The sequence below is a fragment of the Strix uralensis genome, chromosome 16, assembly GCF_047716275.1.
Source record: "Strix uralensis isolate ZFMK-TIS-50842 chromosome 16, bStrUra1, whole genome shotgun sequence".
Taxonomy (NCBI): Eukaryota; Metazoa; Chordata; class Aves; order Strigiformes; family Strigidae; genus Strix; species Strix uralensis.
In genome coordinates this window covers 14,664,982-14,953,339 of record NC_133987.1, presented here as the reverse complement: position 1 = coordinate 14,953,339, position 288,358 = coordinate 14,664,982, and the positions used below count along the sequence as shown (strand labels likewise).

Sequence of the window (288,358 nt, the reverse complement as noted above, 5' to 3'; positions counted from 1 at the left end):
ACCCCCAGCCTTTTAGGGCATGCTGGGATTGTGACTTTTGCAGCAACAATGTTGCCTACATTACTTAAAAGCTCCAGCAAATCAAGAAGGTGGTACAATTTACATGACTTCAGGGTTGTGAAATCCTGATGGGATCCTTTCAGCCAGCCTCTCTCCAGCTGGCGGTAAGCACTTCTGAAGATAAATACTACAATTTTCAAAGGAGCTTAAGGGAGTAGGTGCCTGATCTCCTTGGAGTCCTTAGCAAATCCCATTTTTTAAGCCTTTGTAGCATTAAAATATAATGTGTTCTTCCTTTCTTTTTTTTTCAGAAAAAGGGAAGACTTTGTTTACTGAAAATAAACTTTAAAAGCACATAGTGTTTTAAGTTTTTTTTCTTGTTCTTAATAGCTACACATTTTATAGTTCTTTATTAAGTATAACTATTGATTTGAAGAAGCAGGCATGGAGGCGCTCAGTGAATAGATCGAGCAGATAATCCTATTACAATCAATCTGATTGCAGGAGTTTATTTTTTGTAAGGGAAGGTGTAAGACTTTTATATGGATGCGTGTATATCTGAGTAAAGCAACATGCAGTAATTAGATAAAGTCAGCAATAATAAGAAACAGGAGCTTCCTATTAATCATTTCTTGAGCTATTTTTGGTGTGATTATTTGTGAGGAAATTAGAAAGATCTGAACCATTAAAGCTTAGCAAAATACAGACCTGTGCCCTATAAAAAATAAATAACAAAAAAAGATAAATACAAAATATATACTTCTAAGCAAATTACTAAGCAGAACTGTCATTCTTGCCATGGGGTAACTGATTATGATGTGATAAAGCTTAATTCCCACTGGATCTTTTAGACTTACACTATACTCCCTGGGGTCAGGGAATTCTTCCTAGCAGCAAGCACTATTTTTGGCTTTTACTGTTTTTTCCAAGAATGTCTCATCTATCACCTGCTGTCTGGACTCACTTCACTGTCGTATGTTTATTAGTACATTTTACTAGCAATTTTTAAAACAAAAGCCAAAAATCACTTCAACAAACCCCAGAAGTATCTGCAGAAAATTAGCAAGCAGGCTCATAATTATTGATGTTGAATGCTACCTCATTTTCAGATTAGTTCTGTTGAATAAATCTCAATGTGAAGGGATAAGAGACTACTTAGTGTTCTGAAGTCAGAATCTGATATGTAATGATGAGTTATAGACTATTAACCACTTGTAGAAATATTTTTTTTTCCTGAGTAACTTCAGGAAAAACCCCACAGTGTAAAAAATAAGAAGTACCATATACTTACGAAAATTCTGACACAATTTTAGAATTCTTTAACTATTCTCCTTTTTTTCCTCCCAGTATCCAGTGATTTAATTCAGATCCAGAAGAGCACAATGGCTTTTGCTACCATGTTGGATGCAATGTAAATTATTTAAAGACAAATGTCAAAGTTTCCTGTAGAGCACGCTATTGAACAGCCTAGGTAAATGACAAGAATTTGTCCACAATGTAATCTGAATACAACATTTATGAACCGTAGTATATTTTGTATTGTGTTTTAATTTGTTTCGGTGTAATTTTCATTTCTTTGCCCAGGGTACGTATTTCAGAAATCACAAATTACTTAGCGTAGTTACTGATGTGCATTTTATTATCCAGAAGTGAAAACCTGAAAGACAAGAACAATTAAGGAACAGCAAAACATATTTGTTTTAAGTGATAGACAAGGAGAACGATGATTCATAATAGGAACTGTAAGTGTTGATTTTCCAAATGAGATGGGAACAATTGATAATGTTACTGTGCTTTTGAAACAAAAAGATGTAACACGCGTAAGCAAGTGTGTAATTCTTCTTGATGCCGGCTCAGAATAATTTCTCTGCTTTAAACTGAAAAAGAGATCATATATCCCACACTAAGTTAACAAGCCTTTATTGTAGGTGTTTTCATTATTACTACTACATTATAGGCAGGCAATTATATTGAGTATAAAACCTTTTTTGCATTTCACTGATTACATTTTTAGTAACAACTCATGAACAAATTAATCACCTCTTCAGAGAGCGTTCATTAAAAATTGTCTTTTTTAGTCTTTCTCTAAGGCTTTCCAAGTTTGTGTAAACAATGATTACAGCTCACAACCTGATACTCTGCTCACATTGAGTAACACCTTCCCACAGTGATGCAGTGGGATTGTTTATGTTGTACAGTGGGAGTTAGCATACACACTATGGGCTCTATACCAGCCTGAACTGCTTCAGTGGTGTGAAAGATCAGTAGAAAGTACTTAGAGTCTTTAAAGCAATTATTCCATCAACCCATCCCCTTTCAGAAAATGAAAGCTTTAGATCACTCTTGACTGTAAGGTTGTATCCAGACCATGCTAAAGGTCTGCTAGCTGTATTCCCTGTGCTCATCTTTTTTGTTCATCTTTTTTGAACCTAGTTATTCCTTTTGCTTCCACAGTTTCTTGCAGTCATGAGATCCACAATTTAATCATGTGCTGTTTGAAGAATTAATTCATTTTTTTTTTGTTGAATATTCTGCTTCATAATTTCAATTGATGTATCCTAGTTCTCATAGTGCATGAAATGGAGAATTCTTGCTTTTCACAGTGTTAAAGGCAATATTAGATCTGACATTTGAGGAGCTGCTTCAAGGGCTGTAATAGCTCTCTATGCAAATGGACTTCCTGGGTTCAAGGAAAACCCCAGTGTCTGGAGCTCCAAGCATCTGCAGTGGCCTACCCCATCTTTGCAAGCTATTAGCTGAGGCTCATGAAAACTTTTTTTAAAAAAAGTGTATTACAAAATGGTATCCAGATGAGATTATTTAGCATTACAAGTCCTTATGCAGCTTTTAGGAGAATCACTTACTTGCTAAATAGAGTGCAACAGCTCCTTGGGAGCCATTCCAGTCTGTCAGGTAAATCTGTAATTAGTATCCAGTTGATCTGAAGCATGGTGCTGTCATTATATTGATATAGACATACACATTAGAAAACATTACTGCCTGGGCACAGCAAGCAATTCACAGACTCTAAAAACTCAGTCATTTTTTTTTTTTTTAAGCTTAGTAATTTTTGTTTCAGAGTTAAAATATAAAATTGTAATTGCAAAAACATTTTTAATTTTCAGTTAAGCATAAACCAGATGAGACATTTTCTGTGATTTTTATGTTTTGAAAATAAGCTGTTAGATTTCTTTGAAAGAACTGAGAGGCTTTTTGTTCTTTGTTTTTTAAGCAAATAGATTGTGTGGTGACATTAAACTGGTAGCAACAGAAAAAAAAAAAAGAGGAAAGATTATCAGTTGGCTTTGCGAAAAAAAAGAAAAAAAAAGTTTGGATTTAGTGCAGCCGAGTGGAGTCCCACTTCATTTTGTTTGAATTTCAAAATTCAATTCTGGAAATGGCAGAGGTTCATGCCTTTTTGCAGTAAATGGTGGTCCCATATTTTGGCATAAAGGTTTAAAATATGTAGCCATGACTAAAATAGAAGGAAATAAAATGATGTGTCAACTTCTATCTACTATACTTCCATCATATTTAATAAAATTTAGGATAATCGCACTGAAGTGGATTTGGCACTATAAATGAAATTCAGACATAAGAATGCTGTGAAGTTCCTGTGGCTAGGAGCAGATGCACAAATAAGTTACTTCGGATAACCTGCCCACCTGATTACCAATTTTATTGCATTTGTAAGTCATTCAATCTTCTTTCGAATAGTCACTTAAGCCTTCATTATTAACTAAGCATTACTTTTTCTTTTTCATACGTTGACTAGAGGTTTGGGATTTGAAAAGCAAAGCTCAGAGGTCTGATGGTGTGTTGTCTGATGCTTAGAAGATGGATACTGTCTGCAGACTCAAATATAGGAAAATGGGTCTCTTTTGTCATTTTTTCTATGGCCTCAATATACCACAGCCAGTGTAAGCATAAAACAGATTTCTTAATGGGCCAACATCAATAATAAACTATTCTCATTCGCGTGACATGTTTGAAAGGAACAACGTGAACAAAGAGTGAATACTACATAGAGTATTTCAGTCTGATACATTTTCAAACAGAACTAGAAAATCTGTGAACCGTTACATACATACAGGGCCGATTGATTTTGCTTTAAAATCACATTTAATGGGAAAATTTGTCTTAAAAATAAATCAAATCAGGCATGGTAGTATACCTGGCATAAGTAAAATCAGAAATACGAGTGCTTATTGAACAAGACATCAAGACCAGTCTTGTGACTAATGCAATAGGATGGAGCTGAGGAAAAACTGATACATAATTATTTTTTCAGTTTATTTGTAGGGTGGAGAATAATATGGGCAAGAGAATAACTCTTAATTCCAATTATGAAATATTTTGAAACAAGTGGAAACAAGTTTGACTCAGCCAAGCACTGACTGACCTACACATGGTCTTTTCAGTAAAAAAGTGGAATTCAAACAGAAGTATTCACCCAGCTCTGAAATTGAGGTTATCTTCTCTACATTCAGTCTCTGGGGTTTTCACCAGTCCCTTACATGGTTGGGGGAAACATGTGTAACCTCTTCTTGTCCTTGTCCCACATCTGTAATAGGTATTAAAAAAAAAAAATAATAAAAGCCTTGTATAAGAGTACAGAGGCTCTTTCTTATGCAGTATATGTACATCAGCTAGCATAGGTGGGCTTTGCCCTTCTTGGGACTATGGGCTCTGCCTTTATAAAACTGCGATGTGATTGGGTTTCTTTTGAAGCTATTGGTCTTGGCACTGAACGGAATCAGTGAAGATAAATTCTTTGAGAAACAGAAATCTCATTCCAACATCACGAAATGCCTTACTTGCAAATCCTTTGGATTAATTCATCACCCACAGTCTTTCCAGGTGGAAAGTTTATTCAAAAATTTTAATTTTCATCATAGATTTAACTTTGTCCTAAAAGAAACACTAACAAGAAATAAACTTTGTTGAACTGTACTGAGCACAAATATAGTGTACTTACAGTGAGCAAATAATGGAAGAGACCAGAAACTGAAGATCAGAATATTCAAAACATTCACAGAGAATAAGAATTACATTTGATTTTGTAAACATGTTGCCTGGTAACACTGTGATTAACAACTCATCCAATAGTTTAGGAGCATGATTAAATGGGAACTTCACATTATTTGAATCTCTCAGCCTCTATTGACAGGCTGTCTGTAGAACACCTCCTGTTTTCATTTTAGAATACTGCAAACGATAAAAATAATTTTCTGAATCCAGTAAGGACTTAAAACTTTAATCAGTGATATTAACAATTTAGTAAGCAATCTTGGTCTGCAGTACTGTCCTTTAAGAACCACAGTCAAACTGATGGTCTAATTCACAAAACTGTTTTGTCACTATAAAAAATAAAGTATGACAATTAAAAAGTGCAGTAAAAGGTGAAAACAGTTAGTTTACTGAGAGGCTGATCTGTAATCACTGCTCCAACTCCACTGAGATTTCCAAACATTCTGTTGTTTCTATTAAACTCTCTCCTTCTGCCTGCCTCCAAATCATGCCCCTCAGACTCCTACATCAGAAGGCAAACTGGAGATTAATTTGCATGTTCATGTGCTGATACTTTATCAGGAATTTAAGATAATTTTATTGATATAATAATTTTATATTTTGTGGGTACTGAAGTTTTGTGACAACTTCTAATAAACATCCAAGATTTTCTTCACAGGCACAATAACAGAGGCAAATATTATCATATTATTAAACTGTTATTTACAAGAGTATATTTTGTAGCCTACATTAGGCCATCAAGGTTTCCAGCAAAGTAAGGGCCAAGAAAGCAAAAAAGCTACAGAACACCCAGGGAAATTAAGTATCACACCAACTCAAGAAAGTTGAATCATAACTCAAGAAAGCTCCAGCTGTCAGAAAAAACTTTTAAGTATCACTCTTCATATGTATTTTCTTATCTCAAAGATCACTCTAATGTTCCGTTCGGAAAATCTTGTGCTTTTGCCATCGCTCTTTTGCACATGACTTTGTTGTTCACTGTGTGAAAAATAAGTTTTGTGCTTTTATTTCTTCCCTTGAAGTAGGGATTTATCAGACAATTGTAACTTTAGTTCATTAGCAATAAATAAAGCTTCAAGTCAGGATAAAAATAAAATATTGCCACGCCATTTTCAACTATCGAATATATTAAAAGATTTTATATATTCTTGAGTTTCACTTTTCCACTTGCATATTTATGAGGACCAGACAAAAGATCCAGGTGTAATATAAGGAATCTGTTAATCAGAAAGCAAATATGCTCATCTTAAAATCTTTCCAAGGTAGAAAGCAATTTTGAAAAAATGTGATTTTCTTTTAGCTAAATTTTCACATCACTGTTTTTGCTTTTCTTTTCCCTCTGTCTAGCTATCGGGAATTTCAGGGGGTTGGTCAATTTTCTATTGAAGGAGAAATATATGATGTGAAGTCAGTGCATTTTCTTAAACTCTTTCACAGTTTTAGTGTGTACAAGCAGAAGTACTTATAAATAGCCTGCAGTCAATCTTGCTTTAAATATACCAGCCTAGACATCAGCAGTACTTTTCTGAAAGGCACTGTGCCGTAAGAGCTTGCTATAGTTACACAGAGTCATACTTGCCCATTGCATGGGCATCACAAAATTATCAATACATCTTTCTTCAAAGTTAAGCTATTACTTTATCAATACCTTTTCTCAGTGCTATAGATTCACCCAGGTCAAGAATCATGATCCAGATCAGGTGTACAAGTCAGAGTATACAGTATGAACTTTACACTTGCTTTATTTCACCCTTAGGACAAATGATACTCTCCTGTTAGTGTTCCGCAAGATAACACGTTCTTTGGGTTGAAGGGTTCTGTTTTGATTATATAAATGGTTGATGCTGTGATTGCACCTACAAAAGCCCCAGCAACTGGGTAAAATATGCCCTGGAGTAAGTGGGTCACCTTGCCCTTATACTTGTGTCTTGTGGAACAGGATACATACGTTTTGTCAGGAGGACTTTGTCAGCCTACAATTCTGTCACCAGGAACTACTTTTCTTCCCTCCATCAGACTTACTATTTTCTGAAATGAAGATTATGGTGATTTGGACTCAGTCTCTTGGGGAAGGAGAGAGGAGAGGCTGGATTAGATCAAGAGGATGGCAATCTTCAGCAAAGACTGGCCATGTAGGAGTAATAGAGGTGATTCACAGAACTAGATGGCAGAGCAGGAATGGATATCATTGGGGTAATTAGCAAGGGCTTTCAGGCTCATGGGAATTGTTTGTGAATCTCTTCTGGAGAACAGAAGATTGAACAATTAGTGCTTGAAGCTGAAGGTATTACAAAACACCAGATTAACTGATCCAGGCTATGCTCATGTAATCGTTTTGCACGTTAGCTTCCAAAAGTACAGATGATTCTATGTTACAAAGGCTCCTGAGAATTTGCAAGTGTGAAAAACTACTTAGTAAGCTAATGAGAGAGGTTAGATTTTCATTTCCCAAAGCTAGATAAGGGACTATACTTCTGAACAGGGACTTAGTTTTATTTCAGAGAAGATCTTTTGAGGCAGTTTGAACCTTGTTGTTACCACTTGCAGTTGATGTTTATTGAATAACTATTCTTTCATAAAATCTCTACTGAATTATTATTGAAATATCTGTTCAAGTTTGTATTTTGTGGATCTAATTCAAGATTATAGGTTCCAGTAGAATTAGAAAAGGGATATATTTGTCCCCCTGTGACCAACTTTTCTGTCTCTGTTTCTAGTTCTTATGCCTTTCTGTATAGGAACCCTGAATCTATGATTAAATGTTATTTATTAGGCCCTTTCCTTTGAGAGCTGTTTCAGAGAACAAATATGTGAACAGACTGGTAAAAGAATTTTCAACCTTTACTTTCAATTGATCAGACTTGAAATCATTACTACTTTTCATTTGGTCTTTTTCTCATTTCTTTAAAATCAATCTGTAGTCAAAGAACAGTTTATAAACTGAATACAAACTAGGGATGTCCTCTCAGCTGTGAACCAGGGTGATATTTGGTGAGCCTCACAAGCACCTTCATATGTATAACACAGAAGTTTAATAGAATGCCTGCTGTGGAAATAGATTAGCTACCTTGTTGATAAATCCCTTTAACATATGGTAGAAACAGAGAGAAAGGGAGAGAATAGATTGCTAACGCACCCCACCTTTAAGAGAGAGTTATTTTCCTTCATTAATTTCCTATGTTTTTCTTAAATAGTATATGCTGCTTTAAATATATTACTTTTGTTAGATTTGGACTAGGATTATTTTTACATGTATTCCAGATGCATGTGATATGTATGCATCCCAAAGGGGAAAAGATGATTATGTGATTTTTGAGATAGTTGTGGAAAACTACTGCTGCTGTTATTCCACATATGAAACTCATCTTGTTTGAGGTCTTTCCCTAAAATACTATCTAGCAGCAGAACTGGCAATAATTCCTTGTGGCTTACAGATGCTGAGAGAAAACTGGAAGCTAAATACCTGGCTTACTTTAAATATAGCTGAATAATAAGAAACTGGGGCAAACTTAACTTTCACTCACAGCTGGAGTACTGTACTGTGTCCTTTTTGGCCCCCAGTACAGGAAAGGCAGTGACATATTGGAGCCAGTCTGGCTGAGAACCATGAAGATTATTAAGGTGCTCGAGGACGACATAACAGGAGACAGAGACCTACATGTGTTCAGTCTTGGAAAGAGAAGGCCAAGGTGAGGGGGATCTAGTTGCTGACTTCAATTAACTAATGGGAGATTATAGAGAAGGCAGAGCCAGAGTCTTCTAGAGATGTACAGCAAAAGGACTAAGGCCAACAGACACAAGATGCAGCAAGGACAATTCCAACTAGATATAATGAAAAAGATGGTGAGGGCAGTCCAACACTGGCACAGGTTGCCCAGAAATATTGTGGAATCTCCATCTGGGGAGATAATCAAACAAGGCCCTGAACAATTTGATCTGACTTTGAAGTTGACCTTGCTGTGAGTGGGGCTGGATGGGACAACTTCCAGAGGTCCCTTCCAATCCGAATTATTTTATTGATTTCAACTGTAGGCTTCTTAGTATGTACATAGGGGATGTAAAGTCAGAGCTTTGGAGGATACCCAAGTGAGAAGGACAAAGCATACTGAGAGAAAAAAGAATCACAAAACAAAAGAAAGAAATCTGTTTACCCTTTGGAAAAAATCATGCATAGTAATTCTGTCTTGAGTTGTCAATTATTGTTTGCAGATAATAAAGGTTCTTCAAAAGCTTCATACAAAGCAAGACAGCTGAAAGTATATTATTTTTGCCTTGATATAAGACACCAACTGTTATAAAAGTTTTAATGTTCTTTAAATATTGTAGCATGCAGGGAAAAAAATCAGAACAAGCTAACAAAAAAGCCTTTAAATTGTATTCCTCAAAAAAATTAACATTTACAAATGCCTTAGTTTAGTGATTCCTATAGAGGCATGGATGATCAGAAGATTTTGGCCCTAATTTTGTCTCTAGCTGTTTCAGTGACTGCCTAAGCTGTTCAGTGATGAGATCATGGAGATCTGTAAAAATATTTAGAAACAAGGAGGGTATTATACAGCTACACATGCTGCTAGGGCTATGTTTGAGGAGGAAGAAGGAGCTCCCCACAGACACAGGCAATCTAAGGCTCCATGGAGAGAGGGGAGTGCAGAGAATAAGCACCAGGTATCAGAGAACAGCACGTAGGCTGGAGGAAAAAGTACTTCTAGGTATTGGAGTTTTTATGGAGTTGGGTCCTGGTTTCTTCACACACCAGTGTATAGGTCACTGAAATAATGTAGTTACAGTGGTTTTTACATTATCATTTTTGAGTTTGCTATTTGCAAACAGACGTAAATGTTTAAAGATTTATAACCATCTGGCATGTAGCTAGATGTAATGCACTAACACATGATGGTGAATCTTCTTTGCCCACCTGATTCCTGCTCTCTCAGGTTCTATATCTGGAAGTTAATAAGTGATGCAAATAACAGAAGTTTGATCACTAACTGCGTCCCAAATTCTTTAACACAGTCTGTATTATTAACATGGTAAGTGCATAACCTGAACAGTTATGTTTTAGTGATTCTGCCAGTAAAATCATTGCTGCTTTTTTTTAGCTTATTCCATGAGAGAGATTCTATTGCAGGGTGCTGGATATTGCAGTAGAAGGCTCCAAAAATTTTCCAGGAAAAAAGGTATTTTCATCTGCCATTTATTCACCTGCTGGAGGCTGATGTAAATACTGGGAAGGAAGTTACAGATACTCCAGAATTTTTATTGAAGTTCTGTAACATGAAATTGTAAGGTTACACAGCTTCGTATGGTAAATGCTATTTAAACACAAGGAAAATGTTAAGTTGCTTATGTTGTTTTATATCTGGTGAATATATATTCTAAATACAGATTTGGAAAGGAGGGCTTCCAACTAGACTTGTATTAAAAGTAGTAAATAAAAAAGCCATCCAGGCCAATGGAATGATTTAGTAATTCTAAGAGAGTCGGAAAATAAGATAGTAGGTAGTAATGACTTCTGTTGGAAATTGGGATGAACTATTGAAGTTTTTTTATACTGAGTAATAAAAGCCAAGATATAATAGCCAATCCCCCAAATTTGCTGGTTTTGTTCCTCAGTGCACAGAAGCAAGGTGAAATAGTTTTTTCTTACAGTGCAAATGCACCATAAGAGGAAAAAAATCAGATAAAAAAATATCAATTTTTTTTCTCTAGGGTAAAACTCTTTGAAGTGTCCTTCAAATACTTGTCCAATTTCATTGCTGCCCTGGTTGCTGCCTATGGCTCTTTCAATATATTCATACTTATATGCAGATCATGTTTCACTCCTAATCTATGAAAGCTGGGGGACAGAGGTGATAGGAATAATGGTGTAAGTTGCGCATCACGTACTGTAGCTCTTTCATCTTGCATCTTCTTTCATCTTTCCTCAGTTTCAAGCCTCTTGTCACATAGGTTACATCATCCTGCACTAATAGGCTACACTTACCCAAGCTATAGAAATGTGTAAATTATGTTAAATTATACCTACCTGTCAAACTACTTTCCTAGGAGAAGGTTCCTTAAGTAGAGAACGTACTGTGCCCCTCCTTTCCCTCCATCTGCTAGGAAAGCTCAGTTCTTATATCCTGTGAGAAAAGGCAGAATGTACAGAACAAGCCTATTACCTGCTTCTTGGTACCCTGATCATTTTCTGAGGTGTCAAGATTTTTTCATACGTTATTTAGATCTGAGGAGTTTACCTGCTTTTGAACTCAAACCCACTTTTTAAAGCCACACATATGTACTAGCTCAGGGTCTGTCTCCCATTTGCTGTGCTTCTGATCTTGGCCCGTTGTGTAACAACTGTAGTAGCAAGAGATAGAAGAAAGTTTAAACTAGAGCTTTTTTGAATGACTTCATGCCTTGAAGTCTATGTTTATTTTTGATTTGTCCTCAGCCTGTAGGGACTAGAAGACATTTTGGGGGAATTTTTCTGTTCTCTCTGTTATGTTCTCCAGAGGGTGGAAATGGAAGAAGAAATGACAACAATGTCACACACTTAAATACATGTGAGTAATGGTACAAGCACTTGTTAAGTCAGATTTTTCTTTGAAACATCAAAAATTATTAAATTTTCATGGGAAGCTCGAAACACTGTGTATTGAAGCACAGTCATTGTGCTTCACATTTTTAATAGCAGCCCTTGACTGAGCCCTTCCCTTCCTGAGACCATCATGACAACATCACATACCAATGAAGAATAATGTTTTGTTAAAATGATTATACAAAAATGGAGTTGTGGTTTAACCCACTGACGTTAAACATTACATGGGTGTCAAAACAGTGGATAATTTCATATGGACTCTTCTAAAGGCATAACTATTTGTATGGCAGCATTAATTTTTCACTACCTTTGATGAAACTAAGGGTTTGGAAGTGCATTTTGAATAAATGGTTAAAACAGCATGCCTTCTGAACTATGGCTTTGGCTCCAGTAATCTGCAAAACTACACTGAACTTTCACTGATCTTATAGAAATCCACACTTGGGCTGTATTCATAAACAAAGGGGCAAGGTCAGCAACTCTTAGTGGCATAATCCATATACATCAGTGACATGAATGCCAGGTCAAACATCACTTTTTTCCTAGGTCAGACTGTGTTACTGTGTAGTAACATCTTGTAGCATAATAGTGCCGACTCAGGCTAAAACTTGTTCCACAGTCTGGAGCTGCTGCTGCACAAGAGTATGCATTATGATAACTTTCTGTTACAGAGCACACATCAGTTCCAAGAATTAGCCAGAAAACAGCAGCAATCAAATGTTCTAAGCTTCCTAGATGTAAATGTGTAGCACCTCATAGCATTATGATCAAAGTGTATATGCTGGGCAATATAGCAGATCAAACAGTAGAATTTATTTTGATAACCTTGGTTATACTTCATACCACCATAGTTAGATTTTTTGTATGCATTTTAGAAATATAGTTTTCAAAGCCTTTATTTAAATTTAAAATCTTACTAAATATCTAAGTATCATTATTTCTAAAATTTTCATAATATTGATTTGCTGATACAGTTGCATTTCTATTTATGTATAATGACAGGAAACAAAACCAAAGAAAACTGAAGGAGTCAACTTCTGGCACCCTTGGATCCAATATTTCTTAGTTCCTTGGTACAATATTAAGCAGCACAAGTAGGATTTTCAAAATCTGTCCTACTGTAATGTCATTGTCACTTTGGTCACCTGTTATAAGTAACATACACAGTATCACGAGGTTGACATGAAAGCAAAGATCACCATATTCCCAAAATTTTTTTCATCGGTACAAGAGCAGGAAGGTGTTCTGATCTCATGACTAAGACTTGGCAGTACCTTACTCTAGAAGTCACCCTTCTGTTCAATGGACAGCATGTAGACTGTTTTACTGGAAGCTAGTTGTCAGAGAAGTTGCCCTGCACAGCCATGTCTTGAAGCTAGAAAATGTTGTTAATTGTTGTAATAATATATTTGCACACACCCCACACCCCCCCACACCCCCCAGTTAAAGCTCTCATAGTTCTTACAAGCTTAATCAGTACTTACTGAGACTAACATTTATAATTTTTTTAGAAGCTGGGCTGAATACTTATTTGGAGTATAAAATTCTAGGTTACTGATTAGGAGAAATAGGTTCCCTGTATGAAGTTTCCTCCTCCTCTCTAGCTGTGCTATGCTACAGAAGATCTAGACATATGTCACTGAGAAGAGAGGGAGTGCATTTCCAGTGGCAGCTTCTCTCATTTTAGTGCAGGTTCTTGTACTCTGGATAATAAACGTAAGACAAGTTGGCTCCTTAAACACCTGTGTGAGATTGTAGCAAAGGCATCATTCATCTGTAAGAGATTAATGAGAGGCCTTCATTTGCCAGCCCTCCTACAAGCACCTTATGCTTGCTGACATCTGATATTTCCTATGGTGGCTGGAGTTAACACATTTCCAAGGTAGTGCCACATTGGAACCTTTATCACCTCATCAGCAGCTCTGCTTGTGTTGGCTCTACACAAGGGACAGGCCTTAGGCCACTCCTTCTTGATCAGTGCCAGCCCAGTCCCCACAGAGTGCAAATGAGGCTGCTGAGCTGCCAGCTTGCCCTGATTTTTTATTTTTTCTTTGCTGTACAGTCAGAATGCCTGAAGGTAATTCCTGTTGTTGGGCCAGTCTGTTAGACAGGTGCATTATTTTCCATTTTGTGACTTTACAGGTCTGCAAAGGACATTGGACATATATGATTTCACATAGGAATCGTTTTACTTAGTATAAACATAAAACTTGAGAATATTGCCTGGAGAAGAAGTGTCCTACTAAGGAAAAGAGAAAACCTTTAATCTTGTAAAACTTATCAAAATCTTATTTACAGTGAGCAGAGAAACGAATACTTCTTCTATGCAGGCAAGGATCTTCCCTTTTCTTTATATTATTTAATACTGAAGTTAAAAAAGTCATCAGAATAACCTATTAGCAAAATCACTGTAATACAGGTTAGAGATGATACTTAGTACAGATGATATACGTTACAAGGCATGGTGTAAGAAATAAATACCTTTTAAGATATCCACAGTAGATTGGAGCGGTAGGTTGAATGTAGAGCACCCTTTCCAATTTAAGTTTTATGAAAGAAAATCTATTTGTTGTCCATGTTACATATTCTAACCACTTTGGTATTTGTTAGTCCATGCTAAGGCAAAGAAACATGCCATGAATTCACAAGTGGCTTTAATAAAGTCTTTTCAGGTAAAGTATATTGATTTTTATCTGGGCTCATATTCTAACATTCTGTTCAGGATTTGATGATTTGATTTTGTAGCTGCTTGCAAACATTTTTTGCCTTAGATGTAGATACATATAATAGCATTTACTCTGTAGTACACATGCTGAGTAGGGTATATGTCTGTTAATTGCTTTAGTTTGTGTCAGTACATCAAAATTCATGATTTGTCTGTGATTAAAATTTTGTACACTTATAACACACACAAACACCCCCCACCATGCACACTGTGCCATTTGTTCTAAAGTAGCCTTTTGCTAAACCATCTTGTGGACGGGCAGATCATTACCTTACATCCTGTTCTCCTAAGTATATCTGCATATATTTAGAAAGTTAGCATTGTATCAAAAGGACTGAAATTCACATTACTTGTTCCCTACATAGGGAAGATTTATATTTAAAACACCAGACTTTCTAGTTAGTGTATTTAAGCCTTTGCATTACTAGCAGTTCTGGTAGAACAGAACCTCAGATGTGTTTTCTCCCGAGTGGTGGTCATTGCATACCCATGTACTTTTGGACTCACTCCTAAAGGAAATTTACAATATAGAAACTTTCTTCTTTTGTTTCATGCTTGGTATTATCATGGGATACAAATAAGTGGCCTGAAGCTAATTTTAAGGAAGCATAAGCATATGCTGTTGTTCATTTTCAAATATATCTTCTTTTCTTTGGAATTGTAATGATTCACATTGTGCTTCATATTTTCAGCAGATAAACAACTTGATTGTGCCAATCCCTTAACTCCATCAATACCAATGCTTTTATCAGCAGACAGGCTAAATTCTCATTTTGTTTGTTCTTCTAAGGGATTTCCTCCTTTCTTCCCCTGAGTTTCATGTTAAGACAAGGCAGCATCAGAGAATTAGGACAGGTATTATCTTTAGTAGAAACTCCACGTGAAATTTCTTACTTAGCCCTAATGGTCCTCCAGCTGAATGCAAAAGAAGCCACACTGAGAAAACTAAGCCTGGTGAAGGCAGCAAAGAACTAACCCGATTTCTGATGTAACACGTTGACGTCTCTGGGAAATATGTAAATGGAACATTAGCATCCCACAAGTTGGTTCGCAATATGTATGAGTTGGCAAAAAAATATTAGATATTTTACTAAAATGCTCGTACATTTTGGAGGTAATTGCTTTAAAGCATGATCCACTGTACAGTGTTTTAAAAATCCAACCTAGTAGAGCAAAAAACCAGAATGGGCGATACAGAAGTTTATGCTGTGTATGAAACAGTTTCTGCCTGCCCCTCCCCTCTCACCTCAGAGCATGTTCTGCCTTGTTAGGGCAGAGTTCTACTCCCTTTCTCGAGTCACATAAATCTGCTGTTACTTTCTATAGGGCAGTATGGCTTTGATGGAAGGGGTAAAGGAAGGCCTAGATGAATTGTGAAAATAGTTTGTTCTCCAGAAAGGTGAAAAAAGTGAGGTTTTACTGTTACTTCTTCAGATAAGCAAAAGACTTGACTTTGACTCTGTTATTCCAGATTAGTGCTCTCCTGAAAACAACAGGGCAGAGACAGCAACCACAGATCTTTTAAAGCAAAAACAAACCTTTAAATTCTTTCAAGTTCAGCCTTACAAACTTCAAGTGGAAACAGATGCTGCCTTTCAGTAGCACATAAACTATTGACTGTCATGAAAGGTAAGTTTTTCAGGAGCTTATCCTGAATGTTTCTGTTCATGCTGCCTTTAGGCAGCTCTTTGATCATTGTACTAATAGTTAAGGATCTTGTTGTGAGGCCTGTGACTCCCCTGTGCCTTTCTGTGCCTCTCAGTAAGGTTTCCAGACTCAATTCAGAGCTATGTATTTAAAAGCTCAGAAAGCTCAGTGCAACAACTCCTAAATTCATGCCTTTTTTTTTTTTTTTTTTTAAGTTGAGCTTTTTGTACAAGTAAGGAGGCCTCAATTTAATTTGAGTCTTCTAAAGAAAATTCTAGAAGCCACAGCTGAGGGAGATGATGAGCAGACGCTGCAGGTGGGGAAGCAGGGAGCTATTTCCTGTGAGGGGGCTCTGGGCTGGCAGTGGCACCTGTGGGCAGGTGAGGTGCAGTGGCTGAGCAGGAGGCTGTGTCTAAGGGCATGGAAACGGTCAGCCTGAAGAAGTTGGAGCCTGTCTCAGGAGGTATGGAAAAGTTTTAAAAGAAGGTGTCTGTGACCTGCTGTCTATAGCACTGTGGACTTTGGAGGGGTTTGTCTGCTGCTGGGTTGCAGCGGCTGTACTGTGTGCAGCACTGAGCGGGACTGTAACTGCTTTATCTGTGAGTGATTTTTGAAGCACATGAAAGGGTTGGGGTGTTACTAGAGATCCACAGCTGAGACAAGGATAAATAGAAAGCTGTAATGGAAGGACTGCTTGATAATTTTTTAGGGCATGACAGGAGGGAAAAGCCCTTCCTCAGGATATCAGCTGGAGTGTAAATATGGTAGGGGCTTGTGAACTAAGATGGCTGCCAAGATAGTGTGAGGAGAGTGACTGGAGTAAATACAGGTTAATTTTGTGTTTAAAAGCAAATAGCTTAGAATATAGGCCCAGAATTTTACTACCTTGTCTTACCTTTGTTTTGCTGAGGAGAACTACTGCTCTTGTCCATGGGATGGATGTTAGATTGAGTTTAAAGCTGAATTTTAGGTGATCCTTTGAAAGGCTGACTAACTTCCTGCATTTTCCCTAGGAAAATAAGAAAGTCTAGGCTCTTTGGTTTAGCTGAAGCACCAAATCATTTTTGTGCTGTAATTGTACTTCTTGAGAGCAAAGAGGAAAATTTCATAATAAGATGAGAATAACTTAAAGCTGATAGGGACTGAAGTGTTATAACATTGTTTTGCGGGTTCTGGTCTGTGTGGGGGATGCACATGCTTCATTTGGGAGTGTGATTGCAACAGTCAAAAGGCTTTTATGCATGCTTAGACTTAACAGATTTCATGCCATAGGTGAAGTATAAGCTACTAAGTTGTTTGTTACAACATGATTGGAAATAAGGCTCCAGTGATGAGGGCAGAGCTACCTCTGTACATTTTTGAGTGATAAGCTAGCTCCTTGGTGCAATAAGAATCATATCTAGGATAAAGAATTACTTAACTAATGCTCAAATTAAGAATTATGTTACTCAATAGACAATCATTATGCTAGATCATTGCCACCTGTATTAAGTCATGTAAGTAAAGGAATTGATTTCTTGTGGTTATCTCTTCACATTTTTTTCCCCTTGGGGTGTGAGGGTAGGTAATGGGAGAAGCTGGAATATAGATCCTTGCTCACCAGCTGCTGAAAACACTAGATGTCAAAGATGCTTGTTAGTGATCTTCAGGAAGTAGATACTCAGGTGTGTCTAGGGCAGGTACAGGGACTAATTCTGTGCACTACAGTGATAGGTACTTGGTTCAGTTATGGACAGAATATGAGACTCTACCAAGACAGGAGGAGAAAAGCATGAAAATGTTTTTTCATGCTTTTCTCCTGTCTTGGTAGATGAGGAGAAAAGTGTTGACTTGTGTGTTAACCAGAACTCATACTGGGTTTGTATAAATGAAGTACAGCTGAAGATGCTCTGGAGAGGAGTGAAAAGCACAGCTGTGGGTCAGAACTCAGCTTAATAGTATTTAACTCTTCCCCACCCCTAGTACATTTGGGAGAGAGGGGTCACATTCAATATACTTGCCCTGCCTAACTTTTAGTGTACTCAACAGAGAAGAGAAAAAAATAGGCTTTATCAGAGATCATGAGCATAGTATGAGTGCTCTCAACGGTCATCTGGAAAATCCTCTTTCTTCCTGTTGATTAGGGATGCAGTTTTTTTCACATAGCTACCTTTATGTGCTGAAGTTAATTTCTACTGTAGTGACAAAAAGGCTAAAGCAATCCATGTATAAATGCTATAAAATGCTAAGCAGGCATGAAGAGATTGTGCAGCCTTTGCATTTGGCACTAATATAATTACTATTGGAGTATCATGTAGTGTTTGCAGTTCTAGAAGGAGGCCAAAAGCTGCAGAGTTTGGAGGAGCGCTTTTTTTTTTTTCTGACTTAAAATATAGAAAATATCTCCCAAGGTCAAGAAGCCCATTCTATTCGTGTATCAAAGCAAAGGCTGAAGAACAATGTGATTGGTCTATGAATGCATGCAACCAATTCAGTAATTTGATAGAGAATTAATCAGTCAATTCAGCAGACAAAATACAACAAAAAAAAAGTATCTTATAGTGGAAGAGAAACCAACTTGCACAATGTTAGGAATATATACTTAGTTTGTGTGAAGTAACTGTTCTTGGAAGAACTTACCTTGGGTGGTACATATGTTATTGAAACATCTTTTAATCCACTTGGGATGCTTTTCAGGAGCATATGCTGTAGTTCAAGTAGAGATATTGTACATGAAGCAGTAATATAAGGCAGTCTCATGGCCTCTGATATGTGGGCCATTGGGCTAAAAGATTATAGATGTTCCTCTGATCTGAAAAAAAGAAGGAATCATTGTAGCACATTTTCTTTAATTAAGCTACAAATGTGACTGCATACTACATGAAGTAGGAGAAAATTGCCTTCTTAAAGGTAAAGCAAATCTTTGTGATCCAATTGTCTGCTTAATTGATTAGCCAGCACCAAAGCACTGCCTGAATAAGGGAGGAGAGGAAGTATATTTTTGAACTGATAGATCCCTACTTTTAAATCCCTTATTTCAAAAATTTATCTATAATTAGCAGAAAGACATCCATATGGTGACTTTTCTAGTCCCAGATGGGTAGCTGTCATTTTGCACATGATCTTTGCTTCTCTTTTGAAGTAGAAATGAGTAATCTTGGAAATATTAATCTGACTTCAACTATATTTATCCTTCTATCAACAGTGATGACACACTTTGATTTCTTTCTTGGCGTACACAGTATGTGCTGTGGTGCAGAGGATTCCAGTTGCCATAATTTTCAGTGGAAAGAATAATTATCACAGGGAACTGTAAGTTGTTATGGAATATTTGTATATTTAATTAGCAAAGCCAAAATTTTCAAGAGTAGTGATGCAAAGATATGGCAAACTTGAAACTCTGCTAAGGGGGCGATAGAAGGTGTTCTGCAAGTGCTTAGAATTGAATCCCCTTTTCAGCGATATGTTACCTGGCACAGTAACAGCTGTACACCTGCTCCTGCCTAGCAGGCTACTGCTGGGAATAGTTATGTCAGAGCAAACAAAAAAGAAAAAATAATTTACTGTGCCAGAAAAATGTTTAGGTATCTGACTTATCTTTTCCTCTTAACTACTGGACTACTAATCCTTAGCATGGATCTTTCTGCCCTTGTCAATATAGTTTATGTGGTGACATAACTACAGGCATCTTGTCTGTTTAGACTTCCATTTTTTGGGGGGCAGGGAGGGAGAAGTAATTGTGTGTATAAGGGGAAGGTATTTTTTATTAAGTGTTATGTCTGTGTATCAGTTTCCTCGTCTTGTTTTACAAAAAATAATTTTGGTTGCTTGTGCTTAAATAACCGTATAGAGAGGCTAGCAATCTCTGTAAGTGGTGCAAAAACTTGACATTCCTCTTAGTAAGCATTCTCCTTAAAATGCAATCTTATTTTGGAGGGGAAAAAATGTTACAGTACAGGGGTTTTTTTTACCACAGGCAGTGTCAGAGGCAAGAGGCCAGATTCAATCAAATGAAGTAAATGGAATTACCCTGAATTTACTCCTGTATAAGTGAGAGCTTGTTTCAAGCCCCAAGCTACATGAAAATGATTGCTGTTCTCTTTGCTAGCATTGCCCATATGAAAGCTGACATAAATACGACCTCAAGTGAACTTATTTAACAGGTGATAGGGTACATTTTTTCACTGTGATTGAAAGGCCTTAAGAATGTGAGTCTCAGATACACAAAGGAATAGAGGTGCCTGAGTTCCATTAAAATCAATAGGAATTAAATGCTTAAGTGACTCAGGCCTATGCCTCTGAAAACATTCAAGCATTTTTTAGAAACTCAATGATCATACTTCCTTCTTCTCCACACTATCCTTATGATAAAATTTGTTGGTTTTTTTTTTAACAAATGCCTATTAAGCACAGGTGATGAGAATGACTATCAAGTTTATTTTTAGGTTAATAATTTTTATAATCAATTAACATTTTAATGTTGCTGGCCTAATACTAGGGGAAAGTTTAGTATAGTTGTAAATTTTGCAAGTAACTGAAGGGGTAAAAGAGATGAAAATTAACTTTGTTGTCACAAGGGTGGGGGTGACCTGCACTCCACAGTGAGGAGAAACCCCACACAGACAGTCATGTGAAATCAGAGAAGAATAGAGTCTTGTATGCAACTGTGTTATGACTTCAAAAGGACTTTAATACTTCATATCTTGGTTTTGGATTTTCCCCCCAGCTATACCAGATGGCAGAGAAAAAGAGATTCTGTCCCTCTATCAACATTATTCTTAAAATTTTCTCAAGCCACTACTTCAAGTCCCTTTACTGTTTTGCTTTAGATACTCTCTAAACGTTGCTGTACAAAAAGATGCCAACTCAGTTAAGAGACTGTCTTTAGAAATAAGCCCATGTGGATTAGATCAGTAGGAAAACAACATTGCTATGGTCTACCTGCATGTTCTAAAACAGGATGGAAAAAAGTGTGCATCCAATGAAGTAGCTTGCTAACCAAACAAGTGATAATGTGGCTTATTTTGCTCCGTGTCTCTTTAAAGCCATGAAGGTGAGATATCAAGATGAAACTGTATGTTTTGCAGATACAAGACTAAATCATCTAGCACTTAATATTTGGTAATTTTCTCAGTTTTGGTGATATTACTCATATTGAATGGTGGGTACCCAATGAAAATATTTGTGAATTGGACAGTTTCCAAAAAAATGTGCAAGTGGGCCAGGTTTCTGCCCATGCACAGGGGAACATTTGTACTTAAAACATGCAGGGTGAAGCTCAGCAGGTTAAGATTCGATACCTGCCAAATTTTCAGTTTTGGCTTTGGAATTTCAGAGTTATTTTGAGTTCTCTCAACTGACTTTTCAGTCAGAGCCTAACAGGTACCACTGTGGAAAAACTTCCTAGGTTACAGCTCTTTTCCCATTTGCAATTTCTGCAGGAGACTCACTTCTACAGTAAATTGGCAGGAATCTTGCAGAAAAATACACAAGGTAACAAAGAACACTTAGTCACATACAACACACTATGAAACAATATTTTCTTCCTTGTAGAACAACAGTAGACACCATGTCCAAATCTTTCTGTCAGTCAAAATGATTCAAGATGAGGAAATTCTGCTGCTGTGTTTCAGGACTTCTAATAAGTGATTGATGCTTAATAAGGCTTAAAATTTGCATACGTACCCCTGTGGGTTGTTCGGGTTTTTTTCACAGTTTCACTAGGTACAGTCAAGAACCAAAATTCATATGAAATGACAGGTTAATAAGTCCCTGAAATTTACTTAGTGTCACCTAATTGTGTTTTGCTTCACTTCTCTTAGAATTATTTGCAGCTAAGGAAGCAAAAGGCTGAATTCATAAGGGTGAGAATGATTTTGCAATTGGAAAGAGTTTTGGGGTGACCAAAATATCACATAGCTCTAGCTGGTAAAACTTAATCTTCTGCCATATTTAATGTTTGATGCACTTTTGTCAGATGTACACGAAAAAATATTACTGTCATATAAACCTTAAAAAAAAAAAAAAGAAAAAAGCCGAATAAGTCAAGGGAAACAGTTATGTATCCCTTTTATGAAAGGGAAAGTTGGTGCGTAAAGAACTTGTAGGCTTTCAGTGGGTGAAGCTTTATTCAGGTGTGGGTTTTATTAGTCTAGGAAAGAGTTATAAACAGTTTGCAGTATAATCACCAAAGTAAAGGGAATAGTCCTATCAACACGTGTGGAGATCTAAACCTCCAGAGAGGCTTAGAAATCTGATTGCTGTTCTGTTCTTGTTCTGATCTTGTTTGTTTAATTGCATGCTGTTTGTCAGAATCTGGGACAATTTTAGAGCTGAATGCTCATAGAGGAAACTCATACTTTATTTTTTGTTGTTGTTAATGGGAGTATTCAGGGATATTTTTACGTATAGCAAAAACTAGTATGCCTTCTTAAAGTTATGAATCCTGATTCTTTCCTGATGCTAGCTTTCATCTGTTGTATACAGTATGTAGATGACAAAAGCCTTTAGCAAATGTAAAGGCTTTACTTCTAATACAGGTGTATAGAAAAGAGGGATGAGTCTGTGCAAAGAGGAGTCACTTAGAATGTAACAGCAGGGAGCTATGGGAAGCATCGCCCTGTGTTATTGCACATGCTGCTTCCTCACAAGGCTTCAGGCAAATTAGAAACTATGTGATTGAGAGTAACGTCACAGAAATCTGAGAGGAAAGGTACAATTAATGTCAGTTAGTAGCAAATTAATTACACAAAGACTAATGCTCAATTATTTTATTGTGTCTAATTTGTTTCCAACACATTTGTCATCCATTTGCATTCTGAGGATCCACTGTTGTTGAATTTATTATTTGCCCAAGGTCCATCCAGATATTTCTTTATACTTCAGGATCACTTAAACACAATGAAGACAAATGCTTAGAGACAGTTTTAATAGTATGGAAGTGACATTTCATTCTGGGCTTTGGCCATATTATTATTAGCTAGATCTATGTGCCCTTTAGGTAGGTTCTGAGGGGTTTATTTGACAAAGTGTATGGGTGGGAGCCTAGTTATAGGTAAAACCTGTTTGAGACTTGCCTGGTTTTTAGGGAGGAAGCAAGTTAAGATGCTCAAATACCTTCAGGCAATCCTCTGCTGAAGTTTATGTGCACCCATAGATGGCTGTGGGAGACTTTTATAAAGCCTGTACGTCCTTTCTTTTTTTGTTACGTCCCCTCTTCCTGTATAGATGAGGTGAAATGATCAGAAATTACCAGTGCAGAGTCACACAGTAGAAGCAATGCTGCTTCTGAGCACCAAGAAGAGTCTAATAATAAAGATGTCCTGCTCTGCAGGAATCTCTCCATATGGGAATTGTTCTATCCAAATTGCATTGTAATTCCATTTCCTGTGTCCGTTTCTCAGTTACTTGGAAACTCTCTGCTTTCCTAAGGGATGCATCTTATTTCAGCAGTTCAAAATTATGCATGAAATTTACTGGTCTATCAGAACAATGAGTTATTTACTCCTCACAAAAAGGGAGTCCTGGGACTGTAGGTGATTAGAATGTTGCAAGGCTGCTTTATCAGCCATGTTATAGCCTGAGTTATTGCCTTCAGCTGTTCTTTATCTGGTGTTTACAAATACTTGTTTGCATCAGTGTTTTCTGCTGCTTTTTTATCTCCTTTTTATCACTATGTCACTAAAAGCTGATTCTGTCACTCTTTTCTAGTTACCCACTTTCTGCTTCTGTTGACTGGCTAGTTATAACGTTACTATTTCTGTGTTATTGGAAAGCAACTATTTATTCTTTTTTCAGTTCTGCTTCTGAAAGCTGTGATTGCAAAACCACACCAAGCAATTCTATTGGGTTTTTATTTATCTCCCTCTGCTACTATTTGCATTTTACTGAAAGTAATTTCTGAATTTTTCTTCTTTTTTTTTTTTTTGGTAAACATAATTAGCTCCTGTGAATAGGAAAAGGGGGGGTTTTTATTGCTTTTTACTGAAGGTCGGTTGGTGGGTTCCCCCCCCCTTCTCCCTTAAGACAAAATTGTAAACAGGACTGTTTTGGAAGGTATTCTTCCTTGCCTTTGGATTTAGAAACAAAGGAGACTTAACATCTGTTATCAAATAATGTTTTATTGAAGATTTGAAACAGTTGTTAAACTGTTAGAAAGCCTTTGAAACCTGTAAATCTCTACTTAATCTACACTAATTGAAAATCTTACCTAACTATTTTTCAAAAACATTAAAAGCCATGTGCCAGATTTAATCATAGACTTATACTGACAGGAGTTTCTGAATGTCTTTCTGCTCAGTTAATTAGTTCATTCTCTAATAGGAATTATTTGGAAGGTACCTCTTGGGCATAGTGTGAAACAGTATTGAAAGGTGCAGGAGTATTCAGTGATCCAATCATACCTAGATGTTAATCTGACACTGATTGTCCATATGGTCCTTATGTTCTTTTTTATGAAAACCCCAAAGATACTCTGTCATCCAAATTACATTTCCTAATCTTGATTAATCTGTAAATCTTTAATTCACTGTTCCTTCTATTCGTTGGTAACTTAGATCTCTTGTGTCATCTTTTTTCCTTTGATGGAATGCAAACTTTTAGCATGGAATCATTCTGCATTTAGAAAGCAGAAGGGTAGTTTTTGCATTTAGATTTAATATGACATATTTCGAGTATCCTTCAGGATACTTTTCTCTTAGTTTTTTAAATTACGTTATCAGAATATAATATGAATTCATTACCTTCAATTAAAAAAATGTTCAATTTATTTACTTTCACACCTTGTACTTCCTATGACTGGAAGGTTCTTACAAAAAGAAACCCATAAGGAGGCAGTGACATTGGGAGCAAAGCAGAACAATACAAAAATAATTCCCAGGTAAAATAATTTTAATTTCCCTTGAACTGAGATGAGAGTTGGTGATTTTTATTTTCTTTTTAAAAGCATGTAACTAGAAGAATCTGCTTGTTTAACTTATTTTGCAAGGACTTTTGTTGTTGCTTAAATTTGAAAACAGCTTGTGAATTTTTATGCAGTCTTTATATACCCATCCAAAGATACCTTGTGATTATTCAGCTGTTAATAATATCTGTAAGTTGGAAACAGCATGGTTTGTTGCATTGAATATTGAATATCTCACTGCAGAAAAAGGCCAAAGCTCCTATTAAAAGAGCAATCATGTTTCAGTTAGCTGGTTGATATTCTTACTTGGAGTTGGTGTCCACTGAAAGCTGGAGTAAGATCTGTCCTCATATATTAGAAGACTAGGTATATTAAGTACATCTTAAAAATGTAATTTTATTCAAATGTGGTAAACTTACCACAAGCTTGACCCTTCTTAAATCACTCTGTTTATGAACCTGTCATGCTTATATGGCAAAGGTATGACAATGTAAGCTATCCCTAATTGAGTTCAGGCAAGATGTGTGGTCTTGTATGTGTTTAACATGTTAAACTTAATAACTCATAGTGTGAAACTTCAGTGCAGTTACAAATTTTAATCTGAGATTGTCCCAAGAAGAAACTGTTTTAGGAGTTAATTTGAAAATATAGGATGACAAAGTGTTCTAGGGTAACCTTTGGAAAAAGACACCCATTTCTGACACACTTTCAGTGACAATTTGATACTTCGCTGTCCCATTATGTCTTTGGATGCTTTAGGTTTTTATTCTATATTGTATCACTCACCAAATTTATTAGAGGGTGGTATTTTCAGATTTCCTTCATAGCTCTTGGTATCCAACATTGATGGTCAACCCCAGAGCTGGTATTCTGCTGTTACCCTTAATAAATCTGCTTTCTCAGTAGACTCCTGGTCTTTGAATAAACTCCAGACTCCCTGCTGAGCAATTCTTGCTCTCTACCTCTTTCTCTGCCTGCCCTTATGCTAGTCTGAAGCTTCCCTCCCTGAAAATGAGGTAGCCTGAAGGAAGAACACTTTTCCTCTTCTCACCAGAGGGTTCCACCTGATCCAGTCATGGTCTTAAAGAACATGATATTGTAACATAGAAAAATTGTTATCTATTGTACCTCTTCAGGGGCTGCATTGCTTACTGGTGTTAGGATCTACATGGTCTGCATATTCTGAAGTGTCTGTAGTATTTCATAGGTGTAATCTGGTGTGTTTGCCAAGACTTCCCACATTTTTGTTTGCGCATTTGATATGACTACTTTTAAACCCATAATTTTGAAGCTCAATTTTCCTGAGTTTACTATGAAGTCTGGTAATGTCATTGGGTTTTGTCTGGGGTTTTTTTAACATCATGAACAGAAAATATAACAGGAATCCTCTGTGAGATAATACCTTGCATGTTCCCTCCCTGCAATTGTAAATCCCAAGCATTATGGACCACTCTGACAAAATGCAGCTTTTAGAAGTGTTTCCTGGTTTGGCACAGGAAAAGTTAAAATCTAGTCAAATAAAAAGGAAATCAAGTTTGATTCAATTAGCATAAACCTTTTAAAAGAATTAGCTGTGATAATTTGGTATGTCTATCTCAGCCACACTTTCAGAAACCGAGTTCTGTTTCTTAAACAAAAAAACCACTTAGGCACTCTTTTAGCTGAACAATTATGCTCCTTTATGTCACCTTCAAGCCCTGTTTTCAAGGAGAGACATTTAACATATTTCCTGAGCAGAATATTTGCTTTCAATGATTTGGTGTCTTTATGTAAGTTAGAAATATTTTAGCCATTATTTTTTTAAGATAGTCTAAGCAACTGTAATTACTTTATAGTTCTTAGCATATGTTAGGGGCCAATGTGCTTGAAATGCCAGGGTTCCTTTACTTTCAGTTTCTTTTCCTTATAGGAATTAGTGGAGATGAATTCTTCTGAATATGTTTACCTCCCTTAATATTAGTGACTAGGCATAGCTGCAATGTTAAATAAATGGTTAAGAATGTTGCAAGAGCTTCTTTCAAGAAACATGTGAAAAGCAAGAAACAATACTAGGATTATATGTGAGTTTGTTCTTTAAAACTTCACTTAAATTCTACTCCTTGTCATTTCAGGTCTAAATAATGGCAGTAGCAGTATAGGTCTTGATTGTAAATGTAATTTGTATATGTAGGATTTTTCCTTGTCACTTTATTTGAAGTATTTGTTCTGAAATTCTTTGAAGTGGCTTAGAAAACATGACTGAACATAGCTATGTAGGTGTCCATAGTGTGCTATTTCATAATAGTTGAGGTGACTACGTGGAACCAAGAATATTGCAGTATTCAAGTTTTCTTGCTGTTCACAGGCAGTGATGCTTCATTGCTATGCTTCCTAAGAAGCTTGATGTTTGTCACTATAGAAATTTACATCAACTGTAAAAAAATTAGTAAATTATTCTGTATTTACTAAATTCAGATCTTGAGATACAGTTCAGTGCTGCCTAGAAAGCATCACTCTGACTCCCTGTTTTACCTCCTGCTAGTGGGGCAGAACAAATACCTGCAGAGGTGGGCTTAATTTAGCAAATACTAGGGCATCAGTATTTTTGCAGCAAAACAAGAGATTTTTCCAGCCTGTCAGTCTTGATTGTTTTTGTCACATGGAGTGATACGGTTCTCCAATTAACAGATTTCAAAACAATTTTAACTCTGTCCCTCCACAGTGTCTGCAGACTCTTTAGATTAGTGACATCTACAACTTTATAAACACATCATGATTTGAAATATCCACACTGTTAAGATTAGATTAACTGTCTTTTAAGGACAGACTTGTGTAAGAGCTTCTTTGATATGACCTCATAGTCTGACAGCAAAATATAGGTGACTGTTCTGAATGCTTTGTACTCTTGACACCTTAGCTTAAGAACGGTAGCTCCACAGGTCTCAGATCTTAAACCCTGGTACATAAAGCAAAAGGCCCATGTCTCATCGATGAGTATGTGGTATTCCTGTTTCATGTCTTACTAGTGTAAAAATCTACCTGAAGAGCTGCTCTGTAGATTTCTGTCTTTGACAGTCACTTTGGTGCAATATACAGCACTGTAGTTAGAAAGTACACGTGCAGTCTTGCTTGTATTTCGTCTCTTCAGCACAATTGTCAGATGGTGCATGACAACTGACAAACCAGTTAAAGGTAACATCTGTGAGTCAGTGAGTCTAAATAATTATGCCCAGCCTCTAGCATGTGTCTGTATGCTTTGAGGTAAACCCTTTTGAAATGGCATCTCAGAACATCAGTAGGGAAAAAGACAAACTATGCCTTTTGTTCTTTGTTGCCTTCATCTTCCACTTACCTTCAGTTTTTTGATATTTACTGGTGGTGTCTAAGAAGATGCTCACAAATTTTTATTTTTGTAACATTTTTCTGCACCTCTTCTAAAATGAACTGTTGGGAAATAACCATGGTGACGCAGCTAAAGGTAAGTCTGCTGCACAACTAGGCCATATGATTGGTGTGGAGTCAACAGATTCCCTCCTGTGTTGGTGTGCTGTCACTTGGTCTATTCTCACCTGTGTCTCTGTGGATAAATTGCAGCATTCTTTGTGCCAAATGCCCAAGGATTATTTTCTCCCGCAGGAAACCATGGGAAATGTTCCTTCTAAATACAGAAGGACATTCAAAAACTCCTGCACTCAAATGACAGCAAGCACTAGCAGAATGAATTCATGGGTTGTATGTAATCTGGGCAAAAACAGTTGTAGGGACAGAGGTGCAACCTACAGTGTAGACATAGCCATAGTGTAACAGTTCTTTATAGAATAATCTGCAATAATTCGGATTTAAAGGAGGTGTAAGAGAAGTCTATAGACTGGTTCTTTGCTTCTAATTCGGGAAGATTCTTCTAACTCAATTACTTCATTGTCTCACTTTTTTTTTTCATTGCCCTATTTTTTTTTACTGTCTTTCTTACTGCATCTTTCCCTTGAACCTTCTCTTCCTGTATGCTCCAGATGCTTCAGATGGCCTCTCCATTACTCTCTTTGCACACTAACCCCACCCCAGCAGAAGATTTGCCTGTTCATCCCGCACAGGGGGAATTTGGCATACTGATACCTCATGAAGACAGTCAATATGTCCAAGGTACCCCTCGAGCCAGAGCTATTTATGTTTCTTTCTTCACTTGGGGCAGCACTACTTCTCACAGTCAGTAAATCTCAGCTGTCTGAGTGCTGGAATCTAATTACTCTGCTTTATTCAACCATCTCTACAAAGAGCTGAAAAGTAGAAGTCCCTTTGGTGCCCGTTATGAGCAGGTTTTACTGTGTTTGTTTTGCAGAAGCATTCATGTTCCACATAAATAACAAAGGAGCTCAAACACACATACTTGCTGTTACACATTGAAAAATAACATGAAGTTTCATATAAACTATTACAAAGTCACATGAATAAGCCAGCTCTTGTTTTCCTCAGACTGAAAGGATCACTGCTGATGGGCTTTGGCCTGAAACCCTCCAAATACTGCCCTGAATAGTCAAGAAGTACCCTCTTAGTCCTGGTGTAGGTTCTTTGGTCAGTGGCAAGTTATGTGTACCTCACCCTCTCCTCTTCCCTTTAACTTCATGTTGACATGTGAATTGCTATTATCTCCATTATATGGTTGTGTGAATTTATTGACTGCTATGATTAATTTGTTGGGAGGCTGTAAGTTGGTCACATATGAAACTGTTATAAGTTTGAGTTAAGAAAGAAAATAAATTTGTAGCATGGTTGAAATCAGTGGGCTTTTCCAGTTTTTTTACACTGATGCTTAAAGCAGTTTGCTCCAATGTTTTAAGTACCCTGGTGTAGGGAAATGCTAAGATTTCTGGAAAAAAACCCCCTCCTAAGTCTGATCAATGCTTTATGATGGTATTACACAGCTGTAGAAGGAAATCTGTTCACTGTGCATCAACAGCCTTACTTAGATAAAACTGTGAGGTATAAAAATAATTTTGAAAATCAGTAATGTGTATATTCTGTTTGTATTCTTATCTCCTCTTTTTTTATTTTGACAAAAATAAACAAAACCAAAAAACCCAACTGCCAGTCACTGGCATATCTTTGTCAACTGAGTGGTGAAATCATTAGTTTTCTTCTAGCTAATAGGACTGTTTAAAAAGTGCTTTGCACAGTCCCAGGTGGGAAATGAGGAATTGGAAAGTGGATGGAAATCAGTTTTTTAATACAGTTGTGCTTACTCAGTTTTAGATATACAGGGCCCTGTGCATTTCATTTTTTTGCTTGACATAAGATGCTCTGAAACTGTACTGCACTGTGGTTGGAAATCTACCTTTGTGGACTGTGAATCAGAATTCCTAGCATCAGCTTTTTCCCCCAAATTAAATGGATCTATAATAAATCAATTTTCTTGGGAATAAAAATGTCAAATGTTGGCATTTCTAATTAACAAGGCATGTCAGTTTCTTAAAATTTAATGTGTCCCATGTCTCTACCAAATAGTCTCTTACAGCTGTAATACTGTTCACTTGACACCTCATAAATAATAATTTTCACATGAAGACTTCTGTATAGAAGACACTTTAGATTATCTGAATGAATTCATATTTAAGAATTTTATGTGTTGCAGAGAAATGGGTGAAATTAGTACTGAGTACTAAAAGTCATCAGTAAGAACTATGTAACTTTAGATGTAATGCTTAATGTTGTTATGCAATAACCCCCCTTCCATTCATATTTTATGTAATCAGGTCAGCAAAGAAAACCATCCTGCATTATAGGAACACCCTATGTGAAAGCAATTTGCTAATTCTTTTAGGGTAAAGAGTAAAAGAAAGTAATCCTCAGTAGTAATATGGTGACTTTCCTGGGAGTTTGCATGTGCATGCAAGTTTAAGAAACAAACAAAACCAACCCCAAAACCCCTGCAACAGGTGAATTCAAAATTCCTGTTTCCAAGAGGTTATAAGACATGTTATTTTGCCAGAAGTTGTATGCTGTGAAGTTCAGTGCATTTCTGAAGTTCAGAAGTTCATATTGGGCCAGATGAACCAGAAGCAACTGTAAAATAAAAAACCCAACAAACCAAACCCCAAAACCAACGAACCAGAAAAACAAGAACCACTTGTCTTCTGTTTTAAAAATGTTTTATCTAAGTTCTGTAAATGGAGCTCTGATATAAGGAGGACTTCTGACTAATTGTTGTTGTTATTGGCCCCTGAGGAAGACAAGAGGTTTTGGGTCTGGACAAAAATCAGACCTGTTCAAATGACCCGAGTTTACCTACTGGTCAGAGTGGGGTAAAATATTCCACTTTTAGGGGAAGGGGAGCGCTGGCTAAGAGTGTGCTTTGAAAGACCAAAGTCTCCATCAGTTTAGTAAGGAGATACATTCTCTTGGAGGTGAACAGGGTGTGAAGGGCCCAGTGTTGGCTGGGACTTTACACAGGCTTGGAGTGAAAAAGGAGACTCCCAGAGACCTTTTAATCTCCTGTTGCTTTTCCATCTTTTATATTCCCCCCCCCCATCTCTATCTTACAAAGAAAGAAGCAAAAATGCTTAAAACCTTTGTTTATTCCTAAGAGGTATTGGAGAGCAGCGAACTATCCTGGCAACACAAACTGATAACAATCTGTCATCAGGGAAGGAACTGTTCTCAATTTTTATTAGTTATTTGTAGAGTGGGTAGCACCTGGAGGCTTTGATCAGACACAGCAGTGATGTTTGTCAGCATAACAAATAGGCAGTCCCCACTTCAGACAAATTTACTACCTCAGAGGCAACAAAAATAAACTCTTCCTTGAGACGGGAAGGTGTGCAAATGAAGAAGGAAACTGATTGTGTAGCATGTGGTCTTGTAGAGAAGTACAGGGAAAGGGAGCTTGTGCCTGCTGCCCTTCAGTGCCTGAGCATGTGACTGTTTAAATACAGCCTCTCCAAGTCCATCTCCTATGAGTATTCTTACACTCCACAAACCTCTGGTTGTGCTTCCTGCTTGTCCCCACACAGAGTAACAGGACAATCTGAGCTGGGATTTGCCATCTGTTACTGAGTAAGGCATGCTACATTCTCCAAAGTAGTGATACAGCTGCACTTTCCTGTAATTTTTCACTTGATTTCGTAGAGGACTGAACTCATGCATAACACTTTTCCTGTGGGTTGGGGAGGTGGCAGGGGGAAGGTGGGGCAGTGGTGCTTGGTGTAGCTGTGGGTTGGTTTGTTTTTTCACCCTCATGTCTTGCTACTACATTTTCTTTCTTTTGAGATGATTGAGCTTAACCAATCTCTAATTCCCAAGTCGGGGATGCTCCGAATTTTCTTAGGGATGTTTCACTTGCTTAGACTCTGCACTGTGACCTGGGTACTGATCTGAAGTAAGAAGACATAGAATAGTATCAAGTATATTGCATGTTTTCTCGTGCAGATGGTCATCTAGTTCTGTTCCAGAAAGGTTTTCTTTTGTTTAAAATTAGGTTTAGCAGTCAGTAACCTTTGTTTGTTCCAAGAAATTGGCTGCTAGCTTAAGACTGTCTATTGCAGTGCACACACCAGCTAATTTTGTGTGAAGTTTCCTTGTTCTCAGGACCCAATCTTGAGGTACCAGGCATTCTGTTTACTTGGCATATGTGATGTGGGTACATTTTTATTGCCCACATTCCACCTCTTCATTAGTCTCATTCTCTGTTTTCATCTCATTTAAAATGTCAGGATCTGCCACTTCTCTGCCAATTTCATGATGGCCTACACTGGCAAACACCCTGAATTGTGCTGTAGTCATTTCTGCAGGTGGAGAGGGCAGTGTCTCTTGATGTTTCTTTTGGATGATGTCAGTGTTGGTGTTTGGACACTGTGTATTGAAGCTGCATTTTCTAGCTGTCTTAATATCTGAATCTGATTATTTGGGATAGAAAGAGAAACCTGTGACTGAAAGAAACCTACTTTTATAATTAAGTTCACTCAGTAACATGCTGGTTTTTTAGATTCTTTTATATAATATACAATTGTTTTGTCTGTTCTTATTTCCCAGTCAGGTAAAAGGTAAGAAAGTTTGATCTGAGGTGTAGCCTTGAGTGACAAAACAAACTATCATTTGCATGGATCTGTAAACTTCCCCAAAACTTCTCTTTCCTGAGCATGACAAGTCACTAGAAGTCAGCATATCTAAATGAGAAACTTTCTCAGCATGGTGTGTGATATTTGCCATTTCTGCTTTCCAACAAGTAGGCTTTATTTTTTATGTATCGTGATTGGAATATATTTTTATTTCATTGAATAAAATACTTTAACCTTAATGTCAAACAGAGGGAGAGAATCAGACCTTTCTTTTCACTGCCTCTTATGCAGCCATACACAACAGCACAAAGGGTTGTACCTTCCTAGTGTTTGGTACCCCCTTTATACTGCAGTGAAATTATTCTAGATGTATAGTAGTGGTAATTGAAGCATATTGCAGCCATACAGGAAATCTCACACTCGTGGAATGCAGCATTTCTCCTGATGAAAACTCATTGCCCTTGAAGGGTTACAGTACAAGGAGGGCAGCAAAATCTCCTGTTATTTGCTGAACCTTGATGTTAAGGAATTGTGTGCTCTTATAAAATAAGAGGACGTTCAGGTTTGCAGTTATCCAGCTCTCAGCCAAAATAAAATTTTATCCTGGTCTCCTGTGGCAGGCTTTGCAGCAGAGATCAGCTGTGGAACCTTGCTATCAACACTGCATGCTGAGATCCTTCTTTCATGCAAATTATGACTTTTTCTGTGAGCAAGTGATAAGCTTTTTCAAACGGCATGGTAACCTCACAAATAAAAAGCTTCCATATTTGCATGAAGGAGTGGCTTCTTTTATATGTCTCTTACTGACCTTAATTTCCATGTGATTAAAATTTGATCTTTTACTGATTTCACTATGATGGTTGACAGAAATGAGGGACAAGCAGGAGAAACTGGCACATCGTTGCTTGCAAAAGAGCTCATTTGAAAAATACATAAAATAGATTTCAAAATTCAACTGAACTGACTTTCTCTTCAAATTAAATTATTTTGTATTCTCCTTGTTGTTATTTTGTCATAAAGATGGTTGGATTTCTGATTAGGAAACAGATCATCAAATGCAACTTGACTGAAGTATAACACTAACATAATTGGAGAAACTCTAGAAAACTTGAGCCACATAATGTTTCCTATGCTGCTTATTTCACATTAAGTATTTAGAGGGCACTATTAGTGAATATAGTTGGATAGTAAGGTAATGTTTATTGTAAAATACTTCTGGTGTTTCCACTGTTGGAATGCAGAAATCTCAAAGATTATCTCAGGAGGAGCAATAGGGAAAGTAAACCACTAACATCCAGGTGGTGCGGACTCTGAATGTTCTTGCTTGAATAGATGGAGAATTATTTCAATAGCTTCAAGTATTATTTGTTTTAACTAAGTTATTTCTCTGTAAGTGACATCAGGGTCTGACCCATATATGACAAAAAAGATGTATGGGGGGACTTGTTGTGGGAGAGCAGTTAATAATACAAGAACATTAACCAGGATATAAATTCTTGTAAAAATGTTATAACGATGATCTGTTAAATGCACCCTATCTTAATGCAAGTTGTTTGTATCTGACCTAATGTGTTTACAATAGTATTAAAGTCATTGACTTATTTTGCTGTAAAACAAATGAGAGTTCAAACTAGACCCATGTTTTCCAACTCAAGAAGGCTCCGTTAATGCCATGTGAGATTACAGTTCCCCACTAGCTTAAGATCTCATTTCACCAAGAGATTCTTTTCAGCAAAAACCACTGTAAACCTTACAGCTATTTTCACAAAAAAACCAAAGTGCCACACAGTAGGCTTGAAATCATGGCTTTAGATTCTCCAGCAGCAAAGGAATCCTCTACCTGAAATTGCTCTCTACCAAGACCATAGATCAGACTTTTAGTACAGAAAGAGCTGTGCTGGCATAAGGTGGTGGTTTTCCTCTGTTAGATGTTACTGCTTTACAGCAAATCTGTTTTGTACACTCTCCATCTTACTCAGGAGAAGGTTGGGCAGAGGTAGGAATGAAAGATAGTAAAAGGCTCTGGAAAACCTTGCTTAGTTAAAAGTTAAAGGTAGCCAGACTTCTTCCTTGAACATTGCTGAGTACAGTACTTTGTAAAGAACCAGTATTGACAGAGATGTCAAAACCTCGAACTTTTTCTTGTCTATTTTTCTCAGATATATTTTCCCATAAAAGAAAAGTTTTAATGAAAAGTGAAACACTGTTAAATTATCTGAAAGGTGTGAGCTTTAGACACATATGTGACAATGCCTGCAAAAGCAAAAAAGAAAACAAAACACCCCACCCCCCAAAAAAACCCCCCCACCAAACAAACCAAAAAACCAAAAGAATGATGCAGTGCACCTTCAAGAAAAGTGCCTGTATCTAAACTAAGACTAGACAGGCTTTTTTTTTTTGCATTACACTCTCAGCACAGCTCGGTATATATATCTTCATATATTTGCTGAGGACTAAATTCCCTTGCTAAAGGGGCTTGATTAAAAATTCCTTCTCTGTGAGCACCAAGTAGGGTGGCAAATTTAATAACCACTTTGTTGTAAAAACTACAAGTAAAGGAGTATAAATGCAGCATCATGGTGACTTTGATACAGAAAATACTAAGGATTTTTTATTGTGGCGATGTTCTATGCATACTGTTTCACCCTTTGATGTTAAGCATGCACAGGAGAAACCTAACATAATAATACTGGATGCTTTTTCTTTCCATTTGTAAATATTTGTATTTGTGGACTCTATATCTGACAGTTTTAACTGTGACAAGTCACAAGGCTTCCTTTGCGTAGTCAAACAAAAAGGCCTCCTGAATCACTAGATCATCCCCTATGTCACAGATGAATGTGGCAGAATCAATTAGGGAAAAAAAGGCACGTACAGTTACAGGTAGAGATTCAGTGGTGGTATTTTACCTGAAGTTTTGAACTAGCATTAATAGAATGATTGTGATCTCAGAGCCATTCCTCTTGGAGAGGTGTCACTTCTGATTTATAATTACATACTGCCATAGTCATGGCTATTTGTAGAATTGCAGAGCAGTATAGGTTGCAAAGGGCTTCTGGAGGTCATTCCAACTCCCTGTTTAAAGCAGGATCACTCAGATTCAGCCTATAAACAACTTATGTGCCTCTGCATAGCATGGGCAGAATTTGAGAAACAGCCTTGGTATTTATTTAAACCTAAAAACACCAGTCTTGATAGAAACTTGTAACTTCTGATAAAGTAAGTACTCTTGTGTCTACTCTGGTTGTCTAAAAACGTGTGGGATAAACTTCAGGCATTCACGTGTTTTATATATTGCTAGCATTGCCTTCGCATCCAAGTTTTATATGAAATACATCGTTTCAGCTTGGAGGCAAAGGCAACACTAGCAATATATAAAACACATGAATGCCTGAAGTTTATCCCACATGGACCAGAAGTACCAGCCTTTTGAGTTACCTGCATGATCTCACTGCTGTGAATCGAATTTCAAACATGAAAACACAATGAGGCAGATTATAGAATCCTCCTGCATATTAGAATATATTGTGAGATGAAACTGAAGAGGTTACTATGAATGTAGATAAGTTCCTGTACCTATTCCAACAGAAATCAAAGCTTAGCTTTTGTATTTCCCATCTGTATTTGAGTCAGTTCTTTTAGCTCTAGTCAGGAACCCTTAATCTGGCAAGCATGACGTTTTTTTATATATCTTGTTCTCTGTGAGAAGCCGTGAGCTAAAATCAAATACAACTGCAATGAAATTTGCATGTACTTTAGCAGGCACAGCAGTTCAAACTAAAATGGACTCTAACAGCCCTTTGAAGCATCTTTGGCAGTTACATGTTATAATGTCATGAGTACTTTATACGTAAAATGGTCCTCAACTGTGTGGATTTGGAAGCACTGAAGATTTGTAATGCTAACAACCACCACAGGTGATTTTGTTCAGACACTTCAATATATTTCAAGAGCATCTGGATGTTTTTTTCCAGCGCTCACATGCACTAAAAATGGCTTAAATGGTTAGAACAGCAGCTTGTGGTATGGTTGTGGTTAAACACAGATGAGCCTAATGGGATAGCATTTACTCTGCTCTCAGTCACAGAATTGTTTAGGTTGGAAAAGACCTTTAAGATCGAGTCCAACTGTTAACCTAACACTGCCAAGCCCACCACTAAAACATGTCCCAAAGCACCACATCTGCAGTCTTTTAAATACCTCCAGGGATGGTGACGCCACCACTTCCCTGGGCAGCCTGTTCCAGTGCTTGACAACCCTTTTGGAGAAGAAATTTTTCCTAATATTCACTCTAAACAGCTGTATTGTCACATGAGAAACTGCCATCAGAAGAGATACTATGATCAAATCCCAAATCTGAGAGAGCTCCTTAAAATTTCCTATGTTTTTACTATTTTAATAAAGTTGCAGATGTACTAAGAAAAGTGCTCTGCAGTAATTGAAGCAAAGAAAATGTCAGCATGCACAGAAGTGGGGAGAAATAAAACAGAACAAAAATCAGTCAATACAGAGAAGGAAATGCAATGAATGGTCAGCCTAGCTTTTTTGGCTATGTATCTGAGGTGGTGTCATATCTTGCTTTTGGCAGCAACTTTGCTTTGGAAAGTTATTTTCAGTTTGGATCATTTCAAAACACACAAATGTGACAAACTGCAGTGTGAGGGACAAGTACAGCTGGCTTGGGCAAAAGATGTCAGAGGGGCATGGCCATTCCTTACAGTGGTTTTGCCACTGAGGAGAATATAATATGTAAGCATATCCTCCAAGGATGTCTATGCAGGGACTGAATTATTTTTAGCAGCTTAATGCTTAATCTCTGTATAAGCAACCTTAGTCATAATTAAATGGGCCTTAATTTGGTTTGGTCTAAATTACACTGAAGGTGAATTAAGATACATGAAATAAACTATTTAAATTCTGAATTAAACCATCTACGTAGTTTTATGCAATTTAACTGATGTCCTTCAAATTCACAGACTTAGTTAAAGTAGTTAGCTTTTCTAAGTGCTGTGATGGCAGTTTGACTGAAAACTCTTGTGGGGTGCAATATTTGGGCAGTACAAAGGCCGACATACTTTCTAAAATCCCATCAGCTAAAATAGTTCATATACTATCTTTACAGACAAAGGTTGGATCAAACAAAGCATGAATGAACTTGCTCTGAGCTGACTGAAAGTGTTCTTATGCACCCAGAGAAAAAAAACCAGTAAAGTCTTTGTGTTCATACCAAATACAAAGCTTGCTAATGAATTTTATCATAGTTTAGAGGGTGAATGGAATTCTCTTACCAAGGCTGAATAATTTTTGGCAACGTTTCAGGGCAAAGCTAAGAGATCAAGATAATGAAGTATAAAAAAATAGAAATTTCCGATTCCTTCATTGGAACTGAACTGAATTTACACTTCAGTTTTAGATTTAAAAGAAAGATCTGTGAATTAATTATATCTTCAAGAAATGCAGAGAACTCTGTTTTCAGAGTTATGAGGATTAATATCACAAAACATTTGGGGTTTTGAGTTTATACTATAATATAGATTTCTCTTTGATATAGGGCTTTGTTTTAATCAGACAGGTTTTCTGATTTTATATAATGTAGTAAATTTTAAATTACTTCCAGTAATGTCTGCCTGACCCTTGCCTCCTTCCCTTACCTATTTTGTATGTTAGGCAGAGACTAATTGCCTCTGCATTACCATCACAGTGGTAACTCTGTCTTTCTGCCTTTCTTTCCTCCTTTCTCTTTGTCTGTCTTTCCCCCTTCCCCCCTGGATGTATTCTAGCATTTGTGGGACATTTATTTAGCAAGTTGAAGGGAAAAAAAATGGAGTTAGGTCTATGATGCAAGCTTCCACAGGGAGTCTTCAGGAATTTGTCCATATGCTAAACTGATTTCTCTGCTCATGTGTTTCTTGCTTGAGGGAACTTTGCTAAGGTCTAGCCAATGTCACTACAATGTCTGTCTTTATTAGGAAACACCAAGAGAAGATGATTTAAGTGAGAAACATGGTAAATTATTGTAAAAACAACTTGAACTCTTTGACAAGTGTTATTTTAAGGGACTCAAAACCAAATTATTACTTAGTTCTTCAGCTATGGCATCTTGTTCCATACTGGAGCATTGGAGCTAGGGCACTTGTGGGTATTAATGGGTACTACTGAAATCATTTGCAGTATACTGAATTCTCACTCAGAATTAACTATAAACTGGAAATACATGTTTTTGAGCATCAGTCCATTCTTCCAAGCTGTTTTTCACTGTGACTTGGGTTCAACCATATATATGAACAGGAAACTAGAAATACCTTGCTTGTTTGCCAGCCATTCTTGATTCTTTTGAAAGAAGAAAGAGTCTCACTTTTTCTTGTGGGGGGATTTATGGGGTCCTCAGAGCTAGTGAGAGGAGAAGGTGATGGCACATTTTCACCCTCTGAAGGATGCTGATCTGGCCCATGTTCCTCACTTCATCAAATATCCTGACCCTTGTTGAAGTGGAATTAAACCAAGCCTTTATTTTTTAAGGTTGTATAGATATAATTGTAAAGATTTAGGAAACATTTTGTAATTAATCCTTTCCGTTGGTCACTTTGCTGTTAGAAATACCTGTGGCTTGCATTCAAATGCTATTCAATGTCAGTAAGTAAAGATAGTATGAATGCTACTTGAATACTGTACCTTCCATGGAAAAACCTTGGGACATTTTACAGAACCATTGTGTTCTCGCAGTGTTCCTGTGAGTAATGAAATGTAGGTGGACACTGGTTTTGAGCAAGGATTTGCTCAAGACAGTGATTAATAACTGAGTTTTTGAAGACTCTGTTATCTCACGATGGTCCTACTTAATTTTATTTTGCAAAAATGTTTGTCCATTTCCCAAGTGAGTAAGTTCTTTTGAGATCATATTTTCCAAAACTCTTCACATAAATTGTTTTGAGAGATTATCTGAACCTTAAGCATCCCATGGAAACCTTTTACAGGTTTTTACACCTGCGGAAAGGTTATGTTTCTATTTTACAGGCATATATACTAGAGGTCAGTAGATACAGTCCTTATAAGACTAAAAACAGAACAGAGAATTCTTCAACAGTGATGTGTTTTTTCTTAAAAGGAATTCATGAATTAAACAGCAAAACCACTGTTCTACGTAATCTCTTCCTCTTGGTGGCTTGTTTCACCCTTCTCATATTGGAAATAAATTCAAAACTGTCTTGAGAGCTCCATGTTGTAGCTCACCTAAACATCATTAAAGAGTCTTAACGGTGCCCACACTGTGCAGCTGCATGTCTGTTTTATAAAAGCCACTAGATGTCTTGTAAGGACATCTCTTATTGTAAGATATTACCTGCTAACTCTTCAGACAGTTTTTTGCTTACAGTTTCCTTACCTTGGCAAACCCTTTACAGTGAAGATGTTAAGCCACTGTTTTATGTAGTTTTTCCAGCTGCATCAGCAAGTGGAAGGAAACAAAAGAGAAATTAAACTAGAAAGAAGGAAGATATTAGTTGTTTGGGTTTTTTTTCTAGACAATAGAAATCATAGAAAAGAATGATTCGTTCCTCACTTTTTCACACAGTTCTGATTCCCACTAGTTCAGTTACCATTTCCCACTGTGTATGTTATCTCAAAGTAATGATATTCATATGCTGGCTATGGTATTCCTACCAGTGATATTTTCTTTTGACATATGCAGTGTTCACAAATACACAGTGACTAAGATGTCCCAAGCACATGACAGTTGTGTTTTAGGGAAATAAACACCAAACTCAAAGAAGAAGGTTGCAATTAGTTTCTTATACACCAGACAAATCTCCTTCTAATCTGGCAGTGGGTGATTTAGAGGTAGGAGTTAAATTTCAGTCATTTCCTTGACACTTCCAGTAAATATTCTCCTTCTCTAATACTGAGTGCATTCTATCTATATCAGCAAGTTTGGGCCTGAATGTATCAAATATGAATATAGTTGGCTCAAACAATCTGAAAACATTTAAAATGTTTGTGACTTTTTGATCATTATATCAAAATACTTCAACTTGCTGATCATTTTTCTCTTGGGATCCATTTTCTTCCTACAGCCTAGGACTTGTCTCACTCATTTCTCTTTATATCATCCTAACAACTGAGAGAAAAGGAAGCTGTCACTAGGTGATAGACTTCTGCCAGACTTGACTGCCAGTTGAGTCTGTGATGTGCTTCTTCGCATATTTTTTCCTATGTTTTTACCTAACATTTCATAAGCGTTGTGTTGATGGAGTAAACTTTAGTGTCTGTGTTGAATCTGATTATAATAACAGACTACATCTGTGATCTTTGAGGCAGTACCTCTTGAACAAATGCGCTCCTAACTACAGTCCAATCTGTGTTGGATTATTTGCAAGTATCCTGAGAGCTGTTCTTCAAAGATCATTCATTCCAGTATCAACCTGACTGACCTTCGTCACTCTGTGCCCTGCAGATTTTGTGAAATAATTAACTAGAAAGGAACTTGGATGCTCACCACAGAGATTTGGTATTTTTCATCTTTTCAAACGATCAATGAAGGGAGTCTAAAAATTATTTTAACACAGAAGCTCTGACATAAGACAGTAAATTTCTGTTTCTGCCATATGACTAACCAGCTGCAGATCACTTGAGTCTATTGGATTGATGAAGACATTCACCTAAAACATGTGTTAGTCTTGTTCTGAGATCTTTAAGTGAAAATGCAACGAAGTATTGAGGAAGGCACCCTCATTAGGTATTTAGTACCTGTGAAACGATATCTGGAATATCAGAACATTTTCCTGAATCAGAGCTTAGACTGCCTTTTTAAATGGTTTTATAAGAATCATGATTGTCTCTGCTGACATCCATGGTTAGATAACTGTTTTGAAGCTGTAGTCTATCCCTCCTACATTTTTCCCATTGATATATGCTTCTTCACAGGTTTTGGAGGAGAATTAATAATTTCTAAATCTGTAACATATAACTATAAAAATGCTGTTTCTGGTCTCATTTTTATTGTATGCAATTATCTTTTAATTCATTCTGATCTAGTACTTTCAAAATACAGTTTATAGTTGATCCACAGTAGCACAATTTCATTTTAACTTTTAAATACCTAATTTTAAACAATTTCATTTAAACTTCTGAGTAACTTGCTGATAGCTTTCCTCAGTGTTAATGCAGTGTTTGCATGTAGGATGCATGAGACACGTTTTGTATTTCTTATTTGAAATGAGTTTGTGAACAAAGTTTCATCTGTATGTGATCTGTAGTGCTGAAAAATATTTTAGAAATGAATTTCCATTTTGTTGTGCAGAAGTAGAGGGAAGGTGACAGCTAGACAGCCATTCCACCTGCATCTCGGAAGACTCATCAAATTACTCTGATAGTTGGGAAATCTAGCATCGTCCCCTTAACTCTTGTACACTGATCTTAGAAGGTAGTGATCATAGTGCCAAGCAGCTCTGATTTACTTCAGCAACAAAGACATGAGCATTTTGGTGTCTCTGCCTTGGGCAGCACAGGAAGGAAAGGGGTGACTAGAGTTGTAGTTATGTTGCCTTTTCCTTCCCCTTAGGCTGGATTATTTTAATATGAAAAGCACAAATCCAGTGCTATTTGTGTTTAAATTTGTTTTTCATCCAAGGAAAGTACTGCCTACAACTTATTTTGTAACAAACTTTTTGGACTAGTTTATTTGGATACAATTTGATGTTAATTTACTATAGGCATCAGCACAAATAACAATAAGATTCCTGGAGAGATGATAAATTATTACTATCACAGCTTTTCTCTCATAGTCAATATGCTATTTGTTTTTTTTAATTCATGCTGTTTGCATTTTTGTTAGATGTTTGGAGTTTAGAAGAGTGGTGATATTTGCAGAACTGTTTGGACTGTTAAAGAGATTTGAATATTAATTACTAAGACTGGGTGAATTATGTATAGATCATAGAAGCCTACACAAAATAAATCAATAGGAGCTTTACTGTCTGTATCAGTGGGTCAGGACTTCATCTGTGACAGATAAGAGATAAACATTTTAACTAGAAAATGTATCTTATATTCTTATCCATAAATGGAATTATCATGAAGGGAAGGGGGGAATAGTTAGATTTGGAGAATTTGTGAAGGCATTCAGAACTCATACTGCTTGTCTAATAAAACCATATTTAAATTCAAACAGTTTAAAGTCAGTGATGATTCTTGAAGATTCCACGGGAAGTTTCAGTGAGCACAAACAAAAACCAGCAGAATTGACCAGACCCACCAAGTCCAGATATTTAAAATGAAAGATTTGTTCATATCTCAAAATATTCAGAAACAGCAAGTGATGAAAAGCTCTTAAAATAGGAATGTATGTGTACATAAGTGTATAAACAACTCATAGGGTACTTCATGTCAAATTAGCAGGATGGGTGGGAGGAACAGTGTTCTGTTACATACTATTGGACTGTCAGATGGCTTGAAGTAAAAAGGAAGAAAAGTTGGTGGACTTAACTACTAAAAGCAAGATACAGGGAAAGCATGAGGAAAAAAAAAGTCTAATGCCATTTTAACCACTTTTATATATTATAGTAATCAAGAACATAAAATAATGTACACAGTATGCAAAATGAAAATAACTTCTTCACTGAATTATTTTTAATACTTTCTGGTGTCACAACAGAGCTTGAAAAATTACAGTTATTTAGTTAAGCATTACTCAAGAAAGGATGTTTTCAGATTAAAGTAATTTCCATACCTGAAGGTATATGTGCAGGTTAGATGTAGAGGAAAGCATGTACTTCAGTAATGTCAGCAAATGTGAAATATTATATGTAGATAATATTCAGAGCTGGTGTGAGAAACTTTCTTAAATAGTAATTTTTAGTATCTGTGACCTCCTCATCCTCCTCCAAAGAGCCATTTGTTAGTCATATAGTGCTGTTGACAGTCATGGCTCAGTCCTGTACTTTCTTCTCCTTAATGGTGCAAGCAAAAACTATTTTACACTGATGCGAAAAGATCTCCATCTGAAAGTGGAATTCTGCCCATGGGCTATTCAGTGCAGAGTTGAGACTTTGGATCCTTTCTCAATGCGCACTGCAGTAAGCACAACATGCTGTTGCGCTGTAGAAGGACCATCAGGATCACCTTTGAAAAATGAGAATGCAAGTGTCACTGAGCTGGGTAACAACCAGGAGCAACCTTCCTTTCACTGGAATTTGTCATAGCCATTCAATACCACTGGAATGAAAAATGTTCCTTTTGTACCACCAAATGGATGTGCACCAGATCATTGCATATTGACACTATCTTCCTACACCAATAGTATGTTCAGCAGGAAGACTGAAGTTTCTGTTCTCACCCAGTTTTCAGTCCCTGTATAAAACTGCAGAAAGTGCTTCAAGAAGAGCTAGCATTCCCTATGAGATACTATAAAGAAAGTTTGTATTTTTCACAACTCTATTTTTAACACCTGTCTATCTGTCCTTATTATGCTCAGCACTTTAGTGCCCAAACAACTTTGACAGTTCCGCTGTTCCAATTCTCAGGTAAAATCCCGTGTTATAAAGTTCCTTATTTTCCTGTACAATGGAGGTGCTCATTTAAATGCAATTTTCACTGGGGTTTTTTGTTTACTAAAGTTATTTATCATGGGTTAATTACCATATGTTATTGCCAGAGATTGATCTTGGGTATTCTTTTACAGGCAGTAACAGGCATAGCAATTTTAATCCTCATAGAAAAGTGCTTCAGCAATAAGTAAATGTAATGTTATGATAGATTATTCCAGTGAGTTATGTTTTCCTGTCTATCCAAAATGAGGTAAAAATGTTAAAATATTTTAAAAAGTTTTAACAGGGTAAAACAGCTGAAATATTTAGTATGAAAACAGCTTAGACGACAAAATTCTCCACATTAGCAATCTTGTGAGACATGATTTATCTTAAAAGAATACAAACAAGTGGGATGAAAATCTTGGTGTTTTACTGGCTCTTAGGGTTTTGTGTTTCTATTATTTAGAAACTTTCTGGTTTGTGGACTGAAGGCAAATTGAAAGTACATTTTGGTTAAAATGAACTGTTGAACTTTGCAAACAAAATGGAGGAATTGTTCTAGTTTCTTTTTAAATGTTTAATCTAGATGTAATAAACTTCCAAGGCTTGTTATCCATACAGCAAATAAATGTCTGTGAACAGTTTACATAGTTACAGAAGAAACTGGGCATTAGATCAATTTGCAACTCCTTTCAAGGGCACCTTTCAGGTTATAGGCTTTACATTCTCACCACTGTAAAAATAGACTTTGGCATAGAATATTCTTGCTTAATGTCTAAGGTGGGCACCAACAAATCCACTGAAATTCATTAATCCCAAGACTGTCTATAAAGGAATAGATGATGCTTGTGAAGAATTAGGGGATATCCCTCATGTTCTTTGTGAGAGCAGATATGGACTGGCTTGGGAAATGCTGGGGGTTTCCTGTTAGGATTAGCTGGCAAGGGAAGAGAACACAAAGGAAGCAGCAGAGTCACATTACCTCCCAGGGTTAATCCTGATGTAGTGCAGTTTATTAATCACTCCTTACTTAGAATTTTGTTTAGAGATAGAAAGTAGGTCAAAACTTCTTAAAAAATACATTCTTTCCTTGTTCCCAAATCACTTCAATTAAGACTGCTTTTCTGTAGTAACCAACTAACAGCCGTTATCAGAAGGGCTTTCTCTTTGTTTATGAAGAAAATTCTACCTTTCTTTCCTTAGGCTCTCGGGTCTGATGTTATTCTGCCATGCCATAAAATCTTCCATTTTCTGCTGGGTGAATAAAACAAATTCTCCAACTTTCATCAGAACATGTGCATGAATGTTGGCATATCTAATGTTTGACACATTTGTTATAAACAAAGTAGCAGATGTTACCTTACCCACATATATTAGTTCATTAGAGAGCATATTTATTTCATTTTAATTTTTAATGTTAACTCTTACGTGCACTTTCGCTGCTAACAGAAAAGCCAATATGGAGCATAAAGCATTAGCTTTATGCTCCATATTATTTTTCATGTATTAGATTACTTTTTCATAAGGCAGCAGAGCTGCTTTTTCCTTAACTTGGAGCAAAATAGTGTCCTTGAATGTAATCTCCTTCTTAAACTGGATTTGCTTACAACATACAGTAATGAAATGTGTTTGTACATTTTATATATATATATATATATATAAAAGGTTCAGAAAGAGGAGCAGAAGGAAACTTTGAGCAGGAAGCTGGACTAGATAATCCCTTGAGGTCCCTTCCAGTCTGAATTATCCTATAGTCTATCTGAGGTGGCTTACAAATACTAGTGCCACAGGGAGACAATGAGTTAACAATTCACTTCTGCATTGAAGTTTGATTCAAGTCATCCATGAAATGGGTTCTGTCTTAGCCTGAAGGCACAGCTTTGATCCTGCATGCTTCTCTGCTGAGGTAGTCATCTGTAGAGCTTCACCAAATGCAACTAGTCACCCCTCTGCACCTACGTCAGTCCAGACATTAAAATGTGCGAGTTGTTGCACTCATTTCACTTACAGCCTCTATCTGATCTTAAGCCAGTTCTTGAGGAGTTAACTGTTAGTGTGTTTTTAGGACACCTGACCCAAAACTGTCTTATGCCTAAGAACAACTACTTGGTTTCTGGGCTTGGAAGTCCAGTGATGTCCCCAGTCTGTTGAAAGAAGTTGTGCCTATGAGATCGCTGTTTAAATAAGCTCCCTTCAGAGAGCAGTGCACATACAGTAATAGAAGTTCTAATTGTAGTTGATAAGGTCTAATTATGACATCTAAATTATGAGGTCTACCTGTATTTTATCTTTAAAACATCTTTGTGAGTCGTCCATGTACATTTCTATTGCTAGAAAAGTCTGTTAGGAACAAATTAGTAAATAATAAAAGTCAGCTTCAGCAGAAGTTATCCTTCAGTAAGTTCAAAAGAAGCCAAAAACTGTATTTGTACTTTGTACAGTAAAGCGGTAATTTTTCTCTGTAAAATAGTTTTCAAAACATAAACTGGGGGCTGCTTTCTGACCGTGGCAAGTGAATAATGATTTGGCTGCAGTGGTTGAAATCATAGCTTGTTTCCCACCCTCACTCCTGTCTGTCTGTAGATTGCATGTGCATGCACACACTTTTGATGTTTTTATATTTTCTAATGATTCTCAAAAAAGGTTCTGAAACTGAGATTCTAGACTTAGGTGTGACTATACCTTTCTCTATGGGCAGTATGCTCTTTTAGCTGGAGTTAAATGGGGTTAACTAGATAATGGTCAGAATCTGTTTTCTCTGCTCAGCAGCAAGAAAACTAACATGATACAAAGAAAGAATTTTGTTGTACTACAGAGAGGTCAATTACTGTGGGACTCACTCGACTACATGTCTATGTTTTAGTTAAAAATGAAATCCTAATTAAAAGTAATCAACAGAGAAGCAAAACTGAAGTAAGCAGAGGATTGCAAAGTGGAGAAAGGATATAAATCTTCTGACATCTCTTGCACCTGTAAATACATGAAATACAGCTGATACTCTTGCAACTCATTGTGTAGACAGTGACTTCAAAGGCAAGCTAGTACTGTGTATTGAATGCAACAGAGAAATTACGGGGTTAGAACTCTGTGAAATGCAAAACAAAGTTACCTGGGAAATGAGTTTATACATGACTTCTCAAAATAATAAGATTTAATTATTTCAGGACTGTATCTGATGATTCTTCTCCAGGAGGTGCATCTTCTCCTACATCAGGGAGAAAAAAAACTCTTATCATTGGTATTTTTTATTTCACCTTTGATTTAGACAGCTCTTGACCAAACTATTCTATAACATTAAAATATTTTAACATGCTGTAAACTGAAATTTAGCCAAAAAAAATACTCTATGAAGAAACTTGAAACTGAAAACTGTTTTCTTTAGTAGTTAGAAATGGAAGTTCTCTGAGATACTTTCACTAAAAAGGGAAAAATGCAGTTTTAATCTGTATCCAGAGAACTAAGAAAAACATAATTGCCAATCTATTCAGCAGTACTTGTAACAAAAAATTGTACTTCCTTCCATTCTCTTTGTAAAGCGCAGAAGGAATAATAAAATGATAAAAGATAGCTAACAAGTTTTAGAAATTATCAATAATTTTTGTATGATAACTATAACTGCTTATTACCAATCTCTTCCCAGGAACAGACTATTTTTTTTCCTCATTTAGTAATTTTGAAAACAGGCCTACAGTTTTACATACCATTTTGCATTAGTGTATCATTCATCCTATTAATGTTCTCTCTTCATTCTTTTAATCATAGTTTTACTTTTTTATCTATATTCTAATTTCCATGGAATTAGACATGCTAATCTATCCTTTAATAATATGTTTACATTTTGCTTCTTTCAGGATGGGAGTAACTTTAGGTGCATTTTAATTTATCTTTCAGTTCTGCGTTTTCTGAAGTTTGCATTGCAGATTGATATGTTTTTAAAAGATATGCATATATATGTACCTGTATAGATGTGTATCATAACACGCATACTGAGGATCAGTGAAACTTCAGTTTAGTATTACAGATCCTCAGGCACTATTTCTTACAGAATTAATTATTGCTGCTGTCACTGCAGGGTAATAAAAAACATTGAATGGATGTCTTAGGAACTATTGGTAGTATAGCCACTCCTGGACCTACTGATTGTATTCCCTTGCAGAAGGGAATTGAGTATGGGATAGCTCCTTGTGCCAGTGCCACAATCACCTGCTCAGTTTTTGCAAATACAGCAGGAAAGTCTTCAGCCAGCTCCTTAGCCCTGTTTTTGTATTTCGGTCCCAGGGAGAAGTGTACTAAGTTAACAAAGGGTGATATTAATAGTTGCATGTAGACAAACCTTCTGTCTTCTAGCCATCTGAAATCCCCCAGCATTAATCACTTTATTATGCTATGAATCACTTTATTATGTTATGAGTTACAAAGCCAAAAGGGAAGACATATGGACATATATTAAATGTATCCCGTAAAAAACCAGAATGCAGGCGCTCCTGTAGTAGGTCAGACCTGTTGTCTGTGTGTCTGCTGTGGCCATAGTTGCCACAAAATACAAGAAACCTATTGTGAGCCATCAGGTAGTCAGCTCTCAGGATAGTACCGGTTTCTGTCCTGAGACTAATTATTTTATATCTGGAAGTATCAGGGTGTCTGTCCTTTTATTTTCTGTTCAGTTGGCATGCCTCATTAGAAACCATGTGTCAACTACATGATTGTTTCAGTTAATGCGGTCTCCCAGGGGTGTTTGTACTGGTATGTTCTAACTTTTTTTTTCATTAATTGCTTTAGCAATACAATATGTAAAGTTTTAAAACCTAATTCAGCAAGGTACTTAAGCAAGTACCATCATGTAAAGTCATGCTAATTTTGGCCAGAGTGTTCATAAATTTACTGTCTTGCTGTACTGAAGCTAAAACACTTTAAAACCCCTTTTGTGATAAGGCTCATTTTTAGGACGCAGACATCTTCTGATGAATGTTGATGCAGCAGTTCTTGGCATTATATCACCATCTTTTGTGCCATAGGTTAACATGTTCATACGAGAGTTGACAGAGCAGGATGTGTGTGCACATCTCACCTTTCTCAACTGACAGGTTGGCATCTCCTGTTAAGCTATTGTTGTGAGTGACCTCTATGGAAAGGTTGAGGTTGGCAGTTTGGGGCAGTAGTGTCTTAAGCTGCAAAATTCCTCTGAGTGTACATCAGTACTTAGAGAACTACCAGGGAAAAGTACGAGTGAACAAATAGCTGCAGACTAGAGGACTGTTGTGCAAGGAACACTTTTTCACATTTTTTGGACCCTCCTTTTAGGGATTAAGCCCAAGAAAGTGTGCCAGGACATCAGGTTACTAGTCAATATGATAAACTCTGGAATTCAATTACTCCGTAAGTACTGAATGATTTATTTCCCTTTTTAAGTTGCACTAGTGACCAACAGTCCTTTTAATTTGAAGCTTTGCTTTCTCATATTAATTTTCTGCATTTTGCATGCTTGTGCAGTGAGGGCTTTTGCATGGGGTTTTTTTATTTTATTTTTAAGGAAAAAATCTGGTAAGAATGGATGGAGGCCACCATTCTGTTTCACAAAGAAGTAGGCAGCAAGATAGTTCTTGGCAATTAAAATTTAAGAGGTATTACAGGCTATAAGAGATTATAAAATGCTTCAGGATTTGAAGACTCCACCTTTTCCTTAAGCCTCAATAATTGTACTGCATCACACCCATGAGGCTGAAGCAGGCTGATCGTCTTCAAGGTGGTCAGACTTCCCATTGGGCACTGACACAAAGATCTGCTGATCTGTCGGTCTAGCAAGGTTCATTAATGGTGAGGTGAAATCTGAAGTACCTTTGAGAAAAATGAGTAGAAACTTAAATGGGAACTGACCTGTGTGACATGATTGGATTGGGTTTTTTTCACTACCGTGTAATTCAGCCTTCCGTTGGTGTTAACTTGGGCAAAGGCCCTTCCTGATGAAATGCTAGTTTTGGATAAACTTCAGATTTGCTAAAAATGGTCAACCAAGTATTTGTCATGGATACTTTCTGCTCAGTAGGGATGGTAGCTGGAGAAGGAACCCTTGAGTTCAAAGCAACGTTGAAACTATCTCTACATGCAAGAATCTCTGAAACAGGATGTTGGTGTAAAGATTAGGACAAGAACGGTTACTTTGTTGTTTATATGAAAATTGGCACAACCACATGCTGATCCATACTAGGGTGTTGCAATTACTTGTTGTCCCTCAGTCTTGTTAGTATTTTTCATAACCTTTCTTTAAGTCTGTCCTTTTTCTGTAACATTTCCCTATTGTAACATAGCTGTATTCTAGTGATCTTGCTATTACAGCAACTTGTATAACCCCTCTCCTGACTAAGAGAGGTTAGAAGGCAGTCTGTCATCAGAAACCATACAGAAGATTTACTGTTAGACTGAGGAAGGAAAATAAAATCCTCAAGCCATTTATTGCACTTCCTGGAGTTTTAGTTAATCGTTCTGGAAATGAAAGGCACCTATGCTGGTGTGGTATGAATCTTTTTTGGGAGGTACTGTCAGAGTTCTTTCCTATAGCGATGTTCCGTATGAGGGTATTTCAGATAGCGGAAGGATAACATGCAGAAACAATTTATAGTATTTGACTTTCCACTGTGTTGCGTTTCTAAAACCAGTACATTTAACTCACCACTGCATGTTAAAGGCAAAACACCTGTGTCTGAGGGCCAGTCACTACTGAAGTTGCTGGAATTGTATCAATATTGCCACGCTGGCTTTGTGCCAGAGCTTTAATGTCAAAGTTATTCTATTGTTAGGCCTCCATTTGCACGTAGCTCTGTATTCCATGTGTGTAAGAAACGAAAGCCTGGAGATTCTTGCAGTGACACAAGGTTTTCAGGGTATCTTCTCACAAATGGTGTCCAGCAGTGGCTGGCATCTGAGCTGGTCGGTGGAAAGGGGAGTGTCTGCGAGAGTATCCACAAGCTACTTCAGAAAAGCAATGTGATGAACTTGAAAAAAGGAATTGACCTTAGTTAGGTGGATTACTTCAGCTGAAACTTTCTCCTGTCTGTTGTGTTATGCAGTCTGTTTTTTAAGAGCCACAAAGATAAGGTAATATAAATTTCTACATTTTAATTTGTTTTTTCCTTTTAACTTTTGTGTTTATCACTGGAAATGCATGGCAGTGGGTAGGAGGGGGTTTGGGTACTGGAATGCACCTTCTACTATGCATGCAGAGTCCTGTAAATGTTAGGCTGGACCTTGGTTTTAGGTAAGTAATGTGAGTCTGATTTGTTTTTCAAAGACTGCTTGTCTTTTCTGAGAAGTGACAACTGCTCTGAGTATTTGAAATGGAATCAATTAATCCTAATTTTGAAACAGGCTGTACTGTAACTTGTGATAACCTGTAGATAATACATTACTGATAAACATACTATCCATAAACTATTCCCATTTGTATGTGCACTGTGCCTTTTTCTAGCAATTTTAGGAGTTATGAAAGGCATGAGGTTTCAACTACAATACTGTGGTCATACACGTATCACCTCACACACTGTTGCACCTGTCTTCCTGGCAGAAGCATGCTTTGTCTTCCAAGGGATTGCATTAATATCTCAGGCTGTCTCACTTTGCTTTTAAAATTATTACGTAAATCTAGTTTCCTGTTCCTTCTTTATATTGTTTTGTCTTTGATCATATCTATATCTGGGGACAAAACGGAATAGGAAAGATAGCGATTTAATTAGTGGTGATGGCCAGAGGGTATAGCTGTCATCACCAGAATGAATGGCTGCTTTCCAGTTGTAGCAGTAGAACTAGCAAAACTGTATCACCCAATTTTCTCTACCTGTTATTACACTTTGGGCATTCCCATGTGTGTTGGTCACATACTTACCAGGTGATTGATTAGTCTGCAGCAAGAGTACTGAACCTTTTCACAAACGTTTTAAGTTTTTCCATTTGCAGCTCTTCCATTTTGTCACATCTTGTTTCCTGTAACTTGGACTCTAGAGAGATCTCTACAACTTGCCTATGCAGATTACTTTTTCTATAAATGCACAAGTCCCCTGTAACTGATGTGTCCTTCTTCCATTCTGACTGAACTGCTGAATTGTTTTCAGTGAATTAAAAATGAGCTCTGCTGTTATGTTCTCTTCAATAGGGATGTACATTTCTAATTTCCTGTTAGAGAAGTTGTTTATTAAAAAATCTGTTGGTTCATTATTTGTGCTTATGAAGGTGGAGCAACTTCATATGCAGAACATAATTAGCACTTGGAATTGTTTTGATCTAGTTTTCTCTAGGTAAACATTTCCCTAATAGAAGATTTCTACCGGTGAGAAAACTTCTCTTTTAGACTCTCAGCATCAAAGCCTAACTAAGTGAATTTCATGATTCAGCTAGGTTTTCAGTGCAGTGGAAGTAATTTGAAATACCTTTCTCAAACACCACTTTTTATGCTAATTTTGCTTGGGGTTATTTGGGGGGGGAGGTAGCATGAAATGCAAAATATTTCATGAATAAATTAAGCATAGAACTTCTCCCTCAGTCTGAGGGCTTTATAGAAAAGTAACATGCTGGAAAAAAATCCTCTTCTGGCTGCACATTAAGATGTGGAGAAAAGAATGGGATATATCTGTCATTTGAACTGCTGCAAGCGTCTAAGAAAAGGTTTCTTGTGGAGAACTGTCATCTGTCTCTGGTATTTTGAGGTGGTTGCATAGTCACTCTGAGGTAGCTCTTTCCATCACTGGTCTGCCTGTTATGCCCAATTCTACCTCTTCAAAAATCTAGAAAACAGGACCCCTTTTCAGATTAAAGTTCTAGATTAGCTTCAATTTCACGAAGAATGCATATTAGGATGTGATCCACATACTAGTAATGGCAGACCCATTCTCTTGAAAACTGGATAGATGTTTTACCTATTACTGGTAATAAAACAAATCTGAAGTAATAATGGTTTGAAAACCCAATTGCATTTCCAGCTGCTGTGTTATAATGCTCTATTTACTTTTTCTCTACTGCTACATTTTGATCTTGCTTATACGCGTGTGTAAATTAAGAACAGAAGAGGCAATGAGTACAGTGCAAGGATTTTCAGGAAACTGTAATGATCAGTCAGGTTCTGAACATGGGAAATCTCAACAACCTTCTCTTTTTAGAATACAAATATTTCTCTGACTACTAGAGTACTCCATTCCCTATTCTCTTTGTTCCACCACATTTCTAAAGAGTGGAACAAGCTTCTTTGTGTGGCTCTTGCTTTGCTGAAAGTTGATATGAAGCCAGATCTTTTAAAAAGTGTTACATTCTTATAATAAAAATATGTAGAAACACAAACTTCAGCTCCAGGCTAGTATTTTTGGCTCTGTAGAACACATTTGAACATGAACAACGATGGATCTTCCATTTAACCACCATCATAATTTCATTTCACTTGACCTAAGGAGCTGACAGCATTAATCTTCCATATTGATGAAGCAGATGGAAAACACTTCTTCACATGATAGTAAGGTGACAGATTTATATCCAGAGAACAAGTACTGATGTGTTTAATTTGCTTGCAAATTGAACTGATAAGGTACAGATTATTTAGACCAAAGTTGGAAGTTAATTCACATTTACTAGTCATTCTTGCTCAGACCATTAACAAAGACTCTAGACAATTGATAGTTTGGTGGATATTTAATTGTATTTCCATATGTAAAACGAGTAGTTTCTACACAGAGTGCATATGTACTTTATATACATATATTAAAAAAATATATACACATACTTTGTGTACTGTTAAGACTTTCCTCAGATTTGTTTTCACTGATGATTTCATAAATGAGACAGCTATCAGATTTCTTCTGAATCTGTTATTCTTCTCTCAAATGTATTGCATCTTCCTCAAAGACGAACGGGCATCTCCAGTGATAAATGCGTACCTCTGCCTATGTAACTTTCAAAACCCTGGATTTAGAATTAAAAAGAGCACCACCTGATCTAGCTTCAATTAACAATTTGCAGAATGGTCTTTCTTCTCCCCATAATACATACAGAAAGTCTCCAGTAACGTGGAAATTAGCAAATGCAACTGAAACAAAAAAAGTCTTTGAAATAAAAAGGGAGTAAGAATTATAATCCTTAATTTATCCATTATCACTCTCCCCCTTCTGTTTAAGACTTTGCTGCAATAATCAGAACTGCAGTTGCTTAGTCACTGATAATCTTACATCGTATATTCATTCCATTATTTTCCTACAGGCCCTAGAAGCACCTTTTGACCATGATACAGCTTGTCCAGTGATTGACAAGTGTTCTGATAGCTCGTTTCACAGCTTTCTTGCATTTTAGGGGCTGAATTGCTGGAGGCAAAAGCTGTGCAGAGTGAAAATCAAGCCTTATCAGTGCTTCCCAAATTCTTGTTCAGGTTTTTCCTCTTGAGCTTCTGCCTGCCTTTACTGATTTAATTAATGCTTCTATGTCCCTAGGTTACATACCTGCTGACTTTAAATCTGTTGCCATTATCCATTATTAAAGTAACATTCCATGCCTGATGACTTGGCTGACAGCTATAGAACTACTGCCAAACTCCCATTCCCATCAGAGATCCTTGGAAACAAGGACATTAAAGATTTTATTATTTTAATGGAAAGGGATAAAATTTATCTTAATAGTTTAACATCTGACATTCTGAAGCTCTTTAGAAGCTAATTAACTCATATTGCATTGACTTGGATATTGTTCTTTCACCTTTCATTCATGTCAATGTTGCATTGGGACACTCCTAAGAGCCACCTGACTCTGCTTTTAATGGTGAAGTTAAGGAAAGTAACCAATGGAACTGGTAATGTCTTCAGCCTTAAACTTGTTTTTCTTGCTCTGGCCATCTTACTTTAAAGTTTAAACTTACATCTGTTCTCATATAATTCCTGGTCCAGGTGATGACCATGTGTCAGAGTCAAAGGGGACTTGTAGTAAAATCAAGAGGAAAGCATTACTGCCTCTATGAGCTTCCTGATATTGGGGAAGACCCATTGTACAGCCTGATCTGTGAAAGGGAAAGATCATGTCCCCTTCTGAATAAAAAATCCTTTAGCGTCAGGTTTATGTCCTTGGTTAAACATTTGCGATCTATAATGCTTTAATAATAGATATTATTCTAGATGTATTCATTCAAACATTACTACTCTGTGGATGGCACAGGTGTTTCTGTTGAAATTTTTATGCCTGATTTGATTTAATCTTTTTAACAATGCTTCTCCAAGATTTAAAATTTGAGTGAATAAAATTAAAATGAACCTCAGCATTTGAAAACTAAGTTTGGGAATCCCATCTGCCATAAAATTTCTTGGTTTAGGCACAACAAGTTTTGAAACCATCAAAATCCCAAAATTATGACTTTGCTCAGTAAGATTGGCGTCAGTTCCTTTTTTTCTTTTCATGATCTTAGACATTTTTACGCTCCAATTGTAGTTGTATTTATAAGTAGCTTTTATATTTTTGGAAGATGATACTATGCAAATAATCTGCTGTGATCAAAACTGTAACATGTAGAGTCTGAAGTACACTGAATAATTCCTGCAAGTATTGATATAAAAATATCTTTGACTTCCTTTTCCCCCACTATATTTGAACAAGTTGTGAAACAGGATCTGAGAAACTTCTAAATATGTGTTTATTGTCATTACAGAAGGAGGTCATGTCTAGGTTTGAATAATGCAAAATGTCATTTCAGTTGACAGCTAACAGTGTACAGTGAATGAATCCACTGTTTACCATACAAATACACAAGGAAACAAGTACAACTGGAGTTAAAGTAGAAAAATAAAATTTGAAGTTGAACCCAAGGTATATTCTACTGTAAATGAAAGGTTTTAGAATCCTTTGATTCTTTTCAAAGTTTTCTTGTATTTCAAAAAGCTTGAAAGGAGGCTAGATGTATATGAGCTGCTTAACTCTTCTATTAAATGAGTACCATGTTTTAGGTGCTAAGCACACATATGGAGACAGTTTCAGATATTATTACTGCTATGTCAGGAGCTGTAGTCAATTGTACATGTATCAAGGGAAAAAAAAGCTGTAGCCAAATGTTGCCTAAATGTTAAAACAAAATATTCACGGGGAAATGCCATTGAAGAATCATTTTTCAACTCAATTTTTTAGAAAATTTCATCAGTCTTGATTAAACAGAGAAACGAACATCCAAATTTTCCTTAGAATAACTTTTCTTTTTTAAATTTAGAAAATTTAAAGTTTAAATGCCTTCAGCAGAAATATTTCAAAATTATTAAATACATTTTCTAACATACTGAATCAAAAGTAATCACATTTCAAAAAGCAAATGTCAGAGTCTGCCTTTCTAAAATCTGAATTCAGCTCTTTCACTGGTGGAGGAGGTGGGAGAGTAGTGGAAAAACTGTGTCCAGGCTCAGCTAGTCTCTGCAGAAATTTAGCTGTAGTGTGGACTGACAATATAGCCAGTATATCCACTGTTCTGTGTCTGCCACTGCAATCTCCAATATGGTTTTCTTGGGATGGAGTAGAATTTTTCTAGCTCCCTCAGCTTAGTCTTTGCTGCCATGTTTTGTTATTAACATTGTCCTAATGTCCATACTGGAGGAAGACAGCCTTGATTTGTCTAGAGGAATCCAAACTCAGGCTGTCTGCTCCATACAGAAATGCTAATTTTGGAAGAAGACAAACAGTATCTTTTTCCTGTTTATTTTCATTGATAGTAGTTTGCTACATCTATTCTGGGATGTTCCTTTGTTTTTGCCATGTGAAGTCTCTCATCATCTCTGTACTGGCTACCAGAGAGGAGGTTAACTTCTCATTTCAAGCTGCCTCCGGCCAGGTTTTCTACTGTCAGGGTTTCATTACAGTTTCTGTGCTGGTTTCTGCATGTCTTGAGAGTGTAGTAGATCGCATTCCAGTATGATGTGGGAATGCAGGTGGATCACCTCACGTATTGGTCTTTTTGCATTTTTAGGAGCTAATTTTTGAAAAGGTTTAGGCATAATCCTGTTGGTCTAGTTTCAGAACAAGGGAATTACACATTGAACATTGCTACTCACTTGGGTTTGTTCCAAATCACGGCAACACACTGATAATGGCAGATTAAATTCCCTTCTGTTCCTTGTTACAATTTTCAGTTAATAATCAACATGCTGAAGATGTGGCAGGCCTGGTTGATGTCTTTTAGCACAAGTGACCCAGGTATTACACTTCCCTCAGCACAAAGGAATACAGATTTGTGAGGGTTCCGCAATCGTCTATCTTCCTAAAAATCACCAGTTCTTCTGATAAAGTTTCAAGCAATTTCAAGACTGTATTTAAAAGAGGTTTAGGGTTCCACTGGCAATAATGCTGGATGTCAAGGCTGAGGCACATTGGCAGAATGTAAATGGGAAACAGTTTTCTTTCCGCATTGTTCTTCACTCTGTCTAGTGTTATAAATCTATTGGTTTAATAGTCATTCCTATCCACACACACAATAAAAGGAGGTGTATCTGACTTGATCATTTTTGTTTTAAGTCTTCTGGTTGCTAACTTCAGCTGCTACTTTTATCTTTGTGTCTTCATTTATATTCAGGGGAACCTCATTCAGATCTAGCAAGCAATTACACTGTGGTGTAACCATGAATAATATTGCTGTTTACACACACTTAAGATAGCCCATTTCTTGACAGGGAATGATGTTATGTAGATTGATACTGTCTATTTTTTTTTTTTAATTCTGACTTGCTATCTATCTCTCCAGACATTTATGAAATATCTGTCTTCATTGCAACCTTCCATTAAAACTGGAGATGATGTTTTATCCAATGATGTATATTCTGCTAGTGCTTACAAAGCTGGAGGGTGCATGTAAGCTGCATAAAGTGACTTAGGGAAAGATAAAGTATGGTGAGAGAAAATCATGAAGAACTTATCTATGGATAATGTGTGGAAGTGAAAACATTTTATTAAAGGCAACCTTTCATCCTTTAAAAACACAGAACTAATACTGTAATCAAGAGGAATCTCATGTATAAAAGCTCACAGTCTAGTTAGATGGCTGTAAATAGTTCTTAGGGGACTGTTACACAGGCTGCCTACCTTTATTATTAGTTACAGAGGATGAACAAAAATAAAAAAAAATTTATCTTTTATGACCTGAGTAAACATGATTTCATGAATTTCAGTTGAGGAAGCTCCCTCCAGGATCAGAATGCAGATTTTCTTTCAGTTAAGTAGCCAGAAAAAAAGTTTAAGAAAAATATCATGTTAAAATGAAAGTTTCTTCCTTACACTTTTTTTTAGCGATACACCCCTTACCATGCATCAGTTTTACAGAGAATGAAGAGACTGATCTCTTTGAATGTATTGATGTATGGTGCACTTCCTTTTTCTGATTAATGCCATAGTAATAATTTTCCCCAGTAAAGTAGTAAAGATACATACTTCCAATCTGAAAATAGGTTTGTTTAGATTAAGCTGCCACCAAAAAGAAAAATTCATACAAATTAAGAATTATACAGAAACATGAACAATATGTCAACAAATGATGAAAATTTATGAAGCTTTATTAAGTGATCCCAGATCATCTTAGGTTTCTCAGGCCTTTCAGAACCCACCACTTGTTATCAATGACCACTGTTGTTCAGAAAACTAGGATTAGCTATTGATATAGCTTGAAAAAATGCTCTTCACTTTACTGTCCCTTTTTGCAGTCAAGACGGTTGCTCTCCCTTTTCCTTTTTTCCTTTGCAGAATGTTTATTGAATGGCATTTTATTTAAAAAATTTTTTAAAAAGAGAGAAAAAGAATATTTAGCAATATTGATAAGTCTGCAATTGCTTTACAACTTTGTAGTTTCATTTGTTAAGAAGATAGTGCCCATTGGAAAAGGGAAATGATACATGTAGAAATGGAAATAACAATATGCAAGCTAGGTTTTCCTACTATATATTACTCTAATACTTTATGCAAGTAATGGATAAAATTAATGCAACATCAGATAGTATGGTAGACCACAGAATAAAATATTCTAGGTAATTCTTTTTGTTAAGGTTAGAACAGTTACTACAACACAAGCAACTTGCTACAGAAGTCACTATTGGACAGAGCTCTACCAGGAACTGAGCTCAGCATGTAGACAGCAGTTTGTTATATTGGGTTAAGTAATCCAGCAAATTCAGATGCTATCTGTTTGATTTAAATAACTCCACATGTTTCAGAAAGGTATTTTCTCAGCTAGAGCCCAGGGCCATAAGATGCTTAAGAACTTGTTTAGCTTTAAGTCCAGAGCCTCTGCCCTTAACTATCAGATAACTGTCAGATATAAGGCATGTGCTTAAATATCTTGTGGAGTAAGAGTCATCAGGTGTGGGCTAATCCTTATGGAGGTCAGTAGGAAAGTATCTGTAAGGATTACATTTGGGCATGATGCTGCCTCTTCTTGAAATAAATATCTTTGAAGTGATCCTGCTGGTATCGGCAGTGAAGCATTTTAGTAGGTTTGTCTAGAATTTACAATGATTTTTAAAATATAATTCCAATTTATACTACTTTTAGCAATCTGTTTCTTGCCAAGAGTCAAGCTCATGCATATAAACTCCTTAAATTATGATTGCCAGCGTTATTCAGCAAATATCACCACTTTCCCTATGAAATAGCTGAATAATTGTTTTACATTTACATTTACAAATATTAAGTGACCAATTCTGTAGTGTCATGAGATCAACAAGCTATCTTTAAGTTGCACAGCAACATGTAGAGGTGTTTTTTGTATTTTATATACAATTGTATTCAACTAGATTTAGAGTGTTTATGGAGTATGGTTGCCTATAGGTGGTAATAAAAATACAAAATAAAAAGAAATATGGCATTTCTTTAGCATATATAGCAGTTTCTCCCACAGTCTGTCAAGGTATTGTGCTTTAACCCCAGCTAGCAACTAAGCCTCACACAGCCGCTTGCTCACTCCCCCCAGTGAGATGGGGGAGAGAATCAGAAGAATAGAAGTGAGAAAACTCATGGACTGAGATAAAGACAGTTTAACAGATAAAGCAAAAGCTGCACGTGCAAGCAAAGCAAAACAAGGAATTCATTCCCCACTTCCCATGGGCAGGCAGGGGCTCAGCCATCCCCAGGACAGCTGGGCTCCATCACACGTAATGGTGACTTGGGAAGACAAACGCCATCACTCTGAACATCCCCCACTTCCTCCTTCTCCCCCAGCTTTATCTGCTGAGCATGACGCCACGTGGGCTGGGATGTCCCTTGGGTCAGTCAGGGTCAGCTGTCCTGGCTGTGTCCCCTCCCAGCTTCTTGTGCACCCCCAGTCTGCTCACTGGTGGGGTGGGGTGAGAGGCAGAAAAGGCCTTGGCTCTGTGTAAGTGCTGCTCAGCAGCAACAAAACATCCCTGTGTTATCAACACTGTTCCCAGCACAAATCCAAACATGGCCCCATACTACCTACTATGAAGAAAATCAACTCTACTCCAGCTAAAACTAACTCTGAGGGGGAGATGGATTCTCATCAGTACAAATCAGAATAAAAGTCCTATTTAATAATACTCTTTTAACACACCTCATAACACTCTACTAGTTGAGGTCGTGACACCGATTTACAAAACTGAAGACAGTGATTCTCATACAAACAGCAAGGGAAAACAACATCAAAGAAAGCATTGACAGCAGATAGAAAATTAATGGCCAAAACTTATGTGAACTTCAGACTAGGTAATGATTACTTTTTTTTCAGATGCATGTTTGCAGTCACATCTGTAGTTTGTATTATTTAAGCTAACGTATTTCACGTTTAAAAGATAAAATACCTGGGAGGAAACAGTTCATCCTATAAAACAGAATTTTTTAATTTTTTAGAAAAGGCTTTAAGGGATAAAAGTAAAAATAATCACAGCTACTGCTAATTTGAGTTTCCTAAAGTGTTCCTCATTTCCTAATGGTGAACTCACTGTGAAAAGAATTAACATGCTTGGGTTTTTTTTGTTGCAGCTGTGAGGTACTTGCAATTAGATTTTTAAACAGTTTTTCTACTTCATCAATAAAAATGTATACAGGCATGCTTTATATGTATGACTTTGGGCTATGCTTTTTACATGCACATCTGTACTGTTAATATAAATTCAACTTACATTTATTTTATAGTGCTTTTCTCTGTAGTGGGTTAATAACTATAGCTTGGATCACTGGAGTTTCCCAAAACAGGAAAGAAGTCTCTTCTGTCAGTCTCACTAGGTTTTACAAATCTCTGCTGCAACCAAGGGTCTTATGTAGGCAGCAGCACAGAACTCAAAACCAGCCCAAAAAAGTAAATACTTGCAAAATTAACCCTGAGAGGGTTACCCTCAGAGCGCAGTGAGCTCTGTGCTGTTGCATGTGGACAACTAACAAACCCCAAACTAATTGTTTTAAACATGTTACTGACATGTACCAGTGTTTGACATGTAATGACATGTAACAGTGTTTACAGTGGTAATTATTAAGAATTTTCACATATGTATTATGATCATGGCTTAGGATAATAGGAGAAGAAAGACTCTAGGCCACCTTTTTTCATCCTGGCCTTTGTAGGGTGATGGCAACATTTCCTCAAATATAATTTAGAGCTGGTTTTAAGTTACAGAGCAGTGCATTGGGTTTCCTTATTTTTTTTCTGTTGCATCCCTGTAATCTTTCTCAGAAGAGTATTTGCTTCATTAAACGAGTCCATCCTCTGTGCTGTCAGAAGAATGGGAGGTTACACTTTAAGTTATTCAGTTATGCTTGGAATGTATCTTTTGTTAGATTTTTTTTGTGTAATTTCTACATACCAGAGCTGTAGAGTTTCATGTTTGTGACATTGTTACAGTCTGGCTAATTTATTCTCAAATCCTCTTCTTTCCATAATTTTCTTTTTGTCTGGGAAAGCCTACCAATTTAACTAATGAATCTAGTACTGATTTCTGAACAGCAGCTAATAATAAGAAAATTGTCTTGATGGTTATTCTCAAGTCTGGAGAATGAGCATGCAAGCAAGTTGTTACATCTTTTTTTCTTACTTTCCAGGATGTTTGACTTGTTTGGAGAGCCTTCATGTCAAATCCCTTTTATCTGTAATTACAAAGCATTGTGATTTCATGTGGGTGCCAAGGGACAGCAAATGATTGCAGGGAATACTGAAAGCACATTTATTTATCTTAAGGCCAGCTTTTGGTCACAGTGACATCATTGCTTAAATTCTTAGTGAATTTATCTGTTTGGAGCTTTAACTCTATGCGTGCTTCCCAGGACTGACTAGAGTTTGTGTATGAAATCTACTGGGAGCAATTTGGTATATATTCCTTTCCTTTCTCTCTAAATAGTATGGGCTAGACTGTTTGTCCCAGGCAACTGACAGTCAAATTACAGCTAGGTTATTTTTATCCCCACTTTTAAAGTGAACTAATACCACACAAAAGGAAGCGATTCATCCTAAATGACATAGGAAGTCCATTTCAGACCAGGAAATGAAACCTATGGTTTTTGCAAGCCCAATCTTACTTCTTGGTTCAAAACCTTTCTACCTCCCTTCTGTTCTCTTCTACCCTTTCAAATGCTTTCTTGGAATTCAGAGGCATGATTTATTGAGATTGTAGCTGTAAGCTGACTTGTAGAGGCAGGTTCTTTCCTTACCTCTGAGATCACATCATCTGTGTGGGATGTTATATTGGAGATCAGGATTTTGGCCTTTTAGAGACTGTGGCTGACTGCCAAGTAAGGACATGGAATGGAAGAGCTACTCTCAAAAATATTAATGAAGCTTATATTAGTAATACATAATAACACAGAATAGTTTGTGCCTCAGGATTCTTTATTTCCAGACAGTCTGTAGTGTGTCCAAATAGATGCACTTTTAGCCACTATACAAGTCCGTCCAGAGAACATTATGCACTGATTTGCAATTGCAGTGTAGCAACACCGAATTTTGGGGAAACCACAGATACCTAATGACAGCTTTCATCTGCTACTAACTGATAACAGACATGTGAGGAAAAACCTCATTCCTAGGGGAGTAGATTTTCTGTCCCACCTTTGCTGTGGGCCTTGAAATAAAAATAATAGAAGAGTTGTAATGGACTTTCAAAGATTATCTAGTCCATCTTTCTTCTTCAAGAAGGTTCAACAATATCTAAATCATTCTTGACAGAATCAGTTCAATGTTTCTTTAAAATAATTTAGCAATGGAAACTCCACTCTGTATATAATCCGTTTCACTGCTTGCCATTCCATGCCTTTCTAAAGGTTTTTCTTCTAATAATTGCCTAAATTGTCCTTACACCAACTAGATTTTTTTTTTCTGTCTCCAGTGGGATATATTATTTTCCTCTTCTCAGCAACTCTTTACATAGATGTAATTACATCTCTCCATAGCTGTCTTTTCTCTAGAATAAAAGGAAGAAATACTCTCCCAAATAACAAAGTTTTATTTTATCTTGGCTTTTGCTCTCTTCATAATTTCTAATCATCTGACCATTGCTGCTTCTCATTTCTGGAGTCATTTATAAATTTCCGCACGCTATTTCACAGAATCACAGAATCATTCAGGTTGGAAAAGACCCTTGGGATCATCGAGTCCAACCCTCAGCCCTACTCTACAAAGTTCTCCCCTACACCATATCCCCCAACATCTCATCCGAACGACCCTTAAACACATCCAGGGATGGTGACTCCACCACCTCCCTGGGCAGCCTATTCCACTGTCTGACCACTCTTTCTGTGAAAAGAGACCTAACTCTTTCAGTGTTCTGTTTCCACTAGATATGAACTGTTTTATCCTCTTTTCAGTGACTCTTTGTTACAAATTATATAATCTGTACATAGTATCTCTTTTCAGTTGTCTGTTCTGTAGCATAAACTGTAGTTTTTTCATTGTTTTCCTCACAGTTTGTTTTCTCTACACCTCTGCTTATTCATACTGATTGTTTAAGTAATAACTGATTACAATAACCTGGTACTCTCCAGCTGACCCTTATCTCTCTGGAAGGCTTGGTACAGTAATTTAGCTGAGACTTTTATTACCTCTGGGCAGAGGGGGAAGATTACTTAATGTGATTTTCCTGTTTGGCCTGTCTGATTTTCTTGACTCATAGTCAGTTTGTATAGTGATGTAATTCCCAGACCCATTTTGCAGATCTCTACTTATAACGTATAATGACTGCATGTATATGATACTGTACATTAGTCTTCAGTGCTCCATCCTATTTATTTCATACCACCACAATATATGGTGAACACTTCCTGATTCTTATTTTGCTTTCCTTTATTAAGCTGAGGGGATTTACCTGTAAACGTACTGCTTTTCCTTACTGACTTAGGCAGTGAAATACAAATATGTTTTGATATTTTAAAGTAAACTTTTGAAGAATGTTGTTTGATTCCTCTTTGTGGTTTATTAAAGTCTTACTGATAACGGTGTTGTTCCATTATGGTCATACTTTACAGTAGGCTAATTTCTCAAATTTCTTATGAGAACGTGACACACGCCAGAATCGGAAGTCTTGATCAAGTGAATGATATCTACTGCTACTTGCCATCTTTGTGATTGGAGTCCTTACCATTAGAAATAAGCAGCTGACTTATAAAATGTCACTGGGTAAATTCAGGACAGAAATCTACACCTCTGATCGGGATGCTCTAGGAGATACTTTCTATGCTCACCAACAGAGTGCCAAAAGTGCCTTCCCTGCTAGCACCTCAGTCAGTCTGAAGTTTTGGATGAGAAACATAATAAAACAGCTTTCTGGCAAGTCTTCCTCCTGTTGCTGAAAGAAGGAGATGAAAACAGATGAGAGCAGAGGGCTCCTTTCTCCATCTCAGCTTCAAGCCTTATATTCAGAAATATGCACAAAGGGTATTGGGATTCTGTGTGTATGTGAAGTAGTCTCCCAAGGGAAACAGGCATGTCATACAGCTTGAGAGATTGTACAGCTTGAAAATAGAAAACATGATATGGAATAGTATGTTAGGAGATAAGATGCTTTTTCCCATCTGTGCTTCAGGGGTTGCATTGGCAGCAAATTCAAAAACCTTTACTAGGCAACAGAAGAGATCAAGAAATATAGTATATGCATAGCAGGGCTTTGACAGGAGGTAGTGTATGTCCTAACTGGATAACAGAAGCAGGTCTGGGAATTAATGTAGAGCATGTACATTCCAAATTTTTTTTTTCTAAGATCTCATGCTATGTCAGTTTTTGCAGAGTCTTTATGGACAATGGTTTTTTGACCTCCAGTTAAAATGTCTTTGAATAGGGTTCTCCAAGACAAGCCCCAGCACTGTATTATTTTTCTGGCATTCCTTATTGTATAACATATGGATATGTCCCTCTGCGGAGGTTGTGTTGTCTGTCTCAGCTGCTATTCCACATTGATAAAAATACTGGTTCTCTTCTCACTTGTATATATTAACAGCTTGAGTGTAAGTGAACATATATGCCACAGGTTCTGGAGACTTATGATCTCCAAGAGGGAAAAAATACCTCTGTTTATTATGGTATCTCTCATGTGGTTCCCTCCTGCAGCTGACAAAGGGGAAATTAGCAGATGGTGTAAAACTTCTGTAGTTATTAACAGGCGGCACTATCAATTCTGTATCTTTTTTCTTACTGCAGCTTTCGTCAGTTAGTTTTGTAACCTTTCTCTTGACAGGAATATGGCCATGCTGATATTAACAAACCCAAAATCAACCAGCCAAACAGAAACACTCAAACAAACCCCAAAGCCAGTGCAGAGAAGAGAGGAAAAAAATAACATCATGTCTTTACAAAGCAATGCTCTCTGTCTGCTTAAACATTAATGCAGGCTTGCTTCTGTTAACATTGGTAATATGCTCTTTGGCTAGTGTTCTGTAATGCTGACAGCATTAACAGGAGGTGTTGCACACTGTGCTGTCTTGCCTGTGTTTGTCTGCTTCTTTTCTCATATATATGTATATGAGGTGCAGTACCTATTCCTCCCATTTTCAGATAAGACAAGAGAAAAGAGTTTTCAAGGCTACTGATTACTGTAATATTTTACAAAGACTAGCTATGCAGTTTTGTATCTTATCTTTTTCTGAAACTCTGACCCATCCTAAAAGGTCACTACTGAAGAGTGAACAAATATAATAGAACATATTGGAAAGTCATTATTGAAAAGTCAACTTCATCTTTCCCTGAAGTTGATTAAATGCATTGGCTACACTTCAACCTCTGTAGTACTTTTGTATGAGAAAGTATTATTATACAATGGTTGTGGCTGTAATATTACAGATATGGAGAATGAGATTTGAGCTGGTAAAAGACTCGATGTTATCTCTTTACTTAAGTGTAGCGTCCTCTCTCTTCCACCTGTTTACTCACACTCCACACAGACATAATCTTTTTGCAAATATATGTGTATTCTCTTCCTATTATGAAAAGAAACATGTTTAAAATGGCAGAATAGCTTTTGTAGTGTATATAGGAGCTTTTAAAAAAAGTAAACTTTTCCATTACTAACCTGTCAAGGAAGTGCAACCCCAAAGATAACTGAACTGTGATTATCAGGGAGGTGATAAAAGGGACATTTCCTGCTGAGTACTCATCTAATACTGCTGTCTTTGGAGAATGATATCTCACCTAAAAAAATAATAATAAAATAAATTGTACGCAATGAGGTAGCATCATGAGGACTACTAGTATTTAGTGTGGCACTCATTTTGTGTAGAAACAGAAAATTATCTTAATAGGTAAGCAACCAAATGTTAACTAAAAGTCAAAGAAGCTAAGGAGTGTCTAAGGTAGGAGTTTCAAAGAAGCTAGGCAGCAAATCACAAGGAAATTGGAACTGGGACTCAAAACTCAATATATTTTGATGCTGTTTGTAGGAAGTGATAATTTTTATACCTGCACTTTGATTTTATGTAGACTTCAGTATCCTATTGGCTGTAGTAGCTGTCTTTCACAAGGACTTTGAATGTGCGCATTGAAGCCAAGCAACAGCCTGAGAGGGGAGTCTTCCCTAGTCATTATGAACTGTGTCAAAGTTACGAGACAACCAGGTAGATGAGATCCTGGCAGGATAATTGCATTTTGCTACAAGGCAATGTTGCAGCCATTATTTTGTTGAACTGCAGTCTCAACAGTGGCTGAGTCCAGGAGATCTCTGCAATCCTGCCGTGTATCTGCTGCATTTCCTTTTTCATGCCATTTAGTTGGTGTTTGATTAAAAAAAAATCACTTGTAGTGAAGCTTAAAAAATTTTGCATATCAAAGAATGAATGTGTTGTTTGTGGGTTTTGGTCTTCTGCACACTGACAAACCTGCCACTAACTCAGCAGTACAGGATGAGGGCCTTTACTGTTGCACAATGTTGTATCTCTTGCTGTGTTCAACAGGACACCTTTGTTACGAGCACTCTTAGCCTTGTGCTTTTTAGATGCATCTCTTAGAACAGAAGAAAAACCAAATTCATAAATCACTGTTAGTAAAATCCAGAACAGTTTGCTCTGCATAGGCTGACTCGTGCAGAGTCTTGCACATAAGAGCATACACAAGCTGTCTCTGCCTTAATGGATCCTGTCAAGTTGCTCTCTTTCTTAGTATTATCATTCCCCAAGCAGTAATGGTAAAATACATTACAGCCTTAAAGGACACTTTTCATCCCTGAAGTTTAGACTGTCTCTTCTTTAGAATGTCACATTCTTTAGTATTTCATTTTCAAAAGCACTGAAGTAAATTAGGGATATAGATCCCACCTTCGAAAGTGAGATAAGGCCCCTAAAATGTAGCAAGGCAGTTAGGTGGATTTTCCAAATCGGTGTTACCCTTTTATGGTGTTGCAAACAAATGTTTTAGGGAGTCAGGCTCCAAAGGTCAAGTGACTGATGTGGAAAATCTTCTAAAATGTGTGTGCGCATACACGTGTGTACACAGAGAGAAGGTTTTTTTCTGAGACTACTACATCAGTGTGGAAGCTGAGAGCCCAAATGAGGTGTTGGGTGTGAGTAGATGCTCAGGAAGACTGCAGGAGTTCACTGGAGAACATCAGTTTTGAAAATATCACACAGTTCTGACCTCTTCAAATGGGTGGTGGAAAGTACCCACCAAACCATGGCACGTGGCAAAGCCAGTGCTGATGCCACAGTAGTCCAGTCTATCTTTGTGTCTTTCAACTGCGTGATTATGTGAGGGAGTCAACGGGATGTCTCGGTGCTCAGTAGTCAGTGCTGTCCCCTGCAGAATGTGTATGAAAAATCCCTACTCAAAGTATAAGACTGCCCTGAAAAGAGAGAAAAGCAGGCATCCTTGAGCTCTCTCCTTACCCCTGTAAGGACAAAGCAAAACCTACTTTCTCTTCACCTGTGTCACAGAAAAAGAGCACAATTATGATATTTCTGCAATGTTTCTGTTGCTTAAAGAAATAATAAGTAGCAGGTAAAGTGCTCTTTCCCTTCGGGACCAATTACTTTGGGGAATTATATGCACTAATATTGGCAAAAGTCTCTCAGATAATAACTACTGTGATCAAAATGTTAGTGTGAGCTCAAATACCAGAGAGTGAAAATGAGGCCAACAGCTGCATGCAGTAAAAAGAAGATGTTTCTGCTCAGGGAGTATTAGTGGCTCCACTGACACACCTGCTGCTTGGTAGTACTTGTTTCCTTGACAAAATAATCCTGCCAATGACCCCTGAAAAGGCTTGTGATTATTCCCATTTTTTAATTCTGGTTTGTAGCTGAACCACAGACTGAGCAGCGGTGCTGCCTGATGTTCTCTCTCAATTTGAAATCAGCACTGTTGATAGCCTATTGTACTCCTAGCCTTATTTATTGTGAGGGATGCACACAACACTTGGTGTGCAGGCTCAGAAGATGAACTCTGCCAGTGCAATATCAACCCCCATCAACAAGCAGTGATGCCTCTTACAATTTAAACACAGGCAAGGTTGCTAAGTGAAGGAAGCTAGCATTGACTTAGACAAGGTACAACTGTGTGTGTAACAGTGTGAGTGTATTGTTAAAGCCCTGGATAGACAAAAAAATGAATTCTACCTTTACTGAAAGAAAAAAAAAGGCATTTTGGAAAATGATTTTGTTTTGGGACGCAAAATTTCCCTCAAGTTACCTGCAGAGAAAGATAGGTATCAAAGAGCCTCTTCATGCATCTGTGAAGGACCAGATTTTCTATAACATTACTTCGTGCACTTATGTACAAGTAGCATCTCATTCTTTTCTTAAGTGAAACCAGAGCAGTGGTGATAGATTGGCGTTCTAGACCTGTCTCAGCCTCATGTAAGCTTGAATCCATAACTTCTGCTTCTCGGAAAGGGGCTCTAAACTCTGAAGGTGAAAAAATAAATGAAACTGAAGAGAACACCCTGCTCTTGAAGCAGTGCCATTATCTTGTGAGAAGAGGAATCCTGGGATGAGGAGGGCCTATCCAGGGAGCCCTAGCATGTTCAGGCATTGTTAATTTGGTAGATTCCAACATAGGAAGAACTAGTCAGGACTGATTTTCTTCCAGTGTCAAAAAGTGTAATTTGTCACTGGTGATGAATGTATCTGTTATATTTTGTTAACTTGGTAGGGCCAGTACAGCTGAGTGAGGTGTGTCAAATTCTTCGTGGTGCATCTTCTGCAGAAGTGTTTATTAGGTCCAATCAGCTGCATTTGTCTGACAGCAGCTTTTGTGCAGATACAGGATATAACCAGTATCCTAATTTGGTCCTGACTTTCATTAATGCAGCTGGATGGGGAGGAAAAGTCTGCTTTAACACTCATGTTCCAGATTGAGTTGGCAGGTATGAGGACACACCTTACTTGCAGAATGAGCAAATTCAAGTCTGGAAATCTCTAAAGCATGAATTCCAAGAATTGTTTTTTACAGCCACTTTTCAAATTAGAGCTGTATGTTGGTGTTTACATTGAAAGTTTTCCCGTGGGGTTTTAGCTGTAATAGCATTTGCTGGCTCTTCTTTTTTTTTCCCATCTGTAGGCTGAGATTAATGTGCTATTATGTCACATTTTTCAAATGAATAGATTTAGTGGTTTAGCATAAAACATTGAAGTTTATCTTCCCTCATTAGTCACACTCATCTGCCATTACCCTCCTAAACGTGGTCCTACACAATGTATACCAAGAGAGCCAGCTGGGCTGATTGTGCAGTTTGCTAGAGCAGAGCATGAGTGCTACAAGAGGTGCACTCTGAGTAATAACCCAAGCTGCCAATGACAAATTGCACAGTCTCTTTCTTCATCTCTTCTAATGTCACCCCTTGACATTAAGCCTGTTGTGAGAAAACACTGCTCGTGTTGTGGGCAAATATTAGAGATAAGCTTGAGTTTGAATCCTAAACTGTCAGGTTAGACTTCTGCGCACTTCTGTGGAACTGCAGAATATGGTGTGAAGGATCATCTTGCACATCTCTTCAGGTGGGCGGCAGCTGGACAGAATGGTCAGAACCTGCTAGGAATGTAACTTAATGTAATGCACATCTTGCAAACCAGGATGGTGTCATGTTTCCAGGTGACTTTTGGAATAATGCCATTATATGCTACATCTTCTGCCAAACTGCTAGTAAATGGATAACTTTATCTACAATCGGAAAACCTCAGATTTTTTTCTCCCAACTAGTCTCATTTCTAGAGGATTAATTACCAGCAATTCTCTGAGTAGTTTCTGATATTTAATACAGCCAACAGCATTAATAATAGTTTTATCCCTTTAGGACTTTTTTATTGAACTAATATATAGGATGTTTAATTTTTTTTTTTTTTAATTGCGATTTTAATGTAACCTGGAAGCTATTTCTTACTGATCGTGTAATGGTATTTTAGAAGCAATACAGTGAGCAAGTTGCTGTATAACTTGAACAGGACTTTTTTGGCTAAAACCAGCTTTCATACCCAAGCTAGCATGGCATCTGTGCCACTATATAGGTACTATATTAATGCTGAAATAAATGACAAAAGATATCTGAAGCCATATATAATCAATAGACACAATAATATGATTTTCCCACTCACAAAAATAACAATGCTCACTTTTTAGAAATGTGGTACTCGCCCTATTTTCACATTGTCAGTGCTGGGTGATATACGAGATGATATCTAATAATGCTTCCTGTCATAACTGTTTTTAGTAAAATAAAATTATCCATGCCAAATAGAAAGATGATATAATTACAGTAAAGACTGTATTTATCACTGGAAGTCCTTCATGTATTTAAGTATAGAGACCAGGATTAAATAAAATGTGCAGGGCTGTGTGCAAAGGGGATTGGTGGACTAGGGTTATTTATTTAGTACCCAAAATTCAATAACTGTTCTATAAGAATAAAGCAAAGCATGAATCTTTTCCCAGATCTATTAAAATCTAAAGTCCGAGTCCTGGAAACACTCTGTAGGTACAGTGTGGAATGATGTGAAACCTGATCCTGTCACCATGTTTTCAGTTTGTGTAAACTGAGGATCATGCTTAAAAGATTTAGTAATGAGAACAGATCTTTCCAGGGTAAAGGGGTCTGAAACAGATAACTTTTACATTTTTAGACTCCACAGGTCTGCATATGGAACATCTTAATTTCTTGGCAATACACTTTTTTGTTTGTAGTGTCATGCATCTGGGTTAATATCAAAGAGCCTTATGGAAGAAATGCTTATGGGAACCCAGTGCAGTTCTTGCTCATGGTGACAAAAAGTTCAGGCTAACAAGACAAAAAAACAGGCAGAGACCAAAATCAGATGCAGGTATATTTTGGAGGGGTTTTTTTTTGTGTATCTGGAAGACAAAAGTCCTATGCAGAGGCACTTCTACTAGCGAAGTGGTTGTCCTTTTTGCCATCTGTGATTCCAGTCAGGAATGTGCGAATGGAAACAACAGGTGAGATAGATGGGTTGGTGATAGAGCTGTAACAGTAAGTTGTGTCTACAATAGGTTAGGCTTGTACTTCCTGGGCTTCTCAGGTTTCCTTGTGGGTTGCAGGGCTGCCCAAAATTTTTCTGGTGCTGTGGCTGCACCCCGTATGTCTCTCCTGAGCACCCTGGCAGAATGAGATTGTTTCTGCAGTTGTGCATGAGGCAGGGAAATGGTCCTGTAACTTGAAGGGGGCTTTTACAGACTATTTCATGGCACCCGTAAAGGCATATAATGAAAATAAGACTTTTCTACTGTTTAAAATGTCTAACTCCAGCCACATCTGAATCAATGTTTTCCCTCTGATATTGTGTCGTGGCTTCCTAGGAATCATAAATTGTCTAAAGAATTTGCACCAAGTCATGCACTAAGTTGATTCTAAACTAGGTATCCTGATTCTTCATTTCTTCTGAAATTAATCTGATACCATTGCAGCAAAGCAAAGAGAAGAAGCTCCACAAACACTCTCCTTTTCTGAGGTTCTGTTCATTGTCAGGTTTATGTACTATTAGTGGTACCATAAAGGACTTTCTGTTCCAGCAGACTTGGTACACAGATGTTATGAACAGGTTTTTCTGTAATGAACATATAAAAATTTTGAAGCAATATACACCAGTGTTTCATCTGTTCTTACTGGGTAATTACAATCCTGGGATGTGGCTGAAGCTTACTGCAGAACTCCCATGCGTTCATAAGGAGCAGGATGTGGCCCTGTGCATGCTTACCTTTTTTTCTTTCCTCATAACTGTAATAATTGATCAAGTGAGGCAAGCTGTGTGTGGTGCTTGGAGGCTTACAGGGCACATGGAGCTTTGCAAGGCTTGCATGCCCTGCGTGCATTATGTTACGTTGTCTGTAACAGGCACTGCGCATATGTAACGCATACAACGTGCAGCTGCTTTCCAAGGAACCTCTAGTTCACACACTACCAATGGCAGAGTCAAATCATTTGTGCTGAGATGAACCCCACTGCAGTAAGAGGCTCCAGAAGCTCAGTTAATACTCAAAAATTGCCCAATGATATAAGTTTAGGAATGAGGCAGCAGGTTGGATTCACATAGAATCAGTTTTATTGCCAGGTAAGAAATTCATATTAATATAGTGAATACATATGTTTACAAATAAACATTCTTAAAAAACAAACAAACATTTTATTGTAGGAAGTATTATTGGTATCATAAACTCTGTAGTTAACAAGTATTAACACGGGTTTACTTACAGAACATACAGTTACTAAAATATTTCCACATAAAATATGCTCAAGTTACACGAAACCTGTGTGAATTAGAGTGCAGCTGTAATGTGTATCTAAAGCATATGGAGTAACAGCAACATTCCATAAAGGGTCAAATTAAGTCAGCCAGTTGTGAAGGCAATAAAGATTAAAGGAATAAAAAAGTAAGATAATGGAGAATCTGGGTTGTGTGCAAAGTATTTGTCCCGTGGGCTTTGTCCACTTCTGATAGTCTTAAAACATGATCATACAATTTAGCAGCACGCTTATGGAGAGATGTCGGTGCTCTCAGGATGCAAATCAATCTCAATATAGCTAAAAAAATGGTCTCTCCATTTAACCACATTTCAAATTCTTAGCCCTTGCATCCTTGACTAAGAAAAAACACTGCCAGTCAGTTGAGTACAGTAAGAAATGCCACTTCCAATTCTTCTTACAACATAACAGTTCTCACTCCTCCCTGCATACCCTTCCAAAACTAATCTCCAGAAGAATTGACAGCTGGTGAGAACACAACTGTAGTAAGATAGCTAGTTAGGATTTAGTCAAATGACTTGTTCTGGGGGAAGGGCAGGAATTTAAGTGAAAGACTGAGTGTGTTCCTGCCATCAGGCTGTTGCAGCACTACCATCCCATCCCAACCCAACTCTGTTTATCTCTTTGTGGATGTGCCAAAGCCTTTACAGGCCTAGGACTGCGAGTCTACTACCAGTGCCCAATTCCAGAGCGGTTTTACTCATATGAACAAGGCATCCAGCTTATCAGAACCACAGTCAAGACCACGAGTCCAATTGTTTATTTAGTTTAAACCCAGATCTCTTTGACGTTTGAGGCTAGTCCATTAGCCTCTTCCGCCAAATAGTCCACCAAGAGGGAACGCCACTATAGAAAGCCAAAAGATAGAGACAATATACCATATAACATTTAGTTAACTACAAAGAACTACCATGGCTAAAAGCAAATACAAAATGAGAGACTAGAGGGAAAAAGTTTAAATTGGGAAAATGGAGGGGCTAACTAAATAGTCTTGACTGTGAAACCACTGTGTGGAGATGTAGTCCAGTTTCCCTTCGGGACAAACAGAGGAGGCTGAGCAGGGCAGAACCCTTGTCATCCTTAGCAAAACATGAGGAAATAGCATAAAGGAACAGAGGGGTCACTTTGAGAAACAAGACCGTCATTGAACAATAGTAATACAGTAAAGGCACCACCCACGCTTAATTTCAGTCTGAAGCAGTTGAAGATAGGCAAAACATTTAGGTGAAGAAAAAGTCCTGACAGTCTGCAAAGTGAGAATTGTTACCATCTGCCCGAAAACAGGAGGACTGAGAGGGAATATTCTGATGCCCTTATTCCCCCAGCAGCTTTCTGTGTCATATGATATGTCTCTTCTTATGTTGGAGGTTCCCAGAAATTTCAAATCAAACGAAGTAAACTGAAATAAAATCTTCTGCTGTTTGTTATCATCCTGCAGAATTCTCTACTAGCCAGAAAGGTCCCATATGCTCTTAATCATAACAGTCTTCATAAATTCCTTGTGAAAGAGTCTTTGTCCCTTATTGTATATATATTTTTTGCGCTTTCTATAGGATGGTGTGAAGGTACAATAATAGATGTTCGGGGTTGTACCAAGATGTTTGCTCTTGGCTTTTCACAGGTCTATTGATTATTAATAGATTTTATACAAAATTCTTCTCTGAAATAATATATTACAGTATACTGTTCTTTCTTCCTCTGTCTCAAGGCAGGAACATAGTGTAAATGTTTAAGCAGACATAAAGTTTCTCTAGATTGTGCTACTTCTCATCATGGATTTTAGTTTCAAGTAAAAAAATTTAGTCACAAGGGTTTGTGTTCCATTGTGAAGTACAAATGGAGTTTATAATTCAACCTTCAGTGTGTATTGCTGAATGGTATTAACCCACTCTTCGGCCTACAGTTGGCTGGATACCAAGAGTGTCCAGGTGGAAATTCCTTCCTTCCTTCTGATTCCTTTTTTTAATTTTATTTTATTTTATATTTTTAAATTTATTTTTTGCCTTTCAGTTGAGTGTTTGTGTTGTATGTGTATTTGTGTGTGGTTTTTAAAGGATGTCATTAAAAAAAAAAAAAAGAAGGAAAAAAACTCAAACAGTTACTTCTGTCTTGCTGTTAGTTATGAAGTATGGCTGTGGGCCCAAGTAATGCTGGCTCCGGGTTGTCAATGGGTCGCTTAACGTTGGGTCTGCCATACCATGCTTCCCCTTATTTGCATATGCTTGCCGTCTAAGAGACTGGTCGTTGGGATCCCAGGTCTTGTAGTGGGAATTGTAACCTAATGGGTGTGTGTGGATCTTTGTGATTTTGGATTTCTGCCCATTCTGCTTGGCTAGGCCACTGTCGATCGTGTACGCTCTGTCATCATCTAGGCGCACTGGATGGAGTGGCAAGCTCCCCTTGGCAGCCAGTTCTGCAAGATGTCGGCGTTTGGTGTAGAAGTCATCGTTGACTTTGTCAGCTGTTTGAATTTAAAAGGGGGAGAGGACAAAAAAAATCAGTTGGACACAAGAAAAATGTTACACCGTTTACAGTAGGTCATGCACAGTTGCATCTGTGGAGCAGATAAAGTTACATCGGTAACTGTATGGAGAGATGGAGAAATCCATGCCACCTCCCACCCTTTATTTTCTCTCTGTAGTATATTGTTGGATGCCATTATGCTAGGATTTTCATATATGCGGACAAAAACCTGTTGCCCTTTAACAAAGGACTGTCCCTGCCCCAAATCACTCAGGTTGTGCTGATACTTACGTTATGGGGACAGGTCCTATGAATCTTACTGCTGCTTATCTCACATAGCATAGGAAGTTTAGGAAGTGTTCAGAAGTATACGGACTTTCTTGGAAATATTGGGGCATCTTGGGATGCCCTGTTGTATGACAGCACATCCCTTTAAATGCAAAGTGTAATGTGGGTGTTTAACCAAGCCAATTTGTAAGGTCCAGTGGTGTATGAGGTGGACCCATCTCTGTTGAATAAGGCCTTAGGGCAAAATGAAGAATGGGATCTGTTCTTCTAAATGGTTGCAAATTCACTAATGCTTTATGGGGCTGAAAATACTTTAGGTTGCTGAAGGTTAGGTATTTACCCTGTGATTCTACAGACAATGAAAATCCTAAATTCCAGGTTCTGACATCATTTTCTAGGGCCAGTGCCACTAAGAAATACTGCAATAGTCCTGCCAACAAATACTGTATTGCAGTTGTCAGATTAGGGTTTTGACCTCTGCGATTTCCTAGACAAGTGTCTTCCAGTGCATGCTTTTGCTCAAGTTTGATTGTTGTTATTGCTGGCATTTATTTGGCCTTGCTTAAAAGTATGAATCATGCTCAGGAAGCTAAAGGCATTCTGCAGCAGTCCAGCAACTCATTTCAATTTTGAGACTGAGTCTCAGAGGTTTAAGGGGAGCTTAACTGAATTTCATTTTTTAAGATCTTGCCTTTTATGTAAAGAGGGTTTATTTACCCCCTTCACAAATCTAGATTTTGATATAAGATAGTGCCAAATATGTAGATCAGCTAACATGGTGGTGTGTTAATCAGCAGTGGTGTGCTTTGAATATATGATTTTGTCAGCTGGGATTTGACTTTTGCTTTGCCCTGGCTAGATCTGTCCATTTTCCTTGAAGCTATGCCATGTAAGACTTCTTTGCAGAAGTCTTGTACATGTAGCTGTCTGTACAGCTCAGCTCCTCTTGCCTTCATGATGAGTAGGTTTTTAATTTTCTGCGCTGTTTTTATTTATTTTCCCTCTTTTTCTCCCACCAGTATTGCTAGGAGGCTTTTGTTGCGATCTGAATTTTCTCCTTCTCTCTTTCTCTCTAGTTCTTAACTGGATCTTTATGCAAGGAGGTAAAATTCCCATGAACACCACATTAATCTTCAAGATCAGGCTTCAGTTCTGCATCCCCCTTGCCCTGGCCCCTCAACAGGAAAGAATATTACCAAAAGCAGTTGCTGTTTATCATCTCATGACATTTTTTGTATAATGACTGTGCAACTGGACTTTGCTCTTAAATCCTTAATTTTGTCATTAAAGAGGTGTTTCCTCTTCGATGAACTGAAATTGCTCATCTGTGCTATAAAATTAGGCTTTGTATGTGTTACCCATCTCCATCTGTCTCTTATTTTAATTGATGAGTGAATGCTTTTCTATAGTATACGGGTGTCTTCTGTTTTAAACAAATTGCGGAATGTAGATAATGGCCTGTTCTAATTTCAGTACAGGATGTGCAGTTGCAATTGTTGATAGACCTGTAATGTGTTAAAAAGTGAACCTGCTAAGTTCTGCTTTGATTTTGGGGTGAGTTGGTTCATTTAGAGATCTGTAATCTGAATAATCAAGAAGTTGTATCTGTTTCTCATTGGAAGAGCTTTTTCCAGTTCTAAATGTGGCTTGTCCTTTTAATTGTTAATATTCAGTGAATGCCACAAAATAGTATTATATACAAGTTGAATAAAAACAGGAGGGAAACATAGTCTGTATTGCTAATTTCTCATTAATCTGTTATTAGTAATTGAGAAAAACAGTTGCAGAAAAGGCATGTTGAATATCCACATAAGTATTTATTTGTATAAATTTTTACATCAAAGGCACTGCAAGTCAGCTGGTTAGGGGAGCAAGCTTCTGTATCTTATGACTTAGACCTTGTCTGTACATGAAAAGTCACACTAGCTTAAGTAATTTAAATTCAGCATAGTTAATTATGTCCAGCTCCTAATACAGATACATTTGTCTGCCTATTTCACATTTAAATTGGTTTAATTTGTATAGAAAAATTAAAAACTAATCTCATGTGAGGATAGAGTAAAATTGTAAGTTTGTACTTTTAATTTTCTTAGTTAAGCTGCAGCAGTGTCTTACATAATCAAGATCTTTGATGATCAATTGCAAGGTAAACTACTTCTATTTAGAAAAGTAACAGTGGTGATGCAGTTATGTAAATAATGACCCAAAATTGCAGATATTTGCATTGCCTGATTTTTTTGTGCCATTTTTCTCTTTTGTGTGGCTAAGTGAAAAAGGCCACAACAAGCTCAAGCTACTTCCTTAGTTTCTTTTTATTTTTTTCTCACTTGTACCTTTTTCTGCTGCCAGCAATGGTTCTGGGTCTCTGAATTTTGTCAGACATTAGATATGTTACTCGGATCTCCAAAGGCATCAAGGCTGATGTCCTCACAGAAGAGTAAATCGTATTACTGTTGCATATAAACAACACGTCACTGTAAAAACTAAGCAAGGAAGAAATCGGCCTCACAAGGACTGTGCTTATGACAGATCTGTGAGATTGATTCTGCTCTTGTTTATGCCATGTTATATGTAAAATTTCTAGCTCTTTGTTTCTTATGGAAGATAATGCAGAAAGTAAATGATTATTTCTGTAAATATGGTTACATTAAAGTTGCTTTAACTAATTTAGTCCATAGTTCCTTTCTAGAGACTTCTCAACTGTTGTCTGGAAACTGGGGTTGAAGAGAACAAACCAGGCTTTGATCTCTAAATCCTCGTCAGCAAAGTCAAGCAGAAAACTGGCGAGCATATGATGAATGGCTGATTGCGTGTGTTTTGTGTGGCAGTGACGGTCTGGGAGAGCTGCTGTTTGTGTTTGTCCTGATCAAATAATGATTTGCAGGGTTTTGCCTGAGAATTTCTTATGTATGCTTAGGAGTTAAACGCTAACAGTGAAAGCCAGCCTTTTTATCTAATATTTTAACCTCTTTAAAGCAGTTTTCTTTCAGCATGCATGCACAGGCTTACACATAGGCACATGTACCAGAATTGGGTGCGGGAAAATACCATTATAGCACATATGTAGCAAAAAAATGATTGATAAAATGAAATTGTTCAGTTGTTCAAAAGGGCTTTATGGCAAGTCTTGAAGCAGTCCTCGTTCCTGCGTACTGACTAGATTATAGGTTTTACAATACCAGGGTGCTATGCCCCAGTGTGAGTGGCCCGATGCTATAGTGCAGAAACAGGTTTTTTTACTTCTGATTTTCAAAGCAGAAAATGTTCAGAAGAGTAATATTGAGTGTGGTTTTGTAACAAATATTTTCTCAAGAAAAGCATGTTTATAGTATGCTGATGCCAACTACTTTAAAAATCAACTGTGAATCTCAGGAAGTTTATTTTTCTTCTTAACCAGGCCCTATAAATATTTTGCGGACTTTAAACATGCAAAGAGACACTTTGGAGTTACAGGATGGATTTATTATGTGACCCTGGGTACATGACTCAACGTCCCTTTGCCTTGGTTTCACCAGTTGTAAAATGAGCTGTTAACACATTGGAGGAGGTAGTTTAAGTGTTATGAAGTTTAATTGCTATTTGTAGAGTATACTGAGTTTTCAGATGCAAGGTGCTATAGAAGTGCCTTTTGCTTTGGCTTCTGTATATAAAACAGTAAAACGGGATTTAAAGATATCACTGTCAGGTTTGCAAAAGGAGTAAAGAATTAGAATTACAAAATTGCCAAATGAACAATAGTAAAAGTAGGGCTTTAATTCTGAGTGTTATTCTTTATGTTCCCTCCCTTCAATCTTGGCATCTAATTATAAAAATGTTCTCAGTTTCAATATTTTTGTAAGGTTTTTACTCCTTTAAGGTAATGCACCCACAAATTTAGTTACTGTTGTAGCTGTTCATCTGGAAAAAATGTTGAAATATTGACTTTTTTCCAACCTTAAAGCGTGTGCCTGGGAGGGGGGGGGAACTTGGGGGTTTGTTCCTGCTGTGCATGACCTGTATAACTGAAAAAAATATAGGAATAGCGTAAGGATCAAAAGCAGGAGTTCTCCCTCCCAGCTGAGTACCTTAACTATAAAGCTAAAGAGATGCTTTCTCTTCCTTTGTCTTTCTAGACTCATAAATCTTTTGCTCCACAGCACAAGGTCATCAGGATGTGGATCTGGTTGGGGACTCTCTTGGAAGAAGCTGGGATGCACGTTGCTGTCTAGAGAATGTAGATTTAAGTCCCACTCAGCTGGAGTTGTTGAACCATAAGCTTATCATTAAAAGGTGGATCACTCCACTCCTCACTCTTATCTGAATCCAATGATGCCTTAAAGGAACTGACCACAACTGTCTGTTTTATTTTGATCTTGACTTTGCTAGTAATGGTGTCAAATGTCTCAGATTGGGACCCTTGCCTTATTCCTTGAATTTTGATTTTTAAAGGAGATGACTACCCAGCTGCCTGGGGTAGCAAGGTCATGGGAATGCCTAGGAAAACTTCAGTGAGTTTATGCTCGTTTAGTGGCCGGAAAGGAATGGACTTTTGATGGTATGTGTTGATTCAAGTTTCACTATTCTGCCTAAATGTGGCACTAACAGAGACAAGCTTTGTTCTTGTGCTGATTGATGATTGGCCATAACCAAACTTGGAAGTTTTACATATTTCTTCATAATCCACAGTTATATAACAAAAACATGTAAACCAGTGAGTTACTTATCGAGTAAATACCATGGATGAAAATGTGTTTTCTTGAAAATCAGTGGCAGAAATCCTCGTGGCTGTAGTAGGGCCAGGATTTCTCAGTGTGCTTATCCGAGTGTATGTTATCTGTGCTGAGAGGTGGCCCTAAGGCTATATAATACTGTTCTGCACCCTAAATTAAGTAGTCTTCAAGGTGGATGTGTAACCACTTTTGGCATAAAGAGTTGTTTGAACATACATTAGCATTGTGTAATGCTTTATTTTTCTTGTAAAATATTGCCGTTGCAAGCATTCTGTGCAGAAAGTACAGCTAAATAAGGAGGCCTTGGGTAAGTCTGAAGCAGTATTTCTTACTTTTTTCCTCATTGACAATCCTCTTATCTTTTTGGGTCCATAAAATGGCTCTGAGTTCTTGCATGACTTCTTGCAGCTATGGGAGAAGTGTAGAATCCTGAAAGACAATTATGTCCTACAGCTTTTGCGAAAGTAGGCACCTAGGAGTGGGAAGAAACCTCTGAAGTGAGAGAGGAGAATCCACAAAGGAGTGAGCCCTTATAAAAGCTCTAAAGACTTTTTTTTTTTAAAAAAAAAAGCTTCAGTGAGAGCTTTCCATTACAGTCAGAAGATACAAAAATATATAGGGAACCCTGTTTCTCAGTAGATGTTTCACAGAATTGTTTGTTATCTGAGCATATTTTAAGAACTACTTTGTGAAATGCAGAGCTTTATTCTAGCCACAAAGAGACTGTATTTCAAATTTAGGGCTAGAGATACAAAAAGCAAGCCAATGGAAAGTGCTGGGGGACAGGATAGCAATGAAATGACTACAATGACACACCAGATAACAGCTAAAATACAGTTAATTGCCTATTTGTAGATGTTTTCTGTGTAACAGTAAAGCTATCCCTATGTAATATTTAACAGTTTATAACAAGGCTCTGCTTGTACAGTCATGACTTTGCTGAGATGTTAGAGTAGTTACCTGAAGCTGTGGGAACCTTACATTTGTCTTTCCTTGAGTTTTCATTTTCATTACTTAGAAAATAGGGTAATGATTCCTGGCTCAAAGACAACACAAGAATTTTGCCCAGGGAAATACTAGGATGCTGCTTTTGGTGGTGCTGTTGTTGATCCTGTCTGAATGTGTGATTGCTTATTCATTTGTTTTTCTAAGCTGGCCTCTAAGACAATATGTTCAAAGGCTTCCAAGATATAAGCCAACTGTATGTGAGAGTTTTTGCAGGAGTTCATGTGAAAATCAAAGTGTCATTTCTACACTAGCACAAGTATTTCTTGGGCAAGGGAAAAAAGCTAACACGGAATGAGTTCACATTAGCTGCCCCCAGGTATGAACATCCAAAAACTTCACTGAAAATCGTGTTCCATCCAGTAAAACAAATAACTAATGACTTGTGTTTTGAATGAAGGGGTTCACCAAGCATCATGGAGCATAGAAGAATTTGCTTTGCATAGCATGAAGTCTGTTGGAAAACAGAATACAGCTAGATGTTGCAGGTAGACATGATTCTGTTCATATAATGTCAGCAGTGGGTAGGATGATATGATAGATCTGTATGTGGCCAAGAGGAAGGAATGTAGCTACTTCATGGTTAGTCACTAGCTGTTCTCATCTCATGGGCACTGAAGTGACTGTGTATAAGGTGGGACAGTTTTAAACCATACTAAATTCTGAGAAAGGGCAAAGGTTATTTACAATCATTTTTGCATCCCTCAATCTCCATTCTTGTATTGAGCTCTGAGAATGCAGAATTCAGCCTGTGGGCTGCAATGCACTGATTTTTGTCCTAAATATTTGCCTTTCTTCCCCCAAAAGTTCTAACACCAGTTAAGACATTCTGAAAAGGAAGATAATATTTCATGTCTGGATTCTTTCTCATTATTTTTATTCCCTGTTACTGATACAGGTAAAGAAAAATCCATAATACATATTACCACCCAGAAATTATTTTCATAATTTTGGTAGAATGTTCTTTTTGTGGCTCTGTTTTATTCCTCTCGTGGCCTCCTTTACCACTTCATCTATTTACTCATTTCTTATAGTGACCTGGAGAGAGACCAAGCTTGAAAAGACATACCATATCAACCTTTTCTTTTGCAGACATTGTTTCAAAGGAGCTTGTCCACCTCCAGACACAAGACTGCATTTTGTTTGCCCATGATATCAGACATATATATGTAGGCCCAAACATTTCTTCTCTTCTATTGATTACTTTCACGACAGTATCTGAAAGGCTGAAGAGGCCAGAATATTTCTGGGTTTTGAGACGCGTTAGGGAATGGTTTAGAATAGGAATGTAATAAGACTTGGTAGGTAGAGCCTCCAGTCTCGCAATGTTCTCTTTATCTACTACAGGCAGCAAAGGCTGCTGCTTGGCTGGGAACATGGAGACAGAATTTGATTAACTCCTCAGGCATCAGACGTCGTGTGTGGTACCTTATGTACAGGGTTACAGTTCCCTGGAACACAAGAGTAGCCACATGTCTGTGAGCAGAAGAACCCCTCTTTTGACGATGTGCCAAAAAAGCACAGCACTTCAAAGTCTATTTTTTCTTTTTCTTTTTAAAAACGTTTATTTACTGTGTAAGTTTAAGCAGATTTCTCCTTGTACACGTAAAACAGCTTTTCCAGTTGGGCTTTGTATACGTGACTGCATTGATTTACATAGTATTAAATTGGAATAATTATGATTCAATTTTGAAAAGTGCTGCAGTGATATCATGATTTGATTTTGGTCAAAATACTCCAGATACACACACACACATATTGTACCTAATGTAGAGACCAATGACATGCAGAATACTTGTGTCTAACCAGTATAAGAAAAACAGGGCTTTTCCAATTTACTGGACTCAATAGGTTCTGTCAACCTGGAAAAAACTGGTGGTTATGTCATGTTAAATTAACATTAAAATCATAAATGTTTTCAGGAGACCTGAAATCTGTTACATGCAGATAGACAAAGATCACACTACTTTGTTATATCCTCAAGTGATTTAACATTTTAAATTCAAGCATCAAGATGTTAAATTCCTGGTTTATTATTGTAGAATGGATGATAAACTTGAGAAGGAAATAAGATTGCCAGTTTATTCTTGAACCAATGGATGAAATTGTAAAAGAAGTCTAAGACAACTATGTATTCAAATCTCTGACTTCTCTTTGAAAATGCAGCCAGTGGCTGTCCTGTAACTGTAAATCTGTTTTTTCATTTTTTTTTTTTCTAAAGGCCACTATAAGAAAAGCTCATGTCCTTTCACGACATCTACAATGGCAAATAAATACAAAAAGTTCTACTGTGAAATATTTATTTTGTTTTATCTCATTTAGGCGTACTTATCAGTTTCAGTTTTACTGGAAACCTTACATATGGTAAGGAAACTTGGCTTTTGAAATAGAAACTGTCTAAGGAGTCATGCTGTCATGCTTAACTTCTGAATAAAGCATGACTGCAGCATAAACTGATTATAGGAAATGAGGGTTTGGCTTGCTTTCTAAAAATGCTGTCCGAAGCCAAAGAGGTTAACACTTAGGAAATTTGCTTAAAAGGCTTCTTCCACTTCTTCCTTCAGTAATCTTGCTTGCTTTTTCACTGGGTAGTTTTTAGTGCTTCTCAAGCAAATCAGTTAGGACAAATCTGATTGTGTCAAAAGTTTGCAGTAATGCTTTCATACATCCACAATAATATGAAATTGTTTGTAACCCTTTTGTTCGGTGAGGACCTTCAGTTTGTTTAAGGGGAGGGCTTGCTTCATTGTACATTTGCAGAAGTGTGCAGTCATGCGCGATAACAGGCCCTACCACGGCAGTCAGAGTAATTCAGGCAGTCTGCACGCAGCAATGTGCCTTGCTCCTGGGAGTGGACCGCAAACCAGGTGGACTGTCCTGGCAGGCTGCACACTGAGTAGTATATGGGTCATGTTGGAAAAAATTTCACAGTACTCTGCACTGTGATTCAGCATCTAAAAATGTGTTTGTTTTTCCTTAAGGTGTCAATTTATCTTATTTAATGTTGACTGAAAAAACTGTTATATTCCTAACCGCATTTGTTTGTAATAACTGTTCTTAACATGAACCTAATTTCATTTTTTTTCATATGTTGCTGTTGGCTTTGTTCTGTGTGCTGAATTTAATTTTCAGCTTTAATACATTTTATTTGATGTTTTTTTGTTTCTTTTAGTATACTGCTCGTTATAACTCTTAAACATATGTCTGAATCAGCTACAAATACTTCTAGTTGTGATGGTGCAGAAAGCTGCATGAGATCACACAAGACCCAGTTCAGGTCTTTGAATACATAATTAAGACATGTTTATAGTACTAAAATAACCCTGCATTTTTCTGTCTTTCAACTGGCGTCATACTAGATTTACACTATTATTTCTGAATATGGAGTGAGGCATAAAGGCTTTTTGAATTGTACTGGTTAAATGAAAAAAAATTTCCTAGTGATGCAATAACTATTTTTTGCAGGAGTTATTTTTATTTGATCTGTTTAACTGCTATAATTTAAAAGAATTTTTAGCAATCATTTGGGATTGAAGTTGATTTTTTTTTTTCTAAAATTAGCTGTGGCATAAGTTGTTTCTATTAGAAAGTTATCTTTTCTATTCTTTTTGCCAGAAGGAATCCTTTTTAAGAGAGAGTTATTAAGCAAGTGGAAAAAAAAAAAAGGAAATAATTCCATAGCTGCACTTGCACACATTCAGCTGTGGTTTTTTCTTTTCTTTTCATTCTCTTCCTCTCTTCTTCCTATTAGACTGTGTGACATTTGTATTACTAAAGTCTTGTGCATATTGTCAGAGGTTTCCAAACCAGAGATGTGTGTCAGACTAAAAAGAAATGGTGTTCCCTGGCAATTGCCAAATTTGCACTGTCAGAAGAAAATCAGTTTCATAAGGTTTTCATACAGACTGAGCAAACTCAAAGGCAAAGCATAACTAATGCCTGCTCTGAACAGAACCCTCCAAGTAGCTTTCACATAAAGCAAAAGTATTTGTGACTGACAGTCAAGGAAGAATCAGTAATGAAGCTCACTTCAATCAATATTTAATAGTGTGCACACACACAAGACTTCTGACATATAGGAGTGTTCAGCTGCCATCTCTACCTTTTTTCCCAGGAATTGCAATCATAACCATCACTTGAGAAAATGAGAACCAAAAGCGCTGAGCTGCAGATCTTCCTCCCCTGCTGTGGCAGGTCCCTTGCAAGGGAAGGTGAACTTTTTACAGGAGCACCTTCTATAGCCTAGAAACCTTTGCAAACTTTCGCATTATAAAAATTACCTATTGCACTTAATATTATCATTAGGATGGGATAGACTGATATTTTCATGGTGATTTTTTTGATGCTGTAGTATCATAGCTACTACATATCAGATTTTTTTTTCAGTTTCTCTTCCTCATACCCTTCTTCATATAAGCTGTCAGGGGAAGGACTTTTGGAAAAATTAACTGTGTGCATTACAAATCATGTTATTGCTCTTCCTCCCTCCATGCCTCAAGCCCTTTGTTATTATAGTGTGAATGTGTAGGAGTAAAGCAATGATCTCTGTGGCTTTTATCTGTGTAATTTCTCTCTTAAACACATTTACTGTCTTTAGAACATCCTTTGCAGAACCAAAATAGCAGACAGATAACTGCTGCTATTTATATTACATTGTTAATAAGGGATTCATTCCTATCAGTTGTCTTACCAGTCTTCATTGGTATTCATGGGTAGTTCTGAAGAACATCGCACTACTGCTGTTGATATATATCCATGTACCGAGCTGAAGAGTATTAAAGCTTTTAAGCTTTTGTATTTGGCTAGAGTATTATTTTGTTTACTTAAGTAAACTGGACTTGCAACAAAGTAATCCTCATAACTCCTTAAAATTGCCAAGCCAAACCTGAATGTTCACATCACAAACATTGTAAATGCAACAGACTTGAATTGAAATAATTTAAAGCTCTGTTGTCCACATGGAGGGAGATTCTGATATGCTTGAAGAAATAATACTTTCATACAAAAATAATCCCAATGTGAATCAGTAGAACTATGGAAAATAAAGTATGAGTATAGGAATTCAAGTGTGTTTCTCACCGAGTTTGCTTCCCAAATCCAAAACTCCTAAATTTATTCTTGAATTAAGCATATTGATTGTAGTGGGATTTCAGAATTGCATTCTCTGTCTTCATTCCATTATTCTTTGGTCAGTTCTTGGGAAAATTTAAATCAAAACACTTCCTTAAAAAGCTACTTTTCATTTTCACCTTTTGAGTTTTAAAAGCAAAAAATCCTGAATCAGTCATTATAACCTGATTCATACTTGAATACTGCCAGCATGAAAGACTACTCAATAAATAAAAGTGGACCCTGAAAGCCTTTAGTTAGGGAAACTTTTAATTTAATTCAAGAAAATTCTCTTCAAGAGTTTTGCCCCAGAATTCACTCAAAGTTGACACTTTGAAATCATTTAGGCCTTCACTTCCATGTGCTGAGTTTAGAACACTTTCTAAGCACTGCAGGTATTTAAAAATGATGATGAAAATCTGTTAATTTTTTGACAAACATCTATGGGGGGATTTGGGTTACCAGTAAAGTTATAAGTTTTGATCATTTGGCACCTCTGAGAACCACTTCCAGGATATCACGTTGAGAATCTGTATGAAACCCTTATTGGAAAAATATTACAGTAAATGACCCGCACAGCTCACAGTCCAGAAGGAAGAAATAAGTGGAGTATGTTCAGAACAACCAGTGCAATTGATGTGTAGTCTCCTTGGCTGGAACTATAAAAGTCACACTTCAGATTAAATCTAGACTTTAGCTGGGATCTCAGTGTTGCTATTTGTCTGCAAGTATTCACAATTGTTTTCATATCTTTATGATCAATGTCTACTCTTAAATAATGAATTAAAAAAATTTGTATTGCAGAATGAGAAGTATGTTTATATGTAGATGTATGTCTATAGTGCAAAATAAAACAGTTATGGAGAAGGATGTTTAAGAAGGGTAGCAAGTGAAAATGCTTAACATTGTTAGACTTTCTCTTCTCATGAGCTGAGCTTTTTTATTGATTCACTTTTATCTAGTGGTATTGCATAAGCGTGAAGTTTCACTCACTCATGTCTTCACATCACTTAATGTGTAAAAAGTCTCATGCATAATTCATTAACGTTTCGTAGAAATAGGTTTGAATAACCCATACTTGATTTAGATTTACTAGTTTCCTTCCTGTGGCCACCACTGATCTCAATAGATGGAAATAAAGTTGGTTACTGTAAGCTTGTTACCTCTGAAGACTGCAGTCTTCAGTAAAATACAGTAAAAAACCCTGAAAGACTAGCATTCTCTAGCAGTCAACTGGACTCAGGTTACTGTTATTTTAGATCTGCCTGTTGCGTATTATAAAAAGGAGAAAATTACTTTTTGTTTCATTGGTTCATTATCACTTAATAAGGATTTTAAAAATCAACTAGTTTCCAGAGAACCAACCTAATTTTTAGTGGAAGGGTTTGAGTTCTCTATGATGTATAAGTGATGGATTGTGGATTGGCGTTTATAATCTGAACTTTTATGACTGTATTGGTGAAGGCTTCATTTTCACTGTTTTAAAATACATGCTGGTAATGAGAAAAAGTGGCTGTTTCCCCTTTGTAGGGAATCCACTGTAGAGAAAATGGGTGTAAAGAATACCAATTTCAAGAACAAGAATTAAAGATGCACAGATTTAAACTTGCTATTTTGGCATGAAAAATAGGCTAAGAATTTAATAGATCCTTATAAATATTCTTCACCATAAAACTAGTGGACAAAATTCAGACAAAACAAATATACGAGTTGTGAATCCAACCCAGAAAACATAATTCTGAGATAAACCTAAATTAAATGGACCTGAAGGTCAGATTTCCTTTCTTTCACAAGTTCAGTGTGTTGCTGCTAAAGACTTAAAAATGAGATGACGTAGATGGAAATGTTTAAGAGCATCTTATTTTGGTGTTAAAACTGTTTCTTGTAAAAGAAGGACTATTTGCAATTTCCTCCCAGCAGCCTAGATATCCCTTCTGCTAAGACCAACATATCCCCGAAGAGTTACCTTTCCACAGCTCTGTTTATTTGCTAAAGGATGGCATGGGCAATGGCTACTTGGATGCCTGATTACTTACAGCAGGATTCCCCAGCCTCAGAAAGAATATCACCCTGGAGATTTTACAGTAAAATGTTGTTTCTTTAAAAGGCTGTAAAAGAATGTCAGTGGTGCAGCTGATCTTGCTCAAGATCAAGGCTTTGCACAAACAACATATTGATCAAGACTCCCCAGGCATTTTTTATTTACCTATGACAGAGTGCCTGCGGGTATCAGAAGCCAATTTGGTAAATAACAGAGAAACCAATTAAATGATTTAGTGAAAGCAAGAAAGGTCTTGAAAGTCTGCATGCACTGGGCAGGATGTGAAGTTTGGGGGTCTCAGCAGAAGACATAGGTGAAGCAAGTGACACTGGCACTTCATCTAGTTGGGAAATGGGAAAGCTGAGGGAACAGTGCTAGCAAGGGGGTTGGTAAAGGGAGGCTTGCTGCTGAGTGCTTCTTGGCTTTTCTCCTGTGCCTGAAGGAGAAGCAAGGATTAAAGTATGAAAGACTTCCTTAACAAATGAGCACTCAGAAGCTTCAGATTCTCCAGCCAGTGGGATAAGTAAATAATAATAAAAAGATACCAAGATTTTATGTCATACTTCCTTGAGACAGGTCCATAGTTCCAGTGTTGTATTGGGCAGATTGCCTAGTCTAGCATTTTCCATGACACTGAACATACCTCTAGATATATGAAATCATTAACTGAATCACCCTCTGGATATGACAAATGATGCATTAATCTGTACTTCCCTGTCTGTTTTGGTGGTGTTAAATCCAGGGAGCTATTCCCATGTCCCAGATTTTTTTTAATCCATTTTTGTGCAACTGCTTATGGAAGTAGTAGTAGCTCAAAATTTGTTTACTCTTTGAAATGAAAGCACAATTCCCTTTTAAACTGTCCAAAGAAACACATATATTTCCCTGTCAGTGTAACAGTGTGGTTGGTATAGGAAAGTAAAGTAACACAAACACATTGTGTCCAATAATTCTATAGTTCTTTTTCTAGAAGTTGACTGTATCAATCCCTGTCAATGCATGGGCAGGCCTTTTTCCCAATTGTGTGTTTCCTTTTTAGCAATTACAGTGTTTCTTTCTGTTCCAGAGCACAATGAACTATAGGGAACAGTACAGGATCTCATCTTCTGGTGAGATAGGTATCAGATTCTTAGGGGCAGTTGTGAAGCCACTTTATTTTCTCATAAGACAGGTCTTGTATCACCATAAAGTTACAATCATTTCTATAGAAGTTGAAGATCTGAAGCTTAAGAGAAGGCACCACCAGATTTGGCATTAGACAGGAGGATGGTTCAAAGAGAACACCTTAGAGTTAACCTTATGGTGATCTTCCTCTGTGTGTAGATGTAAAGGACAAACAAACCAGACAGTTTTCTCATATGCCTCACTTTTTTGAGGGAGATGTTGCCTTGTGCATTGGCGCGCTTGTGGCCACAATATTTTCTACATAGTAACAGTGACTTAAACAGGAGATATTTATTCTTTGAGTGTCATATTTGCAGAATCTCACTTTGGATTTTTGCAGCTGCAAGCAGAGCTCGAGCATGGTCTAACATTTCCTTTGGGATCAAAGAACTTGAAGCTTCAAGAAATGCTGGGAGCTGTAGACTCGGAGATGTGATGGTGAGTCTGCTGCCAATTATATTCTTCTTCTAGCTTCACTATATCCAACCAATTAGATCTGATTTCATCCCACAAGAGACTACAACTTCCAGCATCGCTGAAGGCTTTCTGGGTCTGAGTTTCAGGGAGGAATTCTGTCCGTGGTGGTTTTTTTGAGGGAGGCAGAAATTTAAACTGGCTGAGTTACCTCTTCTTAAGTCATGCCCAGTCAGTTCTTCAAAGGTTTGTGTGTGGATGTGTGTGTGAGAGAAGTGAAGAAGAAAGTTATGGAAGAAATATAAAATCATGTTAAACTGTAGAAATACTTGTATTCTAAGTTTTTACATGTATGTCTGTGCACCTTTCTAGTAGCTCAGTGATCTTCTCCTAGTCCTGCAGGGCTTTAGAAGGTTGGGTTTGGGGTAGTTTTCAATTTTTGCAAGAAACTCTAAAGCAATTTAGTCACTTTGCACTCCCTGAAACTCAAGAAAGAAATTTAACTGTTATTGAGCCAGGCTTGCAGAACAATGTGAATAAATGTAACCAATACCTCAGGATACCGAGGCCAATCTGAGCTCTAGGAAGCTCTTATTAAGCAACAGGATGGACTCCAACTCTTACAGCTTAGAAGAGTGGAATTTGAAGTTGGATTGTTCATGCTTTCTAATGAGTGTCCAAATGATGTGTATAAAAATTTGTGATGAGCTGCCTTTGTATGACCTGAGACTTGAATTTCATGAAGGTGTTCAGATACAAGATCTTCATCCACTTGTAGCTTTAGGCATGTCAGGATTGCTTAAATGAGCAATAACCATTTAAGCATGGAGTAAAAACATGGTTGATGAACTGGAAATAAGAATAATTTATGCAGAAAAACCTCTTTCTGCACTTTTCACATAAGTAATCAAATACTGCAAAAGCACCAAAGGAAACCAGGATCATGTCATCTCAGGTGACCAAAAATTTGAAACATCTAAACACTGGGTGTTTAATTGCCACACAACATTGTGACCACTTTTGGTGGGACTGGTCTTAGAGTTTGTTAATCCTTTTCCCTCAGATACAGTCTCTGACATTCTTTGGTGGAACAAATTTGGCACTGTTGAAAAAAGATTTTTCTGGCTCAAAAATGGACAAATAATGGATGGACAGAGTCAGTCACTCAGGCTATAGATGCTAGGAGATGGATGGATTGCTTATCTATTCTTTCAGGAAGTGAGTGTTGCTCTCTCATTTCCAAAGGGTCTTCTATCTTCTGTTGATTATTCCCTGTTGGTGTATGTGTTAAGGTAGAAGGAGAGTAAAACTCTGGTGCAGTAAGGAAAACAGTAAGTAAATCTCAAGTCACTATTACCTTGCTGTCCTCCAAGCACTCATCTGAGAATATAAATAGGCACAGAATGTCCTCACATTATTCAGAGATGTAAATGCCAGCAGACAGTAAGAGGAAAAGCTGAATTTGGTCAGTAGCCGCTGGTCAGTACTTAAGGAATTCTGGAGGCTTCAACAAATAAATAAATTCCTAACAAGAAATGAGAAAAAACCCTCTTCCATTGATTATGTAGGGGTTTGGCTGTGCAGTTTGAACTAGTTCACATAAAAATATTTTGCATTTTAAATAAAATACATCCACATTGGTCTTTTCAATTCTCTTCTCCCCTGTTGTGCTGAATCAGACACTCTGCAATGCACACATTGCACACACGTGTGAACAGTCCAACTTCAAACTGCACTCTGCTAAGCTATATGATTTGGAGTCTAAGGTGTAGCTTTAAAATAGCTTCCTAGGGATCAGCTTGGCCTCACTACCAAGGTATTGGTCATTCTCACTCAGTAACACAATGCAAACTACTAGCAATGACGCTGTTGTCTCTTGTTTCCACAAGCACTTGAGTCTTAGGCACTGAATTTAATTCAGGTCCCGAACACGATCCAGAACAGAGATTACTGTCACTTGCTACTTTTCTGTGAACTGAATTTTCACAGCAGCCAGTCACTGAGAGATAAGTAGCTCACTTCTAAAATTAGACAGCCAAATTTTTAGGACATCTGTAGTTCAGAAGAAAGCAGCTGTGTGGAAATTAATTTAATACTGCCTGGTAAAGCATCACTTTTTCAGTTATCTAAACTTCTTACCACTTATGACCACATTATGATGAGTGATATTAATGCGCTATAGCTACAATTGCTATAAAGCAATAGGAATGCTTCTTCCTCCACCCCCACCCCCCATTAAAGAATTAAGTACAGTGGACTACACCTGAACAATAGGATCATGCAGAGTAAGAGGCACTTAAATGAATATGGTTTGCCTCAAATGCATGGAGAAATGTAGAACAAATCACTTATTAAATTTCTGCTGTGGCAAATGAATCCACCCTCAAGCCATTATCAATGAATGCAAAGGGAAATGGACTACATGCACTCATTAACCTGCTATGGGGATCAGTAAATGTGACTCTGAATGTTAGCATATGAAAAATGCCATCGCTCTGTGACATGAATACCAGGTCAGGGTGAACTCAGTCTATTTCTATTTGTTAAAAAGATGTTGTCAGGTTAAATTTGTATTGGTGGGCCTGATGTAGGCCGGTTGCTATTTCCTCTCCGAGCTCTCATAAAGCCAATATGAACTCTGAAACGTGCGGTCTGGCTAGCTTGATGTCAGCATGGTCACAGACCCAGGTCTGGCTGGCATCATGGAAAAACCTCTTGAGATGTACTTGGGAAGTACCTCTTGGGAGGAATCATGGCCTTGAGAGTCTGAAAGTAGTTAAAAACTGAGCACATTTAACTCTTGCTCCATACGTCCATGCAGAAGGTATGCACATATAACAGTTTCAAAATCTCTATTGTTTTCTGCTGAAAAGTTTGGATAACAATGCAGCACTTTACTTTTCTTGTGAAAATTCACCTGAATCTAAAACTTGGCTAATGTGGTCTGAGACATGAGTAGGTCTACAAGGAAAGAAAGAGAGAGGGAATAGGAAGGATGGGGGAAAAACATGGGAAGATGGTGAAATCCTCCTGGAAGAAAATGTTGCTGAAAGTTATGTTTAATTTAGTTTAAGATTCTGAGAGGCATTATACAACTTCTGGAGCAGCAGTGCACAATCTTTCAAGGTTGATTTAACTGTATGGTTATAATCTAGCTGCTTTAAAAACTTGTACTCAGATATCCAAGAAATATCTAAGTCCTAACTTAATAATTAATAAAAAAAAACAAGTACATTTAGTGGTTCTTGGGCAGATGAGAGAAGTTTCATTTGAGTGTTTCTCTCTTGATTTATTATGCTTAAGTACCATTCAGCTTTGATTATTGGCTTGACCTAAATTGACATCTGAAAAAGCCTGATATCGGTGCATAAATCTGTGATAATCACCACATCATTACACAGCATCACCTTTTGAAGAAGAAATTATAAAGCCACTCTTGTCTGTGTTCAAAATTCAGCAGAAAGCTATTAACCCTCATCTTTTATAAACACATTTAAAAATGCCACTTACAAGAAACAAAAACAGCAAGCTAAAGCAAAGCTGAACTATTTGAGATGGAACTTCTATGTACATTTTGTTAGAGATCTGCTGTCTTGAAGTTAGGATATAGGAATGTCAGTTTGTGATGAAAGTTTTTCTGGTGTGCTAAATATTAGATTCTTAAATCAGAATGTTCTCAGCTGTTCTGCTGTTTTTCTGAGCTAAATAGCTCTGTCTGGAAATAAGCATGTGATACTGCTCTAAATTCATGGGGAAATGATGTTAACATCCATATGCGTAAGCTGAGCAAGGGTTAGTGAGAACCTGTTTATGAATAGACCCCGCAGTTCTTAATTTATTATTGTCTAGAAGGGGCCTGAAATGTAAGGTGATAAAGGCTTTCTGTCTTCACATGATGTGCATCAGGTATTTACAGCCCCTGAAAAGTATTATCAACTTATGCTTCCCATATGAAAATTATGTTGGAATCTTTACTTACTACTGTCCTTTTCCCTCCCCACAAATGTTCCCCCATTTGCTTAAGATAATAGTGTATGATATTAATCAGTCACAGAAAAGAGCCACCACCAGGATCTTTATTAGGAGCTTTATGATGCACTAATTGTTTGAAGTCATAAGACCTCAGAATTTTCCTCCAGTGACCTCCTAATACACATTCTGCAGAAAATATGAAAGCTCTTACTTCAGAAGCATTACAAGTACCTTTTCTTTTTGGGAATATTTAGCAGGTGTCTAAATTATATGCTTTAAATTTGCAACATACCTGATACTTTTCTCTCTTATTTGTGCAGACAGGTATGGAAAATATATACCAAAATGCATAGGTAGGCATATTCAGGGCATAAAGAACTAGGGCTGAACACTGTGCATACAACATAGGTGAAACTTCCTGAAAAATGATGTACAGTAGGTATGGTGTGGTTTTGTATGCATATATAAACACACATACATATGATCACCAATTCTTACATGTAATTTTCTTATCACTAATTGTAGTCCCCCTGTTAATTTTTAATACATTTCCAACTAAGATGATATTCTATATGAAATTCTACCATGAAGTAGTCCGGATGAGCAAAACTGTGGTTTTAGCTTTGAAGCAGAATGTCAGCTGACAACAGTAAATGCAACATACTGATCTAAAGAAGTCATGCATCGTGTTGCTTACTTACCGACTGCCTTTAGAGAGGCATACTTGTTAAGCTCTTTGCCTGGGGGCTGCTGCTCATACGGGTTTGTGATCTGTCCCAGGCTGGGATATGAATGTTGATGTGCCATCTGAGGAAGGAGGGGAGATGTTGGCATGACGTTATTCATCTGTGGTGGATCTGTATTAAAGAAAATCGACAAACATTAAGAAAAAAACCAAATCAGTCTTAAGGTTTTAACATCATTATCCAGTACAGACTAGACAGGATATGTCATGAGATTTAATGCAACAAAACACTATTTACTACAAAGTGGGAGTTTGAGTACAGCAAACCTGTACTTCAGTTAATGGCGTGATTAAAGGCTGATGAATGATTGTAGCAATACATGCTAACTTTTGTATAAAAAAGAGCTTTGAACTAAAAAATAGGTTTTCAAAACAATTGAACACCAACAACAAAGACTGAATTTGCTGCAGCATTAGGATACAAGCCAAAATGTGAAGTTTATTCCAACGTAGCTTGAATACAGGGCAGTAGTATCAGTCTGCCTGTGCAGTTAAATTGCCTGGCTAATTTCAGTTGGCTCAGGCAGGCTGCTGCATATATGCACTTACACTGCTTTTAATACCAGAACCAGCTTGGTTATTTGCACAGCATTGTGTTCTGTAGACATGGCCCACAGTGAAGAATGTGCAATTTTGGCTCATGACTATCATTAGGTAATTTCTTCAAAGCTCACACTTTGTCCTTATGTTTTATCCTTTTCCCTGACAGTAGGTAGCACAATATCATACCAAGATAACGTTTTCTGTAGCAGGCATACCTAAAAGCAGGAGCTAATTACCTCTTATGTACAGTTTTATACCAACACTTACCCCATATCCATTCTGTAGTTGATTTGTTGAGTTGATAGTGGAGAATACAGTCTGGATGCTTTTCTTTCTAAGATATACCATAATTTATTATTTGTTTTTAATGTTTGATTCCAGCCTCTAAAAAGTTTGGTTAGAATTGTATGCAGCACTCAATTTGCAAACCTAAATTTTAACAGATTTCAAGATGATCAGCATATATTTTGCTGAGTCTTTATCCAGGCTGTGTATTTTGAGATATTTGGAGCTGATTGTCAATCCTAGAACCTTATCATAGCTTCTAAAATCAGACGAATGCATTTTTTCTCCTGCAATGAGACCATGGTGCTGAATTTGTGACAATACAGTAACTCCCACAGCATCAAGCTTATGATAATGTAGGAAGAAAGCTGGGCAGTTATGGGAAAGAAGGCTTATTGTGATGGAGTGAATGGACCACCCCCCCAAGTGCCCACAGGATCTGGCAGAAGCCAAATATCCCTGCAGTTTGCCAGGATTTTAAGGGACCTGAGCCACTTCACTTTCCACAGCTCATTAATGAAGCTGAGTGCATGAGCAGGAGCTCTGAAGCCAGTTAACGGATTTACTGCTGGGAAAGAAAAGGAAAGCTAAGGTGTTTTTTAACTTTCTTATTCTTCACCATTGCTGCTGCCTGATGCAGTCTCTGCTGTTCAGACTGAGGTTGCCTCTGCAGAGCAGTATAATCACATCCTCCTACCACATACACATATAAACAAGTTGTGAGGGCACCCCGAGGCAGCTCCAGAAAAATGGTGGAAGTGCTACCATCTAATAACACTATGACTCTTGCTGTTACTGGTTGTTTATAGGGAAAAAAACTGGTTGTGGGTAGAGCTGAATGAGAAATTATTTTCCTATAACAAAAGAGTTTTTCAGTAAGTGGTTTTTTTTTCTTTTACCAAGCAAATGAAATCTGAAGTTGGTCTTTTTTGCAAATCTTATGTCAGATCAGGAGAAACATTTCGTTATGATTTCAAAATTATATATATTTTTTAAAAAGTTAGCTCACATTTAAAAATAGAAATGTTGTTTTGGATTGAAAACCAGAAACTTTTCTGTTAACAGAATTCCCAAAAAAAGTACTGAAACACTTTTTGAATCTTTTTTGATAGGTTTGCCTTGAAAGGGTAAGTTTGTTAAGTCAACTCTTTCACAGAAACAGTTGTTATTTAAATGAATTGCTATTTTCTAATAAGTTAAAGCTCTCAGTAACTTTCTGTTCAGCTATAGTACTGACATGTCTGATGTAACTAAGTGGAGCGACGCTTCTTAGAGCAAGAACTTGTGAAATCCTATTCTGTTCCAATTCTATCTCTAGAGTACCGCTGAGGAAAGCCTCTTACTCTAATGGCTTGAACCATAAAATTAGATGACCACTCTTTTCAAACCTTCCATATCTTCCAAGTATCTTTCTTTTATGGTTACATCTACAAGTATGCTTTTGAGGATGAACGCTAGCACAGCCGTATTTCAGTAATAGGGCAGCTGTAAAGATACCAGCATGGGTGGGACCTTTGATATAAGGAAAGTGTAAACCTTTTACCACTACATCTGCTAATTTTTTTCTGAGTAGAGCTAAATCAGCACTTCGTAGATGCTACTACTATAAAGTTCCCTTGTGGCAATTATTATCTGGTTTGTCAAAACATCATGATTTCACTGTGATGAAAGTATTGTGAGCGCCAGTATTTCTACACTCGCTGCCAAAGTGACTTGCAGCTGTGGAGACTTGCAAAAACACGGTAAATAAGGTGTAGTGAACCAGGACTGTTTTTCTAGCTGTGTTTCTTACTTGGACTTATCATTTTTAGTCAGTCATCTCTTTAAATGTAGTGAAGAAAGTTACCCCAGAAATGTACTGGGGAAAATGAATCAGGTGTACTTGTTTTTCATCCAGGTGTTCAGTGGCAGACTATGTTGTTACTAGATTTCTGGGGTTGGGTTCTTTGAGCATTTACGAAGATGTAAAGAAATATGTTTTTCATTTCCAGATCATCTTTGACTTCTCTTTTGTCTCGTTAAAAGCTCAGAACTCTCCTGAATTATGAATTTCAAGCAAACCAATGACAGTCATTCTTTCACTGCCACACTGATTGCACAGTGCCCCTCACTCATACCCAGATGCTTACACAAGACTAAGTCATCACATAGAAGACACAGTTCAATTACTCATTCAATTGGCCATTTGTACAAAGTAAATTAAGCAAAAGGCCAAACTCTGGCAAAGTGCATTGAACTATATTGAAGAACAATTCCTATTTATAAAGAGACTCCCATTGGAATGGACTCCTAGGGCCTAAAAGGAAAATTTCAGCTTGATATATACATCTGTCTAAATCTGAATCATACTAAATTTTAGTCTAACTGGCCATAACTGGTGAAAGTTGCATTTGTTTGCAAGCTCTCTAAACTGTCTATGATCTGATTCCTTATCTCTGGGTTTCTAGAAATAAGTGAGCAAATGGGACACTTACATTGTTTTGTCCACACATCGCTAATGTAATGATGATGGGTAAATTCAGCTATATTTGGATGCGATTTAGGAAATGTTCATAATTGAAGTAACAGTGGTTTAATGCAAATTCTGCAGCAGGCACAGCAATGGGGAGTGAAAGTCTAACCATTGGGGGAGCCCAGGCTTAGCCTTGAGCAACTAGGAGGTTTTAAACAGGGCTCGTCTTGCCCACTCTGGGGGACTCCACATTTATAACTGAAAAAGATACTGGTCTTGGCAGTGTTGTCTTATACTTGTAAATACTGCTTCAGTCTCAGCAATACCGAATAGGGATTCTCTCAGGAAATAAAGAAATTTTTCTGCAACTACTTCACAAGATCTCAGTGGGAAATTTGAGATTTTTCAGTTTGAGATTTTGACTTTTTCCTGAAATTGGAAAAAAATAGTGTTGAATTTTGGGGAGCAAATAATAATCTGTTGGATTATTCAAAATATTGTGGGATACAAGAGACTGTTTTCAATTAGAAGAAAGTTTAACAAGAAAAATCCCTACCAGCTTTATCACTGACCTCTAGTGCCAAGTTAAATCCTTTATACTTATAAAGCAGATATTCTGTGATTGGTATTTGCAAATAGCTGGCTTCACTGAATAGGGACAACTTTAACCTGAAAGCTGTGGCTGTGCTGATACATTACTTTTGGCAACCTGATGCTGGTACATTGTCCAGCATGGTATTCCATATAACCAGCTGTACTGTGCCACTGCCAATTTATGTATTTATTTTTAAAAGACAGAGAATATGAACATCACAAAGAGTCAAAAACTGTTTGTGCTGCAGATTCTAGCATGAATAGTCAGACCTGATTAGCAATGGTGATATTGTAAAAAACCTGCACTATTCACAACCTATCTTATTTTCTGTTGAAGCAAAGAAATATGATGCTAGGCTGCTTCCTAACCTCCCAAGACTTTGAGGAGTGATTCTGGATATAGTGTTAGTGATTTGCTTTCTGTCTTCCTACTACCAGCCCAAAAGAAAGAGTTTGAAAAAAGCACGCTGGAGCTCATGACACAAAAGCTAGATGTCTGCTGGGCAGAACATGACAGGAAAAAAGAAAACCAAAAAAGGTCTTCAGATGCTGAAGAGTGCTTTTGACTGTTATCCCCTTAAGACGTCTAGGTATAGAAAAGCTTGTGGGAGGCAAATGGAGCAGAAAACAAGAACTGGAAGGAAGCTGCACCAAAACCAGTTTATAGCAAGAGAAATTGTGTTTTACATCCCAGCCACCAACAATGAGCCTTTGGAAATGGCAGAGGCATCAGCTTCTGGTCACAGTCCCAGTAGTTGATGAAGGCTGATCATTATGTTATCTGTGTATTATTTTGACCTGTATCTCAACCTGTGCAATTGCAACTTGTATCCAGGTGTCACAGCTAAGAGTTTACTGCATTTTTCAAGTGAAAATGCTTTTGGGGAGTGTTTCCACCCCTCCCTGATTGTGAATTTTTGGAGTTACTTTATTGTGTATCACAGTGACAACAGTGATGTAATTGGTTGCTGTAGTTATGCTGCACTCTATCCACTTAAGATGGTGTCATATGTAATTTATGCACTTCATTCAGAAATCGAGGAATGGGCATCTCAGCAATTACTAAATACAAATAAGAACCCAGGGTGGAAACACCTGACACACCATGATCACATGTATGAATGTGGTAAAACAAGGCAAAAGCCCCACAACTTTTTGTTTGTTTTGTTTTCTGCATTGTTTATAAAATATATTGTGCTGTTCACCTAGCTTGATTATTCTAGTCAAGAAGCTGCCAGGGTTATGGGAAATACTCAGGGATAAAGGAAAGGATGGTAGTAGGCTGCTGGCAATAATAAGCTTGTTCACTGTTTGAGAGCCAACAACCTGCCATGAATGTCCCTTAAGCTCAGCCACTATCCTCCTCCTCTTCATCCATGGGAAGAGTGGAACCTGCTCTGTAGAGTGGCCTGGGAATTCATTCCTTTCTGTAGCAATGAAGTCAATGATTCAGTGCTTGAAGACAAGGAGAATGAAAAAACTCCATAGGCACAGAATGGAATCTATTAGTAAATGAGCAGTTACAGGCATAAGGGAAAGAAAATGAGACATGCGATGCAGTAACAAAACAGGAGAGGATGGGGGAAGGGCAAGAAAGCAGAATGAGATTTTGCTATAAAAGCCACCTGCAGACACACATTCAAAAGGAATGAGAACAAGACAGACAAAAGAAGACTGGGAAGTCAAGGGGGAAAAAGCGAAAATTCAAAGGAAAATATAATATTAGCTGAGTGTTTTCAGATACTCAAGAGAAAAAGATATGCCCTGAACAAAGTAAAATTGAAAATAACAGCTATGAAAACAGGATAGATCTGAGTGATTAGAGAATACCAGTATAAAATTGCTCCCCTCCCATCCATAACTGCACTGCCACCAACATGCATATTTGCCTCTTTGTTCTTGAGTGTATTATACTTAATTATAAGACTAGCTCATCCAGTGTTAGAAATCCATACATGCATTCCTACAAGACTCACCAACAGAAACTGCAGATGCTATTTCTGAAAAATCCCAGATATTATGGAAACTGTGGGATTTTAACAACTTGACTATGCCTGTAAACTAATTAATTTCAGGCCAGTTCCTTCCTGAATAGTAAGACTGTTCTCTATTCATGGGACTGAGCCTCTTGTTGGGGTAAAACTCAAATCCTTGGCCTATTTACTTGCCTTTGCCTCCCTGTAGGTTGTGCCAGAGCAGTTGAACTGACCCTCCCTGAAGTTTTGTGTGTGTGTGCATTTCTCTACACCTTGAGTTTTTCCCCATGCATGTAGCATGGGGAATAAACAAGAAGAGTTAGAGACATGCAGGACTCCAATCTTATTGGCATCACGGAGACATGATGGGATGGCTTCTATGACTGGAGTGCTGGAATGGAAGGATATAGGCTCTTAAGGAAGGACAGGCAGGGAAGATGTGGAGGGAGTGTCACCCTCTATGTCAATGACCAGCTGGAGTGCATGGAGCTCTGCCTGGGGATGGATGAGGAGCTGACAGAGAGCTTATGGGTCCAGGATTAAAGGGAAGCCAGGGACAGGTGACATTATAGTGGGGATCTGCTACAGGCCACCTGACCAAGAAGACCAAGAGGATGAGGCCCTCTATAGACAGATGGGAGCAGCCTCATGTTCACAAGTCCTGGCCCTCATGGAGAATGTCAACGACCGTGATATCTGTTGGAGGAGCTGGTGGGGAATGTGAAGCTCAAGGGCAGCATTGACTGCAGTGACCACGAAATGGTGGAGGCCGAGATCCTTAGGGCAGCGAGGAAGGCGCACAGCAAGCTTACTACCCTGGACTTCAGGAGAGCAGCCTTTGGCCTCTTCAGGGATCTGCTTGGCAATGGAGCATGGGATAAAGGCATGGAGGGAAGATGGGCCCGAGAAAGCTGGTTAATATTCAAGGATCACCTCCTCTAAGCTCAGGAGTGATGCGTCCTGACAAAGAGGAAGTCAGGCAAAAGCACCAGGAGGCCAGTCAGTCTCATCTCTGTGCTCGGCAAGGGGACAAAGGGCTACAGTGCTGGTGGATAAGGGAAGATCAACTGACTTGTGCAAGGACCTGGACTTGTGCAAAGCATTTGACACTGTCCCGCACGGTATCCTTGTCTCTAAATTGAAGCGACGTGGATTTGACAGATGGATCACTTGTTGGGTAAGGAACTGGCTGGATGGTCGCACTCAGAGAGTTGGGATCAGTGGCTCGATGTCCAAGTGGAGAGCGGTGACGAGTGCCATTCCTCAGGGGTTGGTGTTGGCACCGGCGCTGTTTAACAACTTTGTCGGTGACGTGGACAGTGGGATCGAGGCACCCTCAGCAAGTTCACCAACAACACCAAGCTGTGTGGTGTGGCTGACATGCTGGAGGGATGTGCCATCCAGAGGGACCTGGACAGGCTGGTGAGGTGGCCTGTGCAAACCTCATGGAGTTCAACAAGGCCAAGTGCAAGGTCCTGCCCATGGGTCGGGGCAATCCCAAGCACAAATACAGGCTGGGTGAGGGGTGGATTGAGAGCAGCCCTGCTTGGGGGTGTTGGTTGACAAGAAGCTAAACATGACCTGGCAATGTGTACTCGCAGTCCAGAAAGCCAACCGTATCCTGGGCCGCATCAAAAGAAGCGTGACCTGCAGGTGTGAGAGACTGAAATGTCAAATGATTGTCTCAAAGCTTGCTTATGTGTGTGTTTTGAGTCACAGTGTGGTGTCAGTAATGCCTTGACCATTCATCAAGGACCAGCTGTGGCCTTTGTAATTAATCTAAGGAATATCACCCAAGGAAGCAGGACTGTATTGAAGGATGCACCCCCCAATCCCTTGCAGTTGTATTGTCAAACTCCTTAATAAGCCTCAAAGAGGTGGACCGAGTGAAACCAGCTGTTTCTTCTCAAGCACAAGGACCACTGATCACCAGCCATTGTATAAGCCTGATACTTTGTGGCTCTATTGTATTGCTAATCACTTTGCACCTTCAGCATTGAACTGATAAGAGGTGAGCGTTTCTGCCCCAGAAACCCGATGATTGCTCAAGAAGCATGAAGTCAGCAGAAACCTGTGGGAACAGAGGAAAAACTAAAGGTGGGCAGATATGCTAATCAGCTGATAAGACGAGCTTAAAAGCCGACACAGAACTTTGCTTGGTGTGCACCCACCACTGAAGAGGACCAACAGGATGCTGCTAGATCTGGGTGCACCCACCACTGAAGACTGAGGACCCAATGGGATGCTGCTGGATCCATGGTGGTGACTATTCTTGCAACTCTATTCCAGATGCTTGCTTGATTTCTGTCTTTTCCTTCCATTCTGTCCTATTGTTACCCCTCTTCACTTTTAATAATAACTGGTTTGGGTGTATGGTATTTGACCTCGTTTGTGTCTTAATCTTGCTCTTGGGATCATATCAAAACCTCCCTCGACATTGGATCAGGACAGCAGGTCAAGGGGAGGGGATTCTCCCCCTCTACTCTATTCTCATGAGACCCCACTTGGAGTACTCATTCAGCTCTGGGGCCCCCAACATAAGAAGGACATGGACTTGCTTAAGTGGGTCAAGAGGAGGCCACAAAGATGATCAGGGGGCTGGAACACCTCCCCTGTGAGACAGGCTGAGAGAGTTGGGGGTGTTCAGCCTGGAGAAGAGAAGGCTCCGAGGAGACCTTAGAGTGGCCTCCCAGGACTTAAAGGGGGCTACAGGAAAACTGGAGAGGGACTTTTTTACAAGGGCATGTAGTGACAGGACAAGGAATGATGGTTTTAAACTGAAAGAGGGTAGATTTAGAATAGATATAAGGAAGAAATTCTTTACTGTGAGGGTGGTGAGACACTGGAACAGGTTGCCCAGAGAGGTTGTGGCTGCCCCCTCCCTGGCAGTGTTCAAGGCCAGGCTGGACGGGGCTTTGAGCAACCTGGTCTAGTGGAAGGTGTCCCTGCCCATGGCAGGGGGGTTGGAACTGGATGATCTTTAAGGTCCCTTTCAACCCAAATCATTCTATGATTCAGCTTAGTAACTGCTCTCTGTCCAGTACTGGGTGTGTGACAGGAGGGTTCAAGAGTCCCGGTAGTATTTATATGGAAAATTATTTCTGAAAGGTGTGTGCTTATCCCTACACTAGGGGTTATGCCCCAAAACATAAACCCTTTGTTTTGCGTTACTGTTGTAAATCTGCATGGTCTTGTTCTCCACATAGTCATAAAATGGTATTTCGGCTCTTGTTAGATTAATGGCACTCTGCAGCTACATTTTCTACAGTCTAGTGTAAGTCCTAAACTGAAAAGTATTCCTATTACCTAATCATAATTTCTCTGTCTTGCAATTTAACTGATTTTGTATTTTCACAAGAACCCATGCTCTCAATCCAGGTTCTGTACCATTCATTATTTTATATGCCTTTTTTTTTTTTTACACTTCTCAAATATTTGTCTCTTTTTCTGAAGTAAATAATTTCACTCATTTCAATCTTTCTCCATTTGAGAGTCCTTCCAGGCTTTGATCATTACTGGTGCCATTTCTTAACACTTGCAGCCTCGTAATGCAGTTTCTGAGATGAGGTTCTGCCTTCAGTAACCCATGGAGTTGTGTTATTCTGTATATAATGGTATTGGAAATCATCCCTATAAGTCTCTGTCCTTTATGATATGCAGACTTTGTGTTTTCTCATCAGTGATGCACAATTCATGTAAGTAGTTGTATTTTCACCAAATGTAAGAGCTCTGAGACAATACTTCTTCTTCATGGCAATTTATGCTAGCCAGTTATCTGTTCTGTCTCTGCACTGTATCACAAAAACATTCTTGTAACACAGACAACCTACCCGTCTAATCACCATCACAAAAAGGATCTGAGATGAGTGGGATGGTATTTCATCCAGCAGAAAAATGTTTCTGTTTAATGGAAGTGACAGTCTACAGTGTAAATGCCTGTCAGCAAACATACCATCTTGTGCCTTCTCCTGTCCTATCAAGCAGTTGTAGGAGTTAGTCCCATGCTACATGCTATACTCTTGATTCTCCATGGTGCAACTGAATGTGAGCGTCTCTCAGCGTACTGACATCTAGTGCTGTATGTTTTCTATTCCCTTTCTGATTGATTAACCTCTTGGTCTGTTGCTGTCTTCCATGATAGAGGTTGCATGGTCTTTCAGATATGGCTATCCTCAGTTGATTTCTGAGGAGGAGCTTTGTCCCCAAAATAGAAAAACACTGGATGCAGGAACATCTTCAGTTACATTGTCAGATTCCAAACAGTACTAACCTTCTTATGACACAGTGGTGTTGCGGGCTGTGCTGACAGCATGGAGCATAGGCAAGTAAAGCGTATCCCCTGCTGCAAGTGTTTGTGAATCAGCAAGGTTCATAGTGCTGACTGACACCAAAATTCTTGTTAGTTCAAGTTGAAAATTGGCAAGAGACAGGATGGCATAGTAACTCGTAGCACCTTGTTGATCTAATTTGAGACATTGATGAACGAGGTTATTGTGGATGCAGTCCTTATGAGAAAGCATTACAGTAGGGAGATTCATGAGCTTATGTTCAGAGGCAGTGTCACTCATGTGGACGTGGGAAAGAAGGTCAAGGAGACAGGTCACAAAATCCATGGTGCTCTGCCCTTGCTGCATATCTTAAGAGGAACTGACTTTCCTCTGGCAGTAAATTGCAGAAACACAGTGAGCTGTGTAGTCAGAGTGCTGTTGTTGCTCAAACAGTGCCCCGTGCCTGTTTTTAAATGGTAAAATTCCCAGGTTTCCTTCCAGTGCAGTGGAATTCTGTGCTTCTGTCAGATGGAGGCAACGCTATCTACACACACTCAAAAACAGATGGACTCTTCATTCTCAATACTTTTATCTGAAGTGCAGATGAGGATAGCACTAATTTACAATACAAATCCTCCCCCCTCCACCCCTTTAATTTTCTACCTGCGTTCTTCAGGCGCTTACCTATGTGAAAGTCAGAGATTATATTTCTTTGAATAATGATTTTAGGAGGGGTTGAAATATAAAAGAAGGGAAATTAATAGTAATGTGGCCAAAGAGGTGTGGTGTTCCACTGCCATCTGAGTCCAGCCAGAGAAGTGCACACAATGTTCCTGTAAAAGAGCCTTTTTCTTACTGAATGTGATGCTGCCACTTTATGTTTAAATGTATGGGAATTATTTATATATATATATGAGTCTTACGCCTGTGAGCTCTTCTGAACTCTTTGTGATAGGTTACAAATGGGGAAGTGACAACTGAGTCTTTGTGTATGAGTCAAATTCAAGAGCTGGTGACTGAAGCTTCCCACTGTCTTCTGAATGAAGTCTCTGATGCTGTGGGGTGATGAATTCTCTGTGGTCACAGTGATTTAGGAGATGGGACCTACATCATGTTTAAGGTTTGGGCTCCTTGTTTCTCGTTAGACTCCAAGTGTGTAGGAGCAGTGTTCTGTGAAATCAGTTGGCTATTTTACTGCCATCCAAGGAGCGTGGGGGTAGGATATCACTGGCCTTGGGACTAAACTGGCTGGAAGCCTTTCTCTTCTGCTTTTCCCTTGGGCTCTATGCTGTACCGTCACATTCACATTCTTGTAATATTTTCTGGGGTCTTGCTTTGCAAAAGTGCTACAGTCTGAGGTTGGTTTTCCATGCAGACTTTTATTATGTGACACCATATCTCCTTTTATGAAGGTTATTTTTGTGTCCTCTGAAGGTTTGCTTTTCCTTCATAATTACTCACAACCTTGACAGACTTATAATCCTCTGATAGGATTTGTGACATTGTATTATTCTCTAGAGCAACCCATTGTGGCTTCACAAACAGAGGATTATAACCTTTAAGAAGGCAATAAGCAGATGAACTCTTGAGATATCAAGACCCTGTTTTCATATCAATTTCCAGTGCTTGAGTTGTGGGAGGGCAGGGAGCAGTGCTGTGTTCTCACTCCCACCCACATTTCTCGTTTTCTTCATCTTCTTTTGCCTCAAGTAACAGAGTTAAGAAATTAATTAAACCTACCAGTTATACACTTTGAGCATTGCAAATATCCTTAGCTATGCAAATTAAGAAAAGATAAATTCAGCAAATTTGACTTACACAACAGAATTTTTTTTCCCAGAAGAATGTTCTTTACACTTTCCCATAAGGTATCAGTTGTTTTACAAATCAAACGCTTCTGTACCTTTTCACAGGAATAAAAGGAGTCTGCTAAGATGTACCAGCCAGCTCAGATTCTTTGTTTTGCCTGGTTTTTCTTTCAGTGAAATTACTTTTCTTCCAACAATTAATATACTTTTACTTAATGGGAATGTGGCTGTCATTATAATATTTATTCTAAATGTTTATATGCCTTGTTTATTGTTTTCTCTTACCATAATGGTTATTGATGACCAACAAGTGTAAATTTTTATGCAGCTTGAATATATTAAAAATTCCCTTACTTCAGGCATTCCCCTGGTTTGTCTATTAGACGTACCAATATACCAACTGTTTAGAAGGAAAAGACTAGACAGTACGAAAATTATAAAAGCAAACATGTTACCGACCTCATGTCTTCGTTAATTACTGTTATGTCTAAGCAGTAGCTTGGGGTCCCCTGCCTATAGCTTGTGGGTTCAAACTGCCTGCAGAATTCTCACACTGTTCATGGGCAAAGGCAGTTGAAGAGACAAGATTTAAGGCAGAGATAGAGTTAAAATTGGAAGAAAGTTGCTCAGCACTGTTCCCCTTCAGTCAGCAAAGGCTGAGGACAATTTTTCACTAGCTAATCATCCAGCTGATATAGAGTTTGAAAAATATTTTACTTAAATATGTATCTCACCTGAGCATATCCCTGAGGTGGAATATTCTGTCCTGATATACCTGTCCCAGCAATGGAGAAGAGTGTGCTTTTTCTTTCTGGCATAATTTAGTTTATTCTTTTAGAATCTCTCCAGAGATGAAAATATATCAGTGTGCTACAGTGAAGCTGTAATATTCAGTTATGGATCTCCTCTTTCCCAATTCACATGTGCAAGTCTTATTAATGTTGGTGCCATTTTTGTTTTGTTAGTCTGTGTTAAGCAAACAAAAACTCAGAGAAAGAACTCAGAAGGTCAGTGAAGATTAGAGTTCTGTTCTCAGAGAAATAGCCATAATTAGTTATCTTTTAGAATAGCAGAGAAGAAAATTTACTGATTACGGAATAGGACACCTATTATCTTGTTGCATAGAATCACAGAAAATACAAATGACTGGGTTTTCAAAAGATTACCTCATTTATCCCGTACTCCTCTTAGGAAGGATTGCCTATACTCTTGATAGATGCTAGTCATGTTTTTAAAAAGCCACCAGTGAGGAGCTCCACAGCCTACCTGCACAGTCTGGCCTAGTTCTAATGCTGTTCTAGTGATATGCCTACCATTAGAGAACTTGTCCTATTAGCTGTACTACATTGCCTTTAAGGCAGTTTAAGTCCATTAGTTCTCTTATCCTCCAAGGACACAGAGAGCAGATGATTACTATCCCTTGTGCTGCAGCATTTTACGTATTTTGAAGTCTCTGCACTACAGAATAGGAATGCTATAAGTCTTCTCATATAGAATGATTAGAGGTCTCAGAAATCCAGCCTTTCTGAACACATCTTTCTTGAGGTTTGGCATCTCGTGTCTTCTCATATGTCTCATATCTTGCAGGATACACTCACTTATTTATGCACTCTAGCATACCATTTCTTCTCTGGCATCAGCATGGTGGTGTTGATCCATTTCTGCCTTTGATCCCCTAAAACCCAGAAATCCTTTTATGTCAGACTGTTTATTACCATCTTGTTCCTATCCAAACAAAAAAGTGTTTGTTTAGATGATTATTCTTACACATAGAACCTTGCATCTCATTTAAGGGGGATGCACCTTGTTTTTTCACACCATTTTTCCAGCTTTTTAGAATTCTAATTGTGTTCTTCAAGGCCTTGGAAACCCCTTCCAGTTTGGTGTTGTCCACAAGTTTAATAAGTGTATGTATGGTCTGTCCCATCATCCTCCTCCTCATTAATGAAAATATTGCACAGTATTGGAGACAGAGTAAATCTCTGCAGAACTCTGTTCAGTATATCCTTCCATTTCAAAAAATATGAATCACTGGGGACTATTCTCTGAATGCAGTTTTTAGACCATTTTGCACCTACCTTCTAGAAACAGCTTCTGAAGTCTTATTAAAAATCAAGATTTATTACATCTACAGCTTTCCCCCATCCGAAGGGCCTGTTACATTTTCATGGAAGGAAATTGCTTAGGTTTAGTTCCCTTTGTTCTTGACAAATCTTTATTAGTTATTATTCATGCCCATGTTTTGACTACATGCTATAAGAAGTTTGGTGAATTAACTGTTGATTTCTATTCCTTCCTCCCTTCCTTTCCCCTGTCCCTTAATTCATGAATGAAATGATTACTAAATTTTAATTGTGTTCTTTCTCCTCTTTTAAGGCTTTGACAGTACACCTTTTTTTTGACAGTTTTGCAGAACTTCATCCGTTGGGTGAGTTCTTGAAGATAATGGCACTTAGAGGACCTGAGTCCTTTCTCTAAGTGTGCAGGATGAATCCTTCTGGGCCATCAAGTAGAAACATGTTATAATTTTTCCAAGTGCTCTTGAAATCTGCTCTTCCTGTCCTCAGGTGTAACCCCTCTCTTTTCTGATGCTGATTTTGGTTAGTTTCTTGAAACTGTTGCCTTTTTTACTGACTGCTGAGGCACTGTCTTCTAAAAGGGACAATTCTTTGAATCGTCAGATGTTAGCTTTTAATAACTAAATTTAAACAAAAATGTATTTTGAAGTCCTATATATGGGTCTCTTTTAATCAACACCAAGCCTTACATATGGAAGCATTTATATGAGCCACAGTAATTTGTATTGGCCCTTCATGTAGCTTAACATTTAGCTGGTCAGTTATGATGTGTTCCACATTGTTATTTCAATAATTGCTAGGTTCAAATTATTTTCTATTTGGATAATATTGTTTTATCCAAATATATGCACAAGAGTTTCGGGGAAAAAATTAGGTAAGTCAGAAGATCAGAAAACCAGCTGCTTCTGAAAAAGAAAATGCTATCTTTGGGGGGAATAAATTACATCCTTAACTCCTCTCTTTTTTTTAGCCCATTTGCTTTAGGCTTATGAAATAAAACTTGAAATATAATAATATAATCAAAGTAGACTAAGTATATCTTATAAGTGTAAATATAAAACCGATAAGTGTCCAACTAATTTTCTTTAAAGTAAATCACTTCTAACCACGCAGCCTTGGAAAGAAATTATCATGGTACCTCGCAGATAGGCGGTCTGACTAAAAGTTATATATCCTGTTTACAGAGTTTGACATTCTCACCAGAAAGAAAACATACTTTAAACCCCTATGATTTGAGAAGAGGCATGCATTATCGGCATAGAAGGTTCCCTGGTCTTTTTAGTCACGGTATTGTTACCAGTGTGTGGCAGATGGTTATGTTATAACTCTTGCTACGTACTTGACACTGGCCACAAACTTTCTCATTACTCACAAATGTTTCCTAGTGTAACTACTGATGACATTTCAGCAAGAGGTGAAGTAATTCTGTTTGTTTCATGCTTAGGCAGTGGAAAGAAGAAGAAAGGAAAATGAAAAAACATTTAAAAAAATACTTTACTTTTTGCACTTAAAACTGTGAATTTCAGAACCTATACTGAAAAACAGGGGAAGAATATCTGTCCATTTTTTTCCCTGGAATTATTACCCAGGTATTTACTAGGGGAAGGGACTTATTCATAGGTTTTAAATTTGTTTTTAAATTGCAGTTTTGTAAGGAAATTAACATGATATTAATAGATGCCATTTAATTTTAGTATTCTAAATAATCTTAAGGATCATCCAGAAGTATATTAAGTGACTTCAGCCTCCCGTTATTTGATCCTGTCTACTGATGATGTACATACTGACTATTGAAGGAAGTGCCAAGTAGATATGAGAGTGGATGAAAGGGAGGGCAGAGAAAAAAATCTTTCCATAATCAGGACACAGGCAATCCTGTATCAACAGGAACATTGTTTTCCTTTTTAACATTTCAGTAATGTTTCCATTTTATTTTGAACCTTTGGACTTAAAAGGCAACTGTGATATTTGTTGTCTCAACCCCCATGTTGTTTTAAGAACCTCTTATGTGTATTTTTTGTGATCAGTAACATCCATACACATACACTGATGGGCAGCATAAAGGTGACCTAGTTCTATTTTTGCATTTGAACGGCCTTTTGTAGAGTGGTAACTCTACTGTTAAAGGGACAATGATGAACATATGTTTCAGTAAATGAGAAAAACCTGTTGTTTTGAAGAAGCAAATTTCAATGGCTTTTAAAAGACTTCAGCCACCTGAACAGAGGTTGAGATTATCCATCCTATTACAGCCTTTTTGCCAGAATGCAAATATTTTCTTCTAAATAGTCTTTACTGAAAGCAGTTATCAAAATAACTGCAGTAGGCTAGGCACACAGGTCACTGTTCCTCTGAGAAAAAGGCATGATGGGCTACATTATCACAGACAAGTTGCTTAGTAAAGAATACTCTTCAAGATATGCAGCTGACATGAAGTGAAAGCTGGAAAAAGCTTCCACCTGTCCAGTGGTGGAAATCAGAATGGATTAGTCATGTAAGGCTGAGCACATGAGCTTGTGTGAACTGTTGTGCTATGAGCTGTAGATGTACTACACTTCTCCTTTTTAGTGTGTATATACATTAACACTGTCGTTAGTACTGCAGGTACTACAGCTGGGACTGTTTTGTCGGATCGGTGTCCTGAGGGCATGTGCTCATGGCTTTATGCACCATCCTCTTTCATCCTGCCATGCCAGAGGTAAATCTGAGACCTGCAGTTCTTTCTGCCAGAGAATTGTACTGTGTTGCCAGGTTTCTCTGAGCCTTTTCTTTTTTCATTGCTTATTTCTGTTCTACATTATCCGAAGTTAAACCTTTTTTCTGTGTCTTCCTTCTCCCTATAGTCTGTGCAGGGAATGACCCCTTGGCTGTATGGCATCTTCAGCCATGTCTTCTCTTCAAGTTTATATCTGTCTGTGCCACATTTCCCTGAAGAACATCTGCACTGCAAGTGTCTGTACTATCTCAGAGAGGCAGGAATAGGATATGGATCCATGAAAATATCTCCAGCCTATCTCTTTGATCTCCATCTTATGTCTGGAGAGCCAAGGTAACTGGCTCTGGAGCCATCCTCATCCCCTGCTCTGCTTCAGTGCCCAGACACATTGTTGGTGCTAGGTGAGGTCTCTGCCAGGCACTGCAGACACCCTGACCCGGGCAGGGGTACGCTGACTCTGGAACAGCCTGTGGCACCACCGCTGGGACAGACGCCCAGGCTTGTGAGGGGCCAGCACAGCTGGAGGTAACTCTGCAGTCTCTTCAGAAATGTAGCTGACACAGGCAAGACAGAGAGAAAATAGTGTCAGCAGTCCTGTCCTCTCTCTTCCAGCTTATCTGGGGGGCTGTTGCTCACCCCACCTCACTACAGATTACAAGCACCATCTCACCCCAACCCAGCACTCTCCATCACTGAAGGTGTATGTAGAAGGGACTTTACATCCTGGCTGCCAATACCGCCCATGCTGGAAAGGTGGCTGGGGAAGGCCTTCTGGGTCTCTTATCCCATCCCAAATGTTTCATCTTGTTCCTTTTCATTTAAGGAGACTATTACAGCAGGGGAAAAAATGCTGTTTGCTCTGCATACCACACAGGTTGCTCTCCTCCTCTGAGAAGGAAAGAAATATATATACCAGTACTTTTTGGTTCTGAAGAACAACAGCAGCAATGCCAAGCTAGCCTGAAGCTGCAGGAATGGGAGTACTTCCATTGACATAGTTGTGTCCAGAATGGTCACATCAGACACAATTTCCATCTACTTTCTTTTCTCCTCTATTTTCACTTTCATGTTTCTTGTTTGAGAAGACAACGTTACAGGCAGGTGCCACCCTTTTGTGACATAACAACAAGAAAAAGAGAGGAAGATGATTATTCCCTTCTAATTGCTGCTAAGTCAATTTAAAATAAAAGGTGTCCAGCTCTTATGATTATAATATAAATTCCCACAATTTGAGTCTACAGCAAAGAAATTGGCCTCTATAAACTACTTGTTGGACACTTTCTTTTCTTTTCTTTGGAATTAAAAAAAAAAATCGATTAATGAAATCTCTCAGCTCCTAGGTTATTCCTTTTATGGCCTCTATTTGCTTACTATTCTATTCATTCTTCTCTCTTACTCATTACAAATTGGTGCATTGTATAATTTATAAGTGGAGGCAAAAGTATGAAAATGTAGATTGGATCTTTTGCAAACTATATTATTTAGGGTAAGGTTTTGATCAGTGCTCAGGCTAGCCTTTACTTTGTTCCCAGTGAAACTGAGACTTTTCAAGAATAGCAGAATCAGCCAAATTTAGAACATTTCCAAAGCTCTGTCTGAATGTATTTTATGAACACCTACTTTAATGGAGTTAGGCCAATATTTAGAAACTGAATTGCAGTAATTCAGCGTATCTTCTGTAGTGATACCTCATCACTGTTTAATTTACAAATGTGGTGCTGATGAATTAGAGTCACAGTACCTTTTAATATCTTCAACACAGTGCATGTGTCGGCGTGTCTATTTGTTCTCATTGCCACACGCCCTGACCTCACACAGAAGAGCCATCCCTCACTGAGAACATCTCACCCTATTCATTTCTTTTGACCTTTCTGATGAGACCAACTTCTTACTGGTTTCTCTTTCAGAGCTGTGTTTTATAATGTGGTCATTGAAAGTGACTGAGATCAACAACCCTTTTCACAAAAGCCACTGAATAAAAATGACTTGTTAAATTAATTCTCAGTCCCTTGTAAATGAACATGGGTTATGTTTGCACTGATGCCTTGGAGGTGGGGTGGTTGTTATCCCATGACAGTTCCCTGAGCTCTGGTTCTGTCTTTCATTAAGCCATAGGAACATTATTTTGAGTCTAGTATATAACTGCTCTCACTGGTGTCTGTATTCATACAGTGTTATCTTTTCTAAATGAGGCAATGTACTAATGACCGACATTTCTGACTTAAGGATTTTACTTCGTTTATTTAGCTACAATCCAAATAAAAAGCTTCTGTCGCACAGCCCTTTACCTTTCAGCAGGGTAGGTTGGATGACTTTACCAAATGTGAGAAACCTTTCAAAACTGGACCTTTTCCCTCTTGATAAATTGATACTCAAACAGAAATACAGGGTGTTAGGTTTCAATAATTTGTTACAGTACCACTACATGAAATATAAGTTCCTTTAAGAACCACAGTTAGCGGATACAAAATGATGAATGGGGGACTGGGACAGTTTATTTAGCAATGATGCTAATTCACAGTGCTGTTGAACCCAAGTGCCTCTTGGCATGAGAACAACACTCAGGACAGATTTTGAGTGCCTGTCCAGTGCTACCTGCCTAAAGTAAAATGTGTCAGAAGGCAGGCTGAATAGGGGACACAATTTATGTCCCTTTATAATATGATCTTTTTTGTCATTTCTGTCTTCTTATTAGCTAGACTTTTGACACCCACTGGTCTTTCACAGTGCACTGCTTCATCTCAAAAATAAAGTATAGGCCCAAAAGGAAAAGTAAAATTGATGCTTCTACTCTCAGACATTTCTAGTTATAACCTACTACTCTGTGTACATTATTTTTAATGAATTGCGGAATGCTTCTTTAGCTTTCTCAGAATGTGTTCCAAGAACAAGGCTTTGTGGACTCCTGCCAGGCACACACACATATGATTTGTATGCTGTCCTTTTCTTGTTGGTAGCAAAACTGTTTTGGCAACAGCCTTCCACGTTTCCTTCAATTGCATCTTGCTCTAAAACTTGTAGAAGACAAAGCCTCAACCTTCTCTGACTTACTGTCCAATCCATTCAAGTGCTGAGCACCCCAGTTTTCTGTGGGCTTTCATTTATGACAGCTTAAATGAAGAGCCCCTGGAAGAACTGAAATTCTAGGCACAGCAATATCAACAAGAGCTGTGTATGGGGTCAGGTTTTCATCCCCAGGACTGTTAGCTGCCTGGAAGGCTTTGCTCATGAGGAAGAAGCTTCCTGTACAGCTGACTGAAGCAATAAACTCTTCCAGTGTTATATAGATTATTATGAAAACTTTCCCATGCAATCCTATTATTATTTATTTATTCCTGATGTGTTAAGAATTTTCCAGGCAGAAAAAGGCACAGTCCCTGCCCCAAGGAGAGACTGCTGGAAGCTCTGATATTTGGATGCCTGTGAACTTCCTCTGTGACCAAAGGCTATGTCCTTGTATTAATTCTGTAGACTATTGCTTCTCACAGCATGTTACTGTAAATAATCTCTGTTTACAATCATGGATCATTACTCAAACTTCCTTCAAAAACTCAATATGCTGTAAATGTATTTCCCCTTGTCTTTATCAAATTTTACCTCCAACTTCAACCAAAGCTACTTCAGGAAAATTCTCTCTGTATTGTATATTTACAGCCAGAAATACTGTGGTTAATAGTTCCTTTCCAGTATAATTAAAGATAAATCACATAGCAATCATTTAATCTTCCTTTCTATATCTTAATGGATTTTTGGACCATGTTCTAATCTTTTATGTAATATTTCTATGACCTATTAAACAACTGTCATGTTTCACTCAAGGGTAATTCTTGCTGATAGTTGTAGTGATTCCTTTGCTCAATTGGTTGAGTAACCTGCCTCTCTTTCTCTCTCTTTCCAAGGAGAAAACAAGTAGACATTTAGTTAAACAGTAGTAGTGGACTCAGAGTCCAGTACCTCAACTCCTGATTACACCACAGTGGCCTTGTGTACTCATGGTGAAGTCATATTTTTTGCAATGTAAACAGAGCATCTAGTATATTTTTTGGAAACACTTTATATGCTTCTGTCAGTGTTTTTTGTATTTGCAGATGGAGAATTGTTGTAATACAGCAGTGTTTTTTCATTTTAACTTGTCTGTACAGACTTTATGGCAGCTAGCATTTGCTCATTGCACTGGCCTAGCAGAATGGATTCATATGTAGTTAGAAAACTAATATGAGTTAGAAAACTAAAATATGAGGCAGCTAATAGCAATGTTTCAGTTTTCAATGGGAAGAAAGGGTTGAAATGTATGATGATATCCTAGAGTCTTGTTTTATCAAATAATTGGAAACAAAAATCAAGTTAGACAAAACTTCATGAGCAAGGAAACAGCAATAATGTCTGCAAGACAGAGGGGTCTTCCATTCTAATACAGCACATTTAGTATTGAGCCTTTCCATATCCAGTAGAATACACACAGAGTGTAATTTTGTAGCCAACAACTCAGATACCTATATTAGAACTTGTGTTCTTGATTCACAGAAAATATATGGGCAAGTAACCCCCTGTTTGATTTCAGTAACAAGATCTTTTTGATTAAATTCTGTATCTGGGAGAATCACTTATATCCACAGAGAAGCGCTAATGATTTGTCATATCCTCTAGTGCTTAGGGGAATTCATGTCAAAAAACCCCAAATAAATGAAAAAAGCCTTTGAAACAGAGTTTGCCTTTTGTTGTCCTCACAATTTACAGTGAGCAACTGAATATAAAAATTAGAGAACATTATATACACAGGACAGGGCATCAGAACAGCTTTTCTTCTGAATATGCCATCTGATTTATGTTGGGATTACTAAACACTCATTAATCCTAAATCTTGCACAAAATTGTAGGAAAAAAGATTATGTATTTATACACTGTACATATTTCATTGAATGTTATGGATATTAATGGTGCAATAGCCACACAGAACGTGGAAACTAGAAGTGTGTCTAGTTTCTCTCCATATTTTTATCAGGTTTTTATTTAACTGTTTGCAGTGGAAGAAACTTGTGTGTGTTTCCAAGCTGTAGCAAAATTCTGTGGTTTGCCTGCAATCAGGGTAAGATTGAGAAAGCTGACAAGTCTGAGACTTTTGTCCCATGAATAAATACCATAAGAATGCCTCTGTATGTCAACAGTACTGCATTTATTGACATAAATTGCAAGATCTTTCACTCTTCAGGTTAGAGACAGACCCAGAAGGCAGATAAATATGTGCTTAAGTGCCAATTATGAATCTGTTTGGCCTTGGCAGGAATGAAAAATGTAATAGGACTTTTCTGTCTCTTGTCTTTGAAATTCAATAAGAAGAGAATAAAGATTTTTCTGTTATGTTTTTTGTTGGTTTTTTTGTTTCTCATGGGTGGATGAGCACCCTTTGCTTAGCTATTCCTTTCCACAAAATAATAGAGGCACAAAGGGCATTTCTGTAATTTATTATACATGCATCAGTCCACTTGACTAGAGATTGGTGAAAGAACCTGACCTTTATTATAATAAAGGGAATATAAGTGGGGGACTATTTTGATGTTGTAGGCACTCTGTCTTGTAGATGTATATGAGTATCTATTTGGTTTAGAATTTTCACTATTGTCACTATTTAACTATTGTCACTTTTTAGCAAGGTTACTTATAGTCCTTGTTCATATTGATACTTGGACTTCCTACTGTGCTTTTAAAACAAAGGCTTGAGAGATTTTGCTTGGCTAAAGACAATACCACTTAAATGAGTCCAGAGGAGGGCACCAAAGCTGGTGAAAGGGCTGGAAGGCATGTCCTGTGAGGAGCAGCTAAGGACTTTGGACTTGTCTAGTTTGAAGAAAAGGAGGCTGAAGGGTGACCTCATTGCTCGCTGCAGCTTCCTGAGGAGAAGTGGAGAGGGAGGTGCTGAGCTCTCCTCCCTGGTATCCAGTGACAGGACACGTTGGAATGGTTCAAAGCTGCGCCAGGGGAAGTTTAGACTGGACATCAGGGAGCATTTCTTTACCTAGAGGGTGGTCAAACACTGGAATAGGCTTCCTAGAGATGTGGTCGATGCCCCAAGCCTGTCAGTGTTTAAGAGGCATTTGTACAATGCCCTTAACATGCCTTGACTTGGTCAGGCAGTTGGAATAGATTATCATTGTAAGTCACTTCCAACTGAAATAGTCTAGTCTGTTCTATTCTATTAAGCCCAAAGTTGAGAAAGAGACAAACACCTATTTTCCAGAAGTATTTTTTTTGCAAGTAAATTATACACTCTGTGTTTCAAGATATTAAAATATGAGGTTTTTCTATGGAGAAAAGGTGAAAACAGGTGCTATGCTCTGTAACAAGTGAGTTATTCTGCTAGCAGCAAGGTTGCTGACTTTTTGTTCATTTGATACTAGTCTGCTTGGGGAGCCACATTTCTCAGCCACTGATGTCATCTAGTATATAACAGGATAACAGAAACTGTATAGGCAGGAGTACATTTGCGTTAGAAGGGCCTTTGCATACAGGTATCTCAGCAGGGACAGCTGTGTCTGGAAGAGCCCAGCACTGCTGCTTCTAAAGCCAAGTCAGCCTGTTCCCAGCTAGATCAGGTACTACACACAACCATGTTGTGCATGTAGACATGCTGTTCATGAGAAGTGATAGCCTGGTTGGGGACATGAAGGGACAAGAGCAGGCTTTCACTCATAGTATTTTATTTTCCATATGGGACATATTTGATGAAAAGTGCTTGAGCACAATGTATTAGAGATCTAAAGCCATCCTACACAATGGCAGTATGCAGGCACCTACGTCTTCTTCTGGATAAAGACTACATATTCTCAGTCTAATCCCTGATGGTGGGTCATTTTCACTGTACGCAGTGGGGTTTGGAGAAAACCCCAGGTTTCAGCAATACTGCTTACAGGAACTGCTGTTTTCAGGGTTCAGTCCTTTGCAGTTCAACCTTCAACCACGCAAACTGATTATGCAGGGAAATAGCCAAGATTTGCATGAGGCACTGGAAAACATGTTATAAAATTTTCATATATCCTCCTCCAAATAGCTTTAGTTCATACCTATTTTTAGGTAGAATTCAATTAAGCAATATTAGAGCCAATATCAACAGCACAAAACGATATAGCCATAACAGTACCTGTTAATAATCTAAAGCATTATATTATTTTTGTATGTTATTGTGATTGTTTCCAAAAACAAAAATTGAGAGAGATATGCTAAACCTCTAAAGTTTTGGCAATTATCATACATTAGCAGCAGTTGTATGTGAACCAGGCAACCACCCACTCCTACATTTGTAGCTGTGTGATACTAAAGGTGTTTAAATCTGTTGATATATCATAGCCACTGATTGTATATGTGCCTGGTTCATAGAAAATCTCTTTTTTGGGAGTGTAATGGATTTTACAGGAGAGCAATACTATCAATAGAAGGAAGGATTGAAAGGCTCTGCATGCTGAAGTCCATTGTTATTTTGCCCACTGTGGTTGCTATACAGACAGCAATGATACATTACGTGTCTTATCCGTAACTACAACACGATGAGAATGATATTTTATAAAAGTGATTTGAAACAAACTATGGCCACTTTGTTTTTAGAAAGAAAGCATGATATGTTTACTCTAGAAAAGGAGTAAACTTCTCTAAGCAAAACCCACAGCAGTTTTGGCCCGTATAAGAAAGGCCAGCTTTGACCCTTTGCTAATTGATTGAGTAGGCGTATGTAAGTTGCCTGTCCCAGGGGCTTACTTACTGTGCTAGAATATGCTGCTACTGGGCTTATATATAGGAAATCTTTAAAATTTTAGTTTTGGTGGAATACAGCTGTAAATACTGTATGAATGTTACAGTCATAGAAAGCATTAAAAACACACGGAGAAAGAATTAAAAATACATAGCCTGGAAAGATTAAGGTAAAATAAGTGGCTGCTTGGGAAGGTTAGCTACCCTCTCAAAAACAAGCCAGTTGAATCCTCGATTCAGGCTACGATTTTTTTTTTTAAAGCACCAAAGCTAGGAGTGTTAATAAAGGATAATAATTCTGAGCATATACAAAGGACTATAATTTATGATTTGTTAAATTCTGAACTCACTTTTATTTTCCGAAACACCTGAAGCTAAATGAGTCTGTGCAAAGACCTGAAGCTCTGTAGCAAAACTTCAAGCCCATGGCTCAACACTGATGAGTCTCAAATGAGTTGTTCTGATTTTAAAATAAAGTGCAATTAGAATACCCTATTGAATGTCAACTAAACACAAGTATCGTGACCCTCATGTAAGTAAAACATTGAATCTTAATTCTAGCTGTACATAATTATATCAAATTCAGTTCTGAATTCATGTTTTCCTGTAGTAGTATCAGTGAGGGGAAAAATAAGCAGAAATAAATGTCTGTGGGCAATTCAATTATAATTGCTGCTGGCATTACTGACATTTATTATTCATGTTTTTTTTCCCCCACTACTAAATAGCATAAATCATTAGTAATTTTTCATTCTTCAAGAAGGATAACACAAGGACTAAAAATGTAAATATTGTAAATTCATGTAAATATAATGTTTTTCTCTTGTCCCTAGTCTTCAGAAACAGCCTATTTCTCAAGGGTCTTAAAGAATGATGTTGTTTATCTCTTGGTTGCTCTTAGTGTGAAATCCATTGGGCTCTAATCCTGAACACATTAAAGCCCATGGCATCAGGCCTGCATCCCAAGAATGTGATGCTCTCAGAAGAGTGGATTTGCAAAGGGGTCTGATGGAGACAGGCATCCAGCTCTCGTGGAATTTGTGATTTGGAGCCTCAGCTAAAGCTGGTCAGAAATGCTTCGACTGGAGAATGCTGATTTGTGAAGATCAAAGCATTACCCAGGGCAATTTGGTTTTAACCAAAGGCTAATGAAAAATGGACAGGTTTTGAAAGTTATGTCAGTCTCTGTTATGTCTCTCTCAGCTTATCTGCCAAGCACCTCTGCTGCCTGCCCAGTGAGCTGATGAGGAAGCAAAAGCTCAGAGCTGCTCCCCAACTCCCTCATCTTCTGCGGCACATCTGACAAGCTGCCAGGGAGACGTCTCCAGCTCTTGGCTGTTGTGCAGCTTTTCTGGTGCGCTGATGTGGCACTGGGATTTTGGCTTTCCAGTTTGCAGCTCCTTGCAGTTGGCTGCCCAGCTCCACAGCTGTGTCCCGTCCAGCGACATGCAGGACAGCTAGAGCTTCAGTGCTGGACTGGCCTTTTGCAGAGAGTGCCAAAATACTTAGTTTTCATCCAAACTAGAAGTAAACCAAATTCCAAAATTTCAAAATGCTTCCAAGTACGAAGCATAATCTGCTCTCATTACTTTGTTACTCTTAGTTGTAACTGTTGTGGGTTTTTTCTGATAGTAAACAACAACAAAGGGATGCATATCCCGAAGTTCTGTCTTACAGCTCCTATCTCCAAAACAGCCCCAAAGTGCAGAACACACTCTCCTGGCAAATGCATAAGCAGAAGAAAATTCATATAAGCAAAGTTGCATAATCTTTTGAAAATCTAGTTGCACTGGAAAAGCATCCTTCAGCAACCGAAGTTTTAATAGGAGATAATTCAGCATTCTGCTGACCTTTACAAGTTTAGCTTTTATGTAGGAGCGAATTGTTTGAAAAATGTTTCTAGTTCAGTTGTCACAAACAGACACCAGACTTGTCACTGACATGTTTCATGAGTAGAGGCTTCATTTTGATTTTTGACAAGCACCAAGCCTGATCTTACACCCTCTCCCATAGGTCTCAGCTGCCTGATCACTTCTGTTTCCTCACAAACAAAAGGGTGCTTGAAAAAAAACGGTGCATGTGACTAAGATAATGAGGATAATAAAAAGGTAATCGTGGCAATTATTGTTGCTTACACATTCAAAAGCAGACCCTGTCTCTGTTCCAGGAACCCCACTGTGCCAAGCTGGTTGATGAAGGAGGAAAGATACAGACTTACTGCTTATATGCACACATACATACATGAGTGAGAAGAATGTCTTTGATCTATGTGCATATAAGTAGCAACAGTGTAGACTGTTGCTTGCTGTACAGACAAGGGTATGAGACATAATAAGAAAACATTTATGACCTATGGAGCTCAATAACAGCAACCCAGACTCCAGCTGTAGCTGGTCATTATGTAATGCCACTTGCTTACCAATTTGGACTCCTTTCTAATCAGATTGAGCTCCTGATTCATAGCAGCTAGCAGAATGGAATATATTAAATTGTGATAGAGGAAGGAAACATGAGGAGTGACAGATAGTGTCTGATACAGTAAGCCCTCAGACCAGCCAGGCCTCCTTCAAGCAGAGAACGAAAAAGACAAATGTGAAAGAAACTAAGTATTTCAAATAGAATTTTACTACTTGAAAATGTGTGAGGTGTGTCAGGACGCCATTGTTATTAAAAACAAATAATGACAATAATCAGCAAGAAAAAATGTCGTGGAGAATATTCTAAACTAGACACTGACTTTCTGTATCTACTTCTCTAATTTTACTTTTTATCAGTTCTTTTCCAAACAATGCTTATGTAGGTGAGAAAGTACTCTGCCCATATAAAAGACTGTTTCTATATGTCATTAAAGACAAAGGCGTAATTGGATCATTAAACTTCATTACTTTTCTGGAGCTAATGTAGCACTCCTTTTGTTGTGGACACACTGCAGTGATAGCAGAGGTTGTTTACAGCTAGACTTACATGTTGTGCAGGTAGTTATGAAACATGCTATTATACTTGTAGATTAGTTTCTGTAAGACAGAGAGGAGTTTCACTGAGTTGCCAAATGCTGCAGTTCGTAGGTAACTCAGTCAAAGGTGATCTCTGTTCTCCTGTTACTTAGTGTAAAAATGCACCAGAGATTATGCACCAAGGGTGAGATTCTCTCCTGTGAACAGAGCGAACACATAGCCCGTATGGCAAGTGGGTTTTATTTATACGCTATATACATGTTCTCAGTATATTTTGACTGGCATCCCCTAAACCAGAGTGGCTTTTCTTTCACAGACCTACAGGAGTAATTTTCAGATGCATCATGGGCTCACATGCAGTTAGCAGTGTAGCTGTGTTTAGATGGATGGTTGGATGTGAACTCGGTCCTCAGGGCACAGAGCAGTACATGGGAAAGCCCGGGAGGGCTGAGACAGACCAGCAGATGGATGTGTTACATTTTGGCAGAACTCTGCTCCCCAGAGCCGGAGGAAATGTAGGGGATTATCAGGTTTCTCCTAGCCCCGGGCTACGTGAGTCCAGAGCTGCTCAGATCCTTATGCCCTGCCACAGGTACAGCAGTGGCAAAGGGCCCGTTCAAGGCTGCGAACACGAGGAAGTGCTTGCGGCACACCCAGTGCACTGGGAGGGTGATTCAGTCTGCTGGAGCAAATTGTTTCAGTGATGCAAAGACTGGGTGGCTGAGTGGGAAGTGAGCCAGCTGGGCTTTTTCTTCAACTAACGTACACAAGAACATGAGTGTGAGAGTTATTTTGATGGGGTCAGAGTCACGGTAACAAGTATTGTGCCTGTTGTAGTGGTGTGAATCTACATTTTGCCCAACTTCCTTCCTCCACTTCTTTTTAAAAGGAGTAACAAGAAGAATGACAGAAAAGAAAGCCATGCAGTGCAACTCTGGGTAATAAGGCATTGGCTCAAAGGAACCGCAGATCTTCTGCAAGGCCCCAGAAGGAGAGGCTGCCCAGTCCTTTTCGGGTTCACTGCAGGTACACCGAGTCATCTGGCCCTGCCTGGCTGACCAGCTCCAGTGGCTGCTGTGGGGAAGGAAGGAAATGCAGCTTCTCTGCGTCTGCTGGGGGCATTGGGAGTGCCTGTAAAAAGCAAAAGGTTTCTGTGCTTATCAGAGATTTTATTTTTTTTGTCCTTACAGGAGGCAGGAGAGAATTGCATTTATTTCTCCCACATGCTGTATATCTGAAGAAATATCATGTAAGAGCTGACAAAAAATACCATTTTATTTCATGTTTTTTTCATTTAGTTTCTTTTTCCTGTTAGCTGCAGGTTTTTACACCCGGAACTGTAAACATTCAGCTCTTTATGAAATGACCTTTCTAAGAAAAAGAATATAAAAGTGTTTATAAGCATAAACCAAAGCCTCTCTAATTAGTACCTCAGAGAAGGATTTTTATTTAATGGCTTCTTTATGCTAGTGTCCTAATATTATAGTGAAATATGTTAAATTCCCTGCTACTTTGACTTGACTGATGAAAAGGAAGGAAACATATTCTGTCATCTACAGTAATCATCCCACCTAAAATGAAATTGTTTTCCATCTCTACATAATGTGCTGGTAGTCTGCACACTCCCTAATTGTACCAATGTTTATAACCAATTAATCTTTAATAAGTTTATCATCATCATACTTTCATCCCAGGGATTCATCATTATACCCAGAACTTCCAAAAAATTTAATGGTAAAATTAAGTATTACTACACCAAAGAGATTGTGCTATTTCTATAAAGTATGCCTCTGATTTATGGGCAGTTGTAGACTTAAATATATAGCTGTTTCCATTCAGACAAAATGAGGGAATAGTTCTGTGTCTTTTTTACATGTCCCTCTTTGATACAAGTTGAAATAGTGTAGCCTGCTGTCCAAGGCCTCTACTAAATTCAAATGTAGGGTTTTGATTGATTTGTTAGTAACTGTGCATAGAAAGCAAGATGAATTACCCCAGGAAGAACAACTAGAGCTGCCAGCTCCAAGCGGCAGAGGAGTCACTAGGGCAGCAGAGAAAAGTCTTCCAAATGTTTTAATAAAGGGAGCAGGAGAAAAAGATCAGTAGCTGATTAATCATGTTGCTAGTGTTTTCAGAGACATAGGCTAATAGAGAACCAAATGTTAGGAAAATATGTTTCAAGGGAAGGCCAACAGAAAAGTCAGAGGAATGCACCCACTGACAATGTTGTATAGTGATTTAGAAGGAAATAGGAAGGAAAGATGAGCAGATGAAAACCACACAAATAATTATTTTTAAAGGTCATAGCAATAAAAGAAGAATATAACGAAGAAACAGGAAAACCTATCTCCCTGACACTGTGTTTTCTTGTGAACAGTTATTGTAGGTGTTGGGAAGTTGCTTGTAAATGACAAAATGTCAGAGTCATCTGTGTCCTCAAGTCATCATGTGTAAATTGAGTAAATACTGAGAATCTACTCTGACAATGGACTTTGGAAATAATTTTTCATCTTTGACATTGGAATTTCCTAAGCCATTACTTGTCAGCTAACTTCTAGAGGTACTTCCTTGTACATCCCTTCAGGCTGGTCTTCCCTGTTACAGAAACATGAACTGGGAATTTTGAAGGCAGCAAGATATCACCAAATGAAGGCAGAAATGGCAGCCAGCTAGAGGGAAGAGACTCTTCAGTGCATTATATGTATTGAAAATTACTACACTCACACTATATAGCATCCCTGCACAGTTGAGACCGTTCTTATTTCGGTGCAGTAGCTGAAAAACACTAATTCTGTATCTGACAGAACAGTTATAGTTTCATTCGAAAGATTTAATGAGCTTCATGGTCTTACTGAAGAACAGGAAACATTTTTTTGTTGTCAGAATGATTTATTAGTAATTGTATCTATTAACATTTTTTAAATGTTCAATAATTCCTTCAATACACCCTGTAAATTAATCTTAATAAATATGCAGTAGGAATCAGCTTACCCCAGTAATTGACATTTAATAGCATACAATAGCTATAATTTACGAAGATAACTTCTCAGAGTAGCTTAACTCTTAATTAGCCTTAGGGAAAGAGCTAGCCCTACAGACAGTTGTCTGTTTTTTAAAAGTGTAATGTGAGAAAACATGCATGAATTTGTTTTTGCAGATTTCTACAGGGTAAGTTACGTGTATGTGAACAGCTAGCAAATGGAAAACTGAAGAGGATAAATATATTTTTACTTTAATCTACTGCATTTATCACCTCCAAATTCACAAGTACAACTTTAATTTTATTTTTTCCTTTCATGCATTTTAAAAACATATCATTACTTAATTTTACTGTGTGGGCAGACTTGGACTAATGTGAATTAGAGAAGACAAGATTCCCAGCAATTCTGTTTCTCTAAGAGAGTTACAGTGCTCTAGACCAATTTTTAGTGGGGACTCAAACATGAGACTGACATACAATGATGGTGGTACCAGAGTCTGAAAGGAAGCTCTGATTTTAGAGAGAGAGATTCCTTCAGATATCTTGGCCTCATCCCCAAAGTACCTTCAAATCTGCTGATCTTGATCTTCACTTCCCCAAATCTGTCTTGATGGTTCTGCAAAATTGATCCAGGATAACTACTAAAGAAAACTGGAGATGTCCAGGAGAGAGGTTATGTTCTGAAGTATTAATTGCTTGGGGTAAAGCAGATACTGAAGAAATTGTTCTAGCCACATATAGTTACCCACTAACATTTATCTTTAGAAGTTTTGTTCTAAGCACTCTTATTTCAATTTATTTATCTTGTTTAAAAAGTCTATTGCAAAGACTTTGTTCCTAGTGATATTTTAGTTCTGACTAAAGGAACAGACTTACAATGTAATTACATCACTGCCATTAATTATTAGACCTCTCACTTTTCCTGTGATTGCTACCTTTTTTGGGCATGCTGTTCCAATAATGGTGACGCATCAGAAGAGAAGATGCTTTGAATGAAGTATATAGCAGCCAAATTCAGCTTTTGGATGTTACTCTTTTTCTAATATTACCAAGCCAAAATGTTTCAAGTTATTTTATATATAGTATTATATTTACTATGCAAACCCACTTAACCAATAAGCAAAGTGATAATTACTGTCAGATTGCTCTAATAATGTGACTTTATTTTTGTTTGATTCTATTTCTAGTTCCTTTAGTTATCTTTTAGAGATCGTGTATCTTCCACATTAGTACTCCTGTATTTTGAGGCTGCATTTCCATTGTAATGATTTCACTTGTAATCTTCCTCACTTTATTTTTCTTTTTTTCTCTCTCTGGCCCCCACTTCCCCTTTCTCCTTCCCTTTCCTTTTTTTCTTTCATTATTTTTCTGGCCATACTTTGCCAGCTGTGCACAACCATTCAATTTCTGAACTGTCTGTTCCAGTTAAAAATAAATAAATGGCAGCACATTCACTTTTGCCTCTTCTCAGCCTCATGTCAGTGAGATTCTCTTCTTGTTGCAATTATGCAGGAGTCTAAAATAAAGTTTTTAACCTCACACCATTATAATAATTCCCTGCCCACAACAGTTGCTACTTTGATATAGCTCCGTGTGATTTAGGTTTTTCCCAGAAAGCATGAAGTACTGATTCCATATACCAGCTCATTTCAAGGTTCAGGGATATTGCCTCACCCTTAGAGAACACAAGGGTACATCCGAACAGTATGAGGTACATTTTCAAAGTGGTACTTAGGAATTACACATCTCATTAGCAAATAATTGAGATTCATCAGCACAACTCACTTGCTCCTTGGAAAATGCTCCCCCATAAAACCTATAATTTGCTGAAGTTAAAAGAGGGCAAACTATGTTAGAATGCATCTTAATTTTCAGTGAAAGCATATGTATGTGCCTGGAAGGTCTGAATCAGCTTTAATCCTGGGTAAATGCTCTGACTCCCCTGTCACTGCCACTTACCCTGGCCTATTGGACATGGAGATGGCATGGATTCCTTCTCTTACAGCAAGAAGGCATTTTGAGGAAGAAGTGTAGCTCTTCTGCCCTATACTCAACTATACCTAAAATAATACAAAAAGACTTTGTTGATTTCTATTGCACTGCCTGACCTACTGCAGAAAATTAAGGAAAGGTTGGGGCTTGGAGGAGATGGGGAGCTTGCTACTGCATAAACTGAAAAACAAACAAAACCCCTGAGAAATTACACCTGAAAAGAAATATTCTTAAATATTAAAAAGGCTCGCTGATTAGTGCTCCCTCACAAAACAGAGGTTTTCTGTGTCTGAGCTCCTGCTGTAATTGAGGTTCTTCTAAAGCTCTCAGGGCCAAATACTCCTATCTCCAGCACCAGGTACAGTTCTGTTGACTTCTACAGTCACTTCGCATTAACCAGGACACTAGAGGGCAAGATTTGGTTTACTGCATTCATAACTAATGAAATGGTGTGAAATTTCCATTTTCCACCTGAGACTGCCGAACACTGAAGCATAGACTCTCCCGACACAATCTGCTTGGTGCTCACACTGAGTGGGCTCACCTCATGGGCAGCAGCCCAAGGAATTTTAAATTCTGTTCTCACATTCATTCTGGACCATGCTTCTCTCATTTCAGTTTAACCAAGTATCAATTCCCATGTAACAGCTTGAACAGGTTCTTTGTCAATTCTTGTATCTGTTGTATCACCCAAGAGAAATCACTTATGCATATTGCTTTAGAGTGTTATCTTGAACAGAGATGAGTTACTAAGCTGGTGTCGTTGTAAAGGAAAAAGCAGCATCCTTGATTCTTGATACTATATACAGAAATATTACAGAATGACGAAAAAGATATGCTAAACAAGATTTTTTTATTTTTCTTGGTGGGCCGAGTGACTATATGGGGGAGGTGTTCTATGAGTCTCCATTGGGAAAGGCTCTTAGGCTCATATTGTTATACTCTTTATATGCATCACTTGGTCTTAGCCAAACCGAAAAGATATATTCTCTGGAGTTCCACAGGTGTGTTCTAGCACAGCATTCCTTCATCTAAGATCAGTGGTAATCTAGGTTATGAAACCTGATACAACAATGTAGGACAAACCTCCCGCCTCTCTCCCCCCAATTAGTAGATGTTTTGTAAAACCGACATTCTTTCTAAAATTTGACTTTATCGATAATTAATATCATGAAAACAGCATAAAATCTCAGAATAGTCCATCTGAGGAGAAGCTTTATGTGGAATGCTAAATCCTTGTATCCCAAAAGAGGAGAAAGCCCTGCATCTATATGCAGCATCATGCCCTGATAAAAAAAATGTAGTTCTTAGTAAGATAACCCTGTTTTCTACTGTTGCTTGTAGCTTTGAAATACTGCTGCCCAAACATAATAACATATTGAAAAAGCTGTTTTATACTTAAAAATGTATATGTATATTTAAATCATTTATCTGTATTCTCTAGGAAAAAAAGATTATTTCTGTATACCTTTTCATTAGTGGGGATACACAACCCTTACACTCCTTTGATATGAATTGATAGGTACAGGTATGCATGATGTAGCAAGCTGAGAAACACATCATAAAGATGAATTACAACATCTATGAAGGGACATGGTGAACTGAGATTAACTTCACATCGGCATATGAATTGACACACAGCAGAAAAGCATTGCTTGGTGCTTGGCATGTATCTAAGTAAGTGGGACAGCCATCTCAAAGTATAAATAAATACAAAACAATTGTACATGGAATGCATTTCAGAAACACTGAAATTTGCCCTATACCTGTTCTTTTATGTCAGTGTTTGATATTTTTTGGCAGCAGTAAGTATTGAAATTTATATAATCTGTTAGAGATTTCTTAGAGTTTCTTAAAGTGAGCATTTTAACAGAGACAGGCAGCCACCCTACTTAGATAACTGAGAATCTCTCTCCATTAGTATAACTCACTCTGTTTTTCTTATCCTTCTGCCTGATACATTATCTTTTAGATATAGGATGGACTATGAGAGGACAGAGAATTTATAAGAGTCCTGAAAAGGAAAATATCTTTCCAGCTTTAAACTTAGTTCAGTTTTTTGTAACAGTTTATTAAGATTCAGCACTAGACAATACACTACCTTTTTAATAATAAAACCCAAAACCTCCTGACTGTCAGAAAGAGAGTGAGCAAGTGTAGGTTTTTGTATGTGTGCTTATTCACAGACTGTAGAGGGACAGCATGATGGCAACATGCTTAAACCAAACCAGATTTAAAAAGAGTACAACAGTTTGATTCCATTTTGGAACAGGCAGTTTATAAACTCACCAGGGTATCCCTCCTCTTTATTCTTCCACTGATTTCTCTTGCATTTGTTTTCTTTGTCATCTATTTATCTAATTTCTCTTTACTACATGTCAAAATGAAGGTCCTGTGTTAAAAATACATGGACTGTAACCCTTCTCCTTTAGATGATAGTCTGTGTGAATGTTTCTAAGGCAGGTCCACATACACTCCTTCAGAAAACCTCTTTCCTTCTGAACCACCTAACTACTTCTGAAATGAAGCTTAATTGCTTAAGTCTGGCTGCTGCTTTATGTACTTGGATGGAAGGATGTGAAAATACTTGCAGCTTAAAAGCAAGAAGTGCCCTGGCTGACTGACCTTTGCTCCTGGTGAATCTTTTCTATTCCTACCAGAAGAGGAAAAAAGCATATAAGTTTTGCAAACCTAGTAGCCTTTCCAGTCATTTATTGATGACTTCTGTACAGGGATAGGTGAAGCTGTGAAGATGAAAACACATGAGACACAATTTGCTGCCTAAGAAGTGTTAATGGGCTAACAAGTGGGTCATGGCCGCAGTCCTTCCAGCAGTGAATGATCCACTGGTGCCATTCGCTCTGCTTGGCAGCCACTGCAGTGAAAGTTGTGATCTTCTCCAGAAGTGCAGCTACTTCATCTCTGCTTCAACTCAAAAAATCACAGAATCACCTAGGTTGGAAAAGACCTTGAAGATCATCCAGTCCAACCGTTAACCTAACACTGACAGTTCTCAACTACACCATATCCCTCAGCGCTATGTCAACCTGACTCTTAAACCCCTCCAGGGATGGGGACTCCACCACTTCCCTGGGCAGCCCATTCCAACACCTGACAACCCGTTCTGGAAAAAAATGCTTCCTAATAGCCAGTCTAAACCTTCCATGGCACAACTTGAGGCCATTCCCTCTTGTCCTATCGCTTGTTACTTGGTTCAAGAGACTCATCCCCAGCTCTCTGCAACCTCCTTTCAGGTAGTTGTAGAGGGTGATGAGGTCTCCCCTCAGCCTCCTCTTCTCCAGACTGAACAACCCCAGTTCCCTCAGCTGCTCCTCATCAGACCTGAGCTGCAGACCCTTCACCAGCTTCGTTGCCCTTCTCTGGACACGCTCGAGTTGTTCAATGTCCTTTTTGTAGTGAGGGGCCCAAAACTGAACACAGTCATTGAGGTTCAGCCTCACCAGTGCCGAGTACAGGGGTAAGATCCCTTCCCTGTCCCTGCTGGCCACACTATTTCTGATGCAAGCCAGGATACCATTGGCCTTCTTGGCCACCTGGGCACACTGCTGGCTGATGTTCAGCCGGCTGTCAATCAACACCCCCAGGTCCCTCTCTGACTGGCAGCTCTCCAGCCACTCCTCCCCAAGCCTGTAGCGCTGCCGGGGGTTGTTGTGGCCCAAGTGCAGCACCCGGCATTTGGCCTTATTGAAACTCCTACAGTTGGCCTCAGCCCATCGCTCCAGCCTGTCCAGGTCTCTCTGCAGAGCCTCCCTACCCTCGAGCACATCAACACTCCCACCCAACTTGGTGTCGTCTGCAAACTTACTGAGGGTGCACTCGATCCCCTCATCTAGATCATCAATGAAGAAGTTAAACAGGAGTGGCCCCAAAACCGAGCCCTGGGGGACACCACTCGTGACCGGCCGCCGACTGGATTTAACTCCGTTCACCACAACTCTTTGGGCCCGGCCATCCAGCCAGTTTTTTACCCAGTGAAGCGTGTGCCCATCCAAGCCACGAGCAGACAGTTTCGCCAGGAGAATGCTGTGGGAAATGGTGCCGAAGGCTTTACTAAAGTCAAGGTAGACAACATCCACAGCCTTTCCCTCATCCAATAAGCAGGTTGCCCTGTTGTAGAAGGAGATCAGGTTTGTCAAGCAGGACCTGCCTTTCATAAACCCCTGCTGACTGGGCCTGATCATCTGGTTGTCCCACATGTGTTGTGTGATGGTACTGAGGATGAGCTGCTCCATCAGCTTCCCGGGCACCGATGTCAAGCTGACAGGCCTGTAATTTCCCGGATCATTTTTCTGACCCTTCTTATAGATGGGTGTCACATTGGCCGATTTCCAATCTGTTGGGACCTCCCCGGTCAACCAGGACTGCTGGTAAATGATGGAAAGTGGCTTGGCAAGCACCCCAGCCAGCTCCTTCAGCACCCTCCGGTGTATCCCATCTGGTCCCATAGACTTGTGTATGTCTATGTGATGCAGTAGGTCACTGACTGTCTCCTCCTGGAATGCGGGGGGGTCGTTCTCCCAGTCTCTGTCTTCTGGCTGACGAGGCTGGACAACTCCTGCTTTTAAGTGGCACGCTATAGTCAGATATCTGCTATTCTAAAAAGCAAAGGCATTTTAATTTTTAAACCACTGCTAAATAATTCAAAAGTGCTCACTGAAGAAGTAATTGACCAGATTGGGAAATTGTGAGCCATCCTCACCCATTCTGTGACTACCTAAAAGTTACCATAGTAGTACAGGTTGGAAGGAGAGGAAAGCCCTGCTGCTCTTTTGAACTCTGTTTCTGAGAGATATATATTGTATATTAGAGAGATGTATCTTAGTATCAAAGTATGTACAGTTGTATCTTGAGTATTAGTTCCCTGAGTTACATGAGTGGATTTAAGAAAAGAATTTTGTGGATTTCACACTCTTTTTAGAAAAATGACCTTGTTTCACAGGTAAGGTGAAAAGTTATCAGTTTCCCTGAGATGAATACGAAGAAACTAGGAACACTGAAAAAGATAGGTACTTAGGCTGTGCCAGTAGTCAGAGGGTGATTCACAGTTTTGATAATGCAATGATTCTGTGGGAGAGGGATTTATCTGCAGTGTGTTTGCACTCCTGATCTCTCCTTCAACTTCAGTGCTGCTCTGTCACCACTCTCTCTGAGTGTCCTGGAAACCCTCAAGCTCTATGCTCCTAAGAGTAAATATCACATAGTAGTGTTTTGTTGTCTTAAGTGGATATTGATTTTTCCAATTTCTAGCAGAACTTACTTCTTGAGTTGCATTTAGGTTATCTTTTGGTATATAACTTAACTCTACAAATGCTCTCAAGTAGTTGGACTTTTACAAAGAAATAACAATTAATATAAGAGCCTACAACATGACAGTTGTTTTTCTAGTTATAAAGAAGTTTCCCTTCTTTGTTGGACAAATGCATAGACAGGAGAAACAGTATTGTGAGAACTAAAGCTTTTTTTGCAGAATGTTTTATGCATACATGCTTGAATTGATGACTGTATGTTTTTTCATGTCTGTCTCTCTTTATCAGTTGAATTAGGTAAAGTATAAAGTATCACACCTGTTACTTCAAGGGTATTTCTTATATTTTGTTGTCATTTTTGTCATATATTCTGATACCACATTCTTAGCTGAGTCAAGTCCCAGGCTTAACTCAAACAAAAGCTTTATAAAACAGATGCACAATGGCCATTGCTCTGTGAAATCACATGAAAGGTACAGTCTGCATTCCACTCTCCAGAATGGAAGTTCTTATGAAAACCTGTTTAGCCAGGATATGTCATGAATTAGACCTAAAGCTCATACTAAAATATTAATTTTTTTAGTTAAAATAAAATGTTAAAACATTAAAGGTTAAAACAAAAAAAAAATCAAATGTGAAGTTCAATGCAATTGGTAAATTATGCTGATCCTTGCCCTAGTGATTTATTTTAATCTCCTTGTGTAAAAGAAAGTGTACAGCAATGGTAATATGTGTGAGAAACATAAGGAGCCTATCCACTGTTAGATCCAGATGTAGATACACTGAAATTTGTGTCATATCAGTGTTACCTTCACTCTCTGCGTTATCTTTAGTGTTTTTCCAGCTAACACAGAATCAACACTCCTTCTGCTCCAACAGAGCCTGAGTTTGAAAAATCTAGTTACCTTGTTAACCATGTGCAGCCCCTAAGGAGTTGAAAAGCAAAAGAAGCTCAGATATAACGCTTGTTTCGTTATAAGTTCTTCAGAAAAAAAAAAAAAAAGAAAACCCCATTTTATAATTAAGGCAAAACTGTGACAAATCTTAGTGCTTTTAAGAATTATTTTTTCTTTTTTAAAACCCAAAAATTATCTCATAGGAGAATTTTAATGTGATGCTTGCTGTCATAGAGTATGGAGTAATTTTACTGGCTGAATAGGTCTAGAGACATGAAGCAGGCCAGAGTTCAAGGGCCTGATGCTGAAAGCAAATATTTAATCCTGCAAATTCGTGTTGATTAGAGTACTTCTCATGCATATCACGTTACCACAGTAAGGATTTCTTCTGGGAAATATGTACCAAAGTGTGTAATCAGAGCGCTACTCCTTTTTGTGCTGTTCCAACACAAGCAAGGCAAAGGAACAAACTCTTTTCTTGAGATTAGCAAGGAGCAGAAGTTACATCCCTGGCCAGTCTGTCTTGTTGCATCCCAAAGGTGACGTGTAAAGCAAAGCAGCTTGCCTGGTGTTCCCCCCCACCCAAAAAGGACAAACACAAACCATCTACTAGGGATCTCTAGGAGGTGGAGTTAGGGAGGCAGAACACTTGACTCTGCAAGGAGGGAAAAACCAACTACTTCAGTAAACCAGTATTTGCTATAGTGAGAAATATTAATCAGAATTTTTAAAATCCACCAAAAGCTACCATCCAATTAAAAACAACCCTCTCTTATCACTAGTCTAGTGGATAATTATACAATTAGAAATGTTGGAAATGTCATTACCAGAATTAGATTAGGGAAATTTCACTTAATAGAGTAAAAGTCTCCCTGGTGACGGTGGCTGGGGGTATCTGGACAGGCAGTGAAATGCCCCGTCCCTGCTTCCACATCCCTTGGCACATTGCTGGCTGCCAGGGGAGAACCCCAAGGGCAGTTCTGGGGTTACATCCCCAGACACATCACACAGCATTATTCCAGGGCATAAATTGTATTTGCTAGCGTGGATGTCTTGTGAGAAATAGTGCACTGGCACTCTACAAATCTGAGTCAAGTGTTCTCTATATTTAGTTGGTTAAATATAGCAGTAAAGTCAACTGGGAAATCTTAAGCTCTGCTGTGGAGAGCAGAGCTATTAAGAAGCCACACAGCTGTGGCATATAAAATGGCGATACACTCACCCATTGGACCTTTGTCTCATTTGCTCAGCTACCCAAATTTTCAGGAAAACCACAGCATTTTGGTGTTTGTTCATATGATCTTATTATTGAAAATGTTCCTTGACAAATCTATCGAGCAAAAGTGTTCATCCATAGGACATTGGATAGCCTGGCCAGTGACTCTGTGAGCATCTTCTATTCATGTGCCTTAGTCACAGAAATACAACACTCTATGAAACATTGAGAAGGGCTCTTGCTGAGGACTCAGGATGTTATTGATTTCCTTGATGACAGAGGCAATCAGGATGTTTGTGCAATGTGTGTATTTGACAAATAAGAGCCACAGGGGTGTTTAAGTTGCAGTAGCAGAGAGACTCCATCTGCTTTACAGATTTCATAACATTGATACAGAATGTGAACAAACTGCTCCCAAAATGCTATTAGTTGCCAAGCACAGTTATCGCAAGTGGTGGTAGAAGACTTACAATCAGCATGAATTACCAAGCCCTTATATTTTTATAGGAGAGAGAAATAAATGGCAAATTTCCTCAGATGTGGTTTTGATGCCCATTTGAGGATGACATTTACCTAGTGGGCTATAGCCATGTAAATCTGAAACTCAACCACTGAAAGGACTGTATATTAATTTCCAAATGGCTGTGTTTTGCATTCTTGCCTTTCTGAAAGATACAACAGATAATCAATGTGCTCCCTGAGAGAGGTAAGCGCATCTTAGCAACCAGAAACTTCAGCACTTGTAATAATTCTAATACTGGTCCTCAGTATCACTCAGAAGAGTTTGTTCAGATTACACAGAACTTCTGAAACAAAATGTTCCATTTTCACATCAATTTCTGAGAAAGCAAGTTCTCTCCTATAACTGTTCTGAGATCCAAGATGGGCTTTTGGAGGGCTTGATGGGAAATAAATCTCTTCTGAGCAAATAGTTAATTGATATATGTGGCAGTTTTCTTAAGCATTTCTTTCTTTAGCTATATCTAGGTTCTTGTTTATTCACCCTGAGCTGTGTGTTAAGATTAACAGGCTGTCACAGATAATGCACAAGGAGTGTAATTACCTGTTTCCCCTGGTTCATTTTTCAAATGCTTGGATTTTGGCATAGTTGGAGGTTCTCACCTCTTATCTTTTCACTTCTATTACTTATATAATATATATATATATAAAATACATAACTTATGTTATTTTGTCATTTCCTTTATCATTTTCCAGTACATGCAAATGCTGTGTGTGTTCCCATGGGTGCTTTATGTACTGCATAGCATCAGAAGTTCTTATACAAAATACCTGCAGGACTGAGCCTATCATGCTATCATTTTATTTTAGTTTGTTGAGTCTTTTTCCTTTTAAAAAATAAATAGAATTTTGCTTTCCTTTGTGGGATCAATTTTTTTTCTTTTACAGAGCTATACGGAATGAAGTTATTTTTTGTGATGAGAATCCTGCTATGACAAAGAACATATCAGGAAATCAGCCTAGTCCCAGCGAGCTCTGTTCATCTTTGCGTAATTGTGAACAACATCTGATTTAGTTCAGCTTCTCAACTTTGCAGTTCTCTCTCTGGCAATCCTATCAAGCCTTGATTCAACGGCCGATGATTTTTTATTTGTTCCTTGGGAGAGTTTGGGGGGCTCTGAGTGCAGGTTATTGGTGAGACTGAGTTTTATTGCTCAGAAAACACTGACATTGCCCTTTGATAACTGTTCTTTTGTCTTCTGTCTAGTAAATCATGAGACACAGGTACTGTTGGCAGACAAAAAGCTGTCGCAGGTGGACTTGCACTTAAACTCAGGAAATGCTGATAAAATGACTGGGTGAATGACTAGATTGTGTTTTAAGCTGTTACACAGAAAAAAGGGAGGGGTCTAAAAGATTTCTAAACCCAGACGGAATCATCAATATCCCTATTACATCATGCTTTCTAACGTCAAGTGCCAAATTTACTGCTGCTCAGCAATCCAGATTCACTGTTCTTTCTCTCCATCAGGAGGAATGGAGAATCAGTCCCTCCCATTAGGCAGACAAATGAAAAGGCTGTTAAATGACATGGAAGTGATATTTATATTTGTTGTGTTTTGTGCATCTAGAGTGCACTGTGTCAAGGTGAGTAAAGAATATAAGTAGAATGGTGTTATGGCAATAATGAAGACAGTTTTTAAGTTGGATGGTCAATAAATGTGTTGGAATCATGACACTAACAAAGAGACGTTCCTATCTACACCTACTGCTTTGTCTTTCCTTTTAGGTTAATAAACTCACTCTAGTTCCTTTATTTCTGCTTCGGACTATACAATTGAATTCTGCCCTGTGCTTCTTTCTGTCTCCTTATGTGTAATGCAGAAGGTTCTGCATGTCAGTACAGGAAATTCAGCCTCATTTATCATAGAATCATAGAATGATTTGGGTTGGAAGGGACCTTAAAGATCATCCAGTTCCAACCCCCTGCTATGGGCAGGGACACCTTCCACTAGCCCAGGTTGCTCAAAGCCCCGTCCAACCTGGCCTTGAACACTGCTAGGGAGGGGGCAGCCACAGCTTCTCTGGGCAACCTGTGCCAGTGTCTCACCACCCTCACAGTAAAGAATTTCTTCCTTATATCTATTCTAAATCTACCCTCTTTCAGTTTAAAACCATCATTCCTTGTCCTGTCACTACATGCCCTTGTAAAAAAGTCCCTCTCCAGTTTTCCTATATCCCCCTTTAAGTACTGGAAGGCCGCTCTAAGGTCTCCCCGGAGTCTTCTCTTCTCGAGGCTGAACACCCCCAACTCTCTCAGCCTGACCTCATAAGGGAGGTGCTCCAGTCCCCTGATCATCTTTGTGGCCTCCTCTTGACCCGCTCAAGCAAGTCCATGTCCTTCTTATGTTGGGGGCCCCAGAGCTGAATGAGTGCTCCAAGTGGGGTCTCATGAGAATGGAGTAGAGGGGGAGAATCCCCTCCCTTGACCTGCTGGTCACGCTTCTTTTGATGCAGCCCAAGATATGGTTGGTTTTCTGGGCTGCGCGTACACGTTGCCAGGTCACATTGAGCTTCACATCAGCCAACACCCCCAAGTCCTTCTCCACAGGGCTGCTCTCAATCCACTCCTCACCCAGCCTGTATTTGTACTTGGAATTGCCCTGACCCACGGGCAGGACCTTGCACTTGGCCTTGTTGAACTCCATGAGGTTTGCACAGGCCACCTCTCCAGCCTGTCCAGGTCCCTCTGGATGGCACATCCCTTCCCTCCAGTGTGTCGGCCGCACCACACAGCTTGGTGTCGGTGAACTTGCTGAGGCTTGATCAAGTGCCTCGATCTCACTGTCCATGGCACCGACAAAGTTGTTAAACAGCGCCGGTGCCAACACCAACGCTTGAGGAATGGCACACATCGAGTCATTGACTGCAACTCTCTGAGTGCAACCATCCAGCCAGTTCCTTACCCAACAAGTGATCTATCCATCAAATCCACGTCTCTTCAATTTAGAGACAAAGATATCGTGCGGGACAGTGTCAGATGCTTTGCACGAGTCCAGGTCCTTGCACAAGTCAGTTGATCTTCCCTTATCCACCAGCGCTGTAAGCCCTTTGTAGAAGGCCATGATTTGCCCTTAGTGAAGTCATATTGGCTGTCACAAATCACCGCCTTATTTTCTACGTGCCTTAGCACAGTTTCCAGGGGGATCCGCTCCATGATCTTGCCAGGCACAGAGGTGAGACTGACTGGTTTGTAATTCCCAGGGACTTCCTTTTTTCCCTTTTAAAAATGGGGGTTATGTTTCCCATTTTCCAGTCAGCGGGAACTTCACTGGACTGCCACGACTTCTCAAATGTGATGGACAGTGGCTTAGCCACTTCAGCCACCAGTTCCTCAGGACCCACAGATGCATCTCATCAGGTCCCATGGACTTGTGCTCCTTCGGGTTACTTAGTCTCAAACCTGATCTTCTCCTACAGTGGGCAGTTCATTCTCCCAGTCCCTGCCTTTGCCTTCTGAGACTCAGGCAGTGTGGCTGGAGCAATTCTCAGGGAAGACTGAGGCAAAAAAATTGTCGAGCAGCTCAGCCTGCTCCATATTCTGGGTAACCACGTCTCCCATTTTCTCCTGGGGAGGGCCCATGTTTTCCTTAGTCTTCCTTTTATCACCGACGTACCTATAGAAGCTTTTCTCATTGACTTTGAGGTCCCTGGCCAGCTTCAATTCTATCAGGGCTTTAGCTTTCCTAACCTGATCCCTGGCTTGCTCAGACAATTTTTCTCTATTCCTACCAGGCGACTTGCCCTAGCTTCCACCCTCCGTAGACTTCCTTTTTGTGTTTGAGCCTGTCCAGGAGCTCCTTGTTCATCCATGCAGGCCTCCTGGTGCTTTTGCCTGACTTCCTCTTTGTCAGGATGCATCACTTCTGAGCTTGGAGGAGGTGATCCTTGAATATTAACCAGCTTTCTTGGGCCCATCTTCCCTCCATGGCTTTATCCCATGCTCCATTGCCAAGCAGATCCCTGAAGAGGCCAAAGGCTGCTCTCCTGAAGTCCAGGGTAGTAAGCTTGCTGTGCACTCTCCTCACTGCCCTAAGGGTCTTGGCCTCCACCATTTCATGGTCACTGCAGTCAATGCTGCCCTTGAGCTTCACATTCCCCACCAGCTCCTCCTTGTTGGTGAGAACAAGGTCCAGCATAGCACTTCTCCTCGTTGGCCACTTAGAGAAGGAACCTCCTGGATTGCATATGTCCTGCTGTGTTGTCCCTCCAACAGATATCACGGTCGTTGACATCTTCCATGAGGGCCAGGTCTTGTGAACGTGAGGCTGCTCCTATCTGTCTATAGAGGGCCTCATCCTCTTGGTCTTCTTGGTCAGGTGGCCTGTAGCAGACCCCCACTATAATGTCACATGTCCCTGCCTTCCCTTTAATTCATAGCTGCTTTGCATTGCCAGGACCAAGTCTCAGTGCCTTGAAATTCCATTCTTTGCATTTCTCCCTCTTTTTCAGAAGCTACGGGGCTCATTTTCTACCTGCATCTGGTGTAGTGATCTACACACCATCATCCCTTACACAGAGAAAAAGAGATTGAGGCTCTCTACAATGTCATCTTCATCCTGATCCAGTTTTTTTACTTTCTCTTGCTCCTTTTTCAGGCTCTGTAATCACCCATTTGTAATACAGAAAAGTTAGTCTCTCTGCTGAAGGCAACTGTCCATCTTCTGCATATTACCCAAATAGTTTCTGATGCCTGCTTCATGCTAATTAATTTCTCTGCAAGAGATCTTGTGTCTTTAAAGCAGGGATCAGAAGCTGCTGGTTATCTGTAATGATATTGCCAATACAGTTAACTGCTAAGTGCAAATAAAGGAAAAAAAGAGGGGCAAGGAATGGTTGTTAGGCAGTGAGGAGGATGAAACAGGTAGTTTTAGGCAAGTTTTTTAGGGTAACAATATCAATAGCACTAAGGGATACAGATCTGTTGTAAACCTTCACTTCTGTCGTTCTGAATTCTTTACTGAATTGCTAAAAATACTTCATAGTTGGTTGTATTTGGAAAAGTAATGCTACCACATCTGATATTTTCGCCTCAATTTTTACATCAAATATATGGTATCCAACTTGCAGTATAAATTTTTTTCTTTTTTTTTTTAATCCACTAGACATCCATGATCTGTAAACAAACTGGTTTTATCTGCCTGAATGGTTGCAGTAGTTTGGTGTGGCACACGAGTCCATGTCACTGTAACTTGTACAGTGCTAACTCCTGCAGGCAGGTTTGGGGGCTTGTTGCACTCAGACATCTGAAGTCTACTTACTGTGTTAGAAGGAATTTATTTTCGTGTTCACTGACAATTGCATTGTGCTTCAGTGTAAGGTCCAATTTAAGTTGAAACTGCCTTACCCTCATCCCATCTCACAAACTGGAGAATGAGGGATACAAGGAAAACAAAAAAGGAGGAGACATTCTACCTTCTGCTTCCTCCATCTCCAGAAGGAAGGAAGGAAGGAATGGTGGGCAGTTCCCCAGCTATTGCCTCACCTTTCATTTGAAAAAGCAACCAAAAGGATCAGAGCACACAGCTCTGACTATTGATACCAACGCGCTGTTCCCAGCACTGGGAGAGGCACAGGCTGGGGCTGTGCACAACACTCCAGGACTTTCACCCACTAGAACTGAGAGAGCAGTAGCTACAGCTGAGTCCTCACTAGCTTTTGTCAGTGTGGTCCTTTGTCCTTTACACTGGGGGTGCCATTACCCTGCCACTGCTTGTGCCTTGCCTTTCCCATTCTAGCCTACTCTGCCTCAGCGAACGACTGAGCAAAGGTTGCTTCATTCTCAGCTGGGGCCCAATTCCTCTCCCGAGGGAGCTATGGCTCTGCCATGGATGTCTGTGGGAGCTCTTCAGCTGTTTGTACTACTGCCACCAGAAAAGACATCCTTAGTCTTTGCCATTCCAATGCTGCATTTGCAGTGGTAAATATCATGGTATATTCTGTTGAGCAGTGCGTGTTAAGTGCATGTGCTGGCTGTAATTTTTCATTGCCCTAACTCCTGTAAAGTCTTCATGCCAGTACAAAATGGATGACAGATACTGATCTAGCAGCGTTTTGCACCCAGGGCTGCTTGTTTTATTGTGTGGTGGGATAATTTATCAACCTATATCTAAAGCACCTTCTTCCCTGGAGACAGATATTTAAAATCAGCTGCTTAGAACATTAAATTCTTTCACTAAAATGAATGATCAAAATGTGTAACTACTCAAGATACTATATTTTATAAAATGATTAGCGTATGTGCACTGTGACTAATTACCTATCAGATTTCCTATGCATGTTTAATGGTCACAAACAGGATTTGTTTACCTTAGTATAATTTGGATTCTGCACTAAAATACTATCTTTTCCCCTTTTGTTTAACTCTTTCAATACTATGTTTAGAATAGTATTTCCCACTCTCTTTCAGCCAGAGCTGGACTGCTCTCATTTACACAGTGGAAAGGAGGGGACTCAGATGACAGCAGATTCTGGCCCAGAGAATTATGTAAGTGCTGATGACATGCGTACCATCTCATGTGAAATGGAACTTCTGTGTAACTTGTTGGGAATTAGTAGATGAGCAAAAAATAATTGTTTTTTAATTTCCTCTGGTTTTACTTAATGCTTATGAAGCATTTTCTTGGCTGACACAACAGTGGCCTCAGGAAAAATGGCTGTGTAGAAAAGACATTAAAAAATATCAAAGCTGTTAGTGCAATACAAAATGTTTCCTGAAAAGGTTAAAATGTCCCATGTGGAATCATCCTCTAATAAAAAATTTGGAGCACATCAGCTTGGTGTTCCTATCCTTATTGTGCCATACTGGGGGAGTTTCATGTGCCTGACCAGAAAACACTGACATACATTCCTATTTAAATACATTTTTCTGTCTTCATCTTCCTGTTGTTCTAAGTAATATATTCCATACAAGATGAATTAAGCAACATACTTCTCAACTCTGACATTTTGCCTTTTATGGTTCAAAAATAAGTATAGACTGGTATTCCACAAAAGTACACACTGAATCATTCCCGTTAATTAAGGATTGCTTTTACATCCACTTCAAATTATTTTAATAATAGTCTTGAGATTATCTGTTTTGTTAAGCTGAAATATATGAGCAGCTGTGTTACTCCTACAGCTTTTGGCAAGTTGCAGGAATGCAGCACCTATGTGCAGCATCAGGGTCCTGTGAGAGCAGATGTAATTGCCCATCCATGCAGTTCTTTTGCATACCTGGGGCCTGACTGCACAATTAATATTCATATTAGTATTTGTTTTATTGTTACACTGTGATTCTCAGCAAGCAAATACTTCTGGCAGGTTGTTAAGAGTAGCAGAGCTGGGTCTCTAGTGGCTTTTTTTCACTGAAGAGCCTGAAGCTGGTGGTATTAGTCATCTGCTTAGTCAAGCATGTGCCTAAACACCTTGCTAAACTGAAGCTGTAACATGGAGACCACCATAAAAGTCTGTTGCCTCCTGGCTGTAGGTAAGAGTCTGAATACCAGCACAGTCTACCTGACCTTTGAATAGCTTCTGTATTAGCAACAGTGAGCTGCTGATAACTAAGGTAGGATAACTAAGAGGAGATAGTGCTGTATTGTAGTGGCTAAGATCCTTTTTCATACTGAGAGCAATGGTGACAATGGTAACAATGCCAATTCTGCTTGGGCGGCTGCTTTCCCTGGTGTCCACAAAGAAAATACCTTTTTTTAGGATTGCCAGCATGCTGATGACAGTCATATCACTACTCATTTTGACAAGTGCAGCTCCCTTCATGCTGACGCTACAGTATTTTCAAGAGCAGGCAGGGGCCTGAGGTGGTCTTAAGATAGATTTCCATGCATCCCACTTTGTGTTCTGATCCAGCTACTGGCTCTTAGCCACTTCTCGTGTCTCTGATCTTAATCTTCTGAGTAACCAGCAGGTTAAGCTACTGCAGCAGATCTCCTTTCACCATGCCAGACGGGCTTAAGTAAATCCTGGTAGCTGACAAACCTGAGGTGACAGTACACACAGGACTGGGCTCACTGCAGAGTGGACTTTCAGATGCTGGTTATCTTTGAGGCCCACCTACAAATATTTCGTGACGCTTTCTTACTATATCTGAAGTTTTATATAATACACCAAACGTAATCACTGAAACGTGCTCAGTTTCTATGGTGATGGGTGCTGGTAGAGAACTCAGAGACAGATGAATTGGAGAACAAAAGAGCGCAGGAAGCCAAGAGCCCGAAGTTCACTGTGCAGATCTAATTTGTCTGTGTAATGTTTAAAGAATAGAATGAGGAACACTACCGGAAAAAGTAAAACGATGTAACTACCAGTGGATTTCATCTGACACTAGCATACCTAAGGTTGCAATGTTCCTTCCCATGTTTATTTATGTCCTTAACGTTAGAAATAGTTGCACAGGCTTAAGGCAGTAATAGAGAAGTTGGCAGCTGAACTGGAACTGAACAGTCACTGGAAAGGGGTCTGAGTTTGAGGTCAATATTGTCAAGTGCTAGAGGGAATATCTGTGGGATCACTGGAAATTCTTGGAAGACACAGACTGGAATAAGAGAGATTATGGGATAACATCAAGCAAAAAGAGCCATAAGGGAGGAGAGGTCAAGCAGCCTCATACCACGTTTATTTAACATTTGCTCTTCTACTTTTGCCTCACTGCTCTTTTTGCCAGTATTTGACTGAATAGGGATCATAAATATAAAAAAAGGGCTGTTCAAGTAACAGGGAAGCCAAAACCACACTACATTTGCTAAGAAAATGGAAGGTTCTCTAAGCAGAAAAAAAAAATATTCTGTATATATTTTCCATACAGTTGCAGTTACTGCCAGCAGTCATTCTAACTTTCTGTGGTTTGAGCAATGTTTCAAAATATGTTTCACTTTCCTTGCCTGAAATCACTTTGTGTTTCCTATAGCACTACTGCTGTGATAGTCACCATGCTGTTTTGGAAGCATTATGTGCTTGACTAACTTTCCACTATTTAGGGTCAGCAAAATTCATTTCCTCAAGCTCCGTACAGCAAGATTTACAGCTACTGTAACAAAGCAAGGGGAGGATGGGCTTGAGCTCATTGACCACAGCCCTGCAGCTTGACATTCTGCTGCAGTGCCTGACAGAACTCTAGGAGGCAAATTGCAACTTTATTGTGTCAATAAGCACAAGAAGCATAGTAAATGGTGACTTAGTGAAATCAATTTCCTTGTCAAAGGTCAGTAGAGTTTGTAAGTGCATCTGTTCAGAGAATAGCAGCTTAATCTGTCCATTTGATGATGTTCATAAATCATTCACAGCTAAAAGCTTACTATGTCCATTTTATGTGGAGGAAAGTAAGGAAAAAGGTTTTGGAATAAGACATTGGGCTAGGAATAGAAAAGCTCATGTATTTTGTTGCTAACTGCTGCTGAGCTTTTACACAGTATTCATTTGCAAACATAAGGCTGTATCTTGTCTGAACCTCACGTTTGAATTGGAAGGAAAGGAAAAAAGAAAATGCATTCTTGCCTAGTAGTTCAGGAGATGCGTAGTAAACAAAGATTTACTGGATTTATTGCTGGTATTAGTTCCCCTGTAACGGGCAGGCAGAGGGAGAAGGGATTCTTTGCACATTTTGTATCCATGTGCTTCTCTGTGTGCACCACTTAAATATGTTGGAGGCATTTTGTTGACAACAGGAACAAATAGTTGAGAGAGGAAGAAGAAAAGCCAGGAATAATGCCTCCTGTTTTTCCACTGCTCTGATAGCAGCTTGGACCCAGATCTGAGTTTGAGCTCAAGAATTCATTTTTCCCTCTGACTGATGTTCATGTGTCCTGGAAAGCAGCTCTATCAGTCTACCACGCTGAATTTCCTGAAGGATTAGAATGGACTGCATGCTCATTAGATTAAATTCAGTTTATCTAACTGGTTTTTCATTATTGTGTTCCAGCATGTTACACAATGTAAAGGACGAGATTTAGCAAAGTGTAACTTGCTGCAGTTTCAGAGTTAGCTATTTTATTGGAGACTGCCAGCCCCTAAACATTTCTGTAATATGGCAAAGATTGGACCAGGAGATTAATGAAGTTTTAAAAAGCCTTCCTAAGCATTTTGTACAATCTAATATGATGTGACTCAGTAATTACTAGAAACCTCAGAGAGACAACTGTTCAGATGGAAGAGTTTTTAATAAACCTATTAACTTTGTAAGTGAAGTGAATGAAACTCTCCAGAGTTTCATTGATCCTTGCCTTTTTTTAATGGTCTCATGGCCCTCAAGAATGTTTTGTTTTAAAAAGATGCTGAGTCTGAATATGATCCTGACAGGGAAACCAAAATATTTGCAGCTTCACCTAAAGAGATAGTTACATTTAGCAAGTGCTTCTAGCTTACTGAGAATCACTGTTTACTAACTAATCCCTTCAAGATGGGGGTGAAGGACTGTTGCTGCAGGAATGCTTGCTGGATTAAGAAATAAACATCAAGTCTACCAGATTTCCAACATTTATATAGAACCGTCTAGAATTCATTGCCTTTAGAATTCAACTTGTGTGTCTCTCCAGGAGTGACAGAGCACGGTAGTCACATAATATCCATTATAGGCTGAATTGTTAATTGTGGAATGTTGTTACAATCACATTCCTGTCTTCTGCATTGTGATGTATCTTTCTGTTAGTTTTTACTATCCTAAAAATATATTCAGGAAGTGACTTATTCTAATTGAAAGTCTTTTTCAAAGTGACTAATGCTTTGAAATTAGAATGCTCACAAATTATTATTTTTTTGTGAAACTGAAAAAAAAATTAGTGAAATTAGTACAAAAGAGATTAAAACTTTAAAAATGCAAATACTTCCCTTGAGATATACTCATGAAAATGTTATTCATGTGGTAATCAGATAAGTATGTAATATGCTTTTTCTTCTCTCATCTGTATATACCATCTTTGTGATTTTTGTATTCCATTCCCAGGTTATTGAGTAGTTGCTCAGATATAGCTGCTTAGTTGGAAGTGGAGGGAGGGGAGTGTTTTTTTATTTTTTTGTCTGTCAGTTGATACTCATTGCTTAGCTTTTTAACAGGTGGAGCTTTGTTCAGGAATGTGTAGTTTGTGAGACATCACACTGTATGAACTATTTGGTATTAGTCATCTTTTGTAAACTGTTTATTAAACTGAGCATAACCAATAAGTTACACAGAATAAATATATAGAATAAATAACTATTTTTAGGTTGCTGTAAGCTCTTCTGAAGTCTTCATTTTACTGAAGTAACATTCTCTTTGCAAATTGATGTATTCAGAGCACAGTTCTGATACTACTGTCATTTAAAGCAGCATAAAAAATAGCAACTCAAATAGAGTACTTACATTACTGTGAAAGGCAAATGTCAAAGGCACTTATGAGCTACTGTCTTCATGATGCGATTCTGCAGCAATGGCTAAATGTGCAAGATGCACAGATCTCATTTGGTGCGGTGGAGTCAGCTGAGATAACTGAATTCCCAAGCTGACTGTCTCCTTGTTACACCAGTCCTTCCAGGGCAAGAGGAAAGAAGGCAACAGCTACAACAGGACTGAGCCATTCCCCTCCTTTATCTCTCTTCTGTAGGACTGAATAGCTGTGATGTTTGCTGTAACCAGGGAATTATGGGTTTGTGTTTTTTATGCTATTTATACAGCTGACGAGTTTCTCACATGTCTGTGCCTGGAGTTAATGTAAGTTAATGTAATATGCTGTCCATGTTCAACACCAGGTCCATGCACCACGAATGTGCCAAAGGTAAACCTGCCCCAGGGCAGATGTAGCTGCTGAACATGGTACAAGTCAGAGTGGTCCTCGAGGGGTGGGTCTGTGTGGCCACCCTGACTCCACAGCTGAACTGCAGTAACCACAGGTGGCCATTGCAGACACCATTTCTGACATTGAGGGTTTCCTGCCTCGCCTCCAGCAGCCTCTCTAGAAAGACAAAGGTCTTGTAAGCCTTGTCTCTGTCTGCCAGGCCCAGGAAGGTGTGTCAGCCGCTGTAAGGTATCTAAAATCACAGAATCACAGAATCATTCAGGTTGGAAAAGACCCTTGGGATCATCGAGTCCAACCATCGGCCCTACTCTACAAAGTTCTCCCCTACACCATATCCCCCAGCATCTCATCTAAACGACCCTTAAACACACCCAGGGATGGTGACTCCACCCCCTCCCTGGGCAGCCTATTCCACTGTCTGACCACTCTTTCTGTGAAAAATTTTTTCCTAATGTCCAGTCTAAACCTTCCCTGTTGTAGTTTAAAGCCATTCCCTCTTGTTCTGTCACCAATCACCTGTGAGAAGAGACCAGCACCAACCTCTCTACAATGTCCTCTTAGGTAGTTGTAGAGAGTGATGAGGTCTCCCCTCAGCCTTCTCCTCCTCACACTAAACAGTCCCAGCTCCTTCAATCGCTCCTCACAGGATTTATTCTCCAGGCCCTTCACCAGCTTCGTTGCCCTCCTCTGCACTGGCTCCAGCACCTCGATATCCCTCTCGTATTGAGGTGCCCAAAACTGGACACAATACTCAACGTGTGGCCTCACCAGTGCAGAGCACAGGGGGACTATCACCTCCCTACTTCTGCTGGTCACACTATTTCTAATACAAGCCAGGATGCCATTGGCCTTCTTGGCCACCTGGGCACACTGCTGGCTCATGTTCAGCTGCTTGTGAATCAGAACCCCCAGATCCTTCTCTTCCAGACAGCTCCAGCCACACCTCCCCAAGCCTGTAGCCATGCAGGGGGTTGTTGTGGCCCAAGTGCAGGACCTGGCACGATAAATGATAGAAGATGCCTCTGTTTAGGAAAATTAATTCCACCCCAAATGTCAGAGCTGAGGAGTAGTTGTAGCTCTGACCTTCCAGTTTTCCTGTAAAGGAATCTGTTTCAGAAGTCAGACTTTGAGCCTTTAGGGTTCTTTTTTGTCTGTTGTAGAGTCTTCCCATTCTGTCACTCTGACAAAAGGCAAAAACTACCGCAGCCATTTCACCAACTCACTTGTTTAGTAGGCACCATAGGAAGAAAAGACTAAGAGGAGGTCTTCAGCTCTCTGATGGAGAGAAGGTGGAGCCAGGCTCTTCAGGGGAGAAAAATGATAGAGCAAGAGGCAATGAGCACAAGTTGGAACATGAAATATTCTGGATACGAAAAAGAATTTCACTGTCAGGAATGTACTGTAAGAGGATGCTCAGAGAAGTTGTGGAATCTCCATCCTTGGAGGTAACTTAAAATCTGGTCAAGGTCCTGAGCTGAGCAATGGGATTTAAGTTCACCCTGCTTTGAGCACAGGGTTGGACCTCTGAAGGTCATTCCAACCTGAATTATTCTGCAATTCTAAATACTGACATGAATAAGAATAGGCCCATGCTCACACTTCCTTTTTTTACCAAATCTGAGCCCCAAGCAGAATGCAATACACCTTCAGGATCTATCAGAACTGGGTGTAGTACTGTTTTGACTATAAATTCCAATCACTGTTTTTAACTAAGTTTCTCAGGTAAATCACTGCATGACTCTTAAGCTTTTAGAGCTCCAAGCTGTCAGTATTATTCAAATAAGAATGCTCTGCTAGAGCTCTCATGGGAAATTAAATAAGTGTAACTGTGACGTGTGTATTGGTCCAGTAAATCTATTGTAATACCTTCAGAGACTCTCAGAGGACAATTATATCATGTAGTATCCTCATGTGTGATGCTTGTACTCAAATTTTTGGGGTGAATCAGTAATACAAGCCTCAAGACTTGCATTTAGTGGACTTCACAGTTTTACTACAGCTGTTACATTTCCATGGCTGTTTGCTATGCTTTTTGCAACGTTTCCATGAAGTTTTAATGAATGTTTTCATTTCATGCAGTTTAGTGCTGTCTTGTTCATGATGCAGTTCAACAAAAACACTTCTGTTTCAGTTACAAATCCCAAAGAACTAATAACAAAAATGTTCCATGTAATTGTTGGGCTGCAACATTTGTCCATATAGTGTTCTTCTACTGTTCCTACCCCAAGTGCTATACATTAACTATAGTATCAAATAATTTTATAAAGGTGGGATTAATTTTCCATTTCCTCAGTGGATGTTGTCAAGGAACACTCCTACTTGTTTTCTTATACCATTGCCTTAACCCTATTTGGGCACCATCTTAATTTTGCCCCATTATTCTTATTCAGAAATATTTTGATCGAGTACTTTTGCTAGCATTTAATTTTAAAGAAAACTGGCACAACCTCTTAAAAGTTCTAATGTTTAACTCATCATTCTGGAGGTAATTACCCAAGTCACGTAAGGTAGTATCAGTGCATAATACTACAGTGTATGGGATGAGTTGGCCACATTAGTTATATGAAGTAATGTCCATCCAGTGACTTCCTCCATGGTACCTAATTTGATATAAACCCAAGAAATTTGATAATGAAAATATTTTTCTATAAAATTAGATTTTAAAATAAAGCACAGCTTGAGAAATGCAAAGGGAAATCTATACAAATACCACTATTATTCAAGTATATGAGTACTGACAACACCTCTTTTTTTCCTTCAAAAGAAACAGCAGTAACTGAGATCCATCAAATGCTTTTGCATGGTTCATTAGCTGTATTGCCTCCACATTTTCACATTTTTTAAACATTTTAAGTGCAGTCACTCATTCAGATTTTGACAAATGGAACTTTGCTTCTCATTTTAAAATGTGTCATTTACCAAGGAAAAACAGAATCCTGAGATTTCTGATCAGACTTTCACAAAGTTTTCACAAGGGTTTTCACAAAGATTTTGGAAATAATTTATTTGTCCTTTGGTTGGACAAATCCTTGAATAATCGCACTTTCTGGGAAAAATGCCATCATTTCAACTGTTCATCATTGCATGGCAACATTTTGATCTCACAGAAAAAGCTTCTTTTCGAGTGGAAGATATTCAAGATAGCAACACCAGCTAGTCTTCAAAGGGCATAAATATACATGTCCTGTTGGTTGGCCAGCTTCATTTAAAACTTTAGCTGTCACCATGCTATATAAAACAAAGTCTGGTTATACTTTTCACATATGAGTTTCAATAACATGGCCAAATCAGGTCATGTTGGAGAAATTACTTCACTATTAAAATTCTTTAAATGGTATGAAAGATTTGAAATAAATATTTTGCCAACACTTGCTGTAGCTGAACTAACTATAATACTAAATCCCATAGAAGTCCTATACAATAAACATGGTAAGTGATGAAAATAAAATGTTATCATCAGATAGCAACAGAAAATCTATTACATCACTGATTTCCTAGAGTAGGCTATGCTTGGATTGGTATTTCAAGTATTTTCCTTTTAAAATTAACTGAACATTTTGAGCAACACTTTTGTGTACCTTATTGCCTGCCTCTTTTATTAGTCTTGTGCGATTGGAATTTTGGGTCTCGTTTCGGAGTTTTGGCTGAACCAGTCTTGGAGTTATATGCAGCTCAGCAGCTCAGGGTTAGCCTCTGTCCAGTCTTTACAGCTGGGATGAGGTTGTTTATTTGAATGGGGGACAGAGAACAAAGAAGCAGATTTGACCACATGTTCATCGTTAAGCTAAGAATGGTGATGTGGTCACCATGCTCAAAAGAAAGGCACTGAAGTTCCCCAAAGTATTTTTCTTCTAGCCCATTCCATTCCTCTTTCCCACCCTCCAAATATCAATTAGGATGCTCCAGTGGTAGAGAATGGAAGTGGTACACTTGCTTCTTCTTGGACCTCTTCCAGCTCTAGGGAGAGAAAAGGAGCTGATCAGCTCCTGTGGTTTGGAAAATGCTGGCTTAAACATTTTAATTATTTGTTTGTTGAACAGGAACCACTGTGCTACAGTTATTGTAATGTTTTGATTTCTTGCTTCTAAACCCCTTCAATACATCTGCATCTTCCCAAACCTCTGCTCTATCCTGAAATGTCTCTCACATGGAGCAGTACAGAGTGCTAAGAAATCTTCTGGAAAACAATTCTGAAATCTTGATGAAATTCACATTCACAGGAATTGAACCTTCCCAGCTGTTTTCCTACTACTACCAATACACTCTTGCAGAACAGCAGAATATATTATTAAAGGCAAAGACTTTACTTCATCTGCTGCTTAGATAGGTAATCCAGTGATGTCCTGTAGAAGTAAGGAAAGGATGGGGAAGAATGTATTGCAATGTGCAGTCGTGGGTCATGAGTATTTCCTGTAACCTGTGAGTTTTGGAATAAGATTGTATCTGCTGTGTGCACATGAGCTAAACTCCCTCATGTTCAATACAATGTTCAGTTGGAAAATGCGTGGGTATAATCGGAATATTACCCTACTTTTCCCAAATATGGGTGTGCTTGATGTCCTTGGCAGAACTGCTATCTCTGTTTTAACCCTTGCATCTCCTTTCTCTCATCTCATGCGGTTCCACAGTCAGAGCTGGCTAAAATAATAAATCATGGAAAAATCTCATTCATGACAAATGATAAGTTTTTGCCAACCCTTACTGCTTTTTCTTTTTTTTTGGTGGTGATTGTTGGAAAAATAGAAATCAGAGCCTAATCTTCATCCCAGAGTATTTAGCAGCTGCACAGTCCACCATCTGATATGTTTTTGATAACTGCATTTGAATCCAGTCTGAATCCGAGACAATATGAGTTGAAAAAAAGTCAATATTAGGAAAGGTTTCAATGTCAATATAAATATTTTTTCATAAAGGTCTGACCAACTCTACTTCTGTGCTTGTTTCCTAAGTTCTTCTACTGCAGACTAAAAGGTCTTTTGGGGGTAGGTATCTTGTCTTGTTTTGCTATCAGCTTACATTTTCCTCAATGAGTGCTTAGTATCTGGTTAGTTTATCTGAAAGTCTAGATAAGAGCTAAGCTGTTTGGAAAATCTGGATCTCATTTTGCAGAAAAGCATCTCAAGAATTTTTATTTTTTCATCCAAAAGAACTTAATGTCAAGCTTTATTCAGATAAATGATCTCCTAATGTTAATGTTTCACTGCCTGGAATGTCTTTGGACAGCTATAATATTTGTAGCAGTTCTTTTAAATCATCACTTCTGTCAATTTGAAAATGCCACGGCATAAAGTTTACAACCTTTTTCTTTTACAGTGCCACCCATTGTAAATGCTGCTGTACTAAGGAGTCAGTCAATATGGCATTATATCATATGGTATCTCTTGTGACAATGGGAGTAGGATAATATCATAGAATGTATCATGTTGGCTTGAAATTTCTACACAGATTGTTGTTGCAATGCAATTTGCATTCAACTTTTACCAAAAATGTTAAACATTCTCTGGTCATTTTTTATATACTGCTTAGTTTAACAGAATTCTCAGAAATACAGTGCTTTGTGCCATCTAGATAAACCAAACCCAAAGCAATAAGGAATTATATTGTGTCAGATGGCTACCAGCTGAGGTGAGTTTGTACCTTTCTGAGGTTTGGAATACATACCAATATTCCAGTAACATTTACTGTAGAACTTTGCAAAATCAGCTCTGATAATTCAAATGAGCATGTGATTTCATAATTGCATTTTCTGATGCTTCAGACTACCTCACGGACTATCTTTGCATCTTTCTATCACCTAAAAGACTCTGTATATTTGATGAAATTGGTTTAATGTGTAACATTATATAATTGCCAGCCTCTATGACTGTACAAGACTCTACTTTCTGTGCAGCCAACCATGGCATACTGACTTTCAAAATGGTTAGTAAATGGAAAGCTGTAACTGAAATTAATGGAAAGTTTGCTGCCTTTCAGTAGGATTAACAGTAATAATAATACAGCATATTGTTTGCATTTTAAACTTGCTGCCTAAAACAGTTCTCTGTATGAGTGATACAGGGTCTGGAAACAGTAAAAAATGCTTTTAAACTGCATGGAAACAGAAGATACGAAGTGCTTGTTCCATTTTCTCTCTACCTCTCAACCCACCTAAATGCACAAGCCCTGTTCCACAGACCCCGTCATTCATGTGAAACTAAAAAGCTCTGTCAACATGGAAATTCTCTGGACTGCCAATTCTCTTAACTAATCCAATTTCTACAGACAAAGCATCTGCTGTTCTTTTAGTAAGTGCTGTATTTGCTGATAGGAAGGGTGGGGGATCAGATCTGGGAACTTCTGTAGGAATCAGTGTTCCATTTGCAAATAACTAGTAAAAGTAAATATAAAATAACAGCTAGTTGTGTTGAAGAAGAGCCTTTGGATCTACTCAGTGAGAATCTGTGTTACAGTTATAACAGGAAACTGTCTAATAAGAACTTGGCCTGAAAACATAATGGAGTTACTGATTCATCTCATGGGATAATCTTCCTTCAGTGGTTTGAGCAGATATCGCTCTACATACTATTTTCAATCTTTTACTCATTCCCATTGAAATGAATAGAGCTTCTGCACCATTGATTTCAAAACCATTTCATGTAGCAGGAAGAATATAAAATAATAGTAAAAAGACACTCTGTAGTAAGAAAAATAGGTTGTTTGTGTGTTACACATGACTCAGCAGAGCCCAGATTTTGTAACTGTTCAAAGTGCTTGTTTGGCAGTTACTCCTGCTCCCAGTAAAGTCTTGGCCTCAGGCATCTTGCCATATGTTTGAGGTGGGAATGGTGCAATGGGAAACCCACAGCTTTCTTCAAGGCTGAAATAGAGCAGGAGTTGCAGCACTGCAATACAGATTAATTATTACCTTAAAATCAGTAATTAAATTTATTGTTATTTAAAATCAGTTTTATATTATGTAATCTAAAATAACCCCAGGACCCTAACTTTGATGCATTAGCCAATGTCAGGAAAGAAAGACTTAAGTGGTCCACTCGAGAGTAAAATGTGTATACTAAAATGTTTTCAGCTTCCTGCTGCGTGGGGCAGAGAAAGGCAGCAAGCTGAGCAGGAGTGGCATCTGCCCATCTGTCTTGTCTTCAACTAAAATGTCTGAATTTCTTCCTCCCACCTGAGTGATGCTCCTCCCAGCCCTTCCCAATCTTTACAGGGTGACTTGGTCCTTCCTCACAGCATGCCATAGGTACTGCATTCCCCCTGCAACACTTTATCATAAGTTATAAACCTTGATTCTGTCAACAGAGGCTGGCAGCCTCTTCACAGCGGGCTTTCTAAAAGGATTTCTTCCAACAACTGACTGGACTGGAAGTAAGAAGAAAACAGATTACTGTCTTGTATTTTCACCTTCTGCTATATACAGATACCACCTGGTTCTGTTCACACTTTCATATCAGGAATTATTTTGTTTGGTCTGATGTGACCTTGTCTTTTATACTGTAGCTGTATCAACCCTGATATGAGTAAACAGGCATCAGGGACAGATTTTTAGAAGTATCTAAGTGCCTTAAGAGGCAGAAAATCACACTAGAATTTTGGCTTCATATTTAGGTGCCTAAATGTCTTTAAAAGTCTGAAGTCTAAAGCTTTGGATTCTGAAATTGTATCAGAATCCAGGCTCTTGTCCAGAAGAAACTCATCTAAAGAGGAACGAGGGAGAGGAGGGATCAGTTGCACAGGTGTTCAGGCCTTACTTCTACAAAAAAGACTGAAAGTTTTAAGGAAGTATATCCTAAAGTTTAAAAATCTAAAAGGAAGGGAAAAAAAACCCTCCAAAATGTATGCTTTTAAAAAATTTCGTACTTTAAATTGTTCTAGCTGTGTTCTGTGGGGTTTTTGGGGCCTACCTAATTTTTGAAACCTTGGCTTTGGCAACATTATGTTCTTAAATACCCAGCCTGAATCACTTACCCTTCTGCTGAAGTATTTACAGACAATGGGAAGATTTTAGCACGAAGTAAGAGCATCATGTCTGAATATCTCCATTTTTGGCAGCTTGTATCTCATTCTATTATTCAAGCATTGGGGAAGGATTTGAATATAGAGTGTTGGGGGGTTTTTTTTAGTTTGTTTAATTATTAGCTTAGAACCAAATATAGCACAAGTCCTGATTTACTTTAACACTAAGGGTCCTATTCATAGAATACAAGCCACAACCATGAGAGAATTGCATAACTTAGGAACATAATAACTGTAATTACTGGAACAGCAAAGGTCACTGGGTCCATCATCATTGTTTCTTAATTCCCCTTTTACTTTTATCCCTTTATGCACATAGTCCTATTTTACCCATTCCTTCTTTAAACATCTTCTCTTGTTACAAGCATGTGTTAATTTGCTGTCCCTGAAATAAGCAGCATACCAACTTTTCCTGAATGTCTCCATTTTTTTTCTAAATGCTATAACTTTTCAGTACTTCCTTCTTCTGCTTCACATTTCTGTTTGAATTTTTAGTCAGTAGGGATCCACTGAGAGTAGTGGTGTTCTTGTCATCAGCTGCCCTTAAAGTGATGTCTATGGAATTCTTCCACTGTGGAAAAGCATTAACTCACCTTGCTCTTCACAATATTAATTTGGCTAATAAGAAATGGTTGTATTTTCACTCAACTCTTGCCTGTTCAAGGCTACATAGCTGTTACCTCTCTACTTTAAAGCTAGTTTATTGTGGGGTCATGGGTCTTTCACTGCATCCTGGAGGTTGGCTGCTGCTTTCAATTAAGAAAAAAACCTCATCTCTACTATAGTACCCTATTATAATTCGAAGCACTGTCTGCAAAGCTTCTAATACAGTAAGGCAGGTTATCCATGAGACAGGTTAGACATGCTCTCACAAATGACCATTACCAAGGCAGCTTAGTTTCCTCTCCCGTACAAGATCAGATTTTGAAATATTTGTCTTCATAGCTCAAAAGGAATGCTACCAAATCAATGCAAAACTATCTAGGGAGCTATTTGATTTGCATCCTCGCTTATCTCAGTGCTGCACTATATTCAGTGGAGTTTCTAAACTTGCTTGTGTGATTGTTCCCTTTCATCAGATAGGACATTGAGACTGAGGACATTAAATAACTTCTACTGAACCATTTTATGATATGAATCTGTATCAGGGATCTGCATCTGTGCCATGAATCAAGCATAAGTCTTCTAAATACCATATCAGCAACCTCGGTATAAGTCATACCTCTCAGAAAAAGTCAAGTTTCTTGGCATTCAGGATTCCTCAGAATTTGAAGGGGACTAGTTTTGGGAGATGTTTGTCTACTTCTATTTTAAAATTCATGTCTTCCCAACACATTTTATCATAGCATGTCGTAGAAACAATACGACTCACTGGCTAAGTAAGATTGTCAAAACAGGGATTTCTCTCAAACCAGGAACCTGTTAGCAGTAAGCAGACTTACAAGAACAGGGCTAAAAGAAAGCAGGTCACATTATTTTTACTTATGCTCCAACCTGAATTATAACTTCTGTAACAATACTATGTCATCTTTCTTAAGAGTTCTGTTTATCTGGTAACCTCACCAAGCAGTTCCTTTTTTTTTTTTTTTTTTTTTTACCAGTACTGTGAATGTAAACTTTGCATTTGACTTGGAGGACTTCTTGAGACGTTATCATACTTGTATTTCCAAAGAGCTTTGTGACTGGTGCAAGTTTTCATTCCTCCTGTGGGATTTTTTAGGAAGGATGCACATATTTTCAACATGCTCTAGTGTGTCAGCCCTGCCCGTTTCATTATCATGTCAGGATCCTACACTCAATGAAATAGGTTGGGCACTGGTCGTGACAGACCTGCCTTACATTCATGTTTTGCTCCCTGCTGAGAAAGCTGAATTAGCCAGCTGGAAAAGCGTGCCCATGGGGCCACCGTTGCCCTCTGCAGTGAAGATGTAGCTCCTGCTTATCCAACACTGGTGAGACAGCTAACTGTCTCAGACAGTATTCAGTTAATATTAGGGTGAACTCCCCAGTGTTCTGCTCAGGAAAAATCAGGGGGCTGATAGGGGGTTTAAAGAAGCAGAAACATGGAAATACTGGAAGTAAAGACAGTCTTTTACTGGGCTTACAATTTAACAGGAATCATGGATTCTGAAACTGCAGTCTCTATCGAGTTTAAAAGTGCTTGTTTTAACCTATAAAACCCTTCAGGCTTAATAAATTAAAACTAACATTTTTCCCTCATTGTCATCCCTTACCTGAGAACAGATGCTGAGGGTAAAGCCACCTTGTGAATAAAGGTCCATTAATATTTCATATCTAAATGAATAATAAAAAATTAGAATATTTGTGGACATGAGAGATTAGTCAAAAGTAATTTAAAATACATATGTATATTTTAATGAAAATTAGTACTAGCTATCATGACCTGTTTGTCAGAGTCTAGATGGACTGCTTTCTTGATGGTCTCCAAAGTGAAATTAGAAGTGTGGAATGGATTAAACAGACACTGGTCAGTGAAACTCTGTGGGCCGTTGAGGAAAAAGGAAATTAAATAGAACATATACTTAAGGTACTGTTCTCAGTGGAAGTAAAACTTGGTGTTTTGACAGAAAAGAAAGATTTTTGAATGGTGCATGTTACAGATTAAGCTTGTTAATAATTAAATTCTCAGCAGTTGGTGCCTGCACATTCTGTGACTCCTTTTACCTGAAGTACTTCACTTTCCAAGTGATAATATATTTGGCACCTAATACTTGATAATAAAATAACTGTTTTGTAATTGAACTCACAAGAAATCAATCTTTATTGCAAATTCTAGGAGTAAGGGGGTTTTCAAATTGCATTGTCGCAACATTTCCTTCAAAATATAGCCTAAAATCTGTGTATATATTAGCCGTATTTTTGCACAATGACTATGATCTAAGAGTTTAGTTTAACCCATTCCTTGAATATCCAATTTAGGCTCTCCGGCTTTTACTAAGTTCAAAACTGTGGAACTCTTTCAGGGAGATATGCAGCATCTGTATAAGCAGGAGCTTGTATTGGTGCAGTGTAAAATGACTCTTCTGACCCAGTGGAGTGTGTTAAGTAGGAAAAGTCAGATTCGAGTAATTACAAGAGCCAAAAAAGAAAAAATATAAAGAAGTCAAAAAAACCACCCTGCTGTAAAGGAGATGTTTGATTTCTGTCACGAATGAATTAATTCCCTTTGAAAGGTACTCCATTGCTAATTAATTCACATGTACCTAATGTGTGATTTCAATTTAAAAGGCTAATCCCCTTGTGTGAGTTCAAAGTGTTTTTTTCAAAACCAGAACATTTTAAATGCCTATGAAAATGCAAAGAAAATTGAAAGGGGTTAAAACTTAATCGAATATATTATTTCCCCAAAAGTATATCTAGAAAGGATTTGGGTGAATGGGTGTGTATACACATATATATGTAAGTACATTTTTATGTATATGACAATAACAGAGTGAGCTGATCTACAATAAGCAAGATTTCTTAGTATATAGCTTTACAAAAGCTTCAAATAGATTTTTTAACAAAACCTTAAATTACAAAAAAAGCATACCAAAATGTTATACATAGAATTCCTGTGATGCTCCAGTGTGGTCAGGGAATTTTCTATAAAGATATTTGAATGGACTTTCCCCAGAACACTGCCTCTGAGAAATGGACTTGAAGTGCGAGAAACATGCTAGGACAGATAGACTAGCACTTAGCTACGAGAACTAAATGCAGCAAAACAGTTTTATCCATGTGTGAAGCAATTTCATTCTAGATGTTGATCTTTTGACAATAAGTATGGTTTTTTCACTTTTTTTTTAAATTTTGAAGACTCCAAAGAACAGAATGAACTAGAAAAGTCAATTTCAATAAACATATAGGCATTTTTAAACTGAACTTTTAATTTTTTATAACTAGTGACACAAAACCTGTATTGGTTAATCTGGAAATGTGTAAAAAAATCAGACAACAGTAGCCACCCAGCTATTTTCAGAAAGCTGTTTTAAAGTGTATGAATGTTGAAACGTATCTTGGTAGACAGACCTGCAGTTAGTTCTCAGCTTTGCTATTGCCTGTTTATTACCCTTTAATCATCTTCATAACCCTTTGCTGGACCCACTCCAGCATGTCTGTGTTTGTTGCACTGGGGGGGCAGAACTGGACACGGCACTTCAGATGTGGCCTCACCAATGCCAAGTGGAGGAAAATAATCACCTCCCTTGACCTGCTGGCCACACTCTTCCTAATGCAGGGAAATGCAATTTAAAATTAAACTTTACATTTAAAATCGGAAGATGAGTTGAAACAGTTGTGATGATTTGCCAAGTTCCAATTTAAAAAGTTGAGAATTTCTGACCGACTCGGTTCTATCCCTCCCTGTCAGACATGCTGTCTATCTATGAAGCCTGAAGTCTTGAAGGTTTACTTAATGTCTGTTAAGCATTTTTTATCCTTGCATGAATACTCCCTATACAACTAAAAAAACAAAAAACAAAAACCAAAAAAAACCCCACACCTCTCAATGTGAGCAACAACCTGAATTTTGCTGGTTAGCAGCTGCATCTGAGCTCCATTTATGCAGGGAGCCTCTTACATTGCTGTTCTCACAAAGTGTAGAAAGAGGATACAATAATAGGTCAGGACAGAGAGAATATCAGAAAATCCCAAATAGATTTTTCATGTAGCTTATTGAAATCAAATATATCCTGGGGCAATGAGAAAGAAAGGAGTTTTCAGTCCGAAATAGAACTTTTAAGATTTTTTTCATCCCTTTTCATAAAGCATCTGAAAGTCTGAGGAAAAGTAGGGGAAAGGAGGTTGAAGTAGGAAAATACCTTGAGGGATTAATGTTCATGTCTCAAATAACACTTTCATATTTTGCAGCTTTCAAGCTTTCTGGTTTGTTTTCTTTTTTTGTTCTGGGAATAACAGATTTGTTTCCCATAATGCAGTGTGTTTGGTGCGTTATGTGTACACTGTTCTAGCTGTGGTCTGACGAATGCTGACTAAAGGAGAAAAATCATTCCTCTTGATCCACTGGTGACACTCCCATTAATTCAGGCTGGGGGTACTGTGCGCCTTCACCACTGCAAGGGCACATGCTGGCTCATGCTCAGCCTCCTGTCCACCAGCGCTCCTGGATCCTTTCCAGCAGAGCTTCATAGGATGCTTGTCTGAAGGTGCAAGACTTTACATGTATCCTTGTTGCATTTTGTGAAGTTCTTTTTGGTCCAGTCCTCCAGCCCAATCCTAAGTCTGTCTGAATGGCAGCCCTGCCCTTGAGCATCCTGACTTTACCTTGTGTTAGTCAGAACTCCTCAAAGAGTTTCCCTAAGCTACAGGGAAAACTTACAAGAAATGTCTGGTAAGGGCCTCATTAATATTATTTGGTTTCCTGTCTAGCAGCAAAGGGTTCAGCTGCAGCCGTGCCATTTTAAACAGTCTTTAACTTTGTTTTAGCTGATGAGGTGTTCCGTTTTCTTTGTGATCTGTACTTAAATGTCACATGCATTTCTTGTTTCTCTTATCCTCTCTTCTTCAATCTAGTAGCATATTTTTCATGGATATTTTGGTATTCAGTTCTGTGCTGTTTATCATGTCTTATGTTCAACTTTGGTCATTTATGAATCTTAATAGTAGATAAAAATCACAGCCTATACCCAGAGGTGTTCATGTGCCATTTTCTATTTTCTACATAGAAACCTTAATTAACACATGCAGATCAAGACTCTAGACACAAATGCCTATTTTCACAAAGAAAATTGATGCATGTTTGGTTCTATGAGTGACTAAATACAGGGCAAAGACTGAAGATGCATAATTTTGGACAATTAAGTTCAAAAATATCATGAGGTTTATTTTTAACAGCTTCTGATTATTTTTTTTAACTAATTGCTCTTGCTCTGATTCATATCTCTGCAGAGCTGTATGTATATTTGTATCTCAGCTCAGACTTCACAAACTGAGCAGTCAGCAGTCAGCAATTAGTCAAAGTCTGAGAAGCTTTGCTCATATTAGTATTTCTGTTACAACCATCACTTTGGGCTGCACACAAGGCTATGACTAAATGTCTTTCTTGGAAATGCTTCTTAGAAGTGTAAGGCTGAAAATATTCTTCTGGTTCATAATAACCTTGGTTGTCTTAGTGAAAAGGCAAGAATAATTTAGTAATAGCATAAATATCAAGCTGGTTTAGGCATAATAAGGATGCAGTGACTGTGACCAACAAGTATAGGATGGCTTACCTTATAAATGTTTATAATACCATCTCCGCTTCGATAATTATCACTCAATAAGACATTTTTGCTTCAGAAAAGGCTACAGGCAAAGATGTTAAAAGATTATTAAGGTTGCAAAACTAAGCATGCAGAAATTAAGAAGTGCCTTTTATCCAGTTAGTACGAATACATTATAAGATAATCTTTAATCACACAATCACATGTTGTATTTTCTTTGTTTCCTAGTGCTGCCAATTCATTCAGCTTTTCAGGTGAAGGCAGGGTAAAATATATCTACTAATTAAATAGCAGAGAATCTGGGAGTGGAGGAAGGAAACTTAACCCATTCAGTGCTGCACTGTCCCAATAAGCCTGAGTTTGGCCCATCTGTCTGCTGGGAGGAAAGCAAATCCTCTTTTTTTCTTGCTCCTGAAGGATCTCATTAAGTAGGGTCTTGTGTTATACATAATACTTGAGAAATGTAGCAGACTGTTAAAGACTAGAAAGTGAAATCACTGTGGAAAAGTCTGAGTGTGCCTTCAGGGAGGGTGAGTCCTGTGGAATGACTCTTGCTTTAACTGCTGGGAAGGGAGAGCTCGGCCACCACCCCTGCATGGGTGGCACAGCCGGTTTGTGGTGGAGGGGTTTTACACCAATTGTACACATAATAGTGCTGATGTCTGGGAAACTTTTGCTGAGTAATGCAAGTGGGGCTGGTATATTTCACATATGCTAGTGTTCCTCCTAAAAGACAAAAATCTCTGTTTAAGATACTGGACCTTCCTAAGGAGACAAGCAGTCTGTTTTGGCTATGTCTCTTTCTTAGAAATGGATGAATATATTTCCTCAGTGGAATTTTCACATTGAACAAGAGTCAGTATGACTCTAACATGAATTAGAGAACTGGCTTGATTTAGATCAGATTTATATATCAGCCTAAATAGTTAAAATTCAAAAAAGTAATAAGCAATTGAAGCCAAAGTCAAATGGGGAAGAATTAGAGGCATGGGAACCATTCAGTGCACAAGAAGTATTTTAAGTTTCCCTTTTCTCCCTTAAGGTCTGTTTTTTCTGTCCTGTCTTGAGGAAATGGCGTATTTTAGGTAGGACAATTGTGTAAAATACTCTTATGAACTTTTGGGGGTTGTAGACAAGTAACACTCACTTCCCTCACTACATTCAGGCAGTCGCCTTTGAGATGAAAGGTGACCTTAAGCTTATCTAGTGCTGTAAGAGGTGGAAAACACGTGCCCTAGGATACCAAGTCACCACTTCCTCATAAAAGTACATGGGATCTCAAATGCTCCTGTCTAAGATGTGGTAAAGATAAATGGTGGATTAATGCCTACAAATGTGTCAGTGATTTGATTAGAGTTTAAACTTTTTATTATAATCAGTAAAATCTTTTTGTGACAGTTTCTGATATAAAGCAATATTACTGAGAATACATAATCATTGCTCGTATATGATAAACTTTAAAATTTTTGTTTATGATAAATGGTGTTATTTTTCTTTTCTCACATCTGACAATATAATACAATAATGCTGAGCATGACTCATACATTGCAATGATTCAGAAAGCTTAGAAAGTCAAAAAGTAGATACAGATGACTTGAAAATTGGAGCGACTGAGCAGTCAGAACTATATAATTTGGCTGTATAAAAAATAAAGCAATTTCAGTGAAACTGTTATGTATTGTGTACATTTACACAAAAGTACATATAGGTTGACCAAAAACAATATACCAGGGCCTGATATTGCATTTATTAAAGTCAATGACATAACTGCTAGTAACTTAAATCCAAGTAGGACTTGACTCTAACTTCTTATAATGTTCCAAATGTTGAATAATATAAACAGCTATACCTGATGTTTCTTAAGAGTCAAGACATCTGCAAGCAAGAACTTGTAAAAATCAACAGGATTAAAAGAGCAAATGGGCTAATTTTTCCACAGACTGGTTAATTGGGTGACATCAGAAATGACTACTTTTCAGGCAGTCAACTGATAACCAGTCCAACTGTGCATCTTCACCTTCTTCATAACAGATCCTGTTAAACACTTTCACATTTCGGCTTTGGAAGATGCAATCAAGTTTGGAGAGTAGATGCTCCCAAACACAGGGGACCACTTAAGAAGTAATAAAATAACAAGGCATGGCCGTATTAAAGGGGGCTAGCCAAGGAGAGAAATATAAAGGCCGCTGAGGCTGAGGGTGGGAATGACAGGAGGAGGAGGAAGCAATAAAAAAGAACTAAATGGGGAGAGGCAGACTGAAATTAGATGGCAATTACTGAAAACATATCATCCATATCCTTCAAATGGTGTTCTCTGTGATCCAAGTGCCTGGAAATACCTAATACCATTTGTTGCCACTGGGCAAATTCAAATACTGAGCATTTCCATTTCTGACTCCTCCAAAAAAGTTTGGAACAGTGCGGGTGAGATCTTCAGCGAGTGTAAGTCATCTTTGCTCCATCAGCATATAATGTATGAAGTCACCAGAGCTGAAACAATTTACGATAACTGAAATTCTGGGTCTATAACACTTAATTTATATAATATAAGTAAGTCATAATCAAATCCCTTGTTCATTTGGTAGTCTAGCTTACTATTTTCTACAGAAATATCCATGAAACTGTACTTTCCAAAGTTACATATGTATTCTTTATATATGTAAAAATGTTGAAACGTTAAAAAATCCTCTGGTGTTACCAAAATTATTTTTTTACTTTCCAATATCTTTATCTTATCTTTAGTTAGCTTTATAAGACTCTGTGTCTAAGTGTGGGTGGTGGTAAAGGCTTATGTGGTAGGCAATTGCCTAAAAGCACAGGTTGTGTGTTGCACAACCTAGCAGCTTGATGTTTTAATGAGTTTTGGTTTTCATCTCTAACTAGCAAGGGTGAAGGTTTGCCTATGACGAGAGGACCCTCTGACAACTTAGTTTCCAGCTTCAGATTTTTAGGCCTTTGTATGTGAACTTTTCAAGATTTGGTTCTGTCATGAACTCAGACCTACATAGGCTAATCTGAGCTATCAGTAACTTTGGTTTGAAAATATTGGGGTCTTTCTTTATTGTGTGAGCATTTAGTGCCTTCTGCTTTTGTCTGGACTAAAATACCATAAAAATACACCATTTGTTTTATTGTTGCCTTTCAGCTCTGCCAATTCTATTCTTAGCTGCTGCCTGAGGTATTATAACAGACAGCAGACAAAACAAGTGTTAGGTAGATGTTGGCTACCCCTAAAAGATATTCTTATATGGGCAAGAAATTTATCTGAAGGATTAGCAATTTACCAGGGGCATTTTCCCTATTTCAGTGCTAGAACAAGTGATTCTTCATGTCTGTGTTGTTGTTCTTCTCCTTTTAGAACTGATGTTTGATACTTTTTTCTTTATTTATCAAGGGATCCTACCTGGCCAAACCTTAAAATGTTCCAATATGTATCACATAATTTTTATGCCATGTTCTTGTCTCACCAGTCAGCCCTGATGTTCTTAATACAACAGCTCCCAACCTCTCCTGTACCAGTAACATCAGCTTGATAACTCATCTGTTACGTTTTCAAACACAGATCTTCATGCTTAGCATGAGCTTCCTATCAGCATTCACAGAGCTAATTGTTATCTGCCTTCATATCCCTTCCTAAAGCCTTTTTTCCTGTCTGGTGACAGAAAATTTTGAGTGATTATGCAGCTGGTATGCTTTGACCTCTCCTTTTCTTTTCACCAAATATTGTCTCACTGTTATACTGGACTTCCCATTTGTTTCCTGAATCCATCTGTTGCCTCTTTCTCATGCCTAGATGGTATTCTCTGTGACAGCTCCCACTCATGATTATGTAGGTGCTACAGCAATACAATGTATAGATCAACAATAACAGCATTCTTATCTCTCTTTTTTTGACAGAAGCAGTTTCATCGGAAAACGTGTCTCATTTAGTTACCTGGTCTTACTTAAGACAGAAAGAATTATAAGCTATAAAATCAGCGGCCCAAAGTGCTTTGATCGAGCAGACAGAAACACCAGGTTGGGAAAATTTCCCAGTTCAGAATAACAGTATTCACCAGCTACTCATGTATTCATAGCTACCAATGAGTTATAGACAGGAACTGTCAATGTAAATTGTGTTCTGTTTTAAAGGTTTCTTGTAGGAAGATTGTTCTGCCTCTTCCCCCATAGTACATTATTATGACTGAATAAACGAGAAAAGAAAGGACTTTTGTGGTATCTGCCCTGTGCAAGGGATGTACTGTTTACTGCAAGGTGATTTATTAGGGCTTGAGCTTGAAACTGTTCAACGTTTAGCTTAGCCTCTGTCAGACACGGTGATGTCCCTCACGTACTAAGAGCTTACAATATGTTTGCTAACCATGTGTATGCAGATGGTACATCTTTGTGCACAGACTTCATCCCAGTAGCTGTCCCCATGTTTACTCTTTGAGAAGTTTACTCCTATTATCTTTGTATCTGTACCCTGGCAGTGGACTGTTTACATCTCAGATGCTATCAGCACTCCTTCACTAAGTCCATTAGTTGAAAGCTAAAGTGTAAGGGGCCTTTAAGCTTACTGGTGTTTATTTACAAAAGAGAGAAAAGATGTGCTTAATGAAATGCAAAAAATAATGCATCTCCGAGTGCATCTCCTGCCAAAGAGGGAGTTAACAAAAGTGAAATCAGTTCAGGCTTTCAGATTTATCAGAGCATGACCATACACACAGTTCATAGCTCAAAGTGTTTGTATCAGATGCAGATGCTGCCCTGATGTAAACAAATGCAGGTAAGGAAACTACACAGGACACTACAAAGCCACAGCTCTGTCCCATGGGCAGGAGCACATACCAAATTGGCTGATAAGAACACAAAGTATTATCCTTATCTGATAGCTAGGTACATCTCTGAAAGGAAGTGTGTCCAGTCTGTGTATTCCTAACAGGGTAGTTTTTAGCCCTTAGGTAACTTCAGAGGCTCTGTCATGAGATATCTGAAGTCTTTGTTAACAGGATACCCTAATTTTCTTCTTTTGCTATGCAAAACCTGCTGTATTTTCGAATTGACAAAAACACTTAATGAAGTTCAGTACTTTGTGCTAAACACTCTAATTTCTTTTTTGCATATTCAGCCACTTCAAAGATCTTTTCTAAACTTCAAAGACTACCTTTTGAAGTCTCTTAAATTATGAGCCAGCTAAAAGGATTTACATCCTTCATTCAACGAGCATTTAAGTAAATACTTCCTCTGCAATACATTTTTTGTATTTCACAAGTGTCCCACACCAAGAATGAAAGATGTCCCTGCCCACAGCAGGGGGACTGCAACTAGATGACACTTAAAAGACCATTCTATGATTCTCTGATTCTATGATAAGAAGCTTGCTGTACTGAAAACTCCTCTACTGGTCCTTGACAGAAACATATGTTTCAGTAAAATAGCTTTTAAAATATGACTATTATATATTTACTAAAATACTACATAAAATAGAAATCTGAAAGAAAGAGGGACTCAGGCCCCTTCTGACACTGAGAATATTATTTTCTTAATTCCAGTGAAATTTATGATAGTGCAAACAGATGTTTTGGGTGAATTACTGTTGCCAGCAAAGCCCATCAATGTTTTGCCAACCTGATGGTAATAATAACTTGACTTTTCTGTCAGCATTCTTTCAAAGGTAGGCTGTAATCCACAGGCCACAAGGACACAATGCATATGCCTGTTTTCCTTCCACTATGCCCCTCCACCAGCCACAGGAAGAAAGAAGCAATAATTTCTCAGCAGAAACAATCTTCCTCCTTTTGACCATATGGATTGGCTATTCTCAATTGGCAGAATAGGACAAAAGGTATCCAGAAGGACTCCTATGTCTGAAACTGTACTTCCAAGTTAATTAATCTCAGAATCACAATTATAGCTCAGGAAGAGTCCCAAGGCAGGTGTTCTCAAGCATTTCAAGACAGTTTGTTTTCACTAGTTTATTTCTAGTCTTTGCACTGTGTGAAATCATGAAAAGGTTAAATGTTGGTCTGGCATGTGATAGTTCACATTCTCTGGAAATGTACTGTTCTCTAGATAAATCTCAGTAGTCTCTGAATTTCATATATCTTTCTGGTGTCCTGATTAGACACTCAGTTGAAATTTTTTTGTTTAAAAGATGTTTGAGTCAAAAAATGAATTTTTAAATCAAAATCAAAAGATCTCCAAAACTAAGTTAGCTTTGACAAGAAAACAAAATAGGAAATGGAAAAAGTCCAGCAAATTATAAAGAATATAATTTGAAAAGACTTCATGATTTCATTTCATAATTTCATGTTCTATATTAATTGTTCAGTGCTCCGTCTTCTCTATTTAAAGACATGTCAATAGAAGCAGTGTATTAATGTGCCCAGCTATTGGCATGCAATCATACAATAGGACAGTTAAATATCAGCTTATGGTTTTTAAACCATTAAGCTCAGCAGATACTTAGTACTGACTGATAAGATATCTTAGGCTTTTTTTCGAACTTGTCTTCAGCATTGTTTCATCATCTAAAGTGATAAGAGGAAGACACCTATTGTCTCTGTCTCATTAAGAATTCATTGGTTTTGTCTTGCTGTTTTGTCTTGCTATTCCCATTGTACTTTGGCTAGACTCTGGAAGAGACCATAAATTTACCCCTTCTGATTATTATTTAAGTTAATAAATATCTGAGACTTCATCTTCCTCTGCTTTCTTTTCTGCTGGGAATAGATTTAGCAATAAGAGTAGAAGACATCTTTGACTTCCAAATCATAACTTTGCAGTCACAAGAGGCTTCTGTTACTGGGAGGCCAGAAATAGTGCCTTTCTAAAGTACTGCCCCAGCCACGCTCTGTCAAAATGCAAATTCCGAAGCTGCCTTCGTAGCTCAGAAGTATCATTTTAGGCATCCTAAATAAAAATAATACAACTTTCAAAGAGACTGAGTGCAGTGCCCATTTTTTTTCCCTGGGATTCGTAAAACGTAATTAAGATACTTACATAGTAGGATCCTTGAATGTGAACACATTTTATTTATCTAGGTTAGACTGGTTTGGCCTATTGTTTATTTCATACCCAAGGCTGATCTACTTTTTATACGTATTACAAGGAAATAGGTTTCTTCCAGTCCCCTTTAAACATGTTGTTTCATAAATATTATCAGTGTTCAATCTCCGCTGTAAGTAATGACTCTCATTTTGAGGTAGACCATAGCTTAATTGGTAAAATTGCTTAATTGTCTTACTTACACACTGTGTTCTCTGCTGAGTTATTTAGAGCGCTTTCTATACAAAATGCATTATTCAAAACTCAATCTGTGCTCTTGACTTGCAAACTTCACATTCATTACAGAAGCTTGTCTGTTCTTTGTTTTACTTTTTTTCCCTTCCATATTCCAGCACCTACATCTCTTAATATTTATATTCTTTAAAAAAACATCGTTCTGTTAAGAATTTCTTCACCCTTACAAAAAGCTAATCTAAAGCACATATCAGGGGGAAGCGCAGAGACAGCATGAATACACTTAAAGATGAGAAAACTCCCTCTGCTGTCCTTTCCAAGTCATTGAACAATAATGGCATCAACAACAGTTTTGCTCATCTTTCTGCCTTTCTGGTGGTTTTTAGCCATTGAAAACATCCTCTTTAAGTAAAAGAGCAGAAGCAAAGGCTCATATGCTGTGTGGAATCTTTCTTTACCTGGCATGTTGCTAGGAAACTACTATGTTACAATAAAACAAAGTTATAAAAATCCCATTGGAAGGAATGAAAAGGCAGGTGGTATCATTCCCTAGGAGTGTGCCAATATATTGCATCAAGCTGTTCTTGACATCTGTGATTGCTGTGTGCTCATTACAGGAACGGGCAATACTGCTGTAAGCCGCAAATGGGAAGAATGAAGATTCCTGGACTTTCTGCCATACCTGTTCTCACTCAAAAGCATAGATGAGATACTATTATAAGGTAATAATAATTATAAGAGAAATTCATTAATTATGTAAGACCTTAATTAATCAGGAAGCAACATGAAGTTCTATCAGCAGATGCTAAGAAACATGTGAAATCCCTTTGACTGTTTAATTTCCTACATTAATGCCTTGTTCAGGCAGTGTCTGCATTGCACCACTCTTCTCTTCTCCTGTTGCATAACAGTCCACAGCCATCCCACTGTGATCTGCTCTGGCTGTTTGAGATTTCTCTTTGTCACTTCACCTCACTGACAACCCTGTTCCTTGCTCCCTGGCGGTACGATTACCACTCTTGGGAAGTGCTGGTGCTTGGGATGGTTCTTAGCTACATGTTGCCTTTTACATAGTGCTCTGTAGCTGCATTACAGTTTCATGAGTTTCTCTTTTCCAGTCTTTCTTTAGCAAGAAATGGTAACAGAACTGTCTTTAATCTTTGGTGTATATAGTAGGTAGCCCCTCTTTAGAGGCCTGAATTTTAGCACTCCCCAAATGCTAGCTTGCTCCAGTGACCAGGGATCTAGGATTCTTTTGAAATATTTTATCTAAAAAATATCTTTTCTAAAGTCCAGGTTAGAAACTTGGAAGAGAAGTTTTCCATGTTATAACAAATGGAGAAAAAGGAAGAACAGTCATTGAATTAGTTCACAGCTAAGGCAAAGTTTAGCTTTTGTCTGAGCTTCAGGAGAGACTTCCATTACTGATACATTCCCAGCTGATCTCAACTATGTTTCTCTCCACCAGAACTTTAAAGCTGTCATTTATATTTTTACAGGTACTTAAGATGTTATGTGGTTAAACTGTGCACAATAATTCACCTTCAGTTGCAGTCATTTTCTCTCCCATAACAAGACTTTCATAAATCATTCCTAACAAAGTAAATAAATCTCTCAGTTCTCACCATGCACCATTATTAAATTGCAATACTTCCCTAAAAATAAAGATGAATGCATTTAGTAACTGTAAATAACTAGAACTGCCATCCTTTAAAATATTATCTCCTAGTATAGAATTTGAACTAGAGAAATGCGTTTACTTTTAAGAATTTGAACATTAATCATCTGGCAGAAGTGGCATACTATATACATATAAGTTGGCGGTGGAGTGGAGCTGTATTTGACACCTCTAGGGAACATTAACAATAGCCTACAAAAGTAAGAGAGAAATACGAGGAAGTTTCACACTGAAATATGAAAGCACTCATGATATATACCACAGTACTGTCAGCCATTCTGTGCCCTTAAGAAACTTTAGTAACAGAAGTGTTTAATCATTTGCATTAGATTGGCAGTTAATTTTTGTACTGTAAACACTTTCACAATTTCATTTTCATGTGCTTAATGCCAGTAGAATCAATAAGCCTCCTCAGTTAGCCTTGAGTGGGATCAGGTCCTTTTGGTGTCTCGTTTGTATGACAGATACAACTTCTTCATTCTTGTTCATGTTCTTGTCTATGTGCAATGAAACGGTCATCCTAAGAAGAAGATGTTGGATTCGATTTTTAAAAATGCTTATGGTATTTCAGCTGTGGGTTTTTCTGGGAGTAAAGGGTTTAGCATTTCTAGGTTTTTCCTCCTTTTTTTGTTTGTTGTTATTCTTTTCATTAAGACACTAAATTTTTAAGATTAACTTTTAAGAATATCTGCTTCTACATCAAAATCTGGATCTAGGACAGAAAATCTGTAGCATTTGGTTTTCATTTTATGAAGCATGAAACACTGCGTGGTGGATGATCATAGTTAAAAAATCATGTTACTTTAAAATTTTTAAAATCCTCTGATTTGAAGATTAATCCTACTGACCCTGGTTTTAGGATAAAAAACATTAATTTTTTATGGCTTCTTCAAATTGATTATTTTCATAAATTTAAAAAATTATGTTATGGTAGAAAAGATTTCATCTGAAATGAACTAGGAAACCCCAAGACAAGAGTATAGTTCTCTGTTCCCATCCTTAGCATGTAAGAAAGTGGATGTAGAAAATTACCAGATCAGAGTAACAGTATTATTTCACACATTCTGAGAGGTAAATGACTGCCAAAAGTGATGGCACCAGTGAATCAGCCTCACTGTATTTAACAGCTACTTTAGTAGACTGAACAGTGTTTACAATTGTATGTCCATGAAGAACTGTGGTTCTCAAGTGAGTGACATGATCTTAAAATGTAGCCCGCCAGCCATATGAGGAATGTGCTTCTTTTAATCAAGTGGTATTTTTACACAGTTGTACTTAAAATTTGGTCCAGAAATCAGTGACAAGTATCTGTATCTTACCAGCAGTGTACTACTAAAACCTGCATTCAGGGCACCTTCAGCAAGTAGCATCCGAAATATCAGCAACAAGTTTTACGTGCCAGGCTTTTTGATGTGCAATGAAAGCCTCACCTTTACTGACATATAAGCCCTCAATTGTGCAAACACTTGCAGACAAAAGTAACTACATGCACATGAATAACATTTCTCATCTCAGGGGAACTGTTTGCATACATACGTGTACACAGTGGCAGAACTGGGCAAAACTTTTTGGTTGCTTTGTGTGATATCTTTTTTCCACATAGTTGCCTAAAAGAGCATTTCCCTATACAGTAAAACACATAGCATATGATGTCCTTTGAATGTGTTAGGTAATCAAACATGAAACTAACCACACAACTTAAAAATACAACTGGCTTAAAAATACAACTGGCTTTAATTAAAACTGATGTTTCTTTATTTTCTTTTTCCCAGTTTAATTATAAGGATTATATGCTGTGTGTCTGAATTGCAACTGCAAGAGAAAATTCTTCATAATTTGACTTAACACTTCTTTAAGGATTAATACAGCCAAGCTAAACTCAGAGTCTATGCACTGACTGGCATAAATAATCATTTTTCTTCTACCAAAAAAAAAAAAAATCTTTGCTGATTCTATTTCAGTTTTTTTAACATTTACAATGTATCAAATAGAGTTAAAGGGCTTGCTGCAATAAGAATCAATGGTGCCTAAGAAGTATGTTACATATAGTGATCCAGCTATAAATTAAGTTCCAGATCTCTACAAATATTGTAGTTACACCTCTGTGAAGTTGACAATGCAAGCAGCTGTTTTGTTACAACCCAATTGGATAGAAAAATCTTTCCACTGAAAATTTTCAACATAAAATTGCTATTGTATGTATTTTTGTTTGTGTGATGCAGCTGTATAAGGCACATATTGTTATCATCTACTATGCAGATAACACTATGGAAAGACCTGGAAATGTGACAAGAAAAGCTTTTCTTTTACTTGGTTAAGCTTGCCAAAAATTGGCATGTTGTGAGTTTTCTTTCTTTTTCTGATGAAAAGAAAATTCATGTCACTGCAGTTGTGGTGAGTGACAGAAATAGCCTAAGGTAAATAAATACACAGACCAATTTTACTCTTTCTCCTGAGTTTTCACAAAATAGCAATAGCATGGCTCCCTTGCAGTTAACACAAAACCACTACAACAACTCCATTACTCAATAATTTAATAGCTTCTATAGCAGGTGATGTAGTCTTGTGCCTTTTCCTGATCTCAGATTTTACAGGTTTAATAATTTCCACTCAATAACCAAAAGAGACCATATGTATAAATGCTGTCTACCACTACCTGGTGTCATTAGTGAAGCAAATTTTTGCCTGTTTACCATGTCAGATGCTTGAGAACAGCATGCACACTCCTTATATCCACTTAAGTACTTAACAGAATGTTCATGTATCGATTTTCGAGTGTCTTTTAAACCACTCAAATGAATTACATATGAGCATTGGAGCATTTGTGAGTTGTCCAAATGGGCATTGATCATACGTAATGACCTTATTTTCACGGGGATCATTCTCTTTACTCCTTCCCTTCTATTTTTCTCTTTGGCTTGTCTAGCCACCATATAGCATATTACATTAAGATTCAGTCTGCTATCATCAGATGTGTCTTAAACATGTTTGTTGTAATAAAAGAAAGAAAATTATATTCCACACGCTTGTCCTGAGTTCCGCATTAACCTCATTATAGCATTATTTCTCATTCAAATCAATGTAAATGAGAACACAGTTTTTCTTTCACTATGAATATATAAACTGCCAGGTGAGCCTCACTAAGCACGGGATCAGACTGCCGGAAAGAGAAAAGCTTTCCTACTCAGCCCATACAAAAAACTTACAGGATGCTTCATCTTTTGAGGTTTAGCAAAGCTTAACACTTCATCATTGTCTCTTAAAGTATCCTGCAGGTGGAAACTATGGAATAGCTCCAAAAGGTTTCTCTGTATTGTGCCACCTTCACAAAAGTCTTCCTGGGTGAGACTGGTCTTAAATGCTCCATTAGTATGGCAGTAGTCATTGCCTCCTGTGGGAGTCACTGGGCAGGGGCAGGCTCGGGTGGCCTTTCTGCCACCTGCGAGTTCCTGCTTCTGCATTCTGTCTTCTCACTGCTTCGTCTCTCTGTGTTACTGCCTTGCTTTATACCAAGGCAAATAAATACTTATTGGCAAGAAAGCAGCACGGATTTGCCTTGTAAAAGAGTCAGAAAACCATTAAGTGACCAAACCCATATAATTTAAGCAGTAATCCAGAGTGCAGTGTGAAATCTTTAACACAGCCTTATCTTCTGAAGTTGTGTTGATGGCTGGTGATTTCTATCCATTCTCACAAAAGAGCATGTTGTTTAGCAGAAGTGCTGCAGTTATTCTGATATGTAGAGGAGACTCACAAGCTGCATTTTTCAGTGACTCAGTTTTTACTGTCTGAGGGCTGTGGTTTTGTCTTGTTAGTTAAATTCACATTTAGTTGCAGAGGCAAAATGTTGATTTAGTTTAGTACAATGGGCAACACGGAGTTTCACCTACAAAATTACAGTACTTTGTTAAAAATCAGTCCTCCCCCAACCACAATTCATATCAATAATCATTGAACATGACTGTACTTCCATCTTTTCCTGCTGTTATTCAAAGGCTACGAAATGTATAGAAAGATTTAAAAAGGTCTTTTGTTCTACAAGTTTACCACAGGGGTTTACGTTAAAAACATGTCTAGACAGGGACACGTAAGCAAAATTAAACCAAATTAATTTACTGCAGTATTTATATATTTATTTTAAGTATCCTTTTCTACAATATTGTCATCAGAAACAAATTCTTTTTAAGTAAATTCATTTTACTTTGGCCAACTAAATCTTTATTTTTGAATTACAGTATCCACATGAGCTAAAGGCTGTATTGAAGATAGTTTAAATTTACATCTCTATTTGAATAATTCTGCTTTGCTTTCCTGCTTATCTTTCCCCATGTAGACATGGCATCACAGCTCATAGAACAGAACCCAAAGGGGCTGACCTTGACAGCGCGATGTAAAGCCTCTCCGTGTGGTCTATTGCCTGGTACTCTCTGTTCCTTTCGCCTCCACTGAATCACAATGATGTACTTTGTAACAGGAGCTGATGCAGAATCGTAGACTGGTTTGGGTTGGAAGGGACCTTAAAGATCATCCAGTCCCAACCCCCCTGCCATGGGCAGGGACACCTTCCACTAGACCAGGTTGCTCAAAGCCCCGTCCAGCCTGGCCTTGAACACTGCCAGGGAGGGGGCAGCCACAGCTTCTCTGGGCAACCTGTGCCAGTGTCTCACCACCCTCACAGGGAAGAATTTCTTCCTTATACATAATCTGAATCTACCCTCTTTCAGTTTAAAACCCCTACTCCTCATCCTATCCCTACACACCCTGATCAAGAGTCCGTCCCCAGCTTTCCTGTAGCCCCCTTTAAGTCCTGGGAGGCTGCTCTAAGGTCTCCCCGGAGCCTTCTCTTCTCCAGGCTGAACACCCCCAACTCTCTCAGCCTGTCCTCATAAGGGAGGTGCTCCAGCCCCCTGATCATCTTTGTGGCCTCCTCTGGACCCACTCGAGCAGGTCCATGTCCTTCTTATACTGGGGGCCCCAGAGTTGGACACAGCACTGCAGGGGGGTCTCACGAGAGCAGAGCAGAGGGGGAGAATCCCCTCCCTCGCCCTGCTGGCCACACTTCTGTTGATGCAGCCCAGGACACGGTTGGTTTTCTGGGCTGCGAGCACACATTGCTGGCTCATAGTCAGTTTTCCATCCACTAACACTCACAAGTCCTTCTCCTTGGGGCTGCTCTCAATCCATTCCTCTCCCAGCCTGTGTCTGTGCTTGGGATTGCCCTGACCCATGGGCAGGACCTTGCACTTGGCCTTGACTGTTTTTATTCACATAAGACCATAATATAGGTACATTTATAAAAACTCAAAAAACAGGTTGGGGGTTTGTCTGGATTTTTTTTATTGTTGTTGTTTGGTTTTGGTTTTTTTTAATTTTGTTATTCAGACTTTTATGGAGCTGTGTTTCCTACAATAGATGGATGGCTAGATAGACATCCTGGCCTTAGTGACCCAGGAATTGTCTGTCTTCCTATGTTCCTGTAATATAGTTTGTTTCTTAAAATTAAATTATCTTTAGGTTTTAATAACATTTGGAAAATATCTTAAGGTTGATACATTTATGAGATAAGAGGTCATAAAAATAGTTAATAATTCAAATTGTGAGAATAGCACCAAAGAAACTGGGGAGCAAGGAAGCAAACCATACTTAGATGTGAAAGTGAGTTTTTTGCTGACCTTGCGAATGGTTAGGGAAGGCAGTTCCCCTCCAGCAGAATTCCAGTGGACAGAGGACGCATCTCTCCTCCTCTCAGTGTAGTAGGAGGGCCAAGACAGGCATCAACCCAGGGAATCAGGCTTTTTCTCTCATAGACTGTATGCATGAGTATGTAGAGAATATGCAGAGCAACAAAGCAAAAGCCTTCACATTCTACAATGCTGTGCTCATGGCTTTCCAAATACTTCTTTCTACATGCAACACTTGCAGGCTTGAATGCACCTGTGCTGTGCTCTCCTCTAAGATGATAATGCTGACTTGTTAATAGAAATAACTGTTCAACCACGCAAGTCTGAGTTAAGTAACAGAAGCACACAGTGGAGAAGGCAAGGGGATGTGAAAACTACCAAGTCATGCCTGTCAGTTTGGTATCCTTGTTCTTTGCTTTATTTTAGTTTATAAAACATTATGTTTCACAAAATACATTCTGTACTTTGTTTTTCTGTGCTTTTATCCAAGGGATCTTAGAGCACTTTACACACATTATTAATTAGGCCCCAAAACAACCCTGGAGGTAATTAAGTATTTATTATTGTACAGATGCATGAGCTGAAATAGTGTCTGAGACACAGGGCCTCGTTTACATTAAAGGACCCTTGGACTGCTCTGTTAGCATAAAATGTCCTTAAAATAGTTGTAAATTAGATTCTTAGGAATGTTAGTGCTTCTTTATCCCTCAGAACCATGTAAAGGGCTAGCTTGTTCACAGTGCAGTTTATGTACCTGATTTTACACTGTGTACTGGCAGTGCAGAACCTGTTCTGGTTTAACTTCATGTATGGACATCTGCAAAGAGCCTACTGTATAGGAAATCCAGTGTTGCTCCCAACACCATTTACATCAACAGCTTCCTACTCCAAAATTGGTGACTTACACATATAATCACTGTCATGACTTCCCTCTGAATCTGTATTTCCTACTGACAGTGCACAGTTTCAAGAGGAGGCAGGAAAAGTGGCCCTATCCTGATCTGTGTATGGTCTGAATTGCTGGAGGTGGCTTAGGTACAGATGATTAACTTTGCATTGCAGTGAAGTAGAAACAAAGTGTCTGTTAAGTTGTCTCAGAATATGGGTAATAATTTCTATTTGAAAAATGCTCATTTCCTCTGTTTTATTATTTGCTCTTGCCTTTAGTTTTAATTGCTGAAATTCTGCCTAAGTTCCCCTCTAGGTACCTCTGTTTTTTCACAGAATTACAGAATTGTCTAGGCTGGAAAAGACCTTGAAGATCATCCAGTCCAACCATCAACCCAACAAATTTGTTTAGTTTGTCCCTAAATTTGTCCGTTGAGTGTGGATTTCCCTTCTTAAAACTTTTTATTTCTTTTTTTTCTCATTGTCTCTCCTTCTTGCTGTTTCCTCAGCAAGTCTGGAGCAAGGGAGAAAATTATATTGCTTTTTTATACACAACAGAACAAATACTATGCTGGGAAATTTCCTTTGCAGTCTGCCTCTGCCCTGACCTAGGACTCCTTGCTGTAGGGACAGCAGGACTTTGCCTCTGTTTCTCACTAACACAGCTTAACTGAAGCCATACCTTCCCACATCTTCATTATCCCAAAGCTCCCAAAGGAAGTACAGTAAACTGCTTTTTCAGCATAAAGGAGGTAAGTAAAACAGAAGTCTGACAGTAACAACTTTTCTAAGAAATCTTTGTAGTATGAAAATGGGACTGGTTTGCCTGGCTAGTCAGATTGGTGGCTTCACTTCCTCTCCTGTGGACCATGATCTAGCAATTTTTCAAAAAAGCATTTTTTTCTAATCAGACCAGTAGATCCTGTGCATGAAAAACTGTGGCTAACTGGTTCACAATGTCAGTCTGCTACAACTCCTTCTAGTCCCATGGTTTGTGCCACCAGTATTGATTCAGGATCTTTGCTCTGTGACACAGACATCCCTAGATGTTTCCTCCTGTGCAGAGAATTCTTGGTGTCAGATGCTGTTTAGAAATGGATGTAATTTCTCTTTGCTTTTCCGTTTACACTGATGATGTCAGGGTAGTTTTTTTAGTTAATCAAGGTACCCGCTGCAGTTACTGCAGTAGCAGAATAAAAAATACAAGCAGTGTTTATTGCCGGTTGATTTTCTCCCTCAGCAATAAGGCTATGAATTTAAAATACATACAGTTTAAATGCGGAGGACATTCTGTACAAACTTCAAGGTTGATTTGAATTTTGGGCATAAACCACCTGACAGCTTCCGTTTCATACTGTGCTATTTTAGCTTTTAGTAAGTATAGCATCAGTAAGAAACACATACAGAGCTGATGCACAAACTAGTAGATCTTTGCCTCTACGTAATTTGTCTTGACAAGAAGTTGCTGCTGTTCAGTTTAGTTTAGGGGTGAAGTAACCTTGTATCGATCCAAGTGTATACATAAGAGAATTTCAGCTTCGAAATAGGAGATGTTTCACATTTTCTTCACTATGACCAAGATTTTAGACATGAACTTAGACATTTATATATCACAAATACTCTACGGAATTTAAATGAAACCATCTCTCTCATCACTGCATTACCAGGGCAGGAACATGAAAATAAGATTGGATAGGACTTTCTGGATTTCTTTCTCAGGCAACTATGGTATAAAAGGCTCACTTTTGCTTTGAGATCAATTGCTTTCCTTACTCTGATAGAGATATTGGTTCAGGAACTCACTCCTTTCATGGTTAGAAATCTATTATTTGCAACCCCGTATATGAAAAGACAGTCTACACCAGTTTGCATTTGTACCAACTTTGTTCATTAGCCCAAACAGATCTTCTGCTTGGTGTTTCCTTCCAATATACTTATGCCAAAGAAGTTTTGCCTCTTGTTCAGCTGTCATTTTGTTTCGGTGGCCACATGAGCTCCTTTTAATCTTATTCTGTAAATTAGCTTTCTTTTTTTTTCTCCTTGACCTCTCTCATGATCCTTCTCTACAGGTGCTGCACTTTGAATTAGTATATCTTGCTTGGGCTGGACCAGGTGACCAAAGTTGTATCAAGTTGTATCAACCAGGAAGGATTTTTGGTGCCTTTGATCATAGCATGAATACATTGTATATAATCACATAACACTTAGATTTTAGCAGAACTTTATATTAGTCCCAAGGTGTCGGCATTCTATTTTATACTGGCAGAATCCATCTGATTTTTGTTATTTCAATCCTCAGGATCACTCCTCTTGCACAATACTGCTATCTCCCATATGGCATCTGCTTCTTATTTTTTGTCATCTGCAGATTCAATTAGCACACTCCTAGTTTGTGTTATATTTTAGTTGATGGAAAAAGATCAAATAAGATCAACCTTTGCACTGGTGTTGAGGAATTCTCCATGTAAAGTCCCTGCAGCCTGAGAGTTGCTTTCAGGATGACAAGCAGCTCTTATCCACTCTACATTTCTAACAGGTCCCATCTTAAATAGTAGTTGTGTATGTGGCATCATATCAGAAACTTTGCTTTGCCTTGCTGAAGTCCAATTTCTTTTCTCTAAAACATGAATTATCCTTTTCCAGAAAGATATTTGTTAAATTTAGCATGTAAATCTTGAAAGTATTTCATTAGTTTTAAGCAGCATTTTTATAGTCTTATTCTTCTCCTTACCAAGTGAAAAAGAGACAGACTTTTATATTTTGCAAAACAAACAGCTGTCCTGTGCTCCTCCGTAGCATAAATGATGATTTGGGTTTAAAATGCATTATGCCACCAATTAGTTTTTAATCTACACTGATCTTGGAAGAGTGGGTAACTACTTTCATGAACAGAATAAGAACTCATGGCTTATATGCTCTAAATTAGTATGAGTAGTGGTCCTAGTGGATGTGTCACATCTCTGATTCTTTACATGCTGTTTCAGTATTGTCCTTCTGGAACATTGCTGCTGAATTATATTCCCATGCTCAGCATTAGTAACCACTGGGTTAAACTAACTCTATCTATCCTGGATAGCACTTGAAAATAGTTGGCACTAGCCCATGATTGCTCCATTTCCTAGCAATCAGCTTGCTGCCTATGGTTCAGAGACCATTCCAGCTAGTTTTCTCTGACGCCTCTGCTCTCGAGCTGACTAGCTGTACACGGCGTAGCTGTGAGTTGCTGAGTGCCGTTTAGCATTGGCACCGGGGATCAGTCCTCAGACCTCCCTTATTTAGCAGAAGCAGATCAAGTGGTTCCTATGCAGTACCATTGTGACCTGGGGACATCATTACTATTTAATATGTCTTTTTACATTCAAAGTGCTTGAAATGCTCTTAAGACTGTGCTTTTATCTTATGATGCCAGGTGTGTATTACTTGACCCTCAGTATGCTGTGAGGGCATATGAGGGCACAAGGACTATCACTGAAAAACTGTCCTTGAAGCAGTGAACAGAACATGGCAGGATCAGTATCCACATTGCCCGTTTGGTGGATTTTAGAGCAAAGTAACATAGCAGCTGTGCCAGGGTGCCCTTTCAGAGAAAACCAGTTGGTCACTTCAGAAAGGAATCTGGGAGTGAATTAGCATGACTGTGGTCCAGGCAGTCAGGGAATCTGGGTCCTGGCTCAAAGAGGGAGCAAGGTAAACTGGCAATGCAAAAGTGACTGTGCTTGCACCATTTCCCTGACCGTGCAGTCCCAGGTCAGATGATGCCTGGAACACGTGAACACTCTGTAATCCATGATTCAATGAAACCTGATCAGCTTGATCATTTGGAATTTTATCTGATGCCATTACAGCTTTCAGATCTTGAACAAGGTATCTAAAATATAGTCCTTTGGGAACTACTATTCTTTTCCCATTGCTAGCTAAGTTTTTTGCATTGGCTATTTCTTCTAAGGAATAAAAGGAGACATTTACTTCTGAAAAGCCAGCAGGACCATGATAATTTATATTTTAGGCAAAAGCACTTTTTTCTTTGCAAATGAGCGTTTTAAATCTATGCACACCAAAATTCTGTTACTGTTGCTTTCAATTAGAAATAATAAGGTTAAAGAAGGAAGCTCAATTAAACTACACAGGTAAGGAAAGAAATTCTTTTCAACTAAGCAAGAATGAAAAGTCTAAATGTTGCATTACATGTTTAAAGTGTACAGTGAGAATCCCCAATACATATTTTAATTTGCATTTAATATCTGAGTTCCTCTGAGTGAAATCCCAGTTGCTTATGAAAAACTGAGGTTTAAAAACTGTCTAGTGGCCATAGTCTTAAGGTAGAAGGTCAAAGAAGTCTATTACTGAGAGAATAATTAAGGGTCTGGTCCTCAGCTTGGCTAATTTGATGCAGTTCCTCTGAGGTTAATGGAGCTTGACTGATTTACATGAACTGATAACTTACCTTCAGCTCCACGTTTTTAGTGAGTAAAATAATTCCCTTCCCCTTTAAAAGCAGAACTGCAATTATTTGCTAAGAACTATCTCACATTCATTTAGGAAATATTCCACAATGGGGGAAAAAATGCACAAAGAAACTTACTGATATAAATCACCTACAGGGCACCAAGCAAGAGGGAATGATGACAGAGATAAAGGTGAAGGTCTGCTCAAGTTTTAGGGACTCTGTAGAAAGCACTTTTTGTGCACTTGCTTATGATGAGTTGAGTAACATAGTGCAAAATATACAGGACTGCTGCTAATCCCATATGTGTAGTCAATAGATTGTCGTTGTGCTATTGTAATATACAGCGTTCACATAAACTAAATGCAGATAATGTCTGGTGTACAATTTCTCCAATATCAATGGAAGACACTGTCTCATGGAAAGATCAACAGCTCCTAAAAGATGGATGTTCAAACATACTGCACTACGTTATTCCAAATATCATGATACTTAACATCTCATTTGCTGAAAAATACTTATTAATAATGTATGGGATTATCATAAATCCAGCAACAGTAATATCTGTGAGAGCTGCTGAATGAAATGAAAAGTAGGATAATTCACATATAAGCATTCATTAGGAAAGGATTTAAAGGAACAAACTGTCTCAGTGTTCTCCACTGCTCTTTGATGGGGGGTTAGCTTCGAGTTCAGTAAGAAACATTCGAAGTTCAGGAGTGAGTTACTCTTTCTTAACAATGATAGCCAAATCTAGATGAATAAATAATGGTCTTCTATTGAGAACAGACGGATGGTTTTGTGATCAAAATATCAGACAATTTTCTCTGCTGTCTTTGCTATGCACTTAATAAATATGAACAAACTATTCCCTTAACTTTCCTATGTCCAAATTTCCCAACAGTAATTTGCAGATAACATTTGCTTGAAAACACTTGTTTCTTTTGAAAGTGGATCCAATTACAGGCTTGTTTAATTTTAATATATTCAACATGCTCAAACATGACAGAAGTATCTGCTGTAGATGGGCATGACAAATGTCAGGCTGGTTGTCAGGGTACTTAACTGGTGTCCAGGTTAGAGAGCGACCAAAGCCATTTAAAGTGCAACACCAAGCAACTAGAACTGCTGCTTCAATTCTGACAAGGGACTATTAACCCTTAGCAGCAGAAGTAGTGCATCTACCACAGAGGTCCTTTTCCTCTCCTGCACTCTGCAAACACATCACTCCAAGAAAAGGATTGTCATGGTCATTGTTTTCCCTGATGGGTGCTGACCAGGACAGGACTGAGACCTATTCCAGTGTACTCAGGAGAAAGCATGAACTCTGATGTCTCGACTTTCCTGTTTACCTGAATTTTCTAAATCAGTTTGTATATAAAATAAAACTACAGGAATTTAGAGTACAATCAAGGGTAACTGAATAACCAAGCAAAGCTGGGATCTTTTTAAACAGATTTGTTCCCACATTTTATTCATTTTAGTCCTAGCAGGACTTATGTCTACATAAGAAAGAACTGAATGCTATTTTGGCTAATGCATTTTCAGTAGAGACATTATGTTACATTTAAAGCATCATTTTGCTTTTAAAGTTTGGATCAAGGAAAAAAACCTAACAAGCATATCATAGTCTGAATTTAAAGCAGAAAAAGATAGAAACCAGCTTGGAACTGAAATTGATAGAAGAATCATAGAAATAATTCATATAGACCTCCACAATACTATTTTTCAGGAAACACTAATAATTGAGATTAATTTGGATGGAAGAATTCCTCAGATTACACAAGAGGTGTAAATGACACTTTTCTTCAACTGCAAACGTGTAATTTATGAAAACTGCGATATTTTCATGCAGAGTCTCAAAGTGGAAAAAAGCACAAATGTGCAGTATTGTTTTGAGAAATTACAGACTGGGAGTAGGATAATCTGATCTAACTGGAACACAGGAGAGTTTCTGCAACTGTTATTCCAAGTGAGATTGCTTAAGGACTGAGAAGTTTCACAGTTGTCAAAGAATGTGTTTAATAGGTATCTTCATACATTTTTCTTAAAAGTAGTATTTTTTATTTATTAGTTATATCTGTATTTATTTATTAGGTATAGCAAGGTAAAGGCGGGACTCTGGTCTGTGGTCTATAGTCTTACTTGCTTCAGTCAGTGAGGCACAGACTTGCCCACATGCAGATGAAATAGTATAGCTGTGCAAATCAAGATTGCCAATATCCCTACACTCCCACACATGTTGGCAAACTCTACTGCTCTTTTTTTTTTTTTTTTTTTTTTTTTTTTGTGTTAGGATTTCCAAGGCCAAGGGAACTGGGTTCTACTCTGTGGGCTTCCAGCTAACAATATATGGAAATCAGGCAGGTCTAAAGGATTTTATCTGGGGGAGAAAATGCCAAACTCTTGTCCAGGACACATGGATAAAATAACCTCAGAGATCACTGTCTCAATGCACAGACTGAGCAATCATTAAGAAATTCAGTCAGTATTATGTGTATTGCACAGGCTGAAATTAGAGATAATGGCTATTAATAACACCTAAAGCTTTCCAACTCTGTCTCTATAAGAAGGTCAAACAAGCCAATATAATCCATGAATAGAAAAAAAATATTTTTGCAAAATCATTAAAATTAATCAGAACATTTTAGTTACTCAGGTCCACCGAACAAGAAATCAGTGATTAAATGTCAGGATCCTGTGTTTCTCGTGATGGCAAGGAGAAGGAAAATACCTGAGTAATGGTTAAAAAAATGCTCCTTTAAAAGTTAATGCTCTGATTTTCTACTATGACAGCTTAATAGCCTCTGACTGGTGCAACAAAAAGCACTCACACAGACTTATATTAAAAACACACAGATACACAGACACCATACTGACTGCTGCAGAAGGCAGTGTCTTCCTAGAAAAAAAAGGAATAAAAGTTTATAAAATAACAACATTTAAGTATTCACTCCTGTTACTGTTTCAAATTCTTATTAGATCCTTGAATGTCACAGTCTTTGCTTGGAGCAATGTTCTTCATAGCACCAAGTAATATGTTGATGTATTAGGGTATATATGGTTGCAGACCAATAGTGAGTTCCTCCTCCCAGATGCAAAGCAGACTTACAGTTTCTCAGGAAAATTTCATTTTCCAAATAATGATCTCCTTAGGTTGTGTGCAAGAGTTCTGGTGGAATAAATTATTTGGTCCCATTAATTATGTTTTTTTACATACCGTATTCAAGAAATACAGTTTTGAAATATCATAATGGTTCCTCCCACATCTAGAGTCCTCATGGAGCTTTATTCTCAGACATAACATTTTTTCAAGAGAATGACCTTTTACATCAAGTTTCAGAAATTTTGTTACACTATTTTTTATTTCTGAAAGCTCCAGCTTCCCTTCCTCTAAACAGGTATCTTTCATTGCCAGATGTTTTAAATACTAGGATATTGTTTAGTTTGCAGAGGCCCATTTTTCAGCTTAGTAATAGCACTAGGGGCAGCTCTAACAGTGAGTGCTATCAGGTCAATACAGGTATTTTTAGTATCATGTTAGCTAAATCCAACTCTTAGTCTTGTCTACACCACATGAGTTAGCCTGATTAGGTATAGTGGTTCCACCTGGGTCACCAGTTGGACACTGTGAAATTGCTTAACTGGAAAGGCTCTAGCATGCTGGAATGCTCTCTTTTGCTCCATATTTCTTTAAAATATCATCAGCTTTTAGAGTTTTTATCAACGAATCTCTATATGCACTGTCTTAATTATAGACCATTTCTCCTCTTCTTTTTTTTTTTTTGTTCATTTGAATGCAAATCCTGTTCCTCACTGCTGAACAATGGATATGTCCACAGCCCTCACTTCCTCAGATCAGAGTTCAGATTTCAGGAATCAGAAGAAAAGAGCTGTGCCAAGTCTGAAGAAAATTAGATAGCTTATAATGCTTTTGAATTGTAATACTGCACATGCAATGGGATGTTAATAGTACTGTGCAATAATTAGGAAACATATTGTGTGTGTATGCTGTGCCCTACTACATACAATAATATGTCAGCTATTAATTGGATACTGATTTTATTTATTTAAAAAAACCCCTTCTGTATGCTGAAATAATCTCCAAATACATTGGAAGAAACCAACTGTATTCATAACTATTCTTATTAAGCCCTCAAAAGGAGCACTTCTGAAAAAGACAGTGCTGGCAACAGATACGCATCAGGTGGAACTAGGTCATAAAGAAATTGTAAGTCAGTAGTTGAAATAATGGAGTAGTTTAAATCAGAAGACAATAATTGAAAGATTCAGTCTTCTAAATCTGCGTACTGTAAGAGTGTCTATGTGACTGTGAAATGACAAAGGCTATTACAGTGGATATCCTTTCTGGAAGATATGACACCAGAAATTATACCTTCCAAAAGAGAGAAGGAGATTTGGAAGGTATTTTCTTGTTGAATGTCAGTATAAACATGACGAAGTTGTCTATCCTTAGGCATACCTCACACACCATGAGATTTATACTGGTATTTACTGGAGAGGCAGTGCTTGTTAATTTTGGCTGGACAAGCCTGTTTTCTACTCATTTTGCGGGGCCTTGTGTATCCTTTGGGTTTCTAGGTGAGTTGCTAATTCAAGTATCAGGAAGGAAGTTGAAAAGAATGCTAATGGAATTTGGTTTTTCTTCATTCAATCCTTAACATTTTATGAATGTACATATATACAAACGTTTTTCTTACTGTCTCTATATTATGTCATGTACAGCATGTTTCAGCTTAACTGAGTTCTAGAAGAAAAAACAGTAATAAGCCCAAGTGGAAAATAGTCATTGTAATTTGTAATCAACATTTAACTTGATGCTGTATTCCTCTGAGGATTAAAGGGTGGTCTTTGTTCCAGCAATGTCAGTGAGAATCCTTCTGTAGAACATGGTGAGCCCTAGATCAGACCCTAAATGGGAAGAAAATCTTACCCAAAGGTTCAGAATCTGTTACAAAGACCATGAAGAAGCAGCCTCCTCTCTTGCACGCTTATTTGCTGAAAGTGTAGAAATCAATCATTTTCTTAGTAGCATGTTGACAATTAAGAATATGCACAATACAAAAATGGTGAATTAGGGAACTTGCTGATTTCTGAGTGTCATTAACAACTCGTGATCATGTGTTACATTTCCTCTACACTTCAGTGGCATCCCTGCCTTTCTGCTAAATTGGTCCCAGAGAACCAAGATAAAAATGTTGAACTGGTTTGTATGGCCCAGGGGGCTGCCAATGTTTTGTAATTGTAGTGGGCCAAATCCGCTGTTTTGATCACTAACCATCAACAAATGATTACAACAGATGAATTCGTGTAATAAATGTCTTGGACACTGATACTGTAAGACGGATAACAGTGTTGAAAACACAGATCTTTTAAGCTAAAATAAAATATATTACAAAGTTTATATTCAACATTTGTTTTCAATAATGGAAAAAAAGTCCTTTCCCATAAAAGGAATTCCTTTCCCAAACTTAAAAATACCGAGTTATAATAGTGGGAAAATAACATGTGCTGCTAGCATATTGTGATTATATTCAATTAAAGCTTTTTTCTCCACTTTCCAGACCATAATAAAAAGAAATTTGTTCTATTTTTGTCAGCACTGCAGACAGAACAGTCAAAGTGAATTAGTTTTCACTGATTTTCACAGTTATCTGTAAACAAGATTTATTAAAGTAACTAAATGAGGATTTTGTAATTTGTAAAGCATTTAACTCAGAATTTGGAAGTGTTAGAAGTACTAATATACTTAGAATTGATTTGTCTTTAGATTATGTAAGACTTGCAGATATTGCTGTTTCCTAATGGAATGGTAATTAATTATGAACTATTGGGTTCGTGCTCATTTTTGTAAAGTATACATTTGCAAGAAGACCTGTGACATTGCCACTGGGAGAAAAGCAATCTTAAAAAGTTGGCACGTGTGGGAATGCTGCACACAAAGCTCATTGAAGGACTGGCCTACATCTTACTGCAGGCAAATCCTCTAGTGCTGTTTCAACTAAGACCAAATCTGAGGAATCTGACCATTGACATTATCCTTACTTTACATTTTTTTTCCTTCCATTTCACTACACAAATTTTCCTTTCACAGTAACCAGACTATACTATGCTAATTGCCCCAAAGATTTAGCTCCCAGTCGTCTCATGTTCACATTCACTTGTTTGCTTGGTGTTCCCCACAGAGCCCACCACAGAGCAGAGACCTGAGAGCCAGTGGCTGCTGCTCCTCAGTGTCCACTAAACCCCACTGCCAGCTCCTGCTCTCCCCACCCTTCTGAGGCTGCCAGGGCTGGGCCGACTCTTGCATCTGCTGTGGCTGCTGCTCAGGTTCCCACTGAGTCACAGTCCGCTGCTGATGTGGTTGCATCTCTAGAGATGCACCTCAGGAAGCCACCTTCTTTCCTTTTGTCAACCCTTTGTCTGTTTATTGCTCACAGGAACTCCAGACAACTCCTTTTAGCAGTCTCTTCTAACCTGGTGTGTCAGCACCAGATGTGTGGCTAATTCGAAGAGATTTTTGATGTTTTCAGAAAAAAAATGTGTTTCTCTTGTAAAAACGTGCATTTTTCTTCCTTTTCCATGCCTTATGTGGGCTTTTTGTTTGTAAAACACAATGTAATTCTTTACAAGGGAGGTAAGATTTTGCTGATCTTAGTTACTCATCTGCTCTGTATTCTGCATGAAAGAATGAGATAGAAGGGTTGTGGAAGTCACATGCACTGGTTGTTAATACATGAAAAACAAATAACTTTTTTCATTTTTCTGTCCTCACTGGTGATTTCAGTTTTCAAGTGCAACATTTACAAAGGGTGCTGCCCAGGAATGCTGGGCTGCTACATCTGTCTGATGGCCTTGGGAACTTTGGGGAACTGCTCAGGAAAATATCTGATAACATCAGAACCTCCAAACACTTTCTGTTAATTAATCCTTCATTCTCATACATTTCTTACTATTGTTTCAAAACATTCTGTATGAACTGGAAGTTTAATCTTATTATTTCACCAGAAAAACAATGGTCATTTAAACACTGAAAAAAAAATAAATCTATCTATTGCTAAGCTGCTGTGGCAGAATTGTCTAGAAGGGTTACTCCTCTCCAATGGGCAAGTGAGAAACCTCTTTCAGTTCAGGAGGCTGCTGAGCAAGATGGAGAGACAGTATGCTCTGTTGCAACCTGAACTGTGCCTGTTGGAGATGACTGCCAGTCATGCAGGTGATACAAATTAGTGCTCAACTTTTTCCCCAGGCTATGGCAGCCTCCTGCATCTGTGCTACAGACTGCAAACCTCAGCTGCATTTTGAAGTCTTGCCTCTGATGTGCTCTTGCAATAGGTAGGACTGCTTGGCTGCATCTGTTTCTGCTGGACTTGTGCAAGAGACACTCCAGTGCCAGAACTGTTCTTTGGGCAGTGGGAGGTTGGTTTAGTTTGGATTTCTTGGGGGCTGTGTTTTTATTTTTTTCCTTTCATCTACTATGTCATTCACTGTAAGTAAATCAGCCTAACGTCAACTGGAATAAATATTGAGTGGGGACTGGGGGTCCTCTGAAGAACCCCGTTGCTTATAGAGTGATGTAAATGGCATAAAAATTTTATCTAAAGTAATTTAGTAACAAATTAAGGGGACTGTTGCTAATTCTTCCCTGTACATCATTTAAATCTGGAAGCATCTTGCTTAGTAACTTTGATCTCTTTTTTTTCCCCCTTCAGTAATATTTGCATAAAGATATATTTCTTTCTACCTTTCTCTGACCATCTCACCCTTCTATATTTTTCCTTGACTCCTCATCTCATGTTGTTTCAAATTCAAGGTTGTCAGTAATTAAAATGTCTGCCATATTTATGCTGAGTTTAGGAAAATTGAAAATAAAATTTTAGAAAGAGAAAGTCAGAAGACTTTCTTCTTCACATTCATGTAATGGTCATGTAAGTAGAGAATAATATTGGCACATTTCTATTTATGAAATAATAGTTAAAGTAATAGCGGAGATTTTTCCATCAGCAATGATTTTACTCATCATGCAGTCTCCATCGCTGAAGAACAGAGGAAGCTGCAGTTTTTAAAAAAATAAATTTTAAATAGATGGAGTAGAAGTGCTGGAAGGCACTCAGAACCACATGGAGCAATTGCTTCCCTGCTGAAAAAAATATTGGCTACTTTACTACTCATTATTTCACAGATTGCCTTATAACCATGGTTAAAGAGAATGGGACCTGTGAATGATGTATATTTTTTAATACTGTAATTGTTTCATGTTGATTTTCATTTTACTGTCTATGCAACCTCTTTAGAATTGGAATATTTGCATGAGCAACTGCATCTGATCACTAGCTTTGCCTAAAGATCTGGGTGGGATAGTCCTGACTAATGTAGCTTAGCTGCTCTTCCTGTAGCATCCAGACTTCTGAGCTATACATAGTAGTGCTCTTGGTGTATGCATGTATCAGAATTGTTAAATATTTTTTAGATCTATATATTTTTCCATTATTGATCACAGCAATGCAAAATTTAGCATAATATTTTACACTGTTTTGTAAACACAAGGGATTTTTGTTCCATTCTTGTGATCAGTGGGTTAGGAGTTGTTCTACATATTATTTGATATAATGGTGAAATTTTTAAATTTTATTTCCCTGATAAGAAGATATTAAGCATTCAAACCTTTATAAAAATAAGTATTTTTGATGCATTTGAATGTCAGTATGAGTGACATTTAAATTTAGTGCTGTGAATATTTTCTGTTATCCCTTTCAGTTTCCTCTGTTCAGCCAGCTGGTAACACTCCTGCCAGGAGTCCTGACACAAAACCTGGCCTGCAGGTTTTCTTCTTCTGAGGACTTCTGACTGGCAATGTTTCTTTATTTTGGTTATTCTTTCTCATTTAGATTTTTTTTTTCAACAGTATTTGAAAATGTTTTGTTAAATGCTAGGGGGTTTATTGTATATAATTGGAAAAAAAAAAAAAAGGTAACTTATGAAGGTAAAAAAATTATGAAGGAGAAAAAAGGAGGTAAATTATGTCTGTTCTAATTCTCTTCCTCCTTCTGGGAACTACAGAAAAGCCCACTAGCACCAGCACAAGTAACCCCATCAGCTTCTCTGGGCTTTGATCTCATGCCAAATTTAGAAAAGACCAATCTGTAAACTGATGAACTGAGGCTATGGATAGATAAGGCTACGGGTAAGATAGATAAGGCTAAGGTGTGTAAAGAAGGCAGGACTTATTTCAGCCTAGTTCACTGTATAGGTACTTTATCAGTGCAATAGCAATACAATACTGTGTGGAGTTCATGCAAAGATTGCATTCCTGATTACCCAGGAAAGCCAATTTCTATCTAAATTCAGATCATTATCAGGCAATACATTGTGATGTATATAGAAAAGCTCCTTTCTTCCTCTTATATTCACATCTGTGTTTATTAGCCCTGACCTCAAAAATTGGATTTTCTTTCCATAGGCTATACCTGCATGCATTATTAACTAAAAATTTCCCTATTCACTCTCAAAAATTTTATCGGAACATAGTAACTATGGTTTCTTAAGTCATTTTGTTGCTGCCATTTCATTTCAACAATACTGGCTGAACTTTATGAGGAGGGTTACAAAGTAACAAGAGAAGCATGCAACACAGGTTAAAATTTGGGACAGTTTCAAAACAATCATTTTTGACATCTAGCATGTATATTCCAAAAAAGCTCCAGTTCCCAATCCAAGTTTTAAGGACTCCATCTCTCTCTGCTGTCTAGGGAAAGAGCCTATACTTACAGCCAAGCTGAGTGTTTAACGTTGCTCAGTGGTTTTAAATTGTAAACAAAATGACTAACTTTCCTTCAATATGACTTAGAATGTGTGGTTTTATTTTTAAAATCATCACACTGTATATATAGCTGTGACGCTAATTACCACATCGGGTATATAAAATGCCAATTTATTTGCACAAAATCTCCTCCTTAATGATTTCTAGATGTGCAAATTAGGATAGCTCTTACTTATGCATAAATTGGAAAGAGTGTGCCTTTTCTACAGAATAATTAAACATAGAACCCATCATGAAAATGACCAAAGCACATGTCATTTCTGCTGTAAAGCAAAGAGGAGATACTGTGTTATCTTCCCCTGCTACAAGTGTCCCTTCTCCAGTAATGTTACAACACATAAAATCTTTACTACGTTAACCCCGCAATTAAAAAAAAAAAAATCATTTTTTGAGTGAAGACAAGGTCTGTGAAGCCAAGTCATTTTCATCTGTAATGACACACACGTAACTGTTTTTAGAGCGTACTAAAATTATAAGAGCACAAGCCTCTGCCCATTTTCCATTCATGTTTCCATTATCATCAAAATATGAACATATCTGAACTTAGGGGAGTATGCTATATAACAATTATTTTTATTGCCAAACATGGTATTTGTTTTATTTTCCTGTGTTTGCTATTCTCAAACATAAAACAAGTTAGGATTCTGAGTATATTCCCAAATTTAAATTTGCTATGAAATACTAATGTGAGGATCTAAAAAATGTCCAGAGAAGTACCCAGTTAGGTGGAGTGTTATTTAAAATTTAGAGGATATGGATTGTAGCCCACTACTCCTCAGATTTCCTGTATTTCTTGGTTTCAGACCTACCAGAAATATGTATTTGATGGTATTTAGGTCCCCACCCTAATCCTGAAATGGAAAAATGAGTTGTGGAGGTGGGAGGATAAATGAAAAATTTGGATCAACTACCAGAATTTGAAGACTGCAACCAACTTTTGGTTTAAGCCCACTTCAAGTGTGGGGCTACCATGCTGGTCAATTATTTTATTTAGAGGGATTCATTCTTCTTTAATTAGAACTGGCATTCGGGTGCCAGAAATTACACTGCTTCTTCAGAAACTGAGCATGTGTGGGTTCAGCTCTTGTCAAGGGCAATTTTTAGTATTCAGATAGTGTGGTGCCCTAGAAATAACTACGATAGACAGACAGAAAGAATGAGTGAGGTTAGCATACTAGTCACAGTTACAATACTGAGTCATATGTATATATTTATTTCACTGTTGATTGCCAAAGGCAATGCAAGAGTTTGAGACTGGGTCATGTTGCACAAAGGACATCTGCAATATTGCTCTAAGAACTACACTGGCTGTCAAAGCCAAAATATGAGATATAAAAAGAACAAAGCTCCAACTTTAGAACCATAGATACAATGGTAGTGTTGGGCTTTCTAATGATAAGGAATGAATTTGACTCTTACTTCATATTGGATTACATTAAACTCAAACTGTGTATAAACTGTCCAGTGTTGATTAAATGATCTGTGTTTCAGTTGCAAGCTCCCCAAATAGGGACAGCCTTTTTGTGTGTTTTGGAAACCATCTAATGAACAATTTGCATTCAAAGTGGAAATGATAAAATTATTGAGAAGATCCCAGAAATTCTGCTGGGGAGGTGCTTGCAAGGGTTAAAAAAAAAATAAATTCTAATGCTTCTCCAACAGCATGTAGTTATGCCAGTACTCAGGATGGGTTTAGTGGAGGTTGCTGGAAGGTTGGCAAAATCCTGATTTGATGATGACTTGCAATGATTTCATGGAATTTCTTTGTAGCTTTTAGTAAGAGTTAAATTATCTATCCACTTTACTCTGGAAAATTGGTAAAGGAGGCTGGAGTCAGAAATATTGATTATTGTCAGCCAATGCAAATTGTTATTTGAATCAGTCTATTTGGGTGAGAAATTGTATAATAATAATTTTTTTCACGAGAAGAGGCAGCTGAGACACCCTCTATTAGCACAGCATTCATTATCCATTTCCTTTGCAGCAGTTATTTTTCCTTGCTCTGCTCAAAGGCATTTCCAATCTGTTGTTATTACTTATCCTAATACCAGAAAAAGTATTGTCAGAGCAATTAGGAGTCCCAAGCCATTTTGAAGGCTCATTGCATTTGATTTTATAATGTTTTCCCCAAGAGTTGCCATCCAGCTATAGTTTACTATCCACTAAAACTTAGTGGAAGAAATGGAACTGCTCACAGAGAAAAGAAACCTTAGGGCAAAGAAAGAATCATGTGATTCTCTATGCAGCTGTTTGATAAGATGAAGTTTTTTGAAGATAGCAAATATTTAGTGCATTGTACAAAAAGCACATGCTAACTTGCCTGGTGTATTTCTTGGAGGTAATCTCAAAAAGAGCATTGCTGGTTTACAGATTAATTCTGAGATGAGTTCCTGCATAAGAAGTGGCAGACAATGTGCCACAGCCTTTTTGTTTCAAAGGGCTGCTGCAGTGCGACCTCCACTCTAGTACTATTGCTTTTTGATTGCTTTTCAATCTGGTTTTGCTCACTTGCCCAATTCTGGAATCAGCATCCCATTGTAACCCTTATTTCAATCAATACTAGAAACATGGGCAAGGCTTTCAGCGTAGAAATCTGCACTGGTACTGAATCATCGCAACACTTTTATTCAATTCATCTCTTCATACCTCCTCTCTCCCCGCAATTGGAACTCTTTTGCTCCTGCGAAATGAATCCTCTAGCACGTAACTCACTTCAGAAGAAGAGCCCACTTAATTTTCAATTAAACTTCCCGCATATTACAAACACAGCACTTGTGCGTGCAGGCGGTAGATCGCAGTGTGCATCCCCTGCGCACCACTCTCCCTCCAGCCCCTGCCCTCCAGCGCAGCCCTCGGGCGCGGCGGGAGCCAATGCCCGCGCCGGCTGCGCCGTCCCCACGGCAACCACCCATACCGTAACCATGGAAACGCACTGCAACACGCCGGATGAAACACGGGGAGAAAAACGTGCAGTTTTTCCACTTGTAAAAATACTTTAAAATTGCTAAAACACAGTGTCAAAAAAAAAAAAAAAAAAAAAAAGAAAAGAAAAGGCACTATTGAAAAACATTGCCATTTCTGCCAAATAACACACAAGATGGATGGCCACAGAGATAATGCTTTTGTCTTCGCTGTTTTGTTTGTCAGGGAAATGGCTTCATGATTATCTTTTCCTTTACTTGTACAACAGGATAAAAATAGGGCACATAGCTCTATACATATGTGTAGAAATTACGAGTACAAAACTGTGCGTCTACGTCACAGTGAGAATAGATAGTGTATCCATAAATACTTGTATATAATATGCTAAGTCTCATGGCTTCCATTTAGTCTAAGCAATTGAAAAAAGTGAGTGCATGAGATAGTGGTTTATTTCTTTATATATAATGTATTTCTTTTTTCTGCCTATTTCTGCATGTGTTTGAATGCATGCATATATATGACTACTTCAATAATCTATTTTAAAGGGGTTATTGGTTTAAAACAACAGTAATCTTAAAACATGATATGCATTTTGCAATGAGGAACATATTTATGTTCCATTTTGCTATTGTAATTTCTACAAGGCTATTTCTTGTCTTCATAGGTGCTGTTCTTTCACAGCAGAGGAAAAACAGATGTTAAAGAGTGTGTCATACAGGGCAGAGAAGAAAGCTTTCATAGACAGCATATTAGTAAGCATCTTGAACAAATTAAGGAGTATCACATTCATCTCTCCTCCAGAGGGACAGAGGGCATGAGAGATAAATAGGGCCTTATCAAGCATAGCAGAAGGAGATGCCCTTTCACCTTTTGTCGGTCGTGTCGTGCTTTCTCTTCCTGAGGAGCTGGACCCACAGCCAGTTTGACAAAGGCACATTGTCAAGTACGTGTTAGAGGGATTATGTAGGAAATGGGAAATGTAAGACTAAAATTACAGACTATTTAAATCCTAACCTGTAATTGAATTTCACTACACCTCAGTGGTTTTGGCAGTCAGAATGCAGCGGGCATAATTTGAAGGCAGTTTGTAAATGAGCATCAGAGGCTGTTTGACACTAACACACTGTGCGAATCCCCAGGCTGACTGTGGGACCTGGCGGATGGTGCATGCAGCAGCACTAGGCATTGCTGCAATGGTCTGAAACACCACAGTGCAGCTTGCAGTGTAACGGCAATTTGACTGACCCTCTTTCAGCCTACTAAAACTGCTGAACTCTGTTGCTGTATAGAAGGTTCCCTTTCAAAAGTGACTTATTTTAAAATATTGGGGGAAAAAAAATCAATGCACCTATTTCTGAGATTCATGGCCATAAATAAAATATATCAACTCACACTTTGAAGATGTACTAACTGTTTCTATTCTTTCGTAACTCCAAAATGTCCTTGGCTTAATACTTCAAATACAGCTGCATGTAGCTAGGAATGGGCTGTTATAGCTTATACATATTTCATAAAGGAAAACAAAGTTCTGAACTTTTGAAAACTTCCTACCCTGCTGAGCATAGTTTTCTTCTACATAACCATTGTTGTCTCTTTATCTTTCCTCTTTCTTCTTTTTTAATTTATTCATTTGTATTTTTTTCTTCTTGCTAGTTAGTATTTGTGTTCAGATAGAATTTTTAAAGTATTTTCCTGTTGCTTTCAAACACGTGATCCATTTTCCTATTGTTTTAGGTACAGCACTGTATAAATGGATTTATTGAGACCAAACATAGGCTACAAATAATCAGGAAGGGTTAAAGAGTGGTTGGACCTGAGAATATTACTCAACAATGCACAGCTATAAGCCACGTTTCCTTAACTTTTTTTTTTTTTTTTTTGTGGATCAAATTTAGAGTGGATTTGGGTGAATTAGGACAATTTAAGAAAGGGCTATTGCTATTCCTCGTATTGTGGTCTCTGCATGTTATTGGATAGTACTCATGAACTTGGTTTGAGATGAACCTCCTTTGTTCACAAATTTCATGTTCACAAAGTTCACAATACTACATTTTTATACTAAATGTTCAAAACAGTGTATTGGGATATGAGCAAAATTTTTAACAAATAATTATTTTACACATCCGCTATAGATGATGTCTTTCCCATACTATGCAAAAATGATTGCCACTTCGTTATTGTCAGTAAAAAGACAGAAGTTCTGTCTCAGACTATGGATGTCCTAACAATATTTCAAAAAATATTTGGGCTTTCTTAATGGTATATGCATATATTCTGAAAACTAAAAGGATTTGTGACTCTCATTTTTCTAGGCACATTTGACGCTCTCATTTATGTTAGATAACATTGTTATTAAATGCAACATTTCATATTTATCTGGTAGTAGAATCTGGACTGATCTCTTAGGACTTCAGCCTATGCCTTGACCTCTTAGGACTGGTCCACACAATTTTTCTCACTGATTCCAGCAGAAGAAAGGTCAAAGGCCATAGTCCATGATTATAGAAACATTTTGTAATTATCCAGATTCCAAATGCTAAAAATTAAGTAGAAACAGAAGTTTACCAAAACAGAGAATCACTACTCTTGTATGGGAGTACCAGTGAACTGTACCAGCAAAGCCACATCCCCCTACGGATCTAGCTATAGTAGTAGCTGTCCTTGTATGGATGGTTACACTCACGTATGATGACTTTACTGTATCCGTACAAAATCACCATATATAAATAAAACAACCCCTACCCCTAAAATTATAGTTTCACTCCTTTTAGCTATCAATTTTTGAGCACATTTTTGTCTCGTGTCACTGGACTGCAATAACAGTACAATCCCTGTTGCTTTCAGACTGGAACCACATTTCATCACAGGCATTCAGGAATATTTACACCCGCTTGTAATCCTTTGGAGGATATTTAACCTTACTATACGACATCACTTATTAACAATAATTAGTGTTTAGGTTTTATCTTCACAGGAGGTATATCCCATACAGTCATTAACTGAGTACCTGCTTTTGAACTAAATGATTCATAAGTATTGAAAGTGATTGTAACCAGTGATTTTATTTTTTTTTTTAATTCAACTATTTCAGAACTCTAAAATACAGCATACAAACCAGGCAGCCTTAGAAATCTTAGCAGAAAAGTGCTACAGTTTTAGGTATACAGTTTTAGGTGTACTGTTGGTCTGTTTCACGCCTTTTTCACTTTTTCAGAGCAGTAGTGCAGTGTTTATGTTTCAAATGCTGGTTTAAAAAATCTATGTAACCTTTTGAAATCTGAGTAAATTCCAGAAATATATAAAAAATATGATATATCATAAAGTAGATAACAATATATTACATGTGTGTATATAGATATACACACACCATCCAGCCACACTGCCCAAGATGCAGAAGGTAAAGGCAGAGACTGGGACAATGAAGAACCACCCACTGTAGAAGATCAGGTTTGAGACCATCTAAGGAACTTGAAGGAGCACAAGTCCATGGGACCTGATGAGATGCATCCACGGATCCTGAGGGAACTGGTGTCTGAAGCCACTATCCATCATATCTGAGAAGTCATGGTAGTCTGGTGAAGTTCCCACTGACTAGAAAAGGGGAAACATGACCCCCATTTTTAAAAAGGAAAAAGAAGATGACCTGCGGAACTACAAGCCAGTCAGTCTCACCTCTGTGCCTGGCAAGATCATGGAGCGGATCCTCCTGGAAACTGTGTTAAGGCACATGGAAAATAAGGCGGTAAATGGTGACAGCCAACATGGCTTCACTAAGGGCAAATTGTGCCTGACAAATTTGGTGGCCTTCTACAATGGTCTTACAGTGCTGTGGATAAGGGAAGAGCAACCACCATCATCTACCTGGACTTGGCTTTTGACACTGTCTGGCACAACATCCTTGTCTCTAAATTGGAGAGACATGGATTTGATGGATGGATCACTTGTTGGGTAAGGAATTGGCTGGATGGTTGCACTCAGACATTTGTGGTCAATGGCTCGATGTCCAAGTGGAGAGCGGTGATGAGTGCCATTCCTCAGGGGTCGGGGTTGGGACCGGCGCTGTTTAACATCTTTGTCAGTGCCATGGACAGTGAGATCGAGGCACTTGATCAAACCTCAGCAAGTTCACCAACGACACCAAGCTGTGTGGTGCGGCCGACACACTGGAGGGAAGGGATGTGCCATCCAGAGGGACCTGGACAGGCTGGAGAGGTGGCCTGTGCAAACCTCATGAAGTTCAACAAGGCCAAGTGCAAGGTCCTGCCCATGGGTCAGGGCAAACCCAAGCACAAACATAGGCTGGGAGAGGAATGGATTGAGAGCAGCCCCAAGGAGAAGGACTTGTGAGTGTTAGTGGATGGAAAACTGACTGTGAGCCAGCAATGTGTGCTTGCAGCCCAGAAAACCAACCGTGTCCTGGGCTGCATCAAGAGAAGTGTGGCCAGCAGGGCGAGGGAGGGGATTCTCCCCCTCTGCTCTGCTCTCGTGAGACCCCCCCCTGCAGTGCTGTGTCCAGCTCTCAGGCCCCCAACATAAGAAGGACATGGACCTGCTCGAGGAGGTCCAGAGGAGGCCATGAAGATGGTTGGGGGCTGGAGCACCTCCCCTGTGAGGACAGGCTGAGAGAGTTAGGGTCGTTCAGCCTGGAGAAAAGAAGGCTCCAGGGAGACCTTAGAGCAGCCTCCCAGGACTTAAAGGGGGCTACAGGAATGCTGGGGAGGGACTTTTGATCAGGGCGTGTAGGGATAGGATGAGGAGTAGGGGTTTTAAACTGAAAGAGGGTAGATTCAGATTATGTACAAGGAAGAAATTCTTTACTGTGAGGGTGGTGAGACACTGGCACAGGTTGCCCAGAGAAGCTGTGGCTGCCCCCTCCCTGGCAGTGTTCAAGGCCAGGTTGGATGGGGCTTTGAGCAACCTGGGCTAGTGGAAGGTGTCCCTGCCCATGGCAGGGGGTTTGGAACTGGATGATCTTTAAGGTCCCTTCCAACCCAAACCAGTCTATGATTCCATGTCTCTGTGCATGTATATACACACAATTTTAGTTTAATACAGGGGGCCACCATATATCATCCACATAAATTCTGTATAAATCACCATAGTTCTGCTGGAGCTTTTGAAGTCCCTGGTTTTCCTTCAGTAGTCTGGCATTTTGAGCTGGCTGCCTCTCTGTGACGATGTGGAGCCAAGAGTTGGTGCTGGTAAAAGGAAGGAAATCAGTGTGATTCCTTTCTCTCTAGCCTATGCAAAATACTATGCAAGGTGAAAGTAGCCTGTGCAAGAAGCGCCGTCTTCTGCTGTTGCCCCAGCTCACATGGGCGCACAAGTGAGTCTGTAGCCTCAGAAGAGGCACTTCTTTGGAAATTCAGGGAGTTAATTCTTTCCAGTAGCACTGCTTGGCACACACAAGCACTCGCATAACAAGGAATCAGTTGCACAGCCCTCTTCAGATTGTAACTGTATCCAACTCTGAAAATACTATTTTGAGCTTTGTTTCCCCTTTCCCAACTGGACTCGGAATAGTATGACATTTTATTTCAGCTAGCAATACGCTCAGGATGGGTTATATTTTCTTCTGGGGCTAGTGAGAAAGCCTTACTGTGTCTGCTTAAAACATTTGTTTAAAAAAGATGTTAATTAAAGTTTATCCTCTCTAGTGGGAGCTGTTCAGCTCTGTCCCAGACAAACCAGCAATATGGACATGCTACAGGTGTGCCAGGGATTTAAGTGCTCTAAAGTTCTTGGAGAAATTCCAGGACACAAGCCTATGTTATCTGTTTAAGACGAGTCCCAGAATTTTCTCAGACTTAAAAGCTTTGCAGACAGTGAACCTTCAAGTTCAGACTCAAGGAAGATGAGAACTTGCTGGGCACTCCTGTGCTTGAGCATGCCAAGGGAACAAGGAAGCCACCAGCAGTGCCTGGGCACACTGCCCACAGGTATGCTTCCAGATGCCAGTAAGAAAGTCAAATGGACAGCAGCAGAGCATGGTAACACCATAACTGCATCAAAGCGTACTGTTTTCTGAGCAACACAGACTTAGCTAAAGTGCTGCACTGGCTTCAGGCTATTGCCTTCCTGAGAGAAGGATCTATGATGCTATACTTCAGTAATTCATGAAAACTCTGCCTTTTGCAGTGGCAAAATAGTGCTCAAAGCAAAACCATCGCATTTCACATGGGTCTACACAAAAATGTCCTCAAGCACATAGTGTAGCAAAGGATAACTTGGATTGCAAGAACTCTGTGTTATTTTTCTTTTGTAAGCTCTAATTCAGTTTACTATAAAGATGGATGTCAGATAATAATGACACTTTAGGTGTAAGGTGCATTGAGTTTTTTGCACCATTTACCCCCTTTCTGGCTGTAAATGTATAGGTCTTCAAATAATATAGTGTCTGCTAAAATATTTGTGACATCTGTACTTTAAATATTGCAAACATCTGAGACAGTTGACTACTTCTTTGGGGTGATTTTTCACGTATCTTTACAGTTCACACATAAGTGAAGGTGGCTCTGTGATATATAACTGTAACAAGTGTTTTTAAGTACATTATAAAATCTCACCATGGCAACATCTTTCTGCTCATCATATTTATAGTGAGAAAAAGAAACAAGCAAAAATAATATTAACCCTGAAACCTTTCTGAAATTCAGAGGTTGAAAGAGTATCCTAAGTCAGGGTTCTTTTTTTATAGCTGTCTGTAAAGATCCTTGAAGATGTTACCAGAGAAATAGTAATTGTAGGTAGAAATAGAAAATTTTCTTCTTTTGATTTCAGCTTTATGTGAAACTACCAAATATCTAGTTTTTGTTTAGGTCACTGTGACCAAATACAACTTGATTTTAACAGAAGAAAGTTAGAAAAAAGATGGCACGTTTGTTTATCTCCTTTGAGACCTAACCACATTGGGCATGATGCAGAAGCCCAGATATAGTCATAGAAAGAGAAACCAGTTTAGAAATTACCCCTCAAACATCTTCCTGTCACCCTAAATTCTGGTGTCATGTAAACCTGGCTCAAAATGGATTGGAAGTCATCTTGTAGGGGTTTTACATGCCTTTAAGGAGTGGCAGTGTTTTCTCTGTTCTCTTGCTACCTCATTGAAGACTTAGAAATGCCTGGGTAAATTGGGAGGAATAATTGTAAAAGAGTGCATTAAGGTGCCTGCACTAGAGAACTGCACTTTAAGTGCTCCTCTTGGTATCATCTCATGGGCTACAGCTGAAGAGATCTTCCAGATAACATGATTCAGAATAACATCAATTATCTCTGTTCTTGCATTTTCTCTATCCCTCTCCCCATAGTCTCCACAGACTTGTCTTATAGGAATACTTTATTCAGGCAGTGCGAAAGAGGAGTGCAGGCTCAGCAAAAGGCTCAGATAAAGCTAGATGCAACTATAGTGTCTCAGACCATCATTTCTCAGGCAAAAAATGAAAATGGACAGATTCTGAGGGAATTCATCACCTACAAATTCCTTGCCACTGTGGATAAATCTGTGGATGATCTGAATATCTAAACAAACCATACCACTTTGACACAGGTACAGATGTAGGGTCTAGAGTTTAACCATCTACTTTAGAAATTATTGGATTTATTTCTTATTTCACTCTAGTTCATTCCCATTCATCTAACTTTTCTAAGACAAGTTCTTTGTTTATGTTCAATATAAATAGGGAAGGAAACCAAGGGAAATATAAAGAGATTCTGAATTAAACCCAAAAAATCCAACTATTTTTAATCCTTCATGAATTTTTCATTACTACTTCCCACAAAACACCTCCTGCCTTCTCCAAATGTTCTAAAAAGTGCTGCCATTCTTGGTAGATAAAAGCAGTATAAAATAATTGTATTAAGCAAAATTCCTTCTTTGTTTTTCTCAAACAGCTGCTATGTAGTGACTTTCCATCCAGTGTCTTCTGTATTGGGAATAGGTCCTTTAACTGTCAGGAGAGTAAAAGCAGTTAGCTTACAAATCTGTATGGGAACTTGATCACAGAGACAAATGCAAAGGGCCCTTTTGCTCATTTACACAGAGTTACAGCATAGAAAGTTCACTCTCAATCACTTCTTTCTGTTACTGTTTTTAGGGCGAAAAAGTGTTACTGGTACCAAAGCAAGTAGGAGATGTTCGTTCTTTACACTGTGCCCATCAACTTTCTAGCCATGGCAACCTGAGTAAGTTGGAGTAGGGAAGAGTGTGGAGGAGAGGCCGTAAGACCTGGCCAGAATGATACTATTCTAGATATCTCAGGCTGAAAGAAAAAGACAGGCTAAAATCTAGCAGAGATTAAATTTATTAAATATTAAGTTTAGAACTGCTTGAAAAACTTGTCAAAGTTTGGCTTCCTTTCTTTCAAAGATGTTTTCCCATGTAAAATCAGGTGCTCTCATAGAGCTTATCTTTCAATTGTTTTGATTTTATAGAAGCAAAGATTTCACCAGTTCCCCAGAAGTCTTTTCAGAACAGTAAGCTTTCCGGACCATCTTTTAATTCTGTATTATGTTGTACTCAGCACAACAGATGCCTGATCTATGAATTATTTCAATCTAGTGAGTTTTGATAAAACACACTGTGGTATATACCTTGGAGCAATTTTTTTTCTGCTTGTACAGACATCCCAAATCTTATTCTGTTAGACTGCTTTAGGTAGGAATGGGATGGCACAGGCACATGCTTGTAGGTTGACTCACATGCTGGGGGTGCCCAATCTGACAGCTGATATGATACACAGGCATCCCACCACACAGGTCACCTGGATTGCTTGGAGCACTTTATCAGATAAATATTCTCTGGCTGCTATGCTGCATTTAAACCTTTCTCCTGCTTCAGGATTAAGTGCACAAGATGCAGACAGTGGTGAGCCAGTCATTTGTGCCCATCATTTAGGTCCTGGCAAAAGAAAGAGGCAGCCAGTGGAGTGAGCATGAGGCAGGGATCACATTAGTTTATTTTGGAAATAATGAGTAACTTATCAAATCAGTTGGTGTGGGGGTAACATGTAACAACCTTGCTCAGTGATCTGTGTTAGACATTCAACAGAGATGGCCTTACTCAAGGAACATTAAGTGTAAAACGACACCCCTTTAATACTCTCTTTGCTCTTAGTCCAGAGCTCTGATGCATCAGAAATGAAGTCCTTGTTATGTATAGGTTGCCCTTGACTACTAAAACCAGAAACCTCGAGCTGCCTAATACCATGGCTAGGGGAACAGTAAGTGAAAAAATGGTTTTGTTCTGGGTGTCTTTTAGGCTATAGAGAAAGTGCATATTTTGCCATTCTGGTGCTCAGAGTGATCAGCAAAGCTTAATTGTTTGCTTAAGCAGCCTTTGGAGCAATGAGAGCTAACAGAGCTATAAATTGGCAGGGCTGGTCAATGCAGTTGAACAGCAAAAAGACTTTCAAAGAGACAGTTTTGCTCCCAAGTGCTTATTGTCAGCTCTTTGAGTTAAACAGATTTTAACAACCCAAACAAAAACTCCACAGGGGAGCTTTTTACAAATAGAAAACAAAGGAGCCCTGCTCCAGCTACATCAAAGCTTCCAGTCCTTTATAACCTCTGGTGGCAGTTTGTTTCATCCAAGGCCCCTAACTCAATGCTAATGTCACTTTTCCCGCCTACCAATGAACCATTTTTCTGGAGTTTCCTGATCTAGCTTTTAGCTGACTTCAGAGAAGAAACAGGATTGCTTTAGGCAAAGCTACAACCATCCCCATTACCATACCCTGCTTGCCCCCATGAAAGATGTCTGAGAACATCCGTGCTGTCATGAAGTTTTAAAGCCTTAGGTGCCTCTGGATTTGTTCATGTTGAAGCCATCCTAGTCAGGAGATTTCACTTCCCAGCCACCTTCACTTGTGTAGGCTGGGATAACTTGAGAGGCAGATTTGGACTGATGAATCTGAAGATAAGATGATAAAATGTATTTTATTCTTTTTTCAATTCCATTTTTATTCCCCATCCCAGTGTAAATAAGGGATAGTAATAAGAGATTTGAATTTATAAAAATTCCATGGTAGTGAAATTCCATGCACATTTAAGAAAGAACAGCATTACTTTGCATTTAGTGTGGAGTTTTTAATGCGATTTTGTTCAGAATATGACAAAATTTAACACTGCAGTTAAAAAGGGGATGTTCTTGCAGCTCTGGATAATTAATGACAGAGTAGGATTCAGCCTTATCTGAACAAGAGGCAGAACCATTTCATGGCTGCTCCACTTTGACATGACACAAAGAAGTACATGCTGCACTGGTAAATCCACATCTAATGGAAAAAAAATGCATTGATGGTTAAAAAAACCAAGAAAATATTTAGGCAGGGCAGAGAAATGAAATATATGGTTGTATATGAAACGTTGTAGGTACAGTTGAGATTTCAGATGTATGAAACCAACTGAAAGTTCTGAATCATCAAAACCCACAACATTACAGACCATCCAAAAGTTATAATTTTTTCTTTCAAAATGTGTGCTTATATCCAAAAGACATTCATGAAATAATTAATTTCTCAAATCTTTGTTATACTGTATAAATTTGAGGGGCAGCACTGAAAAGGGGAAAATGACAAGCCTCATGCCAACACCATATAACAATCTCAAATTCACTGGAGTCATCCTGATGCCTATATTATCACTTCAGTTTCCTTGCTCGTTTTAATTACCCAAGTAGTCCCATCACATTTTGTTGCCTCCTCCTACTCTGCAGATCCTCTCCTTGCTGCTGGAGTGCTATGCTCAACTCAGCATGGCAGAGACTTACAGTGCTGGCTGGATCTAGCTTTGAGTAGACAGTAAATATGAAGAGAGAAAAAGCTGTAATGGAGAGCAATGTATCTGTCTCAGTACCATACTGTGATGGGACATTATGTCTGTAATATTACAGACATGTAATGGGATATTATGTCTGAAATATTACAGATATTATGTCTGTAATATTTCACTGTTATTAAAAAATCTTTAGAGTTTCTAGTTATTTTGGATATTTCAGTTTTGGGGTTCCTAACTTGAAATCCTTCAAAGAGCCATGAATTTAGAAATTTATGGGAAAAAAACAGGGTTTCAAAGTGCTTCAGGTTAAGGACACCTAATTTTTAAAATCTTTAACCAATACTATCTCTTCCCTGTAATATCCACATGAAAGCATAGTTATCCTGCATCAGAGCCTGTACTTCTGTACTGAAGAATAGATGGTGGGAGTTGGTTAAGAATGTGTACTAGGAAGAACTAGTGCTACACCACTGTTTTCAACATCAGCAGTTCCATTCGCTTCTGTCTGACAGTAAGACTCCTCTCTTTGTTGAAGACTTTCTGCAGTTAGCTAAATTTCTTCCAGGCCAGCAGCTGTCTTCAGATTTTAACAGGCTGATAGGAGAAAGTGAAGAGAAAGAAGAATTCATCTTGTAACATCCCTAATCCAGGGAAGAAGTGGATCAGCTGAGCAGGAGGAAAGATAAGTAAGGAAGAAGCTTATAGATAAATGATGCAGTGGGATTTGAAAAGAAACTGAAGACAATCCATCTGGATTGAGTGAAGAATGGGAAAAAGAAATATGGAAACCCTATTTTAGGGTATCAACATATGAGCAAATAACTAGGCCACTGACTAAGCCCTGGCCTGAGGGAGGTAAGGGAACAGGATGTGGAAAATTACTGGACATTACAGGAGAAAGTGCTGAACATTATTGATAAGAGTGTGAGAAAATGACTGAAGTTACAGATAGCCCTGCAGGATGGCTGGGTTTCACAAGTGGTTAAGGGGGAGTTTTGTGAGAAATGGAACAGAAGGCCCAACTTCACAGATAACTGAGGAGGTGTTCTGGACACCTTTGGGGAGTAACATCTTGCAAGGCACCAAGGTAACTTCATCAGTAAGACCACAAAAGGACAAGATTACCTAGGTAATGCTATTAGAATGGGCAAATTTGGGATGGATGTAGCAAAACTGGGAGCAATGGGGAAAGAAGTAATTAGGTGGGTGTTGCAGAAGAGACCGGGGGCAGAGGAAGTGGGTGGCAAGGTGGGAATTGAAAAAGGGATATTAAGGTACACAAACCATAGGATCAGTGCAGTCTGGGGTATCTGTCAGGCAGTCCTGCACTTGACTGCCATAGCTGGAGCAAGACAATAAACCAAACCCATGCCTCTGACCATATCACAGAAGCAAAACCTGCTTCTGCACCAGTGGGAGCAAGGCAAGCAGCGTGATTTCCTGGGGTGCCATGGGACTGCCCCCCCAGATCAAATGGCCATCCTGGTATCACTGTGTCAGTGCCCAGCCTAGGTCTGCCATCACAGCTGCCCATCACTTCCTATCAACAACATGACACTAAACTAAAAAGTACTTCTGCATTTAACCTGCAAAATCATCAATGACTTTAAAATTTCACTAAAACCTGTTGACAGTGGCAAAATGATTTGCAAAGGTGATTTTTTTTTTTTTGCATAGAAGAAATGTGTGAATATTTACAATTCTTTTCCAAAGACAGAATTGTGCCCTTACTGCCCACAGAATATGTAGTTTTTATCAAGAATAAAAATAATTGTAGCCATTTTTTAAAAATGTAAAAAGCCCCCACAAAGGAAAATTGTTTCACACAACTGTTAAAAGAGACCTATGGGGCTTGAAAGAAACAGTCATCTTTTTCATGGTTCACTAAATTCACTGTTCTCTAGTACTCTTACTTGTATGGCCTTTTCAGACAATATTTTGGTACCTTTAGTAAACTGGCCAGCTGCAAAGACCTCATCCCTTTCTTTGGTCTTCTCATCTCTGTACCTCTCATTTTGTTAAGTCAAATGAATGATTGTGTAATCCTGAATAGTGGTACAGACTTAAAAATATCACCTAGGATCATCCTGCTTTTCATTGTGTCTGTGTAGGCTGAAGAATTCTGCCTTTGACATTGTATGTAAAAGATTTATTTCTGTCATCAACTGGCGCATGCCATATATACAGATTCCTCTTGAAACCTCCATGGCTGATTACATTTTTAACAACATCTCAGACTGTGAAGTACCTGACACATCAACGAGACACTTATTGTTTTTAATGAAAATTTATTTTTTATACTGTCATGTTAAAACTTGAAGGTTCAGATTCCACCTACCTCTGAGTACCACTTTTTCCCTCATAAAAAATCTGGTCAAATTAAATATTTGTTTCTTGGAAGGGGGAGGAGGGGAGCAAGCACAAGTGCAGACATGTTCATTTTTTCTGCTACATCGAGCCCTCTTTAATTATGTGAAAATTGACAGTTGTCACAATTCAGAGTAATAGTTTTCAGTATATAAATGACATAAAAGAAAAGTGTAAACTTCCTATGGTGGTGATTGCAAGGTCATATGGAAAGGATGCAGCCTCCTCCAGCACAAGAAGTAATTTACACAAGTTTATACCCAGGGTTGCTGGCAGAGGGGCAGGTGCCAATGTTCGTGGGGGACTGACGTAGCAGGGAGCTGGAGTATTTCCAGGCTGCCTGAGGAGCTGTGTTACATGTGTTCCTGATATCCCAAAATTAAATAGAAGCAATGGAACTTGAATCCTGCTCCCATCCCCACCATTCCCTACCCCTCTAATGCATTCGGCAGAAAGGTGACTGGCTTTCTATGAGCTCATTTCCACGATTTTGCTCTTAGCACTACTAGGCAGTAATCATACATTTTCAGAGGAATTTTAAATATTACAGAATGCTCTTGTGGGTTATCTGTCTATGTGCTCTTTTCCGCTCTTTTTGCAATAAAGAATGAGTTGTTTTGAATCTGGAGAGAAAAATTTAGGTCTGGTTCAGAGTTTCACTGCATACTGTTTGTGTTCCCAACAGTTCTGCTTCAAGGTACTGTCCCAGTCTTCTCTTCCTTGCTGGAATAGCAGATGAGGAAAAAGATGTGGGCATGTTAGATTTAGGATACCTGTAAACCTTCATGTGCCACAGCTGTGGAAAACATGCCTTTTACTAGGTAGTACAGTGTTTTAAAGTACAGATTAAGTGTTTTGCATCTGGAAAAGGGGAAATAACAGTGTTGCTATGGAAAATATTTGAAAGACACTATTGTTCTGGACAGCCATATCGAAATGTTGAATTCAAAACACGGGAAATGCAGAGAGGGCATTCCCAAAAGAACAGGCACAAGAAGTCTATTCTGTGAGAGGCAGTTTAACAGTTTAGCTCATTTAGCTCAACAAAAGAAGGCTGAGAAGAGATATGATTACTCTTGGAAAATATATCTGCAAATAAATACCACAGAGAAAGAAGGGACAGCACAAAACTGGTTGTTTGTAATCTGAAAACAGATAAATTAGAAGCAGATTTCTAGCTAGCAGAGAAGTTCGGTTGTGGAACAACCTCACAGTAGTGTCAGAGACAGACACATGTTTAGATGGACTTAAGAATTACTGAAGGTCCAGAAGCATGTGGGCACTGACTCACCCCATTTGTTTCAGAGCCTGCTGTAAAACCATGCTGACTCTATGGTTTCAACTGCGTTTTAACCACAGCAAAATTGTTATCGAATGCCTAGTATTCTCAATTTTGAAGTTCATTAATTCTAAATCTCTTTGAAGTGAATAAAAGTTTCTCACTTTGCTGTCTGAATGGCAAGTATTAGATTAGAAGTGCATGTCACATCTTTTAAAAAGAAGAAAACTTCATGCAGTTGGAACTTAAAAATTTGGCACTAGAGAATCTGACTTTTTTGAAAGATAACAGGGGAGAATGTTCATGTTTTAATTTTCTACCTTAGGCTTATAGCCAAGTTTTGAACCTGTGAACATAAAGAAATGTAACAAAATATGGGACAAAGCTGCAGTGGTTACCATAATTCTCTAGAAAATGTGTTCCATTATGTTAATGAAAATATGTATTTTTCCTTGCAATATAGATGTTTTCCATTACCTTATGGTTCAGAATTGTGTCTAAGAAACATGTTATTACTAATGAGACTATTTCTTATACTACCAGAGACACTCTTGTAGTTTAATTAGTGAAAAAACTTCTGAGTGTTAATAATGAAAGCATATTAATAAAAATATGAGTCACAAAGTAAAGAAAAACTGAAGGGCTGTGACAGACAACAAAACCTGATTTCACCATCTATTCTGCTGAGGTATCAAATACACTGTTATAACCACATGCTGAAACACTTCAAAGGTTGCAAAATCATAATCTAAAAATTGGAAAAGCCAAAATTTAAGATTGTCTATGCAGCTGTACTTGTATTCTTCATGCATATGCATTTCATAATCTCTCAGCACTTTTTCCATAGGACCCTTGCCTTTTTAAGTGCCAAGGGTGAACAGTTCTCACAAAAAGCTGTTCAGCACCTTCTGATACACTTTTTATGCTGTGTGTGGCACCAGTCTTATTTGTTTCTCACTGTTCAAACCATCTCAGAAGAGAAATAGTTTCTGCATAGACTTTTCTGTCTCATTTATCACTACTGTCTCTGAGGGCTTCACAATGACTAATTAATTTAACTCCACAAACTCTTGCGAGATAAGGGCTGGCGTTTAATTGAGGCACAAAGAAATGAAGGTCAAAAGAATCCTCTAACTTGGAGGTGCACTGTGGACATGCTCTGAACATGGTGTTTAGAAGAATAAAGCTCTTTATGTTCAAATTACAAGTCATTATTCATCTCAATTGCAATAAGTAATGCTCAGCATTTCTGTCAATTAGAACCTAAGCTCAGGATAGACACCTAGAAAATAAGAAATGAACGGTTATGAAAAATTTTGTTTAAGTGCCTCACCTAATGAGAGAAGGATAGGAAACCTTTGACAGACACAGAGCTATAATGTGATTTTCTGAGGCAGTATTTAACATTTGGGACATGTTTTCTTTTCCAGCAACTTCCCTGCCTCATTTTCAAAAATCACAGCCTCCAAGTTCAAGAATGGTCCATTTCTGTGAGCAGGAAATCAAGCAAAGGTGGCAGGAAGCCTGCATGAAGGTACAAGGAGCTCCTGACTAAACTCAGCCATAAAGGAAATGCATGCAAGATATGGAAGCAGAGATAGGTAGCCCAGGAGGAAAGCAGAGACACTGTCCAAACTTGCAGAGATTGGGTTAGGAAAACCAAAGCCCACCTAGAGTTGAATCTGTTGAGTGAAATGAAGGGCAGACAAAAAGGATTCTACAAGTCTATCAGCATGGAAGGAAAACATGGGCCCACTGCTGAATAGGGCCAGGGCCCACTGCTGAATAGGGCCAGGGCCCTGATGACAAAGGACATGGAGAAGCCTGCTGTACTCAATAACCTTCTTTGCCTCAGTCTTTACTGGTAAGACCATTCTTTGGGAATCCCAGGTCTCTGAGACCACTGGGAAAGTCTGGAGCAAGGAAGACTCACCCTTGGTGGAAGAGGATCAGGTTAGGGAGCATTTAAACAATTTAAACTTGCACAAGTCCATGGGACCTGACAGGCTGTACCCATGAGTGCTGAGGGAGCAGCTGATGTCATTGCAAGGCTACTATTATCTTTGAAAGATCACGGTGATCAGGAGATTCCTGTGGACTGTAAGAAAGTAAATGTCACTTCTGTCTCAAGAAGGAGGATCCAGGGAACTACAGGCTGGTTAGACTCACTGCGATTCATGGGAAGGTAATGGAGCAAGTCCTCCTGGAAACCACTTCTAAGGCTTGTTCTGTCCCTCCAAAAACTTCCTTCCTCTGTTTCTGCTTCCTTATCCAGTTCTATCCTATCTCTTGTCAGCTCACTTTTCAAGAATCCAGTTTAAACTCATCTCTGTGATTCACTTTAATGCAGACCTCAGTGGTCAGTATAATAGCTTCCTCCATCCTCCTCTGAGCTGTCTTTCCCCCTTCCCAATACCTGCCTCCCAGATTAGTTTCCTTCCCTTGGGTTCCCACTTTTCTCCATCCCCCCGCCACTTCCTAAGCCCTTCTCCCACCTATTTGCTGAGCTAGACTAAATGTTTTTTAGAGGTTGAACTGCTCTCTCTGAAACTTTCTCTAGCTAAAAATAAGTAGCCTGAAGCAGACAGCACAGAAAATACAACTCATGTGGCTGAAGTTTCTCAGTGCTTGCAACTGAAAACATGCTCTTACAAAGCAGTGTTAAGCAATCTTACTAAGAGACAGACCTACTAAGATGTCAATAGCACAACTCTTTAAAAATGTCCAGGATTTCTAAATGCTGTCCCAAGCATATGAAGTCTATTATAGCACAAAGTAGCATGTATGCTAACCATCCATTAAAGCATCTGATTAAAAAGCAGAAATTTTTCCAGGAAATACATGAAAATACTTAGAGAATATGTTAAGTATTCAAAGACTTAAACTATAATATGCGTCATTAAGCTTCTGCAATTCTAATGGCCAAGATGTGCAAACAAATACTGCCCCAAAATTAATAACATAGAGTGACATTTTGCCTGCAGAAACACGAGCAAATCCCACTGATGTCAGTGCATAGTTCCTAGAGGCCATTATTTGGAGCTCATGTCTGCAACCATAAAGTTACATTAACAGTCTATTTGTGTGAAGAAAATTAACTACCAACCTAAAGAATATAAAATACTCTATTCAATTTTTAGAGAATGTTTGTGAAAGCAGTAAATGAATTTAAGAAAAATTACAAAGCCACAATTATTTTTTGAAAAGAAGACAGTAAATTTATAGTTTAAATTATTTCTATGGTACTGTTCACATGTATACACATATATTATATAAATAATAAATGCTGTGTTAGTGGCAAAAGATTTTTAGGACGTTGTTCAATGGCTGGCAAGGATGAAGTCAACTGGAACATATTTTTAACCAGAGGACAGATCTTGTTTGAAGGCTTTATAAAGGAACCCTATAAATTTAGACCAAAAGCCTGGATTTATTTTATGTACTCTAGACCTCAATTTGGCTTCTGATCACAAGAAAACTGGTGTAAATCTGGAATACCTCCTCTGAAACCAACTAAGGCTTTCAGAATTTATGCTCCTAAAACCAACAGAAGAATTTAACCCAAGGGCCCAAAGCCAGCTTTATTGAGCAAGAGACATTTGGTCTGGCTGCAGGGGGGAGAGACTGTGGAAGCTGGTCAGCTTTTCTCCCCAAGAAGTGATGTCAGACTAGTCAGTAGATCCCTTTGGGCATTAGACATCATGGGAAATAGCCACAATCTCTTCTGAATGGGAACTGTTATAGAGAGCCAGCTGGCATCTCTTCCAGAAGGCTCAGGGGAGATGACCACCACCTAAAAGTGCATTACTGGTTGTTGGCCTCTTGTTTCAGAGCTGCTGTGACTTGCTCTCAATCCTCATTCTTTTTGTAACATGATGTAATTTAATTTATGACCACAAAAAGTGCAACAAGAAAGGGAAAAGATGAAAAATATTATGCTAAATACAACCAGTCATATACTTGAAAATGTAAACATCAAACTATTCCCTAGGTATGTAATTACAGGCAGCTTCAAAGAGGGAAAGGCACATTTTTAGCAAATACATCATATTTTGTATATGCTGCTTTTGCCTGAAGGACAGTATGGTTTTCTACAGGAGCACACCAAACTGTTTTTAAAGGGATCATCAACCACAGTTTGTGGCTAATCATTTGGAGCTCCCATGAGACATACAGAGGCATTACATGGAAGAGAAAATAAAAACACAAAAGCAAATATTGCACATCTACAGTATGCTCTTATTTCTTCCCAAGACCCTGAAGGATGGCATACCAAGACACACACCAGGGTGGTGGGTAACAGGAGTAGCCATCCTCTGACACATTCCCCCTTCCCAGCTCTATGAAATTTGTGCTGCAAAAAACATCAGGAAGAAATACTTCTGCTCCTATTTGATGGTGTCAGTACCATACAGGGAGCTAGAAAGGCTGTGTTGGAAGGCTGATATAATAGCACCAACAGTTAATAAATGCCCTTAACCGGCTCCCATCCCACCCACTGCTGCAGTCCCCTCTTCCGAGAACTGCACTGGGCTGCTGTAAATGTCTCCTTCTTCAGCCGCTGCTCTCAATTAGATCCCAAAGTCCTGTCTTTGGAGAGAGACACACGTGTAAGCCCTGGCCCACACGAACCCCCATGTCTCCCTCGATGCATTTGGACTACACTGCCAGAACCAGCTCATAGTCCTTCACTAGCACATTCCTCTTCACAGGGAAAACTGAGGTGTCCACGCCTCCTACTGAGCCCAGCAAGTGCTGCGGAGTGGCCTCTCTGTGGAAGCTCCAGTAGTTACAGCATGAAATTTCCTTTCAAACTCTGACTCATTGCCTCCTTCTAATGGCCTTAATCCTCTCCCATTGGAATGGAAAGGCATTCTGTAAAGTGGGCTGTCATGACGTCCTTCATCAGTTTGTAAAATCTTTAGCATATCGTTACTAGCAGACCGGCTCTGTTTTTCAGAGCTGTGGTAGAGGAAAAGCAAACAGGAGGGCAGTGGCTGTTTTACTGTCCCAGTTTGCTGCCTTGGGCAACTGCCTGCTTTGGCTGTTCCATGTGAGAACCACCTAAAAGCAAGCACTGATGAAAAGCTTCCTGAAGAAATATCCAGGCATTTTTTTTTTTATCATTGTTTTATTTTCTAAAACAGTTTTCACCTCAAATAAAAATGCCCAAGAAGATCAATACTGACTAAGATCTGAAATGTTTGACTTGTGTGCTCTTTCTTAACAGCTTTCACTTTCTGAAACATGTTAGTCTGTTTGTGGAGAAGAGCAGCTCCTTCTGTTGGTATTCTTTGTACTAGCTAAAAAGATACTTTGGTCAAAAGACACCAAGGACTAGATCTAGTAGATTCTAGTGGAAATGTGGGTGGAAATAATATTTTTATGGTTTAAATTTACAAATTAAGAGATCTCTTATTTAACTTTTCTAAACTTTTGGCTTAGATATATGGGGGAAAAAGGCAGAATGCCAGTGAGGATACAATAAAAAAATCTGGTATCATAAGGACGAGCTGAGCCCAACTCTTAGTTGCGCTCTAGTGTTCATCTTTGGACAACACAAAGGAGAATCAGAAAGAGAGCTCAAGGATGCCTCTGTGAGTAACTTAAACTCATGTTTAAATCTCCCTTGTCTGTGGTAGACCATTTTACCTCTAGCAAGTAGTTTCTGGTGTCCTAATTCCTAAATATTCATGTTTTGCATTTATTATCTCCAGCCTTCTGTAATGATGTTTGTTTCAGAATGAGTGTGGCTGTATTTGATTTGTCTGATGCTTGAAAGCAAAGGGACTAACAAAATCAGTGAAACTATTTTCTTGGATTGTGAAAGGGAAACAATAAAATTTCACTTATTACATGTTAGGAAGACTTCCTCAGTCATTTTAATTTAAAAGGTTTTCATTTAGCAAATGGAGTTTGACAAGAATCAAATCTTGGCATAATGTAGCACTTCTCTCTTTTGAATATTTGTTTCTGTTAAATGACTGACCTCCAATCCAAGGTGATAAGGCCGAAGAAGCAATACTAGGCAAGGTTCAGATCAGTAGAACCTGGTTCTTACAGGTGACTTCAACTACCCAGACATTTGCTGGAAGAACAATAGAGCAGCTCACATGCCATCCATCAAGTTCCTGGAATGCATGTTAGATGTGCCAACCAGGAATGAGGCGCTGCTGGACCTGTCACTCACAAACCAAGAAAACCTGCTTTGTAATATCTCGCTTAGCGATAGCCTTGGCTGCCTTCATCACAATATTGTGGAGTTTGGGATCCTGCTGAACATGCTGAAGGTTAGTACTAAGACAAAGGTTTTAGATTTTAGAAGAGCAAACTTCAGCTCACACAGAGCTCTGTTGGAGGGATTCCGTGGGAAGCTTTCATAGAGGATAAAGGAGCTAGCAAGTGCTAAGAGTTTTTCAAGAATGCTTTTCTGGAAGCAAAAAAACCAGTTCATTCCCTTTAAAGGTGAGGGAAGTAGATGGAGCAAGAGAGCACTTAACTGTGAGCTTCTGAGTCTCCTCAAAACCAGAAGAGAAGCATGCCGGAGATGGCAAAACAGATGAATACCCATTGAGAACTACAAGGGCATTGCCAGGACATGCAGAGATGCAGTTAGAAAAGCAAAAGCTCAGCTCAAATTGAAATTGGCCAGAGATGTCAAAAACTGCAAGAAAGGGTTCTTCAGGTACATAAACAAGCAGAAACAGAAGTAAAATATTGTCCCACTGTTAAACAGGAGAGGTGAATTAGTCACCAACAATGCTGAAAAGGCAGATGTTCTCAACACTTTACTCACCTCTGTCTTTAGCAGCACTCTTGGCCCCCAGGCCTTGGGAACAAAAATCCAAGTCAATCCAAACACAGACCTGCCATCAGTGAAGGAAGCGTTGGTATGTGAACTATTACAGGACCTTCACCCCTACAAATCAATGGGCCTGAGGGTTAACACCTGAGGGTTAAGAGGGCTGGCTGACGTCATTGCCAGGCCACTCTTTATAATCTTTGAGAAATTAGGGAGATTCAAGGATGTCCCAGAAGACTGGAGGAAGGCTAATGTCACTCCCATGTACAAGAAGGGCTTAAAAGAGGATCCAGGAAATTATAGGCACATCAGTCTTCCTTCAGTCCCCAGGAAAGTCATGGAAAGAATCCTCCTGGGGGCTATCACAAGGCAGATGAAGCACGTGATTGGCAAAATCGAGCACGGATTCACCAAGGGCAAATTGTGCTTGACAGACTTGATCCCCTTCTATGACAAAGTAACCTGCTCAGTTGATGTGGGGCAAGCAGTGGACATTGATTACCTGGATTTCTCCAAGGCTTTTGATATGGTTCCTCACAGCCTCCTCCTAGAGAAGCTGATGCGTTATGGTCTAGACAAGTGGTCTGTGGGTGGGTGGGGAACTGGCTGCCAGGCCCCACCTGGAGGGTGGAGGTAAATAGCTCCTTTTCAAACTGGCAACCTGTCACAAGTGGGGTCCCCCAGGGATTGATATTGGGCCCAATGCTGTTTAATAACTTCATAAGTGATCTGAGTGATGGGATCAGGTGTACCCTGATGAAGTTTTCTGATGATACCAAACTGAGTGGGGAAGGGGACACTTCAGAAGGGAGAGCCACCCTGCAGGAAGACCTGGCTGGGCTGGAAGAGGGGGCTAATAAGAACCTTATGAAAGTGTAAGGTCTTGCATCTGGGAAGACATCCCAGCACAGGCTGGGATCTGTGGAAAGGGACCTGGGGGTCCTGGTGGACAAGGAGCTCAATAGGAATGACCAGGGTGCTGCAGCGGCAAAGAAAGCCAACAGGATGCTGGGTTGGATCAACAATGACATCACCAGCAGAGATAAAGAAGTCATTATCCCACTCTGCTCAGCACTTGTCAGGCCACACCTGGAACACCGTGTTCAGTTTTGGTCCCCGCTATGCAAGAAAACTGTGGCCAGTCTGGAGAGGGTCCAGAGGAGGGCCACAAAGATGATCAAGGGACTGGGAAGCCTGCCATGTGAGGAAAGGCTGAGAGAACTGGGTCTGTTCAGCCTTGAGAAGAAAAGGCCTAGGGGAGACCTCGTCACCATGTTCCAGTATTTAATGGGTGGCTAATACTTCCAAAGATGATGGAGACTCCCTTTTCACAAGGAGTCGCATGGCAAAGACGAGGGGTAATGGGTACAAGTTACTCCTGGGGACATTCTGATTGGACACAAGAGTAAACTTTTTCACAGTGGGAACAACCAGCCATTGGAATAATCTCCCCAGGGAAGTGGTGGATTCCCCAACATTGGACAATTTAAAGATTCAGCTGGACAGGGTGCTGGGCCACCTTGTCTAGACTGTGCTTTTGCCAAGAAAGGGTGGACCAGGTGATCCTTGAGGTCCCTTCCAACCTGGGATTCTAGGATTCCATGATTAATTTTTTTCCATTTTTTGTGGGCAATGATAGACCACATCGACATTTTACTTTCCTGATAAGGGAATCAGATTATTTTTTATTATTACCCCAAGACATTAGTTGTACAAAGGACCTAAGGGTAAGTTTTACTAGCAGAGAAAATTAGTAACTACAAATAAACTGCAGGGCTGAAAGGCAGAAAACTGTAGAGGTGATGAATGAAAAAAACTGATGTTATATGAGATAATACAGTGCTAGCTATATGAAAAATTCATCTTGCTGAAATACAGATTTTTTAGAAAATATTCAGCATGAATTAATGTGAATCTGTATGTAATAGCTGGCTAAAATATCTGCTCTGTTTTACAAGTGCATTGTCACGTAAACAGAAAAACATACAGTAAAGAAATATTACAACATAGGAAAACAAAAGACTCTTACAGTAACACATAAACATAGTTTTCTTCATTCAACATACCTAAATGTGATGTGATTTTTATGTAATATTTTCTATTTATCAACTTTTTTTGTTGCTGGGGGATCGGTTGATTATTTCCTAGTAGTTGAAAGGCTAACACTCATCAGATTCACGAGATAACACTCCAACAATTCATGAGTTGGAAAATACAGTCTTGTTCTTTCCTTATGTCACATGGTCTTTGATAGCCAGAGTCCCTTCTATGAGAATATAATGAAGAAATATTTCAAAGCAATTGTTTTGCTCATCAGGTTTTTCAGCCTTTCTTTATGCTGACAAGTGAAGCCTTAACTCCTCTCCAGGTCTGGATTCAGAGCCCACTGTAGTCACTGACTCCTATTGGCTGTAACAGGCCGCAGATGAGGGCCCATGTGCGTAGCATTGAGCTGTGGATGCAGAAACCCTGTTGCTTCAGCTGTAGCTCAGGGGACACAATTCATACAGGGACACTTCTTTGCACCCACTAGAAAGGGTACAGCATGTACTTCCTTAGTGCCTAGACAACTCTCCTATCTGCTTTATCGGACAGAATAGTGGAGGAAGAATAATGTTCTGAGCGTGGGGGTGAGAAGCAGCAGAACCGTGCCAGGGCTGTAAGTGCTCCCCGTTCTTTCTCAAAGACCCATGCTAGGCAAGGAATGGGTTACTTGACCCCATCCCTTCTTATGTCCTGGAGGTAAAAAAAATACATTTCTTTACCAAACTGTAGATTAACACCAAACTGCAGATTAACAATTGGGTAATAAGAAAACTGTGATTCATATGACTAAAATATGAGTTGGTCTTGTTCCTATTCCTCACACTCCCGCTTTACTGCATTTGTTTAATAGCACTTCCTAGTACTTAAAAAAAAAATCTACAAGGGATATGATATATACACTTATTGTTATGCTAAAGAGGAAAAACAGCATAGTGGCAAAAAGTGTAAGAGATTCTGTTACTTGTCGTTTTGAAAACAAGTCTAATGTAATGCAATGCATGAACTGCTTTTTAGAACAGCCAGAGTCTCCTGCTCTACTAAATCTCCTTTGTGAGGAACTGGGTTTAAGACACAGTTTTTAAGAAAGAGCTGCTGTCATAAAGAGTTGTTCTTCAGTTAGATTAACATGGAAACATGTCTAGTTATTCCTACCATAAAACCAACTTTTCTGGCATGTACGTCCTTTGAACCAGTTAAACTTTAATCCCAATAACACAGGAACTAAAATTAAATACGTTTTTCCATTTTTGTTTTTGCACTTAAAGGGAAAAGTACAGAAAATATTTAAAATACAACATATTCCTACAGATATCAATGTACAGATTTTTTAAAATTTTGAGAAAATTATAAAAGAAATTGCACCTATGTATGCTCTAATTTTGTCAAATATGTAATTTTTAAGCCTAAATTCTCAGTTTCCAAATCATCCTATTACTCAGAACAGGGGTATGGAGTCTGTGCTGGTGGTAGAATGTTTTTAAATAAAGACTCCAAAAGTCAGATAAAACAGCCCAAACACTTGGGATATTACCTTACTTCTACACTGCAGATTTGTTTTCATATAACTCTTATATTTTAACTTATACCAATTTTTTTCTCCTGTCAATCTACTCACTCCCAGGATCTCTCAAACCTCAATAAAATTAGAGGAAGCCTACTGTTATTTTGATTTAATTAATACCTACAGATTTCATAGTCCTCCCATTCAAGCAGGATTGGCTGAGTCTAATTGAAAGCCATGGCCCCAGCTGTCTGTCAGGTGGATCATGATGGGATGTGGGGAGAGTATTTCCTGCAGGGTCTGGGTGGATGGCTGTAATGGTTTTCTCAGTCTGTAGCAGTTTGTGAAAACTCAGCATCAAAGAAGCAGTTATCTTCAAAATTCATCTCTGGTAGGGTATTTTCTTATATTTGTTTTTATTTTAGTGATGTAACACCTGTGCTAAAGCACAATCCTTATATCCAAGTGGATTCTGAATTTTACATCTATATTTAATTCTGAAAAGTCTAGAAAATTATAGGTTTCTTGTGCTGGTTGTTTGGGGTTTTTTTAAGACACTGAAAATGTTTTATTAACATAAGCACATTAACTGTGCTATTAGCATACAGAAAAGCACAGTTTGAGGACTCTCCGTTATCAGGACTTGCTCAAGACTGATAGTTAGGTCTCCTAGGAAAGATGCGTATTTCAGCAAAGTGAATATATGTTTCAAATGGGGAGGCGAGGAGACAAGAAAGGGAGAGTTTTTAAACCAAATAAATACAGTAAATTAGACACAGTCTGGAGTATGCTATTGCAAGAATTTAAAGTGTGCACATGGTTTCTTTAAAGTCTAGGTCTAAGTCATTGTTATTATGATGGTATGTAGCATCTCTTAGTATTTAAAATGTATTTGTTCTAAGCAAGTGTTTCAAAGTTTCCTATGTTGTTGCTTCATAGACATGTTCTAGATTAGCTATATAGATTTCTGTTTGCAACTATAATGGTGCAGAAGAAATACATGTATCAGTGGAGGGCAGAGAACAATTAAGAATTAAAACTACATTCAAAATTCAAAACCTCAAAGGTCAATATCTGTTGCCTGATAAAACACAAACTAGCAAAACAATGATTAAACTAATGATTGATCGCATGTAACTTCAAAAATCTAATTCCTGAAGATAGAAAAAGCAATCAACACACAGTCAATGGCATTACTTTCTACGGCAGCTGTGGGTATTGATTTCCAGCCATCAGTCAAAGTGGTGAAAGCCAAGTCAAAGAATCTATTATCATTATTCTTCCCAAACTTCTATATTGTAGTCAGTCTGCCAACTCCAGGAAATGTTTCAGAGTTGCTTATTTTAATATACATTCTTCAATTGTCAAGCTGTACAAATAGCTATATTTTCTAATACTCATTTTAATTTTCTTTAATTGTGAGACATTTAATCAGCAGATGTCTCCATCTCCCCTCTTTTTCCCCATCTCACCAAAGTTATAAATCAAATCTTGGGTGAAATTTAAAGAGGTGTATCAGAGAACTTTCCAAATTTTTGTCTTTTTTTCCCCAACAACAAAATTGCTTTATGTAAGACAAAGGAATTCTTGATAAAAGTTCCTTTGCATTTTTATTTAGGCAAACACTGGGGATGCCTATGTTTGGAATTAAATCTTTAAGGATACTCTGCTAGATAAACATGCTTCTCAAAGAAATGCAATGAGACATCTTGTGTATATTACAGTCAGCTGTGGACAGCATTCCTTTCACTAGTTTTGATTAATATGCCTTTGTATCCTGGTAAGATTAATGAACTGTGAAGGATATGTGGACACTGTCTCTTCATTTTAAAGAAAGAGTGTGAAGAATTTAAATAAACATAACATTTAGATGGTTTATTTTGTCAGGATCTGGTTGACTGTTTCTGCCTTTATAAAGCCTGTATGCTTTTTGTTTGTTTGCTTGTTTGGTAGGTGGTTTTGGAGCTTGCCATTTTTAGGGAGTAGTTATGTTGGTGAAGAGCAACTACGAGCTATTATTTCAACAAGCAATGAAAACTTATGCTAGATGAGCTGATTAGATTTGTATTAGCTGTCAGATAATGGTATGAAGTTTTAGAGGTGCTTTGAAAAGAGAAATTTATTGTAATATGATTTCTCTGAGAGTTGCTATAAAATATGAGTAAAACAGAAGAGTAAAAAAAAATCTAAAGTTGAAACGAAATTTAAAAAAAAGATCTGGATGCAGCTATAGCTTTTCTATTACATAAAGAAAAAATTAATGGCCATCAAAGAATTGTAGGTCTGATACTATTTCTAAGTTGGTTTTTGATCTGTAAATTTTTGCTAAAGTATTTTTTTTGCTCTTGAAACCATCCACAATGCCATCTTACAGTCAAGTCAAGTAATTACAGACAAAACTACCACTATCAACCACAGAGAGAGAATTAAATTCACTCAAGGGCTAGGGAGCAGTTCTTAACAATTGTTTCTACTACTTCTATGTGACAGAATGTTATATCCCTACTGATTTTAAAGTAGTATGAATACTAATAAGCTATTAGTTAGAAACAACTATTAATTAATTTTTAACTGATAAATGTTTATTTTTTAAAGAATCTCCTTTCTGTTGCTTTCTCATTTGCTATGCTACCTTAATCTGTCTGTGTAGGCTTACTTTACTTTCTGAAGTATGTAAGCTATACAAGACTGAAGTATGACTAGGAGCCTGGAGACTAGAATTATGCTTCTCTATGATCAATTGTGCAAAATTGACGGCTAAGCAAAAAATGTTTATTACTGTAATGCTTATTCATTGTTCTACATGAGCTGACCAAGCACTGTAAGTTTAGTTGTTAGAAAAGATTTGGAATTTGAAAAAGCAAAACATTCATATATGGTACTAGATATTACTTTTTATTGCAGCTTTGGTATAAAGATTACCAACTTAGTGATTTAGGATTCTGAGTTACTCATCTGCTCTGAGCTGGTGGCTGTGGGTCTCACACAGGCATATGTTTACTATTACAGTATGGGAAGACCAGTCCGAATGCTTTCTTCCTCAAAAGCCTCATCACGTTTGGTCCACAGATCCATTCAATCCAGTCCTTTCCCAAAATAGTAGAATAAACTTCTGGACAAATCTAATCTCTACCAGTTCTGTCAGATTCAATCATATCTGAGTGAGACAATCAGTCAAATAACACAAACAGCAGAAGGGGAGAGAGCCTCCTGTAACCAAGAAGAAAGCTTTTCCATGTTTGTCAGGTCTTAAATCTCCAGTAATCAATTCAAGATTGCTAAAATAATTTTACTTTTATTAGTGGGTTTTACATTCTTATATTTTAGCTGTATACGATGATCATCAACCAGAAACTACAAAGCACAGATCAGAGTCCAGAGAGAGGCTTAAGGTCACCAAGCACAAGAACAATTGGCCAACACCATAACCAAAAGTTAAAAATTAAATTAACCGATGATTAAACATTAAATATATTTGTAAATACTGTTCCTCAACAATCAGCAACATATAACCATGGAGTTGGTGGCATACAAATTTTGAGTCTGAGGAAGCATCTGTGATTTGTCCTGAACTCTCTCATACATTTAACAGTGAATTCCAAGGTTAGCGCTCTATGTAGTGGTGTCAAGGTCCTCAGAGCAGATACTTTTTCTGGTCAAAAAGCTGAAAGGAGGAGCCAGTCTGTTTGAAAGCTGGGATTTATCAAGCTTTAAATAGCATGGGACTTCCTCTCCTAGGATATTCTGACAGACTTAAAATTTTTATTTACATTTTTGCTAACTTTGTCAAAATCCTGATGTTAAAGAGATCACAGTTGTCAAATTAGAAATATGTTTGCTTTGCACAGTTCTAGGTGAGTTTGCCAGAACAGGTTTAAACCTGCCTTTTTTCCCTCAGGCTGGTGGAACCCCTGGGCTAGTTTTTTGTTGTCATCTACAATGTATTTAGCAAAATAGCATATATATCACTTAGTCACATATACGAGCAGTACCTGATGGTTCAGGGGTAGATAGAACCTGGGGAATTATTGCACTCAACACAAACCTGCCACACTCAAATTTTCACTCAGTTGTTCTATGCTAATATAGTATTAATTGTCACATAAAGCCATCACTGAAAGTTTGGGTCTTGGAAAAACAAGGGCAAAATTCTTGCTAGCTTCAGCAGAGCTGGGTTTTCAGGCAAAGTGAGTAGAAGTCCAATCCAGTGGTGATGCTGATGCCCTTGGGGACTGCTCAGGAATAGTGTGAAGAACTCCAAATGGCTATGTCTAAAAAAACAGGCTGCTTTCTCTCCTATGTCTGTCCCACAGTATGCTCTTTGTTATCATCTGTGAATCACCAGACATCCTTTGTGACGTTTATATGGTATAGTTATAAATAACTCTAACACTTGCATGTTAAACAGAAGGTGATTTACAAAGTGTTGCTCAATCTGACAGCTGTTACTACAGCATAGCCAGAATAGATTACTTGCAAGTTTATTTTAATTATAGATAGGCCTACACTGAAATACTATAGTCACCTGTTTTGTACTGGGACTGCACAATAGTGGTAAATAATAGCATGAGGTATGTTTGCCTTTGTAAAAGAAAGAGTACTGGCCTTCATATAGGTAATTTGTTTTCAAGTATCACATTTTCATCTGGCTCTTTTTAGCAGATTTGCTTAGACTTCTATTCAAAATATATAGAATATTCAGAAAGATCCATTTGAAATATGATGAATCGAAGTCCAACCTTCACAAGCTGAAATTCGCCCATCAGTCTAGGACCAGTGACTGTACTCGGGTACTAATCCCAGCAAGTTTTTCTTTTAGGAAAAACTGCCATCACTAACAAGAACAGTTCTGCATTTGTCCTTCAAATGCTTCTTTTGTGATACAATGAGTCACATCTGTGGAAGCAAACAATTAAATGCATGAAAACTATGTAATACAATACTGTAGAAATTGTGGTACGGCAATAAGGAACTGTCCACAGATCTTGTTTTATGGATTAAGGAGGTGAATTGGAAGAACCTGACTCTCTGGTGGGCTTCCCAACATCAAGATGACAACTTCCAAAAATACTTATTCAGCGAACTCTTATGCAAATCCTTTAAAGTCCCTGACATCACCTGAATTATGCAGAATAAGAATGTTACATGAGATGGATCATTACTCTGACCATGTATAGTGACAGTTATGAGACTAAGTTTTGAACAGTCTTTGAATTTTGATCTCTAGAAGATCCTTACAGTAAATATTGGAACCTTTGTAGCAGTCAGAAAAAGTGATATTGTTCTTTCATGAATATGTAACTGTAATAACCTATCAGAATAATAGGTACTCCAAAAATAGTAATAAAAGACAACTTCAGTATACACACTGTTAATATCTTGCACTCTGTGTTTCCTAAAATAGATGGAGAATCTCTAGTTCAATTTTAAATGGTAAACCTTAATAGAAAGTGCTTCACTTATCTGAGGTGATGTGACCTTCTAACCAAAAATTACACAATAGCAGCTTCAGATACTATTTTCAGTGTCTCTGTATTTGGACAAATTTTGTCATGAAGTAATTCTTACAGTTGAATAGCATGGCAAGGTTACATATACATACTGTATTCAAACTTCAAGCTATGGTAAGTTTATTGCAATAGCTTAACTTGTATATTAATGTTCTTATGGAAAGCCTTGTCAGTTCTGTCAGTCTCTCAACACTACTATGGTCCACCAGGGCTGACCTGTTAACTATATGCCCTCTGCTGCTTTGTAGGAATGGTCATTATAAATCACTCTCTGCCCAAATGTAGATACAGATGGGATCAATCAATTACTGCTTGCCAGCTCTGAGAACGATCATCAGTGCAATACAGCTAAGCAATACTAATCTCTGGTAACCATCTGGAACCATTAAGACAAAGTTACAACCAGCTGACAAAAAAGCCAAGAACAAGAATCAGGTCTTCAGCAGAGCTTGTATTACTTAATCCTTTCATGAAGAGTTGAATGGGATTTTGTAGTGAAGTGTAACTGTCAAACTTAGGTTTTGGTGAAATCAAACAGTGCCATTGAAGGCAGTAGCAACTGCAGGATCAGCAGAAGAAACAATGAGTTCTCTAAAAGCCTAGGTATGATCCTGGATGGACATAAGAGGACCAAAGAAATGTTGAAGACCACCAGATGGGTGCAAAAGCTGGGTTTTTAAGCTCCAGAATTGCTTATTTAAAGATATAGTTTAGTCTTACATAGTCTAATAAGCCTCAGGTTTCTTGGGACCCAAACTGGATTTTATATGTCAGGGGTGGTAGCTATGAGCCCACCCAAATCCTGACAGATTCAAGTCTCTCCAAATGAGAGGAATGCATGCCAGTGCAAATCTGCTCAGAATCACAAGTCTAATGCCTATTTTGAGGGTTCTTTGCTCATTGCAGAGAGTTGTAATTCTTTCTTTATAAATCTGTAGCTGCTTGAAGTAGGGTATCTTTAGAGTGCTCTCAATAAAAACACTGCTTCTGCTATCAAACTGGCAATCAAGCCTGATCCAGAGCCTGAAGAAAAGATACATCTCTGTTGAGCTCAATGGACTTGCTTTTGAATCCATAGATAAAAGTATTCTTATGTCTTTAAAATCAATTTAAGCGTTCTTAAATAAAGCAAAATCCTTAATATTTCTAATATTAAGCAAATTTAAAATAAGTAAATTGTCCTTAAAAGGATGGGGATTTTTAAACCTTATTCACATCTACAAAGTGCTCGCAAAGTCTAGCAACTTTATTGAATTGAATACTGACATGTGAAACCACCCTTATTTTTATAATTGTTTGCAGGATCAGTCTCTGAATCTTATTTTTGGTACTAGAAGATTTGCTTTCACCTGAAAAGCTTAATACAGGAGACCTGGAAACTGTATTGTTCTCTTGACTATGAACTTCACCCCACAAGGAATATGTTTTGTTACAGCTTGTCATTTCCTTGGAAGATTCTCTGACACCAGTCTCTTTACAAGCAGAGACAGGAATTTTCTGTCTATCAGAAGAGAAAGGGCTGAGGTATGATGTGTCTTATTTCATAAATGAAAGATTGGATGAGTCTCTCTTAGCCAAAGAATTCTTGTTTAGGTCTACATTTAACAAAGTACTTCAAAAACATGGCTAACATGAAGTGTTTGAGTCAGGCTGTTGAAATCAAAGGAACTATGAAAACCTTAAAATGCTGCAAATGCGCATCTGCCTCTCAAAATCTGTGACTAAAGAATTATTTTATTGTAATATTTCACTGGTTTTGGTAAAAGCATTCAAATGTATGATTCAAGTAAACAGAAAATTTCATATACATATATTTCAGTGTTTCAAATATGCAGCCCTGAAGAAGGTGGAAGGCCTCTCCTTATATGTCTTTGAGAATTACAAACTGAGAGATGTAGCAATAACAAGTGAAGCTTTATAAACCCATTTAGCTGATCTACCTCTTTTTCCAGGAAGCAGCTGCATCTAGCTTTGAGATACAATTCTAGCTGCTTGGTATGCAGGTTAAGACTTCTGCTAAGACGGGTTATTGTTGATTTATACTATGTATGTATATATATACACACCTCCCTGGAAGTGTTCAAGGCCAGGTTGGACGGGGCTTTGAGCAACCTGGTCTAGTGGAAGATGTCCCTGCCCATGGCAGCGGGTGGGAACTAGATGATCTTTAAGGTCCCTTCCAACCCCAACCATTCTATGACTCTGTCAGCAAACATGAAAAAGAGCAAGATTCATTCATAAAGGGAGTGGAAACTACAGGAAGTCATACAAGGGGAGGTAGAATCTCCCCCTTTGTGCTTTATTTTTACTTTAAGGGTCTTGTCTTAAAAATATGAAAAAGACTCAACATTTTATTTAAAAAATATTAAAAAGGGGAAGAAGCGTGTGTGTGCAGCAGGGAGTGCCTGCTGTAGTAGACAGTGGCTCATGAAGTACACAGCTTCTTGACAGGAGTTGATTCATGTCTAGCCAGTTCACGTTGCCAGTAGGGAAGGGGTCCAGCTCCAACAAAACATGCCTTTAGAAATTACTGATGCACAGACCTCATGCTGGCCATCAGCACAAGCCAGCGGTGAAGGCCATCTCAATGCCTGCTTTTCTCTTTCACATAGAACTTGAGATTAATAGGAGTTTTGTCCAAGTGAGGTACAGCTACTCTAATAGATTAAGAGCAGGCTCTGACTGCCACCTCTGTTTATGTTGCCTTTAAATTGATCTCTTCTATGTTTAGATGTTCAAAGAACATTTTGCACATAATAGCAGGTAAGAGAGAGCACAAGTATTTAATTTCAGGATCTGATTGCTTTTTAGGCTACTTCTTGCACTATTACTCTACATGATGCAATTCTCTTCAGGCTTCCTTCATGCTAAAGCATGACATCTGTTAATTGGAATGAAATAATGCAGACATTTAAACACAAGTAATTAATTTGGCCCTGGTCAAGCCTTGTGAAATACTGAGCACTAAAACCAATAGGAAAGGATGGTTGTAACTTTCAGGCCTAGTGCCTGTATCTTTTCCTAACAATCCCTTCTTGCTTTACATGTAAACTCAGTGATGTATTTCACTTTTAATTGAAGGAAATTGTTTATTATGCAGAAAAAAATATAAAATTGCATCTGTTGTAATGGCAACTACGTCTTTTTTTTTTAAGTGCCATCATAAGACCTATCTTGGCCCGAGGCTGGTAGGTTGAAAATTTACTGACGTCTTTTCTTTCAGCAAATTGAACTCAGAATTTTGAACTAACCTTGGTATTAGGCATTTCCAAGTGATTGATAAATGAGTATCAAGATCCCTTTTCTTGGCAATCAAGAAATGCAGAGGCAATTATTGTCTTTTTAAAGACATAAAAATAATGGACTCTTTGCTCATAATTACAGCATCAAGGTCATCAGAATCTGAAAGAAAATAATATACTGCCTCTGCTCTGCCGTCTCCACTGTTACAACTATTACTTCAAGTTTATAATGTTCTATATACTTCTTTGAGAAACTTCTACCTCTCTTTGAAAAAAGATCTTTAAGCCTGATAAGACCTTGAACTGCTTGCAAATCTAATGTGGTATTGGATTATCTCTTTTGTCTCCTTTTTGCTGATTGGAAAGAATTATTTGTCCCTGAATGCCAAGGACAGTTCTGCAAAATTGGCTGAACAAATGAACCAATAACCCCAACCTGTATGCTTATCCTCAGTATAAGAAAAGAATACAGAGGAAAATAGCTCTCTAAGTGTGTATCCAGAGATGAGGAGAGAGGAAAAAAAAATTTTTTTTTTCTTGGAAATTGTCTTTGATATGTTTGAATAACTAATATTCAAAGAGAAAAAGCAAAAATTTTGCCTTGAAAATAAAATAAAAGCCATTTAAATGCCAAGTCCTAGTCACAAAATCTTAGTGCTCTGGAGGCTGGATGGCTGACCTTCAGAGAAGCCATGATGCAGTAAATAGATGTGAGGAGAGAAGGGGCTGGAGCAGGTTGGAGGAGGCATGCTCAACACTGTGGTCACGTCTCTGTGATTTGTCGTGATTGCCAGCCCCAGAGGGCAGTGGAAGCCACACAATAGTCTAATGTTGGTAGAGTAATCTAGCAGCACCAGCTGCTCCAAAATAGGAGATGTGCTGTCTCTGAGTCTGATTAATTTGGCCCAACATGCATGCATGCCTTGAGATGCTGTGTACCAGAAAGCCACAAAACTTGCACACAAAATTTTTAAGAGATTAAAATTAACTTGTGATAATTTTAGGCTATTGTAGTTAAACTTGGTTGGTTGAAATCTGCTTGGACCTCATCTCTGCTTAAGTGTGAATCCTTCAAATAATCAAACCGTAGCAGTAAATTAAAGAGGACCTATCTCAGCCATGGCATTAGCATACAGTTGTCCATACTGTTCACTGGTTTGCACAGTCTCTGCAGATTTGGTGTGGGCCTGCAGCACCAACCCGCATGTCTGAGCACAGCTTGGGTGACAGCACAGTTCACAAACTGTTCCCAACAAGCACTTTGGATGGTGCCGCTCTGTCTGAGATATGAGAATAGTTAGCTGTGTGAATATGTGCTCTGCCATACCATTTGACCTCAAGCCAGAAAATTATTCCCAGTTCATTTTGTTTACTAGTGTAGTTGTAGGCTTAAGGGTCTTGTCTGTGCTGAAAAATCTGAGTTTCCTATTTAGCAGCTTGCCTACATTATCCCACCTCACTTTCTCTACCACTTCAAGTCACAGTGAAATCCTGTTTATCATACAGTTCATACAGTATTTTTTAGAAACTTGAACCTGAACATTTTAGCTCTTTGTGTGAAATTCTGCTGCATGTTGAGACCAATCATTCTATAGCGCAGGAAGGGTGGTGCTCAGTGTTCCACTGGTGTGCCAGTTGGAGGAGAGCACAAAGAGCACCACAACATATTTGGGGCATAACTTCAAGTCTTGAAGTCCTAGAGACCAAGGACTGAAACTTGTATTCAGTGCCCAGGAGCAACACAAGTTCAGTCCTGAACTCAGAGGAAAAATAGGCTGCAAGTCCAAGAGCTAAAGCACAGAGAATATCTCCCCTGTGCACCAAGGAGTTCCACATTTGAATCCGATCCTTCTGCAGGATACGACACAGGGCTGAGCTTTACAGATACGGTTTTAGGGTGTCAATAAGAAAAGGGAATCCCAGAATCAAAGAAGTAGAACAAAATAAGTAATATTTCTGGAATCATTCGCTATGATCATATAGGAAATCTGTTTTTAAATAAGAAGTATAGTTGCTCAATATTGCGTAAGAGCCATTATATGCTTTCATAAATCTGTTGCAAATTGATTCTCCTTAATTTAATTTTTTAATTAAATTATTTATGCTTTTATTTAGCATTGCAAGAAGCAAGTGACAAAGATTATATTTAAAAATTCAATTTAAAAAAGCAGTCAAGTGCTTAGTTCTGAAGATTCATGCTTTTATTTTGGAGGAATGGGATTTTGGTTGGTTTAATTTAATTGTCAAATTCCAGAACTATCCTAAAACTACATAAAGCTGTCTTCATTTCTTGACTTAAGTGCACAGAAAAGATTAAATTCCATTCTGTGTATTGATTCTTTGGTCTGAAAACAGCAGATTAATATTTCATATTATTTAGTTTACACATACTGTAATTAAGACTGATACACTGTAATCAGTCTGCTTCAAATCATCTTCTGAAGTGTCTCATAAATTAGATTGAATCCTGTTTACTTTTCTTTCCTAATACTGATATGAAAAAATAATTACATTTACAAAACAATATATCTCAATCCAGCAGTCATGACATATTTAATAAAAGACAGAAAATCTATGGGCAGGAACATTATTTTCATTATAATCTATTTTGTTCTTGTTTCCTCCCAAAGATATGCACAAAGTGCAATGCCCAAAGGTTAGATGAAATTTAGCTTTTACCAGCAGATCCAGCTTGGGATCCAAACTAAATTATTCTCAACTTAGCTTTGGTTGTAAAGCTATAGTTTTCCTCTCTATCACTGCATGCTGTTAGGTGATAACATAATGCTGTACCTATTAGATTGAAGATGAGATTCTAACAGACCTTTTAATGCTATGTAGCAATACATATACGGAAGTCATTACAGTTCCTAAACATGATGAGATAAGAGTATTGCAAACACGAGAGCGGAAAAGGACAAACCCCGTACTGATGATGTTGTTAGGCAAAAGCTGAGGCTTCTACAAGTTGTGTAGTCATCTGCCTTTGCAAATGAGCAAAAAGTCATGTGGGGGTAACTACAGCATAAGCAAAGCCCTAAGGGGTAAATATTCCAAAGGCATATAGTGTTTTAGCCAGTGAAGTCACTGATAATCAGATAGGTATGGCTGGTTGTAGATAATCATTTAGCAAAGGCTGCTTGCGACTTTTGAAACATTTAGCTAAAAATAGTGTAACCAGACAGGACACTGGCTGAAAACTACAGAGAGCTCATGGCATGTATTTTACAAATTAAATACTTGTGAATTTTACAGTATGTCAAAAATACGCACCCTACACTAGAAATATGCCTTCTTCATTTTTTCCTTTGTAGAAAATTTCTGCCACAAAACATTTTATTCAGCACTTAAACTATTGTACAAAGTTATTTTTCACCATAAGACAATCTGTTGAACTCGAATATATTTCTGTCACCTTTAATCTTTGTAGAACATTGTACACACCATTTACATTTCCCATTTTGTTATTAAAACCACTGTTCAAAGAGTAGGTTTTTATTTGTTATGAAGAATTCTGTTCAACTAACAAACACCTATACACTCCAGAAAGCAGATTTTCCTGTGTGTTTTCATAGGGGATGCAGAATGTGAGCTGTAGAATGGGATGACTGACTTGACACCAAAGCAGTACTTTACATCCTGTACTATCTTGTCTCCAGAGTTCCTTTTACAGCATATTTTTCACACCATATGCATTCATTCTGTTTGTCCCCTTGTAAGTTTTAAGAATCCCTTGGCCTAATGTGGCCAGTTTGCAAATGGCAGCAACTAGTTTCGTCTCTGTTATCAGGTGCTAAGTATATGTAGTTTTATCCTTGTTCCTGATGAAGAAATGATAAATTATTACATCTATGGTGCATGAGCTATGTTTGTCACAGTTTTTTTCCAACACTGCTTTAATCACAGCTTAAATTCTGTTAAGACAACAGAGTTCTGGTGAAAACTGAATATTGCAGGGAGGCAGGCTTGATGTTTTTCATCAGGCTGCAGTAAGACTACATTTTTATCATTTTTATCATTAATTAGTATGTGTAACTATTTCTTTAAAAACAAAAATTATGCTATTTTCATATTTGAAGAACACATGAGGGATGACTTAAATAGACTTCCATACAGCACTATGATGAACTAAGTGAACCAGACTATATGGGATAGAGATACTAATTTGAAAAAGATCTTCTTGGCACTGTCTTAGACCAATATCACCTCAGAAAAAATTGCCAGATGTTGAAAGTAGAAAAAGTAAAAATAAGTCATTACACTTAATCTACAGTATTATATTTGGTTATGTTGCTCTACATTTGTTTACAATAACTAATATTATGCAATTATGCAAAGATTTCTAGTGGAACATACAGCATAATTCTAGAAAATAAAGTCTTGTTATGAAGACAACATGACATTTCAGTTTGTATGAAAGGTATGCTTACACCACTGGACACATCTGAATCATCATTCTTAAAATGTTAAGAGACGATGGTTCCACCACTTTAACTCCATCTATATATTAATACCCATCTGGAGATTCGCAGCTTCTTTACCAGTGAGTTTCCCTGGTTGCTGACAAATATTATCCTAGAAGAAAAGACTGATTTACCATATGATCCTAGATTTTCAGATCTCTGGAAGTCAAGTAGGAAGTCAAGTCTACAGTAAGTCTAACTCATGCTAAAAGGAATACAGGTGCATACACTGAGCAGTAAATTGTACTGTGAGTTCAGCATATCTTAAAGGCATCAGATTTGCTAAGCAGTATGTCCACCTCTGCTTTTCTCCTGAGATTTCCAAGTCAGCTACCTGCATGCCTAAAGTGCCTCATTTCTGCACCACTTTATACAGTGGCTTGAATGCGTTAGACTTTACCATAAAACTGACACAAACTCAAAAATATTGAGAGGGCTAATCAAACCATGCAAGTAAAATGTGTGTAGCAAATAAGTAAAAGGCATTAATTGTTTGGGGTTTTTTTCCATTTTAAAGTTCAAAATGTAAGGTACTGCTTTGTCAAGAAATTCCCTCATTTACCTTTGGCTTTATCATTTGTGACAGTAATAACCATCCTCATCTCATGTCTGAGAATACCAACTGAGTATAAATCAAAACCTTCTTGCAAGCACTGAGTTCCAGAGAAGCTCTCATTCAGCTTTGACCCAAACCCTGGAGATAAAGCTCACCTCCATAGAGGATTATTTTTGGTCTGGGTTTACAGAGCAACTACTCACATCGTGTAAAATATTTGCAGTAGATGCCTAGGCAAAAAGACAACAGACACTGTATTTCAATATCCAAATATCAGCACTAGTGTGGTATCAGTTAGTAAGTTAAACTAGGATCACCTTGAAAGGCTTGACAGAAATACTGAACACCAGCAAATGTTCAGGACAGAAACAGCAAGAGCTGTCCTGTAGCATGTAAGGTATTGTAAGCTTGGAAATATGCTGGAGTGTCTGACAAATGGAGTTTCAGGTTTCCAGCTGTTTAGAATTATTTAGACAAAAATTGATCTTTATATCCTTGCCTTCCATTCCAGAATTATGGGATGCCACTGAATATTCAATATATTTGAATCAGAAAATTGGATTATTTGGTTTATGAAATAAAATTAATGGTCAGCTGGCATATAATTAATCAATTATTTTATTTTAGTCTACTTGAATTTGGAAATGCAAACTGCTGAAAATAGGCTTTAGACAATTATTTTTAATAGAAAAGCAGCAGTTTTAAACTCAAACTTTCCCTAATACTTTTATTACTATGTGATTTTTGAGCTTGGTCTAATTTTCATAACTTGTACCATTTTCCTCATGGAAGCAATAATTAGAAAATAATGCACACCTGTTCATGGGAATATTCATGTGAATATTTAAACAAGTTTGTGTCCATGTTCTTTTCTCCCAGTTTTTGCCATCTGCAAATGTTCCAGTGAATAAGGTCAACATTAGGAATGTTGATGAAAGTAATTGTTTTTAAGAGGATTAGCACTTTTTTTTGCATTTTGTATTGTACTGTAAATTTAGTAGAAATTGTAATAATTTGGTCAAAGAACAGCAGCAAGTTATGTGCCATAGGTACAAGAACAGCAATGCAGGCTTCATGTTTCTGAATCCAATGAGACAAATAATTCTTATGATTATTTGTTGACTATTGTCTATTGATAGCAACTGAAATGAAATGAGGCAAGACCAGCTATACAAAAGAAGGCTTTATGTGTAAAGTTAAATTCCCAGAGCAAATGCTTAGTTACTGGTAGCCATTCTGAACACACCACTATGCATGGCCTCAGGTTCCCCTATAGGTTAAAACTGCATAAAGCTGGTTTTGGGGTTTCGTGCATTGTTTTGTTGGGGTTTTTCTGTAGACAAGGCCAGTAAGGCTTGGCAATGGGACCTGGCTGCTAAGGAATAGAGTTTTCCTGACTTGCCCAACAGGAGAGTTCGGTGCTAACACTGACCTCATGGTATTCATTCTCAACGCCACCAAAAGAAACGCATTCTGTAGCTCAGTTATGATATATTCCATACAACTTTACATCTTTTACCTCCTTATTTTGGATTGGTTTTGGCTGGTGGGTGGTTCTGCTTTTTAGGTGGAAAATGGCTGTATCATTTTTCTGCCTTTTGCCATACCTAAAACTATTGGGTCCCACTGTACAGTTTACTATTGTGATAAGAATTATAGTTGAAGCAAGGGGTTTATCGAAGCTGCATCATAGGCTCTGCAGGATTGGTGGTAGCTGGCCCAATTTAGAGAAACGCCACACCATACCCTGACTTACAATGCAGAGACCAATACACAGCTCCCCTTGTCTAGAAATCCAAAAAGCTGACAGTCGCCTTTCCTCTGATTTTCTTAAACATAAACAGTGAAGATCTGGACCATATTCCTTTACAGAACCTTTTCCACTAGTCCCATGCCAGGTTTGTATTCAAAGGGCATTTCACTTCAGATTAAGTGGTATAGACTTTAATATTTTACTTCAAAAGAGTTTGCAGAGTATAAACATTAATGCATTCATTAATAGAAATCATAATACAATGCAAATACAATTAAAGCCAATTTATGTTTTATGACATAGCAGTTATCAAAGCTCAATTACTCTAATCAGAATTTTATTCAGTAAGGCACATTTTATTCAGTAAGTGTTTACTCAGCACTTTACAGGATGAGTCCCAAAGACTAACAGTGATTTAGGTTGTTTTTTTAACTGAGTTTTACTCGCACATCCTCAGAAAAGAAATGAGATGTTATTTTTCTGCCTTTTAATGAAGTACATCAATAATTTTTGCACAATAGTGGCAAAATACCTCCATTATAGCAGTCTGTGAAAATAACTGACTCATGGTTATCTCATATATTTGGTAATATGCTGTTTCCATCCCTCTTCAGTTAGTGATATGTTTCTTGCTACAAACGGGTTTGTAGCTTTTTCCCATATTTGAAGCCGTTGAATTGTAGTATTAAAGTACATAAAACTTACTAAGTAATTTATTCTGTGTTAGATTTTTTTTTTTTACTGAATGCAAGTGAAACAGTAACAACTCAATTTATTGTAATAAAATCCGTGATCAGCCTCACCTTGGTCCTTGGTAAAGTTATGGCTTTTAAGGGGATTAGCTCCGTTTCTAAACACATGGTAGACAAGGTGACTGAGAATAGTCAGTGAGCATTTAGAAATGGCAAATCATGCCTGATCAACCTCATTGCTCTCTCTTCAATGATGTTATCAGCCCTGTAGAGAAGAGGAGGACACTGGGGGTTGTATAACTTAATTTCTAGTAAGGCCTCTGTCCCAGTCTGCCATAGTCTCCTTATCACCAAATTCATGAGATACGGACAGGATAAATAGGGTGGGTGAAAAACTGGCTGGAGTGCTAGAATCAAAGTATTGTGACCAGCTGGCAGCCAGTAGCTAGTGGGGTCCCTCAGGGATTAGCAGTGGGACCAATGTTATTTAATGTCTTCAATAATCACCTGGAGAATGGGATGAAGTACAATCTCAGCAAGTATGTGCATGACACCAAATTGGGGGAAGCAGTGAATACACTGGAGGAAAGAGTTGCTCTTCAGAGAGACCTGGTCAGGCTAGAGAAATGGGTTGAGCAGAATTTCATGAAATTCAACAAGAGAAAATACGAGGTCTTGCATCTGTGAAGGAGTCTCATGCAACAGGCTGCAAGGATGCTGCTCTGCAGAAGAGTGGTTAAATACTGGAACAGGTTTCCCAGCAAGGTTACAAAATCTCTGTCTTCTGAGGTGTTCAAGACTCGGTTGGACATGGCCCTGAGCAACGTGAACTATTTAGCACCTGTTTTGAGCATGCAGTTGAACTAGATAACTTCTGAAGGTCCCTTTCACCCAAAATCTTTATTCTATGTCTCTATATTGCTTATTGTGTGTCGGGTATGACAAAGAACTTTGCTTGCATCAAGCCTGCCTCCTGTCTCTCAATCGCGGCAAATTGGTGACCCCGACGTGATCCGAGCCCGGGACCCGATCGGGTCCAGGAACCGCCTATCTGTGCGGCAGGCTGCGAGTCCCACAGAACGTTGAATGAGCTGCTGAAAGGAAGCAGGAGCCGGCTGGCCTGAAATCCCTCTGGAGTAGAGAGGTGAGCTGTGGGAAACATGGGGAATCAAGCGTCTTCCCCGGAGAGAGACATATATGAGCTTATGAAAGCTCTTCTTCAAAAGCATGGGAAAGTTATCTCTGGGCACGACCTTAAAGCCATGCTTAAATGGGTACAAATGAAGATACCCGCTGTAACCGCTTCTAATATTTTTACGCGGGAACTTTGGGATGATGTGGGGGTGAAGTTGTGGGATTCTGCCACATCGGGGAATGTAGAAGCACAGCATATGCTCCCGTGGTGGAGGATCATTTTTGAAGCTTTAAAAGCTCAAGAGGAGAGTAATAATGGTGATGTAAAGACTAAAAGGAATACCCCTGCCGCCCTGACCGTTACCCCCACGGTCCCTTCTCCGCCTTTGGAAAGTCAAAGTTGCCGAGGACCCCCAGAGGTCGGCGCCGCAAATTATCCTGTGGGGGAGGACTCCTTTGATTCGGGGCCGGTAGATCCCAAGAAGGAGCCTGACTTATGTCCCCCTGACCCACGCGACGCATGGGCTAATATAAAACGCCAAGCCTTAAAGGAAGGGGATCTCGAGATTGCAAAAATGATTGCAAACATTTTTATAGGAGCGGCTTAGTTGCTATTAGTCCAATTGCTAAAGGTTAAGTAGCTACCAATTAGCGCGCTCTGATAAGAATTCTGAAGCATAGCAACCAATCAATTTAACACACGCATCTTCTGATTTTCTATAAAAATGAATGTTACATGTAATAAAGAGGAGAACTTTGCTTGCATCAAGCCTGCCTCCCGTCTCTCAATCGCGGCAATTGTGTGGTGCATGAAGACTTTGAGGAATGCAGCATTTTTTAAACGTATGTTAATTTAGGTAATTATTATGTGCAGATCTATAGGATGACTACTGCAATGTCATTTAATTTTTTTTCTGTGAGTTTCTCTTTCCACCCTGAAAAAGGACTGTTTTATTGACTTCAGCTCCAGGGTAGTGACACAAATGTATTTATAACTTCTCTAATTTCTCACTAAAACACTGATCAGTGTGTTTGTGCAACTTCTAGGAGATAAAAAGACAGCACAACCTTAACTGTATGAGAAGTATATGAAAGAAATAAGAAAAGGCTCTAAAAGCCACAGTTGTTTAAAATGGGCTCATCATTTTAAAGAACATGAGCTATAGCAATGTAGAGATCTTCCTTTAAAATAAGTAATGAAATCCTGAAATAAATTACTTCATGGTAAGGGTTGGTACTATGACCCTCTATATGTTATTATGCACTACAATATAGAAATAAAGGTCATCTTGAAACAAGTCACCTGTAGCAAATTGTTCACTATTTTTCTTTCCTTTCTGGTAATACTGGTTCCCCATTTGCAGTGGTTTTTAAAACTCCCTTGTGCATATTCTAAACTGATACTGAGCAACCTTTCTAATACAACCAACAGGTACTTCCCTTCCATGTGATATATAAACATGATCTGTTTATATAGGCGTATTTTCAGTCCAGGCTGGGAAGGTTAGGGTTTTCTTCATCACAAAAAATTAGTGGATTTAAAGTTAATGACAACTGGCAGCCAAAAGTCCTACAGGATAGTTCTGGCAGCCATGGATTACTGAGTCATGGGGATGTTCTGGCCACACACCTGCTTTCTCAGAAATGCCACCTCCAGCTGCAGGAGCACAGTGACACAAAACAATGGGAGAAGACCTGAAACTGTGCCCACAGAATCCATATATTCCAGAAAATATAATAAAAGCATCCAAATTAGTGTACCATGAAAAAGGGAGCTGACTAACAGGATTACAAGCTCAGCATTACTAGAAAGCATAAAGTCAGTTATAAAAATTTTAGGAACTGAAGTCAAGCCTTCTAACTTTTTCCTATAAGCTATTAAATCATTTATGTATTTTATGTAGCAACTGTACAAAGTTGTTAAATTACAATCAGTGGTCTCAGTCTGCTCAGCTAGCTAATGTTCCTGAATTGTGTATTTTACTAGTGTTATAAACATTTTCTGTAGCAAGGAGAGTCTGTGGAAAAGGGAGTATTGGAAGGTTGTCTTAAAATGAATTGGGTTTAGTAACAAGAACCTCAGGAACACTGCAAAAGATAGTCTTGTATTCACAGGACAGGCACATGGTGTTAAGAAGACTTTCAGCTTGTCAGAAAGTGAATGCAGGGTGTAGCGGCAGTGCCTAGCTGGCTACAATGCCTGTTTTTCTTCCACAGTCTGTAGTAGTTAGCATGGTGAGGCTGTCTCAGCATACCCTGTAAAGCATGCTCTCTGCAGTCCTACGCTGGGACAATTTTCTCATGGATAAGTCTGAGTCTTTAAGAGTCTGTCTGTGTCAGGCTGGTTCCTTTTGTTCTATATGTAAAGGCTGCAGCAAAAGAATCTTGTGCTAGCCAAAGCAAAAGCTAGCGTTTTTACAAGCAGGGTTGAAAAATGCAGGAGAAAATTTTATATAGTACCTCTAAAAGATAACAGAGAGCCTATTAGCAGAAAGAAGTGTCTTATTTTTAAATGTATATGTAATTTCAAAGTGCCCTTCCTTTGATTGACTCTACAGTTTGAAAAATCTTTTCTAAGATGGCACGTTTTGACCATCGATTGGTAACTTCCCAAAATCTAGTTAAGTCCATCTTTTGAAGTTTAAGTAGGATTATCGTTATATAAATTTTTATATCTATAAATATATATAAATAGATAAAAAATACGTGTGTGTGTGTGTACACACATCATTATAGTACAATGTTTAGTGATTTAATGTATTTTATACAGCTAATACGAATAGTATCAAGTAACTACATATAGAGAGACAAAAATAGTACAATATTCAAGAACTTTTATTTTTGAGACAATCAGGTTTAATTCTTTCATACCAATAAATAAAATGTGAGGGAAAATGATACCTGACTACATTTCAAGGTCATTGAATGTATTCCTATTTCCACTCTTATTGGCACTGTTGGTGGCAAAAGATCTTAATTGTGAACAGCTTTTCTGACAGCAAATGTAGCAGGTTTGTAATTTTGTTTTTGTCAAGGGACTGCATCTTGTAGCCTGACTATGTGCAGAACAAAGGAGGCTTTCAGCTCTCCAGGTCTTGAATTAATCTGAATCATGGCATAAGTTATGAATGTCTTATCGGGCTTCCTCTAATCCATCAGACAATTGCATTTAATGTTCTGCTATTAATCTGCTCAATTAATTAAAATCAATATCTTTACAAAATTTGCTATTAGAAAAGCTTTATGGAAAGAAGATCTTCTCTCACCAGTATGTTCCATGGTGATAATGGCAATGCTATGAATGATGGTATAAACATAAGTTCAAAAGTTACCAACATTTATAAAAATGCCATTAGAAAGACTTGTCTGACAGGAAAATAAAGAGGGGGAAAGGAACCTATTGTTTTTAATTAGAAAATATCATTGTGTAAAACATTCCAATGGAAAGGCTAAAAATCTGCTTTCCGCAGTGCGGTCATTGAGATGCTGGGTTCCTTCCAGGGTTGCCTGATTGCCTGCAAAGGCTGAAAGAAAAGACAAAAATAATCAAAAAGACCATGTTTGCATCTTCCAAGATAAAAGGAAGCATGGCAAACAGTTCTTTTATCCATGGGTCTCACAGCAAGGGGACCATTTACTTATTTTCAGTGTGTTCTGTGAAAGTTTCTGATAGGCAAAGCATTGTCACTCTGGAGCATATAGCCCTCACAGTTGTTTCTCAGGCTTGCATTACCACTACTGGTACTCTGTGGGCCATGAATTAAAGGTCATTGGCCATGAAAGAAAAATCACTTTGTTTCCCATTCATTTTTTTATGCCTCTTGGATTGAAACCTCATTCCTATTGACCACTATTTTGATGACTGTTAATGTCTTTCAGTTAGAAAAGCAAGGTTATTTTGGGGTTTTATGGCACTACCTTTCCCATACCTGCCTCACAATGCTCCTAGGAGACTCTAGAAAACCACAACATAGTAGACAATTTATGCATATACTGGGAATTATTTATATTGGAAGATTTCTAAGCCAATATCAGAAAATTGAGGGGGGGGGGGGGAAATCAACACAAGCCTCATATTTCTCTTGTTTGTCCCTCATGTTGTTGAGGAAAGAAACTATTTTATTCAAAGCATAGGATTAAAACAGTTATTTAAAATCCCTGTGAGGGCAAGAAAACATGTTGTTTCATTTGGCTATGACTGTCAATCAAGTACTCATTTTAAAATGGTGGTTCACATTATTAAAACAATGAAGAGATTAAATTTTTATTACAGAAAACAGAAACGATGAATATAAAATGAACTGATTAAATGAAAACCTTTGATTAGTTCTTCCAGGAAGAATTACTTGCCTAGTCTATTATGTCTGTATACATACGTGAAGAACATGGGATTAATGTACAATTATTTTATCACTATGCAATTTCTGTTGGTATATTGAAATATGTGGATGGATTTGCTTTGTTTAATTCTGAGCTATTGGGAAATCAGCAAGAAAGGAAATCAGAGGTCCTTAAAGGAATTAAGAGTCCTTAAGAAAATAGCCATTAATTTAGGGGTGCCCACTTCCTGGCTCAAATCTGATTAGCAGGCTTATTTCTCTCGTATTTCAAACTCAGAAGGACACTAAATTGTTGAAAACAGACCTTGTGTCTACAGAAGAAATATGAGCTGCCTGCAGCTAAAAGTGGAGGGATGCCAACAAAAGAGCTTGTTCGTAGCCCCAAGCTGTAGCTGGCTGCCCCAGTGTTCTTCCAGCCTCATTTTGTGAAGCCACACTGAGGACTATGTGAGGGGAACCAATCTAGCATTAAGTACATAGACAGGGGTTTTTTGCTTAGTTATTTTAAAGTCATAACAGCCCTTCAGTCTGACTCAGAAGACAGCCATTGAAGCAGCAATGCTATTGTAATTGGTGGGAAGGAGGAGGGTGATACTCTTCAATAAAGAGGCAGAAAAAGGAAAATGGCTAGGGGATGAAATGAGCACACTGAGTGGTGTTATTGCTGGAAATGTCTGGTGACTCCACAGCCACAAGGGATAGAAGGATACAACTTGCCTGAACCACAGGCTTCCTGGGATATACCTGAGGCATGTGGGCCAGCCAGGTCTTATGAAAAATGAGCCGGGCACACAAACCATATATAATTTTAGTATTTTTGCCAGATATCTCTCTTTTTTTGTGTTAAGGGGTGGTGCATTGTTTCAAAGGAGCTACTGTGGATTATTGTAATCACAGGGTTGTAGAGGGGTATATGGTGTACGGCAACTATAGCAGTCATGAGACAGCTGTAGCTGGGAGGGAAAACCTTGAGTTTTGCCTGTCCAAAAAGCAATAGGACTGCAGGAAGCACAAGCGGACAGTTTTGAGGGACTTGACGGAGACCCACAGCACCACCCACTTCATTCTCATGGCAGGACAATAGGAACAGGGTGATTGCAAAGCCTTGTGATCCAGAGTAAAGATGGAATGACCCAGCAGCAGAAGCAGGGTCTGGTAGCTGGAGGGAGTACCCACGGAGAAGCAGGGTGGTACCAGGGCTGCTAGTCACTCCTGAGCCATCACAATGTGACACTCTCTTCTTATGTAAGAAAATTTGCACAGCTAATGATCCTGTCTATCATGCCTTTAATAAAAGAGCAATAACAAAACCTGTGGGTGTACCATAAAGGGAAGGCATACTACCCCCTCATAGTCCTCAACAAAATCTACACAAAAAGCAAAATTCTGCTTAACTTTACAGGAGGAGCTGGAGGAGAAGCACTAGTGTTTCACAATGTGAGCAGGATGGTATTCTTAAACCCAACATAAACATGTTCTTTTTACTCCAAAAGTCTTGTTTTCTACTTCCAGCTCAACTTCTCTCCTGATTTGACCTACTTTATACTGAAGAGCTTTTTGGTATGGACATCACTGGCACCTACTGAACAGGGTACCTGCACACTCCCACATGAACCAGCAGCAGTTTCCCTATGAAATATTGGCCAGACTAAGTGGTTATTTATTGAAAAACACTGGACAGAAATGTAGGAGCTTTGGGTGGAGACATTCAGCTTGTGGATTATGTTCACTGTTGCCATATAACATGAAATTAGACATGATGACATATTTTCAGTTACATTGCCTCATAAAGTTAACTCACAACAATGTTCTGCTGAAATGTTAGTAATCCATGGAGCTTTTTTTTTTTTAAACTGTGAAGTATCAGTTACTGTGAAGTAGAGGATCTGTTGGCTAATCTTTTTGAGTTGTATGTCTGAGGTTCATTTGACTTGATTTTTTAGATTTGAAAAGCTTCTTAATCATTTGAGAAATATTTGTGCCTCTCCACTTTTATAATTCTTCTGATATTTCATATTGAAAACACTGCCATCACCACTGTAGATAGAAACAATTCAATGATAGTAATGTCAGTGATGTAGTAAACTATAGTCATAAATTTGTTCAGAAGTACATGGTAGATGACCTTAAACTGCTTATTTGATGTTCCCATTTATGTAATTATCTTGCTATATAAAGTTGGTATAAAAAACTGTTTTGAAAATATTTTTAAATCCACTGATCACTCATGAAATGCAGTTATTCACTTATTTTAACTCAATTCATTATACAATATATTTTAAGTATATGCTGGAATAATAGGTTATTTGTTGTATTTATTTGTGTTTACAGAATCAGGATTGGTATAGTGCAAATGGTAAGATTTTGATACTCGAGATAGATACACGCTTTCTAATTGTGTCTGAAACAGCCAGCATAGCTGTTGCTGTGTATGTTGCTGACTTGTTTAGTTCCCTAATGAAGTTGTGTTTAAAGATGTCAGAATTGTGGCCAGTAGGCTCTAATATCTCTCCAAAACTAGGCCAGAAATTTCTAATACATTAAGAAATAGAAAATAATTAATACTATTTTCCTAAAGTTCACCTTTGAAACAAAGAGCTAGAAGGACCATGCACCATATGCTACCTTGAACAATGCTTATGCTTTACATTTTCAAACAGTACATGATGTACAATGAAACAACTGTTCAGGCACTTAACAGGCATAGGATTAAACACAATTCATGTTAGGAAGCGAATAACAATTAGCACGTTTCCTAGACAGGAGCAACCCAGACAAGAGGTCATTCCTCAAGGGAACAGGGAGGAAAAAAAAAAGAAAATTGTGGCTACATGATACAAAGGTAACAAAAGCTACTTTGCACTATATAGCTGGTGTGTAATGTTGGATAGTTGGCCCAAATTGGCATTGGCTGTAGTCCATTTTTTTAAAGGTTGAAGCAGCATTGTGGGATTGCAAAGTTTTATTTAATATTGAATTCAGACAGCAGGAGAGAAAAGAAAACTCAGGGCCAGAGAAATTGTAAATAAAAAATAAATTACACCTATCAATATAATCTCAGAAATTCCACATACTGCTTTTTCTGTGAATTCACTGCACATTCATCCTATGCCCTGAAAAAGTCAAAAAGCCATTTCACCAGATATTTGGAAAGTACATGGAGTGTACACAGTGTTTTTACATGATATATTACACTGACTAGAGCATATGCTTTGGAGGAAAAAAAATACAAGAATCTGAGATCAGAAAATGTATTTTTAGTTCTGTCTAATATTGAGGACTTGGGTATTTTCTACTTTTTCATTGTAGCTGTGTGGAATGAAAGAGGGAAGGATTAACATTGTCCTTTGAGGAGGCTCTTTGATTATTTTTGTATAGAAAGGACTACGGTTTGTGCTACTTATTTTCCCAGAGTGTTAGCAAAAAATGGAAAACAGAAGATTAAAACAGTCATCTTCTATGTCTTTTTCTTACTATGAGAACAAACTCTTAGGAAACTGTAGAATAGTCACGTAGTTGAATTTCAGAAACACCTGACCATGACAGGGCTTGCAAACTAAAGTACTTCAAAACCAGTTTCAACATAAAAATAAAATCTATTACTTAAATGCTCAGTGAACCTCCAAAGCAGTCCACCAAGTGTCTAAACCAAACAAAGATCTTGTTCATTGGTAATATAAAGGGAAGTTTCTGATACTTGCATATGACTTAGTATATGTGGTAACATTTAGTCATGTTAGATAATAACCTTTTCCACAAGTGACATTCAGCAGTATGATACCAAAATTTTGTTTCATTAACAGAGAATAGTTTATTTGGCAGAGGTGACAGGTGCTTATACTAACTTGTATCTTGTTATTACTACCTAAGCTGTGTAAGTGAACTTAATGACTTGCAAAAACAGAAAATAAAAAAAGCCAGAAGCAGTCCTATTTATTCATTCCTAACAATTTAATTTGTTTCTGTAGAAGTCTGCTTTACTTTGTTCATCTTCCATCAATCTCTATTTATCTTGGTAAATAAATGAATGGTACAGCCCCCCATATTTAGATGTCAGAGGCAAGGTAGATCTTAAATAATTTCCTATACCAAAAAAGTCACATGGATTTTAGAGTTTGACATAATTGAGAGTATCTGACTGAACTATTGAATAAAACTTTTTTTCACATATGTATACTAATAGCTTCAAGCAACAGTGAACAATTGCCTTTATGGATTTAGTGATTTTGCTATTGGCCTTCTGATAGAAGACAAATCTAAGGGGTTTTAGTGTTTAAGACACATTTTTCAGTGACAATGATAGTTGATATGTTACCACTAGGTATTTTGAGTGTTTGGTCTGTATTTCACGGAGATTCTCATCTGAAAAAGATTAGTTTTGTCATCTGTATTTTTGAGTTAACTTCTTGTAGAAGATTGTTCAACAAAGCAGGTGTAAACAGTTTTGTTTTTCTCTAAAAGTGGTGCTAGGTCTGGTTACTAGTACTTCAAATGCTATATATTAATGCCATCATTTGCCATAACAAAAAAACTGCACTTGAAATAAAAAGACTTTCTAAACAAAGGTCACATTTCTATCTGTAAATATATTAAAATGCCCAGGAAGTACCATTATCAACAGAGACACTACGTAGCAATGCAAACTTCTCTCTGGTTCACACTCTGTACTATACCCCTGCAGGTATGAAAGGATACATTTAAGAGCTATGGCAATTACTTTGTAAAGTGACCTGTGCCCAGGAAGGTTGGTGAAAATATCTGTAAAAGCAGGAAAAGGGAGCCTACTGCAGAAGCAGAGGACTGACCAGGGACAGGTCTCTAGAAATCACTGCTGCTTGCAATCTGCCCTCCCCCTCTCTGAAAAGCCTCCACAATGCCATGTGAGTTATGACAGTGATGTGGGCATAAAGTAGGTATTTTATTAGTTCCCTTTATTTAGGAAGCTGGAAATTATCTGACTCAAGACAGCTGCCTTGACTACTTGGACTTTAATAGATTCCCTGATCAGGTGGAAAGCTGCAAAGAAAATGAGATTCAGTAACTCGCGGTGGTGCAAGGAGATGTCAGTTGTGTATAAGGGATGTGCACAGATAATGTTTTTACAGCACTGTCTGTCTCGGGCTTGATCAAAAGCTGCTAATCTTAATACACCTCTTTTCCTTAACTTCAATGAGTTTTGGATTGGGCCCTTTGAGAGCAGATATAAGCTAAAAATATTGCATTGCCAAGACTGTGTAAAGCCAGTAGAGAAATATGATCAGATTTATCATTATAATACTCAGCAGTTTGTAAACTCATTAACATTTGCAGAGAACATGCTGTTTTACCTGTGACCTATAAATTCTGGAGAGCTCAGGAGAATTGGCACTCTGAGAAACGTTGATGGCAAAGATATTTTGGGGGAAGTATGATGAAGCCAAGTGCCACAGTTTAATTGAAGGTGCTATTGTTCTAAAAGCTTCATGGGATGCAAATTACAAGTCACTATGCATCTAAACAATTACAGAGATTGCACAGAGTAGGGTTAAAGTTTATGAAATTATATAGGAAAGTGGGAGTCAGGTTAGCATGATGTTGCCCACAAATTAAAACACATTTTATACAGTAGGAACCATTTATAGCAATAAGAGGATGGATGTTACTAATGTCCCCCATTCCAACTACACTAAATGTTGTTTCAAACCTGCAAGTATTGAGGGCAAAAAGTATAAATTCTGGGTTAGATCAGTAATATCAGATGCACACAGGGATCACATGTAGGCACTAGAAAGAATATTGGAGGACAGAAAAAAGACAGATCAGGCGTGAAAAGATTTACAGACTGAATTAGAGAACTGTGAATCTTTAGCTGTGGCAGAACGCATTGGACAGTCAGCAGCCATTGTCTTGTAGGAAAGAACATATATAGCGCTTGAAACCTGTTTATATGAAAAGAGCCTTTCCATTAAGAAATTTTTTAAAACTTGTATGGTTTTGCCAACATGTTAAGATGTAAAAATAAAATGAAATTAAAGATTGCTGCTAGCTTTTGTTGAGTCATAAATCTGTAGCACTATATCTGTAGTGTTTAGAGCTCATTGTCATTAAGAACTGTCCACAACTAAAGGTACAGCTCAAAAGCGTCTTTTGTATTTCCACAATTTACATCCTCATTCTGCATTTTCTTCAGTCACACAATGTGCCTTACAGCAGCCTCAAAGCTATGCCAGTCATCCTGGCTTCTAATGAGTTAAAGCACTATGTGGGGTTGCTGTAACAAAGACAACTTCAGTGATGCTGTTACTCCTTTTAAAAGGGCTGTAATCCCTAGTGCCCTCTACAGTTCCTAAAAAGGATGGTGCAGCTCTAGCTATTTAAGCAAACTTCTGGCCAACTGCACCAAGCTCCTGGCCTTCCTCACCCCAAGCCATGCAGCTGGGCAGGAATGGGCCTGACAATCTTTTCCATAGATTGTATATGGTACTTTACAAGAAAAGGGTTCACATCCTGGCCAAGATCAAGCTAAAATACTGTGGATCAAAGTAAGACTGACAGTTTTGACAACAATGCTGGTTGTATATACAGCTGGGGGAGCTACATGTAACTGTGGTTTGCTGCAGAGGTTATGTCAACATGGTTTTTGAAGTGCGTTATTTGTGCAGTGGAAATCCAAAAATAAGACACACCAAATTAATGCCAACAGTAATTGTGCCATACCAATCTACCACATATTCGCTGCTTGCTTGTGTTATGCTATGTATATGCTACATTTTCTATAGAAGAACTACCAGTATTAAGGAATCATTTCAGAATCTTTTAAAAAATTAGAGCTGTGATCCATCCTGTACATCATTTATTACAAGTCTATCATCCAGGAATCAGAGTAACTACTGAGAACTCTAAAACATTATTCTACTCTCAAGAGACAGAGTATTAATCTGTTTATATCAGGTTGGCAAATGCTGTTAGAAGATCAAAGTTTAGGAATATCAGAATAGATCTCAGAATAATTTGGCAAAAGGCATGTGAGTTGATCCGTCATGCACAGATATTCAGGAAATTAACTGATGTCCTGAATCACACTGCCATATATGCGACAGGAATTTATTTGTGTGCATATCTTTATCTATAGAATGAAAAATAAAATAGCGTTGAAAATGTACCCTGTCTCTCTCAAGTCAGCCTTTGGCTTCGTTGCTGAAACTTCCAAATGTGCAGCGGGGGGAGGGGAGAAACAGGAATTTCTGATGTAGACATTTGTCCGGTAGGAACTAGATGGAACTGCCAGCTTATTACACATGGACCATTGCACACCAAGCAAACACTACTCTCCCTCCTGCACATTTGCAGTGTCTTCTGTGGATTTCCTCGTATAGTTACTTATCCTATTAGCTTAAGGGAAAAGCTCTAATTGTATTTACATGAAAGCAAAATCTTCAGTATACGCTGTTTCCATTAGTAGTATTCTCCTTTTTCCTACTATCAGTTAGGGTTTAACAGAACTCTCAGGATTATAAGGATATTTTACACTTCTGATTTGTATTAATATATGATACCGAAGAAAGCAACAAAAAAATTAAACAAGTGTTTATCATTAAAAAAAAAAAAAAAAAAAGGTTGCTAAAATAGGACCCTCGGTACAGAAGGACAGCAGCAGTTTGGCTTCACAGCCCACATGCTGATTATAAGAGATGCTGGGTAAAATTATAGGATTTGTATTTTACAGGGGATGTCTGTATAGATCATAGATCTAATAGAACTCGTTTCTTCTTTGAAAGCTATGAATCCACACAGTCCATGCACCTAAGAGGTGGTCAGAGGTGGAGGTTGACCAATGTGAGCGTATTGCCATGGATCGCAGTTTTGCCCATTTGCTTTTACCTTTTTTTCTCCCACAGTGAGGGAACTTAGATACCACTGAGATTGCTTTAGTCCGAAGCATGCTGTAAAAACACTAAGAGAAAAGAGAAAGCAAAGGCACACCATCTTACCCTACAGCCCAGTTACTCTGGCAGTCTGTCACAGAATTAGCTCCCCCAAATAACAGTTCCACCCAAAAGTCAGTCAATCAATAAAGCTAACATGCTTCTATTTAAAAGAAGACCTTTATTTTTCTTCCGTAAGACCAAATGTGTTCATAAACTAAACATTTGCTAATAAACACCCTCACCTCTGTTTTTAGCAAGTCTGTCTGCTTAAGAGAACAGGTTACTGACACTATTAAGAAACTGGCAAACTTGTTTCTTTCCAGATTATTTAATGCTCAAAGGATTACAAATCTAGTGACAGATAGTTTAGGCTGCAAATTTACAAACTGGCCACTGTTATACTCACTATGATTGTATTTAAACTGGGGATCCAGATGTGACAAGCTCCACGTTCTATTTAATCACCATCCAGTCCCTTAAGGCTTTTCTATTTTTCCATGACAGTATGTTTTTCTCAATGCCTACATCCACTTCAATAGAAGCAGGTTTTTTGTACACTCAGATTTTATATCTGATTTTTGAACCACCATTGCTAACTAAGCTAATTTCTTTAGTGAATTGCATAAAAACTAATAAATTAGCCTGGGTAGTCTTTTTACATTTTTTAATATTTTAGTACTCTTATTTGAAGCATTATAGCTATTATAAAACTTAGGCTTCTCCCATTCTCCCCCCAAAATGAACTCCTAATTAGTACCAATTCTTAATTTTTTTTAAAGTGTTTATTTTAATAACTGTGTTAACCTGGAGTTGCAGGGAAAATGGAAAGTGTTCTCCAGCCAGCAACTGTGATCCTGGCAGAGTGCCAGGATGTTTGTGACCTCTAGAAATCCTTAAGGTTTTGATCAGCATTCCCTTATCCCCAATACTCTGTTGTTTCTGTTTTAAATTACATCTCAGCATACCCAGTGTAGGTAATAATGTTAATGTAAGTGATACAACAGATCGCTACAAGCATCCTTGGATTATGAGATGGGAATATCTTGATTATGTAAACAATGATAGTGTTTATTGTATTATATTTCTGAAATTATTATAGCATTATGCTGATACAAATTATACTGTCAAATCTCAAGTGTATTTATTTAAAACATAGTGGATGGAATTCAAAGACTGTCAAAGACAATGAAAGACAATACCTGATGTTCCCCGGTTTTGTATCAGGATCAGTATGCCATTGTAACTTCCGCATTATCTTGCACTAATTCCTAAGGTCTGAAGATACAAATTTCTTGACTTTTCTGTGCCTGTAGTTAATTGTTACCATAATTATAAAGCATTGTAAATAATGGGTGAAAAATCACACTGCCGCTACTAAAATACATTTGTTTGCTTCAGAATGTGCAATAAGTTAGTTCAGGGACTCTTGTAACAGTAACTACAGGCAATATTAGAAAATGCATCTCTCAGAAGGCACTTTTTGTTTATATATTCATATAAACGTGTATTAGTAACAAACAGGTTCTTCCCCCGCTAATACTTAAAGGTGAGCCAATAGCAAAATAAGGATTGCTTACACAGCTGAGGAAAAAATGCATTATGTTACTTTCCATTTACCCTTTTGATTCAGTGTCAATGGTGCACTGAGAATATAATGTGCTATACATGTTACATATTACATAGCATACGTGGGGGGTATATATTAAGGTATGTTGCTACGTATACTGCGGCCGCTTAACACATACTTTGTACATAAGTGGCCTAAATTCAGAAATTTGATGGGGACAGAAGAGGAATATCATATTCCATTGTAGAACATATACAGAGTTGCAGTATCCTGAAGTTATAAGAATGTTAAAGTATGTAAGAAAACACAATTATTTGTTTTAAAATCTCACATTTGTTATTCTAAGCTGAGTAGCACAACCTCAAGCTTTTAAAAATTCCTAACACTTTTTCAGCTAGAGTTGGTGTTGAAACAAACGTATGCTGTCTTTTCCCATATCACCTTTATGCATCCTTATGCTGCAATGACATTTTAACAGTGAGTTATTTTCCTCCATGCATTTATAAGTGTTTTCATTGATTTTTTAATTAATGAGGACCTTTAAACAAATACATTTCTTTCTGTAAGTTACAGAGCATGACATAAATTTACATATTGGTGATCACTTCCAGAAACCGATGTCAGGTATTAGCTATTTCATTTCATCTCTTCTGGCAGTATTTTTCTAGAATGCTTGCCTTGTCACTAACTGTGGCATATCTTCATTACAACTGTCAGGCACAGAAAAGCAGAATCACAAACATGAAGGCAAGAAAAGCTTTGATGGGTGAGAAAGAGATCAACTGAGAGAGAGTTTAAGATTGAGCTGAAACAATGGTATCATCTACTAGATACTCCTCAAGGTACAGAGAATGAGACTTTGCTCGGCCTGCTTCAGTCACAGCTGGGTAAATCATTAAGTTATTATGACTATTGTTGTAAAAAGAGTTTGCTTTTCAGGCTCATTTTTGCTTTCTTTCTGGTATTGTTTATCTATGGTTTAGAAAGAAAAATATAACATGTTTATCATCCAAACATCTACCAAATGAGTTAAGTTGATACAGTGCCAAATGGTCAGTCCAGGTAAATTTGCCCATGGGGTTAATGACTGTTCTGCAGACACAGCTCTCTGTTCTGGAAGTTCAGTGAGCTATGTAGGCAGCTCCAGGTGTTACACACTATTCTAGTTCTGAAATTTTGAATCCTTTTTGAAAAAATAATCTGGAGCATTTTAAATCGAACCCACTCTCTCTGTGTGCTTTCTGACATCTTCCTTGTGAAGTGAGGCTCTTCATTGTCATCTTCCTTTGACAGCTTCTCTCATCCCATACATTCAGTACATCTGCTCTGAGCAAGTTACCTTTTCATCTGGCATTTCTTTATGGTAAGGCTATGCTGATCCTCATCTGTGAATTGGATCTGCCAGGCTTGCTGATATTGTATACTGTAGTTTGCCAAACCTAGCTTGCTCTGACTGGTAGTGATAGCAGTGGATGCAACTTCAGACAGCTGTGGCAGCAGCAATTGATGCTATCCAGTTGTAGGTATCTAACCATAAATATGATAATGTTGTATTGCTGGACCACAGCCAGCTCTGCACTGGCTTCTGCAACACCTTTCTACAATATGAAGCACAAAAATAAGCTGATGCTCAGGGGCACTCAGATTGCATGCACTCAGACAGAAAAAAAGCTCAGGTTTGCTTTATATGGACATAGCTCCAGCTGTAAGGCCTCACCATTTTTTATATGGAAGGGGTGTCAGGAACTGTTTCAACACAAGAAGCAGCATGTTACAGTTTTAGTCCTCTGTATGATGTAAAAAAGCACTCCATGTCTTAATCAGAGGAAAGCTGGTGAGAATGACAGAGTTAGGAGCTGTCACTGATATCAAATCCATAAGAGAGAGCAAGCAGTCTGCATACCACTTGCAATTATCTCACACAGGTCAAATCTAGTGAAATTCATGGCTGCAAGTTACTATGAGAATGTTTCAAAAGGATTCTTCAGATAAGAGTGTTGATCATGAAATACTGCCTGCCAGGATTCAGTCATGCCTGTGATGTTGGACTATGACATGCATATGTTCTAGCTGTAATTTACTGGGATGATAATTAAGATTAAATCATTCCATTTCTGTTAATTTCTTCAAAGCTGAACAGACTTCTCATTAACTATATGAGAAGAGTATTCTTAAAGTTACTATCTCATGCTCACCAACTTCCAGGGTGCACTGATCTCAAACTCTATATAAATTACATGTATATGGGGAAAATAAATCCACTTCTACATGCACAGATTTCACACAGGGAAATACGCACTTAGGACTTCTCCCTTTGTAATCTGCTAGTTAGGCTCAAATTGCTTAACACCAGTGACTTTCCATCCTTGAAGCTGTGCAGTATCTTCTTTCCCAAGAGTGTTGCAAGTCATAAAGGAGGATTAATGCTGCTTTTGAACTGCATTAACTATTGTGTGGATTTTCTACTTGGAAGCTTCTAGCATACACTTAATATCATGTAAAGTAGAAATAAGAATAATTAGCAAGTAATAAATCATCTGCCAAGTTTTGAGCTTGTATTTTCCTCTATGATCTGTTCTTCTGACATATCCCGACTCTTTTCAGACTTTCCTATACAATTAATTTAGACACTACAAACCAAATGGATAACTTCTTTGATCCATGGGGAAGGGGATGTGCCATAGATTATTCTACCCTTCTTTTCTTGTTTTCCTGGCATTCCCAGCCTTTGATGACTAGATCTCACTATTTGATGATTACAGACTCTCAGAGCAACATCTCAATACTTATTTGATTTATGGATCCAAATTTCGTGCTAACAATTCCCTATAGCATTTTATTGCACTCAGTAAATAACTCTAGATTTATTGTTCTTAAAAGAGAACACGGCTAATGTAATTTTTTTTTGTCTAGCTATCTGGCACTCCCTCTAGTAACTTTTAACCCATTTGCTCCTTCTGATGTTATTGAGATCTCAAGGATGGAATGTTTCTACAGCTGTTAGGAAAACAAATGGCTGAAGGGAGACAGAGGCTGAAGTACAAACTCTGTAGCTGTTTGCTTGGTTTGTTCTGTTTGCTGATCAGTCAGTATATGTATACCAGAATGTATATCTCTGAAAAAAACAGAGAATATTATTCTTTGTCCAGACAAAATCAAGAAATGCAAAAGGAAGCTGAGGTACCGCGTATGGGTTATTGAGATGCAGAGGGGTTGGAATGGAGAGGCACAAGCCTGCCTCTTCCTGCTGAACAAACATGAGAGGTGATAAAGAGGAAAGGCCAGTGGACAGTTTGTGTAAAGCACAAAGTTACAGAGACCAGATTCTCATGGACCACTTGTCTTCCTTTTTAAAAATGTTTGGGTGATTTTGATGCTTACAAAATCTGAAAATCTTTTCCTATGCACAGAACAGATAGGTGATTCACACTTTGCAGTATAACTCTAGCTCTGTGTCTCTGGTTTCAGAGACATCTTCATCTGTGCCTCTATATCTGTAGAAATGGTGTCACCTAGGAAATAAGGTGCAGCTTGCAAATAAATATTTCAAACCAGATTTTCACAAGTAAATGTTAATGGCACTAAAACGCTAGATTATGACAATGCAAGATCATCACATTAGAAAGTGTGTCATTTGTATGTGCTTGAAAAGAATCCTGCAGCACTGGTGTTTTTTTCTCTATTGTAATTTGCTTACTCTGAGAGGAAATAAGAATAATCAATTTGCATATAGTTATTTAGAGCTCTCTATAAGAGGTGTAGGGTCACAGTCAGAAAAAGAATTAGTGAGTTAGGTAATTCTTAGGTGGGCGCATTAAATTATTAATATAATGAACAAGTCAGAGAAAGAGCTATCTTAATAATATAAATTTTATTTTATACACTTATCCTCTATAATATATCTGCTAAAATGTGGACATCTTCAAAGACGTGTAAATTAGTTTATTTTTAATATTTTTCAAGATTCAGAAGTTTCTGGTAATGGTTACTGCTTTTGCTACAAACGTTTTTATCCAGGCTTAGTCCCTGGCCTCTCTAGCATCACAGTCATACCATTGCATGATTAAGGAATAGTGGACTGGGGATCCAAGGTAAAATTTTAGTTTATTGACTTTGATGCAAGAACTTGCAGACACAAGGTAAACCCCAGACACGTAGTAGAGAATAAGGAGATGGCTGTTTTAAGTGAATTTTCCTCATTATAACTCTTAAAGAGATCTTTATTCTAGTTAAATGTCTATGCAAAAACTTTCTGCAAATGCCTTATCACACTGAGTGCAAGTTTTTTTCTGATTTTCTATAGTTTCTTGAAGATCTTTGCTGGGTACAATTATTTCCAAGAGAAACTATTCCTCTTCACATACCTCTTTTCTTAAGTGGAGGTCCTTAAGCAAGGAGGAAAAGCAAGAACCAAAGAAAAATAAAGTTTTAAAATGATGGGAAAGAAGTAATCAATCACAGATGTAAATGATGCTTAAAAAAATCCCTATAGGAGTTCATTTAACTAAGTAAACCATTTAATGGCAATTTAACTACAGAGCTATGACTAGAAACTTGAAACTGCTCTAATCAAAATGGTGGTCAGGTTTCTTTTTGACAAAGATTAAGGAATGTTCCCTCACAGTACTGCTGGCTGTTTCAGAAATTAACTTGCAACTTTAACAAGAATTTGGATTATTATAGGAGAAATGTAGTTCTCCAACCCTCCAGCTTTGGAAAAATTGAGAAATAGTTTAATCCATTATTATAAATGCAAAATACATTCTTTAAACTCGAGTTAGTCATTTGATGAGGTAGAGCAAAGCTTTGAGGAAAAAAATCGCATTCCTGATTCTTAGCCCAGCCCCCAGGAGGAATTGCTGGGAGCGTGTTGCACAGCAACTCCTTCAGGCCCTCAGATGTACAAAAAAAAAGAGCAAAAATATAGAAACCATCATCAGCTTCCTTAGTTTAACTCCTGGATGAGAATGATGCTGAAAGGACTACTTTTTCTTTTTGGAAGCTGTTTATGAAATACTGTCAGTAGGCCTCATTCTTTTTAACACATGAATGCTCAAGAATTCATCCATTAATTTGCTTCCGAATGATAGAAGCATATTGTTTTACATAGGCCAAACCCAACTGGCCAGACTAGCAGACCAGTTAGTCTGTTCTTGGCCAACTACCCCCTTGCAAGCGTGCTGACTTGGATCCCTCTGTACTTGGAAGAGCCTCAGTGAAACAAATCTCCACTGTGCTCAGTTCTCTACTCACGTAAGGTTCCAGAGGAATTTTAGACCATTTACATAAGTGAAAGCTGCCACCTGCAATTCTATTTTGTGCCAGGGTTCAGCAGTTGAGAATTCAGTACCCACACAAGCTCTCCAAGAGGCCTGTTCTGCATACTGGGGGTGACAACAGTTGTTCAACTACAGCAGCCATGCTGCCAAAGGGGAGGAGCATGGAAGAAGAGCGTGAAAGATTCCCTTTCTCCTGTGTGCCAAGGGCATGGACATTTTCCTCATTTGCAGACTTCCAAACCTTCCTGAAATCAGAACAAAAATGGAAAGTACATGTAGCTGGAAACTACTTCTAGTCTCCTGGCTTCTCAAAACATGACTCAGGAAGATTTAATTTGGTAAATTGTTTGGTAGCTTTCACTGCACTTCCCCTGACTAACTTCTATTACTCTTAGTAATGAACATGCATTTTTTCCTTCTCTAACACTGAATTCTCTAAGCTATGTCATGGTTTTTTGCGAAGCCATAAAATAAACTTCCTGCATATCCCTCTATCTCTCTCCTTATTCAAGATTAATAACAAAAACATAATTCCCCTCAATAAGATATATATGAAGTCCTAAGTGAGTTGTAGTGCCCCCTGGTAAAATCCTTGAGCCATTAAAGATGGTGAATGCTTTACTATGACTTTTGACCAATAACAATTTCATCTAATTGGCTTAAACTAGACATTACTGTAAGCACTGTCAAAATCCTACTTTTGTTGTAAGGCTCACAGACTGTGCCTACCCCCACCTCTGAATCCCATCCACTACCATTTGTAATTTATGGCTGAAAGTTAATCTTCAGCGCCCTGCTGATAAGATGAAATGCTGGTATACATTTGCCATATTTTTCTATGTTGTGGTGTTCTTTCATATGTTGTCCAGAATAGCTGACCACAGACTTTCTAAAACCACAAAAACTAGCATCATCAAACAGTATTTGTAGTCATGGAGAATCAGCTTGTTACAGGCAGCAGAAGAGACAGCAATAGGAAGCACAGTGTTTAGTATGCATGCAGAGTATGTTAAGAGAAAACAATAAAGCACTTCAAAAGTGATAAGGAATGATCAGATTAGCTCTGGAAGAGCAACTGTCTACATGGGAAAGGTTGGGGTTTTTTGTCCTGGCTAGTGCTGTAGAATGTGAAAAGCAAACTAACACACTGAGAACACTCTCCATGGTAAAAAACAGATCTGTGTTTGAGACAGTTTATTGTGGACACTTCCAGCTAAACAAATTGCTGACTCAAATAGTGTCCATATTTTGTCACGCACACTCTCTTTTGTATATGGTCGTGTATGTGTATAAATAACTATTTATCAAATGTGTATTTCCTTTAATTGGTAAGGAGTGGATGGCAAAAGACAATTGGATTATTTTGGATTATGTTACAAATTCAGAAGTATAGTTATAGCCTTAAGCTTGGGTGCACAGACATTTTTCTTAAATGTATGAGTTAGAACCCTTACTGCAGGGTTCTTAAAAGCTACTTAAATGTGGTAACTAAAAATTAAAGATTAAATTTATTAATATACCTAAGAAAACATTAAAATCCACATTTTAATCATCTAGGAATGATTATCAATGTAGTTTTGTATCACAGTTCCAGAGATTTTTTTTCAACTATTTTTTCTATTACAAAAGTCAACAACAAAGCTATTTCATAAATATTAAACACACTCATTTCCCTTCTTGACTTTAACTTATGATAATAAAACTGGAGTCAGAGGCAATGTGTACATTTCAAGGAAAGCTATGATGTAAAGCAGAGAACATAGAACAAAGGTATTGAAAATCATTTGTGATTGAAACTGTAGACTGAAATTCACAAAAGTATCTCTCACTGAACAGCATATCACAATTGCCTCATAATAGTGGGATGTGTATTCATAAACTTTTTAATGTATGCAGCCAACCTCTTCTACTTTATTTTGTAACCACTGTACTAATTCTGCTTGGCAAAGTTGGTATGACTGATTAAAAAATGAAGAGGGAAGTAATTTTACAAAATTATAAATTTCTGATAAGAGCATTTTAACATCTAAAATATAGTATCAAAGATTCACACAGCCAGAGTGATGAAAGATGTGTATGTTTAGCTGTGGATATATCGGTTTGCAATAGTTAATGCTTGTGCCTGAATGCATGAACAGAAACTGATGTATTAATGAATTTATGTTTTTATCATTTGTGTTACAAATCTATGATTTTTGAGACAAAATAGGAGGGTGGGAGTTAATGGATTTAGAGAGGTGATTAAGCTATAAGTCAACAGTTAAAAACAATATTGTTTTGGCATGGAAAAGGCGAGTGTAGTTTGTCTGTGTGATGGTGTTGGCAAACCAACAGTGAAAGCAAAAGGTACTTTTTGTTTGCCTTTCAATGAGGTGACTCATGCCATATTAGAAAAAAAAAAAGGTATCTCAGTCTCTATCCTCTTCATTTTAAGGAGCTAAAATCTGGCAGAATATAATCATAAAAAGGTTGTGTTGTTGGGAGGTTTTTTTCAAAACATGATTCCTATTAGTTTGGCAATGTTTCCTATACCAGTTTTTGACATGAAGAGTCCCAGTGACATGAAAGATTGTAACAGGCATGAAGCACTGATGATTGATCTTACTGACAATTGTGGTTAATAGTGGGAATATTTTGCAATAGATAGTATTCTCAGTGTTGAATAATATTATTCAGTGTACCTGTCCAAAGACAAAATACAATTTTAGATATTAAATCGAGTTCCTCAATTCATTTGAATTGAATTCCTCATTTTATTAATGAGGAATAGCACCTCATTAATAAAATTTAATTGGTAAAACTTAGATTGCAAAGTGCCCAAGCAATAGAGGATGCTTATTCTTCTAAGCATTGCCTTTATTTTCAGGTGAGTATTTGATATCAGTATCTAATAACAAACACCTGTGGAACTAAACACTATTAAATAATTATGCTGATAGTACGGAAGGAAAAGTGGAATCACAAGGAAAACACATAACTATTTTCCAAAGCCAAACCACATCTAGATATTGAACTTTTCATCTTATAGATGGTAAATACATCCCTGTACTATTGGGCAATATTTCAAAGTACTTTGATCTGCACCACAATGACAGCAAAATGAGTCTCATCCTTTATATCTGCTTTTCAAGTCTGCTGTTGTGTGACTCAAAGCTGCCTATGTAACAGTCTAATACAGCAATGCTGTCTTCTGTCATGACAATAATTTTTATTTTATTGAATAATCATGCAGCCTTTTACACTTTTAAACAAAGTGTAAAACTATATTCCAAATAATTTTTATTACCATAATGTTAATTATTGCTGCTAAAGGATAATGTCAGTGTTTAACAATTTCTTCCAAATACATTTTACATTGATAAATATTTTTATTAAGATATGTCAAATTTATCTAAATTAAAAGCTGACTAGAAGTAAATGATAGGATGCAAGGCAGTAATCTAATCTAATTGGTCTTATTGTACAATAAATGAAGAAAGCGAAAACTTCATTGTTCAGTCCTAATGGAAGTGGTTATATGGAGCAGACCTTATGAAGACCTATGCAATATGGTTCAAAACATATTCCACTGACTAAAACTGCAGGTCGGATGCATAAGATTCTCATAGAGTTTCCAATAAAACCACATCCAACAAGAAATATTTTAGAATAAAGAGGAGACCCATTAAACATACATAATGTTGTTAACTGGAGTTTTACTTGATTATAGACCCAGGATGCAATCCCTCAGTCCTTGTTCATGCAAAATTTTGTGTTTACTATCTGCGTTAGCTTTTTTTTTGTCAGATTAAGCCAACAGGATGATTCCAAAGGCATGGAATTAATTGTATGGTAGGAGCATTGCTAGAGTTCTGACATATTACACTTGGTGAAGACTGGTGTAGTCATAAATAAAAAGCTATTGGGTATGATATATATTGACGTTTTAAAAATCATCTTGTTTTCTAAAAAAAATTGCTTGATGAAATGTACAACAATCAATGACAAATGAGATATTTAATTTGGTTTACTTTTTGTCTTTCCTAAACAAACTCAGAAGCTCTCATTCTCAGGTTGTAATTAACTTCCTTGAAAATATTCATTGGTGTTTCAAGAAGTTTCATGGCATCTTCTCATAAATCAGCATCATGCATCTGAATTAAAATCTGAATGTAAATTAGAAACATTTTTCATATTAATGATTGTGAGGCTAAACACACATTCAGAACTGATTAAACATTACTGTCTTACAGTGACTGCCTTGCAAGAGAAATGCATCTTCAGACTCAAAGTTTACATGGGAAATTTTGTTTCCAGCATGGAAGTTTTGGAGCTCTGGAATGCACTTCTACAGCTGTAATTATATTAACAAAAATTCTGTCACCAATTTGCTAATGCTTTGAAGTTCTACTGGTAGCATAATTTAAGTTGAAGTTAGTATCTAGAAATTAAAGTGGTTTCAAAAGTGGTCTCAAGATAGCTGTGACAAAGCAGCTTGCAGCTTTTAACCTCAAAAAAATTGTATTTAAAAAATACAGTATTTCTTTTGACATAGCTGGTGATGGTACTTTTTCTTGGATAATTAGTTTTGTAAAGTGTACAATTTAAATGTGGAATTTGTCTTCCTTGTTGTATATTACAATCAAATGTAATAAGTAGCCCTCCAGCAGGGTTAACTTAAGTCTACTACCTTTTAGCTCAGGAATTTAATCTAATTTATCAGATTTTTTGGAAGAGTGTTAAGGTGCTTCCTGGACAGATCATAGAAACCCCAGTAAAATGAGTTTTTGCGTAGTGGAAGTGAAGACTAAGGCTTTAAATGGAAACAAATTCCCAATACGTACTAACTACAGTTCCTTCCCTCTGTCATAGCACTGTAGTTTCTTGCAAGCTAAGTATGTCCTCCAATTAGTCTAGCCATTTTATTCTCCCTCATTCTTCACTGTCTGGGAGCACTCCATCAGCAGTACTTCTTCACTTCTGTTACTGTTCTAAAACTATCTTTTTCTTGGCTGAAAACTTAACTAGTGTTGTCCATCTTTTCATTCATAAAACATGGCTGGAACCCTGGCCTTCCAAGTGAGGAGGCAAATAGCCAATTAAAGTTTATGAAGAACATAGTCCAATTCCTCTGGGCTAGACCTATGCATATAGCCACATCTGAAAAAAAAAGCATTTTACTGTAATCACACAACCTAGATAACCAATGAGGCCAAACATACAGTTATTTGCTCAGTCCTTTGGATTTTGCAGCCCCCTGTCTGAACAAGGTTTTTGGTAGAACTTCAAGGTCCCTGTCACCAGTATTGTTACAGTAATACCTGCACATTCTCAATAACTACTTCTTCAATATTATGCAATTCATTGTCCAACAGTTACTGTGTAAGTAAATTAGCTATCATGTTTTATATACTCCAAGAGCTTTGCATTTCAAAGAATAGTACTTCTCTTTACTACAGTTTCGGAATATTTCTGTATGCTTGTTTCCAATGAGCAACAGTAGGAATTTTATTTAAGCAATGTGATACAATTAATCATCTGATATAAACACGTTTATGTATGTTAAACATAAAAATAATTAGTTTGCCAAAGACGACTGTATTCAACAACAACAAAAAACATATTTACTGGGGATGAAAGAGACTGCAAAAAAATCTTGCAAATTCTAACTGTATTTTCACAGTGTCAAACTAGTGAGTTTCTCTCACTGGAAAACAGAGGCTGAGCTTCTATTTACAGAAAAGGCGGAAAGCACAGGAATACACAATACAGAACTCTTATTCTAATATGTGACAACTTCAGAAAACACCCCCCCTATTTAAATGCTTACTGTCTCAACGCAGAAACAAAGAAATAGCAAAAGTTAACTTATGATACGGCACCAGTTACAGAAATGTCTTAGCTTTGTTTTCAGCATTAGCATTTGTAGTCAGTAAGTATCCAGGACAACTGACAATCAAATGCAGCAACAAACATATTATTCCCTTGCATATATTTAAGAAGAGAAAAAGTCATTTAAATCACATGCTGCAAATCCTTGGCCAGTATTAAAATTGGCCATTTGATACAGTGCAACACTTCCTTCTTTGAGTGGTGTGTTTACAATTCACTTCTCTTTTTAAATGGTAAATTCAAAATGAAGAAATAATCCATACATGTCAAACTAACTAAAAGCTAGCATTTTTCATCTTAAAACCTCCATAGTCTAGAATTGGCTTCCCTTTAAAGTCACCTTTATATTGGGAGTCTGCATAAATGCTTTATATATACTAGTGCAAGGCTAGTTATTCTTGAGGAGACAGTAGTGGAGCTTTTACTGATCATTAGGAAAAGTGACTGTGGATTGCACTTAAGTATTTGTTTCACTGCTATCATAGATTATGAGTTAGAAATAATAGCAATAATCATGTTTCAGAAATGAGGATGTAGCTTCAAAGCCTTCTAACTGCCACTGCACCAGTGTTATAATCCCAGCAAGTTAAATAAACTGCTTACTTCTAACACAATAGGTAGAAAGAAAAAAATAAAAAAAAAAAAAGAAGAAAAAAGAAAATATTGAATGCTGGTGCTTTCTTAAGATTCATGAAAGTCAGAGATGAACAAAACAACTCAAACTCTGCAGGAAGATTTGCTTTTTGTTTTATGTTTTTAACATAACTTTTAAATGTCCTTTTTTAAATTTTATTTTATTTAACATTCCATGTTAGAAAACTTGAATGCTGTGATTCTTGGTAGACATTTGCTGCTTGTTTACAAAGCACCACTACATTCTAATGTGCTTGAATGAAGGGAAAAAACAGAAAAGTAATCATTAGTAAAGCACAGTACTGGAAGAAAATTATGAGAACTAACAATCACTAAGGACAAAATAGCTTTTACTAAAAAGCATCTAGGTTGTCTGGATTCACATAGCCAAAGTAAAAACCTGTGTTTTTCCAGAACATCTAATATGTCTGTTCTTTTCTGAATACCAGAAAAGAAGGGACAAGAAACTGAGTAAACTGCAAGATGCTGAAAAGAGATCTCTACTTTTGGCCTTCCATTGGACTGCAAGTTTTGGCAAATAGCTGTGCTAGCTGCAAGCAACTTAGGAAATCTTTGTCCTCTGGTAACAAACAGTCCAGAAACAAAAACACACTCATTTTCAGTGTCAGAGATCATGCAAAGTTTGTCATTTTGACAGAGCTTCCCTTCATAAATCACTTTCAGAATGGGTTGGCAGCATCAGCAAAATGTTTTCAAGAGGGCAGAAAGAGCAAATGAGCGTTCAAATTAAAACATTTTTAATAATGTTTTGCCTTCAATAGTTTGCCTTCAGTATTCTGAAAGACACAATGCGGAAGGGGTACATAATGTCTAAGAAATTCATCCTGCCCTATTCATATCTATGGACCAATGTGAAAAGTACATCAGTCTCAAATTTTTAAGTCTCATTTGGAGATGGCCAGTAGATTGAAAGTGGTAATTTAGAAAAGAAAACTTTAAAAATACACCTCAAAGTGTCTGATGCTATAATTTTGTACCATTTCATTTGCTCTATATAAGTAAAGATCTGGAATAGAATTTCTACAAAAGCTGTAATTCACTGTGGTTTATTTGCTTGTAAAAATACCCAAAAAAAGCCTGTCACTTTTCCAGCACTAGTAGTAGGTAATGCTGCACTGACAGAGTTTCTGCAAGTAACATCCACTCTTGTAGTGTTTCAGAACTCCACCATAAAATTTCAAATTGCTAAAATACTGGACTTGGAAAATGTATCTTAATAACTTTTCTGTATAAAGATTTTTTTTTCTCCAACATAAATGCACATGCTCTCAACAGACTTTAACCATTTGTGATGTTCTGGCTAATTCTAGTAGGACATTTAGTCATGTTTTAGATGAGTTTATGAGAGAATATAATGGTAACAAATACAGAATAATGATCTACTTCCTATGAAGTAGATCTGTGTAATATCGGTTATAGAATGCTTTGAGTAATTTCACCACTTGAAGGTGTGCATTGAATGATCTGAAATGATTGACTTAATCCATAAATTTGATTAAAAGACTGAAACAGTTACCATCATAGCTGCTTGCTTCTGAGATTTCCATCTGTAGCAGGAATGCCTGAGCTGCATATGAAGCAGTCTTGGGACTGCCCCAATTCATTACCCAATGGATTAAGATAGCTCCAAAGTAGCACTAGTGCTTCTGTGTTGTAGATTGTAGTGGTGCAAGAGCTGTTTCACTTACAATTCTTCCACCTGTTCCAGAGGGCCAAATTCTGAGACAGAGATGGTAGGGATGTCTGGGGTCATCGTAAGCCAAGATCCTAAGGTACTATTAAATGTTTGGTCTTTTCTTTGTTAATGCAGTAACTATGTGGCTCTGAGTTGCATTTCTGTGCAAGAGTTTATAGAAGCAATGCTTAAATCTGAATTCAAATCCAAGAAACAATGAGTTTAAAGACCTGCTGTGCTATGTCTTATATTGTAGTATACAAAGAGTTTTAACCAAAATATCTCAGTGTGATGATTATAAAAATCTAGACACAATCAATATAGTAAGAATCTCTTTACTTTCTGGCTCCTTCACTGACTGGGATTCTAAATAAACGTTTCATGTATGAGAGAAAATAAGGATTTGTACCCTAACTTCAATACCCTTTGGCATCTTTCTTCTTGCAAACATGGTCACAGGAAGGATCAGAGATCAGCAAAGAGCTAATACACAGAGCAAAGAGAGATATAGGCATATTCCCATCCTCCTTAAACCTTCAGAAGTTCACCACCTCAGCTCCAGGGGCTAGAGCACCTTTGATTGAGAGAGAAGCATAAGTTCCCCTCCAGAAGTGGTGTGTTTTTACACAATTAGGGATGAAATGCTGCAGTATGTATGTACTTCCCCCTCTGCAGTGTAGAACTGCACAGGCCCAGGTGGAAGTACTTTGCTGGAGAGCAGTGCAGACAGATTAGGTGTCACACTTCACTATATGTGGTATCTTTATTAGAGGTCACAGCTTTAATTCTGTCCTATTACTCTGTAACAATGTGCATAAGAAATCACAGTCAGCCTCTACCACAAAACAAGTATCAGGAGTGCATGCAGCATATGAGTCTGTGCTCTCTCCCATTGTCTTTACACCCTTCCCACAAAAGAAAGCAGTAAAATCTCACAATAACTACACAGTGCTGTCCAAATAAAACTCATTGCAAACTCATAAGCAAATTTTCTGCCTTCTATAATTACAGAAAGATAAGGTAAAGACTAGTACATATACTTAAATGTTTCAAAATCCAAATACCAATGCAGTAAAAGTATATTTGCAGTACAATGCAGATCTACATTGATCTACAGCACAGAGTAAAGCTATCCACTTCCTAACACTCTAAACCTTCCTGAATTATACCCTTTTCTTTAATAAATATATTGAACTTGAATTTTTAAATATAGTTTCTATAATTTGTATGCATGTGTATATATATGTATATTTAAGATATGGATGAATAAAAAATACATAAATATATACCCAAATTAAAATTGCAATGCAACTGTTCATCACAAAAGGAAAATGTCTCTGAGCATAAGAAAGATCTGTACTGTGGTCTAATACAAGACTAAGAAATAAGTTGCCTAGGACTTCAAAACCACTTGAAATGTCACCATATTTCCTCTGAAATTCCAAGGTGCACTTTTTTCTTGCCTTCAATAACATAAACACATAATAGCAGTTACAGAATAAAAACATTTAAAACTTAATAATCTTCCTCTCACCTTTCTCTTAGCAAGAAGAAAAAATATGAGAAAGTGAAAACCACATACAACTTGATGTTCTCCAGGAAAGTATTTAACTATTTCACTAGCGGAGATGATCTAACAGCCTAATGAGACCGCTTATTGGATGTTACAGCCCTATGAAACATCTTGTTAAATCCTGCTGTAAGCTTAACTATTCATATTTTGGTATAACAAAACATAGATTAAAGCATAGCTTGATGAGCTGAGCAAAAACACTAGGTAGGAGGAGACCAAGACACAAAACCAATATTAGTCAACCAAGGTCATTAATTAAAAATAAATATAACTAATTTTTCTATTCAAAATGTCTTTCTCTTAGTGTTGCACTATTTGCACTAGGGATTCCTAATTATTTCTAATTCTGAAATTAAAAATATTTCTAATTCGCAAGAACCCATGTACTGTTGATCCTCATTTGACATCCAGCAATATTTGTTTCATAATGCTCATTTTAGTGCCAGCATTCTAAATATTGATGAAGTTATAATGCAACTTACGTAAATTATTTGGAGGAGGTCTTGTCTCCATATTTTCATAATGTTGCACATGTACTACAATGTTTAGATCTCTTTCCATATGATCTGTTGTACAGGGACCTTGAGGTCGCATAACATCAGCAAGAGCCCTGAAAACCAAACAAAATCAGAATGAACCTACAAAATCAGAATGAACCTGCAAAATCTGTAAGGCATTACCAATATATTCAAGGGTTTTTTTAGTCTGAGGTGCAGTCCGTCATACTGTCTGCTGGAGAAACCAGCTCCATTCACAGCAAAATCAGGGAATCAGATTCATTGTGAGACTTCTTTGCACCTAAGGCTCCGTTTAGGTTGTCTTTGACAGTGTGCTAGCAGTAATACGCAGAAACACATTAAGTTCTTTAGCTGTCTTGGCTTTGTAGGAATGTAATTTAAGCTTGTTGAGACTTGTAGAGTTCTGCCATTGCATGTGCTCAGTAACATTGTCACCTTGGTTAAGCTGGGCACCTCAACATGTAGCCCCTGTCTACAGTTTTCACAAATTAGTTATCTTTACACCTAGGTTACCAGCAGGGCCTGACAAAGTAAATTCTCACACATGCCTTTGCACAGAGCACCACACAACACAGTGGCCTTGGCCATTTTCATTCAAAAATTACACCAAAGTTGAAAGGTCACATGATTTTTGTGTAGAAATCCAGTAGGCATATTACTCTTCATGATCAGGGATTTAAGCTTTTCCCATCCAGAAGGAGAGAACAAAAATGTCTTTTCTAACTTCTATGAGTGTCCTAGTCATTAACATGGAGCGAGCACAGGAACACTTCTTGCTGCTTTGAAGCCAGTTCAGAAACAGGATGAAAGCTTTGTGCTAGCAAAGAGGGAGCTAGCAAAAGGATTCCTAACAGTTAGGCCAGGCCCAACCTGATGCTGGTTGTGGACTTTTTCTGCAGAGCTGCGGGCAATAACTATCTCTGAAAGGGAGACAGATTCATCCTGCTCTGGTGTATTTTCTAAGGACTAGTTTCACTGCCAAGTGTCCCGCCGAGTGTAAGTCCATTCTTAGGCACACAGATAAGCACACACACCTATATCAGCCCTGTGGACCCAAGAGTTAGTGACTAAGTTTTAAGCTCTGAAACTCTCAGCATGGCAACATCTGTCATTCTGGGCTATGGAGTTTTACTGCTGACTTCTGTAGGAGCAGGATTAGCCCTTAGGTATATGCCATACAGCTACCTGCTGAACTACTGTGCCATAAAAAATAATTGGCCCACCTGCAGAAGCTGTTGCCTTAGGCAAAGGAAAGTTATGGTATGTGTTACCAGCGGCCTCAGGGTTCAATGCAAGTCTTTTCCATTCAAGTCAGTGCATCACTGACCATTATTTGCCTCTCTTGTTTTACTAGTTTTAATTTTTGTGTACTTTGAGCTATTTTTTTTAAGGGAATGGATGCATTTTCTGGGCACTGGGCCCAGTTTAGTTTAATTTTCAGCAAAATTATATAGCATCCCAGATACTGCATCAAGAAAGACTGGTTTATAAATTAATAAATAAATAAAAATAAGCACATTCACTGGTGAAAGCCATGGCAAGTGCCATCTAGCTCCTCCATTGTACTTTTGTGAAATGATGATTTCTTGATCAAGAAGCACTGTACTTCTAAATATTAAAAGGTAGCTTCATTTAAGTTACAGAGAGAGAGGAATCCTGAGCTGGATCTTGCTTTCAGATTGCAGGAACATTGCTTTGGTACACAGCTGAACAATACTGAGGTTTCATTGTGTTTATGGCTAGCGTTATATTATTAAAATATTAGTTGCAGTTGTGATCAACATGTTACAGAATACTCTGTTGATCCTGTAAAAGGTCAGAAGACAGTAACCAAATGATTAATGGTATCAGAGCTATGCTCCTATTTGAAGCAATGCTTATACAGCAGAAATAGCAGAGCTGGCCTACATAGCAGAATAATAAAAATTCAGTAGAAGAGATCTCACAAAAGTATGTAGAAAATGATGCAAAAGGAAAGCATTATATTGCAAATCATAGTTTAAAATAAGTGGGGACCAAAACCATTAATATCTAGTCAATTATGCAAATATCTCTTGTATAGAAAATTATAGGAAATTATTGACATCACTATTAATTCTAAATCCAGAGGCAGCTGGACACATTTCTGGGAAGGGAAGGAAAGAAAAGCAAATGAAAGTTCTTAACTTCAATGTGGAAGTTAAAACTGTGAGAGCTTGTAATACATGGATTAGTGTTTCCCAACTCTGTGAGAGCGGGTTTTCAGAAATGCTTTCCTCATTGCCCTTAATCTGATGGTAAATATTGTTCACTGTGGACTTTAAATAACACCCCGTATGATAGCAGATTAACGACTGCCTGTCTGTGAAAATGCCAACTGTTTTCTACCATTTTAGGGTGGCTTTTTTAAAATGGGTTTTAAGGAATTAGCTGTCCAACTCCTACTATATTAAGAAAAAAGGAACTACTCACCATCAAGTTCTATTTTTAACAACACAGCACGTATGTTTATACCATTAGCCAAAGTTGAACAATCTTCTCAGGGCAGAATAGCTCATATAATAAAGAGCTTGTCCTTATCTTCCACTGATGTCAGGGAGAGTTAAAAATGTGTAGCGGCTTGTATCACTGAAGTACAAAGGAAATGCTGTACCTGCATTTTGTTCTTTTAGGGATTTGCCGATATAATGAAACGGATAAAGGGAGGTTTGTGCCCCAGTATGTAACAAAATCCTTGAACAGACATTTGCTTCGAAAAATTCCACATAGACCAACAGACTGTTAAAACATGTTCATGCATTTTTCTCACCTGAATATCATCATATAGATTTTGTTCATTACCTGAAGAAATTGTTAGAGTGAGTCCCACTGAAAAATTATATATACATAGAGAGTCTTTATCTCACCTTTGCTATACTGAAGGATTTTTTAAGGAAATGCAAAATACAAGATAGCCTTCTAATCGGGTAGTGATATCATTTGGTCTTGTGTATTGATATTGATTGCAGTACCTCAAAAGTGGAGAAATGCTACCTAGATAGGAGTTTGTGGCCCAGAACTATCCAAGTATCACAAAACTTCAGCATTTTTGTTGCTGTAAGATTTTTCTCTTTGGATATGTAATACTATTTTTGGGTGTTATAAAGCATGTGGAGCCAGGCATTTCCCTTATGGGTACAAGCTTGAAGAAGCTGAAACACAGGTTATTTCATGAAAGGTCACTTGTCAATATTTTGCCTCTAAAACTGGGTCAAAACCCATAAGGGAAATAATTTCACACATAGGATTCGGGATTTTGGCAAGTCGGACTATTTTTGGCCCCAGGTACATGCCTTTTCAATGATCAACAAAAGACTTAACTCATGAGCTCAGCACAGTATGAAGGAAGAAAGAACTCAGATGGTTCACAATATTTGGAAAGCTGCTAACATACTCAGAAGGACTGCTTCAAAAAAACAGGGGCTATAGCATACAAACATGATTGTAAATATTGTCCTTTCAGTTCTTGGTTTCTTTGCACGTTTTCCACAAGGACTAGGGAAGAAGACAAAGGTGTAGTTTTATTTACAGAAAAGTCTCCTTGATGAAACAGAAGTAAAACTTTTGCCTTTTCTACTCATTTTCAAGAGAGGATTCTCCACTTTAACTGGTGGAGCCTGGAAGTCCCATTGATGTAGTCTTAAGCAGCAAGAACATGCTGCCCTCACATGCCTTAACAGAGCTTTTAGGTCTGCTTCATGAGGCAGATCAATTCTGTTTCTTTTTAGGCACAATACTGCCACATTCATTCCCTTTGCCATATCTGATAACATACACCATCTTATTCCCTTATTCTCTTAGAAAGCAGGAGGGTAAAGGAAGAGTTACGCTGTTTGGATACTACTATTATTGCTTAGTTCTTGGAGATTGTAGCTGAAGGGAATATTTATCTCCTTTTAATGTCAAGTAACAAATTTAAAAATTAGAAGAATGATATAAACAAAACTTTATCATATGATGTCTAAAATGAAATATGCCATGTAGTCTTAATACTGTACTCCCCTCTTCATTTTCATCTTCCAGATTTACAGTTCCATGCCAACAGTAAGAGTGTTTTACTGAAAAGCACTGATCTAACAAGAAAGAAAATGTCACCAATGCCACACTTGGCCTTTTCTCTCAAAACAAAAGGAAGTAACAAGCTCTCTAAAAAAGGACAAATTTTGACTTTTTTCCTAAAAAGACTTGCCCAATAGAGATTTTTTCCTATAGATTGTTCTCACTAAATAAATACATTTCTCAGATGCTTTTTCATTATCAAATATTTCAGGAAAATTCAGTGAAATTAATGGAGTGTTCTTGGTTTGTGTTGGTATAGCAGTAAACAAAATGTAATGAAAGGCAACTGTACAGAAACTATGCTCACCAAGCCTCTGAAGTTTCCTTTATTAACATCGTACCACACTTACACACACCAATGTCTTACTTCAACAGCAGATACATTGACTGCTAGACGAAATAATGCAAGGAATTAGTAAGTGTGGCACAGTTTTCTTCCTATTTATAATTCAGTGTTCTTATTCCCATGTGTCAGGTCTCTGTTCATATTTTAAAATATTTTTAGTAAATCAAAAATGGAAATATATAATTTACACCAGTTGTATTCTCTTCACCTTTTTAAAAAAATCAGCCCTCATAAAAAAAGATCAGTTTACATTATGCATTGTCTTTTTTGTTAAGCAGTACCATCCCTTCCATAGGTCATTTTGTCATAGGAATGAAGAGGATTCAAGTGTTTCATGTAGCCACTGGCTAGGAAAGGAAAGAAGCCAATCTTAGCTAAGGAAATAGATGACAAATCAGCCTCTGTATGTTTCTTGCTGCCAGCCAAAATGGAGTAACACTTAGTACTTTTTGTTTGGCCTACCTAACACTCTCAATGCATTATACTTTTGCTTATTAATACGGTTCAACACAGAAAAAAAACATAAGAAGTGTTCTTTTTGGGTTTCTTTTCATGATATTGTAGTGATGAGTGTTATAAAAGAAGGTGAATATGAATATAGGCTACATATTATTTTTAATTGTTGGTACTATTAACTGTTTAAACAGATAAATTATTTCTTAAGCACTGCAACCTTTTTTTCAGAACATTACTAGCGTAAAATGAGCTAGGATGGAATATTTCAGCTAAACACACATTTGAGGACAAAGAGGTTACTTCAATTCTTCACTCAATGAACAGATTTTTAGATTGCCAAAGGGATTTAAAAATCTAATTCCTTTTCAAATTAATTTTCAAATTAATTTAAATCAAAGTAATAGGAGTGTGAGAACTTTTTTTAAAAAAAAGCTATAGTGCTGCTTTTTCAGAACATGACTAGCTATTATGTGTACTGAGTGGGTGACTGTTTTTCCATGTGATCATGACTTTCCAAGTTTCTATATAATCCTGTCTTGAACATTTTCATGGCAAGAAAAGTACAAGATCTCAGACACTGTTAAGTAATCGGGGTAACAGATGACCTTTTCTAAGAACCACTTCAAAAACCTAATCTTTAGGCATACATGACTGAAGGATTTCTGAATGATTTTCCAATCCCCTATAATTCTATTTCCATAAACTAAAACAGAATATCCTTTCTGAATACTTCACACCTGTACTTTAGGCAGCAAATATTTCTACTAGTAGAAATAGGACCTATTTAAGCCATATATAGGCAGGGATGGCTACAACTTCACTCTGTCCTGGTTTTCGTAACTGCTACAAGCCTTCCCTTTTTGCCTGCATGAAGACGCTACAGAAAGAGGCTGAAGCAAGGGAGAGCTTTTTCCAAACAAGTGCTGTAGTTTAAGAGTAAGATTTAAAAAAGAAATTGGGACTCATGTATTCCTTTTCCCAATTACTAGTTGAGAATATTCAAAATGTCTAAAAGATTATTATACCTTGCTCCACAAAAAACATCTTTCAGAAGTATCACTGACACATAGTGTTAAGTTGACCAAAATTTCTGCAGCGTGCTTTGATCCTCAGTAGTAAAAGCGTATCCATATCAGCCAGTTTATAAATAGCAAATAATTGCTAGTGAACTGGTGATGCATTTGCAGGAGTATTTTTGTGGCTTTCTCTGTTCATTTCAGGATAAGCTGTGAATCAAAAAGTCATGCAGAAACTTCAGTAAAATATAAGGCTCCAGGTGTTGAGTTGATCTGTTGGACTGTCTTTCAAAGGATGACTCTTCATCTAAGCTTTAAAGATTGTGAACTACACCATTGCCAGTCAGGGCAAGAGGAAGCTTTCTGACATGCTGCACGTCCAGTAGGAGGTATCCTTTTAATTGCATTTCATCACTGACGTTGCCCAATATGCTGGAATCTATTTAGACTCTTTAATGGAGCTGTTTGCCTTTTTTAATGCCTTTCCCCCATCTGCTTTACTTTCATGTGCCTGGGATTAGCATAAAGAATCAGACAGACTGCAAACTTGACAAATGTGTTATGCCTTGATTTTGAACTGCTGTGACAATCTGGGTTTGGAATATGTTGTTAAAGCCATTGGGCTCTGTCCTGAGTTGCCCACCTGCCTATCCACCACTAGGCAGCCAGTATCTGGAGTAGACAGTACACAGCATGCCTAACTCGAGGTGGGGGAGGTTCTCTTCGATATAACTCAGCCATTACACTGTGGATTCAGAGTATAACACACACACATATGGATGAGACAATACTTTCATATACCATTTTTTTACCTCTCACAGTAAGAGAAAAAATGCTAAGACATTTTACAATAGCTTTTCCTTTTTGTGTCTCACTCTTCCCTTCCACCCTGGCTCATTTTCACAGCTCAGACATTTTACAAATAGCTCACACACTTGCAGGGGTTGGGGGAGTATAGGGAAGGTCCTGCCAAAACAATTTTGCAGCTGGAGAGGGAGGGTGAGATGACATTTGTTTACATCCTTCTGTTGAGAAGTAAAAACATTTTCCAAGCTTTGAAACAGTTGGAAGAGGGAACCCATCAGGCTTTCTATAATTCAGTGTTGCTGGTTTCAGGATTTTTTTGTTTTCCTATTCATGCACAGTATATCCGGGAACACTTGCTGGATCTTGTTGGGGAGGGGGTCAGACACTGCAGATAAAAATGGACTACTGTCTGTGCAGATTCCACAATTATTTCTAGTCTTCCTCAGTATGCATGTACTTTGATAACCTGGGCTTGGGGGACCACAGGAGCTCTGCTCACCAAAGTTGGTCTCTCTCAGTTGCCTTGCAGGGGAATGTAGACTGCCTGGCAGGAGTTGTTTGTTTAGCAGGAACACATGGGCTCCTCTCTCCTCTTCAGGGGCAGGGGAGGAGGTAGGGGGGAAGGGGACCCTGCTGCCTGGCACTCAGCCTTACCTGGACATGTGCTCCCGCTGGGGTCTGTGCGCCTTCTCCAGCCCTAGTTTGGTGAAGATCCCCACCAGCACCATGACTGCCACAACCCCACAGATGATGTAGACAATGAGGTTGGTTTTATCCCTGGTAGGGTCATGCAGAGGGTCGTCTATGCGGGAAGGAGGCTTCCCAGTGTTCATCCACAACGGCGTCTCATAGTTTGTGCAGGTGCTTTGATCCAGCCTTGTCTTCTTGAACTTGCAGCAAAACCTGAAGCCACAAGTGCCACAGCAGAAGATGAACTCCCCAGAGCTGCAGTTAAAGGGGGGGTCCCACTGCCCCATCACGTCAAAGTAGCCCCTGCAGAAGTCCGGGGTGGGAGGTGGCTCGGAGGGATCTAGCTGTTCCCCAAGGCTGGAGTGGTTTCCTCCTGAGAGCACCACGAAGCTCCCCAGCTGCTGGCCAGCCTTCTCCTGAGCCCGACACACCAGCGTGAGAAGGTCCGCCACCAAGTAGCCGAAGAGCAGCCGAATAAAGCCTTCCATTCTGCCTGCCAGCCCCGGCTCAGCGCTGCTGCTGCCGCCGCCGCCGCCGCCGCTCGAGCTGCTGGATGCTGCGCTGCGCCAGGAGCTGAACATAAAGGGGCTCCGTCAGGGGCCGGGCGTCCGCTCAGCCCGCGCTCGCCTTCAGCACCACGGACAGCCCCCCGCGGGCCGGGCCGGGCCAGGGCCGCCGCCCCCCCCGCAGTGCCCGCCGCCCCCCGCGCAGTGCCCGCCGCCCCTCTCGCCGCTCCGGAGGAGCGAGAGCGCGGCACTTGTGGAGTGGAGTGCGCGGGAGAGGGAGCGCGCGGGAGGAGGAGGAGGAGGAGGAGGGGGACCGAGGGGTGGAGGTGGCGGTGGGAGTGCGGGGCACCGCGCTGCGCGGCGGGCTGGGGAGAGGGGCGTGGAGGGGGCCACGAAGCGGGAGGGGTGAGGCGAGGGCGCTGCAGGGGCGGGAAGGAGGAGAGAGGGCGAGCGAGGAGCCTCCCCGCGCTGCCTGGTGCCAGCGTGCAGGCGCCGGGGGCACCCACCTTCCGCTCCCCCGCGGAGCACCGGCGCGGTCTCTCGCACAACTCCCTCAGCCAGCCACGGCGCCCGCTGAGCCCCGCCTGGAGCCGGGCGAACCCGCGGGAGGCGACGGCTGCCAGGGCAGAGCGCGGGAGGCTGGACGGACTCGCCGCGGCATCCAGCCGGCGGGGAAGGGCTACCGCCGAAGGGGAAAGCCGCCTTGGCGGGCAGCGTGCGGGTGAGAGCGAGGGCAAGGCAGCCCGGCGAGCCCAGCCCAGCCCGTCCTCCGAGGCACCCGCGGGAGGCTGCCCGCCGGCCTGCCCCCCCCCTGCCCCGCGGACGCCTCTGCGAAGCCCCTCTGAGGGGCCGGCGGCCTCCCGCTCCCGAGCAGCCCCTCTGTGGGGCTTTCCCCCTCCCATCAGCCCCGCCGCGGAGCCGGGCCCCACCGCACCCCCCTCAGCCCCGCCGCGGGGCCGGCCCCGCTCCCCGCCATCCCTTACATAAGAGACTTCCCGCCCAGGCGGGCGCTCCCCACAGGTGCGTCTCCAAAAGCGCGGGAGCGCCTCCTCGTCCCCTCCCCGCCGCCCGCCCCGCGCGCGCCGCGCTGAGGGGGGTAACGGCCAGCGCGCGCCGGCCTAGGCGCCCGGCCAGGGCGCGCGAGACAAAGCGGGGGGCGCCGGGCGGCCTCAACCCCGCCCGGCCCCGCCGCGGGCTCCAGGCCGAGGTGGGCGCCGCGGGGGAGCCGGGGGCAGCCCCGGGGGAGGCCGGCAGGGCGCCGCTCTCCCGCTAAGGAGAGCGCTCCTTCTCCCGGCGACCGCTGTCCTCGCAGGCTGGCGCTCGCCGCGGATTCACTCACCTGCGAGGCAAAGGCAGGTCCCGGCGGAGCGGCGTCCATGGGGCCGTGCCTCCGCTCAACGCGGGCGGGAGCGGGCGCTGCCCTCGCCCCGGCGCGCCGGGCACAGGTACAGCCTTACTTGTACTGCATGCTTCAGAGCGGGGCGGCGTCGGTGGCTGCTGAGGATGAGCTGCCCCTGCACATCCTTTATTTAAAAATCGTTGTAGTGTCAGTCAGGCTGGCTCCAGAGGACACAGTGAGGCTGTTTGCGAGACACAGAATTAAAATAACTTCCCCCAAACAGAGAACTGACTCTGGGAAAGACTTTTTAGCGATTCACACCCCATCCCCGTTATTTAACTCTCTCATCCCCGTCTTTTGGTTTGGCAGTAACCTGCTCAAGTAGCGATAATATTATCCTGAATACTATGCTGCCACCAAATGTAGGAAATAAGCCCATTATGGCGTGATTTAACAGTGTGGGCTGGTGCTTAAAGCAGCTTCCCTTTTCCTCGGGGTAAAGGGATCGTCTGTGATCGCCTCGCTGGGCCTCGCGGGCTACTGTTGTCTCTGGGGAAGGGGGGTGCTGTGCTGGGGCTCTGCAGTGCCACGCTACCGTGCCTCTCCCACCGGCTCTTGCGAGGGGGCTGGATTGCTGCCGCACTTCAGGAACTTCAGCCAACTCCGTGTGGAGTTGTTAAGCGGTAAATAAACAGAAAGGTGAGGCAGAGGACAAAGCAGACGTTTGGAATCGGAGAGGGCTGTAGTTAGCTAATTGTGATCCTTTGCCTTCTCTTAAAAATAGACTCTAAGTACAGTGATGATTCCACTGAACAGTTTGACAGTAAGCCTTGCATCTTTGTCCAGGAGGGAGGTTAGAAAGTCCCATTATTTCTCAGCAGAGAAAAACAATCAGTCCCAGCCAAATCCAGCCTTTTTGGTTTTTAATATTTAATTCTTAAAACCTCCACCTCATCAACATCCCCTTTCAAGTCTCCTCTGAAATCATATCATTCCTCCCTTGTGTCTACTTCTCTCTGCTATTATTTATTATTTAACACTTTGTGATGCAGTTTGTGCTGAAAATACTGCACAAAATGAATTCATTCCATACTTATTATTGCATCTAGAGACAGTTAAGGTCCAGTCCTGTCAGGTGCTTAAGATTATGCAAGTTTCCCCGTTGATCTGACTGCTGAAAAGCTGCTTAAATATTCTGCATGATTAGTGCTATACATGTGCAAAAATAATAACATCAAGAATTATTTATTTTATGGGCTATTAATCCTGACTAACTATGGTACAAGTTTCTTGTTTCACTGAGTTCCTGGGGTTTTCCTTAAGAATTTCCCTATAGCAAAAAAGCCCAAAGGATTTAGGCTAGAATCTAACATTTGCGGGATTCGGGTCCATGCGATCAGAATCTGACCCTAAGCGGCATGTGCTTGGGGAAAACAGGAAGATGATTAAAGCTCCTTGAAAAAAATGTTCCCTATGGCACCATAAGACTTTGGATCAGACCCATAGAACCCAGACCCCATAAATCATGTTACCCTAATTAATCATAAGTTACTCCAGTTGTTATGCTCTCTGTGCCTGATAGTCGCATTAGCAGTGATGTTATTTTAGCTGTATCATGTCTTAGAATTCTAATAATGAACTAAAGGTGTTCTAGACTAGGGCATGAACCATTTTTACTAGACCCGTGGCAGTGTGTTTTAATGGGTTCATAGCATGTATTTGTAAGAACATCTGCATGATCAAAATATAAATCCATCAAATATAATAATGGAAACAAGAAATCTAGTTGAAAGAAATGGGTATTGCACACAGTACTGAGGCACATCTTGGGTCATTATGTGATTTTATAAAGCTTTTCTCAATGAAGTCAGTCAATAAACTTTTAATTTATTTCAGTTATCTTTATCAAGTTGAGAAATGAAAGATTTCCCAGTTCTGCACCATCGCCTTCCACTTTCAAACCTTCTCTTTTTGACATTGCTTTAAGGTAAGTAATAATTACCTACTTTTCTACAGTTTTATCCCATAAGGAATGCATTTTGCCTCTGAAACAACTGAGAGATGAATGTTTCAACTACAACCTACAGAGTTGTCTTTATTCAAGCGCATATCTATTTACTTCAGTGAAATACTTAATTTTAGGCACAGACCTTATACAAAATTAAGTATTCCTATTATATTTTCCTCTAATTTCTTTCACTTGTTTTCACTGAGACTTTCACGTGTGGATCAATGGCAATGCTTGTTCAACTTTAAGCTAGAAAATAGACGCGTCTTTTTTTCCTGGTAAATTCTGTAGCAATGTATAGCTATGTCTCAGTGGAAGTTACATAAATGCATACAGGCTCATACTCTATACATGTATGTGTGCATTATACATGTTCGATTCTGTGTCTAATTGTATATACTCTTAGAACTGATTCTTGCAGAGATTTTTATGTAAATAAGAGAGTTTGAAAAGGGTAAAATTAGGAAAGTTAATGAGTTAACCTGAATGTTGAGGTGGTAATAAATCTGAAGAATATAGAACAATTAGAACATATAGAGCAATTGCAATTATCACATTCCAAATTCCTTATTTAATTTTTGTTAATAATAACAATGTTGATGCAACCTCTGAGTATTTCCCAGGGACTGATTACCTGCTAGAGAGAACAGTCCTATGCTGAGCACTGAGTCAATGGAGTTTTCTAGCCAATCATTAATTCCCGAGAAATGCCATATATCTCAATCATTATTATTAACAGACATTCCAGAGCTGTGAAAATCTGTCAAAAAAGCAGCTAGACAGGCCTGATCTCAGGTAGTATTGATGTGAAAGGTATTTTGTGATAAGAAGTGTCATGTGGAAACTGAAATGAAGCAGTCAATGTCTATTTCCTTGATAGTTATTTCACACTATAATGGGATGTTTGGATGTGTAGATACAAAATGTATTGCAGCTGAAAAACAAAAGGGGCGATGATTCTACTATAGGAGGCCAACTGGCACCATGTTTGCAATCACTAGTCTTTAAAAGTACAGTTAAATGTTAGAAGATGTCTGCTGTGGAGCAATAAGGTAGCTTGAGACGAGAAAGAAAGACCTTAGCAGATATATGAGTTGAAGAAGCAAAATGCGTTTAACAAGGAGGCTACAAGTAACATGAGACTTATAGATACCGAAAACAGTTTCATGATTTACAAATATTGTAAACAGCCCTGAATGACACAACACAGACATTTCTTTTGAACACCTCTACGTTCTTGAATCAGCATACATCAGACAGCCCTGTTTGCTTCTACTAAGTTTTGTCATTCCTCTCTGAAGAGTGTGCTTTCCCATTGGCTTGCTGGATGGTTAAAACACCACTGTTTCTAGGCCTTTCTTTTAGTTACACAGCTAACACCTCATAAGTCTTTGTTCTTTTAGCCAATAATTGCAATCATTAGTTATCATATCAGTGCAGCAATGTGTGAAATCCCAGCCTGCAGTGTGTTGACACTAAATACTTCTCCTTTTATAATTATTGACCACACATCTTTTCAACTAACCTTTCTCTTTTCATTAAAAAAGATACACATACAGGGCTTGTTCTTACAATTTCATGAATTCATAGCAACTTTAACTAGAACATCTTACAAAAATTTAGTTATTGTCATCAAATCTGAAAAAAATACACTTTGCACATAACAAAGGGATCACCATCAAGAGATCTTAATGAGCCAGGAGATGCTTTATGAATGAAAAAGCATGAGAGACTTGTTTTCATGGCTCACTGAGGAGGAAGTAATTTATTGCAATTCTACAACGTAGAAATTACCTTTATCACCTAATATTTTTCTCTTCGGTCTTCTTGTAAAACCAAAACTGTAGTAATTGCACGGGTTGGGGTTGAGGCAGGAAGTAACAACACTCACATCTGGAGTGGACTTAATAAAATCCTGTGAATTCTTGTAGCTTCAGTTTAATTCAAAGGAAATACCAAAAAATTCACAAAAATTTAGAAAGTAAATGGACTACTTGCAAATATACAAGAGGAAACACATGTATACTGCAAACGTCTTCCGTATACAGCAGTGGGAAAACAGTGCCAAAATGTCTAAAGCACCTTTCAGCAGTATAGCTGAAAAATGAGTTGTGCCCTTCAGGTTTGCCTGTTGCACAGCTATTGCTCTGATTCTGAACAAGGAAAACTGCCAGTCAGTTTCTCTCTTTGGCAAAACTGATGTTACTTTTGAATTGTAACAGTATTGCAAGTACCTGTGAACAAGGTATGTTTCTGCTTGTTATAAATTAGACTGCCATGGAATTTAGATCTGGAATGATTGGCCAGGTGTCTGAGGATTACCACAGCTGACAAAGAAGGATTTGCAGATCGTTCCAAAGTCGTGCCAACAAAATCTTTATGTCTTGTTAACAAAAAAGAAAAGAAAGGCTACAGAGGATCAAAAAAATTCGATCTGCTTTTGTATCCTTCCAGATGAAAACCCAACCACCTTTGTTCTCATGAGTTCCAACTTTTCAAGGCAGAGAGGAAGCCTTTCTAAACACCTAAAATAGCATTAAAAATTTTCAAGGTTAAAGTCATGTATAAATAGGCTGTATACTGTGCCTGAGCATAGCGAAGCTGTGCTTAGACATAGAAGAGGACACATAGTAGTGAAAATTCTCTAATCCTCTGCTGTCTGACTCTGATGTATGTTAGAACAACAGAGGAGCTGATCTAACCAATACCTCCTCTAAAAACTCTTCAGTAACTGAGATTAAGAGGTAGACAAGTTTTAGTCTAGAATGCGCATTCTCCTTCCATAAATGGAATCCAGAACAGGAAGAAGTCAAATTTGTGTCAGTTAATAGTCTGTCAGCTTTAGCACTATTAACCCTCAAGGGCTATAAAAGTGAGCTGTAAACCTTAGAAGTGAAGAACTTGCTTTTCACAGAGATATAAAGTTGCTGTATTACTTAACTAACAAAAGATGTTAGCCACCATATATTTTGCATATCTTCCAAAATGTACTGTCAGGCAACCAAAATCAAAAGTTCTTACCGAACATTAGACCTTTTTAGTGTTCTTCCCTGATAATAAGCTTTAATGATGTCTCTCCATATCATTGTCACAACATGCCCATCCCAGGCTTGATGTATTTTGTATCTTACATATAGTAATAATATATAAATGTAGGAACTTTCAGATTTACAAAGAAAATTTCTCTGACAGTTTCATTTTTAAAGTATGCTAACTGTTAAAGGATGCTTAGGCTTTTAAAATGGTAAGTCACAAGACAGATGAAATAAGAGGTACAGAGAAAGTAATAATGGTCCTGTGATACTGTTCATCTCTCACAGATACTCTTTTGATTACATGACACTGCAGTTTTCATGTGGCTATCAGATTCACTTACGTGATTACCATGCCTGGCCAAGAGTGTCAGATGTGGTTGCCAAAGGCTAAATATCCACAGGCCAACTCAGTATCTACTAAATTCAACAACTGTCTTTCCACTGATTTAAAATGGAAACTGCACTGGGTGATTTTATTCAAGAGATGATGGAAAATCACAGTTTACACTGAAATCACCAGACGTCTGAGTGGTCAGTACTTCTGAAAACAGGGTCACATATTTGAAAGCCCAATAATGAATTCAGAGACTAAATTTAGGCATATATGTTGAAAAACTGTTGATGTACATAAATACATATACAGGTTCCAGACCACACTTTTAGGCAGATGGTAACAACTGTCCCTTCTTGACTCCACTTGACAGCCAATGTAAGGAGCAGTAGTGAATCTGGCTCCAAAGGGATTTGCTTCTCTGTCCTCTAGCATGATAGCCAGCGAGAAGAAATAATCTATCAACCAGCTATACTGACAGATGGGTCAAAAAAACATGAAGGTCTCAAGGTGGAAAAGTAAATGGTATTTCTTATGTTTTCTTTCTAGAGAGCATTCTGATAATGTTAACAGGGTTCATCATTGATATTCCTCAGTACAGTGTGACTCTGTTATACCTACATATATGGAATATCTATTTAAAACATCTGTCTAGGTATTCTGTTACACTTATCTTGAATGAAAGGCATCAATCCAGTCTCCTTGCTCTTTGCATCACGTCAATAGTAAACTGAAAAGTAAATGCTTAAAGTAAATAATGTGTAGCAGAATATTTTTGATAATAATTCTTTCTTTTTTCTTGTGATTTTGTAACATATATTTGCCAAGAGTTTTTTTATTATTGTGAAAGTGCAGTGATCCTACAGTTGGATAAATAATAGGACAAATGAAAGGATTTTAACTGTAATGTGAAAGGCACATTAGGGAGTCCTGAAAAGTGGTGCAAAGAGATGCTGACAGCAGATTCTAGTGGTGTCTTTCTGTTGTAGTGTTTACTTAAATCAGCAGATCATCTCTAACCTGCTAAACATAATCTAATGTTAATAACGTATTTAGGATACCTGCTCCCTAACACATATATAGGATATTTTTGCAAAGTACAATAAGGTTAAACACATTTTTGACACAAAACACTGGCACCTGAGAATACAGTTTTCAGGATAGATTATTTGATCTGTTAATTTATATAGGCAAGTAACATTGAAGTAAAATGAAAGAAGCTGCAAAAGGAATAATATAGAAATAATATATATATATAGAGAGAGAGAGAGAGGGCCAGTTGTAACTGAATACTGCGTAAAAGGACAACTCACAATTTTCTTGGGTGTGTGTGAGAATTAGTCTGTCATTCACTCCCACACACCTGACAGAAAGCTGGCCTCTTTAAAGTGAATTTTGTGATTTATATACACCTTGATGTCTTAAATATGATTTTCCAGTTTAACAAATTCTCCCTGTGAATATAGTGATTGTTCTTCTTTAAAAAGAAAAAATAAAAAAATTAAAAAGGAAATTGCATGTAATTTCTATGCAAACTAGAACAGTTGAAGTGAGCCTTGATCATATGATGAAGAAACAGATAATTTAGATGGCTGAACAATAGGATCCCTTTCCTACATAAACAATGAAAGTATTTCAACACATAAAATGACCATAAGTGAAAAAGAGCAGATATCTCATAATACCCAATTATCTCACTTGTTTCTGTCATAATGTTTAGCTCAAGTTAAAAAAAAACATTTGCACAGCAAGATCAGAAATAGATCCTCCATGCAAAGCCTGAATCTGGGTCCAGTTTTCAGTCTTTTCATCTCATTGCAAAGGTTTTTTTTAGTATTAGGTGTGTTGGTTATCATTAATTACTTATTGACAGCTGTATGCAAAGGACAAAGTCGTGACTCATTAGTGTTAACAGGAATATTACAATTAAATTCAATGGAGTGAAGATTTCACTCTAAGAATGAAGATTTAATAAGTTTATTCTCATTGAGATGTTCTTTATAGGACATAAAATTCCATTTGTTTCAATGGGGTCATTTTATAATGCTAATGTTATTCATAATGAAAGCAAAACCAAGATCTAACATTACAGGATAAAGAAAAAAACATACAGAAAAGTTAAAAACAAAAATAACAAAGATAGGGGCCACATTCTGATGCCTGTTTTATGAGAGAATGTAGAAATATTTAAGGAAATAATATTTTGGCATACAGTGCATCTTTAAGGTCCAGTGCAGATAGCTATATATTGCTCAAAATATATTCAAACAGAACTCTGGTCTCTATGTCCATCAGTACATTGAAGCCCAAGGGAGGCACGGTCTGCTGGCAGAGTGATAAGGACAGCTCTCTAGCACATATGCTGATGGGAGCTGCCCGCACCACTAGAGGAGCCAATAAAAAATCAGCTGCGTATTCAACAATCCTTGTTTCTACCTTCCTGCCTTCATCCATCCTAAGCAACTTTTCTGTGCCCTGACAGCATGAGTGGATGAAGGCTACTTCTCGCTGACTTCGTGACCTTTCACTTGCATTCCACTGGGACAACAGAAGAGTCATCTCTGTACCATGAACAGATAAAATTTTCTTGGCAGTTGGCATACAGCTGTGGAGTTCATTCCCTGATGGTATTGGAACAATTACAAATCTCAGCTCTTTAAGAATAAAAGGTAAAATCCCTTATTTTCACCTACCTGCTCCACAATAATAATGATAATAACAAAGCCATCCCTCCTAGGACATGAGGAGAAACTAGAGATCTTTCTCTTAGAGCTTGTAAAGGTGTTCTGATACCATGGTGATGAACAGAGTATAATTGCCAAGATAGATGATGGATCCAGCTGGCACTTCTCCCTCCTCCCCCACACATCATGGTGCTCACCACAACAAGTTTATGATTTTGTCCTAAAAATCTGTTGAGACTTGTTGGTCTTTACGAATGTATTTGCAGAAATCGCAAATGCTCTCTTCACTTCGATTTAGTCTAGACTGTATGAGAGAGAGGTGCACGATTTTTTCAGAAATTCACCCATATGGTATATTATTCTCTTGATAAAAAAACTCTTCTCAAACCTTAGCTGATAAATAAGTAAATGTGAGTTCTCCTTCTTGGCAAAAAAATATTTTATATACCTATCTGTCTGCTCAGTCATCTTAAGCAAGTTTTACCCAGAATAGTATTACTATATTTGTTCAGGTGAGATTTATTGTTCAGAAGCTCGAACAGAAAGTCCTCTAAGTTAACTTCTACCTTGCACTTCTTCTATTTACACAGGATGTATACAAGCATGAGGGTTTTTGTTTGTTTGTTTTTATCTAGAAGATGAGATAAATACTTGCTAGTCTAGGCTATGTAAGAACCCAGAAATATTGCAATTCTCATTTCTTCAAGAAAAAAGTGTGATACCTGGATGCTTTCAAAACAATTATATTCAAAGCTGAATGAAGTAGTAAGTACTAGGAGACTATTAGATGAAATTCTAATGGATGTAAATGGGACCAGGGCTCCTTTCAGCCAGGGTGAATTTCGCTCTTTATTTGCTTGAGTTGCAGAAATCTGATTAACCAAAGTTTATCCAGAAGTAAATTAGTGCTAAAGTGTGAAAATCAGAGCTTTGAGACCACTAGCATAGCCTTATGCTAGCTTTTTTCATCTAAAGAGTCCAATTAAGCAAACTTGGCAGAAACCTTAAAAGCACGTATTCTCTGCTGGTTGTTAGTAAAAAATTGACCACTATTTTTATTAAGACAAAGGGTGCTTGTTTTCCCAGTGAGGAGCTGAAGGGGGAAAATAGAATGCAACACCAGAACTACACAGATTTCTTCTGGCTTTGGAAGCCAAGAGGAAAGACTGGAAATTCTAGTACCAGTCTGTTTATGGTATCATTATTTCTGGCTGACAGCAAGGTAACAGATGCTTCTTCAGGTCAGGGCTTCCCAGCCTGTTCCTAGACAAGCTTCCCATCCTTATTTACGGTAGATGGACGTCAAGCATTGTAGCATATCAAGTGCATGAACAGATCATGTACAGATCTCTCAATGCCTTAAAACGCACCGTGGGAGGATCTCTACTACAGTGTAGCAATACTGGCTTACAAAATCTGCACTGGGAAAGAAATTTAGCCTTATACAAACAGTCAGTTCAGTCCCAAAAAAATTCTCAAAAGAAGGCTTCGGGGCAGACAAAAGTTATGCACAGTCTTTATGCTGATCCTCTGCACAGATTCCTCCTTCTTGCTAGATGAATGAAAACAGGCTGACTTGCATAACTTGTTTATATGGCTATATATTTTATATTTAACAATATTTACCCTTTGACTATAGCTTGCCTGAAAATATGTAAATCAACCTGGTTTCCAGTTAAGTTTGACATTCTCTTGAGCCAAATTAGCCTTGAAAATTTCTAGAGAGGCAAACAGAATAGTTGCTTTCCCATCAGCCTGTTCCAGCAAGGAATGTGATGATCTCCATCTAGGTATGCTTGGAAGGATAATAATGAATGCTATTTTGCCGAAAGTTTAGTACTGGCAAATTCTTAAGAATTCAGAATTCTTTAATACTTTTTGCAGAAATAATCAAACAATATGGTGGCAGATGAGACTAGGTTAGAATTACAGAATCACAGAATTATCTAGGTTGAAAAAGACCTTGAAGATCATCTAGTCCAACTATTAACCTAACATTGACAGTTCTCAACTACACCATATCCCTAAGCATTATGTCCTACTCTTAATCCTACTCCTAAACACCTCCAGGGATGGGGACTCCACCACCTCCCTGGGCAGCCCATTCCAACGCCCAACAACCCGTTCTGGAAAAAAATGCTTCCTAATATCCAGTCTAAACCTTCCCTGGCACAACTTGAGGCCATTCCCTCTTGTCCTATCGCTTGTTACTTGGTTCAAGAGACTCATCCCCAGCTCTCTGCAACCTCCTTTCAGGTAGTTGTAGAGGGCCATGAGGTCTCCCCTCAGCCTCCTCTTCTCCACACTAAACAACCCAAGTTCCCTCAGCCACTCCTCGTAAGAGCTGACCTCCAGACCCTTCACCAGCTTCGTTGCCCTTCTCTGGACACACTTGAGTCATTCAATGTCCTTTTTGTAGTGAGGGGCCCAAAACTGAACACAGTAATCAAGGTGCAGCCTCACCAGTGCCGAGTACAGGGGTAAGATCCCTTCCCTGTCCCTGCTGGCCACACTATTTCTGATGCAAGCCAGGATACCATTGGCCTTCTTGGCCACCTGGGCACACTGCTGGCTCATGTCAATCAACACCCCCAGGTCCCTCTCTGACTGGCAGCTCTCCAGCCACTCCTCCCCAAGCCTGTAGCGCTGCTGGGGGTTGTTGTGGCCCAAGTGCAGCACCCGGCATTTGGCCTTATTGAAACTCCTACAGTTGGCCTCAGCCCATCGCTCCAGCCTGTCCAGGTCTCTCTGCAGAGCCTCCCTACCCTCGAGCACATCAACACTCCCACCCAACTTGGTGTCGTCTGCAAACTTACTGAGGGTGCACTCGATCCCCTCGTCCAGATCATCAATGAAGATGTTAAACAGGAGTGGCCCCAAAACCGAGCCCTGGGGACACCACTCGTGACCGGCCACCAACTGGATTTAACTCCATTCACCACCACTCTTTGGGCCCGGCCATCCAGCCAGTTTTTTACCCAGTGAAGCGTGTGCCCATCCAAGCCTCGAGTAGCCAGTTTCACCAGGAGAATGCTGTGGGAAACAGTGTCAAAGGCCTTACTAAAGTCAACTGATGATGGTAAAAAGGTCCTGTCATTTTGGAATCAGCAATAAAATACATTTTTCATATACAGAAGTGTATTTTGTAGTGAAGTACTGCTTGTTTATACAGTATTACATCACATTTTGTATGTCAAATAGGCATAGTACATCCAGATCTTCACCCACTGAATCAGATTCATCAATCACACTTTTTGTATATTATATACATATTTTGTATATATTTATATTGTATATTCATAGATATGCTTTTTCCCCAAAGTCAGTTACTCTGTTCTAAATACCTCACTTTAAACTGTTTTTCCACAATGCCAGTCTTTTGGAGAAGCAGCTCAAATGCAGCCTCAGATACATAAGCATTCTCTGTAGGACACAGAGAGAGTTAGATGCCTCAGAAGGATGAACCTAAAAGTCTGCATACTGAGTGCAAAATATGACAACCAACAATGAAGTGCTGATCGCAGAGGTCTGTCTCACCCAGTGCTCTTCTATGGAGGTTAAATATCTAGCAGAAGATAGCAAGCAGGTGTCTCTCCTAATCAATTCAAGAATCTGGACTCTGAATCCTACTTTCATTTTCTCAGCTTAAGAACTTGTCCCTGGTTTCTTTCTGTTGTTTTTGTTTTGTTTGCTTAACAGAAACCATCAATAAGAGATGAAGAAGCTACTCCAGATTAATATGAGGAAGGACAAAAAAAGAAAGAAGAGGTTCTTTGGTGAAGCAGAATATCATCTTGCTTACAGTTGTGGAAAGCCTAAATGTGAATCATTTGGACTTCACTCTTCAAAACTGAAGTGGTAGGACAAGTATGAGTACTACACCAACACTAGATATACTCCACTGGCTCTCCAATCAGTGATTATTTGTTCACATTTAAGGTCTTTCTTCAGGGTTTTCACTGAGTACAATATAATTCCTATGGCATCTGTAACTCAAAAGGTCACTGTATTCTCTGAAAACATTTTGAATTATGGAACGCATCATGAAATGGGAGTAAAAAGACATCCCTTGAAAGTCTAAGCATAATCACCAAAGACCAAAGCCATATAATGCATTTATAAGCAGTTAAATGTGATTTACCTTTTCCCTGAAAAGATTTCTTCCATTCATGCCAAGATACTAACATAAAAAAGATTTACAAGGAAGAGACGCATGCATAACCACCCATCTTATTGTGAATTCACATGTGCTACAGGTTTAATTAAAAGACATAAGTAAATTTATATTTTCTTGATATTAAAGTTAATTGGTAAATACCAACACCAAATGGCAATCTTGCCGTCTCTGCAAGAGCCTTGGCTAGGTTGTTAATATGCAAACACCACCAGCCTACACTCTGCTAGGAATGATAAGCTCATATTTTTCTTATCTGATTTCTTTCCATTCAGGAGCCCAAATACATAGGAATGTATCATGGTTTTGATTAATGCATGTAACTCCAAATGACGGCATATACAGTGGGCATGCCATAGCTTCAGTTATTAGGAAAGTTTTCAGCTTCCACTTATTTTAGCTTTTATTTCCTCCTAGACACTTATTATATTCTTCCTAGCATGCTGAGCTCTTCTAATGTTTAGAAATATTGTGGAACTGCAAAAAAGGCACAGTCAATTAATTCCTTCATTTGAATAATTAAACATTTTAAATACTCCCTCCATACCTTATGTTCAGCTATAGATATATTATTAATAGTAGCTTGTACTGTGTACTGCAAGAGAATGTTAGGCATGTAATTCCTAGAACCTGGGGAGGAGAACATTTCCTGGCACTATGAATTTACCTACCCAATGACAAAGTTATCTCGTTTTAATTCAAACGTGTTTCATACTGTAATAATTACACTGTATGAATGTTGTGCTTTTTTAATGAAAAATTCAGCACAGTTAATTATTCAAAAAATTTTTATGGTTGATGAATCCATCCCACTGTGTTCAACAAAAATGTTAATCGTGCTTCACTATTTTTAGGATGCTCCTGTGTTATCATTCATTCCAGTAGCTTAGTCTATAAAGTAAGACCATCACATAAGTTCAAGACCATATGTTTGTAGACAGACTGTTGTCAAATAG

At 38.3% G+C, this 288,358-nt stretch overlaps 1 protein-coding gene across 1 annotated transcript; it reads right to left on the bottom strand.

The window, feature by feature from the left end:
• Window positions 1-74,304: 74,304 nt before the first annotated feature.
• Window positions 74,305-273,906, bottom strand: SHISA9 (shisa family member 9). The gene is made up of 4 exons (XM_074886107.1): window positions 273,290-273,906; window positions 265,898-266,025; window positions 95,421-95,576; window positions 74,305-76,015 (listed from the first exon to the last, which is right to left on the bottom strand). Exons 1-4 carry the CDS (start codon window positions 273,904-273,906, stop codon window positions 75,645-75,647), a joined length of 1,272 nt encoding a protein of 423 aa, XP_074742208.1. The 3' UTR covers window positions 74,305-75,644.
• Window positions 273,907-288,358: the final 14,452 nt, after the last annotated feature.

Coding starts and splice junctions, on each gene's coding strand:
- SHISA9 (XM_074886107.1), bottom strand. CDS start 273,906: ATGTTCAGCTCCTGGCGCAGCGCAGCATCCAGCAGCTCGAGCGGCGGC. Junction 266,026..273,289: donor CAGCGGGAGCACATGTCCAG/GTAAGGCTGAGT, acceptor TTTGGTTTTCAG/GGCTCTTGCTGATGTTATGC. Junction 95,577..265,897: donor ACCTCCTCCAAATAATTTAC/GTAAGTTGCATT, acceptor TCTTTAATACAG/ATCCACCACAGATGAATAAC.